Source organism: Zootoca vivipara, chromosome 16 (genome assembly GCF_965207765.1).
Source record: "Zootoca vivipara chromosome 16, rZooViv2.hap1.1, whole genome shotgun sequence".
Classification (NCBI taxonomy): Eukaryota; Metazoa; Chordata; class Lepidosauria; order Squamata; family Lacertidae; genus Zootoca; species Zootoca vivipara.
Window position 1 is genome coordinate 40,444,962 of NC_142599.1, and position 246,795 is coordinate 40,691,756.

The following is a 246,795-nucleotide window of genomic DNA, read 5'->3' on the forward strand; positions in this document are numbered from 1 at the left end:
GCCAAGAGGGAGAACCATCCTAACTGGAGATTCTCTGGAGATGTGTTCCCGTTGAAGGAGAAATGGCTAAGAGAGAAAATGGCTGTGGGCTAGGGGCTTTTCACTGCCAGCTAATCCATCTCATCTGCATATCTGGAGGAACAGGAAGCTGAACTTAGTCAGGTGTCCCTCCAGGCGAGTTCCTGTTAGTGGACACTCTAGGAACTGTTGTGACTTGTCTGCCCCAGTGTTCCATCCCACAATATTTATACCCCACCCATCTGGGTTTACCTAGCCATTCTGGGCAGGTTACAGCAAGTTTCTTGAGCTCCCCCAGGGGGTCCAAAGTATGGCAAAGGAGTCTCCTCCACTCACAGGTCTTTCCCACCCTCTGTCCACCTCCTCCTGCTTAAGCATGGGTATGGAGTGACAGGAGTATGGGCAGGAGTCAGGCTCTGGGGCCTGTAGTGCTTTGCAGGACTGGGGCCTGCCTCAGCTTGTGCTGGAGAACCAAGGAGTGGTCACTCAGGTGAAGTCACTTGATAACTCCCTGCACCTGGTGGCAAGAGCTGGGAAGGATAAAAGCTCAGCATTTCCCTTCAGCTCTTTGCCACAGCAACGGGATCCCTGCCTTGTTGCATGTGGCCTCCTGTTCCTTGGACCTTCACCTTGCTGATGCCTTGCTCCTCGACTCCCAGACCTTCGCCTCCGCCTTGCTCCTTGACCCTCGGGCCCTCGCCTCCGTGACGCCCTGCTTCCCAACCTTCGGTTCCTTGACCCTGTGACTGCTCCTTGACCCTCGGGCCCTCACCTCCGTGACGCCCTGCTTCCCAACCTTCGGTTCCTTGACCCTGTGACTGCCTGCTGCTGGACCCTCAGCCCTGCATCATTCCTGCTTTCACACCACCATATTGCCCCCGGTCCTGACGTCCCCAGGCGGGCCTACTACCTCACGCCGACCAGACCGTGACATGGAGATTTTTAGGCCCTGGGGCCAAATGTGACCTTCCAGATCTCTATATTTGGTCCTCCTTGACTGCTTTGGCCTGGCCAAAAAGTGGACCTCTTGATTGCCTGCAGTACAGTATGCTTGCACAGTGAAACCCATTCCATACGCTCCAACTTTGTCTAAACAAAATCTGGGACAACATTCCCCCATGCCACCCGCCGCTCTTTCTGCTTTCCCTCCTCACCGCTCTGACCACTCACCCTCCCCACCCTCACTGCCAGTTTGTGCCACTCGTCTTCACTCTCCCATCGCTCTGGTGACGAGTTGTGTCAGCATTCTGGATGGGAAGGCTCTTTGGTGTGATGCTGCTGCTGATTGCCAGAATGAGCATCTTTTGCTCCACTACTCACACCAGAGCACCGGACCCCCCAAAATATGGGACATTCTGGGATTGGCTTCTGTGATCAAGGGTGTCCCACTAAAAATGGGACAGTTGGCAGGTCTGCCATTCTACTTGCAGGGATCACTGCCGTGTCGAAAGAGCATAGAGCTTCCCTCTGCCAAGTCTGCCACACAATTTGTGGTGGTCTTTGGCCCCACTGGATGTACTCCAGGGGATGCCCTGAAGGGTTAGGGTCCCAGGTAAAGAACACACAAGTCTTTCACAATGAAGACAGGGTTACAGATGCAGCCCAGTACAAACAAGCCAAGGTCAAGCATGGAGGATCACTCTCAGTCCAAACAGATCTAGTGGCAAAATCAGGCAGCAACAATTCCAGGTCACTATCATGGGGAGTTCAATATAAGTGCAAGACAGGAGAACCTAGCAACTAGAAGCTTGAAGAAAGGAGGAAAAAGTAAATGTAGCCATTAGATGGATTAATAGCCTATGAATTAATTCTGTTTTGCTGGCATAGAACACAGTTTATTTGGCAATAAGACAAATTTACTCCACTATTACATGTCTAAGCCCATCAATTACCATGCCTCCTTCTCTGTGCCGTAAGAGCAGTTTCCACCAGAGTGGTGCCCCCTACATGTTATGAATTAGAGCTTCCATCATCCCTGACTACTGACATTTCTGGCTGGTGCTGATAGAAGTTCGCATTCTGAAACATCTGGCAAAAGGGTTCTAATGGAGGATGGTCAATTAGGGGAAGTGCGTCATTGCTACACCAACCTCTGCCTGCCCTCAGCCACCCCACACCTGCCTACCTCTTTACTTACAACAAGTGTAGGGGTTGGAACTGGCTGTAAGTTTCCTCTTCCTTTGTATCAAAGTTGCCTTCATAGAACTCAACGGGCAGGAGGAGGATGGGGACAAAACTAGAATTAAATGGTTCTGCTTGTCATTGACTCCTGTGCCATCTACTGTTTGGCTGCCCTGACTTCCACCCCACCAGTTGCAATGGGCACCATTTAATTTTGTTTTCAAACACTAAAAGTCTCTTGATACAGGGCTGCTTTCAGATATCTTCTAAAAGTTGTGTAGTTCTTTATCTCATTGACATCTGATGGGAGGGTGTTCCACAGGGAGGGTGCCACTGCTGAGAAGGCCCTCTGCCTGGTTCCCTGTAACCTCACTTCTCACAGTGAGGGAACTGCTAGAAGGCCCTCGGCGCTGGACTTCAGTGTCTGGGCTGAATGATGGGGGTGGAGATGCTCCTTCAGGTATACTGGGCAGAGTCCGTTTAGGGCTTTAAACGTCAGCACCAACACTTTGGATTGTGTTCAGAAATGAACTGGGAGCCATTGAAGATCCTTAAGGATTGGTGTTATATGGTCCCGGGGGCTGCTCCCAGTCACCAGTCTAGCTGCTGCATTCTGGATTAGTTGCAGTTTCCACATCACATTCAAAAGTAGAGCACATTGCAGTAGTCCAAGCAGGAGATAACCAGAGCATGCACCACTCTGGCAAGACAGTCTGCGGGCAGGTAGGGTCTCAGCCTGCGTACCAGATGGAGCTTGTAGACGGCTGCCTTGGAACAGTCAAAATGATAAAAGACAGGGTCTTCTAATATGCTAAATGCACAGGCTCAAAGTATTTGATTTTCTTTTACAAAGTTTGACACACACACACACACAATGTTTGCAGACCACTGAGAGTTGTGAAATGTCATCTGCTCAGAAGGGTGTTTTTCTTTGGGGGAGGGGTAGTCAACAAAATTTATGCCATGAATAGGGGTTGTGCTTCTGCTCACTCCAGTTGCTAAACCCTTCCCCCATGTTAATACCCTTCATATCATGTGCAACTACTCTATGACCCTCCATCCATGCTTTATCCAAAACTCCAACATTTCTCCAATGAAAATAGGGATGTCTCATTCCATAATGATAATTTTATTATTTATACCCCACACATCTTGATGGGTTGCCCCATCCTCTCTGGGCAGCTTCCAACATAGATAATAACATAATAGAACACTAAAAAAAGCCCTTCCCTATATAGGATTGCCTTCAGACGGCTCGAGTGTCAGATAACTTCATAGTCTCCAACATTTCTCCAATGAAAACAGGGATGTCCTGAAGAAAAATGGGACATTCTGGGATCAAATCAGAAACCAGAACAGCTCCTCTAAACCAGGGATATCCATGGAAAATAGGGTCTGAACCCTGATGTTCTCTAAAGCCACCATTTCCCTCTGCCCCTCCATCTCCATAAGTTCTGTTCTTATTTTAAGCATCCATTTCCCCCCTGTAATTGTCCCTGTTTGCTAACTCCCATGCCATGGCCATCGGTTTTGTGCAACCTGCTCTCTCTTTTGCTCCCCTTGAATGGGGCTCATGCATCCACTCCTGATCTTTTCTAACACTTAATATATTTAACTGTATTTTAACCTTTAAAGGTCTATTTTAATCTCAGCCCAGCCCTTCAGAACTGCTTTTGGGATGGGTCTAGTTTGAGAGGCTGGATACCCAAGGGAGCATGTGGTGAATGGGCACATTTTGAAGGCCACAGGTTGATCTCATCCCCCCTGCAAATAAAGGTGTTAAACGTTTCAGGGGTCTTGATTCCTGCTACAAACTGAAATGTGGGTGGTGGTGTTGAAGTGTGTGGGGGAGCACAAAAGAAACTCACAGAGAACAGGTTCCATGCTGAAGCTAAGCTTTAATGAAAGGAAGCGGCGCCCGGTCTGGGCTCTCCTCTTAATAGCAACAAGAGTATTTAGAGCGGCCACTTCCTAGCCCTCCCCCAAGAGAGGATCCTCCCCCACAGGCAGTGTATCCTCCCACTCGAACTGGCTCACAGCTGGCGGCAAGGATTGGTCCTGGGATTATCACCGTACAGGGAGCTGGCTGGACAACTATTTCACTTGGTGGCAGCTGATTGACGCAGCCAACGCTGCCCCCAGAGGTCAGGCCGAGGCTACTAGAGGAGACTCCGCCACCATAGGAGGCCAAGCCCCCCGAGATGCCACCACCGCAAGGGGAACACAGGGAGCCCAGACCCCCGACTGGGTAGCTGACGCAGGATGGGGCACAGCAGGGCTGGCAGGATGAGAGGTAGCCACAAGACATCTTGGAGGGATGGAGCTGGGTCTGAAAAGACAGGTTGCGGTTTTGAGGATGAGCAAAACATCCACCCTCTTCATTCATGATTCATTCATTCAGTTATGAGAAATAGTATCAGCAACTGCAACATCTGCTTTGTAAAACTCTTTCAGTCGTCCCCCCAACCCGCTTGCAATCTGCAGTTTATCATTTATTTTAAGAATAACAAGTAAATAATTATCACCAACACCAGCAGTGTCTGGGTCAGGCATCCCCAAACTGCGGCCCTCCAGACGTTTTGGCCTACAACTCCCATGATCCCTAGCTAACAGGACCAGTGGTCAGGGATGATGGGAATTGTAATCCAAAATACCTGGAGGGACGAAGTTTGGGGGTGCCTGGTCTGGGTTATATACAGTGGAGAACAGAAAATATTAAAACATAATAAGCCATTCAATGAAAAAACACTCTATTGACTATGAAACCAAACCAGCAATAGGGGGGCCCTCCTTAGTAGTGGTGTCACTGGGGTGACAAATGACGTGACTTTGAGGGGCTGCTTCCATTTCTGGAATGCCAGCCCCACAGAGCTGGGTCTGCCTCCCTTATTATTAACGTTGAGGAAGGAACTAAAACCATTCCTGTCTACCCAGGCATTTGGTGTCTGAGAAATCTGTTCCAGACAGCCCAGAAAGTATTACTTGGCTGCATGTGATTGTTTTTTAGACTTTATCTACATTTCTGGGTCTTCTCTCTCTTCAGCATTAGCCCTCCCTCACAACTACTGCTGCCAATGTACAATATTGAGATGATGACACTCACCTAACTTACATGGTTGTTGCAAGCACACAACTCTGAGAAACATAGAAAGAATGAGTAGATCACATGCCTTTCTACTTAAAGGCCCCTGGTTCCTTCCTTGGCCTCTCAAAACCCTGCAGAGCTACAACCAGTCTGTGTAGACCAGTGTCAGGAGTGTGTGCAGGAGCTGGGCCCTGTGACTTGTAGGGCCTCGTAGGACTGGGGTGTCAAGGTGAGGCTTGACAGAAGACTCATAGCACCCGGGGGCAAGGGCCAGGAGGCGCAAATAAGGCCAGCATTTCCCTCTGGCTCTTCGCCATGGCAACACGCTACCCACCTAGCTGTGCTTTGGCTTCCTGACTCTTGGACCCTTAGCTTCCTGACTCCTGGTTTCCAGACTCTCGGACTCTTGGCTTCCTGACCCCTGGACTGCTGACCCTGGACTGCTGATTCCTGCTTCCTGACCTCTATCCCGGTGTATCAAGCCAGGACTCTGACTGCCGGTAACCCGGACTGTGACAACCAGGAATGAAGGAGCATCTGAGACCTTCCAGATGCTGATGAACTCCCATCATCTCTGGACGGCATGGCCAAGGGCCAAGGATGATGAGAGTTGTGGACCAGCAACTCCTGAAGAACCAAAGATGTCCCCCAGCCATGGAGTAGACAATTGTGAACTTGACCCAATGGAAAAGGAATCTTCCTCAGACTCTAACTCTCTAAAGTTGACTGCAAGATGCCAACCATTATCTGAAAGCAGAAGCAGGTCTAGGTTCAAGGAAAGAGATGGAGAGCATGCAGGTCATATGGAAGAGGCAATAAAAGATGTGAAATTCTCTCACTTACCAAGTTCTCAGTGAAATATTCAGGTGGAGATGAGAGGAGCTGTTGGAGGAATCATGAGTCAAAGGTCCTTTTATACGGTTTAAGGAGTACAAGTCCCTCCCTTGAAACCTAAAATGTCCACAGGTGTTCTGCCTTCCAAGGTGCCTACTAATTAATCTAACCTGCTTTTATCCAGCCTTTCCTTACCTGACCTGGGTTTATTATTTTCATATTGTACACTGCCAATCCTCTTTCATCATCTAGCTGTTAATACCTGTGATTTAGTGCACTTTAAAAAATTGTTATTTTCCTCCTTTTCATACAGATGCCAAGGCTGTGAACTGTATCCTAGAGGTGTCCCATTCTGGGACAGTTTCCTTTGTTTTACAGAAGTCCTTTTAAACTTCCCTTAAAATTCCTACAGATGTTTGCTTTAAACCAAGTCTACCAAATTCAACTCAAGGGGCAAGTGTGGTGCTGCTGGGTTTTATCCTGGGCCTGCTGATGTCCAACGTCTTTATAAATGAGTTTATAAAAGTTTTCAGACCTGGCTCCATCCCTCCCAGATGTCCAGTGGGTATGTATCATCCTCTCAGCCCTGCTGCATCCTCATGTGTGTCCCATCTTGTGTCAGCTACCCGGTCGGCGGTCTGGGCTCAATATGTTCAGAACTGCTTCTAATGTGTTATTTTGTGATAAAATGCTTTTAAGAAATGTGTTATTTTGGACTCTAATTTTTTTAAAAATAAAATAAAATCAACTGATCACAGATTAATGGGAAGCCAGGATGAAAGGAGCACATGCTAGATTGAAAACAGGCAGGTCTATACATTTCTCCAAGTCTTTCCCCATACTTTGTATCTTCTTGCGTTATCCAGTACTTGATACTTCTTTGAATATTTTTACCTGTATATTGCCCTCCCAATGAGCAGAAGGTGGGGTATACTTTTTTCCACACCTCATTTATTTCATCATCACAACACCCCTGCAACTTGATTGGAGTGTGGGATGTTGATTAGCCCAGGTCCCCCAGCAAGTTTCTCTCTCTCTCTCTCTCTCTCTCTCTCTCTCTCTCTCTTTCTTTCTTGGTCTTCATTGATTTTATTTTATTAATATAATTTTTATTTATTTTCCATTTAATATTATACATCCCCATCATCTTTCTCCATTACACTGCCTTGGCTCTTAGATCCTGTCAACTTCCTTCCCTCCCACCTCATGGCTTCCAAAATTAACCTTTATGTCATTGCAATTTATACATTTTCCAATTCTAATTACACTCATTGCAAAATACCTCAAAATTTAAATAAAGATACAAAGGTAGAAAATTCCTCATTACAAGTCTTCAGACAACCCTGCTAGTGATGTTAATTGCTTACAGTGATCTTTCAGATATCATATGAATTTACTCCAGTCTTTCTGGAATACTTGGTCGTGCTGGTTTTGGATGGTTCCCCAGCAAATTTCATGGCAGAGTGTGGGTTTGAAGTTTCATCTCCTGGGCCCTAGCCCAGCACACTAACAAGTGCATCACACAATCTCTTGGTTCAGTGGTACCTCGGTTTTCGAACGTAATCCATTCCAGAAGACCATCCGAGTTCAAAACGTTCAAAAACGGGGACTCAACAGCCAACAGCTAGGCCTCTGGATCTTGCACTCATCCAAAGCAGCATGGCATGTTTGACTTCTGAAGCATGTTCAAAAAACCAAAGCATTTGCTTCCGGGTTTACGGCATTTGGAAACCAAAATGTTCGTCAACGGAGACGTTCGAAAACTGAGGTACCGCTGTACTATGATGATGCTCTAGATCTATTTATGTAATAAGTAGAAATGTTTTCCCCTTTTTAAGGCGTAGTCATAAAGTAAGCCATGGCAGGATTTTTAACCTGCTGTCGTGCTGGAGCGCGGAGCACCCAGCAGCTTGGAGCACCCAGCAGTGCCGGGCTGAGTGCCAGAGCCAGCGGCCTCGGAAGCAGGTGCTGGAAACAGGTGCTGAAGCGTGCAGAGTGCCCAGCACCTCAAAGTGTCCAGCAGCACCACGGCAGCACCCAGCAGTGCCCCGAGCCAGCGGCCTGGCCCAACCAAAGAGACCATAAGGTAGCGTAAAAACCGCAATAAAAAAATAAGACATCCCACCGAAAATAAGCCACCCTGTGGTTTTTTGAGGGGAAAAGGGTAATAAGACGGTGTCTTTAAAAAGTGGAAACATGGTAGATGCAGACAGATCATGATGGGAGCTTGAAACAAGTTTTAAAACAAAATGCCATGGAAAAATAAATTAACATAATTAAATGCAACAGGGGAAGTGTGATCTCCCCCACCTTTAAGCTCATTCTCAAAGCCAGCTATGATCAAGGATCACTGCCTGGTGTATGACTGGACCTTATTTAGCACCTCACCTCACCTCCCTTTGATTTGATGGAGGCATAGAATTAAATTCAAATGTGTATGCATAAGCTGTCTGAGCTGCTTCGTCGTGTGAACAGTTGCTTTGATCTCCTTCATATGAGACGGTAGCCACATGCAATTTTGAAAAAGGAATGAAGGAGAAAAAGTTATCAGATTTATGGACACATCACTCATTAGAGCTGAAGTTAAATGAAAAACAGCAGGTGCTCTTGCTCTGACAGCCTTGGCTAGCCTCAGGTCACACACATCAGGCATCCAAATAATAGGTTGTGTGCTAATTAGCGTCAAACCAATCTTACCTCTTTGTGGCATGTCTGTCTGGGGCTTTGACCTTTCTCAGCTAGGCCCATTCTGCCTTGGCAAATCATGTATCGAATTGCCAGCATATATATTATTTTGCCATGGTGAGCTTACCCAACTTTTTAGGCACAGGGAAGGGCTTCAGGTCAGTGGTAGAGCATGTTTTACATGCAAAAGGTCCCCTTTTCAACCACAGGCATCTCCAGGTAGGACTGAGAAAAGACTCCTAGTTGAAACACTGGTGAGCTACTGCTAGGGTTTCCATACATCCAGAATTTCCGAGACATAGCTAGGTTTCTGCTGTCGGGAATTGCTGGAACATATGGGCAAATCTGGATGTATGTCAAGCCATGTTGGTAGTGTAGATGAAAGCAAATTCCCTTAAAATAGCTCAAATTTTGCCAGAAAAAAACAAAACAAAACCCTCATGTGTCCATATTTTCACTTTTTGAAATTTGGCAACCCTTGCAAGCCACTGCCAAATAATAAAGACCAAAAATGATCAAGATGGTGTGTCCCATAACCCCCGGGGGTTGGACTGGATGGCCCTCGTGGTCTCTTCCAACTCTATGATTCTATGATTCTATCCATTCTTCATGCTAGCAGGAGAAGATGGGAATTCTAGTCTCACAATATCTAGAGACCATCTCACCGGTTACCCTTGGAGTAAACAATAGTGTGCAAGTTGAGTCAAAAGTATGGCTCAATACAAGGCAGCTAAGTATTGTTATAAGTTTAGGGGGGGGGGCAAGACCTCTAGATTCAGAAAATGGTTCAAATTTGAGCAAATTTATGAATTTAGCAAGGTCTAGGAATAACACCAGCTAGCTAGTGATGGCTCACTGCAGGTGAGTCGTTGAAGATACAGAAGGCTGGTAATGGCTTGGTTTGTTTGATAATGGTAATGTAGCCACAAAACATAAGTCTCTGCCCAGCGCCGAGGGTAAGGCGCAGTGGACAATGCAGTGGAAGGAGAAGGAGTGGTTTCTGCAAGTGGTTCTGGGAAGAAGGAGGAAGAGGAGGAGGAAGTGGAGAGAACACCATGGGGGTGGGGAACTGAGGAGAACAAGCCATAGCAATGAGATGTGGGGAGCATGGTTCATTCCTCTGCTTGTAGATTCAGACTTGCTGCTCTTAGAACACCAAAGGGCTCTTTTATGATGTGGATGCCAGGAACTGTCTCCATCTAAGTGCAGGCTATATGCGTAAATAAATCATATTTCACAAAGACACTGCTATGTCTAGTTGTCCAAAAGGAAACACAAGGTAAGCCCAGAGTGCTTGGGGAAACCCAGCCAGATATATTATATTATTATTATTATTATTATTATTATTATTATTATTATTATTATTATTATCTTGTCACTGCTCAGCAGAGATTGGGGGTGGCATGTAACAATATTTCTTACAAGCCTAATTTCAACAGAGTGAGGAGCCCCCTTTGAACAACAGGGAAGGTTTCTGGTGCTTCCGGATCTGTCTTTGTAGCTGGAGGCTCAGGTAGTCTCAGCAGCTAGGAGTGTATTTAACCATCTCTATCTGGTATGTCTTTCTTGGAAAGGGATAGTCTGGCTATGGTGATCCATTCATTGATAACTTAAACACCAGACTATTGCAATATGTTACCTCTTGGGCCACCCTTGGGCCTGATCCGGTGGCTCTGGCTACACTGTTGATGGTGACAGACCATTACCAGAGCAGAATTCTGGTGGTCAAAAGCTTGTACTACCTGCCCATATACCACCGGAGCAGGCTTAAGGTTCAGGATTAATTTACAAGATCTTCTGAAAACTTGGGAACATGATACTTCAAGGGCTTCCTAATGCCTCTTATCGCTGATCACCGACATATTTGAGGGAGTCATTGTGGGTGGTCTCATATGACCACTAAATCCCCACTTTTCCCTTTAACTGCCATTACATGTTGTAATTTACAGATGTGGTGGGAAACTCTCGACCTGAACAGAACAGATCAGGTGGAGAAAAGTAATTCCCATTCGTGAAGCCTTTGAAGAAACAGCTGCTAAATCGTCCTGCAGGGCTGAAGTGGGTCCTGCAATGTCAAAAGCCACAACTGCTGCAAAACGGGCCAATGAAGAAGCAGGGGTGCTGTGGGGACCTGTGTGTCCAGGCTTCCCTAAGCCCTTCTCCTCAGGCTGGAGCATTGTTCTATGTGTGCTCCTCATACACCTTCCCAAAGCATGTGGCAAACCCCCTCCTTCCTTTGATAGCAGGCTGGTGATCTCAGAATCATTGGTTTGTACTAAGAGCAGACTCAGTGAACCTAATGGAATGGTCATTCCCATGGATTTCAGTGGGTCTACTCTGGGTAAGATAAAACTCATAGAGGTGGGGAGAACGTGAAAGGGTTTCTATTCCAACCCACAGCCGGTACAGAAATAATCCTACTGCTATAGTATCCCTAGTCATCGGCTCTGGACATCAAAAACTTCTAATTTCCCTAAAATATACATTGCTATAAACACTCTTGGGTGTGAGAACTATATCACAAAATTCAGATAACTATATCACAAAATTCAGAATTTCCAAGAATGGCTATGATTAAATTTTCATATTATTTCAGAAAGTGTGGATTTGATAGATTCGACTTTAAATGTGTACCTGGTGAATTTGCTCCTGCATCCCTACTTCCAAATTAAGCCTCAATAATCTGAAGGACAAGATACAGTAATTGGCATACTCCAGCAGACTGGAGGAGGGCAAATGTTGTCCCTATTTTCAAAAAGGGGAAAAGAGAGGACCCAAACAATTACCGCCCAGTCAGCCTGACATCAATACCAGGAAAGATTCTAGAGCAGATCATTAAGCAAACAGTCTGTGAGCACCTAGAAAGAAACTCTATGATCACTAAAAGTCAGCATGGGTTCCTGAAAAATAAGTCATGTCAGACTAATCTGATCTCATTTTTTGACAGAATTACAAGCCTGGTAGATGAAGGGAACGCTGTGGATGTAGCCTATCTTGATTTCAGCAAGGCCTTTGACAAGGTGCCCCATGATATTCTTGTAAAGAAGCTGGTAAAATGTGGGCTAGACAATGCTACCATTCAGTGGATTTGTAACTGGCTTACTGACCGAACCCAAAGGGTGCTCATCAATGGCTCCTCCTCATCCTGGAGAGTAGTGACTAGTGGGGTGCCACAGGGTTCTGTCTTGGGCCCAGTCTTGTTCAACATCTTTATCAATGACTTGGATGATGGGCTTGAGGGAATCCTGAGCAAGTTTGCAGATGACACCAAATAGGGAGGGGTGGCTAACACCCCAGAGGACAGGATCACACTTCAGAATGACCTTAACAGATTAGACAACTGGGCCAAAGCAAACAAGATGAATTTTAACAAGGAGAAATGTTAAGTACTACACTTGGGCAAAAAAAATGAAAGGCACAAATACAGGATGGGAGACACCTGGCTTGAGAGCAGTACATGTGAAAAGGATCTAGGAGTCTTGGTAGACCACAAACTTGACATGAGTCAGCAGTGTGATGCAGCAGCTAAAAAAGCCAATGCAATTCTGGGCTGCATCAATAGGAGTATAGCATCTAGATCAAGGGAAGTAATAGTACCACTGTATTCTGCTCTGGTCAGACCTCACCTGGAGTACTGTGTCCAGTTCTGGGCACCACAGTTCAAGAAGGATACTGACAAGCTGGAACGTGTCCAGAAGAGGGCAACCAAAATGGTCAAAGGCCTGGAAACGATGCCTTATGAGGAACGGCTTAGGGAGCTGGGTATGTTTAGCCTGGAGAAGAGAAGGTTAAGGGGTGATATGATAACCATGTTCAAATATATAAAAGGATGTCATATAGAGGAGGGAGAAAGGTTGTTTTCTGCTGCTCCAGAGAAGCGGACACGGAGCAATGGATTCAAACTACAAGAAAGAAAATTCCACCTAAACATTAGGAAGAACTTCCTGACAGTAAGAGCTGTTCGGCAGTGGAATTTGCTGCCAAGGAGTGTGGTGGAGTCTCCTTCTTTGGAGGTCTTTAAGCAGAGGCTTGACAGCCATCTGTCAGGAATGCTTTGATGGTGTTTCCTGCTTGGCAGGGGGTTGGACTGGATGGCCCTTGTGGTCTCTTCCAACTCTATGATTCTATGATTCTATGAAGTTGGTGCCCAAATGGTCCTGAAGAAAATAGCCATTGGGATAGACCTTTAAAATTAGTGGTTTGCTTCCAGAAAACTAACCAGCTGTGTGCCACTTAGACTTGTAATAGTCTTCATTGAAAGGAGAAAGCAGGGCAGGATGAGCACACCCCAAATCCCAAGATTAGGAAGGGGTGGGTGATAATAAACCAGAAGAAACCTGTGATTGGAGCCCTTTGACTTGAGGCAGGCAGCAAATGATAGTGTCAGTGGCCAAGGCTGCCTTCTGGCTCCTACAGAACTTGTATAAAAGCTCTCAACATTGTCCCACACTTCCAACTGCTTCTGTCGCCTCCTCCTGACTTCATTCCATCAGCTGTCACAGGTAAATTGGATTTAACACATCTTTAGTTGAATCTGGTGGGATGTGAGGTGGTGTTCGTAAGGTAATTTAAATTTGTTGCTTGTTCTTACACTTCTCAAAACTGACATCATTTTCTGAGGATAACCAACCACCACTACCTCCACGATTGACCCAAACTATCAGGTTTTGGGTCCAACTTAGTGATTAGACAAGGTCGTAGCTTGCTTCATAGCTGTTCTTACCTGCCTTCCAAGGAGCCATCACTCTCCCATCTGTTGGCCTCCGCTGCCTGCCTGCCTGGCCAGTAAGGTTGTCATCATGCTGTACTTTGCAGTGCCGGGAATTGGTGGCCAAAAGAATTGCAAAGTTTGTTGACACTCCTAGATTTTTATGTGTATATAGGAAGAGTTCTGTTTGCAGATACTTGTGCATTCATTCCCGTTCTGCATATATTGTTCCAGGCTAACCTCCATCTTCTCCAGCATGATGTTCTGTTGCCTCCCATCATGTGCCATTCCACGTGGAACCATCTATCCAGTTAGCAGCTGCCAGCCATCGTGTTCTCCATCTTGTGCCATTCCTTGTGGCCCCATCTTTCCAGTTAGCAGCTGCCAGCCATCATGTTCCCCATCCTGTGCCATTCCTTGTGGTCCAATCTATCCAGTTAGCAGCTGCCAGCCATCATGTTCCCCATCCTGTGCCATTCCTTGTGGTCCAATCTATCCAGTTAGCAGCTGCCAGCCATCATGTTCCCCATCCTGTGCCATTCCTTGTGGTCCAATCTATCCAGTTAGCAGCTGCCAGCCATCATGTTCCCCATCCTGTGCCATTCCTTGTGGTCCAATCTATCCAGTTAGCAGCTGCCAGCCATCGTGTTCTCCATCCTGTGTCACTCCTTGTGGCCCCATCTATCCAGTTAGCAGCTGCCAGCCATCGTGTTCTCCATCCTGTGCCATTCCTTGTGGCCCCATCTATCCAGTTAGCAGCTGCCAGCCATCGTGTTCTCCATCCTGTGCCATTCCTTGTGGCCCCGTATATCCAGTTAGCAGCTGTCAGCCTTCCTGCATCCCAATTAGTATTTGCAATCCCTGTTGTTCCCCTTGCTAAAACACCAAGGAACAACTCCGCTGGTGTGCAATCATGTTGGGAATTGATAGTTATGGTACAGTTTCAGTATGATGCTTACAGATACTGGGTACCCCAAATGCTGAGCATTTACAATTCTAGCTGAGGTTGGCTCTGTGCCTGCACAGCATCTTTCATGCTCAGTCTGGCAATGATGTTCTTTCACTCTTTTGTTTCTGAAAATTCCCTATGCTAGCTTGCAAGATAGTTCTCTTTAGCCAATGAGGTGTGGCACATTGAGGTCAGTTTTCCCTGTCAAAGGAGTTATGTCTGGACACTGAGGTCCAGTAATGAGGGCCTTCTGACGGTTCCCTCATTGCGGGAAGCAAAGCTACCGGGAACCAGGCAGAGGGCCTTCTCGGGAGGCTTTTAATGTTTAATAGATTATTTTATTTCATTTTTCTGTTGTAAGCCACCCAGAGTGGCTGGGGAAACCCAGCCAGATGGGCGGGGTATAAATAATAAACATGATCCACCTGGAGAAGGAACTGGCAAGCCACTCCAGGATCCCTGCCAAGAAAACTCCATGGACAAAGACGACAAAGACAATAATAAATTATTATTACATTATTATAGTAGATTCAGCTCACCCACTGCTCATGCCTCCTCATTGCTTTCGATGTGGTATCTTTTTGAAAACTGGTCTTGATCTGTTCACTTCATGCTTGCTTCTCAATAAAGTCTACTCTATGCAAGGAATGATTTTTCTCCTGGTCTCTTTTATTTTCCTTGTTATAAAATTCAGTAACAAGTCTGGGAAATAGATTGATGAAGGGTCGGAAAACCTGTCGCCCTCCAGGTGTTACTGGACTACAATTCCTATCATCTCTGAACATTGACTGTGCTGGCAGGGGCTGATGAGAGATGCAGCAAAAGAAGAATAGAGATAACTTCCTTATGCTGAATCAGACCATTAGTTTATGTGTTAGCACAAGGGCAAGTAGGTATTAGGTATCTCAGGTGAGATACCCAGCAGTGGAAGTTGCTCCCAGTAGCAGTCACCACATGGAAGCAGGGACAGCTTTACTGTTTCAGATAGTAAGGCTCAGTAAAACAGTTCTGGACATAGATGCATACAGCTTTTAGGCTTTTGCAGATAGAGATATATGCAAATACATAGAAGCACAATGCATCTCCTTTACTCTAAATAAGTTCAGCAATTCAAGATGTGGCACTGGACAAGTAACACTGACTAACTGCAGACTAACAGGCAGACTACTGAGATGGCATGCATTAATCACAGATACTGGACTTTAACCTGTGATTAACTCATCCATGGGGTGATTTACACTCATGAAAGAAATTCATGCCTTCTCATCTCCAGTTACTCCAATACTATGCTGATGGAGAGATGGCGACTTCCTGTTTTGCAGCGAACATGGAAAGTGGCCTCCTGGACACTAAGGTTTCAGGGAGGGGTCCCAGATGGGGGGAAATTGGGGGGGGTAAGGGGCAAGCCCCCTGTAACTCCGACCCCCGGCCATCCATTAATGCCATTTTTGTTTGTGATTGGGGGTTAGAAATCCCCGCCTGCTGGGTGAAAGGACAAGGGTACTGGGTCAATGACTCGATCCAAGGGGGAGGGAAGCTTGTTTAATTTCATTGTACACAGGTTGTACAATGACAATAAAGGTATTTTTATTATTATTATTTACCCAGAGACGCATCATAAATAAAAGGACACATTCTACTCATGTAAAAGCACACTGATTCCCAGACCGTCCGTGGGCCAGATTTAGAAGGCTATTGGGCCAGATCCAGCCCCTGTGTCTTAGTTTGCCTACCCATGCCCTAAGGCGACCCTTATGCAATTGTTACATTTGGTGTCTTTGCAATGGAATTGACCCCCTTGTATCCTTATCAGTGTTTGTTCAACTTCTCAATGAATGTATCTACTTACTTTCCTAGGGGGTGGAGGGAGAAGTTCCTATGTAAAAGCTGCAAAAAGTGGCAGAGTGAGTCAGAGACTGAGCTGTCTGTGTGTGTTTTGTGCCCCACTTGGCCCCCTTCTCAGAAACAACAGGGGTCCAAATTATCTTCCTCTGAACATCAAAGAGACAAGGTGTGAAAATGCAGACCAGGAAACACCAAGAAAGTTCATGCTTCATTTTAAATATATCTGATCACATCTTGTCAGCTTCTGCTGGTCTCTTGTGCTGCATGAGGAGGTCCATTTTAGATGTTACTTCTCAAAGCTGAAGAATATTGGCTTGGCTCTCACATAAAGTCTCTCAATTTCAGTTTATATTATGGCTGTGCAATCAGGCCAATTTGAACCAAGTGTGAATTGGGTCTATACAGCTACAAAACGAGTCACAACAATCCACATTGATTAGGAGTGATTTGGACTCTTCTGGAGGTCAAAACTCTCAGAAAGCCAGACAGCCAGTCTCCAAAGAGATTTTCCAAATGGCACCTTATAAAGAGAACACAAGGATGCAGAGAGGGCAACTGCACATGGCTCTTTCTGAATGTCAGGAAGTTTGATGGAGTTTGGTCACATTTGGTCAGCTCATCTTTTCTTTATGCATACCAATAACCAGCCTTTCTTATATGCCTGTTTGCTTCCTAATCCTTTCCCATCATTACCCAATCAAACTCAGTTGCATCTAGCTCTGTAGGTTGTCTCAATTCCCTTCCCTTATACTCCCCCCTACACATTTAATCCCTCTTTCATGTGTTTCATTTACAGCTGTGCCCACATTTCTGAGTATTTTGTCACCTCTGTATGTGGGGTGGGGCTTACCTGCACTGTCTCAAAAATTGGCTTGAAGGTTGCCTGTTTCTTTCTTTTTGTGGTATGGGTTTTTCATGTCCCGATGACATATCAGTTTCCCTAGAGATAAAAACCAAACACTTTTGACCTAACTGATAGTCGTGCAAAAAGGTTTTCTTTTTTAGATTAAGTTTGCATTTTATTTAAAGCTTTGTCCTATGTCTTTACTAATACTTTGTCGTGTGTGGATGTGTGTGCATACAATGTGCAGAGTGTACACAGTCAGAAGCATCGCACAGAGTGTATAAAGTATAAAATTTAGATTAAAAGAGCTTCATGGAACAGGCAAAACAGGAGCATGTGGACTGGCATGAATGAGTACTAAAATCTTCCTTCCTTCCTTCCTTCCTTCCTTCCTTCCTTCCTTCCTTCCTTCCTTCCTTCCTCTTTCTTTCTTTCTTTCTTTCTTTCTTTCTTTCTTTCTTTCTTTCTTTCTTTCTTTCTTTTTGCAAACCTTAAAGGTGGCTTGCACAAACCCTATTTGAAATTTGATGGGGTTAACCACCTCTTGCGGGAATACAATGTCTCCAAATTTCATGCACCTACATTGAGCAGGGCAAGGGGGGTGGCTGTTTTGGTTTCCCAGTGCAAATGAATGCACTGGAATTGAGTTGAATTGGGTCCAAATTGATCCAAACCAAATCAGGGACAGATCCAAGTCAGATTCAGGATCCATACCCCTAAGTTATATCTGTTGCTCAATTGCTTAATACAATTAACCCCATTTCCAAATCAGTTTGTGGATATTTTTAAGGCCTCGTGACAATTCACTTGCATTTTAGAATGCATTTTTCCTAATTTACAATTTTTTGTATGTGATTTGTTCTGAGCTTTTAAATTTTGTAATTGATGTTCTTTGTTTTGCTACTGGTCATTGACTGTATTAAAATGACTTGATATGCAATTTTCTTAAATACTGAACATTTTTGCAAGTAATTTTCTCAAATAAAATACATTGTTAATGATGTCCTCCTGATGTTGTTGTTGGACTACAGTTTCCCAGTTTAGTGAAAGAAGACCAACCCACTCTTTATTTTTATTAATTTGTTTCATTTATGCATCACTTCCCATGAAACATCCAAAACGATTTAACAATAGGAAACATCAACAATGAAAACAGATATAAAAACAATTTCAAATTCAGGTGGGGTTAAAAATCTCCCCACTCCAAAGGCTTGCTAAAAAGATCACCAAAGAGAGGCCCATAGAGACCTCCTGATGGGATGATCTCTCCAGAAGGTAGAAAAACAATCAAAATTTGTTTATTCCACCTACTTCCCAAACAAAATATTCCCAAAATACACCTTTAGAAACAAGAAGAGTTCTCTCATCAGAATTTCGAAGGCTGCAGGTGCAAGTGGAACATGTCAGACAAATGGGTTTTTAAAAGGGAATATTGTGGGGTTCACATGGGTCTCCCTCAAAGGTCTTCAGCAGATTCAGTGCTATTATTTTCTTCCAAATATGTTCACCAAGGTGACAATTGTAATCTGCACCAAGACTCCTAGAAGAATGATGGTAACTCTCAGGCTTACCCAAGACATAAGGATGTTTTCTCCTGCAGGGAAAGAGAAGACATTGAAGGAGGGAGCCATCAGAAAATATCTGGGGATAACCCCCCAAAAGCTATGAACATAAGAACATAAAATAGCCCTGCTGTTGGGTCAGGCTAATATTGTGGGCCTGCCCTGGCTGCACCAGTGGTAAACATTTGGGTCAAGCACCCTTCCTCCAGGGTCCTGAGATGGAGTGTGTGCTCCAGATGGCGTCTGACAGACCCAAATGTGCTCTGACATCTTGCAACCTTTGATAGCAGAATCTGGTTGGTTTGTTCCCAGATATGTGAATGTTCAGGCACTGGGCTGTCATTTCAAAATGCGAGACTCAGCTCACAGAAAAACCAGGGAGGAAGACCTGTGTTTATGCTGGGCACAAAAGAAGATTATGCTATGCCTCCCCACAATTTGCAGGCGGTGAACCCTATGCAATGTTTTACTTCCCTAGCCCAGTTTTTTCTTTTAAAAACATATTTGAGTTAGAGATTTGTTTATTTGTTTGTTTATATACCACCCCTCATCAAGAGATTGCAGGACAGTTCATAGAATAAAACACAAGATGAAACACAAGTAGGGTTGCCACCTTTGTTCTGGCAAAATACAGAATGGGGTGGGGAGGGAGAGTGCAGGGCGGCTGGGGGCGATTTTTCTTTTCATCTGGTGCTGAAATGATTTCAGAGCAATCCATTACAATCTATTACAACCTAACAGGATGGCCCCTCTGGAATTTATCACACATGTACACATGAGTTTGTAAATCTGTCTGTGCTTAGCTACCCAGAGCTTAAATACGTGACCACTTCATGACCTTTCACACATCCTTTCAAACACATGCAATTGGAGAGCATCCCTAACTCGGCAGAGAAAGAGAGAGAGAGGACCTGAAATACAGGATAAAACTGTATCAGTACAGGATGTAGCATTTTATATTGAAATAAGGAAATCCTGTATTATACAGGACAGATGGCAAGCCTAAACACAAGTACAGTGGTACCTCGGTTTAAGAACGATTTGGTTTACAAACTCCGCAAAACCGGAAATTTTGTCTTGGTTTGAGAACTTTACCTCGGTCTAAGAACGGAATCCGAACGGTGGAAGGGCACCAGCGGCAGGAGGCCTCATTAAGGAAAGTGTGCTTTGGTTTAAGAATGATTTTGGTTTAAGAACAGACTTCCAGAACGGATTAAGTTCGTAAACTGAGGTACCACTGTAAATATTGAAACCAAAGCAACAAAACACTAACCCCTCCAGTTCACCCACAGGTTTGCAGCCAACTCACCCCTAGTCTGGCAGATATTGAGCACACTGAAGGAGATGTTCTTCTGATCGGCTGGATTGGTGACCAGGCAGGTGAAGTTGGGCTCTGAGGAGTTGAGCCACCAGGACAAGTGGAGGTCCTTGCCATTGTTAGAGAGCTGGAACCAGTCTGAACCAAATTCTAAGTCCCTGAGGGGGTTCCCTCTTCTCCAGGAGATGTTAAATTCTCCCTTTCCAGACACCTGACATTGCAAGGTCACATTGCAGCCATATGGAGTATTGGACACCTTTCGGGGGAGAATCTTTGGCTCTGGGACTGGCTCTGTGGGAAAATGTAGGAAAGGTTTGTGCCATCAGTGCCACTGACGAGTGTCAGTAACAGCCCAGTAAATAGACAGCAGGGGATGGGAAGGGCTGGATCCTTTCCTATGCTCAGTTAACAAACAGACACAGGTAGGAAAACAATCACTTACCATATACAGTGAGGAGGAATGTTTGATCTTGAAAGTGTTTTGTAACAAAGCTCACACGAGCCCTGTATGCTCCACTGTCCTCCATCTGTAGATCTTTGATCCTCAATGTGGTCTCATTGACCATTTCCAGCCGCTTTCCAAATCTGTCACTTGGATGAGGCCTCTCCAGCTTTCCACTCCTGAATTCAGCAAACCAGAGTTCCAAACCAATTTCAATCTGGAAATCCCATTCAATTCTTTCGACAGTTTCTTCTGATGGAACATTTACATGCAGCAAGACTGATCCTCCTGCGGTCCAGCTTACCTGATACTGGGGAGGAATCTCTGTTGGAATACTTAGAGACCCTATTTATAAAAGAGAAAGGCGAGAGAGAATGTTTATGTCCCAATAAAAATGATATAGGCACACTGTTCACAGTCCTTGAAACTTGTACCTGCATTCAGTCATTACGTTCACCATTCACACAAAAAACCTCCTCACCCAAACAGCCCTTGCTTCTCTTAACCCTTAAAATCTGGCATCGGCATTCTTATTTAAACTGGGAAGGGCCACCCATGTAAGACAAGGAAATCAGCCTCTGGACCCTGAGGCATCCTGGGTCCCATTTGGCTGCAGGTGTCCTGCCTCACCTGCAGATTGGATAGTCCAAAGCAAGAGAATTAGCCAAGTGGTTTTTGACTCCATCTTCTTCGCCACTGTCCCGTTTCAGAGCTGGAATGGGTTCCACTGTGCATGGTTAAGGCCCTCCTGCTTTGCCCACAGCCCCCCCCCAACCACAGCAGTTTCCTCTTTTTCTTTTGGCCCCTTATCATCTCTGCAACATCTCACTTCCTTTTCAGGATAGAGTATCATAGAAACAATTTAGCAACACAATGTCTCCTTTTCTGCACCAGCCTCATGTTATTGATGGAAGATATTTGGCTGACGTCAACAAGGCCTTTGGCTGATTAAGCTATCTGTGGCCTTTTAAATTGTATTATTATTATTATTATTATTATTATTATTATTATTATTATTCCAACCATCTGGCTGGGTTTCCCCAGCTATTCTGGGTGGCTTACAGCATATATCAAATCATACTAAGACATCAAAAATTAAAAATTTCTCAATACAGGGCTGCCTTCAGATATTTTCTAAAATAGTTTTTAATCCCTTTGACATCTTACAGGAGGGTATTCCACAGGGCAGGTGCCACCACCAAGAAGGCCCTCTGCCTGGTTCCCTGTAACCTCACTTCTCGCAGCGAGGGAACCACCAGAAGACCCTCAAAGCTGGACCTCAATGTCTGGGCAGAACGATGGGGGTGGAGACGCTCCTTCAGGTATGCTGGGACAACGCCATTTAGGACTTGAAAGGTTTTGTTTGTTACTATGTGCTTTGTGGAGGTTTTTTTTTTAGATAGATAGATACTTTACTGCCATTGTACATAGTACAACGAAATTGAATGCCATCCCATAAAAACAAAACAAAAACACAATTACAGCTACACACACACACACACACACACACACACACACATCCATCACAACTCCCCAGGATCATATTATTTCGTTACAGCATTTGAGATGGTTATATCTCTTGGACAGAAACTTTTAAAAAAATCTATTCGTTCTTGATTTAATTGTTCTATATCTCTTGCCCGAAGGCAACGGTGCAAAAAGACTATATCCAGGATGAGATGAATCCTGTAAAATATTATTTGCTTTTTCAAGGCAACGGGAATTGTATAGTTCTTCTAGAGATGGGAGGGGATGACTGATAATCTTTCAGGCTGTGGTTATGACCTTCTGGAGCACTTTCCTATCCATGACTGTGGAGCTGGAAAACCAAGCACAGTTACAGTATGTAAGAATGCTCTCTATGGAGCCTCGGTAGAAGGACACAAGGAGTCTCTCACCCTGTGATCCTCAGATCCTTGGATGAAACCAGCCCTTTATTCAGAACCAGGAGGACGGGAATTCTGCCTTTTGCATGATGTGGGCCATCAGTTTCCTCAGGCTGGGCACTTAATTTTATTTATTTAACAAGATTTAAATTCTGCTTAGTACAAAGGCAAACAAGGCCCTAGATCCAGCCTCCTGCATCTCAAGGTAAGAACTGGTAATGACCCTCTGTCTCAAACCCCTGAAGTGGGGTTCTGAAGTGAAATTTATGTGTGGAACAGTCAGGGTTTAATTTATAAAGTGAGAGGTATCTGGGCCTAATATACCTGCACTTCACACTCCCTGTCTTCTGCCTAAGCCAGGGATGGAGGACCTCAAGCTTGGGGGCCAAGTGCCTCTTTGTCTGGCCTTTAATGTCAGGGATGTGGATGAATCGAGTGCTGGTGAAGAGTCAGACTCAGGTGATGAAAGATTGCCAGTACAAAGAGAGACAGAGTCTGACTCTGGAGACAAAAGATCGTAGACAGAGCAGGAGGAAATGGGCTCTACCCCCCTTTTTCAAGAGTTCCCTGACTCAGATAGCGCAGACAAGGGCAGCTTGCAAGAAGGGGGAGAGATAGACGGCAGTGGGAGGGTTGCTAGACAACCAGCAGAGAGACAGCAGACAGGGAGTGATTCTCTTGAAAGTGGGAGGGAATCACTCCCTCCTTCTCCCCAATCTCGGAGAACTGAAAAGGTCAGAATGCAATGGAAGTGCAAAAGGGGAAGGCTGGGCTTTGGTGTCCTTCCTGCTGTGATAAGGGTGGAGACTCAGAGTGACCAACTCATTGCAATGGCAGCAAGCTGGGAGCCGCACTCTGAATGTAATTTATATATATATAAAAGTACCATAAAACTACAAAAAGGGTAATTAATTCTGATCAAGGCTTGCCTACCTCCCTGAGATCATTACAGCTGAAAGACTTCCCAGGCAGTGTTGTGGCAATATGCATGACTATAGGCATATTGCCCCCCCCCCCCGCCTCCACCTCATCAACCTGATGCATTGTTCTCTCTCTCCCTCTCCCCTCCCTCTCTCTCTTGCCCAGGACAACAAATAAACAATCAAATGCTTACGAGCACACTTTGCTTTTTTTTAATTTTCCTGGTTGTTGTCTCTTTATTTTTCTACCTTTGACAGAGGGAACCTGGTGGGACCTAGCAGAATCACAAGTCCCTTAGGAAGGGGAATACCGTAGCTGCATTGGCAATTCCCGGGGTGCCAACTTGAATAAAAATATTGGGTGGGGGGTAGGTGAGCCCATCCTATATAATCAATCACATTACATGGCATACACATACTGTTTGAATGGAAATACCCATCAACTTGGGGGGTAGCCCCCTCAAATATTTTATTGGGGAAGGGCAGCAAAGGGACCACAGTCCCTGGGCATTGGCTCCTATGTCTTCAACCTGTCCCCGTGGCACAACATCCACAAAAGAGACTTTCTTTCTGAGACATCTTCTCTCCCTCTCTCCCTCTCTCCCTCTCTCCCTCTCTCTCTCTCCCCCTCTCTCTCATTTGTATTAAATTTTCTGTTTTACAATTTAAAATACTCATTTTAACATCGTTAAAACATCAATGACTTCCCTTCTTCTCTTTCCATGGTTCATTTTACATATCATAAATCCTTGCATATTTTACAACAACTACGGTAAACCATTCAGTATTCCATTATTGCACCCAACAAAACTTATTTACACTGTTGGATTTATTTCAATGCTGCCAGCTTTTTCAGGTGTACACAATTATTTCCCATATATTCAATGTTCTCTAAATGTATGCTTCTTGTTTCCTTATTCTATATGTTAAGTCTGCGAGTCGAGCATATTCTGTCAGCTTAAGTTGCCATTCTTCTTTGGTTGATCTCTCTCGTTTTCCATTTTGGGGCTAACAAAATGAGACATATTTTCCTTACCAGGAAGGCTGCCAGCTGCTGACTAAATAATAGCAATAATAACAACAAATACAGTTGCTTAGTAGGCATCCACAACAGTGCCATGAAGATCCTTGCCACAAGCAGTGACTTCCATAGAGAGGGCGCCCTCTTCTGGACCATCTCTCTCTCTCTCTCCCTCCCCCCCCCCTCCGCTCCCCACACTGAATGATTCAAGTCTCTGGCGAGCGAGGCACTGTGGAGAGAAGCCGTGGAAACATCCGAAAGCATTTCTGGCATTAATAGGCAAAAATTGATCATATTTTCTTACAAAGGAATGTGGATTCTGGGCCTCTGATAACAAGTAGGCGACTATGGACAGATACTTAAATCTGCAGGATGGATTGTGTTTTGGCTCAGGGCTGGCTCTAGGTAGACCCCCGGTGGCGCGGTGCGCCAGGGTGCCGGGCTGGTATGCAGGGCACCGCGCGGCAAAGCCGTGCGGAAACCATGCTACGCCCTGCGAGGGCGGGGGCACCGGAGCGATCTCCGCCCCTCAGCACCAGGGCACGCGACCTGCTCGAGACTGCCCTGTTTTGGCTTGTGTTTTTTTATTTATATTTATGGTTTATTTGGCAAGTTCTTAAATAAATGGGAGTGCCTGATCATCTCATCTGTCTCCTGAGAAATCTCTATGTGGGACAAGAAGCTACAATTAGAACTGGATATGGAATAACTGATTGGTTCAAAATTGGAAAAGGAGTACGACAAGGCTGTATATTGTCTCCCTGCTTATTTAACTTATATGCAGAATTCATCATGCGAAAGGCTGGACTAGATGAATCCCAAGCCGGAATTAAATTGCCGGAAGAAATATCAACAACCTCAGATATGCTGATGACACAACCTTGTTGTGTGGCGATACCCCGATGCCTCCCCGAGAAATAAAAACACTAGACACATTGCATAAGGTTAATGGGCATAGAAGGCCACAACTTTATTGATTACGGATGTAGAGGGGAATTGGCCTAGGCATTGGATCTAACCGACTATATCTGACTCCAGCCCGCTCTGCTGGCAGTCTGTGAAAGGTTAACCACCGTTGGATGAGTCCTGCGATGCACATCAACTAGGAGCTCATCCTGGGGCCACCGCTAGGGGCGTGCCCTCTGGCCCTCACCTACCACGGCTTCGGACTTGGCAACGCCCCCGGACTCCTTAAGGGAGTACCTTTCCGCATTTTGGGGGAGGTGATGGCCGCAACCTCCCCCCCACACCTGTACCTTCACGAGATAATCCAATGCCTACCGCCAAAACCCAAGTTGTGACGAGTAGCTACGAGGTAGGCGAAAACCACAAGGCCTGAGCCAATTTGCCAAGTGGGAAAAACTCCTACCAGGCCCCAATAGGCGACCAACCGTAGTCCATAGCACTGTCACGAAGAAAACCCTGCCTACGTGGGGGAGGTGGGTGGGAGAAACGCAGTTGTTGAATCCAGAAGAAGCAAGGCAGAGTCCCTGCCGCGCTCTTGTTCAAATAGGCGAGCCACGCCCCCCAGAGCAACCTAATTGGCTGTGCTAGGGGCGTGCCGCGGCAGGGAGATGACCAATGGGCTGGGGGGAATGCTAACCATTCCCCCCCACGTGAAGGCCTCGTGGCGCCCACAACATCTCCTCCCCCCGAGGTGGGGAAGAGACTTTGTGTGGCGATACCCCGATGCCTCCCCGAGAAATAAAAACACTAGACACATTGCATAAGGTTAATGGGCATAGAAGGCCACAACTTTATTGATTACGGATGTAGAGGGGTATTGGCCTAGGCATTGGATCTAACCGACTATATCTGACTCCAGCCCGCTCTGCTGGCAGTCTGTGAAAGGTTAACCACCGTTGGATGAGTCCTGCGATGCACATCAACTAGGAGCTCATCCTGGGGCCACCGCTAGGGGCGTGCCCTCTGGCCCTCACCTACCACGGCTTCGGACTTGGCAACGCCCCCGGACTCCTTAAGGGAGTACCTTTCCGCATTTTGGGGGAGGTGATGGCCGCAACCTCCCCCCCACACCTGTACCTTCACGAGATAATCCAATGCCTACCGCCAATCGAGCCCAAAGGGCTCGCCGCCAATACCCCCACAACCGCAACCAATACCTAATAGCAAAAGGAATGTCAGCAAGCCAAACACCATTTCCCTCATTTGAGAGGTGTATGCCATCAACACGGTACAGGGACGCCTTGCAAAAGGAATGTCAGCAAGCCAAACACCATTTCCCTCATTTGAGAGGTGAATGCCATCAACACGGTACAGGGACGCCTTGCAGTCATATGACTCCAGCCTGCTGTGCTGGCAGTCTGTGAAGGATTAACCACCGTTTTGTGAGTCCTTCAACTAGGACTCACCCTGAGGCCTCTCAGAATCCTATGGCTGGGCACAAGATAGTTTGTCCATTCAAAGCTGAAACCTTTCTGGTCACTTTGTCCATTTGAAGCTGAAACCTTTCTGGCCACTGCCAGAACCAACAATTTCCTTCATTTATCAATAGCAGCAGGGTTGTGAAAGTCGCGCAAAATGCGTCTCTTCAGCAGTGAAGACCAAAGATAGTTCAAGATTTGGAAAGGCAGTCCCCAGCTCGACAAAGTCTTTAAAATCTTCAGTGCAAATCAACGCCTTTACAGTAAGCCAAATCATTTCCACCGGGCTGCACCTCCAAGAAAACAGGGGGATTTTGTGAGGCGGCCCTGGCGGCCTTGGCCTACACAGCTGGCAGGAGTCTGTCCCAGCACTTCCATCTCCTTGTAAAGCAGGAAACTTTGACCCGTGGAGGTAGCCCCAAATTGGGACCCAGTCTCCAATCAAGGGCGCGCGCCTGGGCATGGTACTGTGATCAACCATCCAGATATTCACCGTATTATCTCCTGAGAACAAAGCAAAAGAATGTAAGTGATTTGCCAAACTCAGTTGCTTAGTCACATTGTGCAGCGGAGGTAACCCTTGTAAGCTTGGACTTCCATTGACCCAAATCTTTTATTCTCTCCAATGAGAGGCCCATGTGTACCACTGCTGTAGCAGACCGAATTCGGAAGGAATGTGCAGTACCACACAGGGACTCTTCCCTCTCCTGTCCATGTGAAGCAATAGTTATGTATCGGATAGAATTAGGTCGGATAACCAAGTGCCCTTGACAGACTGGTCAGGGGCAGGGAGCTCGCACACCCATCCTGATGGATGATGAAGGGGCCAGGCGTGGGTGCCCTTAACTGAAGGAATCGCCTGGTGTCCTTTACCGATTCTTATTCAATTTTTAAGCTAAGAGAGGAATAGCGGCTGTCAGGCTAGTAAAAGACTTAACCACACATCCAGGTAACACAGTCAGGCAAGGTATTAAAGCACCTGATCTGTGGCGGGAGGGCTGACTGTGCCTGATATCCCCAGATTTGCCCCATAGGCCATAAAATCTGAAAGCCAAAGGCTTTGAACCGAAAGTCAATGAAATCAGCCATAAGAGTGGACAGAGCCAATATGTCGCTTCTCCCACAGCCCATCGAGGCTAGGCATCGCGATGCCGTTAGTAATTCCAGAAATAAATGTGCTGGTAAGTCGAAGAGAAACTTAAGGTGAAGCTGCACAATTGCGCAGAGTGGGAGTGACATCATCTTGGACCGCTTTGCAAGGGTACCGATGACAGCTCGATTATCCATCCCAAAGGAACGTGGCGATCTCTGAAGTCCTCCATCCAGGGTGAACTGGAACTATTATGAAAGAAACTTCCAAAGGTTAAATAGCATGCAATAGTAACCAGGCAAGCCAAAAGGCCACAAAGTCCGACACCAATGATTTTGGACCTAAGTCCATCACATCCGCCCAGGCCCTCTTATAAGATGCCACTACTCCCTCAGCCCGTTGCGGTATGTCAACGCAATGCCATTAGTAACCCCGGGAAAAAATTCTGAGAAGTTGATGATAAACTTAAGGCAAAGCTGCACAAATGCACAGAGCGGAGCGACATCCTCTTGGAATTCGACGCCTGCTGTGCAAGGACACCTACGACAGCTCGACTATCAATCCAAAGACAAACACAGAGATCTCTGAAGTCCTTCCACCAAGGTGAAGAGCCACTACAATGAGAAGAAACTTGGAAAGGTTAAATTGTATGTAACCGCCAACTTCATGCACCACTGGTGTCCATGAAGGAGCCCTGACTGAATCTGATAATGTGGAAAGAATTACCAATTGTCCTGCCAGAGAGATATCCCCTTGTAAAGATCCAAGAAGTTCAGTCAGGAGTACACCCATATGAAGAGGAATGAAGTCCAGCGGTTTACCCAGCCAGAAGCGCCCCGAATGGCCAGCCTGGCTTGCGAAGTTCAAGAGTCCCCAGAGACTGAAACCACCATATGCGTGCTAGGGGAAGTGAAGAACTCTGGAAGAGGGGAGTTTTGGATCTCGAAAGATCCAACAGCATAAACCCTCATATTGTGCTAATATATGCTGGGATTCCCAACCAAAAGTGAATGAGCTCTGAACTGGAATCCTGGCCTCAAAGACCTCTAATTTTATATTTAAGTAAGGCTGTTAGTGGTACACAAACCACGCCATCCTTAGCCTGAGGCTAAGCAGCCCAGCAAAATCATTCTCAAAATAAACTACAGGGCCCAGGACAAAGCGATAGAAAGCACGGATTGTAATATATGCTTTGTTGTTGTTTTAATTATTATTATTATTAATATGTATTATTGCAGTAGTAACATTAATCCAATTATATTCGATACAATACAAAAGATATTTGAGATTGTAAATATCTGCACGGTGCTTATTGTTATTATTATTAAATATTAATAATTATTATTATTGGTGTACTTATTTCTTATTTAAAGCACTGTTTCATACTGCCATCAATGAGATTTGCAATAGGCAGAATGTACGCAGGCAATTAACGGGGAGGGAGTGGGTTAATCAGCGACCAAGCATAGAAACAGCCTGACGTGTCCCTGTGGTTCTAATCGAATAAATAAGATTGCAAACCAATATTGCTCTTGCCAAAAAAAAAACAGTCACCAAACAATATGCCCCCGAGTGTTGATAATATCTATGCTGATGACCAGCCAATGCCCCAATATTGTCTGCATCGCCTAGCAAGCAGGACCCCTCAGGAAGCGGGGTTTATTCTCAATAATGTGACTCAATATTATGCACACTGACTGGATTGACAATACTTATTTATTTATTTATTTTAATTAAGAATGCTGAAGTTTGTTTGGCGTGGGCTTGGACACACCTGGACTAGACACCATTTAAAGCAGTCTACTGTGCATCCCGGACTCTCGCAGGGGACAAATCTGAATTCAATAACCAAAATTTTTAAGGATGTGGAATCTTTTAAAGGTGTGGGAAAAGTAGGAATATGGTAGGGTGCCCCTAATTCCATCAGAAAATTGTTGAAGGTTATGGCGTTATGCAACCCCCAAGCTACATCTGCTTCATAGAATCTGAGTTTTTTGTTGTTGTTGTTGTTTGTTTTGTGTTTGTTAGTTTGTTTGTTTGTTTTCCTCCCCTGGTGGTCATCTAGTCCAGCCCCCCGTATTGCAAGAGTACGCAGCTTCCAATATGGGAATTGAACCTGCAAACTTGGCGTTAACAACACTACTATCCTACCAACCTAGGAACAGTACCTCAGAGTTTGACTTGACCTTAGAGTTCGAGGGACCCAAGAGGTCATCCAGCCCATCCCCCTGTAATGCAAGAATATGCAGCCTTCCCCATATGGGGATGGAACCTGCGACCCTGGTTTTTTTTTTTTTTGTGTGTGTGTGTGTGTGTGTGTGTGTGTGTGTGTTTTGTTTCTTTCTCTCTCTTCCCCCCCCCTTTTTTTATATCACTACTATCCTGCCAACCCAGAAACAATAACTCCACCTCAGGATGAGAACCAGAATCATACTCTGTCGGCAAGGTGACAGCAGGAGCCCCCATTAGCTAAGGTGGTGCCAATGAACTGATTGGCGGCCCCTGGGGATGCCCTATTTATTTATTTATTATATTATTACTTTCCAAAAAGGACACTATAAATCAAACCACCCTAAAGTACATTTATGCTGGGACAGTGAGTTGAATAGACTGTAGCCTTGGAAGGGGTCTGTAGGTCATCCAGTCCAACCCCCTGCAATGCATGAATATGCAGCTGTCCCACATGGGGATCAGTGTGCAACCCTGCCGTTTTAAGGCACCGTGCTCCCATCAACAGAGCTATTTCAAAGGGAATCTAGTACAGTATAGTGTATACTGGCCAGAAGCAGGCTTCTTCTTCTTCTTTTAGTGTGATGCCCACAGAGATATAGAAGCAAGCAAACCGCAGCATAAAAGGAAAAGCCACTACCAGTTAAATTCACTCGAAATGTAAAAAGATCCTAAGCAGTCTTAATACTGGGATTTCCTTATGATGAAATTTACCCTAAAAGAAGTAAGGATACTGGGCTAAATGTGTGGTAGCATGACGAGAGGTCCTGATTTTATTATTATTATTAATTTTTTACTTATTTATTATTACTGGGCTAAATGTGTGGTAACATGAAGAGAGGTCCTGATTTTATTATCATTCATTATTATTTAATTATTATTTTATTGTATTTTTATTCTGAAAGAGAATTTTGTATGCAGATGTAATAATAGCTAGCAGATGCCAAATTCAAATAATCAATCCACAGCTTAAAGAGGCTAAGGCAGCAAGTACTGTTTCTTAAACAATTGAGAATACAATACTGAAACAAAACGGGGGGGGGAGGAGGACTTGCAACAGGAAGCATGTAACAAAATGTTAAAAGAACAGGTAAGCGTTTTATAGTAGCAAGCAACGTCTCACTTAAAGCCGGCCCAGATAATTCAGAGCAGCTATACTGTGTAACAAAACTGCTATGGGCCTGATAAAACTTCCCCGCAGCTAAACCATGTAACAACTGCTGCTATTGGCAAAGTAAACTGCAGAGGAGCAAATATATCTAAAGGCCAGGCGATCTGGTCAGCTAGGCGATCAGGAAACAATGTAAGCAGGCTGACAGGAAACTGCTGGGCAATTAAGCAGTACTTAAGCAGTAATTACTGGATCCGACCCAAGACTGCACGGCGATCAGGGAAACAAAGAAACTGGGATTAAGGTGATTTTGCTGATAGATAGAAACTGCCAAGCCCTTAAGCAGCAGTTCAGCCGACTCTCTCATTTTTTATTTTCTACGCGACTTATTGGGAACCTTTGCGAAGCAAAAATCAACAAAGGGGACCCAGCAATCCTTCCCTGTCCCAGGGAATAGTCCGACACTGAGGGCAAAATTGGGAAAAAGGCTGGTAATATGCAAACATAACTATAGCAACTGCAGTAATTAAGGCCAATGGCTCAGTGAATGGAAGCAATCAAGGGGCAATTTACCCCGCAATATCTATATCAGCAGCTCACAGTTAAGGGTTTTAAAAGCAGACTCACTGTAGTTTGCGACCAGAAAAGGCAAGGAATTTTAACTTTTTGTAAACTTTGTGGCCACGTGTTCTATTAAAATGGCGATGCACACTGCTTCATGGTCGTCTTGGCAACCCTCAGCAACTCGGCAAAGGGAAAAACATTCAGCAGTTCCCTCTAAGCCTTAAACACTGAAAATGTTAGCAAGCACAGGGAAAATAGCAACAGCGATTAGAACTAGCTGTAAAAAGGGGTCTAGGAGCAGCGAAAGGGGGGGGTGGGGTGGACGATTTAACCACGATAGCAACAAAGTAACCCTCGGCAACACTCCCAAAGCTACTGAAGCACGAAGCTGCTAATTAAACAAAAGGCAACTAAATAGGTTGTGCTGCTCTGGCTTCTTTTGCACAATTAAAGCAGAGGTGAATTATGCACGTGTAGCAGCAACCCGATACAAAACAAACACGCACACATTAGTCAAGGGGATGTAGAGGGGTTCGCTTTTTGTCTTTTTTTTAAAAAAAAGGTAGCTCGCAAGGAGGGGTTTTTCCCAGCGGCAGAGAGAAATACAAAGGGCTAAATGAAAACACAAGGCAGAGATGCAAATTTCCAGGCTGTCCCCACACACACACACCCCGCAAGCATACGATACCCTACAGCAGCTGCTCCTTGCTCTCACAAGATCAGCAGTTGTTGAATCCAGAAGAAGCAAGGCAGAGTCCCTGCCGCGCTCTTGTTCAAATAGGCGAGCCACGCCCCCCAGAGCAACCTAATTGGCTGTGCTAGGGGCGTGCCGCGGCAGGGAGATGACCAATGGGCTGGGGGGAATGCTAACCATTCCCCCCCACGTGAAGGCCTCGTGGCGCCCACAACATCTCCTCCCCCCGAGGTGGGGAAGAGACTATGGCAGAAAGTGAGGAGGAATTAAAGAACCTTTGAATGAGGGTGAAAGAGGAGAGCGCAAAATATGGTCTGAAGCTCAACATCAAAAAAACCAAGATCATGGCCACTGGTCCCATCACCTCCTGGCAAATAGAAGGGGAAGAAATGGAGGCAGTGAGAGATTTTACTTTCTTGGATTCCCTGATCACTGCAGATGGTGACAGCAGTCACGAAATTAAAAGATGCCTGCTTCTTGTGAGAAAAGCAATGACAAACCTAGACAGCATCTTAAAAGCAGAGACACCACCTTGCCAACAAAAATCCGTATAGTTAAAGCTATGGTTTTCTCAGTACTGTAGTGATGTATGGAAGTGAGAGCTGGACTATAAAGAAGGCTGATCGCCGAAGAATTGATGCTTTTGAATTATGGTGCTGGAGGAGACTCTTGAGAGTCCCATGAACTGCAAGAAGATCAAACCGATCCATTCTGAAGGAAATCAGCCCCGAGTGCTTACTGGAAGGACAGATTGTGAAGCTGAGGCTCCAATACTTTGGCCACCTCATGAGAAGAGAAGAATCCTTGGAAAAGACCCTGATGTTGGGAAAGATTGAGGGCACTAGGAGAAGGGGACGGCAGAGGACAAGATGGTTGGACAGTGTTCTCGAAGCTACGAACATGAGTTTGACCAAACTGCGGGAGGCAGTGGAAGACAGGAGTGCCTGGCGTGCTCTGGTCCATGGGGTCACGAAGAGTCTGACACGACTAAACGACAAAACAACAACAATGGTTTATTTATTTAATTTGTTTTTAAAAAACCTGCAAAGTGGTTTACAAAAAAAAAACCACAGCAGTAAAATCAAGAAAAATTAACAATCCTACCTTAAAACATACAAAGCTAAAATATTAAAATTACTTCAACTTCCTAAGCATCTAGGTATGAAGAATGCTTTCAGCAGGTGCCTGAAAAAAGTCTAGCAAAGGCACGTAACAGCCTCTTCAGCCTGCAAAAGCTACCAGCGTTTTTCTTTGCTATGTCTGTTCCCCAGATCTCTCACAAGACTTTTGTTAATATCCCTCCTCTTCAGGGAGGGGGGAATTTGCGGGCGGGACCCGCTTTACGCATCGAGCAGGGCCCCCTGCTCAGCCTATCCCGCTGCCGCTCAGAGCCCTGGCTGGCCAATAGGGCCAGGTTGTGGGAGGGGTTACCTGCTTCAAATTTGCTTTGTCTGTTCCCAGATCTCTCACAAGACTTTTGTTAATAGCCAGTCTTTGTAAACAGGAAATCTGCTCCTCCCCCGCAATCCACACCCAGCGCTACACTTCCGTAGAGAAGCAAACATGATTTTTTTATTGCAGACATTTCCTCTTCAGAACGTTGCTGTACTTTCCTCTGGGTAAGTCCCACACTGTCCTGAAGAGCAATAAGACTTCCGCCAGCAGCTGGTGTTTCCAGAAGGCTGGGGAAGGGAGGGACTGACCATCGTTCTCCTCCCCGACGTTTGCCTCTTGCAGCTGCCAGACACCTCTGGAGAAGGATATGGGAACCCAGTTGTAAGCCATCTTCCCCTCCCCTCTGAACTGTATTAAAGCCAGGCTGCTTGGAGTGTAGCAAGACCAGTGCCAGAAACTTTATTACTGAGCTCAGTTTGCAGGACTCCGAAAGGTTGATATCAAAATGCTGGTGAAAACCAACACCTATTCTAAACAGAAACCTTTAACAGGCACACAGGCAGAGAGCTCTCATGCGCTTGCTTTCTCCTCCTCCACTAACCCTTGCTGGTTTATGAGGGGAGGAACAAAGAGCATTGAAAGCAGGAGTAGGAAACAACGAAGGGAAAACACCGTGTTGCTCGGATGAGAAGGGGAGGGAAAGCGAGCACAGACAGCCTTGCTGGTTTAAAGAGGAGGATCTGATCTGCTGGGAAGCGAGAGGGCGGAAGGAGAAGACCGTTGTGTTGGAAAGTTCATGACTCTTGCAGAGATAAACCCTGGACTCAGGCTACGCTTAGAAAATGGATGAACAGGCTTATTTTAAAGCACCTATATTGTGCAGAAAAATGAAGCTGTTCTTCTCAGGGTGGTGAAACAGACGCCACAATGCCCACAGGCAGGACCTGAGCTCAACAGCAACAAGTCTCCCCATCTGTGAGTCCCAGGAAGGGGCATTCTGGTGCGTGACTGCCGCTCATGGCTCTCTGCACTTCTGGAGAGATACGATGATGGATTTTTCTCACAGAAGCACTCTTTTTCAGACTATTGCTGTGCTCTTCCTTGGGTAAGGACTTCACTGCTTTCTCCCTCAAAAAACAAACAAAACAAAAGCAAAACAAAAGCAAAGCAAAACAAAACCACCTAAATGCATGGAGGGGGGACAGCGGGCACTCTGTGTTTGATTTGCCATGAAGTAGGAAATTATTGGCAATATCGATTACTAGGACTCAGGGTCTTCTCTCTCCAGCTGGAACCTGCCCCAAAACACCCTTGCTGGCTTCAAAGGAAGCTCCTTCAGAAGGCTTGTGAAAGTTTAATCCTTTTTGTGATACAGTATTTGTTGCTGAGCTGAACTTGGGGGGGACAATCTGCGTGTATGATGAAGGTGTGGAGTGGAACGAAATAAAAGCACAGGATATGATGACTGCAAGTCAACCTGGTCTCTAAGGCAGAAATGTTTTCCTACAGGATTTTGTCAGTCATTAACTAATACAAAATAAATGTCAGTTAAGAGCAAGCAGTGAATTAAAGGAGCCAACCAATGAGCAGGAAAAGGCAACTGGGGATCTTGGTAGAACAGTGTCAGTTTCTTCTCTGAACTCTGTACAAACTTATCTTGGTTTCACACAAAAAATTGTGCATAATCATTTTTTTCCTGAAACACACATGCAGATTGTTGTTAGATTGCTGCTTAGAATAATTTTTCACTGGGTTAGAGCTTCCTGTGTTGAGTTTTCAACAGTTTGCACAGCTCTGATTCTGTTTTGAGACTTTCTTACAACCAAGCAGTATATAAATCTTGTTAATTGAAATAAATGAACTTTTGTTCCCTGTGTAGGGAAATTCTACTTCTTTTCAGAATTTTTCCTTGTTACAATTACACAGAGCCAGATGTTCCCCAAAATATGGCAAAGGGACAGCTTTGAAAAAATTTAAGTGTTTAATTTATTTATTTATAGATGAAGTTCAGACCTCAGATTATTTTATTTTAATCACCTGGACCTATCTTCTCTCTGAGTTTTTCTGGATCCCAGTCCCTGGACAACAGATAGGTGCCTATTGTTGGAGAACAAAGAGCACTTGATTTTTGGAATTTAAATTTGGGCTTGTAACAATGTCCTTCTCTTCCAGTAAAGGGTCACGTTGTTTGCACAGCTAGGAGAACGTAGTAAATGTTTAACTAGTGAGTTGGGCATTTCCAGTGGGACAATGTACAATTCAGCAGCAGTTAAAATTAATATCGGATATTGTAAACTTTATTTTATTTAGGTCCCAAATACCCGAGAGACTAGTTTCACCTCCCTCAAACATTTGGGGGAATGCCAGCCCAGGAGACGATCTTCTTTGTGACAGGCTGCTAAACTGTAGGTGTCCCTCCCCACAGAGATGAACCAGACACCTTCTGGACGAGTTTCCATTATATGCTGAAAATTCACCCCTTGGTATGGCCATTGACACCTGCAATATAATTTATAGGTCCCTTCCTATTACGTTTTAATGCTGCATTTTAAATTGTTGCAACCTGCTCTGGGACCTCATGATGGAAGATGGATTGTTGTTTAGACCAGGCATGTCAAACCTGCGGCCCTCCAGATGTTTTGGACTACAATTCCCATCTTCCCCAACCACTGGTCCTGCTAGCTAGGGATCATGGGAGTTGTAGGCCAAAACATCTGGAGGGCCGCAGGTTTGACATGCCTGGTTTAGACAGTTAGTCGTGTCCGACTCTTCGTGACCCCATGGACCAGAGCATGCCAGGCACTTCTGTCTTCCACTGCCTCCCAAAGTTTGGTCAGACTCATGTTGGTAGCTTCGAGAACACTGTCCAACCATCTTGTCCTCTGTCGTCCCCTTCTCCTTGTCCATCCATGGAAGATGGATAAGGAGGCCAAAATGATAATGATACTAATTTTCACCTTCATTTGTATCTCCTCCCCCACCACCCACCCCTCACTAGACACTTTAAGCCATGCAGGTGAAGGGAATCCAGGGAGGATCAGTCTTGTTTCCTACCAACGTATCCCAAGGAATAACAGTGGAGAAAATGGGATGGGACTTCTGCCCTGAAAGTGGGGCCCTGGGCTTTTGGCTGGGGGAATTCAGCCATGGGAAACTGGAGCACCCAAGTCCCACTGACCGGTTTGGACAACGGCTAGACATGGTGGACGAGACAACACTGAGGATCAAAGACCTGAAGTTGAATGACAGTGGGATCTACAATGCTCGCATCTGGTTTACTAAATCACAGTTTCAAGAACAGAGTTTCAGCCTCATGGTCTATGGTAAGTTATTGCTTTCACTGTTTGGCTCATGGAATAGGATCTGCACCATTTCCCTACAAAGATACTGGTAGGAGTGGGACACAAACCTTATGCTGATTTCATTTGTGTTCCACAGAGCCAGTGCCAACACCACAGATACTCTTTCAGGAAGTCTCCCAGACTTTGGAGGGATGCAGTGTGACCCTGCAGTGCCAGGCACCTAGAAGTGAAGAGTTCAGTATCTCATGGAAAAGAGGGAATTCCCCCAGGGCAGTAGGAAACAGCCTGTATGAGTATCAGCTTTCTGACAATGGCAGGAATCTCCATGTCTTCTGGCGAAAAGACTCTTAGGACTCTGCATTCACTTGCCAGCTTAGCAATTCTGTTGACCAAAAGAATGCCTCCTTTGACTTGCTCAAAATCTGCCCAAGTGATGATGGTGAGTAAGTGTGACCTAGTCAGTGTATGGAGGAATAGCTGTATTTAAGTGGGATAGCTCAGCTGGTAGAGCATGAGACTCTTAATCTCAGGGTTGTAGGTTTGAGCCCCATGTTGGGTGAAAGCTTCCTGGATTGCAGGGGGTTGGACTAAATGACCCTCATTTAGAGTTTCCAACTCGACAATTCTGTGATTTGTAGAAATGGTTTCATTGTTTTTTGCTTCCTGGGTATGTGATGATCCGAATCTCTGTGTGTTATCTTATTTTATCATGAACTAATTGGGTAAGTTTTGGTTGCAATATAGTTTATAAATCTATAAACGAAAATTAAAAATAAAACGATAGGGGGAAATGAAATGCAACCCGAAGTGATGGACCTAAGCTCTGTGCCAAAGTAATCCAATAAAGTCAATACAAATGGAACAGACTGGCACATCTGCCTACCCTTTCTTATTTGCTCTGTTGCTCTCAGTCAGGCAGGAGGGTCACTTTGGTGGTGGTTGTTATTGTTGTTGTTATTATTATTATTATCATTGTTATTAAAGGTTTTCTTAGTTTACAAAGATATGTGTAATGTCTCTCATAACATATTTACAGATCAGTTTCAATTGTTGAGACATTGGGGAGGAAAGGGGAAGAGAGATAGATGGGGGAGGGTGTGAGGGGTGGGGTCATGTGACAATGTTTCTATTTTACTTAATGTGTGTGGTTTGTCAGTGTCACTTGTGTAGGTTCTCTGCTGTTTACTTGTGTTCCTTTGATGGTGAGAGATGTTGGGGTTTGGCCTAGGATATGTTTTTCTTTTGTGGTTGGTTGTGGTGGTCTTTGTTTTATGTGTGAGTGGGGTGGGTGCTTGTTTTGGGTCATGTTAGTCTTATTGATTTGTATGCTGATGGTGGATTTTTGTCATTATCTTGTTGGGCTGTGTGTGTGATAAAGGGGAACCATACTGGGGTGAAGCCGTCTTCTTCTATTTGTCCCCGTGTCATTTTCAACTTATTGGTTATTTTTTCTAGTAAGGCTGTTTCCCATACCGTTTGGCACCATTGGTCCATGCTTACTCCTGACAGGTCTTTCCAGTGTCTGGTTATGGTGCTTCTGGTTGCTGAGAGTAAGTGGGTTATGAGTTCTTTGTAATGCAGGTGGGCATTATTGTCCTGGAAGATGTTTAGCAGGGCCAATTCTGGGGTAAGTTCTAATGTTTGTTGGGTTATTTTATCTATTTCTCTTATGGTTGCTCTCAAGAATCATTGGATTTTGGGGCACTCCCACCACATGTGGAAATATGTGCCTGTTGAGGTGCATCCTCTCCAGCATTTTGATGAGGTTCCTGGGCGTATTAGCACTAATTTGGTGGTTGTTATTAGAGAATATTTTAAGAGACTCTCATTGCACATTGCAGGTGTACAGGTCAGACACCAGAGACATAGCATTATCTCCATTGCAGTTCTCATGGTGATCGTGATGGTGGTGGCCATGATGTGGAGAAGGAGGAGGAGGAAGCGAAAATTCAAAAGGAAGGAAAGAGGTAGAGGCCATCTCTATCAATCTGTTTCCTGCCTCACGTGGGATGGAGGCTGCTTGCCAAATACACCTTTACTTTACTTTTGCTTATTTTGAGAGGCAGAAGTTGGTCCATGCCATGGAATAAATATGTCTTTTCAGATATTCACCCGGTGATACTAGAGGGCTTGGAGAGCTCTTCTGCACACCGGAACTCAGCAAGAAGTCCACAACAAGGTGGTGATAATCAGGTGAGATGAGCTCGTGAAGTGGTGAAGGGATGATGGCTCAATCTAATAATTATAAAATCATTAAAATTGTGGTCTTATTTTGAAAAAAAAAAAGACACAAAACAGATTACAAAGAGGCAACAAGACTAAGCCACAACTACCCCTCTCCCTTACCCAACTCACTGATCAAGAGGTTGGTTGGTTTATTTAAAGTTATATCCTGCCCATCTGGCTGGGTTTCCTCAGCCACTCTGGGTGACTTACAACATATATAAAATCACAACAAAACATCAAATATTGGGGGGGGGGACCCCATACAAGCAACCAATAAATCAATAGAAACCAACAACAACAAACAGTTTGCAGTTATACCCAAACTGAAGTAACTGCCAACTCCAACTAAATGTTTAACCAACACCAACCCAACAAAAATGAAACAGAGGAACCAAAACTAGAACCTTTTAAAACATTTTATCCAGTTGCCCCAATCCAATAATTGTTCCAGCAATGTCCCAGTAGCCTCCCAGGAGCCTCTTTTAGCTGTTCAAAGTGAGTCTGGGCCCCATTCCCTAAGCCAGGGGGAAATGGGAAATTTAGTATGGCATAAGCCATAAGGCATTATTATATGGGACGCAGGTGGTGCTGTGGGTTAAACCACAGAGCTTAGGGCTTGCTGATCAGAAGGACTGTGGTTCGAATCCCTGCGATGGGGTGAGGTCCTGTTGCTCAGTCCCAGCTCCTGCCCACCTAGCAGTTTGAAAGCACCTCAAAGTGCAAGTAGATAAATAGGTACCGCTACAGCGGGAAGGTAAACGGTGTTTCCGTGCGCTGCCCTGGTTCGCCAGAAGCGGCTTAGTCATGCTGGCCACATGACCTGGAAGCTGTACGGCGGCTCCCTCGGCCAATAATGCGAGATGAGCGCCGCAACCCCAGAGTCGGTCACAACTGGACCTAATGGTCAGGGGTCCCTTTACCCTTTACCTTTAAGGCATTATTATGGCATATGTTTTTGTTAACAAGAATCCAGTTCATCCAATTCAAGAAGAAGAGGGAGGCAGCGTCTGCAAAGAGCCAGTTTTCATCAAGGGAACATGCATGCACAAACTGAGCAGGATTAAACCCTCCTCTCACCCACTGGTGAGCAGAGCATTCAATCCTTCTGTCTGCAGGGTTCAGCTTCTTCACAGGGAAAGGTGCATGTGGAACAGTCCCCAACCAGGATTGCAGTCTCCACTCAGCAGATACTCTGGATGCCTTCTAAAATAACTAATTGTACCATCAATTCCAACTGGAATATGAAACAATAATTGAGACATGGACCTAGACTTTAAAAATGTCACTGCCAGCAGAAGCAAACTGCCTCCTTTTGTCCGCTAAAAATGGGCAACTACACCCTAACTTAGGGTCAATGATCCAGGAACCTGTAGAACCAAATGCTAACCCAAAAGGAGTAGAAATATTGTAGAGAGAAGGTGTCTGTGATCTTTCTTAGGGCACCATAGGGCTTTGCCAGAACACCATCCTTCCCTGGGTTTATTTAGGTGGGTACAAATGCTCAGTGACTTTTCAAGGAGCTGCATCTGAGTCTCTTCTGTCATGTTCTATAGCTGGTTCTGGTTCTCTCTGCTCCTGCAGGTTTTCTGGGACAGAAGGGAAGTTTCAACAAGTCCCCCACCACCCTGGAAATCCTGTCCTTCTGTCTGTTCTGACTCTGTATCAGACCCAGAATCTTCAGGGAATGAACATTGCACCCCACAAGCCAAGGACCTGGAGGAGAAGGCACCCCTCTTGGAGTCGGCGCTGGAGATACCCTTAAGGGACCACCAGGGGAGAGAACCACGGAAGACCCCTCCTGGCCATCAGTACTGGCGGAACCATACGTACCCCAACACTAGACAATGCCGGCAACGGCGCCAGGATTCCATTGTTGAATCAGCTAGACAAGGGTCAAAGTTGCCACCTAAGTATATTAATTAAGGCCATTAGTATAACAAAGGAGGCTGATTATGCCAGAGGGCAAATGAGTTGGCCTCCTCTCTCACCTGGCTGGCAGTGAGAAAGAATGAATAGAATGAATAGATCCACAAAGGTTTATGACTTGCAGTTCTTTAACAAAAAGCATCTCTGCAAAGATTGTTCTGAAGTAACCGCTAGGCTATCTTTAATAAAAAAATATTTAAAAATAAACAAAAAGCATCTCTCCTGTATGTATATGGGTGGTCACCCCTGCTAATTCCACTTGCCATCCCTGCCTACTCTTTTGAGAACTCTTCTGCCTTTACACCCCCTTTCTTTTGCACCTCTCCCCCCCCACACACACCTTTGCCTCTCTCCTCACATACAGGTCTGTTGTCTTCAGACGTTGCAGCTCAAACACACAGCACATGAACAGTCATGTACAAATGGACACATTTAACAATATTTCAAAACCATTTTTTATAAACACTATATTAAGTTTTGTAAAAATAAATCAATAATTTTTTCTTTCTTGCACTGGTGTACCTGTCAAGGCTGTCAGGGTAGCCAGCCAGCTGCCGCAGTTCAGAAACAGGCAAGAGGGCTTGATGTGCAATTCGCTTTCTCTGGCCTCCTGAACCACAGCCACAGGTGGGTGACGGGCATTTCAGGGATTGCTTGCTCTCAGGGAGACCCCTACTCTCCAGTTACATGATGAGCTTGGATATGTCACTCTTCTCCTCGGTCTAAGAACTTGGGTGCCAGTGTTCTTTATCTTCCAATACCACAGTGCCCACTCACATTATAGAATCATAGAAACATAGAGTTGGAAGAGACCACAAGGGCCATCCAGTCCAACCCCCTGCCAAGCAGGAAACACCATCAAAGCATTCCTGACATATGCCTGTCAAGCCTCTGCTTAAAGACCTCCAAAGAAGGAGACTCCACCACACTCCTTGGTAGCAAATTCCACTGCCAAGCAGCTCTTACTGTCAGGAAGTTCTTCCTAATGTTTAGGTGGAATCTTCTTTCTTGTAGTTTGAATCCATTGCTCCATGTCCGCTTCTCTGGAGCAGCAGAAAACAACCTTTCTCCCTCCTCTATATGACATCCTTTTATATATTTGAACATGGCTATCATATCACCCCTTAACCGTCTCTTCTCCAGGCTAAACATACCCAGCTCCCTAAGCCGTTCCTCATAAGGCATCGTTTCCAGGCCTTTGACCATTTTGGTTGCCCTCTTCTGGACACGTTCCAGCATGTCTGTATCCTTCTTGAACTGTGGTGCCCAGAACTGGGCACAGTACTCCAGGTGAGGTCTGACCAGAGCAGAATACAGTGGTACTATTACTTCCCTTCATCTAGATGCTATACTCCTATTGATGCAGCCCAGAATTGCATTGGCTTTTTAGCTGCTGCATCACACTGTTGACTCATGTCAAGTTTGTGGTCTACCAAGACTCCTAGATCCTTTTCACATGTACTGCTCTCAAGCCAGGTATACAGAGCCCAGAACCTACCTACTCTGAGGGCAGAAACCCCATCGCCAGACACTGGAGAGACCTGTCAGGAGTAAACATGGATCAATGTTATCAAATTGTATGGGAAATAGCATTACCAGAAAAGCTAATCAATAAACTGAAACTGACACGGGGACAAATGGAAGAGGACACCTTCACCCCAGTATGGCTCCCCTTTATCACATACACAGCCCAACAAGACGACAAGAACCCACCAACAGCATATGAATCAATCTGGCTTACCTGACCCGACCAGCCCTCCTTCCCTCACAAATGCTAACCAACCTCACTGCAGACAACCAACCACACCCTGCCCTTTTAAGGTCTCACAACAAATGTAACTGATATGCAAGAAAGACTGTACAACCTGAAAAAGGAGACAAGGTACGTACTTTTATAAACCAAGAGAATCTTTAATAAAAGTAATATTTTTAAAAGAACTTAGGTGCCAGTGTTTTTGGGTGCTGGTGAGGGGTGGGTGTGCTCTGGCTTCTCTCTCTTTGCTCTGCTGTCTCCATTCCTCTTCATTTTCTGGGAGACCAAAGGGGAGGGGAGCTGGTCGCAGCAGGAGAGGGAGACTCCCTGCCTTCTTCAGCAGCCTGCCTTGTCTCTACTTCATGGCCTACCTCCTCTCCGGCCTCTGATTCCGCCTCCATTCTGGACATCTCTCTTCCACCGCCTCTTCCTGCTCATTAAACCCTGTTACCTCATCAGCTTCTGACACCTCCTCTTCCCCCCAGTTTGCCCCCTCTTCTCCCCTAACCACTCATCCCTCCAACAATCCTCTGGCTCTGAGCTTCCTTCCCCTGGGGGTTCCCCAGCTGGTGTCGCCAATTCCTCTGCAAAACAGCCTGTTCAGGACACCTGGCAGTTGACAAGGGGGCGCTCCAGCTGTTGGAGAGGGGGCAGGGGCATAGGAAGGGGGACAGACTGCCCCAGGTGCCCTCACTGAGGGTGTGTGTGTGACATTTGGCGCGTCACCCGCCTGCAACTCCCAAGCCTACCCCGAGCCATTGAGGTAAGGGGGGAGCTGTGCTGCTTTGTCAGCAGCATTCCCCCCTTCCCCCTTCATTTTGACAGCTTGGGGGAGGCTTGGGAGTCGTGGGTGGGCGGCGTGCCGAATGTCCGCCATGGGTGGCTCGCTCTGCCCCTGGCTGCAGGGTGCACACGCCACTCCGGGCACCCGAGTGGCTACCCCGCACCTGGGAGGGCACCCTCTGCTCCACGCCCCCCTCAGGAGCGCGCCTGCCCTGGGCAGCACGGGCATATGCTCCGCCGCTGGGAGGCGGCACTCCCACTGTTGAGGAGAGGATACTGCAGCTGCAGACAGAGAAATCTCTGACCGAGGAGGAGGTTCTCTGATTATGGAGGGGGCACTCCATCTGTTGACAAGGGGACGCTCCATTTGTTGACGAGGGGACGCTCCATCTATTGAGGAGGAAGGTGACCTGCTCCTGACAGGGAAGCTCTGGCCATTGTGCCGGATGAACTGTCAATGTTGCCTCAAGACAAACACTTGCACTGGTTCCAAGCGACATGCCTGCTCCTCCAAACCCTTGGTCTGTTCATCTTCTGAGGTATATGTGTCTGCTACTGGGTCAGAATGGATAGGAAGACAGGATTTCCAAAGTGGTATGGAACTTATGTGGAATTCCTCACTTATGCAGAAAATCTGCAGGGGCAGAGAAAAATATAATCAGCTACAGAACATGACAGGAGACACTCAGGTGCAACTCCTAAAAGGGTTTCTGAGCATTTGACCCCACCTAAACCCTGGACATGAACTGAGCCCTGGCCAGGCCCAGCAGTGCCCTAAGAAAGGCCACAGGGCTCTTCCCTATCTCTCCATTCCAGTATTCAGGGTTAGTGTTTGGTTGTATAGGCTCCCATAGCTAAAGCTGCCCATTTTTAAAAGACAAAAGTGGTCTGTGTCCTTATTCCAGGAGTGACATTTTTAAAGGTAAAGTCTGTGTATCTCAGTTATTGTATGAGTCCAGTTTGTATTAATGATAAAATTAGTATTTTAGTAAGAGTCCAGAATAGCTGGTGAGAGAAGGGTGCAATCCTGTTCAGTGCTATTTCACAAGCCCTTTCCCTGTGGGAAGCCAGGCCCTCACAGCCAGGAGGATTGGATCAGGGTTCAATCCTGCTCAGTTTGGCTGAGTGTGAATGTTTTCCTGATGGGAATAGGCACACACAACCTAAGAACAATGTGGGGCTGCTTGGAAACACTCTTGCAAGCAACCCACCCTGTGCTGCTCTTTGCAGAGGTTGGCTGTCTCTCCCTCCATTAGGGGACTGATGGTAAGAAGGAGGAGTTATGGCTGAGCCCTGCTGCCTTAATTCTGTTTTGTGTTTCCCTGGTGTTTTTTTTTTTTTTAAAAATCAAATTACCACTTTCAAAATATGTTTATGCATAATAAATGCTTCCCAAACATACTGGTTGCTTCCATTGTTATTATCTAGCATCATCCCTGCTTTGCATGCTCATCTTACCTGAAAAGTTGTGAGTGCCTCTCTTCTGAGTTCTGGTGTGCAATAAAAAAAATTCCCCTCTCCGGAAGCATACGGACAATTTCTGTGGAGTGTAACATGAAAAACTATATTTATTCAATGGCACTGACCTAATTCTGCTTCTCATGATAAACACAACAAAGGTAGAGGCATATTGGTAGGGAGCCTCAATCCCAGGTGAGACAGGAAGAAAATTTATACAGATGGTTCTACCTCTTTGACGCATTTTTCTCCACTGGCATATTATCACCACAATCGCCAACAATCCCAACAAAAAACCTGCAGAGAGGCCAAGAATAAGCCGCAGGTTCTCCCAGGTTCCATTGCGTTCACCTGCAATGTGTGATAAGGGACTCTTGAAAATGCTTCAGTAGCAACCACCAAAGTGATTCTCCTACATGGCCGAGAGAAGCAGAATGAATGAATGAATGAATGAATGAATGAATGAATGAATGAATGAATGAAATGCCAGTCCATTCTATTACTTCAGGGACATACTTCCAAAGCAAAAATGTCATCTGTTAGGATACAAGAAGCCAGTGAGATGAAGGGGAGACATAAAAAGAGGTGTTGAAACAGGGGCAGGAAATGTCTTGCCCTCCAGATGTTGCTGGACTCCAGTTTCCATCAGCTCCAGCCAGCAGGGCTAATGGGCAGGGATTATGGAGGCAGGTAGTCTGGCAGCCTCTGCAAGTCACCATACTGGGTGGTGTAGCCATAAGGCTGGATCCAGAAGTACAGCACAATCCTGAACACTCTTGGGCTCAGAGTGTGCAGTCAGACATTGCTGTAGCCTTCACTTTTGCCTGCTTCAAATGTAATTTATTTACCTAGGGGTCGGAGGAAGAGGAAGCAGCAGAAGCAGCAAATTCAGGTGGGTCAGGCCAACCTTCAAGCAGGGCTGAATTTGCTCTAACACTGCTCAACAAGCATATGAGGGTGAGTGTTTGCATATATGAACGTCTCTCCTTGAATCCCTATAGGGTATAAGTTATCCAGTACCCCAAACAGCAACTCTGGATCAAGATACATTGCTCACCTTCAATACTGGAGCAGATGTGGAACAAGTCAAATGAGGCTCTCTTTTCGCTGACAGGGTTGCTGACCAGGCAAGTGAATGTGGAGTCAAAAGGTATGGTCTCCCAGGAGACATGGAGTTGCCTCCCATTATCAGAAAGCTGGAACTCATCTAGGCTGCTTTCTAAGGCCCTGGGGGGATTCCCTGTTTCCCAGAAGACTTTGAGTTCTTCCCTTCCAGGTGTCTGGCATTGCAGGGTCACATTACATTCCTCTGGAGTGCTGGATACCTCTTGATGGAGTACCTGTGGTGTTGGCACTGGCTCTGTTGAACACAATCGAAAGCAACATAAAGTTGATCCTGTTGATCCTATTCCATGAACCAAACAGTGGAAGCAAAAACTTACCATAAACAGTGAGGTTGAAACTCTGTTCTTGAAACCGTGATTTCATAAACCAGATGCGAGCATTGTAGATCCCACCGTCATCCAATTCCAGGTCTTTGATCCTCAGTGTTGTCTCGTTCACCATGTCTAGCCGTTGTCCAAACCGATCGGTGGGACTTGGGTGCTCCAGTTTCCCATGACTGAATTCCCCCAGCCAAAAGCCCAGGCCCCCACTTTTAGGGTAGAAGTCCCATTCCATTTTCTCCACTGTTATTCCTTGAGATATGTTGGCAGGAAACAAGACTGATGCTCCCATAATTCCTTTCACCTGATGGGTTGGGTTCTCCACTGCATGGCTAAAAGTGTCTTGTGAGGGGTGAGGGGGGGAGGAAATACAAACAAAGGTGAAAATTAGTATCATTATCGTTTTAAGTGAAGTCTGAAAAAGCAATTGATTAAACCCTTAAATCTTTTCAAAGCTTTGCAATGCTGAAATTTTAGGAATATCTTGGTTTTGTGTAATTGCCCCCCCCCCCAAAAAAATCTGAAAAGTAAGTAGAATTTCCCCTCACAAGGAACAAAAGTTCATTTATTTCAGTTCACAAGATTTATACTTCTTGGTTTTAATAAAGCCTCAAAGCAGTTTACATAGTCAGAGTTGTGCAAAATATCTGTTGAAAACTCAACACAGAAAGCTCTAACCCAGTGAAAAATTATTCTAAGCAGCAATCTAAAAACAATCTGCATGTGTGTTTCAGGAAAAAATGATTTTGCTTTTTTTCCCCTGAAACCGAGTTAAGTTAATACAGAGGTCAGAGAAGAAACTGTCTCTCTTCCGCCAAGATGCCCAGTCCTCTTTTCCTGCTCATTGGGTGGCTCCCCTAATTCACTGCTGCTTCCTCTTACCTGATATTTATTTTGTATTGGTGAATGACTGACACATGACAAGAAAAAATCCTTCAGGAAAACATTTCTGCCCTAGAGATTCCGTTCCACTCCACACCTTCAAGGGAGATGATCACACTCATCATAGGGGAAGTCTCTCCCCCCCCCCCTTCAGCTCAGTAACAAATATGACAAAAAGAATTAAGTCTTCTCTTGGAGCTTCCTTTGACACCAGCAAGGGTGTTCTGGGAGGGTTTGAGCTGAGGAAAGGAGGCCCTCAGTGCTAGCAAACAATATTGCCAATTATTTCCCTTTTCATGCCAAATCAAACTCAGACTGCCCCCTCCATGTTTCACGACTGTGAGAAGGACAACTTCATTCTTCTGCATAGGATTGTTGTTTAGTCGTTTAGTCATGTCCTACTCCTCCTGACCCCATGGACCAGAGCACGCCAGGCACTCCTGTCTTCCACTGCCTCCTGCAGTTTGGTCAGACTCATGTTAGTAGCTTTGAGAACACTGTCCAACCATCTCGTCCTCTGTCGTCCCCTTCTCCTCCTTGTGCCCTCCATCTTTCCCAACATCAGGGTCTTTTCCAGGGAGTCTTCTCTTCTCATGAGGTGGCCAAATAAGCCTAGTTACAGGTAGGTAGCCATGTTGGTCTGACGTAGTCGAAACAAAATTAAAAAAAATCCTTCCAGTAGCACCTTAGAGACCAACTAAGTTTGTTATTGGTATGAGCTTTCGTGTGCATGCACACTTCTTCAGATACACTGAAACAGAAATAAGCCTGTTCACCCATCTTATAAGCGTAGCTCCAGCCCAGGGTTTCGTTTGCAAGAGTCATTAACTTTCCAACACAATGGTCTTCTCCTTCTGCCCTCTCGCTTCCCAGCAGATCAGATCCTCCTCTTTAAACCAGCAAGGCTGTCTGTGCTGACTTTCCTTCTGCTTCTCATCCAAGCAAGACTGTGTTTCCCCTTCATTGTTTCTGACTCCTCCTCTCACAGCTCTTTGTTCCTCCCTCATAAACCAGCAAGGATCAGCGGAGAAGGAGAAACCGATATGAGGTATCTCAGACTCTCAGTAACTTCCCTCTTGATTAGGATTGATTGAGCTTATTTATATGACACTGTTCTGAAACTAGCTGTGCCCAAAGCGGCTCACGGCAAACGTTCAAAACATCAAAATACAGAGCATTAGAAGTACAAAATACAGAATATGAAAGCAATTTTTAAAAAATGACTGAAATAAACAATTTGGCAAACACAGAATAAAAAATTCAATATTACCCTCCGCACAAAAACACATCAAGGCTTTATCACAGTAAAGTTTCTGGCCCTGGCCTTCCTGCACTCCAGGCAGCCTGGCTTAAATCCAGTTCAGAGGGGAGGGGAAGATAGTTTACAGCTGGGTTCCCATATCCTTCTCCAGAGGAGTCCGGCAGCTGGAAGAGGCAAATGTCGGGGACGGGGAGGACAACGATGGTCAGTCTCTTCTCCAGCCTCTGGAAACACCAGCTGCTGGCACAGTCTTATTGTTCTTCAGGACAAACAGTGTGGTACTTACCCAGAAGAAAGTACAGCAACGTTGTGAAGTGGAAACGTCTGCAAAAAAAAATCATGTTTGCTTCTCTCTCTTCTCTTTCTCTTTTTTGTGCATTCGTGGGTGTGGTTTGTAGGGGAGGAGCAGAATTGCTGTTTACAAAGACTGGCTACAGTATTAAGAAAAGTCTTCTGACAGATCTGAGCAGAGCCAAAGCAATGAAAAATGAAAGTAGTTTTTGCAGACTACGGAGGCTGTTACAAATTTAACAACAACAAAAAGCATTCTAATTGCTCAAATTTTTATTTGCTTGAAAGAGGTTCAAAGAAGCAAAACTCACATGTAACTAAACCCCAAAGAAATGTTCATGTGCCCCCAAACTCCAAACTCCAGAGGTCTAAAATTAACTCCAGATGGGAGATCAGGAACATCAGAACATAAGGAGATCCTTTCAGTGGCTCTTCTAGCCTGACATCCTGTTCTCCTCACAGTAGCCAGCCGGATGCCTGTGGGAAACTGGCAAGCAGGACCTGAGCACCAGAATGCTCTCTCCTTCTGTGGTTTCCAGCACCTGGTATTCAGAAGCAGAGCCATCCTGCCCAGTATCCATCAACAGTCTTCTCCTCCAAACATGTATCTCACTCTCTTTTCAAGCCATCCAGGATGGTGGCCATCACTACTGCCTCTTGTGAGAGGATGCCTCTCCCATGGGTGGTGGGATCGTGGTAGTTAAGAATATAGATCAGCACGTAGATAGCTGGATGTGTGATGAACCATGGGGTGAACGAAGGTTGTGGATGTTGCTCATTGCCTAGATAGCCTGGCAGACAGTGCTGGGGAGGAGTCTGTGGCTCCAGTGCATGTTGGCACCAGTGACATGGGGAAATGTAGTGCAGAGGGCCTGGAAGCCAAATTTAGGGTGCTGGGAAGGATGCTGAAAGTCAGGACCTCTAAGGTTGCTTTCTCTTAAATACTACTAATGGATATACAGGGCCAGACAGACAAGCAGAGCTTTGTAGACTCAACGTGTGGATGACATAATAGTTTTTGGAGAAGGAGTTTGTATTTGTTCTGAACTGGTGAACATTTTGGAGCAACCTGGGCCTGTACAAAAGGGATGGCCTCCACTTGAATTGGCATGGAACCAGACTATTTTATTTTAAAATAAAAAGGTGGCAGAGCAGCTTTTAGTTCTTTCATGAACATTTAAATGTGGCTGGCTGCATGGGTGTAGGCAGGGGGGCAGCTGCCCTCCCTAGAAGCAGGGCTGGCGAAGTGGTCGTCAGAGGCGTCACATTTTGGAGGGCGCCAAAGAAGAGGCGGAGGCTGGACGCGGCACTCTCGTCCACCTCCGTCATGCCGTGCCATGACTAGCGCCTCTTGCCTGCCGGAGCGCCGCCCTCCAGAGCCTTACCGGCAGCGCCGCCTCCACCATGCCGCCCTGCACTGCGACCAGAGCCTCCGTCCTGCTGCAGCTGCCCTCCAGTTGCTCCCCGCCCGGAGGGCATGGCTGGCCGCAGCCCATAGCCGCTCCAATGGAAGGCGGGGAGCGGAGCAGGGTGCAGTGTGTCCGCGAGCCTCGACTGGAGATTCCCAGGATGTAAAGCGGCCGAGGAATTTCCCAGGATGTAAAGCGGGGTGTGTGGGTGGGAGAGAAGAAAGAATGAGCGCGCACGGCGGCTCCCCGGGAAGGTGCCCTCTTCCGCCCACCCGCCCTGCTGGCCATGCTGAGTGTTCCCTGCCCTGGCAGCACAACAATCACTAACAAAGTGCGGGGGCCGCCTGCCTCGCCCCTCGCCCCTCTCTGCCTCATGCTAGCTTGACCCCGGGGGCTCCTCGCGGACACATGGAGCCATGGGAGGAGGAGGGGGGAGAGAGAAAGAGAAGAGAGCTCAAGGAAATGGAGGTGATGATAGAGGAGGAGGAGGAGGGGTGGTGGTGGTGGGGCGGCAAGAAAAGAAAAGAGGCACGGGTTGTGCAGGGGTTATCTGTTTCCACTGGAGAGGAGCGGGGAGGCTAGCGGTGGAAGTGAGACGGAAATCATGGGGGAAGGGGAGGAGATCGCGACTGTTGTCCAACAACCCAATAGGAAAGTGTGGGGTGTGTGTGTGTATGTGCAGTTTTTGTGATGATGGTGGGGGAGAGACATTCCCCAGGCAGCTTGGATTGAGGCCGGTGGCGGAGGCGATAGCAGTAGCAGCAACAACAACATACAGTAATAGGAGACTTAACCCCCCCCCCCACTCTCTCTCCGTGCTTCCCCATTTCTGTCTTTTCCCCTGAACAGAGTGGGTCGCTGAGAAGGTCTCCCTGGTGGCCGTAGCCCCCCCTCCCTTCCCAAAACCAAGGCGATTTTGAGGGTGAGTGGAAAAGGTGGTTTGAGGCAGATCCCGGCCAAGGCGAGGCAGCGGTGCTGAGCATTCAGCTGCCCGAGAAGCCGGCCAGGGAGGTCAGCTCGCCGTTTTCTGGTTTCGCCTCCCTTTTTGGGTGTGTGCGGGATCTTGCCCACTGCGCCTTACGAGAAGGCTGTTTACCAACGGGAAAAGGGGGAGAGCTGCACCTGACGAACTGCTGCCTGCTTTGCAGCAGATGAAGATGCAGGCGCTTGGTGAAAATGGAAGTCCCAAGCTGGCAGGGGGGCACTGGGGGGATCGTTGAACCACGGTGCCAGATAGGCTTAAGATGGCCCTGTGGGGGGCGGCATTGTTTAAGAGGTTCTGGAGCTTACGTCTTTCCTCACCTGGGCTCCGTAGCCCCGTCCACGTTCCCACTTTGTGGCCCCTCCCATGCCTTAGCCCCGCCTCTTGCCTCCCCCTAGTTTTGATCCTGGGTACGCCCCTGGGTGGCTGAGAATGAGGCAGCGTGAGTGCAGGGGCATCATATAGCCCTTCAGAGAGAATTTAGGAGGAATAACCAGCAGCACAAATATAAGATGGGGGACACCTGACTTGCCAATAGTACAAGTGAAAGAGATCTAGGGGTCTTAGTAGTTCACAAGCTTAACAGGAGTCAACAGTGTGATGCCCCAGCAAAAAAGAAAAGAAAAGAAAAAGGTAATGCTATTCTAGGCTGCATCAACTGAGGTATTGTGTCCAGATCAAGGGAAGTAATAGGAATCCTGTGTCCAATTCTGGGCGCAACAATTTAAGAATGTTATTGACAGGCTGGAACGTGTGCAGAGGATGCAGAAGATGATCAAGGGTTTGGAAATGAATCCTTATGAGGAACAGCTGAGAGAGTTGGGTACAACACTGTACTTGACCTCAGGCTGGGGCTGGGAGAGTCTGTCAGCTCCCGAGGTGGAGCCAGTGGTGCAATAGGCAGAGTGGTTGAGCCAGAGACTGAGTCTGGCAGCTTTGAATATGAGGCCAGTGCTGCACACTAGAGTGACTGACGGGGAGCCTGGACAGGACAAGGGAAACCCTCCCCACAAAGACCTCTCACTGAGCTCCCCAGGGTCTGCCCCAGTCTAGCTGGTCCTTCTAGGGGATCCTGCATGGGTAACACCTCCCTGTCCCGAAACTCATCTGGCTACCGCCCCAAACCCCCTGGGCCACCAAGATTGTTTGGTCCAGATTGTGAAAGCAGTGGTGGAAAGGAGGAGAAAGTCTGGTGGGGTGAGGGCTCTTGTCAGTGGAATTTGAGCCTCCAGCAGGTGCTGAACCATATTGACCCTGAGACTCTGGTGTTGGTGGGGAGCTTTTAGGGAGGCGGCCTATTCTCCAGTTGACCCCAGCATTGTCAGTTACTTTCCCCTTCATGACCAAGCAAACCTATAGCTTTTCACCCTATGCATTCTGCTTTTCTTACCCAGGGAAGAGAAGATCCATGGACCAAAAGAGAGAAGGATCACAAGGCTTCTGCTCACAAATTTCATGAATGTTTCTGGCCCGGAATATAGGGGGCAATGCAAGTATTAGTGAAAATAGCACAAAATGTGTTAAATTAAGCAAAATTGTTTTGCTAAAATGGAGGGGGGAGGAGATGGGACCCCATGGAAACAAGGGAAGGTCTCTGTAGGCAAATGTGCCTCTAGGGTCTCTAGCCCAGCTTATTTTGAGGGGTTCTGGGGCAGAGCAAGCCACTCTGGGGTTGATATGTGTGGTGCTGAAGCTGGGATCCTGCCCCACTTCTTATTTCCCCTGTTCATCTTGTGATTCTATCTCTTTTTCTCTCCTTTTGAAACACGACACCTGAAGAACTTCTCCCCCTTGACACAAAATACAAGTCCCAGGTTAAAATATTTCCCTCACTCCTTTTTAGTCTCCCTGGCAGGGAAAATATGTCTCCTTCCCCAAAGAAAATCTCTTTTGTAGATGTTTTGCCAGGGAGAAGAGTGAAAACAACCTTGCACTCCAATCCAATGTATTGTTCCAAAAGTTGGGTGCCTGCCCCTCTCTCTGCCCAGCAGTGGCAAGAGCACAAGGGATCCCAGGCACCACACAGGGTCTGTGGTCCTTTGGAGAATGGAAGACACGGTAGAGACTGCTGTAGCTTTAAGAAATATAGTTTATTTACCCATTTACACCTTCAGTCTGCATGGAGGGAGTCCAAGCTAAATAGGAAAAGAGAAGCAAGGCAAGGCAAGGAAAGGCACCTGGGTTGAAGGAGCCAGAGACCTATGCTGTTTCCAGCAACAGCAAGGCTGAAGAGGAATGCCTTATACACTCTTGTAGGTGCTGGTGATGAAGGCCTTTCTGGCACTCCTTGCTCTCAAGGAGACCCCCTCCATAGTCACTGGATAAATCTTGCTGCATTGCTCTTTGGCCTGGTCACGGGACTCTTGGGAGCAATTTTTAAAGGCACTGGGTAGGCTGTAGCTCCAGCTCAAATGGGAGCATTGAGAGGTCTTCAATGGCTCTTTCCTCTTAGGGACCCTCAGTGAATTCCTTGGCCGTAGCTCCAGGAGATGTGCCTGATCTCTTATGTTGGTCTGTGGGATGCAGTGTTCAATCTGCATTGGAGAAAAAATATGAGAGGAGGGACATTTGACCCACCTGAACCCAAATTAAAGTCCTGTCAAAGTCCCGGGTTCTCTAAGAAAGGATACCAATTTGCGCCTTCCCTGCACCTCAGTCTCAGCCTTTAGGGCTAGCTTTCTAGTTCCATGGGCTGCTGAACAACTTGCCATAACTAAGTCCCCGAGAGAGCGGGTGGAATTGGCCATTTTGAATTGAGAAAAGTACCAGTATGTCCTTTCCATTCTCCAGCACTTAGTTATCATCAATGAAAAATATTCAACCAAAAAAGTATTTTGGGGAAAGTCCAGAACAGCTGGTGAGTGGAGAGTGCAATCCTGTTGGGTTCACTGGGGGAAGGATGTGGGAAGCAGAGCCCTGCAGCCAGAGGCCTGAATTCTCCATTCACTAGCTGGAGAGGGGAGGGTTCAATTCTGTTCACTTTAACTAGGAATGCATGTTCTCCTGATGGGAACGGGATCTTTGCACACTGCCTGCCTCCCCTTGTGCCATAATCCATTTGTTAGGTCTTTTGATCAGAACATTTGGGTTTTTGATGGATTGGAGTAAGTTTATTGAATATATTAAAAAGTGTTGTAAAGATTTTAAAATACTGACAGGTTTTACATAATGCTGGCAATCATTAAAATAAAAAATCTCTGACCATAATAATTATAGGGAGAGTATAAGGCGAAAGGGACAGAGGTGAACGTAGGAAAGTGAAATAAAGAAGATACAGGAAAAAACCAATGTAGAGAAGGAAGGAAGTCACAGGCTCGGAAGAGCATCAGTCTAGGTTGACAAATTGTAAAAATATAAGCTGTATATATGTATTTTTGTATTTATTTTGTTTTGTTTTTTATGTATGTCTGTTATTTTTCTTTCTTTTTCTTTTATATATTGTTTTTGTTTGTTTCTATATTATTGCAAAAAAATTTTTTTAAAGAAAAAGAAAATATAATCGTTTGAAGCATAAGGGAGAGATGCTCGTGTTTATTTTGGCTGGATTGGATGGAGTCCAGTGACAGCAAAATATAATTTTTAGAGAAGCCTCCTGCAGACTAGCAAAGATGGTTCGTAGGGACAGGTTGTGCCAAATTGATGGCTATTTATTATCAGGTCACTAGCCTGTTTGAAATCTGTTTTAAAAATAACAGATTACAATTTTAATAATAATTTCATTAGTAACAAATGGCTCCCAAATGTATCAGGTGCTTTCATTGTTATTATCTACCAATCACCCTTTCATTACTTTGTACAACAATCATCTCACATTATCATCACCATCTTCTGGGTGGCTCCTCTCTGAGTTCCAGATTGTAAGACAACTTTTCACTTTCTCTTGCATCAAAGAGCAAACACCTGTGGAATGCAAAATGAGACACATTATTGAGTCCATGGCACTGACCAGTCTCTGCCATTCGGGATAAGCAAAAGAATGGTAGAGGTATACAGTGGTACCTCTAGTTACAAACTTCATTCCTTCCGGAAGTCCGTTCTTAACCTGAAACTGTTCTGAACTAGAGGTGTGTTTTCCCTAAAGGGGCCTCTTGCTGCCGCTGCACCACAGGCACACAATTTCTGTTCTCATCCTGGGGCAAAGTTCTCAACTTGATGTAACTCTTCCAGGTTAGCAGAGTTTGTAACCTGAAGCGTTTGTAACCTGAGGCGTTTGTAACTCCAGGTACCACTGTATTTGGCAGGAACCCCCCTTTTCAAGGGAGATGGAAAGAAAATCAATTGAGATGGTCCTACCTCTTCCATTCCTTTCTAATCTGATCTTCCAGCACATCACCATCACCATCACCATCACCATTATCACCAGAAGAGATATGAGGGAAGCAATAAGCCATGGAATCCAACTCGAGAGTCCAAACTGTCCACCTGCAATGAGCATTAAGAGTCTCTCAAAACATACTCTAATAACAATCGCCAGAGTGACTCTCATAGAATCATAGAATTGTAGAGGTGGAAGGGAGAAGTAATCTAGTCCAACCCCCTGGATTGCAGGGATCTTTTGCCCAAGGTGGGGTGTCATGATATTATATGTGCTTATATCACTGGTTCTTGCAAAGTATGATGGGAGATTGCAAAGCCTGGTGGGACTATGGCTTTGGAGAGAGACCTGGCTGGGAAACTCAACTTTTGAACCCCAGAAAGGAGGGTGTTCTCACCCTTCTCTTGCTCTTTGATTTAGTGTAAAAAGCCACAGCCTTGCAGCTGGTAAATTTCACATTCCTGCGATAAGCAGTTAGGGAGGAAAGGGTTCTCCAGTGTGTGTGAGAACCAAGGAAGTTAATTGCTCTACAGGGTGATTAATGAGTAAACACAGGGCATCTGTAGAATCTCCCTAATTGATTGACAAGATCACTGTTTGTTAATCCTTTGATTGGTTCATTTGAATGTAAAGCTAGGCTAACGTGGATTGGATAACCATCTACAATTCCACGTGGGGTCAGGCATACGCCTTGAGGGCTTCCTTGAAGATTTAAGTCCGAAAGAGAAAGTTATTCTTTGCAGCATGGTTTGGAAGGTACGCCTTTGTTGTCTGTCCTGCTACTTTTGAAAGCCTGAGGATGCTAAAGGCTTGAGGCTGCAGTTTGCTGGGACGGAAAGACTCAGCTATGGTTCCTATCTTCTTCTAAGTATGTATTAATAAGTTAGCTTGCTTTCTTGTTTTAAGGTTGTAATCCCTTTCTTGAGAACTGTTATATTCTGTTTAATAATAATAATTTAATAATAATTTATTATTTATACCCCGCCCATCTGGCCGGGTTCCCCCAGCCACTCTGGGCGGCTTCCAACAAAACAGAAATTCTAAAATACAGAAATCCATCAGACATTAAAATACAGAGATCCATCAAACATAATAATAATAATAATTTATTATTGTTTAACTATCTTTTATAATAAATAGTTAAAAGGTATTTTGTGGGTTTGATCCTTTCTGAGTCACATTGCTAATTTCAGTCCTTGGCTGCTTAGCCCTCTACCAGAGTAACGTAAATATTAGTCTCAATTTGCTTGGTTAAAGCAGATTGATGGTGGCAGCTACCGTTGGTGTGTGAAACCCTAAGTTAGATCAACCAGGTATAGCTTAGTCATCCTCAGGGAAGGGCAGCCTGGCGACCTCCGGAGAGAGGGCAGGTGTGCTGAGGTGAGGAGAGACAAAAGGTGCCCGGTGCTCTAACACGACATGGGGCTTGAACCCCTGGCCCCGAGATTCAGACCTGGCCCAGAGCAGTAGAATAAATAACATGAAATAAGCAAGCGTTGCTAATCTGTCCCATTTGTATTGCAATAATTTGGACTGTGAATGCCTGTCAGACACACTTGTCTGCTCTGAATCTATTTCTTATGCTAGGAATAGAAGGAGATGGGGGCAGCAGCAGCAATTCACAGGATCAGGGCAGTCATTAAGGAGTGCTGTGTATGCTCCAATTCTGCTCACAAGCACGCGAAGAGCAGCATTTATGACTACAAACACAACTCCTAAAATCCCTCATGTTAAGGGCCATCCTGCCTATTCGCCATCACAAGAACCTCCTTTGGATAATGAAGGACAGGATACATTGCTCACCTTCATCAGTCAGGCAGATGTTGAGAAAGTCAAAGGAGGTTCTTTTTTGATCAACAGGATTGCTGACCAGGCAGGTGAATTTGGAGTCGAAAGAACTGCTCCAGTAGAAGACCCGGAGCTCCCGGCCATTGTCAGAAACCTGGAACTGATTCACACTCTTTCCTAAGGCCCTGTGCAGACCCCCAGTTTCCCAGGAGAACTTGAGCTCTTCCCTTCCAGGTGTGTGGCATCGCAAGGTCACATTACATCCACCTGGAGTTATGGATTCCACTTGGTGGCCTATCTGTGGTTTTGGCACTGGCTCTGTTAAACACAAATGAAAGCAACATGAAGTTTGTGTCCCTCTACTCTCAGGAAAAATGGCACCAATCCTGAACCTTGTTCAGAACTGTGAACATGGTTGCTTACCATAGACAGTATGATTGAAACAATCACTCTGTGGAACATAAATGAAATCAGCATAAGGTTTGCCTGCCCCATCCCAGTACGTATAAAGAGAATGGTGCTGATTCTATTCCATGAGCTAAACAGTGAAAGCAATAACTTACCATAAACAGTGAGGCTGAAACTCTGTTCTTGAAACAATGATTTAGTCAACCAGATACGAGCATTGTAGATTCCACCGTCATCCAACTCCAGGTCTTTGATCCTCAGTGTTGTCTCATTCACCATGTCTAGCCGTTGTCCAAACCGGTCAGTGGGACTTGGGTGCTGCAGTTTACCGTCACTGAATTCCCCCAGCTAAAAGCCCAGGCCACCCCTTTGGGGTAGGAAATCCCATTCCATTTTCTCCACTGTTAGTCCTTCAGATCCATTGGCAAAAAACAAGACTGATCCTCCCACAATTCCCTTCACCTGATGGGTTGGATTCCCCACTTCATGGCTTAGTTTCTCGTGAGGGGTGAGGGGAAAGATAAAACAAAATTAGTATCATTATCATTTTTAGTGAAGTCTGAAAAAGCACATTGATTAAACACTTAAATCCTTTTAAAGTTTGCAATGCTGCGATTTTTGGAATATCTGCCTTTGTGTAATTGTCCCAAGGAAAAATTCCAAAAAATAAGTAGAATTCCCCCTCACAAGAAACAAAAGTTCATTTATTTCAGTTCACAAGGTTAATACTTCTTGGTTGTTATAAAACCTCAAAGCAGTTTACAAAATCAGAACTTTGCAAAATGTCTGTTGAAAACTCAACACAGAAAGATCTAACCCAGTGAACAATTATTCTAAGCAGCAATAAAAAAACCATCTGCTGGTGTGTTTCAGGAAAAATGTTTATGCACTATTTTTGTGTTCAACTGAGCTAAGTTAACACAGAGTTCAGAGACGAAACTGACTCTGTTCCACCAAGATCCCCAGTCCTCTTTTCCTGCTCATTGGGTGGCTTCTCTAATTACTGACATTTATTTTGTATTAGTTAATGACTGGCACATCACAGGGGAAAAATTTTTGCAGGAAAAGAATTTCTGCCTTAGAAATGAAGTCGACTTCCAACTAAAGATTAAAAGTACATTAAAACATCAGTCATTAAAAACTTCCTTAAACAGGGCTGCCTTCAGATGTCTTCTAAAAGTTGCATAGTTGTTTATTTCCTTGACAGACGATGGGAGGGCGTTCCACAGGGCAGGTTCCACTACCAAGAAGGCCCTATGCCTGGTTCCCTGTAACCTCACTTCTTGCAGGGAGGGAATCGCCAGAAGGCCCTCGGCGCTGGACCTCAGTGTCTGGGCAGAACGATGGGGGTGGAGACGCTCCTTCAGGTATACTGGGCCGAGGCTGTTTAGGGCTTTCAAGGTCAGCACCAATACTTTGAATTGTTCTTGGAAACATACTAGGAGCCAATGTAGGTATTTCAAGACCGGTGTTATGTGGTCTTGATGGCCGCTCCCAGTCCCCAGTTTAGCTGCCGCATTCTGGATCAGTTGTAGTTTCCAGATCACCTTCAAAGGTAGCCCCATGTAGAGCGAATGGCAGTAGTCCAAGCGGGAGATAACTAGAGCATGCACCACTCTGGTGAGACAGTCCACAGGCAGGTAGGGTCTCTGCCTGCATACCAGATGGGTGTCCAAAATGTCTCCCAGGCTGCGCACCTGGTCCTTCAGGGGCACAGTTACCCCATTCAGGACCAGGGAGTCTCCACACCTGCCCGCCTCCTGTCCCCCACAAACAGTACTTCTGTCTTGTCAGGATTCAACCTCAATCTGTTAGCCACCATCCATTCTCCAACCACCTCCAGGCACTCACACTGGACCTTCACCGCCTTCATTGGTTCTGATTTGAAAGAGAGGTAGAGCTGGGTATCATCCGCATACTGATGAACACCCAGCCCAAACCCCCTGATGATCTCTCCCAGCAGCTGCATGTAGATATTACAAAGCATGGGGGAGAGGACAGAGCCCCACAAGTGAGAGCCCAGGGGTCTGAACACTCTTTCCCTAACACCACTTTGTGGACACCACTTTCTGGACAAACAAGCAGAGCCTTGTGGTCTCAATGTTTGGGTGACATAATAGTGTTTGGAGAAGGAGTTTGGATTTGTTCTGAACTGGTGAACATTTTGGAGCAACCTGGGCCTGTACAAAAGGGATGGGCTCCACTTGAACTGGGATGGAACCAGACTATTTTATTATAAAATAAAAAGGTGGCAGAGCAGCTTTTAATTCTTTCATTAACATTTAAATGTGGGTGGCTGAGAATGAGGCAGCGTAAGTCCAGGGGCACCATATAGCCATTCAGAGAGAATTTAGGAGGAATAACCGGAGCACAAATATAAGATGGGGGACACATGACTTGCCAGTAGTACAAGTGAAAGAGATCTAGGGGTCTTAATAGATCACAAGCTTAACAAGGTAATGCTCTTCTAGGCTGCATCAACAGAGGTATAGTGTCCAGATCCAGGGAAGTAACAGTCACATTCTATTCTGTGTTGGTCAGACCACCCCTGGAATCCTGTGTCCAGTTCTGGGCACCACAATTTAAGAATGATATTGGCAGGCTGGAACGTGTGCAGAGAAGGGCAACTAAGATAATCAAGGGTTTGGAAATGAATCCTTTTGAGGAACGGCTGACAGAGTTGGGTACAACACTGTGCTTGACCTCAGGCTGGGGCTGGGAGAGTCTGTCGGTTCCCAAGGTGGAGCCAGTAGTGCAATAAGCCGAGTGGTTGAGCCAGAGCCTGAGTCTGGCAGTTCTTTAGACGAGGCCAGTTCTGTAGGGTGACTGATGGGGAGCCTGGACAGGACAAGGGGAACCCTCCCCACTAAGACCCGTCTAGGATCCTCCCCGTGGATGGTTCATTGAGCTCCCCAGAGTCTGCCCCAGTCTAGCCGGTCCCTCTGGGGGAGCCTGCACAGGCAACTCCTACCTGCCCCCAGCCTCATCTGACCAGTACCCCAATCCCCCTTGGAACACCATTATTGTTTGGGCAGAATGTGAAAGCAGTGATGGAAAGGAGGAGAAAGTCTGATGGGGTGAGGGCTCTAGTCAGTGGAATGTGAGCCCTCAGGAGGTGCCAAACCACATTGACCCTGAGACGCCAGTGGTGGTGGGGAGCTTTCAGGGAGGGGGCTATTCTCCAGTTGACCCCAGCATTGTCAGTTATTTCCCCCTTCATGACCAAGCAAACCTATAGCTTTTCACCCCATGCATTCTCCTTTTCTTACCCAGGGACTCACCCAGGGAAGAGAATGTGGGAATGTTCAGGGAGGCAGGAGAGGATATATTGTTTATTAATATCCTTCCTAACTTGCGCTAGCAAGTTCTATAACTTAGCAGACTTTTACATTCCCCGTTTAAACACATAGCAGGAGCCAGTGGTGCAATAGGCAGAGTGGTTGAGCCAGAGCCTGACTCTGGCAGTTCTGTAGATGAGGCCAGTTCTGTAGGGTGACTTATCGGGAGCCTGGATGGGACAAGGAGAACCCTCTCCACTAAGACATTCCTAGGATCCTCTCCTGACTTAACTGACTTACAGTTCAGAGGGGAGGGGAAGAAGGCATACAGCTGGCTCCCATATTCTTCTCCAGACCTTTCTTGGATCCTCCCCGTGGATGGTTCATTGAGCTCACCAGGGTCTGACCCAGTCTTGCTGTTTCCTCTGGGGGATCCTGCATGGACAACTCCTCCCTGTCCCCCACCTCCTGAGCCCATGACAGCCACCATGATTGTTTGGGCCAGAATGAGAAAGCAGTGGTGGAAAGGAGAAAGTCTGATGGGGTGAGGGCTCTAGTCAGTGGAATGTGAGCCCCCAGCAGGTGCCAAAACACATTGACCCTGAGATTGGGGGGGGGAGTTTTCAGGGAGTAGGCCTATTCTTTAGATCAGTGTTTCTCAACCTTTTTTGGGCCACGGCACACTTGTTCCGTGAAAAAAATCACGAGGCACACCACCATTAAAAAAGTTAAAAAATTTAACTCTGTGCCGCCCTATATGGACTATATAATTATGACTGTAAGAAACACTTGCCAATTGCTGTGTTGGTTGCAATCTCCTGTAATAAGGCTTCACAAGCCGCTGATTTCTCTGCCAGCACAATCCTTTGCTCAGCAAGTTTCAGGTTGAGCTCATCCAGCCAGCTTCTTTAAGTTTGTCAGCGAGACGCTGGCTGGTGTGCCGCGACGTGCGGCGATGAGAAGGGCGATTTGCATTGTCACGTGCCTGGCGGCCGCCAATATACAACACTGACCTGCCGGAAAGCAATATTTCTCCTCCTCTTTCCCAAAGCTCAGTGCAAACGACTGGAGGGTGGTTTTAGACTCTAAAATGTGTTAAATTAAGTAAAATTGCTTTGCTAAAATTGAGTGGGAGGGGGGAGAAATGGGAGAGATGGGACCCTGTGGACACCAGGGAAGGTTTCTGTAGGCAAATGTGCCTCCAGGGTCTCTAGCTCAGCTTGAGGGGTTCTGGGGCAGAGCAAGCGACTCTGGGGTGGATATGAGTGTTGCTGAAGCTGGGATCCTGCCCCACTTCTTATTTCCCCTGTTCAGCTTGTGATTCTCTCTCTGTCTCTCTCTGTCTCTCTCTCTGTCTCTGTCTCTCTCTCTCTCTCCTTTTGAAACACGACACCTGGAGAACTTCTCCCCCTTGACACAAAATACAAGTCCCAGGTTCTCAATAACCCTCCCCCTTCTCCCTCATCTGAGACCACAACCACATCCCACAGGTATGATGAGGGGTGAGGAGAAGATGCAAAGAAAGAACAAAACGAAGATGGAACCAAACAGCAAGAAGAACTGGCTCATGTATCAATGTCATAATGGTTGCTTTGCACTTCCAATGGATCACTCTTTTTTTCTTTTTAAATAATTTTTATTAAATTTTCCAAATAAACAAAACAAATTACATTTCAACCTATATTCACCCTTCTCAATCCATTCACTCTGCCGAGCTTATGACTTCCCTCCCTCCTGCCATTCGGCTTTCTTTCTCAGTCTAAGTCCCGTAGTTCCTTCTTATAACTCGAGTTCACATCGTAGGATTTATTTCAATCCCACAAGTGTCTTCAAACCTCTACAGTTATTCTTAATATAATCAATTCATTTACTCCATTCTCTCTGGAACTTTGTCTCGCCCTGATTTCAGATCCCGCAGGTCAACTTCACCAGTTCAGCATAGTGTATCATCTTTGTTTGCCACTCCTCAATCGTCGGTATCTCCTGTAATTTCCACTTTGGGGATAGTAAAATCCTCGCTACAGTCGTTTATTTATTTATACATAAATAGTCTCTGATCTACCTTTGCAATTTCCTCCCCCATTAAACCTAGCAAAATTGCTTCAGGTTTTTTGGGGAAAGTATACTTAAACATCTTTTTTCAGTTCATTGTAGATCATTTCCCAGAATCCTTTTACTTTTTCTCATGCCCAATATATGAAAAAATTCACCATCTTTTTCTTTACATTTCCAACACTCAATATTACTCATCCTGTAGATTTTAGCTAATTTCACTGGTGTTAAGTACCATCTATACATCATTTTCATTACATTTCCTTTCAAAGCGGCACATGCTGGAAATTTCAATGTTTCATTCCATAATTTCATACTCAATATTATTGTTTTGTAAGTGTTTTTTATACATGCTCTGTATAATAGTGGTAGGTTACTGCTAGGATTTTTTATGTTTTATGTGTTATGTGCTATGGCCAACCGGCTAATGCAATAAAATTTTTGATTGATTGAATATTATAACCAAAATCCATTCCCCATTTAATCATCACTTCTTTCATCAATTCATCTTTTGTAAACCATTCTAACAGAAAGTTATACAATTTGGATAACAGTTTGCTTCTGCCTTCCAACAATTCAATTTGAAATTTAGACTTTTTGTCTTCAAAACCTATTTTTTATATTTCAACAACACATCATTAACTTGGTGGTATCGCAACCATCCAGTCAAAAACTCCTCTAGTTCATTGTATGGTTTTAATTTCCATCCTCTGTCTGATTTCACCAAAATCTCTACATATGTGGCCCACCTCCCTTCCATATTCAACTTTTTTAACAGGTAGAGCCTCTATAGGTGATATCCACCATGGTGTTTACCTTTTCAGCAAATTTTTGTTTCTTCCCCAAACCTCATACAATGATTCCAAGGGATCCATCTTTCAGGGTTGGCAGCACTACTCTTTGGAACTCCCTGCTTATTGACACCAGACAAGCACCGTCACTCTGCTGCTGTTAAAATATTTCCCTCACTCCTTTTTAGTCTCCCTGGCAGGGAAAATATGTCTCCTTCCCCAAAGAAAATCTCTTTTGTGGATGTTTCACCAGGGAGAAGGGTGAAAACAACCTTGCGCTCCAGTCCAATGTATTGTTGCAGAAGTCGGGTGCCTGCCCCTCTCTCTGCCCAGCAGTGGCGAGAGCCCATGGGATCCCAGGCACCACACAGGGTCTGTGGTCCTTTGGAGAATGGAAGACATGGCAGAGAGTGCTTGAGCTTTAAGGAAAAGGGTATATTCACCCATTTACACCTTCAGTCTGCATGGAGGGAGTCCAAGCTAAATAGGAAAAGAGAGGCAAGGGAAGGAAAGGCTCCTGGGTTGAAGAAGCAGGAGACCTGTGCTGTTTGCAGCAACAGGAAGGCTAAAGAGGAGTCCATCTGCTGCTGGTTATGAAGGTGTTCCTGAGATTTCTTGCACACAAGGAGACCCAGACCATTGGGCCATCTTGATCCAATGCAAATTTTTATCTGTCTGCCTCCCTTGTTCCTGATGTATAACTTTGCTCACCCCTTCTTGCCTGTGCTGTTTTCATCAACCGGAAGACTCAAGAGGAGTGCCTTATAGACTCTTGCTGGTGTTGGACCCCTTCCATAATCACTGGATAAGTCTTACTATCTCGCTCTTTGGCCTGGTCACAGGACTTTGAGGGCCAGTGTTTAAGCCTGCTAGTAGGATACCAATTTACACCTTCCCTGCACCTCAGTCCCAGCCTTTAGGGCTAGCTTTCTAGTTCCATGGGCTCCTGGAGAACTTGCCATAACTAAGTCCCTGAGAGAGCGGGTGGAGTGGGCCATTTTGAATTGACAAAAGTATGTCCTTTCCATTCTGCAGCACTCAGTTATTACTTGAGATTCCAGGTTAATAAAATGATAAAATGAGTATTTTGGGAAGAGTGCAGAACAGCTGGTGAGGGGAGAGGGCAATCCTGTTAGGTTCACTGGGGGAAGGATGTGGGAAGCAGAGCCCTGCAGCCAGAGGGCTAAATTCTCCATTCACTAGCTGGAGAGGGGAGGGTTCAATTCTGTCCCCTTTAACTGGACACGCATTTTCTCCTGATGGGAATAGGCTCTTGGCACAAGCTGCCTGCCTCCCCTTGCACCACAATCAGTTTGTTAGGTCCTTTGATGAGAACATTTGGGTCACTGGTCTGTTTTGTTTTTTTAATCCAAATATTTTTATTGGTTTAATGTAAATACAAGAACAACATATAACTACAGTAACTTGTCCAGTGGTACATTCTTATTAAGTTTCATATGCAGCACACAGCACACAAACAACACATTTATTTATGCATTGTCCAGTCAGGTAGCTTCTCCACAGAGATTCTTATGTTGGGGGTGGAATAAAAGTATATACTGTCTAATTTTATAAAGGAAAAGAATGGAAGCCAAGTCTTGCCAAAACTGTCAATCTTTGAAGTGCCTTTAATTACCCTTCTGTGACAAGTAAGGCATTCAGATAGAGCCACACTCCAAATATTATTTACCCAGATTTCAATGGGGATTTCTATAGGTTGTTTCCAGCATCAGGCTATTGGAAATCAGGCTGCTGATAATTGTAAAAATACAAAGTCTCTGCCTTTAAGGTTATTGTTTAAATTTGAGTTTAATGATGACAAGGCAAGAGCTGAATTGGGTGGAAGGCATTGCTGCGACTGTGTAATTTTGGAAATAATGTGAAACACCTTTTCCCCAAAGGAGTAGACCAACGTACAGCTCCACCATGCATGGAAATATAAGCCTTTGGAGCATAAGGGAGAGATGCTCATGTTTATTTTGGATGGATGGGGTGGAGCTCAGAGCCAGCAAAAGATAATTTTAAGAGAAGATTCCTGCAGACGAGCAGAGATGGTTCGATGGGACATGTTGTGCCAAATTGATGGCCGTTTATTATTGGGTCACTAGCCTGTTTGAAATCTTTTGCTGTTACTGTTTTTTCTTTAAAAATAACAGATTACAATTTTAACAATAATTTCATAAGTAACAAATACATCCCAAATCAGATGCTTTCATTGTTATTATCTACCAATCACCCCTTCGTTACTTTGCACAACAATCATCTCAACTTATCATCACCATCTTCTGGGTGGCTCCTCTCTGAGTTCCAGACTGTAAGAGAACTTTCCTCCTTCTCTTGCATCAAAGAGCAAACACCTGTGGAATGCAACATGAGACACATTATTGAGTCCATGGCACTGACCAGTCTCTGCCTTTCGGGATGAGCAAAATTAAGGTAGAGATATCCAGTGGTACCTCTAGTTACGAACTTAATTCATTCCAGAGGTCTGTTCTTAACCTGAGGTCTGTTCTTAACCTGCTTTCGCTGCCGCTGCTATTTCCGTTCTCATCCTGAGGTAACACTTCCAGGTGAGCGTAGTTTGTAACCCGAAGCGTTTGCAGGACCATCTTAAGCACCTCTGGTGCCATGGCGCCAGAGGTGCTTAAGACGGATCCTTCCGGCGCCCCCCCCCGGCCCCATTTCCCAGCATGGCAGGCGGGTGGGCAAAGTGTGTAGCGTGGCTGCTGCAGGCGGGTGGTCACAGCTGCACGGTGGAGCGGCAGGCGGGCGGGCGCAGCTGTGCGGCGTCCCCCTGGCGGCTGCCACCGTGGCGGCGCCACCCAGTCTGGCCGTAGGGCCGGCCCTGAGCGTTTGTAACCTGAGGCGTTTGTAACTCGAGGTACCACTGTATTTGGCAGGAAGCCCCCATCTCAGGAGAAATGGGAAGAAGATCAATAGAGATGGTCCTACCTCTTCTATGCCTTTCTAATCTGATCTTCCAGCACATGCACATCACCATCACCACCACTGTTATCAACAGAAGAACTGTGATGGAAAACATAAGCCATGGACCCCAACTCAAGGCTCCAAACTTTTCACCTGCAATGAGCAATAAGAGTCTCTCAAAACATACTATAATAACAACCGCCAGAGTGACTCTCATAAAGTCATAGAATTGTAGAGGTGGAATCAACAATTAGAGTCATCTAGTCCAACCCCCTGTATTGCAGCAATCTTTTGCCGAAGGTGGGGCTTGAACCCATGGCCCTGAGATTCAGACCTGGCCCAGAGCAGTAGAATAAATAACATGAAATATGCAAGTGTTGCTAATCTGTCCTGTTTGTATTGCAGTAATTTGGACTGTTAATGCCCTGTCAGACACACTTGTCTGCTCTGAATCTATTTCTTATGCTAGGAACAGAAGGGGGCAGCAGCAGCAGCAATTCACAGGATCAGGGCAGTCTTCAAGAAGTGCTGCGTATGCTCCACTTCTGCTCACAAGCATGCGAAGAGCAGCATTTATGACTACACAACTCCTCCACTCCCTCATGTTAAGGGCCAGCCTCCCTATTCGCCATCACAAGCACCTCCTCTGGATAATGAAGGAAAAGATACATTGCTCACCTTCATAACTTTGGCAGATATTGAGCAAGTCAAATGAGGCTCTCTTTTGATCAACATGATTTCTGACCAGACAGGTGAATTTGGAGTCAAAAGACCTGTTCCAGTAGAAGACACGGAGCTCCTTGCCATTGAAAGAAACCTGGTACTGATTCACACTCTTTCCTAAGGCCCTGTGCAGATTCTGTGTTTCCCAGGAGACCTTGAGCTCTTTCCTTCCAGGTGTGTGGCATCGCAAGGTCACAGTACATCCACCTGGAGTCTTGGATTCCACTTGGTGGTCTATCTGTGGTGTTGGCACCGGCTCTGTGGAAAACAAATGAAAACAGAATAAGGTTATGTCCCACCTGTTCCAGTACCGTTGTAGGGAAATGGTGCTGATCCTATTCCATGAGCCAAACACAGAAAGCAAGAACTTACCATAAACAGTGAGGCTGAAACTCTGTTCTTGAAACTGTGCCTTAGTAAACCAGATGCGAGCATTGTAGATCCCACCATCATCCAACTCCAGGTCTTTGATCCTCAGTGTTGTCTCGTTCACCATGTCTAGCCGTTGTCCAAACCGGTCAGTGGGACTTGGGTGCTGCAGTTTACCGTGGCTGAATTCCCCCAGCCAAAAGCCCAAGCCACCCCTTTGGGGTAGAAAGTCCCATTCCATTTTCTCCATTGTTATTCCTTGGGATACGTTGGCAGGAAACAAGACTGATCCTCCCAGGATTCCTTTCACCTGATGGGTTGGATTCCCCACTGCATGTCTTAAAGTTTCAAATGAGATGAGGGTGATGGGGGAGAAAGGGGGAAATAGTATCACTATTGTTTTTAGTTCCTTATCCATCCTCCATCATGAGATCCCAGAGCAGGTTGCAGCAATTTAAAATGCAGTATTAAAATGTAATAGGGAGGGTTCTACAAAAGATATGCAGCTGTCAATGGTAGGGTAAAGAGGAGACTCTTCAGCATATAATGGAAACTCTACAATAAATGTGCTGGGTGAATCTCCGTGGGGAGGGACATCTACAGTTTAGCAGCCTGTCACAAAGAAGGTTTTCTGCTGGGCTGGCACTCCCCCCAAATGTTTCAGGCAGGTGAAACTACCAAGAGTGCCCCCTTCTGCTGGTTTTAACAGCTGGGATGGACTATGATGAAGGAAGTGGTCTCTCAGGTAAAGGTAAAGATAATGAGACCCCTGACCATTAGGTCCAGTCGTGACCGACTCTGGGGTTGTGGCGCTCATCTCGCTTTATTGGCTGAGGGAGCCGGCGTACAGCTTCCAGGTCATGTGGCCAGCATGACAAAGCCACTTCTGGCAAACCAGAGCAGTACACGGAAATGCCGTTTACCTTCCCACTGGAGCGGTATCTATTTATCTACTTGCACTTTGACGTGTTTTCAAACTGCTAGGTTGGCAGGAGCAGGGACTGAGCAATGGGAGCTCACCCCATCACGGGGATTCGAACCGCTGACCTTCTGATCGGCAAGCCCTAGGCTCTGTGGTTTAACCCACAATGCCAGCTGCATCCCTAGTCTCTCAGGTATTTGAACCTAAATCCAACAAAGTTAACAACGTCCAAGATTAATCTTAAGTGCTGCTGAACGTACTTTGGCCCACTTGAACTACCCAACTCTCTCTAGTTAAACATTTACTGTATTCTCCTAGCTGTCATAATAATGCAGCCTTTTACTCGAAGAGAAGGACATTGTTACAAGTCCAAAGTTCAGTTCCAAGAATCAAGTGCACTTTGTTCTCCAGCAATAGGCATCTATCTGTTGTCCAGGAACTGGGATCCAGAAAAACTAAGACAGAAGATTGGCCTAGAAGATTTTTTTTTTTTTAAAGTAAAAAGTTTAGAAATAAAATAGTGTGAGGTCTGAACATCATCTGTATATAAAGCAATCAATTAAACACTTAAATCTTTTCAAAGCTGCCCTTTGGTCAAATTTTGGGGAACGTCTGTGTAATTGTCCCAAGGAAAAATTCTGAGTAAGAAGTACAGTTTCCCCAAACAAGGAACAAAAGTTCATTCATTTAAGTTCACAATATTTATCTACTGCTTGGTTGGAAGAAAGTCTCAAAGCAGAATCAGAGCTGTGCAAAATATCTGTTGAAAACTCAACACAGAAAGCTCTAACCCAGTGAAAAATTATTCTAAGCAGCAATCTAAAAACAATCTGCATGTGTGCTTCAGGAAAAAACGATTCTGCACTTTTTTGTGTGAAACCGAGAGTTTAATACAGAGTTCAGAGAAGAAACTGACTCTGTTCCCCCAAGATCCCTGACCCCCTTTTCTTCTGATTGGTGGGCTCCTCTAATACACTGTTTGTTCTTAACTGATATTTATTTTGATTTGGGTAGTGATTGACACATCACAAGAAAAAATCCCGCAAAAAATAAATAACTTCTTCCCTAGAGACCCAGGCCAACTTGCAGTCACCATATCCTGTGCTTTTATTCTGTTCCACTCCACACCTTCAGGGGAGTTATCACCTTCATCATAAACACAGATTGTTCCCTCAGGTTCAGCTCATTAACAAATATCACACAATTAACAAATATCACACCAGCCCCCCCCCCTTGAAGCCAGCAAGGGTGTTCTAGGAGGCTTCCAACTGGGGAGAGGAGGCCCTGAGTGCTAGTAACCAATATCGCCTCTTCATGGCAAATCAAACTCAGAGTCCCCCTCCATGCATGTAGGAGGGTTGTTTGTGGGGGTTTTTTGAGGGAGAGAGAGAAATAGCAGTGAAGTTTTTACCCAAGGAAAAGCACAGCAATAGTCTGAAGAAGAGTGCTTCTGAGAGAAAAAGCCACCATCGTCGTATCTCTCCAGAAGTGCAGAGAGCCATGAGTGGCAGTCACGCACCAGAATGGCCGTTTCTGGGACTCAAAGATGAGAGACTTGCTGCTGTTGAGCTCAGGTCCTGCTGGAGCTTCCCATGGTGGCATCTGTTTCACCACTGTGAGGAAGACAACTTCATTCTTCTGCACAAGATACCAGTAGGTGCTCTAAAATAAGCCTGTCCATCCATCTTATAAGCGTAGCCTGAGTCCTGGGTTTATTTGCAAGAGTCATGAACTTTCCAACACAACGGTCTTCTCCTTCCGCCCTCTCGCTTCCCAGCAGGTCAGATCCTCCTCTGTAAACCAGCAAGGCTGTCTGTGCCCCTTTCATTCCCCTTCCCATCCAAGCAAAATCGTGTTTTCCCTTCCTTGTTTCTGACTCCTCCTTTCACTGCTCTTTGTTCCTCCCTTCATAAACCAAGAAGGATCAGTGGAGGAGGAGCAAGAGGGTGCGAGCTCAAGGTGTTACTCTCTGTGTTAAATACCTGCCTGTGTGCCTGTCAAAGGTTTCTGTTAAGAAAAGTTGTTTGATTCTCACCAACATTTGAAGATCACCAACCTTTCGGAGTCCTGCAAAACCTCTGCAAAGAAGAGAAACAGTTGCAAATGTGCAGCAACACTTCACAGCAGTGGAGACAGTTCCCTGAGAGTGAATGGGACACTACCTTTGCCAGCTTCAGCCTGTCCTTAGCCAGTCTTCTTTTTCCACTTTCAACTAGCCCTGGCACTGCCTCCTCCTGAGTATCTGTGTTTCTCTTGTAGCTCTTAATAGGGCAGGGAGTGAGAGAACTAGAATTAGTTGGCTCTACCCAGTGCTCTTTTTTCCATAAAAAATGTTTTGGAGTACTTTCACTTTCACTCAAGATAATCACCATTTTATAGTTCAGATCAGGAAAAAATAAATACAGTAAATGGACAAAAGTACAAAGATGCACAAAATGTTTAGGGGTATGCGTACCCATGCGTACCCCCAGAAAACAGCACTGGCTCTACCTATCATAGGCTATGGCCACAAATACGGTTGGGCTCTCTAACGTCCGCCTTCATCATATGCACAGAGTGTTCTACGAACTGAGTTCAAATAACAAAGTTCACTGTGGTGGTGCCCCACCCTCACAAGGAACTGGGTTCTAGTAACCAAGAGCAGCTGTCTCAGATACGTCCCTCTTGATTGGGATTGATTGAGTTTATTTATATGTGTCCCTTCCACAATGAGCTCTGCCCAAAGTGGCTCACAGCAAACATTCAAAACATCAAAATACAGAGCATTGAAAATACAAATATACAAAATTGACAGTAAATTTAAAAATGGCGGGAATGGTATTTTTGGGCAAGGTTTCTGTTAAGAAAAGGTGTTTGATTCTCACCAACATTTGGAGATCACCAACCTTTCGGAGTCCTGCAAAACCCTTGCAAAGGAGAGAAACAATTGCAAATGTGCAGCAACACACCACAGCAGTGGAGACTGTTCCCTGAGAGTGAATGGGGCACTGCCTTTGCCAGCTTGTTCTTCGCCAATCCCCACCTGTCTTCTTTTTCCACTTTCAACTAGTCCTGGCACTGCCTCCTCCTGAGTATCTGTGTTACTCTTGTAGCTCTCAATAGGGCAGGCAGTGAGAGAACTAGAATTAGTTGGCTCTACCCAGTGCTCTTCCCCCCCCCCTAAAAATGTTTTGGCTTACTTTCACTTTCACTCAAGATAATCACCATTCTATAGTTCAAATCATGAAAAATAAATAAAAATAAATAAAAATAAAATGGACAAAAGTACAAAGATGCACAAAATGTTTAGGGGTATGCATACCCCTGCGTCCCCCAGAAAAGAAGTACTGGCTCTACCTATCAGAGACTATGGCCCCAAATACGGTTGGGCTCTCTAACTTCCACCTTCATCGTTTGCACAGATTGTTCTACGAACTGAGATCAAATAACAAAGTTCACTGTGGTGCTACCCCACTCTCACGAGGAACTGGCTTTTAGTAACCAAGAGCAGCTGTCTCAGATACTTCCCTCTTCATTGGGATTCATTGAGTTTATTTTAATAATAATAATAATAACCGGGCTCAGGCGGCTAACAACAAGAATATCAAAACAAGTATAAAAGAAACAATTCAATTAAAATACAGATTAAATACAATGTTAAAATTCAATTTTAAAATTAGGAATCTACAAGTGGAACCTCATTTAAATATCTTTAGGATAAAACCATAGGGGAGGGTAACCCTGGGGTCAGACTGAGTCAGTTCAAAGGCCAAGCAGAACAGCTCCGTCTTGCAGGCCCTACGAAAAGATGACAACTCCCGCTGGGCCCTAGACTCCTGAGAGAGAGCGTTTCACCAGGTCAGGGCTAGTCCTTAGAAGGCCCTGGTCCTGCATCTCTTCCACAATGAGCTCTGCCCAAAGTGGCTCATAGCAAACATTCAAAACATCAAAATACAGAGCATTGAAAATACAAATGTATGAAATATGGAACATGACAGTAAATTTAAAAAATGGCGGGAATGGTATTTTTGGACAAATCTATATATATATAAATGTAAAAATCTTGAAATTGTCGGCCACACTTTTCTCCATAACCGCTTGACCGATCGTCCTGAAATTTTGACACAACGATCCGAGGATTGTTGGGGACAAAAATCCCTCAAATTTCGCACCTGGCCAGGTATAAACCTGGTTTTCCACAAAGTAAAACAGCACCCTCAAATGGTGTTATACCGTCCTCCACCCCCTCCCTTCCTGTGAAATCTAAGCCACACCCAGAAGCCAAATGACATCATCAACCAAGCAACCGAAACCACCAAGGCGGCCATTATCAGACCCCTAGGCTCCTGTCAGGCTACTAGGCCCCCACTAGGCCCGGGGGGGGGGGGAGAGGGCGAGCGCCCGGATCACAGGCCGCAGCACAGACTTTGTTTTATGTAGGCCCCTGCCAGGCCCCCACTCCCTCGGCTCCATTTTACAGACTAGGCCTCAGCTCTACAGCCCTTTAAATACTATCCTGAATGGAGCCCTGGGTGGGAGGTGGGGGGAGGAGGAGCCCAAATAGGTCATGGGCTGATGTAGGGTGGGGGGAGCAACTGTCCAACAGCCCCCAAAACAGCCATTCCATCCCAAGCCCAAAGCCTCTCCCGGCGGCTGCATTAATAAATGCCTGGCAGCATTAGGCAGTCGTTCATCATTTCTCCTAACACGCACTTGGGGGCACAGCGAGGGGTTTTCACTTTATAATTTAGTGGCCATTGTGTCACATGCAAGGCTCCGGTCGCCATTTTAAGTAAGGGCAGTCATGCCCCTTTTAACCTAGGCTTTAACCGTGTTTCTCTGAAAACAAGACACCGTTTTATATTTATTTTTCCTAAAAAAAAAAAACCCCACAGTGGCTTATTTTCAGGGGATGTCTTATTTTTTTATTACGCGTCCAGCCTCGCCTCTTCCTTGGGGCCCACCAGAACTGCGCCTATCACTATGTCTTATTTTCGGGGTATGGCTTATATTGTGCAAATGCTTAGAAATCCTGCTATGGCTTATTTTATGGGTATGTCTTATTTTAGGAGAAACGGTATATACTACAACTGATTGCAACCCTCTGTGTCTTTTTTAAAAAAACAACAACCATGCACTTTCTCTCCCCAGTTTAACTCCTCAGATATTTGCAGTGGCCACCCCCCACCCCTTTTACAATCCCCTACCTTCCCCTTGCCACTTCCTGGGATTTTTATGGAACTGAACAACTTGGGTGCTTCAGAACGTGCCTTCTCTTGCCAGGCCCTTATAGGGCCCGGGCCAGGTAGATAATGTGGCCCTGTTTTTAACCCTTTTGTTACTTTTTTCATTTTACTGATTGTGAATATGCTGACCGAGGCCCCCTTTGGATTCGGAGGCCCGTGCTAAGTGGCCCATATGACCCCCCTCCTTCTGTCTGGGCCTGTCTGTTGCTACGGGGCTGTGGGGCTTCACTATTTGACCCCCCCCGGACAGGATTCTTTAAGTAGTTCTCTGGGTCCCAGGGCGCATCAACACCCCCAATCCTTAATCTAAATATATAGAAATATTCACGATTCATGCGCAGGGGCCAATGTATGGAGATACAGGGGGGAGGGGACAACAGAGGGCTCAGACAAAAGTAAATACTGGGAAATGGAACACAGAAACTCCTTCTCCAAGGGTGGGGGCCAATGTAGGAAGATACCGGGGGGAGGGGCCAACACTCCCCAGGGACAACAGAGGGCTCAGACAAAAGTGCATGCTGGGAAATAGAACCCAGAACCTAACAGTTCCTTCTCCAAGGGTGGGGGCCAAGGTATGGAGATACATGGGGGAGGGGGCAACACTCCCCAGGGACAACAGAAGGCTCAGACAAAAGTGCATGCTGGGAAATAAAACCTAGAAGCTGACAGTTCCTTCTCCAAGGGTGGGGGCCAAGGTATGAGGATACAGGGGGGAGGGGCCAACACTCCCCAGGGACAACGGAGGGAAGGGTATCCTACCGAAACACAGGGATGAGCCGGGGTGGAGGGAGGAGGGGCAGGATACATCATGGATCAGGACAGGGTGGGGGTGGGGATCACAGGAAATAACTACAGCAACGCGTAGTTATGGGAAGCCTGGACAGGACAAGGGAGACACTCCCCACTAAGACATTTCTAGGATCCTCCCCTTGGATGGTTCATTGAGCTTCCAAGGGTCTGCCCCAGTCTAGCCGGTCCCTCTGGAAGATCCTGCATGGGCAACTCCTCCCTGCCCCAGCCTCCTCTAGCCAGCGCCACAAACCCCCTGGGACCATGACAGCCACCATGATTGTTTGGGGCAGAATGAGAAAGTAGTGGTGGAAGGAGGAGGAGAAGGTCTGATAGGGTGAGGGCTCTTGTCAGTGGAATGTGAGCCCTCAGGAGGTGACAAAACACATTGACGCTGAGACTCCAGTGGGGGTGGGGAGCTTTCAGGGAGGGGGCCTATTCTCCAGTTGACCCCGGCATTGTCAGTTACTTTCCCCTTCATGAGCAAGCCAACCTATAGCTTTTCACCCTATGCATTCTGCTTTTCTTACCCAGGGAAGAGAAGATCCATGGACCACAGGAGAGAAGGGTCACCAGGCTCCTGCTCACAAAATTCATGAATGTTTCTGGCCCGGAATATAGGGAGCCTCCAGTGTGGCTTCTGCTGGTGGAGAGTTGATTTGCCCACAGTTGTACAGCAACAGGCTTCTGCTTTTATTCCCACACATAAGAAATGCTGCATGTCACAGCCCCAAAGCTCCCTCTAAGAGGGAAATAGTGCAAAGGAACTGATAAGCTTGTCCACAGTCATGCAGGCTGAGAAAGCTGTGAGCTAAAAACAGGAAATGGGCACCAGGTGCCCACACAGAGATTCAATACAAGTTGCAGTTCTTATATTTTACACCAGATATCCCCAAACTGTGACCCACCAGCTGTTTTTGGACTACAACTCCCATGATCCCTAGCTAACAGGATCAGTGGTCGGGGAAGATGGGAATTGTAGTCCAAAACATCTGGAGGGCCGAAGTTTGGGGATGCCTGTTTCACACTATGGCAACTTGAGTCATTACATTTTCTGTATATATGTTCAATAACCCCCTGTTGATTTTAGCATTTAGTTTGAATCATAGAATCAAAGAATTGTGGGTTTTGAATGGCATCCAAGGGTCATCTAGTCCAACCCCCTTCAATGCAGGAATCCTTAGTAAAGAATCCATGACAGATTAAATCCATACTTGTCTGAATTTTGCTTTGCTGTTAAGCAGTCAATTGATATATACAAACATGCATGTACTGGGAAAATGTGTGCATATCAATACACACATGTTTTGTATGCATTAATCATAAAGTGTACAAAGCAATACAAGCATTAGTGAAAATAGCACAAAATGTGTTAAATTAAGTAAAATTGCTTTGCTAAAATGGAGTTGGGGAGAGATGGGAGAGATGGGACCCCGTGGACACAAGGGAAGGTTTCTGTAGGCAAATGTGCCTCCAGGGTCTCTAGCCCAGCTTATTTTGAGGGGTTCATGGGGAGAGCAAGCCACTCTGGGGTGGATATGGATGGTGCTGAAGCTGGGATCCTGCCCCACTTCTTATTTCCCCTGTTGAACTTGTGACTCACTCTCTGTCTCTCTCCTTTTGAAACACAACACCTGGAGAGCTTTTCCCCCTTGAGACAAAGTACAAGTTCAAGCTTCTCACAAACCCTCCCCCTCCTCCCTCATCTGAGACCACAACCACATCCCACAGTATGATGAGGGGTGAGGAGAAGAAACAAAGAAAGAACAAAATGAAGATGGGACCAAAGAACAAGGAGAACTGGCTCACGTATAAATGTAATAATGATTGCTTTGCACTTCCAAGGGATCAATCTTTCAGGGTTGGAAGCACTAGTCTTCGGAACTTCCTGCTTAATGATTTCCTTTGGAGAATGGAAGACATGGCAGAGACTGTTGCAGATGTAAGAAAAAAGGTTTATTCACCCATTTACACCTTCAGTCTGCATGGAGGGAGTCCAAGCTAAATAGGAAAAGTGAGGCAAGGCAAGGCAAGGAAAGGCGCCTGGGTTGAAGGAGCCGGAGACCTGTGCTGTTTCCAGCAACAGGAAATCTCAAAAGGATTGTCTTATATACTGTACTTTGTTTGCAGCTGGTGATGAAGGCATTTCTGGGACTCCTTGCTCTCAAGGAGATCCCAACTACAGTGGTACCTCACAAGATGAATGCCCTGCAAGACTAATTTTTCGCAAGACGAATGTGTCTTGCGATCTAATGGTGACTCGCAAGACTAATTTGTTTTGCGAAAAATTCATCTTGCGAATTGCGGTTTCCCATAGGAATGCATTGAAATTTAATTAATGTGTTCCTATGGGCAAAAAAAGAAATTTCAATGCATTCCTATGGGACACCGCGATTCGCAAGACGAATTTTTGGCAAAATGAATTGACTCACGGAACTAGTTAAATTCGTCTTGCGAGGCACCACTGTATAGTCACTGGATAAATCTTGGTATGTTGCTTTTTGGCCTGCTCACAAGACTTTTGGGGCCAATTTTTAAGAATGCTGGTAGTCTGTAGCTCCACCTCAACTGGCAGCAATGAAAGATCTTCAATGGGTCTTTCCCCTCAGTGAATTCCTCAGTAGTGGCTCCAGGAGATGTGCCTGATCTCCCATGGTGGTCTGTGGGATACAGTGTTCAATCTCTGAGGGTTCTGTTTCTGAAACTATAAGAACTGAGAGAAAGAAAGGATTCCTGGGTTGTGTGGAACTGCTCGAGAATTCCTCCCACTCCAAGTCAACCTGCAGGGTTGGTCTGAGGGATGCAGTGTTCAATCTGCATTGGAGAGAAAATTCGACGGGAGGAACTCTGGGGATGCAACTCCTAAAAGAGCTTTTGGGCATTTTGGCCCACTTGAACCCTGGACCAAATTAATCTCCTGTCCAAGGCCAGCATTCTCTAAGAAAGGATACCAATTTGCCTAAAAGCAGGCACATTCCCTGCACCTCAGTCCCAGCCTTTAGAGATAGCTTTCTAGTTCTATGGGCTCCTGGAGAACTTACCATAACTAAGTCCCTGAGAGGTTGGGTGGAATTGGCCATTTTGAATTGACAAAAGTATGTCCTTTCCATTCTCCAGCACTCAGTTATTACTTGAGATTCTAGGTTTTAAAAATGATAAAAGTAGTATTTTGGGAAGAGTCCAGAACAGCTGGTGAGTTGAGAGCACGATCCTGTTAGGGTCACTGGGGGAAGGATTTGGGAAGCAGAGCCCTGCAGCCAGAGGCCTGAATTCTCCATTCACTAGCTGGTGATGAGAGGGTTCAATTCTGCCCCCTTTAACTGGGCATGCATGTTCCTCTGATGAGAACAGGCTCTTGGCACAATCTGCCTGCCTCCCCTTGTGCCATAATCAATTTGTTAGGTCTTTTGATCAGAATGCTTGGGTCACTGGCCTGTTTTTGTTTTCTTTAATCCAAATAATTTTTCTTGGTTTAATGTAAATACAAGGACAACGTATAACTACAGTAACTTGTCTAGTGGTATATTTTTATTAAGTTTCATATGCAATACACAGTACACAACAATAAATTTATTTATGCATTGTCAAGTCAAGTAGCCTCTCTCGTCTGCAAGAAGCTTCTCTTAAAATTATCTTTCGCTGTCACTGGACTCCATCACTTCCAACCAGGTATCTGAAGAAGTGTGCATGCACACAAAAGCTCATACCAAAATAAAAACTTAGTTGGTCTTTAAGGTGCTACTGAAGGAATTTTTTTATTTTAGCCTCTCTACAGAGATTCTTATGTTGGGGGTGGAATAAAAGTATATTCTGTCTCATTTTATAAAGGATAAGAAAAAGCTAAGTCTCGCCAAAAGTGTCTATTTTGAAGTGCCTTTAATTACCCTTCTATGGCTAAGTAAGGAGTTCTGCTAGAGTCACATTTCAAATGTTATTTACCCAGATGCCAAATGGGGATTTCCATAGGTTGTTTCCAGTATTGAGCTATTGTAAATCAGGCTGCTGATAATACCGGTAGTAAAAAATTTCTCTGCCTTTAAGCTTAAATTTGAGTCTAATGATAAAAATGCAAGAGTTGATGTGGGTGGAAGGGATTGCTGTGTAATTCTGGAAATAGTGTGAAACATCTTTTCCCAAACGGAGTAGACCAACATGCAGTTCCAGCATACATGGAAATATGAGCCTTTTCAGAATAAGAGAGAGATGCAAGTTTATCTTGGTTGGAAGTAACAACAAATTAAAAAAAAACCAAACCCTTCCAGTAGCAACTTAGAGACCAACTAAGTTTGTCATTGGCATGAGCTTTCGTGTGCATGCACACTTCTTCAGATACCTGGTTGGAAGTGATGGAGTCCAGTGACAGCGAAAGATAATTTTAAGAGAAGCTTCTTGCAGACGAGCAGAGATGGTTCGTAGGGACAAGTTGTGCCAAATTGATTGACTTTTATTATCAGGTCACTGGCCTGTTTGAAATTTGTTTGTTGTTGTGCCTGCTGTTGTTTCTTTAAAAATAACAGATTGCAACTTTAATAATAATTACGTGAGTAATAAATGCTTCCCAAATGTATCAGATGCTTTCATTGTTATTATCTACCAATCACCCCTTCATTACTTTGCACAACGATCATCTCACCTCATCATCACCATCTTCTGTGTGGCTCCTCTCTGAGATCAAAGAGGAACATCTGTGGAGTGCAACATGAGACACATTATTTAGTCCATGGCACTGACCAGTCTCTGCCTCTTGGGATAAGCAAAAGAAAGGGAGAGGTATATTTGGCAGGGAGCCACCATTTCAGGAGAGATGAGAAGAAGAGCAATAGAGATGGTCCTACCTCTTCTATTCCTTTCTAATCTGATCTTCCAACACTTCCACATCCATAGCTGCCAAGTTTTCCCTTTTCTCATGAGGAAGCCTATTCAGCATAAGGGAAAATCCCTGAAAAAAAGGGATAACTTGGCAGCTATGTCCACATCACCATCACTGTTATCAATGGCAGAACAATGAGGACAGTGATAAGCCACGGATCCCAACTCGAGGGTCTAAACTGTTCACCTGCAGTGAACAATAAGAGTCTCTCAAAACATACTCTAATAACAACCGACAGAGTGACTCTCATAGAGACATAGAATTGTAGAGTTGGGAGGGATAAGTAGAGTCATCTAGTCCAACCCCCTGCATTGTAGGAATCTTTTGCTCAAAGTGGGGCTTAAACCCATGACCCCGAGATTCAGAGCCTCATGCTCACACCTGACCGAGAGCAGTAGAATAAATAACAAGAGATAAGCAAGTGTTGCTAATCTTTCCCCTTTGTATTGCAATGTTTTGGACTGTGAATGCCTGCCAGACACACTTGCCTGCTCTGAATCAATTTCTTAAGCTAGGAAAAGGAGAAGATGGGGGCAGCAGCAGCAATTCACAGGATCAGGTCAGTCTTCAAGGAGCTCTGTGTATGCTCTGATCTTGCTCACAATCATGTGAAGAGCGGCATTTATTAATACAAACACATCTCCTCAAATCCCCGATGTCAAGGGCCAGCCTGCGTATTCACCACCACAAGCACCTCCTCTGGATAATGAAGAAAAGGGTATATTGCTCACCTTCATCACTCTGGCAGATGTTGAGCAATTCAAATGAGGCTCCCTTTTCATCAACAGGATTGCTGACCAGGCAGGTGAATTTGGAGTCAAAAGAACTATTCCAGGAGAAGACCCGGTGCTCCTGGCCATTTTCAGAAACCTGGCATCGATTCACACTCTTTCCTAAGGCCCTGTGCGGATCCCCTGTTTCCCAGGAGATATTGATCTCTTCCCTTCCACTTGTGTGGCATCGCAAGGTCACATGACATCCACCTGGAGTCTTGGATTCCACATGGTGGTCTATCTGTGGTGTTGCCACTGGCTCTGTTGAACACAAATGAAAGTGACATGAAGCCTGTGTCCCACATGCCTCTCAGTACATATGTAGGAAAATGCTGTTGATCCTATTCCTTTATCAAGACAGTGAAAATAACAGCTTACCATAAACAGTGAGGCTGAAACTCTGTCCTTGAAACAATGATTTAGTAAACCAAACACAAGCTCCGTATATCCCACTGTCATTCAACTCCAGGTCTTTAATCCTCAGGATTTTCTGGTTTGCCATGTCTAGGCGTTCTCCAAACCGGTCAGTGGGATTTGGGTGATCTGGTTTCCCACGTCTGTATCCCCTAAGCCTAAAGGCCCGGCCACCACTTTTTGGGTGGAAGTCCCATTCTATTTTCTTCACTATTATTCCTTGGGATACGTTGGCAGGAAATGAGACAGATCCTCCAAGGATCCCATTCACCTGATGGGGTGAATTCCCCACTGGATGCCTTAAAGGTTCTATTGAGGGGAGGGTGGTGGGGGAGGAGATACAAACAGAGAAGGAAATTAGTATCATTATTGTTTTTTAGTAAAGTGTGAACTCCATCTGTAAACAAAAGCAACCAATTAAACACTTAAATCTTTTCAAAGCTGCCCATTAGTCATATTTTGGGGAACATCTGGCTCTGTGTAATTATCGCAAGGAAAAATTCTGGAAAAGTTGAGTTCTGAAAAGTGGGTTGAAATCTGACAAATGGAACGCTAGCCAAATGGATCGAGGGACCTATACGTGCCAATGCACGTGACCCTGAGCTTTCTCTCTTGGTCAGTACATTGGAACACTCACCCGCCTCTCCCTATATTCAGGGCTTGTGCGCTTGACCTTGCTATACCGTCATGTGTTGCCTGTCGTTGGGACAGGGACACGGCAGGAATTTCCCCCACTTGGCTGATTGGCTGGTGCCATTTGGGTTTCACCTGCCACTTGTAAGGTTGTGGATAGGCTCTGGTTCAGGTGATAGGAATGGGGGAACGCTCTTGCTATCCCTATGTTGAGGGGTATTCTGTTAAAGGAATCCAGGGACTCGATGGTTTGGTTAACCCTGCAAGGGGTTGTGCCTGTGCCTGAGTCCAGGGGGACATCTGGGTGGTGGACATAGCATGTCCCTGGCTTCCTGCCTTTCCAGGTGTTCACCCTAGGCTGACCTATGGTAGAGCTCTGGGTCAGCGCTACCTGCAATGGTGCAGGGAGCTAGGCAAACCAGAGCCTTTGCAACCACCCACTTGTTGTAATCAAGAAAGTTGTGGCCTAAATTCTGCCAAAAACCAAACCAAAAAGTTGAGTCTTGTGTGAATTTATTTAAGGGGGAGGTTTAAAGGTCTAAACACACAAAAAGGATCAAACTTTCACCAGCCTTCTATTGGAGCTTCCTTTGACGCCAGCAAGGGTGTTCTGGGAGGGTTCCAGCTGGGGAGAGGAGGCCCTAAGTCAGGCATCCCCAAACTGCGGCCCTCCAGATGTTTTGGCCTACAACTCCCATGATCCCTAGCTAACAGGACCAGTGGTCGGGGATGATGGGAATTGTAGTCCAAAACATCTGGAGGGCCGAAGTCTGGGGATGCCTGCCCTAAGTACTAGTAACCAATATTGCCAATAACCAGAGCTGTAGGTAGGCGATCTTGCACCCCTGGCACAACTGTCCAGATTGCGCCCCTAGCCACAGACAGATTAGCTCTTCTTTTGCCTCATATAAAGACCCTCTATTGAAAATATTTTATTGTGAGGCAATAATCAATATTTTTATTTATACACATATTTTTGGACATATTTTTTACCTGATTTTGCACACACACCCTTGCTTGCGTCCCTGGCGGGGGCCTTCCTCACCACCCCCTAGCTACCAATAATTTCCCTCTTCATGGCAAATCAAACGCAGAGTGCCCCCTCCATGCAATTAAGTGGTTTTTTTTGTTTTTTGTTTTTTTGTTTTTGTTTTTGAGGGAGAAAGCAGTGAAATCCTTACCCAAGGAAAAGTACAGCAATAGTCTGAAGAAGAGGCCTTCTGTGAGAAAAATCCATCATCGTATCTCTCCAGAAATGCAGAGAGCTATGAGCGGCAGTCACGCCACAGAATGCCCCTTCCTGGGATGCACTGATGGGGAGACTTGTTGCTGTTGAGCTCAGGTTCTGGCTGTGGGCATTGTGGCATCTGTTTCACCACTGTGAGAAGGACAACTTCATTTTTCTGCACAGGATAGATGCTCTAAAATAAGCCTGTTCATCCATCTTATAAGCATTGTGTGACTACAGAGACTTATCAGCAAGGTATCTGAAGAAGTGTGCATGCACACGAAAGCTCATACCAATGACAAACTTAGTTGGTCTCTAAGGTGCTACCGGAAGGAATTTTTTTATTTTGTTATCAGCAAGAGTCATGCACATTTGAACACAAAGGTCAGCTCCTTCCATCCTCTCGCTTCCCAGCAAATCAGATCCTCCTCTTTAAACCAGCAAGGCTGTCTGTGAGGTCAGGGTGTTTTTTCTCTGTGTTATACACCTGCCTGTGTGCCTGTCAAAGGTTTCTGTTAAGAAAAGGTGTTTGATTCTCACCAGCATTTTGAGTCCTGCAAAACCCTTGCAAAGGAGAGAAACAGTTGCAAATGTGCAGCAACACAACACAGCAGTGGAGACTGTTCCCAGAGGGTGAATGGGGCAATGGCTTGCCTGCTTCAGCCTGTCCTTAGCCAGTCCCCACCTGCCTTTTTTCCACTAGCCCTGGCACTGCCTCCTCCTGAGTATCTGTGTTACTCTTGTAGCTCTCAATAGGGCAGGCAGTGAGAGAACTAGAATTAGTTGGCTCTACCCAGTGCTCTTTTTCCCCTAAAAAAATGTTTTGGCATACTTTCACTTTCACTCAAGATAATCACCATTCTATAGTTCAAATCAGGAAAAATAAATGAATAAAAATAAAAATAAAAATGGACAAAACTACAAAAATGCACAAAATGTTTAGGGGTATGTGTACCCTTGGTCCCCTCAGAAAAAGCACTGGCTCTATCTATCATAGGCTATGGCCACAAATACGGTTAGGCTCTCTAACTTCCGCCTTTGTCATATGCACAGATTGTCCTACGAACTGAGCTCAAATGACAAAGTTCATAGAATCATAGAATCATAGAGTTGGAAGAGACCACAAGGGCCATCCAGTCCACCACCCTGCCAAGCAGGAAACACCATCAAAGCATTCTTGACAGATGGCTGTCAAGCCTCTGCTTAAAGACCTCCAAAGAAGGAGACTCCACCACACTCCTTGGCAGCAAGTTCCACTGCCGAGCAGCTCTTACTGTCAGGAAGTTCTTCCTAATGTTTAGGTGGAATCTTCTTTCTTGTAGTTTGAATCCATTGCTCCGTGTCCGCTTCTCTGCAGCAGCAGAAAACAACCTTTCTCCCTCCTTTATATGACATCCTTTTATATATTTGAACATGGCTATCATATCACCCCTTAACCTTCTCTTCTCCAGGCTAAACATACCCAGCTCAAATAACAAAGTTCACTGTGGTGGTGCCCCACACTCACGATGAACTGGGTTCTAGTAACCAAGAGCAGCTGTCTCAGATACGTCCCTCTTGATTGGGATTGATTGAGTTTATTTATATGTGTCCCTTCCACAATGAGCTCTGCCGAGAGTGGCTCACAGCAAACATTCAAAACATCAAAATACAGAGCATTGAAAATACAAATGTATGAAATATGGAACATGACAGTAAATTAAAAGATGATGGGAATGGTATTTTTGGACAAATACATAATAAATTCAATATTAACCCCCCCCAGTCTTTTATTTAAGTACATAAATACAAAGCAACACAAGAGTAAACTGACTTAAATGCATTTCAGAGGGGAGGGGAAGAAGGCATACAGCTGGCTCACATATCCTTCTCCAGACCTTTCTAGGATCCTCTGCATGGATGGTTCATTGAGCTCTCCAGGGTCTGTCCCAGTCTAGCTGTTCCCTCTGGGGGATCCTGCACGGTCAACTCCTCTCTGTCCCCAACCTCTTCTGGCCAGCACCCCAAACCCCCTGGGCCACCATGATTGTTTGGGCCAGAATGTGAACGCAGTGCTGGAAAGGAGGAGAAGGTCTGCTGGGGTGAGGGCTCTTGTCAGTGGAATGTGAGCCCCCAGCAGGTGCCAAACCACATTGACCCTAACACCCTGGTGGTGGTGGGGAGCTTTCAGAGAGGGGTCTATTATCCAGTTGACCCCAGCATTGTCAGTTACTTTCCCCTTCATCACCAACCCAACCTATAGCCTTTCATCCTATGCTTTCAGCTTTTCTTTGCAAGGACTTACCCAGAGAAGAGAAGATCCATGGACCAAAGAAGAGAAGGATCACCAGGCTCCTGCTTGCAAAATTCATGAATGTTTCTGGCCAGGAATATAGGGAGCCTCCGGTATGGCTTATGCTGGCGGAGAGTTGATTTGTCCTCACTGGTCCAGCAACAGGCTCCTGCTTTTATTCCCACCATAAGACATGCTGCAGGTCACACCCCCAAAGTTCCCTCTAAGAGGGAAAGGTTGCAGAGTACTTTAGCTGAAACCATGATACATCATTCCAGGCTGAGAAAGCTGTGAGCTAAAAATAGGAAATGATCACGAGGTGCCCAGACAGAAATTCAATACAAGTTGCAGCTTGAGGCATTAACTTTTCTGTATCTATGTTTAGTTTAGTATCTATGTTGCGTTTAGCACTTAGTTTGAATCAAAGAATCATAGAATGGTAGAATTGGAAGAATTGGAAGGGTCATCTAGTCCAACCCCCTTCAATGCAGGAATCTTAGCTAAACCATCCATGACAGATGAAATCCACACTTGTCTGAATTTTGCTTTGCTGTTCAGCAGCCGATTTACATGTGCAAACATCTATGTACTTTGAGAATGTGTGCACATCAGTGCAGGAATGTTTTGTATGCATTAATCATAATATGTACAAAGCATTATTGTACAAGCATTATTGAAAATAACACAAAATGTGCTAAATTAAGTAAAATTGCTTTGCTGAAATGGAGTTAGGGAGAGATGGGACCCTGTGGACACAAGGGAAGGTCTCTGCAGGCAAATGTGGCTCCAGGGTCTCTAGCCCAGCTTATTTTGAGGGGTTCTGGGGCAGAGCAAGCCACTCTGGGGTGAATGTGGGTGGTGCTGAAGCTGGGATTCTGCCCCACTGGTTAAACTTTTGATTCTCTCTCTCTCTCTCTCTCTCTCTCTCTCTCTCTCTCTCTCTCTCTCTCTCTCTCTCCCTTCTCCTTTTGAAATACCACCTGGAGAACTTCTGCCTCTTCAGACAAAATACAAGTTCACTATTCTCAAAAACCCACCCCCTCCTCCGAGACCACAACCACATCCCACAGTCTGATGAGGGATGAGAAGAAGCAAAGAAAGAATAAAACGAAGATTGAACCAAACAGCAAGAAGAACTGGCTCATGTATAAATGCCATAATGTTTGATTTGCACTTTCCAAGGGATCATTTTTTCAGGGTTGGCAGCACTACTCTTTGGAACTCCCTGCTTATTTACACCAGACAAGCACCGTCACTCTGCTGTTGTTAAAATATTTGCCTCTCTACCTATTAGTTCCTCTGGTACGGAAAATATGTCTCCTTCCCAAAAGAAAGTCTCTTTTGTGGATGTTTTGCCAGAGAGAAGAGTGAAAACAACCTTGCATTCCAGACCAATGTATTGTTGCAAAAGTCGGGTGCCTGCCTCTCTCTCTGCCTAGCAATGGCAAGAGCCCATAGGATCCCAGGCATCACACACGGTCTAAGAAAAAGGGTTTATTCACCTATTTACACCTTCAGTCTGCATGGCATTAGTCCAGATCTTATGGCATGGTAATTTCAAAGTGCGACAGCGCCTGCAGCCAACCTACCCAAGATAAATCTCAGTTCTTACTCTTCCTTCTTCCTCCCAGTATCCTCCTCCCCTGGCAATCTTCCCAAAAAACCCCTTCCTGTTCACACCTGGGGCAAGGAGAAGGAAGTTTTCTTGTATTGTTAATGTCATAGAATCATAGAATTGGAAGAGACCACAAGGGCCATCCAGTCGAACCCCCTGCCAAGCAGGAAACACCACTAAAGCATTCCTGAAAGATGGCTGTCAAGCTTCTGCTTAAAGACCTCCAAAGAAGGAGACTCCACCACACTCCTTAGCAGCAAATTCCACTGCCGAACAGCTCTTACTGCCAGGAAGTTCTTCCTAATGTTTAGGCGGAATCTTCTTTCTTGTAGGTTAAATCTATTGCTCCGTGTCCGCTTCTCTGGAGCAGCAGAAAACAACCTTTCTCCCTCCTCTATATGACACCCTTTTATATATTTGAACATGGCTATCATATCACCCCTTAACCTTCTCTTCTCCAGGCTAAACATACCCAGCTCCCTAAGCTGTTCCTCATAAGGCATGGTTTCCAGGCCTTTTACCATTTTGGTTGCCCTCTTCTGGACACGTTCCAGCTTGTCAGTATCCTTCTTGAACTGTGGTGCCCAGAACTGGACACAGTACTCCAGGTGAGGTCTGACCAGAGCAGAATACAGTGGTACTATTACTTCCCTTGATCTAGATGCTATACTCCTATTGATGCAGCCCAGAATTGCATTGGCTTTTTTTAGCTGCTGCATCACACTGTTGACTCATGTCCAGTTTGTGGTCTACCAAGACTCCTAGATCCTTTTCACATGTACTGCTCTCAAGTCAGGTGTCTCCCATCCTGTATTGGTGCCTTTCATTATTTTTGCCCAAGTGTAGTACTTTACATTTCTCCGTGTTGTCCCTCAATTTTTTGCTATTGTTCCTTGATGGTCCTAGCTCAGGCAGGCTGTTTGGCATGAGCTGAGTGGCACTGTGGTCTAAACCACTGAGCCTCTTGGACTTGCTGATCAGAAGGTCAGCAGTTTGAATCCCCGTGACGGGGTGAGCTCCCGTTGCTTGGTCCCAGGTCCTGTCAACCTAGCAGTTCAAAAGTACATCAAAGTGCAAGTAGATAAATAGGTACCACTCTGCTGGGAAGGTAAATGGCATTTCTGTGTGTGCTCTGGTTTCGTTGTTCCATTGCACCAGAAGCAGAAGCGGTTAGTCCTGCTGGCGACATGACCCGGAAAGCTGTCTGTGGAAAAACACCAGCTCCTTCGGCCTGTAAAGAGAGATGAGCGCCGCAACCCCAGAGTCATCTGCGACTAGACATAACTGTCAGGGTGTTGGGAGAAAACACCTTGGGGTGCCTGCAGCCCCCATTCCTCTGGACGTACTCCAGTGAGTGTAACTCTGGAAAAGGCACCCCCTTCTTCTCCAGGGCTCTCCCAGTGACCTACACCAGCTGGTGTAAGCACACTATCCTTCTGGCTCAACACAGCAAGAAGTTAGAGACATTGTGGTTCTAAACTACAAATTTATTTACAGAATATACAGACAAGCAATCATGGTGCTCTCTCTCTCAGCTCTGAGAGCAGAAGAATCCACAGCGTAAAAGTGAAAGTACAATTTTACAGTCTCATACTGGAAGAAAGATAAGCCTGTCTTCCCTTCTTAAGCTCCTCAAACAAACCATACAATGCAGTTTCGGGTCCTTTACCTTTACCTTTTAGCCTAGGATTTCCTCTGCCTGGCACAGCCCTGCAGCCTGTACTTTAATCCATATCCCAATTAATCAAAACCCTGCCATTTATTCATTGTTATGGTTTGTGGGGACCCTCCCACCCAAATCTACGCATTTCGTAAGCAGAGGCGTTATTTCTGGGCATGCACACACAGCAAAACCTGGGAGAATACACTTCCGGGTTTGCCACATTCGCAACCCGAAAATTACGTTACCTGAAGGTAACATAACCTGAGGTTGCACTGTATTGAACCAGCAGTCACAGAACAATACCACCTCTCTCTCTCTCTCCCCCCCCCCAAAGCAGGAGCAAAGGCAGGGCAGAAACCACCATTGCCCTTGCTGGAGACGAACAGCTTTGCTTTCAGTCATTTTGGTCTTCACTTTCCCTTTTTCTGGTAGTCACCCCAGTCCCCCTTCCAACAGGATGGATTCTGTTGATACCAAGTGACAGCCTTTAAAAGCTCCTGGGAGTAACTAAGCTTCCTCTTTTCTGGAAGAAATGGGTCTTCTGTGCCCAGCATTATTGAAAATAGACACCCCCCCCCCAAAAAAAACCCCTTCATTACAACCATCCTTGGTTCTGTACCAAAGCTGGTTCTTTGTTGTTCTCACATTCTGCTTTAATAGGACCACAAACCTGGCCTCTTCCTGACCTTCCTTGCTCTCAAGGAGACCCCAACCGCATTCACTGGACAAGAATGGTTGCGTTGCTCTTTGGCATGGTCAAGGGACTCTTGGGACCAGTGTTCAAAGGTGCTGGGCAGGCTGTAGTTCCGGCTCAACTGGGAGCATTGAGAGGTCTTCAATGGCTCTTTCCCCTGAGGAACCTTTAATGAATTCCTTGGCAGTGGCTCCAGGAGATGTGCCTGATCTCCCATGTTGGTCTGTGGGATGCAGTATTCAACCTCTGAGGGCTCTGTTTCTGAGATTGCATAAGAACCGAGAGAAGGAAAGGATCCCCTGGGTAGTTTGGAACTGCTTGAGAAATCCTCTCTGTCTGAGTCAACCTGCAAGGGAAGAGAAAATATGAGAGGAGGGACTCTGGGGATGCAACTCCTAATAGAGTTCCTGGGCATTTGGGCCCACCTGAACCCTGGACCAAATTAAAGTCATGTCCAGGTCCAGAGTTCTCTAAGAAAGGATACCAATTGGCCTAAAAGCAGGAATCTCCCCTGCACCTCAGTCCCATCCTTTAGGGCTAGCTTTCTAGTTCCACGGGCTACTGGAGAACTTGCCATAACAAAGTCCATAAGAGAACGGGTGGAATTGCCCATTTTGAATTGACAAAAGTATGTCATTTCCATTCTCCAGCACTCAGTTATTATTTGAGATTCCAGGTTAAATCAATGATAAAGTTTGTATTTTGGGAAGAGTCCAGAACACCTGGTGATTGGAGAGTGCAATCCTGTTGGGGGCACTGGGGAAAACATGCACTGAGGGCAGAGGGCTGAATCCTCCATTTACTAGCTGGTGAGAGGAGGGTTCAATTCAGCTCACTTTAACTGTGCATGCATGATCCCCCTGATGGGAACAGGATCTTTGCACAAGCTGCCTGCCACAATCAATTTCAAAAGTCTTTTGTTCAAGAGGTTTGGGTCACTGGCCTGTTTTTGTTTTCTTTCATACAAATAATTGTTATTAGTTTTAATGTAAATACAAGAGCAACATAAATTTCAGTAACTTGTCCAGTGATGCAATCTTATTAAGTTTCATATACAGTACACAGTTCACAAGCAATACATTTATTTATGGATTGTCAAGTCAAGTAGCCTCTCCACAGAGATTCTTATGTTGTGGATGGAATAAAAGCATATTCTGTCTCATTTTATAAAGGATCAGAATGGAAGCCCAGTCTGGCCAAAGGTGTCTGTTTTTGAAGTTCCTTTAATTGCCCTTCTATGGCTAAGTAAGGAGTTCTGATAGAGCCACGTTCCAAAAGTTATTTACCCAGATTCCAAATGGGGATTTCTATAGCTTGTTTCCAGTATTGAGCTATTATAAACTGGGCTGCTGAGTTTAATGATAGCAAGGCAAGAACTGAATTGGGTGGAAGCGATTGCTGCGTAATTTTGGAAATAATGTGAAACACCTTTTCCCAAAAGGAGTATACCAACGTGCAACTCCACCATCATGAAAATGAGCCTCTCTCTCTGCAGCCTTTCCAGCATAAGGGAGAGATGCTGATGTTTATTTTGGCTGGATGTGATGGGAGTCCAGGGCCAGCAAAAGGTAATTTTAAGAGAAGCTTCCTGCAGACGAGCAGAGATGGTTCGTAGGGACAGGTTGTGCCAAATTGATTGCCATTTATTATCGGGTCCCTAGCCTATTTGAAATTTGTTTGTTGTTGCCTTTGCTGTCTTTTATATATATATATAAAATAACAGATTAAAACTTTAATAATAATTTTGTGAGTAATAAACAGAAGAAATACCAACAACCTCAGATATGCTGATGACACAACCTTGATGGCAGAAAGTGAGGAGGAATTAAAGAACCTTTTAATGAGGAAGAAAGAGGAGAGCGTAAAATAGGGTCTGAAGCTCAACATCAAAAAAACCTAAGATCATGGCCACTGGTCCCATCACCTCCTGGCAAATAGAAGGGGAAGAAATGGAGGCAGTGAGAGATTTTACTTTCTTGGGCTCCATGACCACTGCAGATGGTGACAGCAGTCACGAAATTAAAAGACGCCTGCTTCTTGGGAGAAAAGCAATGACAAACCTAGACAGCATCTTAAAAAGCAGAGACATCGCCTTGCCAACAAAGGTCCGTATAGTTAAAGCTATGGTTTTCCCAGTAGTGATGTATGGAAGTGAGAGCTGGACCATAACATGTTGGTACCTTTTAGACATTATTATGCTTATTGATTTAAAAAGGGATATGTAAATGCTTACAGAGTACATTGTAAATTATTACTTAAGATGAAGTCCGTCCCTTGCAGAAACTGTACCAGTGAAATGGGAATAACACAGACGAGGACGCCTGAGAGACTTTCACACCTCATTGCATTGGACTTTCTGCACATTGAACATTGCACTTTTTGAGCTTTATCTGTCTGTTCAGAGACATATGCATATGTATTATGTATTCCATCCCTTCCGGTTGCATATATATATGATTTAGTGCTTTCACGGTTTTTGTTATTTCTATACATCCGGACCATAAAGAAGGCTGATCGCCGAAGAATTGATGCTTTTGAATTCTGGTGCTGGAGGGGACTCTTGAGAGTCCCATGGACTGCAAGAAGATCAAACCTATCCATTCTGAAGGAAATCAGCCCTGAGTGCTCACTGGAAGGACAGATCCTGAAGCTGAGGCTCCAATACTTTGGCCACCTCATGAGAAGAGAAGACTCCCTGGATAAGACCCTGATGTTGGGAAAGATGGAGGGCACAAGGAGAAAGGGACGACAGAGGATGAGATGGTTGGACAGTGTTTTCGAAGCCACCAACATGAGTCTGACCAAACTGCGAGAGGCAATGGAAGACAGGAGCGCCTGGCGTGCTCTGGTTCATGGGGTCACGAAGAGTCGGACACAACTAAACGATTGAACAACAACAACAAGTAATAAATGCCTCCCTAATGTATCAGATGGGCGAGGGACAAATACGTTGTTGTTGTTGCTGCTGCTGCTATTGTTGTTATATACCAATTACCCCAGGCATCCCCAAACTGTGGCCCTCCAGATGTTTTGGACTACAATTCCCATCTTCCTCGACCACTGGTCCTATAGCTAGGGATCATTGGAGTTGTAGGCCAAAACATCTGGAGGGCCACAGTTTGGGGATGCCTGAATTACCCCATCATTGCTTTGCACACCGATCATCTCACCTCATCATCACCATCTTCTGGTTTGCTCCTTTTTGAGTTCTGGAATGTAAGAGTACTATACCCCTTCTTTTGCATCACAGAGTGAATACCTGTGGAGAGAACATGAAAGACAATATTGAGTTCATGGCACTGACCAATCTCTTCCTCTCAGGATGAGCAAAAGAAATGTAGAAGTATATTTAGCAGGAAGCCCCCATCTCAGGTGAGATGGGAAGAAGATCAATAGAGATGGTCCTACCTCTTCTAAGCCTTTTAAATATGATCTTCCAGCACATCCAATTCGCCATCGCCATCACCATTATCACCAGAATAACTATGATGGAAGGGATAAGCCATGGACTCCAACTCAGGAGTCCAAACTGTCCACCTGCAATGAGCAAAAAGAGTCTCTCTAAACATACTCTAATAATAGCCAGAGTGAATCTCAGAGAATTGTAGAGTTGGAAGGTACATCTAGAGTCATCTAGTCCAACCCCCTGCAATGCAGCGCTCTTTTGCCCAAGGTGGGGCTTGAACCCATGATCCCGAGATTCAGAGTCTCATTCTCAAGCTCAGCTGAGAGCAGTAGTATAAATAACAAGAGATGAACAAGCGTTGCTAATCTTTCCCATTTGAAATACAATGATTTGGGCTGTGAATGCCCTGTCATCAATTTCTTTCCTGCCCTGAATCAATTTCTTAAGCTAGGAATGGGAGGATATGGGGGGGGGGCAGCAGCAATTCACAGGATCAGGGCAGTCTTCAAGGAGTGCTGTGTTTGCTCCAATTCTGCTCACAAACATGTGAAGAGCAGCATTTATTAAAACAAACACATCTCCTCAAATCCCTCATGTGAAGGGACAGTCACAAGAACCTCCACCACAAAGGACCTCCTCTGGACAATGAAGGAAAGGATATATTGCTCACCTTCATAACTTTGGCAGATTTTGAGCAAGTCAAATGAGGCTCTCTTTTGGTCAACAGGATTGCTGACCACGCAGGTGAATTTGGAGTCAAAAGACCTGTTCCAGTAGAAGACACGGAGCTCCCTGCCATTGTCAGAAACCTGGAACTGATTCACAGCCTTTCCTAAGCCCCTGTGAGGAACCCCTGTTTCCCAGGAGACCTTGAGCTCTTTCCTTCCAGGTGTGTGGCATTGCAAGGTTACATTACATCCACCTGGAGTCTTGGATTCCACATGGTGGTCTATCTGTGGTGTTGGCACCAACTCTGTGGAACAGAAATGAAAACAGAATAAGCTTTCACCCCACCCCTACCAATGCCTGTGTAGCAAAATGGTGCTGATCCTATTCCATGAGCCAAACACTGAAAGCAAAAACTTACCATAAACAGTGAGGCTGAAACGCTGTTCTTGAAACTGTGCCTTAGTAAACCAAATGCGAGTATTGTAGATTCCACCATCATCCAACTCCAGGTCTTTGAGCCTTAGTGTTGTCCCTTCCACCAAGTCTAGCCGTTGTCCAAACCGGTCAGGGGGACTTCGGTACGCCCATTTCCCATGTCTGAATTCCCCCAGCCAATAGTCTATGCCATGCCTTTGGGGCCGAAAGTCCCATTCAATTTTCTCCACTGTTATTCCTAGAGATACATTGGCAGGAAACAAAACTGATCCTCCCAGGATTCCCTTCACCTGATGGGTTGGATTCCCCACTGCATGGCTTAAAGTTTCTAATGAGGGGAGGGTGGTGGGGGAAGAGATACAAAAAAAAAAAGGGAAAAAAGAAGGTGAAAATTAGTACCATTAACATTTTAAACTCCTTATCCATCCTCCTTCATAAGGTCCACAGAGCAGGTTACAATAATTTAAAGTTCAGCATTAAAAAGTAATAGGAAGGGTCCTAAAATGATATTGCAGGTGTCAATGGTAGGGGAAAGGGATGAATCTTCGGCATATAATGGAAACTCTTCAATGAAGGTGATGGGTGCACCTCTGTGGGGAGAGACACCTACAGTTTAGCAGCCAGCCACAAAGAAGGTTTTCTCCTGGGCTGACACTCCCCCCAAATGTTTGAGGGAGGTGAAACTACCAAGAGGGCCCCTTCTGCTGGTTTTAACAGCTGAGATGGTCTACGGGGAAGGAAGTAGTCTCCCGGGTATTTGGGACCTAAATCAAAGGATGTTTACCATTTCCAAGATTAATCTGAACTGTTGCTGAGTTGTACATTGACCCACTTGAACTGCTCACTCTCTAGTTAAACTAGGCATCCCCAACCTTCGGCCCTCCAGATGTTTTGGACTACAATTCCCATCATCCCTGACCACTGGTCCTGTTAGCTAGGGATCATGGGAGTTGTAGGCCAAAACATCTGGAGGGCCGCAGGTTGGGGATACCTGAGTTAAACATTTATTACATTCTCCTAGCTGTCCTAACAATGTGGTCCTTTCCTGTAGGAGAAGGGCATTGTTACAAGTACAAAGGAGGTACATAATTCCAAGCAAAGAGCAGTGGAGGAGGAGAAAGAGTGTGAGAGCTCAGGGTGCTTCTATGTGGTCTAGCAATGCACACCTGCTGTACTCCTGCCTGTGTGCCTGTCAAAGGTTTCTGTGAAGATTAGGTGTTTGATTCTCACCAACATCAGCAACCTTTCGGAGTCCTGCAAAACCCTTGCAAAGAAGAGAAACAGTTGCAAATGTGCAGCAACACTTCCCGGCAGTGGAGACTGTTCCCTGAGGGTGAGTGGGGCACTGCCTGCTTCAGGCTGTTCTTAGCCAGTCCCCACCGGTCTTCTTTTTTCATATTCAAACAGCCCTGGCGCTGCCTCCTCCTTAGTATCTGTGTTATTCTTGTAGCACTAAGTATCTCAGGCAGAAACAGAACTAGAATGAGTTAGCTCTACCTATCATTGACTCTGGCGCCCCCTACCGTTGGGCACTCTAACTGCCGCCTTCATCTTATGTGCAGATTGTCCTACAAACTGAGCTCAATAATAAAGATCACTGTGGCATTGCCCCACTCTCACGGGAAACTGGCTTCTAGTGACCAACAGTGATTGTTTTCTTTAAAAAAATGTTTAGGGCTACTCTCATTTTCCTATTCATATTGAGATAAGGCCCGCAATGAGGCCAAACTTAGATTCACAAAATGTTTAGGGGCATGCGTAACCCTGCATCCACACAGGAAAAAAAAATACTGGTAACCAATAAAGCAGGTTCTCCCCTTAAGGAGAGCATGGGTTGCGGAAGGGTTAACAAGACATCCCCTGGTTTGTTGGGCGGGTCAGTTTGGATGGCCACTGGGTGTTTTGTTGCTGGGGAAAATGTTATGTTGCAATTTATTTGATTGACAGCCACAGCCTATATATACTGAGCAAGCAGCTTGCGGTTTCACTTTTGGTGCTTGCAACGGATCTCCCTCCCTCCCTATATTTAGGGGTTTTGTTTGCGCATGACGTTGCTGTGCCTGTCATGGGGTCGTCCATTACTTGCGTGTTGAGGTACCAAGACTTCCCACCAGTAACTCACACTTCACACAGAATTTAAGTTTAAGGTTTTTTGGCGTTAATTTTGGCCACAACTTTATTTAAATACAACTGAAGTGAGTGGTTGCTTAGGCATTGGTTCCCCAGCCATCTGTTCCCCGCCTGGGACAGATCGGACTCCCCTAGCGTACTGGGGAAGCCAGGATAAGTAAGCACCCTCTGAGAGGCCGCCAAGCCCTTGACCTCTCTCCCAGATGCTCCCCGAGGCTCATGCACCAGGGGTATGGACCAACATGTGGAGCCCCAGGATTCCTTTAACGCAATACCCCTAAAGGCAGCAGAAATTTTGAGTGGCAAGCCCAGCCAAATCTGTACCCCTCCACCATCCAATTTGAACCAATGCCTAACCGCAACCTTACAAGTTGTGACATTTTGCTATGTAGTAGGCAAAAACCACAAGGCACCAGCCAATCAGCCGAGTGGCAAAATTCCTACATGACAGGCACAGCAACATCATACACAAACAAAACCCCTAAATATAGGGAGGGAGGGCGGGAGATCCGTTGCAAGCACCAAAAGTGAAACCGCAAGCTGCTTGCTCAGTATATATAGGCTGTGGCTGTCAAACAAATAATTGCAACATAACATTCTCCCCAGCAACAATACACCCAGTGGCCATCCAAACTGACCCGCCCAACAAACCAGGGAATGTCTTGTTAACCCTTCCACAACCCATGCTCTCCTTAAGGGGAGAACCTGCTTTCTCTCTTGATTGGAATTGATTGATATGCATCTGTTCCTCAATGAACTGAGCCGAAAGTGGCTCACAGCAAACTTTCAAAACATCAAAATACAGAGCATTGGAAATACAAATGTACAAAATACAGAATAAATTGAAATAAACAATTTGGCAAACACAGAATAAATTCAATATTGCCCCCCACACACGCACACAAATTGAAACTTAAGTACATAGATACAAAGCATCACAAAAGTTAATGGACAATGAAGTTTCTGGCCCTAGTCTTCCTACACTCCAGGCAGCCTGGCTTAAATGCAGTTCAGAGGGGAGGGGAATATGGCATACAGCTGGCTCCCATATCCTACTGCAGAGGAGTCCGGCAGCTGCAAGAGGCAAATGTCAGGGAAGACAATGATGGTCAGTCTGTTCCCCAGCCTCCTGGAAACACCAGCTGCTGGCGCAGATCTTACTCTTTAGGACAAAGCAATGTGGGACTTACCCAGAAAGTACAGCAACATTCTGAAGAGGAAACGTCTGCAATAAAAAGCCATGCTTGCTTCTCTACGGAAGTGTAACGCTGGGTGTGGTTTGTAGGGGAGGAGTAGAATTGTTCTCTTTGCAAAGACTGGGTAATAACAAAAGTCTTGTGACAAATCTGGGCAGAGCCAAAGCAATGAAAAATGCAAGTAGCTTTTGCAGACTGAGGAAACTCTTACAAATTTAACAACAACAAAAAGCATTATAATTGCCCAGATGTTTATTTACTTGAAAGAAGTTCAAAGAAGCAAAACTCACATGTAACTAAACCCCAAAGGAATGTTCATTTGCCCCCAAACTCCAAAGGTATGAAATTAACTCCAGAGGGGAAATCAGGAACATCAGAACATCAGATCCTGTCAGTGGCTCATCTAGCCCAGTGATGGGCAACCTTTTGATCTTGGTGCGTCAAAATTCACCCAAAAACTGAGCATAACTCGGGTGGTGTGTCACTTCGAGAGAAAAAACCATAATTTCACGATATTTATAGTTTAAATAACAAATATGTATGAATGTAATATATAACTGTATTTAATAAACCAAAAACTAATTATTTAACCAAACCAAACCAAAAAACCCTTATTTATCACAAAGTGCCCAGAGTTGTTGAGCTTTTTTGGGGGGAGCTGCTGACCAAAGTTTTGGAGGGTTTTTTGGGGGGGGTGCAAAAGTTGCTTTGCTTTTTGGGGGGGAATGCCCCAAAGCTGCTGCGCTTTTTTTGGGGGGGGGGGAAGAGAACAGAAATAAATGATGAATAATATACATTCGCTGAAACTTACACGCAGCACCGACATAGTCTGCGAACATAGTAACGAACGCTGTTACACCCAATCATAGTCTGCCAAAGAGCCAGAAAAACAGCACAGAAAGGGTTAAAAAACCAATCTCTGGCTACCAGCAACAACAACAACCAAGGATCCGGGTTTTAACAGCGGAGACAAGCTGTAGCGGAGACAAGCTGTAGGAGAAGCGGAAGAACAAATGGGGGGGGACAACAACAACAGTGCGAATGGGCCGATGGGGCGCGTGCCAGCAGTGAGGGCTCTGCGTGTCACGTCTGACACGCGTGTCATAGGTTTGCCATCACTGATCTAGCCTGACATCCTGTTCTTCTCACAGTGGCCAGCCAGACCTGAGCACAAGAATGCTCTATCCTTCTGTGGTTTCCAGCACCTGGTATTCAGAAGCATTGCTGCCTCCAGCCGTGGAGGCAGAGGGGAGCCATCCTGCCTAGTATCCCTCACAGCCTTCTCCTCCACAAATGTATCTCATCCTCTTTTCAAGCCATCCCGGATGATGGTCATCACTGCCTCTTGTAGGAAGATGCCTCTTCCATGGGTGGTGGGATCGTGGTAGTTAAGAATATAGATCAGCACATAGATACTTGGGTGTGTGATGAACCATGGGGTGAACGAAGGTAGTGGATGTTGCTCATTGCCTAAATGCCCTAGCAGACAGTGCTGGGGAGGAGTCAGTGAGCACAGTGCATGTTGGCACCAGTGACATGGGGAAATGAAGTGTAGAGGGTCTGGAAGTCCGTCAGGGCCAAACGGACAAGCAGAGCAGTGTGGTCTCCGTGTGTGGATGACATGATAGTGTTTGGAGAAGGAGTTTGGGTTTGTTCTGCACTGGGGAACATTCTGGGGCAACCTGGGCCTGCGCAAAAGGGATGGGCTCCACTTAAACAAGGACTGTTTTATTTTAAAATAAAAAAGGTGACAGAGCAGCTTTAATTTTTTTGTGGCAATTTAAATGTGGGTGGCTGAGAATGAGGGAGCGTAAGTGCAGGGGCACCATATAGCCATTCAGAGAGAATTTAGGCAGGAATAACCAGCAGCACAAATATAAGATTGGGGGGGGGCACCTGGCTTGCCAGTAGTACAAGTGAAAGAGATCTAGGGGTCTTAGGAGATCACAAGCTTAACAGGAGTCAACAATGTGATGCAGCAGCAAAATAAAATAAAAAGCTAATGCTATTCTAGGTTGCATCAACAGAAGTCTAGTGTCCAGTTCAAGGGAAGGAATAGTCCCACTCTATTCTGCCTTGGTTAGACCACACTTGGAATACTGTGTCCAGACCTAGACAACACAATTTAAGAAGGAAATTAATAAGCTAGAACATGTGCAGAGGAGGGCAACTAAGATGATCAAGGGCAGGCATCCCCAAACTCGGCCCTCCAGATGCTTTGGCATTACAACTCCCACCATCCCTAGCTAACAGGTCAGGGATGATGGGAATTGGAGGACCGAGTATGGGGATGCCTGATCAAGGGTCTGGAAATCAAGCCTTATGAGGAACGGCTGAGATAGTTGGGTACAACACTGTGCTTGATCTCAGGCTGGGGCTGGGAGAGTCTGTCGGTTCCCAAGGTGGAACCAGTGGTGCAATAAGCCAAGTGGTTGAGCCAGAGCCTGACTCTGGCAGCTCTAAAGATGAGGCCAGTGCTGCACACTAGAGTGACTGACAGGGAGCCTGGACAGGACAAGGGGAACCCTCCCCACTAAGACCTCTCATTGAGCTCCCCAGGGTCTGTCCCAGTCTAACTGGTCCCTCTGGGGGATCCTGCATGGGCAACTCCTCCCTGTCACCAGCCTCATCTGTCTAGCGCCCCAATCCCCCTGACCCACCAAGGTGGTTTGGGCCAGAATGTGAATGCAGTGGTGGAAAGGAGGAGAAAGTCTGGTGGGGTGAGGGCTCTTGTCAGTGGAATGTGAGCCCTCAGGAGGTACCAAACTACATTGACCCTGAGATTCCAGTGGTGGTGGGGAGCTTTTAGGCAGGGGGGCTATTCTCCAGTTGACCCCAGCAATGTCAGTTACTTTCCTCTGCATGACAAAGCAAACATGCATTCTGGTTTTCTTACCCAGGGACTTACACCCAGGGAAGAGAATGTGGGAATGTTCAGGGAGGCAGGAGAGGATATATTGTTTATTAATATCCTTCCTAACTTGCACTAGCAAGTTCTATAACTTAGCAGACTTTTACATTCCCCTTTTAAACGCACAGCAGGTAGCTGGTGGCAGGCTTGTTTAACCTCTCAATATTAGATTCCTGGTACGTTCCCTTATATCCCTCTTAAAAGAATAAACACGCCACAATCTTGTGTAAAGTATATAAAATAAGTTTACTCAAATCATCAGTTCACAGTTGGATCCCTGAAGGCAGACTTAGTTACAAAGTATATACATGTGGAGCTATCCTATATGGAGACAATCCCTGTGTGCATTTCTAGATAAAAGTTGTTGCTCCAATGGCGGAGGAAGTCAAAGAGGGAGTGTGTGTTGCATGCCTTGCCCTTTTGTTACCTGCACAGGTAAGGTCACACCCACCACTAGTCACATTTAAGAGGAAGGATGCTCCAAGCCAGGGGAAAACATGGAGTTTTCGAGTGGCTGGACCAAACATTCCCTTGCATGTCCACTCTAGGAAAACTAGGAATGTTGTATTTGACTGCTACTTATGTATCACATCCCACAGAGAAGATCAATGGACCAAAGGAGAAAAGAATCACATGGCCTCTGCTCACAAATTTCATGAATATTTCTGGCCAGGAACATAGGGAGCCTCAGGTGTGGCTGCTGCTGGTGGAGAGTTGATTTGTCCTCATTGGTACAGCAACAGGCTCCTGCTTTTATTCCCACACATAAAAAATGCTGCAGGTCACAGCCCCAAAGCTCCCTCTAAGAGGGAAATAGTTGGTAGTAACTGATAAGCTTGTCCACAGTCATCCAGGCCGAGAAAGCTGTGAGCTAAAAACAGGAAATGGGCACCAGGTGCCCACACAGAGATTCGGAACTTCAGTGAGTCAGTTGCAGGTCTTATATTTTACACTATGATGATATGAGGCATTATTTTTTCTGTATCTATGTTTAGCAACCCCCTGTTTCTTTTTGCACTTAGTTTGAATCATAGAATGGTAAAATCTCCCAAGGGTCATCTAGTCCAACCCCCTTCAATGCAGCAATCTTAGCTAAACCATCCATGACAGATGAAATCAACACTTGTCTGAATTTTGCTTTGCTGTTCAGCAGCTGATCAATATGTACAAATATGCATGTACTGGGAAAATGTGTTCGCATCAGTGAAGGATTGTTTTGTAAGCATTAATCATAAAGTGTACAAAGCAATACAAGGATTAGTGAAAATAGCACAAAATGTGTTAAACTAAGCAAAATTGTTTTGCTAAAATGGAGTGGGAGGGGGGACCCCATGGACCCCAGGGAAGGTCTCTGTAGGCAAATGTGCCTCCAGGGTCTCTAGCAAAGCTTGAGGGGTTCAGGGGGAGAGCAAGCCACTCTGGGGTGGATATGAGTGGTGCTGAGCCTGGGATCCTGCCCCACTTCTTATTTCCCCCGTTCAACTTGTGACTCTCTCTGTGTCTCTCTCCTTTTGAAACACGACACCTGGAGAACTTCTCCCCCTTGACACAAAATACAAGTCCCAGGTTCTCAAAAACCCTCCCCCTCCTCCCTCATCCAAGACCACAACCACATCCCACAGTATGATGAGGGGTGAGGAGAAGAAGCAAAGAAAGAACAAAACAAAGATAGAACCAAAGAGCAAGAAGAACTGGCTCATGTATAAATGTCATGATGTTTGCTTTGCACTTCCAAGGGATTAATCTTTCAGGGTTGGCAGCACTACTCTTTGGAATTCTCTGCTTATTGACACCAGACTACACCGTCACTCGGCTGTTGTTAAAATATTTGCCTCACTCCTTTTTAGTTTCCCTGGTAGGGAAAATATGTCTCCTTCCCCCAAAAAAATCTCTTTTGTAGATGTTTCACCAGGGAGAAGAGTGAAAACAACCTTGCACTCCAGACCAATGTATTGTTGCAGAAGTCGGGTGCCTGCCCCTCTCTCTGCCCAGCAGTGGAGAGAGCCCAAGGGATGCCAGGCACCACACAGGGTCTGTGTTCCTTTGTAAAATGGAAGACATGACAGAGAGTGGTTGAGTTTTAAGGAAAAGGGTTTATTCACCCATTTACACCTTCAGTCTGCATGGCTATTAGTCCAAGCTAAATAGGAAAAGAGAGGCAAGGCAAGGCAAGGCACCTGGTTTGAAGGAGCCAGAGCCCTGTGCTTTTTGCAGCAACAGGAAGACTGAAGAGGAGTGCATCTGCTTCTGGTTATGAAGCTGTTCCTGAGATTCCTTGCACACAAGGAGACCCAGACCGTTGGACCATCTTGATCCAATGCAGATGTTTATCTCTCTGCCTCCCCTGTTCCTGATGTATATCTTCACTCACCCCTTCTTGCCTGTGCTGTTTCCATCAAAAGCAAGGCTGAAGAGGAGTGCCTTATACACTCTTGTAGGTGCTGGTGATGAAGGCATTTCTGGCACTCCTTGCTCTCAAGGAGACCCCTTCCATAGTCACTGCATAAGTCTTGGTGCATTGCTCTTTAGCCTGGTCACGGGACTCTTGGGAGCAGTCTTTAAAGGCGCTGGGTAGGCTGTATCCCCTGCTTAACTGGCAACAATTGTAATACCGAGTCTTAAAACTTCGAAGCTGCTGCCTAATTCCGGTTCACCAAATATGAACAAACCCCAACCTCTTCTAGGAATTGACAACCCCTTTCCAGGAAAGCCCACCTTTGACCAAAATTGTACATCTGCAGTTACCTTACAAGGATGGCATACCCATATTCCTTATAAAGACATGTCCAGCCAAACTTGGGGTTAGGATGACCTCGTGGTTTGCAAAGCATGTAACTTTCACCCAGTTTGCATGATGCTTGAGCAGTATTCCTCCAAACCAGACCCCTCCCTCCTGTAGGACTCAAGCCAGCTTTCAGTCCCCTTATAGAGAGAAGCTAGGTTTCCAACACAGGTACGTTCCAACATCCTTATTTCCATTACAAATACATTCAACATTATTGATATCTAAGAAAACAATACAGAAAGGAAAAATGATTATTAGATATATATTCTCTTGCTTAGAATCTACGAGTCCACACATAACCCTTTCGCCTGATTTCACAATAATGCCTCCCCTATCAAGAGTTCCAGGCAATCCGCGAGTTCCTTCAGAAACCTTGAACATCTTCTATCTTCTGAACCTATTCTTCTTAGCGAAGAACACAGACTAAAACCAGGTGGTTGTAATCTCGGATGAGGATACGCTTGTAATAACATAGCATCCTTCTTCCAGTGGACCAAAGAGCACACAGACCAAAGAAATGATTTCTGAAAGAAATCTAAATTGCTTTTAGGCAAAAGTGAAAGATATAGCTCAGGCCTTGCAGATATGTACCTGAGACATAGGCTTGATACCTGAGGGCATGTACCTGGGTACATCACAATGAGTGCTCTTCAATGGCACTTTCCCCTGAGGGACCCTCAATGGATTCCTTGGCAGTGGCTCCAGGAGATGTGCCTGATCTCCCATGTTGGTCTGTGGGGTGCAGGGTTAAATCTGCATTGGAGAAAAAATATGTCAGGAGGGACTATTGAGATGCAACTCCTAAAAGAGTTTCTGGGCATTCCCTGCACCTCAGTCCCAGCCTTTAGGGCTAGCTTTCTAGTTCCATGGGCTCCTGAACAACTTGCCATAACTAAGTCCCTGAGAGAGCGGGTGGAATTGGCCATTTAGAATTGACAAAAGTATGTCCTTGCCATTCTCCAGCACTCACTTATTACTTAAGATTCCAGGTTAAATAAATGATAAAATGAGTATTTTGGGAAGAGTCCAGAACAGCTGGTGAGTGGAGAGCGCAATCCTGTTAGGTTCACTGGGGGAAGGATGTGGGAAGCAGAGTCCTGCAGCCAGAGGGCTGAATTCTCCATTCACTAGCTGGAGAGGGGAGGGTTCAATTCTGCCCCCTTTAACTGGCATGCATGTTCTCCTGATGGGAACAGGCACTTTGCACAATCTGCCTGCCTCCCCTTGTGCCATAATCCATTTGTTCAGTCTTTAGATCAGAACATATGGGTCACTGGCCTGTTTTTGTTTTCTTTCATCCAAATAATATTTATTGGTTTAATGTAAATACAAGAACAACATGGAACTACAGTAACTTGTCCAGTGGAACATTCTTATTAAGTTTCATATGCAGCAAACAGTACACAATCAATACATTTGTTCATACATTGCCAATTCAAGTAGCCTCTCCACAGAGATTCTTGCGCTGTGTGTGGAATAAAAGTATATTGTGTCTCATTTTATTAAGGAAAAGAATGAAAGCCAAGTCTTGCCAAAAGTGTCTATTTTGAAGTGTCTATGGTGAGTAAGGCGTTCAGGTGGAGCCACATTCCTAATGTTATTTGCCCAGATTCCAATGGGGATTTCTATAGTTTGTTTCGAGTATTGGCCTTTTGCAAATTGGGCTGCTGATAATTGTAAAAAAAAAAAAATACAAAGTCTCTGCATTGAAGGTTATTGTTTAAATTTGAGTCTAATGATAACAAGGCAAGAGTTGATGTGGGTGGAAGAGATTGCTGTGTAATTTTGGAAATAGTGTGAAACACCTTTTCCCAAAAGGAGTACACCAATGTGCAACTCCACCATACATGGAAATATGAGATTTTCCAGCATAAGGAAGAGATGCTAGAGTTTATCTTGGTTGGAAGTGATGGAGTGCAGTGCCAGAAAAAGATAGTTTTAAGAGAAGCTTCCTGTAGACATGCAGAGATGGTTCGTAGGGACAGGCTGTGCCAAATTGATGGCCTTTTATTATCGGGTCACTGGCCTGCTTGAAATCTGTTTGCTGTTACTGTTGTTTCTTTACAAATAACAGATTACAATTTTAACAATAATTTCATAAGTAATAAATGCTTCCCATATGTATCAGATGCTTTCATTGTTATTATCTACCAATCACCCTGTCAGGGGACCTCCGTACAGGGAGCCTCCGCCTCTCCTGCTCACCAGCACCTCGCCCAGTGAGACTGACCAGAGGATGCCAACATGAGCCAACAGGAGCAGGCGGCAGCCGCCCAGCAAGCAGCTCAGGGTGATGAGGAGGCAGCAGAGCTCGTGAGGCAGCTGGAAGCCCTAACTCGGAGGAATGCTGAGATAGAGGTGCACACCGCACTTCTCAACGCGAGGCTGGAGGTGCGCAGGTTGCAGGACCAGTAGCCATAGCTGGTAAGCCTGGGCAAGAAGGTGCCCTCTCTGGTGAGCAAATTCAGTGGGAACCCCCAGGAATATTTATGGTTTAGGACTGAGATAAACTACACCCTGCAATTGCAAAGGGGGGCATTTGCCAATGACAGAGAGTGAGTGGCTTTTGTCATCGCCCACCGGGAAGGCTCCGCGCTCAAATGGGTCAGACCGTTAATTGCAGCAGGAAATGACACCCTCCAAGATCTTAAAAAGTTCAATGAAGCGATGGATATAATGTTTACCAGTGAAGTGCAGGAAAACGTGACAGAACAGGAGCTGCTTATGCTCAAGCAGGGCTCCATGACCATACCCAGCTACTGGGCGAGGTTTGTGATGTTCGTGCACAAGCTGGGCTGGGAACTGACACACTCCTTCATTACTTTGCACAACAATCATCCATCTTATCATCACAGTCTTCTGTGTGGCTACTCTATGAGTTCCAGATTGCAAGAGAACTTTCCCCCTTCTCCTGCATCAAAGAGCAAACACATTTGGAATGCAACACGAGACACATTATTAAGTCACCATTATCACCAGAAGAACTATGAGGGAAGCAATAAGCCATGGAATCCAACTTGAGAGTCCAAACTGTCCACCTGCAATGAGCAATAAGAGTCTCTCAAAACATACTCTAATAACAACCGACAGAGTGACTCTCATAGAATCACAGAATTGTATAGTTGGAAGGGACAACTAGAGTTCATCTAGTCCAACCCCCTGCATTGCAGGGATCTTTTGCTCAAAGTGGGGTTTAAACTCATGACCCCATGATTCAGAGTCTCATGCTCACACCAGATCAAGAGCAGTAGAATAAATAACAAGAGATAAGCAAGTGTTGCTAATCTTTCCTGTTTGTATTGCAATGATTTGGGCAGTGAATGCCCTGTCAGACACACTTTCCTGCCCTGAATCAATTTCTTAAGCTAGGAAAAGGAGAAGATGGGGCAGCAGCAGCAATTCACAGGATCAGGGCAATCTTCAAGGAGCTCTTTGTTTGCTCCGATCCTGCTCACAAGCATGTGAAGAGTGGCATTTATTAATACAAACACATCTCCTCAAATCCCCGATGTCAAGGGCCAGCCTTCATATTCACCACCACAAGCACCTCTTCTGGATAATGAAGAAAAGGATATATTTCGCACCTTCATCAGTCTGGCAGATGTTGAGCAATTCAAACGAGGCTCCCTTTTGATCAACAGGATTGCTGACCAGGCAGGTGAATTTGGAGTCAAAAGAACTGTTCCAGTAGAAGACCCGGTGCTCCTGGCCATTTTCAGAAACCTGGCATCGATTCACACTCTTTCCTAAGGCCCTGTGAGGACCCCCTGTTCCCCAGGAGATATTGATCTCTTCCCTTCCACTTGTGTGGCATCGCAAGGTCACATGACATCCACCTGGAGTCTTGGATTCCACATGGTGGTCTATCTGTGGTGTTGCCACTGGCTCTGTTGAACACAAATGAAAGTGACATGAAGCCTGTGTCCCACGTGTACATATGTAGGAAAAATGCTGTTGATCCTTTTCCTTTATCAAGACAATGAAAATAACAGCTTACCATAAACAGTGAGGCTGAAACTCTGTCCTTGAAACAATGATTTAGTAAACCAAACACGAGCTCCGTATAGCCCACTGTCATTGAACTCCAGGTCTTTAATCCTCAGGATTTTCTGGTTTGCCATGTCTAGCCGTTCTCCAAACCGGTCAGTGGGATTTGGGTGATCTGGTTTCCCATGTCTGTATTCACTAAGCCTAAAGGCCCGGCCACCATATTTTGGGAGGAAGTCCCATTCTATTTTCTTCACTTTTATTCCTTGCGATACGTTGGCAGGAAATGAGACAGATCCTCCCAGGATCCCATTCACCTGTTGGGGTGGATTCCGCACTGCATGGCTTAACGAGCCTAGTGTGGGAGGGGGAGATACAAGCAGAGGGCCAAATTAGTATCATTATCATTTTGAGCTCCTTATCCATCCTCGTTCATGAGGTCCTAAAGCAGGTTACAATAATTTTAAAATGCAGCATTAAAACGTAATAGGAAGGGTCCTACAAATTATATTGCAGGTGTCAATGGTAGGGTAAAGGGGTGAATCTTTGGCATATAATGGAAACTCTGCAATGAAGGTGACAAGTTCATCTCTGTGGGGAGAGACACCTACAGTTTAGCAGCCTGCCACAAAGAAGGTTTTCTCCTGGGCTGACACTCCCCGCAAATGTTTGAGGGAGGTGAAACTCGAAAGAGGGCCCCTGTTAACAGCTAAGATGGTCTATGGGGAAGGAAGTAGTCTCTCATGTATTTGGGAACTAAATCAAAGGAAGTTTACCATTTCCCAGATTAATCTTAACTGTTGCTGAATTGTACATTGACCCACTTGAACTGCTCACTCTCTAGTTAAATTAGGCATCCCCAACCTTCGGCCCTCCAGATGTTTTGGACTACAATTCCCATCATCCCTGACCACTGGTCCTGTTAAATAGGGATTGTGGGAGTTGTAGGCCATAACATCTGGAGGGCCGCAGGTTGGGGATTTCTGAGTTAAACATTTATTACATTCTCCTACCGTGTTTCCCCTTTTTTAAGACACCGTCTTACAACTTTTTTTCCTCAAAAAAACACACGGTGGCTTATTTTCAGGGGGTGTCTTTTTTTTTTTTAAGTGCCGGTACAACTGGGTCCCACTGGCTCAGGACACTTGGCGCTCTCTTCCGCGCACATTTTCTGCCTCTTCTATTGTCTCCGTTTCCCCTCCTCCCCATCCTGAATCAAGGGCCTGGAGGCTTCTAAGCAGAGGCTGGGTGGCCACCTGTTTAGGAGACAGACGTGCACACGGGGGGGGGGGGGACTTCACTCAGTAAGGTGGATTTAAACCTCGTAGGATGCTGGAGTAGGAGGCATATACGAAGCTGCCCACCGTCATGTTGGTGTAGGTGGGACTGCGCTGGTCGCAGTCGAAGCACTTGCGGTTGGGTGGGAACACAGGGAGGCTGCTCATCTCCCTCAGCAGCTTTAGGTGCTTCTCCTCCTGCTTCGGCTTGGCGCTCGCCGCCATGGCTTCGAAGGCGGCGGCGGCCGGGTGTGTGCGCGCACGGAGGAATAGAGGCTGCTACCCGGGCTCTCACACGCTGGCCGGGGAATGAGGAGGGAGGCTGGGACCCGTCCCACTCCGAGACGCTCGTGAGGGAAGCGCGAGGGGGACCGACGGAAGGAAGGAGAGGGGGGAAAGGGAAGGAGGGGGAGAGGAGCGGCGTCAGCTCTCAGCGAGGAGGCCAGGGCAGCTGAATGACGAGCCAAAGAGGAACCTGAGCGGCACCTTTTCTCGGGGGGGGGGGGGGAGAGACGCGATCACAAACATACAGAGAGAGACAGACGCGCACACAGGGGGAGAGAGAGAAAAAGACGCACGGGGGAAGAGAGAGACGCGCATGCACACACAGAGAAAGAGACGGACGGACGCACACACACACAGAGAGTGTGCAGCGCTGCCTCGCGCTTTGTCAGCGCTGCAGCCGCCGCCGCTTCCGAGCGCCAACCCGACCTGGCAGGCTTACTCCTCCTGCCATGGCCGGCATTGCAGGAGCTGGGTCCTGCTGGCTTGTGCCCTTGGTGCTCCGTGCGGCACTGCTGCACGCTTTATCGGTGCTGCTGCAGCAGCAGCCGCTTCCGGACACCGACCCAATCCGGCAGGCTTCCTCCTCCTGTTGCGGCCGCCGTGCTGGGTCCCGCTAGCTGGCTGGGGCACTCGGTGGTCTTGCTCCGCACGTCGCGGAAGTATGGCTTATTTTCGGGGTTGTTGTTGTTTAGTCGTTTAGTCGTGTCCGACTCTTCGTGACCCCATGGACCATAGCACGCCAGGCACTCCTGTCTTGCACTGCCTCCCGCAATTTGGTCAAACTCATGTTCGTAGCTTCGAGAACACTGTCCAACCATCTTGTCCTCTGTCGTCCCCTTCTCCTAGTGCCCTCAATCTTTCCCAACATCAGGGTCTTTTCCAAGGATTCTTCTCTTCTCATGAGGTGGCCAAAGTATTGGAGCCTGAGCTTCACGATCTGTCCTTCCAGGGAGCACTCAGGGCTGATTTCCTTAAGAATGGATAGGTTTGATCTTCTTGCAGTCCATGGGACTCTCAAGAGTCTCCTCCAGCACCATAATTCAAAAGCATCAATTCTTCGGCGATCAGCCTTCTTTATGGTCCAGCTCTCACTTCCATACATCACTACTGGGAAAACCATAGCTTTAACTATACGGACCTTTGTCGGCAAGGTGATGTCTCTGCTTTTTAAGATGCTGTCTAGGTTTGTCATCGCTTTTCTCCCAAGAAGCAGGCGTCTTTTAATTTCGTGACTGCTGTCACCATCTGCAGTGATCAAGGAGCCCAAGAAAGTAAAATCTCTCACTGCCTCCATTTCTTCCCCTTCTATTTGCCAGGAGGTGATGGGACCAGTGGCCATGATCTTGGTTTTTTTGATGTTGAGCTTCAGACCATATTTTGCGCTCTCCTCTTTCACCCTCATTAAAAGGTTCTTTAATTCCTCCTCGCTTTCTGCCATCAAGGTTGTGTCATCTGCATATCTGAGGTTGTTGATATTTCTTCCGGCAATCTTAATTCCGGCTTGGGATTCATCTAGTCCAGCCTTTCGCATGATGAATTCTGCATATAAGTTAAATAAGCAGGGAGACAATATACAACCTTGTCGTACTCCTTTCCCAATTTTGAACCACTCAGTTGTTCCATATCCAGTTCTAACTGTAGCTTCTTGTCCCACATAGAGATTTCTCAGGAGACAGATGAGGTGATCAGGCACTCCCATTTCTTTAAGAACTTGCCATAGTTTGCTGTGGTCGACACAGTCAAAGGCTTTTGCATAGTCAATGAAGCAGAAGTAGACGTTTTTCTGGAACTCTCTAGCTTTCTCCATAATCCAGCGCATGTTTGCTATTTGGTCTCTGGTTCCTCTGCCCTTTCGAAATCCAGCTTGCACTTCTGGGAGTTCTCGGTCCACATACTGCCTAAGCCTGCCTTGTAGAATTTTAAGCATAACCTTGCTAGCGTGTGAAATGAGCGCAACTAAGATGATCAAGGGCAGGCATCCCCAAACTCGGTCCTCCAGATGTTTTGGCACTACAACTCCCACCATCCCTAGCTAACAGGTCAGGGATGATGGGACTTGTCGTCCCAAAACATCTGGAGGACCGAGTTTGGAGATGCCTGATCAAGGGTCTGTAAATTAAGCCTCATGAGGAACGGCTGAGAGAGTTGGGTAGAACACTGTACTTGACCTCAGGCTGGGGCTGGAAGAATCTGTCAGCTCCTGAGGTGGAGCCAGTGGTGCAACAGGCAGAGTGGTTGAGCCAGAGCCTGACTCTGGCAGCTCTGAAGATGAGGCCAGTTCTGCACACAAGAGTGACTCATGGGGAGCCTGGACAGGACAAGGGGAACTCTCCCCACTAAGACAGCTCACTGAGCCCCCCAGGGTCTGTCCCAGACTCCCAGTCTAGCTGGTCCTTTTGGGGGATCCTACATGGGCAACTCCTCCCTGTCCCCAGCCTCCTCTGGCCAGTGCCCCAACCCTCTTGGGCCACCATTATTGATTGGTCCAGAATGTGAACGCAGTGGTGGAAAGGAGAAGGTCTGGAGGGGCAAGGGCTCTTGTCAGTGGAATTTGAGCCTCTAGCAGGTGCCGAACCATATTGACCCTGAGACTCCGGTGGTGGTGGGGAGCTTTCAGGGAGGAGGCCTTTCTCCAGTTGTTTTTTTTAATAAACATTTTATTAGATCTTCCAATTTAAATATCTAATCCATTTTCCAATTATACAAATATCAATTAAACATTTTATCCAAATCTTCTGCCAAATTATACAAATTTATCGACTTCCCATGCTCCAGACTCAGAAGGCCTAGCCCTCTTATAGTGCTGCAATTCTTTCTCGTTGTCCAGATCTTGTTCCATATTCTTTTATTATCATTCTTTCTTTTTTCCAAGTCACTGAGTTCCTTCCAGCAAGCAAATTTAATCAGATCATATTTGATTCTGTATGAATTTATATTATAGTTGCCTTTTGTAATTTTAGCACTGTCTCCTCGCACGCTGGCATCCTGCCAAGTCCGTCCATAAATCCACAAATCTTCTTTACAGCTGGTGACCACAATCCTCAAACAGTCCCAATAAATCTGGTGTTTCTCCACAGCAGCCTTTCCAGGGAAGGTTAGCTAGGCCACAACCGTATACACAAATCTGATGTCTTTATTTATGGCTCCCTCCCCCTTTGACTGCTGTTACGGCCGGCTGTCTCTTAAAATGGCGGAGACTGTTTTTTAAAGCTGCGTCAAATCTCAGAAATTTCTTGACAGGTTTCCAACTGCTAATGAGCTTGCTTCTTTCTGATATCCATAAATTTAGGGAGACTTTGACCACATTCCAAACAAATCCCCGATTATAAACTTTAATTATTTATACTTTTCAATTCACAGTCTATATTCCAATTTCACTTGCTTTATGAATATTTTAAACGGTTCAGTAAAGCACAATCCCCCTTGTGCTCTGTCGCATACCTTCTTAATCTGATGAAAGACATTCCTCGGTCTTTTGTTTTCTCAGTGACTGTATTTTGCAGTATAAATCTCCTTCTTTGTCTGAAGCATGTCCACGATTCAGATCTAATTTCTCTTTTAAGTCATGGAGCCCAAAATCGCTCATAAAAACAGCGTCTGGGAGATCCAGGCTCCCACGGGGGCTTTCCATCCAGTGCCCCCAACCCCTCCTTCCTTCCGAAGTCTAAGCTGGTGGTGGGCATCTGCGGATGAGACTGCATCTTCCCGTACTCCCCAGGAAGATTTTGGCAGGCTGCTACTCCCATTACAGCCTCGTAAATTTCCTCATGGGTGTTGGAGAGTTGGAATTTTTGGCCATCTTCTACGGCACTTGGGCGGAGGTGGCCTATTCTCCAGTTGACCCCAGCATTGTCAGTTACTTTTCCCTTCATGTCCAAGCAAACCTAAAGCTTTTCACCCTATGCATTCTCCTTTTCTTACCCAGGGACTCACCCAGGGAAGAGAAGATCCATGGACCAAAGGAGAGAAGGATCGCCAGGCTTCTGCTCACAAAATTCATGAATATTTCTGGCCAGGAACATAGGGAGCCTCAGGTGTGGCTGCTGCTGGTGGAGAGTTGATTTGCCCACAGTTGTACAGCAACAGGCTCCTGCTTTTATTCCCACGCATAAGAAATGCTGCAGTGCACAGCCCCAAAGCTCCCTCTAAGAGGGAAAGGTTGCAGAGTAACTGATATCATGATACTGTACAATCATCAAGACTGAGAAAGACATGAGCTAAAAATAGGAAATGTTTACAAGGTGCCCACACAGAAATTCAATACATGTTGCAGCTGTTATCTTGCACTATGACAACATAAGGCATTAACTTTTCTGTATCTATGTTTAGTTTAGTATTGAAATGGGAAAAAGCAGACCAGACCAAGGGTACCCGAAAAAGCAAGGCTATTTGCCCGAGATTTATTTGCAAACAAAATAATAATCTGTTGCAACAGGGTGTTCTCTCTCACACAGGAGAAATGAAGGACCCCCAACCAAAGGCGTGTCAGCCCCTATATATACTTTTGAAATTGCCCACCTCAAATTCAAGACCAGTCCCAGAAGCGTCATCAATACATCACAGTAGGGATGCAGCCCGGGACCACCACCCCCAATACATCACAGAAGGAGGTGGTCTCCAGCAGAAATCTGAGTACCTTTACCAGTTTACCTGTTAATGGTCATTTGACTGGATTACCTGAGGAGCCCAGCCAGTCTTTTGTAATGATAAATACTTCGTTCCTGAGCAGGGACACAGGCTCACAGGCTCACCCTATTCACACCCCAAATGTGCCCTTAAGGCAGGATTTGTGAGCACAGAGAGAGACAATGGGGAGTTTTTTTTCCATTTCCTCCCTCCTTGCAGAGAAACACCTGGTCAGTTTGGGAGAGTCAAAATGGCTCTAGGACTATCTTCATACACTGCTTCAGACAAACAGAAAATACAAGTTGCAGCTTGAGGCATTAACTTTTCTGTATCTATGTTTAGTTTAGTATCTATTTTGCTTTTAGAACTTAGTTTGAATCAAAGAATCATAGAATGGTAGAATTGGAAGGCCTCCCAAGGGTCATCTAGTCCAACCCCCTTCAATGCAGGAAGCTTAGCTAAACCATCCATGACAGATGAAAGCCACACTTGTCTGAATTTTGCTTTGCTGTTCAGCAGCCGATTAATATGTGCAAACATCTATGCACTTTGAGAATGTGTGCACATCAGTGCACGCATGTTTTGTATGCATTAATCATAAAGTGTACAAAGCAATGCAAGTATTAGTGAAAATAGCACAAAATGTGTTTATTACGCAAAATTGTTTTGCTAAAATGGAGTTGGGGAGAGATGGGACCCTGTGGACACCAGGGAAGGTCTCTGTAGGAAAATGTGCCTCCAGGGTCTCTAGCCCAGCTTATTTTGAGTGGTTCTGGGGCAGAGCAAGCCACTCTGGGGTGGATATGAGTGGTGGTGAAGCTGGGATCCTGCCCCACTTCTTATTTCCCCTGTTCAACTTGTGATTCTATCTCTTTTTCTCTCCTTTTGAAACATGACACCTGGAGAACTTCTCCCCTTTGACACAAAATACAAGTCCCAGGTTCTCAAAAACCCTCCCCCTCCTCCCGCCTCCAAGACCACAACCACATCCCACAGTCTGATGAGGGGTGAGGAGAAGAAACAAAGAAAGAACAAAACAAAGATGGGACCAAACAGCAAGAAGAACTGGCTCATGTATAAATGTCATAATGTTTGCTTTGCACTTCCAAGGGATCAATCTTTCAGGGTTGGCAGCACTAGTCTTTGGAATTCTCTGCTTATTGACACCAGACTACACCGTCACTCGGCTGTTGTTAAAATATTTGCCTCGCTCCTTTTAAGTCTCCCTGGTAGGGAACATATGTCTCCTTCCCCAAAGAAAATATCTTTTGAGGATGTTTTGCCAGGAGAAGAGTGAAAACAACCTTGCGCTCCAAACAAAACAACCTTGTATTGTTGCAAAAGTCGGGTTCCTGCCCCCCTCTCTGCCCAGCAGTGGAGAGACCCAAGGGATCCCGGGCACCACACAGGGTCTCTGTTCCTTTCGAGAATGGAAGACATGGCAAAGACTGCTGTAGCTTTAAGGTAAAGGCTTTATTCACCCATTTGCACCTTCAGTCTACATGGAGGGAGTCCAAGCTACCGTGTTTCTCATATTTTGAGACACCGTCTTATATTTATTTTACTCAAGAAAATAAGCCTTTGGCTTATTTTCGGGGGGTGTCTTTTAAAAAAAATAAATAAAATACCTGTAAGTTGCTGCTGCTGCTGAAGTGCTGACAAAGAGCCCAGCAGCACGCGCCGTGTGAAGCCCCAAGTCAGCGGGACCCGCTGAAGCGCCGACAAGGTGCCCAGCAGCGCCGCGCAGAGCGGCCCGAGCCGCAGCAGCAGGAGGGGGATTCTCTTTTTTTTACTGTATAGCTTTTATTTTTATGTTTCAACATTACAAATCAGCATTACAAGTCAAAACATCACCAATAACATAAACAGAAAGAAGAAAAGACACAGAAGAAAAAGAAGAAAAAGAAAAGAGAAATGAATAATAGTAAATCATATAAAATTATAATCCTATAATATTCAACATAATCTGTACATTGTATGTACAAACAAGGAAAGTAAAACTCAACAAAATAACACCAGTTACAGGTAGGTAGCCGTGTTGGTCTGAGTTGAAGCAAAATTAAAAAAAAATCCCTTCAGTAGCACCTTAAAGACCAACTAAGTTTTTATTTTGGTATGAGCTTTCGTGTGCATGCACACTTCTTCAGATACACTTGAAACAGAAGTCGACACCAATTAATAATAATTAATAACAATTAATGACAATTAAATAACACCAATTAATAACAAAACATCAAATAGAAACAAAAGCAAAACATAATGACAATTTTTTTGGAGTTATAAATATTTACTTGTATTCCTATGTTCCTATGTCCCTCCACCCTACCCACCACCCACCGTGCATGATTTGATACTTCCAGCCATATATTGTTCTGCGCCTTTCATGTTCTTTTTTTTTTTGAAAAACCTTTATTTACTTATAAAATTTCAAAAAACAAAATACATAAGAAAATACATACAAAGCACATATTATTCAGTTACAAAAACAAAACAAAATATATATAGCAAATAAACAATATTTTCGAATTGTACCGTTATGAAATCGGCCTCCGAATCTCGGTAATTTGAGATTTGATCTTTACAATTTTTATAATCTTGGACCGAGAGGCTCGAAATATAAAAGCCAGATAAGAAGAAAGCAGGAGAGGAAAGAAGACAAAGGAGAGGAGAGATCCCAGGTAAGTCAGTGATAAGGGGAGGAAAGGGGGGGTAAGACAAGGGGGGGTGGGATAAAATAAAGAGGGAGGGAAAACAGGGGGAGAGGGGGGGGAGAAGGAAAGAAAACGAGAAAAGTAAGAGTAAGGAAAGTAAAGGTAAGTATGATGTAAAGTAGAATAGAGATGTGACTTCCAAACACTTATCATCGGTTCCCTCTCATTATTATGTTCTATTAAGCTTCTCCTTTTCTTTTTAATTAAATATCTTTCTCTACTCCCATCACCTTATTTCTTATTCTCTTATGTCTCTCAATCTAAACATATCACTAATTTTGTGCTTATTTTTTGTTTATAAAAATATTCATCCACATATTTCCATTCATCTTTAACTTTTTGTTTAGGTATCCTTCTGATCACTGCGGTTAACTTTGCTAGTGTCATGTATTCGGTCAATTTTAGATACCAATCTTGAATGGTTGGAATCTTATCTCCTCTCCAATTTTGGGCGATCAGCACCCTGGCTGCCGCACACGCATAGAGTAGAATATTCCTCCTATCCGATGGTATGTTCTCCGGGATCATGCTTAACAGCATGAGCTCGGGTTTTTTCTCGAATGTAAATCTCAACATTTTTTTCAGTTCTTCATATATACTTGACCAATATGAGCTGATCTTACTACAGCTCCACCAGCAGTGGAAAAAGTCTCCCAACTTCTCCTTACATTTCCAGCATTTATCTTGATTGTTTCTGTAAATTTTTGCCAATTTGGCTGGTGTGAGGTGGTACCTATAAACCATCTTCCATATATTTTCCCTTATTGTCATACAAGCTGTAAAATTTATATCCTCGGTCCATAATTTCTCCCACTGCTTAACATAGATTACCCTCCCTATATCTTTAGCCCATTTTATCATTACATCTTTTACTATCTCATCTTTCATGTCCCATTCTAATAAAAATTTTTGCCAATGGTTTTTCCTGATTTTCCAATAATAATTCTTGTAATTTTGATCTTTTATCCTCAAATCCAATTACTTTATGTCCTTTAAAAATCGATTGCAATTGAAGATAATGTAACCAGCTTTGACAATATTGTTCGATTTGGTTATATGGTTTTAGCTCATATTGGTAATTTACTTTTCTAAGCAGTTCTTTATATGTCGGCGAATTACTCCCTTTGGGTTCCTTACTTGTTGCTGAGATTTCTACAGGTGAGGCCCACCATGGAATTTTAGGCTCTAATAAGCATCTAAATTCCTCCCATATATCTAATAGGGGTTTTTTAAATACATGGTTTGTAAATGATGTGTATTCACCTCTTTTTTCTTTTAATAGGTGTGCATGCCAACCTCCGATGTTTTTAAAACCTTCCAATTTGAGTAGCTCCAAGTCATCCAGCATGAACCATTCCCGCATCCAACACAGGCAAGATGCAGCGTAATACAATTTGAGATTCGGAACTCCTAATCCACCTCTTTCTCTTGCATCCGTTAATAATCTATATTGTACTCTTGCCTTCTTTCCTTGCCAAATAAAATTGTTTAGATCTTTCTTCCAGGTGTCAAATGTTTCTTTTTTTAATTTTATTGGCAGCATTTGAAACAAAAATATCAATTTCGGTAAAACCATCATTTTAATTGCGGCAATCCTGCCGGAAAATGTTAGATTCAATCCCTTCCAATTATCCGTATCTACTTTTATTTTCCTCCAAGTTTTAGCATAATTATTATCAAATAATTCCACTTTATTATTAGAAATAATGATTCCCAAATATTTAATTTTCCTCACTATCTCCCACCCGCTAATCATTTGTATTTCTTCTCCTTCTGCTTTTCTTATATTTTTAATCATCAATTTAGTTTTTTGATTATTAACTTTTAATCCAGCTACTTTCCCATAATCCAATAACTTTCTTTTCAATTTGGGTAGGGTCTCCACTGGGTCTTCCAGCATTATTATCAGATCGTCGGCGAAGGCTCGTATTTTAAACTCACTTTTCCCGACCGATATACCTTTGAGGTCTTTGTCCATTTGAATATCTTTTATTAAAAATTCCAGGGCCCATATAAATAATAGCGGGGACAATGGGCATCCTTGTCGCGTTCCTTTAGTTATTTCGAATTCCTTTGTTATGTTCCCGTTAATAATCAACCTCGCCATTTGTTTGCTATATATGGCCTTTATTCCTTCCATAAATCTTCCTTTGATTCCTAATTTTTCCAACGCCCCCTTCATAAATTCCCATGCCAAATTGTCAAATGCCTTTTCGGCGTCTAAAAATATAAAGGCAGCCTTCTTACTAGGATTCCATTCCACATATTCAAACATGTCCAACAGAATCCTAATATTAGTTGACATCTTTCTTTGGGGTAAAAATCCTTGTTGTTCCTTCCCTATTACTCTATTTAGAACACACTTAATCCTGTTGGCTAAAATTCCGGCAAATACTTTATAATCAATATTTAACAATGAAATTGGCCTGTAATTCCCTATTTCCTCTTTTCTCTCTATATCTTTAGGTATCAGGGTAATATATGTGTCTTGCCATGTTCTTGGAAACTCTCCTCCCTCTAAAATCCCATCTACCATTATCTTATACACTTCTTTTAATTCCTCCTGCAGCACTTTATAGTGTTTTCCTGAAAGGCCATCCATGCCTGGTGATTTCCCCAATTTGAGTTTATTTATCTCTTCTTCTATTTCTTGATATGATATTGGCTTATTTAAATTCTCCAATTCTTCTGACCTAATACTAATTCCATTAAATTTGTCTAAATATTCTTCTAATTTCTTTTTATTAATATTTTCCCCTTTATACAATTTACTATAATACTTCACAAAACAATCTTGTATTTCATCCGGGTTGGTCTTAATTTTATCCCCATCCTTTATAGCTATAATTTGTTGTTGACTTCGTCTTTTCCTTAACTGCCAGGCCAATAATTTGCCAGACCTATTTCCAAATTCAAAAGTTCTTTGTTTTGCCCACATGATTCTATTCTCTATTTCCTCATCCATTAGCTGTTTTAGATTATTCTGTAAGATTTTCACTTGTGTCTTTATATTCACATTTTTCGGGTTTCTCCCCAACTCCCTTTCTTTTAGTTCTATCTCTACTTTTAATTTCTCTAATTTTGCCTGTTTGTCCCTCTTATATCTACTTTTTTGTTGTATATACAATCCTCGAATAAAGGCCTTACTAGCATCCCATACAGATGTTATATTTACCTCTGGCGATATGTTGAGTTGAAAAAATTCTTTAACCGATTCTTTCAATTTTCTGGCAAAGACCTCATCCTCCAACATCCTATCGTCCATTCTCCACCTTTTAATGCTTTCCCTCACTTCTTTAATCTGCACCATCACTGGGTTATGGTCCGTTACCGATTTGGCCATAATCTCACATCTTTTAACCAATGTTGTTAGACCTGTGGAGACCCAAATTATATCTATCCTTGAGGCTGATTGTTTAGCTTCGGAGAAGAACGTATATTTCCTTTCCGTTGGTTGCTTGAGTCTCCACATATCTTTTAACTCATAATTCTCAATTATTTGGAAGAATGTTTTCGGCAGCTTACCTCCCTTTTTAGTGTTGCTTGATCTGTCTAAATTTGGTGATACAACACCATTAAAATCCCCCACAAATATTATCTCCTCCCCATCAATAACCTCATTTAGATTTTGTTCAATTCTTTGGAAAAAGTTGGATTTACATCCATTGGGTGCGTATATGTTTATCACTATTACTTTTCCTCTCGGAGTGTAAATTCTCACCCCTACCACCCTCCCCTCTTCATCCTGGAATACCTTTTCTGATTTTAAGTTCCCTTTTACATATATTACTACTCCTCTCTTTTTCTTCTTTTTGTCAGCCGATACATACTCTATCCCCAATCGTTCATTCCTTAAGACTCTTTCGTGTTTTTTTACCACATGGGTTTCCTGTAGACAAATCACATTCCAATTTCCTTTTTTCAAAACATGTTCCACCCTATTTCTTTTCCTCTTGCAGTTCAACCCATTTATGTTCCATGACACTATATTTAATTCCATAACTATTTTGATACAATTAGAGTTACTGTCGTTCTATATATCTATATGTATACCTACTTACGTATACGTATAGATATTCCTCTTAATAATTTACTTCTTTTTCTTAAGATTGTCAACTTTTATTATTTCGATAAGAAGGATAAAGAAAACTTAATACATGAACTTATTACATGAACTTCTATCATTCAATGTTATAATCACCTCACCTCCACCCCTCAATAAAGATTACTTTCAGTTGCAAACCTTTTCTTGTCAGTTTACTTCAATCTCAATTCTCTTCCTCCTCTCCCCCTCCCAGCAATTCTTTCCCTGATCTCTCCAAAAAGGCTTCTGCGTCCTCTGCACTCTTTATAGTTTTCCTTCTGTCTTTAAATGTGAAAGTGAGACCCTCAGGAAATTCCCACACATACCAAATCCCCTTCGTTGTTAGGGCGTCCGTCAATTTTTTATATTTTTGTCTCTTAAATCTAATTCGTTTCGGAATCTCCTTAAAAATGGCAATCGATTTGCCCTCAATCACCAAGGGTCCCTGTTTTTTCTTTTGGAGAATTTTGTCTTTTAGCAGACCAGAATTTAGAAATATGAGGCAGTCCCCGGGTCCTTTAAATCTTTTGGATCTGTCCCCTCTAACTCGGTATATCTTGTCCACATCTAGTATCAGATCTTCTTCTTTAACACCAAGCCATTCCGCCAAATCTTTACATAACTTCTCATCGATCTTTTCACCTTGCCTTTCAGGGATGCCTCTCAATTAACTCCTTCTGTCTCATCTCTACGAGGGCTAGTTGATCCGCCAGCTCCTCTTGCATCTTTAATAATTCTCTCCTCTCTTTGTCATTTCTTTCTTGGGTTCTCCTCAGGTCTTTGCTCTCTGTTGTTAATTTACTAATATTATCCTCTTGATTGTTAACCTTGGTGTTCAGCTCTTTCACCGCCTTTTCCATTTCCTTGCTCTTGCCAAAAAGTTCTTTAATTTGGCCGGTCAATTCTGAGATCACTTTAGAATTATTCTCTAATTTAGCCTCAACAGAGTCCAATTTGTCGTTTAAAGTTTTATTTATTTCGGTAATTAGAGTTTTATTCATTTCGGTGATCAGATCCTTGACATCACCTAACGGGTCGTTGTCTCCCGTAAGGGATTGGCGTTTTGTAGTTGCTGTTGCCGTCGCTGCTCTAGTTTTGGATCCCATGTTCTTCCGTTTCTTTCCAAATTTTGTTATTTCCGAAACAGGTGTCCACTGATTCTCCAGATTCACCTTAGTCACTTTCTTTAAGCCCCAGTCCTTTATTTGTGGGAATCTCCTTGCACGGACTCTAATGAGTCATTATTCCCAAATTAAAGTTGAAAACATAAAATTGAGAAGTATAAAGAATTCCGTCTGATTTGGGCCTTAATTGATGAATTCCAGATACATCTGTCTTCGCAGGGAGGGTTTGGAGGTCGTAGAATCACAAACTCAAGGGAGGGGGGTGAAATGCCTAGATGTCGTTAAGGTGTTCAGCCACTAGATGTCACTCCAATCAAACCCTCCAAGTTCACCCACTTCCTCAAGCAGTGTTTGTCTGAGCGGTTTAGCAAGAGCGGGCGATCGCCATTTTCTTTCAATATATCCTAAGCCACCCCTTCTCTCATCCCCCTCCTCTCCCTCTCCTTTTGCCACGTCTTCTTTCCTCCAAGATGTTATTTAATTCTCCCTTCTTCACTCCTCTTCTCCCCTTCTCTAAAACGCAGTTCCAAGCCACAAATCACAGTCAGACTCGATCGTATAACAGTCAAAAAGTCTCCCGGTGTTAATAGTCTCTTTGGCGCTCAGCACTCTAACCTTTTTGTAACTCAAATTGTGATATTTTCTTACAAGTTACGCTTAAACACAAGCAGATATTGTAGCTATTCTTTCAGCCAGTGATACTGTGTTTCTCCGACTTTGTCCTCTCCCCCCCCCGCCTCTCCAATCGTCCTCTTAAGCAGCGCTTTTCTATGCTGCAAGATTTTCACTCTTTAGTGATTAGTTTGTACTTGCTTTATTCCTCCGACCTTCACGGGGGGGGGGATCCCTCTTGATAATCTCTAAGTCGGTGAGTTTCAAGCGCTTACCGGGCAAGCCTGCCGCGTCGAGATAATGGCGTCTGTAGTTAAAAGCTGGACTCCTCTCCGCCGCCTCCACAAAAAGTGCCGGTTGCGGAGTTCTGTCCCTCTTGCCGCTTTTTTCTTTCTTTCCGACGAAACCCCCGTACTTTCGTCGTTTGGAGGGGGCTTTGACGCTAAGCACCCCCCGTTAAACGCCACTATCCTTTTAGTTGGGCTCGGCAAAACGCGGAGCTCCAAGTTTTCGTGACTCGCTCTCAGGGCGCCTTCACCGGAAGTCATGTTCTTATGAGCAATTGTATACCTGATTACTTGTTCTAATTCTATTAGTGAACCTTTTATTTCTGAGCCCTCATATGGCATCTGCTAGCGAGGGATTTTCCACCATTGTTGTTAGATTATTTCTATATTCCCCCCAATCTTTATTTCTGGTTTCCTCATTAATTCCTTTAACTTCAGCATTTTTTGTTGCTGAGTTATTATATATTAACAATTTATTCTGCCAATCCTCTTTGGTCGGTATCTTATTGCTTTTCCAATTTGAGCCAATTAAATTTCTAGCTGCTGTCGCTGCGTACATTACAATGTTTCTGTCTTTTGGGCAAATTTCATCATGGAGCATGCCCAGGAGGAATAGTTTGGGGTTCTTTTTAAAGGAATATCTAAGTATTTTTTTCATTTCCTTATATATCATATCCCAGTATGGTTTGATTTCACTGCACCTCCACCATATATGAATATAACTACCTATCTCCGTTTGACACCTCCAGCACTTCTCATCCACTCCTTTATACATTTTGGCCAATTTTTGCGGTGTTAGATGCCATCTGTATTGCATCTTGATTAAGTTTTCCTTCAAATCATAACTTGGTGTATAATTCATATCCCTGCTCCATAATTTCTCCCAGCTCTCAATCATGATTTCCTTTCCCAGATCCTGTCCCCAACGAATCATTGATGTTTTAGTTAATTCTTCTTTTGTTTCCCATTCCAGTAATAAGCTGTATATATTTTTTTATGTATTTACTCTTGCCAATTGTTAGAATTTTGTCAAATTTAGAGATTTCCTTATTAAATCCTATCTTTCTATCTTTTTGGAATCTTTGATTTAATTGGAAATATTGCAACCAACTATTTAGGAGATGTTTTAATTCATTATAACTTTTTAATTTTAATTTACCCTCATCCTCTTCTAGTACCTCTTTATATTTTGGCCAATTTGTGCCCATGTTACGTTTTTTAATTGCCACCGCTTCTAATGGTGATATCCACCTGGGAATTTTTGTTTCTAAAATACCGCGGTGTTTTTTCCAGATTCTGTAGACAGACTTCCTAATAATATTATTGAAAAAAATATTTGGGGGCTTTAAGTTCTCTTGGAGTAGATAGAAGTGCCACCTGAAACCTTCCCCTTCCCCTTCCAAACCAATATTTCATCATTCTTGAGGTCCACCCACTCCTTCATCCAATAAAGGGCTGCTGCGTCATGGTAGAGCTCCAGGTCCGGTAGGTCCAGGCCACCTCTGCTTCTGTGATCTATTAACACCTTATTATTTTATTCTAGGTTTTCTGCCTCCCCATATGAATTTGGTGATATCCTTTTTCCAATCCCTAAAGCATTTCATTCCGCGTCCGCCTAGGATGGGTAAATTTTGAAAGTAATAATTCATCTTCGCTAAGACTGACATTTTAACCAATGATATTCGCCCCAATAATGAGATTTTAAATTTTGTCCAAATTTCCATTTTCTTTTTAATCTCCTTCCAGATTTTAACATGATTTTCCTGAAATAAATCAGCCTGCTGGGCGCTTTGTCGGCGCTTCAGCTGGGTCCCACTGGCTCGGGGCTCCACACGGCGCACACTGCGGACGTTGCTGGGTCCCGCTGGCTCGGGGCTTCGCGCTGCGGGCATTGCTGGGTCCTGCTGACACGGGGCTCCATGCGGCGCGTGCTGCTGGGTGTTTTGGCGGGGCTGCAGCAGTTTCGGGCCCAAACCCGACAGGCCTCTTCCTCTTCCTTGGCGCCCTCCGGAACTGCACTACGGGATGTCTTATATTTTTTCAAGGCATGAAAACCCTGCCATGGCTTATTTGATAGGTGCGTTATATTTTATGAGAAACACAGTATACACGAGAAGAGAGGAAAGGCAAGGAAAGGTGCCTGGGTTGAAGGAGCCGGAGACCTGTGCTGTTTGCAGCAACAGGAAGGCTGAAGAGGAGTGTATCTGCTGCTGGTCATGAAGGCGTTCCTGAGATTCCTTGCGCACAAGGAGACCCAGACCATTGGACCATTTTGATCCAATGCAGATTTTTATCTATCTGCCTCCCCTGTTCCTGAATCTGATGTATATCTTCACTTACCCCTTCTTGCCTGTGCTGTTTCCATCAAAAGCAAGGCTGAAGAGGAGTGCCTTATAGACTCTTGCTGGTGCTGGTGCTGAAGGCATTTCTGGCTCTTCTTGCTCTCAAGGAGACCTTGTCCACAATCACTGGATAAGTCTTGGTGCATTGCTCCTTGGCATGGTCACGGGATTCTTGGGACCAGTGTTCAAAGGTGCTGGGTAGGCTGTATCCTCGGCTTAACTGGCAGCAATGAGAGATCTTCAATGGCTCTTTCCCCCGAGGGACCCTCAATGAATTCCTTGGCAGTGGCTCTGGGAGATGTGCCTGATCTCCCATCTTGGTCTGTGGGATGCAGGGTTCAATCTGCATTGGAGAAAAAATATGACAGGAGGGACTCTGGGGATGCAACTCCTAAAAGAGTTTCTGGACATTTTGACCCACCTGAACCCTGGACCAATTTAAAGTCCTGTCCAAGTCCAGGGTTCACTAAGAAAGGATACCAATTTAGTAAAAGGCGAAAGATTTATACGATCTGAGGTGAAATACATATAGGATGAATAACAAATGGATAATAAATGGAGAAAATGTCAATTTGGTAGATAATGTGGGGACAGAGATAAAGCAGGATAAGGAAGAACTGACAAAGGGAAGTGATGTTCAAACAATAGGAAATGTTTTTTTTCTTTTCTTTTTTAATCTATATTATATTTCTATGTTTATGTATGTGTTGTTTTTTTACCTGGTATGTATATGTACATGTGTATGTACACATATTACATATGCATGGGAGTATATATATATGCTATATTCTCTTTCTTTTTTTTCTTTTTTTTCTTTTTTTCTTTCTTTTTTCCCCCTTCTACCTTTCTCCTATCTTATTGATTTATGTTTTATGATTTTGTTATGTAACTTTGATATATAATTTATGATTTATGTTTTATGATCTTGGTTTGTAACTATAAAATACGAAATAAAGGTATTTAATTTTTTTAAAAAAAGGCAAAAAAAGAAGAAAGGATACCAATTTGCCGAAAAGCAGGCATCTTTCCTGCACCTCAGTCCCAGCCTTTAGGGCTAGCTTTCTAGTTCCACGGGCATAGCTGTCAACCCTCCCCATTTTTTGCGGGAAACTCGCTTATTCCAGTGCCGTTTCCGGCTGCTATACTGGATTGTTAGATATACTGTAGACTGTCCCCGGGACAGGTGAGGCTGCTGATCCCTTATTTTCAAATCCGAAAGTTGACAGCTATGTCCACGGGCTCCTGAACAACTTGCCATAACTAAATCCCTGAGAGAGCAGGTGGAATTGCCCATTTTGAATTCACAAAAGTATGTCCTTTCCAATCTCCAGCACTCAGTTATCATCAATGATAAATAATCAAAGATAAAAGTAGCATTTTGGGAAGAGTCCAGAACAGCTGCTGAGTTGAGAGCACAATCATGTGTGAAGCAGAGCCCTGCAGCCAGAGGCCTGAATTCTCCATTCACTAGCTGGTGATGGAAGGGTTCAATTCTGACTCCTTTAACTGGGCATGCATGTTCTCCTGATGAGAACAGGCTCTTGACACAAGCTTCCTGCCTCCCCTTGTGCCATAATCCATTTGTTCGGTCTTTCGATCAGAATGTTTGGGTCACTGGCCTGTTTGTGTTTTCTTTCAACCAAATGATATTTATTTGTTTAATGTAAATACAAGGACAACATATAACTACAGTAACTTGTCCAGTGGTACATTCTTATTAAGTTTCATATGCAGCACACAGTACACAAACAATACATGTATTTATGCATTGTCAAGTCAAGTAGTTTCTCTACAGAGATTCTTACGTTGGGGGTGGAATAAAAGTATATTTTGTCTCATTTTATGAAGGAAAGGAATGGAAGCCTTGTCTTGCCAAAACTGTCTATCTTTGAAGTGCCTTTAATTACCCTTCTATGATGAGTAAGGCATTCTGATAGAGCCACATTCCAAATGTTATTTAAGCAGATTCCAATGGGGATTCCTATAGGTTGTTTCCAGAATTGGCCTTTGTAAATCAGGCTGCTGATAATAGTAAAACTACAATGTCTCTGCCTTTAAGGTTAGTGTTTAAATTTGAGTTTAATGATGACAAGGCAATAGTTGATGTGGGTGGAAGGCATTGCTGCGTAATTTTGGAAATAATGTGAAACACCTTTTCCCTAAAGGAGTATACCTACCTGCAGTTCCACCATACATGGAAATATGAGCCTTTCCAGCATAAGGGAGAGATGCTAGAGTTTCTCTTGGATGGAAGTGATGGAGTCAAGTGACAGCGAAAGATAATTTTAAGAGAAGCTTCTTGCAGACGAGCAGAGATAGTTCGTAGGGACAGGTTGTGCCAAATTGATGGCTATTTATTATTGGGTCACTAGCCTGTTTGAAATCTTTTGCTGTTACTTTAAAAATAACAGATTACAATATTAATAATAATTTCATAAGTAATAAATGCCTCCCAAATGTAGCAGAGGCTTTCATTGTTATTATCTACCAATCACCCCTTCATTACTTTGCTCAACAATCATCTCACCTTATCATCACCATCTTCTGTGTGGCTCCTCTCTGAGTTCCAGACTGTAAGACAACATTCCACCTTCTCTTGCATCAAAGAGCAAACGCCTGTGGAATGCAACATGAGACACATTATTGAGTCCATGGCACTGACCAGTCTCTGCCTTTCAAGATAAGCAAAATTAAGGGAGAGCTATACAGTGGTACCTCTAGCTACGAACTTAATTCATTCTGGAGGTCTGTTCTTAACCTGAAACTGTTCTGAACTAGTGGCATGCTTTCGCTAATGGGACCTCTTGCTGCCGCTGCGATTTCCATTCTCATCATGGGGCAAAGTTCTCAACCCAACGTAACTCTTCCAGGTGAGCGGAGTTTGTAACCTGAAGCGATTGTAACCTGAGGCATTTGTAACTCGAGGTACCACTGTATTTGGCAGGAAGCCCCCTTCTCAGATGAGATGGAAAGAAGAACAATTGACATGGTCCTACCTCTTCTATGCCTTTTTAAGCTGATCTTCCAGTACATCGACATCACCATCACCATTATCGCCAGGAGAGCTATGAGGGCAGGAATAAGCCATGGACTCCAACTCGAGAATCCAGACTGTCCACCTGCAATGAGTAATAAGAGTCACTCAAAACGTGCTCTAATAACAACCCTCTGCAATGCAGGGATCTTTTGCCCAAGTTGGGGCTTGAACCCATGGCCCTGAGATTCAGACCTGGCCCGGAACAGTAGAATAAATAACATGAAATAAGCAAGCATTGCTAATCTGTCCCATTTGTATTGCAATACTTTGGACTGTGAATGCCCTGTCAAACACTCTTGTCTGCTCTGAATCTATTTCTTATGCTAGGAATAGAAGGAGATGGGGGCAGCAGCAGCAATTCACAGGATCAGGGCAGTCTTCAAGGAGTGCTGTGTATGCTCCAATTCTGCTGAGAAGCATGCAAAGAGGAGCATTTATTAATACAAACGAATCTCCTCAAATCCCTCATGTTAAGAGGCAGACTGCCTATTCACCACCACAAGCACCTCCTCTGGATAATGAAGGAAATGATACATCGCTCACCTTCATCACTCTGGCAGATGTTGAGAAAGTCAAAGGAGGCTCCCTTTTGATCAACAGGATTGCTGGCCTGGCAGGTGAATTTGGAGTCGAAATAACTGTTCCAGTAGAAGACCCGGAGCTCCCGGCCATGGTCAGAAACCTGGAACTGATTCACACTCTTTCCTAAGGCCCTGTGCAGACCCCCAGTTTCCCAGGAGATATTGAGCTCTTCTCTTCCAGGTGTGTGGCATCGCAAGGTCACATTACATCCACCTGGAGTCATGGATTCCACTTGGTGGTCTATCTTTGGTGTTGGCACCGGCTCTGTTGAACACAAATGAAAGTGACATGAAGTTTGTGTCCCTCTACTCTCAAGAAAAATGGCACCAATCCTGAACATTGCTCAGAACTGTGAAAATCGTAGCTTACCACATCGCTCTGTGGAACACAAATGAAATCAGCTTAAGGTTTGCCTCACCCATCCCAGTACCTATAAAGAGAATGGTGCTAATTCTATTCCATGAGCCAAACAGTGGAAGTAATTACTTACCATAAACAATGAGGCTGAAACTCTGTTCTTGAAACAATGATTTAGCAAACCAGATGCGAGCATTGTAGATCCCACCGTCATCCAGCTCCAGGTCTTTGATCCTCAGTGTTGTCTCGTCCACCATGTCTAGCCGTTGTCCAAACCGGTCAGTGGACTTGGGTGCTGCAGTTTCCCATGTCTGAATTCCCCCAGCCAAAAGCCCAAGCCACCCCTTTGGGGTAGAAAGTCCCATTCCATTTTCTCCACTGCTATCCCTTCAGATCCATTGGCAAAAAACAAGACTGATCCTCCCAGGATTCCCTTCACCTGAAGGGTTGGATTCCCCACTTCATGGCTTAAAGTTTCTAGTGAGGGGTGAGGGGTGAGGGGTGGGGGAAGAGATACAAACAAAATTAGTATCTGTCACAGGGGTCTGAAGGGCTACTTCAGAGTAACGACTCCACACAGCTCTGCATTTTATCTTTTATTTGGTGCTGTGTATTTACAGTGCTAAAGGCAGTGCTATTTACAGAGGAACATCTTAACCGCTTGAGTCAGAACCTCCGAATGGCGTTTGGCGCGTCTTTCTCCAACATAACAACTTGGGGAGACCCAGCCTCTTCCCCCGACGCCTCCTGCGCAATTCCGGAGTTGGGGGGATAGGCTTGCCCCCCTTGCTTCCCCCTTCCTGTCCCACCTGGGACGATGGCTCCGCTACCTTGCCTGAGCCTCGGACACGACTTCCTGCTTCCCCACTTGAGTCGGAACTCTCCCTGCTTTCCCCTGCGCTCGGGGATGGGCTGGAACTCAGGAGGGGAGGGACTTCGCGATATCCCCTGTCCCTCACATCCATCCCCCTCCCAAGCCCCCCTTCTCCCCTCCCTAGGGGCTCCAAGGGTGCCGGTGACAACTGAAAGCCTAAAAACTCTGTGCTGTCCGAGCCGGTTGGTGTGAACACCTCCCCCCAATCCTGCGAGCTCCCTCCTTCCGCCTGAGAAGACTGAAATCCCAAAAAGTCCGTGGCATCAGAGCTGGTGGGGGTAAAAACACGCTGCCAGTCCGCCTCTTCCTCTGACAGGGTGGACCTCGGAGAAGCCCATACCTCTTCCTCCCGGTCCTCAAACTCCGCTTCCCATCTCCACGGTGAACTGTTCTCTGCACCCTGTTCCCCCTCTTCCACTCCCTCCCTTTCCATGTGCCAGGGCTTGGGCTTGTGTGGGAAGAGGGCGTGGAATTCTTCCACCAAGAATTCCTCCTGTATCTGAGTGTCTGGGACCCATTCATTCTGGGACGGCGGGGCATCCTCCCATGCCATGAGGTACTCCAGGCCCCCCACCCCTCTCCGTGAATCCAGGATGGCCGTGGCTTCATTGAGTTGCTCCCTGCCTCCCCTCTCCCCCCCCTCCCTCGGGGGTCTGTTCGCTGCCTCGGAGCCTGCTGCTTTCCCTGTACGGCGACAGCAGCGATCTATGTAACACTGGGTGCACCCTCATGTCTTCTGGCAGTGCCAAACTGAAGGCTACCGGGTTAACTTGCTGCGTGACCGTGAAGGGGCCCAACCTCCTAGGTGCCAGAACCTGGAAACAAATTGGCGGCCTCGATCCGAAATAACCCTTAAAGGTAATCCATGCAGTCTGAATATGTGGTCAACAAACAGTTTGGCTGTCTCTTCTGCCGAGACTGCCCTGGCACACGGTATAAAATGGCACATTTTGGATATAAGGTCCACCACCACCAACACTGCGGTCTTGCCCCTGGATGAAGGCAGGTCTGTGATGAAGTCCATGGACACTACTTCCCATGGCCTGTGCGGTGTGGCTAATGGCTCCAGCAAACCTGCTGGTGCTGCTCTGACCACCTTTGCTCGCTGGCAGGTGTCACAGCCCCTTACATAGTCCCGAACATCCTCCCGCACCCCTGGCCACCAGAAGTGTCTCATGACTAAGTGAGTGGTTTTGTCCCTTCCAAAATGACCCGCCGTTGGGTTGTCGTGCATCTGATTGAGGACCTTACCTCTGAGCTGGTTGGTGGGCAGGTACAGCGCTCCCCTGTAAAAAAGCAGCCCCCTCCTTTCCTCAAAGTCTTTTGCCTGCTCCCTCCCCCCTCGCAGCTCTCTGAAGATGCGGGTGGCAAACTCATCTGCTGCCGTCAGTGCTGTGAGTTCCGCCTCGCTCACCACTGCTGCTCTGCAGGACCATGCCGACGGGGGAAACACGTGTCGGGGTGCTGGTGGTAACTCCTCCATGTACTCTGGTTTGCGGGAGAGGGCATCCGCCCTGACATTCTGCTCCCCCCGGTATGTAGTGGATGGAGAAGTTGAAGTGCGAGAAGAACTCTGCCCACCGTATCTGCCGCTGGTTGAGCACCCTGGCCGTTCTCCAGAACTCCAGGTTTTTGTGGTCCGTGCACACCTGAATGGGGTGCTTGGCGCCCACCAGGAAGTGTCTCCAGTGTTTGAACGCAGCCTGGATCGCCAAAAGTTCCTTATCAAACACCGTGTAGTTGCGTTCTGGTTGGGTCAGCTTCCTGGAGAAAAAGGCACAGGGTCTCCACTCCCTGTTGGCGTCCAGTTGCAGCAGGATCGCTCCCAACGCTTTGTCTGAAGCGCCTGTCTCAACGCGAAGGGGCGCATCCTGTACCATGTGGAACAAGTTCTGGTCTGAGGCGAACACCCTCTTGAGGCTTTCGAACGCTACTTGCGCCTCCGGTGTCCACCTGAACTTCTGCTTGCCTCTCAGGCAGTCGGTGATGGGAGCCGTAACGCGAGAGAAGTTCTTGATGAACTTCCTGTAGAAGTTGGCGAAGCCTAGTAAGCGTTGGGCATCTTTGCGCGTCCTGGGGCTGTGCCAGTCCAAGATGGCCTTGTCCTTGTCCATCGCTAGCCCCTTATCTGACAGCTTGTAGCGCAGGAAGTCCACCTCCTTGGTGTGAAACTTGCACTTCTCCAGCTTCACATACAGGTGGTGCTCCTTCAGGCGCTGCAACACCTCCCTGACATCCTTCACATGCTGCTCTGGGTCATTGGAGTAAATAAGGATGTCATCTAGGAAGACCAAGCAGTTCTTGAAGAGGAGGGACCCCAGGACGTGGTGCATGAAGGCCTGGAAGCATGCTGAGCCCCCTTGCAAACCGAAGGGCATCACCAGATATTCAAAAGAGCCCAGCGGTGTGAACATCGTGGTCTTCCACTCATCGCCTTCCCGGATCCTGATCAAGTTGTACGCCCCCCTCAGGTCGAGCTTGGTGAAGATCTTGCCCCTGCGTGCCGCTGTCAGCAGGTCGTCCACTCTGGGCATTGGGAAAGCCACCGGTTCTGTCATGCTATTGAGCCGTCTGAAATCCACCACCAGACGGCGCTGTTGCGTGTCCTTCTTGTCCACCCAGAAGACCGGGCTGCCCCCTGCTGCCTTGCTTTCTCTGATGAACCCCCTCTTGAGGTTCTTGTCGATGAAGGCCCGCAGATCCTCCAGTTCCTGGTCTGACATGGAGTACAGCTTGGCTGGGGGTACTGTGGCCCCTGGCACCAGGTTGATCTGACAGTCAAAGGACCTGTGGGGAGGTAGGTGGTCGGATTCCACTTCGCTGAAGACCTCCTGCAGGTCCCAGTACGGTTTGGGTATCGCCTCACCCCCCTTGACGTGCATGGTGGCCACCGTGGCTATCGGAGGCCCCTCCCCTGGTTGGTGCTGCATGCAATGTTCCAGACAAAAGTCTGATCCAAACGTGATGCATCTCTGGTGCCAACTGATGGAGGGGTCATGGCGCGCCAGCCAGCTCATGCCCAAGACGATGGGGGGGGGTCTGAGATGGTGGTGACGTTGAATGCCAGTGTCTCTGAGTGCCGTCCCACCGTCATTCTCATGGGGGGGGTCTGATGGGTGATGGCCCCTCCCAGCAACTCCCTGCCGTCAATGGTGGAGACGTGCAGGGGAAAATCCAGCTGCAGAAGTTGGATCTGGTGCGCTTCTGCAAAGTTCCTCGAGAAGAAGTTGGCCGACGCCCCCGAGTCAATTAACGCTAAGACCGTCAGGGGGTACCCATTTGGGAGCATTAGTGTCACTTCTAGAACCACCCCTGCTCTGGGGGTGGGGGTGGGCTGGCGCTGCTCCTCGCTGTGCGGGTGGGTGGGAGGGGGCTGGGTTCTGTTGATTGCGCCTGGCTGCTGCCCCTTGTCTCCTGCAGCCAGGCTGTCTCGTTTCCCTGCTGTTGTGCTGCGTCAGTGGGGGAGGGCACAACTGTTCCCGCCTTTCCTTGCCACTCCCAGCGATGGGGCAGTCTCTGACGAGATGCTGGGGGGAGTTGCAGAGGAAGCAATTCCCGCCCCTTCCCTCCTTGCGTCTTGGCGCCGCCGGGGTTTGAAAAGCCCCCCCGCGCGCGCTATCGATCTGCATGGGTTCATGGTCTTGGCTGGCCCCAGGCGTGGCCTGGGATGGCTGTTGGGGGAGTGGCTTCTCCTGCGACCGTGGGAACCAAGCCCGCTTTGCGCGCGTCGTTTGCTTGTCATTCCACTGGGATTCCTGTCTCACCCCCACTGCCAGGGCCGCTTTGCTAAGCTGATCCATATTACTGGGTTTTGGACCTCTAGAGAGCTCATCCTTCACGTCTTCGTGCAACCCCAAGTAAAACGCAGCTTCCATCGGAGGAGAATGCAATTCCCACCCCAGCCTGTGCACCAGCATGGTGAATTTAGACCAATATTCGCGAACTGTCATTTTTCCCTGGCGTAAATTATGCAGTTCCTCTTTGGTCTGGTCCATATGACTGTCACTCGCATACATTACTTTCAAACCTTCTAGAAACAGTTTAACATTCTTCATGCAAGGATTTTTTGTCGCGATTAACGGTCTAAGCCACTCCCTCGCTGCTCCGGTAAGGTGTTCCATGATGAACGCCACTCTGTGCGCATCGTCAGGGAACTCATCATGGTGCAGTTCAATGGCATACAATATCTCAGTCTCAAAGCCGTGATATTCTCTCGGGTCTCCGTTGAACTTGCTTACTAGGGTCCCCGCTCTCCTTCCTGGTAGTACTTGGAGCTGGGGGCCCCCTCCCCCCTTGTTTTTCTCTGCATCCAACTTATTCTGTAGATCCACTGCTACCGCCCTTAACTGCTGCTCTTTCTCCTGCAGCGCTCTCACCTGATCAACGAGGTTCTGCCGGTCCTCCTGGACTTTCCTCGTTTCCTCTTTAGCCGCTTTTAACTCTCCCTGTGCCTGCACCGCCAGTTGCTGCAGGTCCTGCTTGGCTTTCTCCGTGATCTGCCGCCATTTCTCCGCTTCTGGCGAGCTCATCCCGGCAACTCCAAAGTAGCCTCAAAAAGATTCGGAGGTTGCTGTCACAGGGGTCTGAAGGGCTACTTCAGAGTAACGACTCCACACAGCTCTGCATTTTATCTTTTATTTGGTGCTGTGTATTTACAGTGCTAAAGGCAGTGCTATTTACAGAGGAACATCTTAACCGCTTGAGTCAGAACCTCCGAATGGCGTTTGGCGCGTCTTTCTCCAACATAACAACTTGGGGAGACCCAGCCTCTTCCCCCGACGCCTCCTGCGCAATTCCGGAGTTGGGGGGATAGGCTTGCCCCCCTTGCTTCCCCCTTCCTGTCCCACCTGGGACGATGGCTCCGCTACCTTGCCTGAGCCTCGGACACGACTTCCTGCTTCCCCACTTGAGTCGGAACTCTCCCTGCTTTCCCCTGCGCTCGGGGATGGGCTGGAACTCAGGAGGGGAGGGACTTCGCGATATCCCCTGTCCCTCACAGTATCATTATCATTTTTAGTGAAGTCTGAAAAAGCAATTGATTAAACACTTAAATCTTTTTAAAGTTTGCAATGCTGCGATTTTTGGAATATCTGGTCTTGTGTAATTGTCCCAAGGAAAAATTCCAAAAAATAAGTAGAATTTCCCCTCACATGGAACAAAAATTCATTTATTTCAGTTCACAAGATTAATACTTCTTGGTTGTCATAAAACCTCAAAGCAGTTTACAAAATCAGAACTTTGCAAAATGTTTTTGTGTTAAACTGAGCTACGTTAAAACAGAGTTCAGAGAAGAAATTGACTCTGTCCCACCAAGATCCCCAGTCCTCTTTTCCTACTCATTGGTTGGCTCCCCCAATTCTGTGTTTCCTCTGACATTTATTTTGTATTAGTTAATGACTGGCACAGTGGAAGTGAGGAACAGGTTTAAGGATTTAGATTTGATGTAAATTTCCTTGTGAGTGTTGGAGAGTTGGAATTTTTGGGCATCTTCTACGGCGCTTGGGCGGAATTGGCATATTCTCCAGTTGACCGCAGCATTGTCAGTTACTTTCCCCTTCATGACCAAGCAAACCTAAAGCTTTTCACCCTATGCATTCTCCTTTTCTTACCCAGGGACTCACCCAGGGAAGAGAAGATCCATGGACCAAAGGAGAGAAGGATCGCCAGGCTTCTGCTCACAAAATTCATGAATATTTCTGGCCAGGAACATAGGGAGCCTCAGGTATGGCTTCTGCTGGTGGAGAGTTGATTTGCCCACAGTTGTACAGCAACAGGCTCCTGCTTTTATTTCCACGCATAAGAAATGCTGCAGGTCACATCCCCAAAGCTCCCTCTAAGAGGGAAAGGTTGATGTGCTTTCGAACTGCTAGGTTGGCAGGAGCTGGGACCAAGCAACGGGAGCTCACCCCGTCACAGGGATTCAAACCGCCGACCTTCTGATCAGCAAGCCCTAGGCTCAGTGGTTTAACCACAGCGCCACCTGGGTCCCTCTGCATGGAAGGAGTCCAAGCTAAATAGGAAAAGAGAGGCAAGGAAAGGAAAGGCATCTGGGTTGAAGGAGCCGGAGACCTGTGCCGTTTCCAGCAACAGCAAGGCTGAAGAGGAGTGCATCTGCTGCTGGTTATGAAGGCATTCCTGAGATTCCTTGCACACAAGGAGATGCAGACCATTGGACCATTTTGATCCAATGCAGCTTTTTATCTATTTGCCTCCTCTGTTCCTGATGTATATCTTCACTCACCCCTTCTTGCCTGTGTTGTTTCCATCAAAAGCAAGGCTGAAGAGGAGTGCCTTATACACTCTTGTAAGTGCTGGTGATGAAGGCATTTCTGGCACTCTTTGCTCTCAAGGAGACCTCCTTCATAGTCACTGCATAAGTCTTGGTGCATTGCTCTCTGTCCTGATCACAGGACTCTTGGGACCAGTGTTCAAAGGCGCTGGGTAGGCTGTAGCTCCGGCTTGACTGGGAGCCATGAGAGGTCTTCAATGGCTCTTTCCTCTTAGGGGCCCTCAGTGGATTCCTTGGCCGTAGCCCCGGGAGATGTGCCTGATCTCTCATGTTGGTCTGTGGGATGCAGTGTTCAATCTGTATTGGAGAAAAAATACGACAGGAGGGACTCTTGAGATGCAACTCCTGAAAGAGTTTCTTGGCATTTTGACCCACCTGAAGTCCTGTCCAAGTCCAGGGTTCTCTAAGAAAGGATACGAATTTGCACCTTCCCTGCACCTCAGTCCCAGCCTTTAGGGCTAGCTTTCTAGTTCCATGGGCTCCTGAACAACTTTCCATAACTAGGTCCCTGAGAGAGCGGGTGGAATTGGCCATTTTGAATTGAGTAAAGTACCGGTATGTCCTTTCCATTCTCTAGCACTCAGTTATCATCAATGATAAATAATCAATCAAGTAGTATTTTGGGAAGAGGGCAGAACAGCTGGTGAGTGCAGAGCATAATCCTGTTGGGTTCACTGGGGGAATCATGTGTGAAGCAGAGCCATGCAGCCAGAGGGCTGAATCCTCCATTCACTAGCTGGTGAGGGGAGGGCTCAATTCTGTTCATTTTAATTAGCAATGTATGTTCTCCTGATAGGAACATGCTCTTGGCACAAGCTTCCTGCCTCCCCTTGTGCCATAATCAATTTGTTAGGTCTTTTGATCAGAACATTTGGGTCACTGGCTTGTTTTTGTTTTTGTTAATCCAAAAATTTTTTATTGGTTTAATGTAAATACAAGGACAACATATAACTACAGGAACTTGTCTAGTGGTATATTGTTATTAAGTTTCATATGCAATACACAGTACACAACAATACATTTATTTATTCATTGTCAAGACAAGTAGCCTCTGCACAGAGATTCTTACGCTGTGCGTGGAATAAAACTATATACGGTAGGGTCTCATTTTATTAAGGAAAAGAATGAAAGATAAGTCTCGCCAAAAGTGTCTATTTTGAAGTGCCTTTAATTAACCTTCGATGGTGAGTAAGGTGTTCAGGTGGAGCCACATTCCAAATGTTATTTACCCAGATTCCAATGGGGATTTCTATCGGTTGTTTTGAGTATTGGCCTTTTGCAAATTGGGCTGCTGATAATTGTAAAAATACAAAGTCTCTGCCTTTAAGGTTATTGCTTAAATTTGAGTTTAATGATGACAAGGCAAGAGCTGAATTGGGTGGAAGCCATTGCTGCATAATTTTGGAAATAATGTGAAACAGCTTTTCCCAAAAGGAGTATACCAAAGTACAGCTCTACCATGAATGGAAATATAAGCCTTTGAAGTGCAAGGGAGAGATGCTCGTGTTTATTTTGCCTGGATGGGATGGAGTCCAGAGCCAGCGAAAGATAATATTAAGAGAAGCTTCCTGCAGAGGAGCAGAGATGGTTCGTAGGGACAGGTTGTGCGAAATTGATGGCCGTTTATTATCGGGTCACTAGCCTGTTTGAAATCTGTTTTTTGTTGCTGTTGTTTCTTTAAAAATCAAAGATTACACTTTTAATAATAATTTCATAAGTAACATATACCTCCCAAATCAGATGCTTTCATTGTTGTTATCTACCAATCACCCCTTCATTACTTTGCACAACAATCATCTCACCTTATCATCACCATCTTCTGAGTGGCTCCTCTCTGAGTTCCAGACTGTCATGGAACTTTTCCCCTTCTCTTGCATCAAAGAGCAAACACTTGTGGAATGCAAAATGAGACACATTATTGAGTCCATGGCACTGACCAGTCTCTGCCTTTCGGGATAAGCAAAAGAAAGGTAGAGGTATACAGTGTTACCTCTAGTTACAAACTTGATTCGTTTCCTGAAGTCTGTTATTAACCTGAAACTGTTCTGAACTAGAGGTGTGCTTTTGCTAATGGGGCCTCTTGCTGCCGCTGTGATTTCCATTCTCATCCTGGGGCAAACTTCTCAACTCGAGGTAACTCTTCCAGGTGAGCGGAGTTTGTAACCTGAGGCATTTGTAACCCCAGGTACCACTGTATTTGGCAGGAACCCCTCTTCTCAAGGGAGATGGAAAGAAAATCAATTGACATGGTCCTGGGCGAGGCATCATGGCGCGCGCCACGGCACCACGGAGCTCTTGAGGGCGGCCGGTGAGTTCGCGCTGCCTGAGCGGCTCCTGAGCCGCTGTGACCGCCGCTGCAGTTGCGTGGGTGCCGGGGGTGCCCAGTGGACCATCCGGGAGCCCCCCCTCCCCTGCGAGCGCGGCGGGTTGGAATCCAGGACACCCGTCCGCCCATCGGCCGCTGATTGAGCGAAGCCCCGAGGCCCAGGATTTCCCGCCTCACGGCGCGCCGGGGCCTCGAGGGCAGAGGGAGAGAGAGGTGGTCGTTGGGGGTAATAGCCCCGACCTTTTTGCTGCCGCGGCCGCCGCTATCGCCATCACCGCCGCGCTTGCCCAGGATTTCCCGCCTCACGGCGCGCCGGGGCCTCGAGGGCAGAGGGAGAGAGAGGTGGTTGTTGGGGGTAATAGCCCCGACCTTTTTGCTGCCGCGGCCGCCGCTATCGCCATCACCGCCGCGCTTGACCTGAGGAGGGAGAGGAGTCCCTCGGAGAGTGGAGCCTTGAGCCTCGGACCTGTCAACTTCCCTGCTGCGGCTGCTGCTGCGCCACCGTCGCACCGAGGTCACCCGGCTGCCCAGGGCCCCGAGACCGGAGAGACCCGGGGGCAAGCGCGAGCTGCGTGGGGGAAGGAGGGAGGTCCTGCCAGCCTGGCCCAACTGCCCCGCCATCGATCTGCTGCCGCTACCGCCGCCAATACTGTGAGAGAGGTAGGAGGACGGACTGAGGCCACGAGGAAGCACACGGCTGGGCCTAGACCCAGCCTGAGTCCACTTTCCCGCCAACTATTGAGGAAGGAGCGAACCAGAAGCCCAGAGGGAGGCCCACTAGAAAGGCCTCGTTTTTTCCATTTTTAATTTTTTTTTAAAGAATTTTTTTTTAAAAAAAATTATATATATATATATAATATTAAATTTTTATATATCTATATATCTATACATTTTTTAAATATATATATATTTATAAATAAATAAATAAATATATTCTTTTTCTCCCCTTTTCCCACTTTTACCCTTAATTTTTTTTCTACAAAATAAATAGAAATAATTTTTCCTCTTCCCCCTCCTCCCTCCCCACTTTTTTTTTAATAAAAAAAATAATATTCCCCCCCTTCCCCTCTTTAATCAATATTTATAGTATTATTACCATTTATCACCTCCACCTTTCACCTTTTAGCACCCAACTCTTCTCTCTTCATACATTTTAACCCTTTAAGAAAAAACAAAGCAAAACAAAATCAACCCCCCTCCCCTGCAAGCTCCCAACTCTTTTACTTCACCTATACCACTTTAAAGCTGTTGTCCTCTCCCCCTCAACCTCTTTTACCCTAGCTTTATATTATTCACTCCGTCTTAATACATAAGAATACTTTTTTAAAGTATTTTAAAAACAAGAGAATGCCAAACAAACCTCAAACCAAAAACGTCAAGGAAATGAAGGTGTCACCAACTAAAAAGATGGTAAAAAACATTGAGATCGCAACACCTCCTCAAAATGATGAAATATTACAACACCTAAGAGAAATGGAAGAGAGGATGACAAGTAAACTGGAAGCTGCAGTGGAAAATGCAACGACCCCTATACAGCTACTAATCAGCAATCTTACCTCCAGAGTGGAAGCTCTAGAAAAGAAGAATCAATTGCAAGAAAGAACAATAGAGCAATATCGGGATGAAACCACACGCATGAATGAGAAATTGTGCGAACTGGAAAGAGAAAACAAAGAATTGAGAATTAAACAAGCAGACATCGAAGACCGAAACAGACGTTGCAATATCCGCTTCCGCAACTTCCCAGAAAAAGCAGAGGAGAAAAGCCCAGCAGACCTAATTGTGAGCTGGTTGAAAGATACAATCCCAAATCTGACACTCGAGATATCTGATCTGGAAAGGGCACACAGAGCTCTAAAACCTTTGCCAAAACTTGGTGCCCACCCAAGAGACATCATAGTGTGCTTTTCACGCTACAGAAAAAAGGAGGAGATATGGAACAGCCTCAGAAACTCAACCAACCTCCAATACAAAGACAATTCCATATTGGTCCTACAAGATTTATCCCAGGACACCCTAAATCGGAGGAAAAGCCTACGTCCATACACTCAACTTCTTCAGCAAAAAGGGATTCGATATCGTTGGGGCTTTCCCTTCTGTCTCATCGTGGCAACTGATACAACGCAATACATGGCTACAAACGAAACGGAAGCCCAACAACTATTGAGGAACCTTGGGCTCGACCCTCCATTGAACCAGCAACAGAAAGACCTACCAAGTGACAGCCGAGATCAAGAAAATGGAACAGCAGTAAATGAATGGATGGAAGTAAAGAGAGGAAAGAGACAACAGAAGCAATACATCAAGACTCGTCGATACAATCATCTACCATCGTGCACAAAATCATTCTACCGAACATTCTCCACAGGACGCCAATCCATGATCAACCGAACCAAAACATCACTGAGGAACAACCCTACAACAACAACAACAACAACAACCACAGCTGAATGAGGCAACCGGAAAACATATCGAACTGCAAGTCTGGTGATCCCCCTACCCCCCCTACCCTCCTCCCCATAGGCCTTGAACATAACTAACATCATCAGTATCCCCCCCCAACACCACACCTCCATAGAACCTATCCCAACCCCACCCCGACACCAGTCCAGATAACCTCAATTACATTCCCCATCAACCACAACCCATATCTCCAGTATCCCTTTCATACCAAACGAGAGAAAAACAGCTCCCCCAACATCCATAACACAACTCACTATCAGGCTAAAACATGATACATATTCAACAACATGGTGGCACCAGAGCGCGCCAACACATACACACACTCTAACACATCAGTGATGTTGCTATTAACATTGGCAACATTGCTCACAAACCTTGTACCTGACACTGACATTACAAAACCACTCTACAAAGTCTCACTGATCACCCCCTGTCACAAACGACGAAGGGGAAGGCCTGTCCTTGAGTACAGCCCTTCACATCAGCCGAGACCAAGGACCAACTGGCTAATTGCCGTAAGGTCCAAAATACCCCAAACAAACACCTATATAACTACATATAGGAAACCCTCTATAACTTACCCCCCACTCTTTCACCCGATTCTAATTCTAATCCCACTGAACCCCCACCTGCCACACCATAAGTCAGCGTGACCCCAATGGTTCAATACACAACACGAAGTGAGGGACATAGGGCAACCCAGACGGGTTGGCAAGGAACCATCCTACAAAATAAATAAACAAGATGGCTAGCTTAAAAGCAATCACATTAAATGTGAGGGGGCTGGGAAACCCCATCAAGAGAAAACGTATCACCTCATACATAAATACCATGAAACCACACATCACCTTCCTGCAAGAAATACACAACCCACCCAAAGGGAACAAACTCCTGAATGACCCTCGTTTTAGTCAACAATGGGTAGCACAAGGCTCAGGAAAGGCCCGCGGAGTAGCTGTAATAATTAGTAGGGACCTAAATTTCAACGCCACAACAGTCCTAAAGGACAAAAAAGGTAGATTCATTTTCATTAAAGGAATACTAGATGGCAAAATTAAACTGACAATCGGCTCATTATATGGCCCTAATTCGAGACAACTTGAATTCTTTCAAACAACACTAAACAAGTTCCTTTCTTTCTCTGAGGGGGAAGCAATTCTAGGAGGCGACCTTAACTTAAATATAAAGGGCATAACTTTGGAAAACACACATCCTGTAAACTCACAGGCAAACCTCCTCAACCCCCCCTCCCAAACAACTAAGGCTTCTTACAAGTTACTAAAAATGTTAAAAAACAGGGGTCTCTATGACATTTGGGGCAAACACAACCCGGGAGACACCACCCACACATTCCAGTCCGGACGCCATGGTACAACGTCCAGACTGGACAGCATCATGCTCACGCAGGGTCTGATCCACTTAGTAGAATCAACAAACATAGGCAACATCAAAATCACAGATCATGCCCCAGTAGAAGTCACTGTTAAAATAGGTGAAGAAACGCAAACCACTCCATCATGGTCTTTCAGTCCCATCCTAACCACAAACACCCAAATTAGAGCAAGTATCACAAAAACTCTTCAAAACTATTTTAAGGAGAATGATGTAGACAATATAAATACCCCCCTCTTATGGGACGCAATGAAAGCGGTGACCAGAGGAGCTTGCATAAAAGAGAAAGCACTCCTTAAAAAACAAACCTCTTCAAAAATTAACAAAATAGAACAAGACATCACTGCCCTCTCATCACGTTACAAACAAACAGGTTCCAAAAAACTACTTAAACTTCTAGAACAAAAGAGAAGAGAATTAGACTCCTTAGAAATCAACAAAACAATGATCAATATTTTATATTCTAAACAGCACTTTTATGAGTACGGAGGGACAAACTCCAGACTATTAGCAAATAGATGCAGGAAGAAAGCACTTAAGACAAGAATACACTGCATCACCAAAAAAGACGGCAACGTAACATTTTCCCCGAAAGAGATAACCTCTGAATTTGCAGAATTCTACTCCAATCTGTACACTTCTCACAACCCAACTGAGGAGGGAATTAGAAAATTCCTGACAAACCTGACCATGCCCACCTTAACCGACGAGGAACAAGAATTTATGGACAGCCCTATCACCCCTGAGGAAATAGATACTATAAAAAATTCAAGGAACCCCTGATGCCCTACATGATCCGCCTATTCAATGATATCATGAAAGGGGGGCTCATCCCCAAAACATGGAATCACTCCAAAATAGTCTCCATCCCAAAACCATTAAAGGACAGCCTCAAAGTAGAATCTTACTGCCCAATTTCACTAATAAATCAGGATTACAAAATATTCACATCAATCTTGGCCAATCGCTTAAAATTCTTTCTAGGCAATTTAATAGTCCCAGACCAGACTGGCTTCGTCCCTGGTCGCAATATTACAGACCCCATCAGGAAACTACTAAACTTAATCAACCACAGCAAGGCAACTAAACTTCCACTGACAATTATGTCCCTAGATATCCTCAAAGCTTTTGATTGCTTAGAGTGGAAATACTTACTAGCAGTACTAACTAACATGAAATTTGGCCCCAACTTCCTACAAATCCTCAAACAAATATATTCCCAAGCCTCAGCAAAATGCAGAATTAATAATATGGACTCAAACACCATAGCAATCCAAAGAGGCACAAAACAAGGATGCCCGCTGTCTCCATTCCTATTCATCCTAGCTTTGGAGCCCCTAGCAATCCGAATCCGAGCAGCCGCAGACATCAAGGGAGTGGAAATAAAAGGCAAAAATTATAAATTAGGGCTCTTTGCGGATGACCTGATGGTCACAACACCAGACCCCTTAAATACAGCAACCTCCCTAATCAGAGAACTCAACACATTTGCAATGGTGTCGGGTCTACAGGTAAACTTTGGAAAATCAGAAGCCATGTGCTTCAATACCCCTCCCCATATCCAAAAAGAACTTACTAATATCACCAAAATAAAACTTTGTCACACCAAATTCAGATATCTAGGGGTACAAATAACCAAGAACCTCAATAAATTATACCTCCATAATTACAAACCCATGTGGTGACAAATAAACAAAGACCTAAAGAAATGGGACAGTATGAGTTTCACTCTTTCAGACAGGATAGCCATCGTCAAAATGGTCACCCTCCCAAAACTGACATACTTATTCCAAACCCTCCCAATCTGGATCTCCCCAACCCAACTTCGCAAATGGCAGGGAAAATTACATTCTTTTATTTTCTCACATAAAAAAACAAGGATTGGCACCAAATACCTTCACCTCCCCACCTCAGTAGGAGGCTGGGGAATCCCTAACATAGAAACATACTACAACGCCAACCAAATACGCCATATAATCCCATATATACTAGAAGACGAGACAAAACAATGGGTACATCTGGAGAGGGATTCAATTGAAAATATCTGCACCACAGCATATCCATTTCTCCCAAACAAATTAAGGAAGATTCCCACAACACTCAACAGATACACACAAACCATGTTCAAAGCATGGAAAGCAGAAACCAGTAAATTATCTCCAACCCCATCCCCATTAATTCCCCTGGCTTACCATCCATTGTTCCATCATGCAGCACAAAACCTCCAGATAAAGACCTGGCAAACCAAAGGTTTACATCGCCTAATGGACTTCTATAAAGATAACAAGCCTTTGTCACCACAAGAAATGCAGGACAAACTAGAAGACATCCCAATGCCCTGGTTAGCACAACACCAACTACATGCCTTTCTGAATAACCCAACTGTAAAATCAGCAGCAACTAGACCCCTGACAGCTTTCGAAAGCCTCCTCCAATTGCCAAGAGGACACGGAAAAGGGATGGTATCTGCAATTTACAAAATACTAATTCAGAATCCCATAGATCCCCTGGACAAGATAAAACGACAATGGGAGGATGACATAGGATATGAAATCAACCCTACCCAATGGACTAAAATGTGGTCGAAACCCCCTTTCAAATCTATATCAATGAAAAGAAAAGAACTCTCGTTGAAACTAACTCACAGATGGTACCTGACTCCACGAAAACTATCACTAATACGTCCAGGAATCTCATCAAAATGTTGGAGAGGATGCACTTCCACAGGCACATATCTCCACATGTGGTGGGAGTGCCCTAAAATTCAATCATTCTGGAAGTCATCCATGCAAGAAATTTGTAAAATAACTAAGCAAGTGCTAGAAATTATCCCAGAATTGGTTTTACTAAATATCTTTCAAGATAACAACGCTCACTCAGATCATAAAGAACGTATTATTCATCTGTTATCAGCAACCAGAAACATCATAGCCAGGCACTGGAGGGACCTATCGGGAGTGGGCTTGGACCACTGGTACCAAGTTGTATGGGAAACAGCCCTACTAGAAAAGCTAACCAGTAAGCTGAAACTGACACGGGGACAAACAGAAGAAGACACCTTCACCCCAGTATGGTTCCCCTTCATCACTTATACAGCCCAAGAGGACAATGACAACAACTTACCATCAGCATACAAATCAATATGGCTAACTTGATCAAAACACCCTCCCACCCCACTCACGCAAGAAACTAAGGATCATCACAGCCAACCATAAATGAACAACCACATTCTAAGACAAATCCTGACCTCTCTCACCAACAAAGAAACACGAACAGACAACAGAGAACCTGCACAAACGTTGCTGACGCCGAACCCCTACACATATCAAGAAAGACAGAAACATCGACAATCCATCACACCCAACTCCTCATCCCACCCACCTCTTTCCCCCCTTCCTCATAATGTCTCAACAAGTAAAATTGATGTGTAAAAATGACGCATGAAAAAAACATCAACGAGACATTGCACTACCTTTGTAACCCAAGAAAATCTTTAATAAAAATAATTATATAAAAAAAAATTGACATGGTCCTACCTCTTCCATTCCTTTCTAATCTGATCTTCCAGCACATCCAATTCAGCATCACTATCACCATCACCATCACCATTGTCACCAGAAGAATTGTGACGGAAGGGATTAGCCATGGATTCCAACTTGAGAGTCGAAGGTGTCCACCTGCAATGAGCAATAAGAGTCTCTCAAAACATACTCTAATAACAACTGACAGAGTCTCACAGAACCATGGAATTCTACAGTTGGAAAGGACAACTAGAGTCATCTAGTCCAACCCCTGCGTTGCAGGGATCTTTTGCCCAAGGTGGGGCTTGAACCCATGGCCCTGAGATTCAGACCTGGCCCAGAGCAGTAGAGTAAATAACATGAAATAAGCAAATGTTGCTAATCTGTCCCATTTGTATTGCAATACTTTGGACTGTGAATGCCCTGTCAAACACTCTTGTCTGCTCTGAATCTATTTCTTATGCTAGGAATAGAAGGAGATGGGGGCAGCAGCAATTCACAGGATCAGGGCAGTCTTCAAGGAGTGCTGTGTATGCTCCAATTCTGCTGAGAAGCATGCAAAGAGGAGCATTTATTAATACAAACGAATCTCCTCAAATCCCTCATGTTAAGAGGCAGACTGCCTATTCACCACCACAAGCACCTCCTCTGGATAATGAAGGAAATGATACATCGCTCACCTTCATCACTCTGGCAGATGTTGAGAAAGTCAAAGGAGGCTCCCTTTTTATCAACAGGATTGCTGGCCTGGCAGGTGAATTTGGAGTCGAAATAACTGTTCCAGTAGAAGACCCGGAGCTCCCGGCCATGGTCAGAAACCTGGAACTGATTCACACTCTTTCCTAAGGCCCTGTGCAGACCCCCAGTTTCCCAGGAGATATTGAGCTCTTCTCTTCCAGGTGTGTGGCATCGCAAGGTCACATTACATCCACCTGGAGTCATGGATTCCACTTGGTGGTCTATCTTTGGTGTTGGCACCGGCTCTGTTGAACACAAATGAAAGTGACATGAAGTTTGTGTCCCTCTACTCTCAAGAAAAATGGCACCAATCCTGAACATTGCTCAGAACTGTGAAAATCGTTGCTTACCACATCGCTCTGTGGAACACAAATGAAATCAGCTTAAGGTTTGCCTCACCCATCCCAGTACCTATAAAGAGAATGGTGCTAATTCTATTCCATGAGCCAAACAGTGGAAGTAATTACTTACCATAAACAATGAGGCTGAAACTCTGTTCTTGAAACAATGATTTAGCAAACCAGATGCGAGCATTGTAGATCCCACCGTCATCCAGCTCCAGGTCTTTGATCCTCAGTGTTGTCTCGTCCACCATGTCTAGCCGTTGTCCAAACCGGTCAGTGGGACTTGGGTGCTGCAGTTTCCCATGTCTGAATTCCCCCAGCCAAAAGCCCAAGCCACCCCTTTGGGGTAGAAAGTCCCATTCCATTTTCTCCACTGTTATTCCTTCAGATCCATAGGCAAAAAACAAGACTGATCCTTGCAGGATTCCCTTCACCTGAAGGGTTGGATTCCCCACTTCATGGCTTAAAGTTTCTAGTGAGGGGTGAGGGGTGAGGGGTGGGGGAAGAGATACAAACAAAATTAGTATCATTAACGTTTTTAGTGAAGTCTGAAAAAACAAATTGATTAAACACTTAAATCTTTTTAAAGTTTGCAATGCTGCAATTTTTGGAATATCTGGCTTTGTGTAATTGTCCCAAGGAAAAATTCCAAAAAATAAGTAGAATTTCCCCTCACATGGAACAAAAATTCATTTATTTCAGTTCACAAGATTAATACTTCTTGGTTGTCATAAAACCTCAAAGCAGTTTACAAAATCAGAACTTTGCAAAATGTCTGTTGAAAACTCAACACAGAAAGATCTAACCCAGGGAAAAATTATTCTAAGCAGCAATCGAAAAACCATCTGCTTGTGTGTTTCAGGAAAAATGTTTATGCACTATTTTTTGTCAATAATTTGGCCATCCTGGGGGCCAGCTGTTAGACTGGTCCCACAGGCCAAATATGTGATTGCTCTCACAAACATGATGAGCACAAGTCAGTAAATAAGGCTAAACTGCTTTATTTACATATAAATAAACTGGGAGCTCTACATCATGGCTCCCTCTCTCTGGCATCACAGTCAGTAAAGAGAAAGAACAAAGAAACAACAGTCCCACGTAAACATCCTGTCTACGTCACTTCCACTCTGTGGAATGAAAACACATACAGTCATATGATACACAATAAACCTATGACTGCAGATGGGGAATGAATCTCCTAACAAACTCCCCCGATTTATCCTGTGCTGCAGTTCACCTTTGGAACTACCTGCAACTGGATTTGCCTTTGGCCATACCATCTTGCACATCTGATAAGTCATGGTGTCATAGCACATTGACTATCAGTAAATTGCACAGTTGGCTTTGTTGGTACACACGCCCATTTGGTCCAGCTTCCTTCTCCAAGGAAAATGGTCTTTACCCATACAGCCTTTGGGCATGGTTCACTGCCTCTTGAGGACAAACTCTGTACCCTTCTCTGTACTCCGGGTTTTGAGACCTGTGGTGAGCTACTTACAACAGTGAAATCAAAACATCTGTGTTAGCAAACTCTTCAGCATACACATACCTTTGTGTATCGAGCTGCCTGCAAACAGCGCCATCTTTTAGCAACTGTGCTAGCAACTCTTGCACTATGGCAGTGGAAACTCTTGTGAGCACATCTGCTGTTTATAACAGCGAAAAACTTACTATGTAAGTCTGCAGCAATGGGGTTGTCTAGGAAAACATCTAGAACTACCTCCCACACTGCACTGCACTCAATAGAGTATAAACAAATCGGTATGAGGCTTTAGTACTTTGTACATGCCTCAATACCACAGGAAGAAGTTATGCTCCCTGTTTTGTGACTTTCCCAACCCACATGTCAGATGCAAACATTGGCAAACTGGCTTTTTCTGGGTTTTGTCACTGTCTCTATCCAGGAAAAAACTTGCTAAATATGTTTGCTAAGCATTGTGTGCTGTGTGTGTGTGACTTTGGAACCCACATATCAGACCCTGCCACTGGAATCTAGACTTTTTCCGGGTACACTTTGTCACTGACACCAACTTCCTCCCCCCATTTGCGACGTTCTGATCACTGGTACTTTGACCATTTTGGTGACAGACATATCAGCATCTGGGAAGTCTTCGTGCTTACAACCTGCATGGAAAAATATGGTTAACAGACAATACATCACATGTTGCTGTAACCTTTCCACCATCCTCATGTGTACATAATAACACAACATGGTAAAGAACAAGCTACTTTTGCACTTCAGGCTGAGCTTTAGTTCCTTTGGATAGCTTGTGTTCTGAGAACAGAACAGTCACACTGCGAAACCTGGAAACCCATTCACCTGCGCTTGGACCTGGAATGAGAAAAACATGTTAAACAACAAATGCTTTTCAGTCCCATGGTCTCTCTGGTGCAATGCACTCAGCAAAAAGAGATTGCTTCTAGCAAAAAGTCCCCTTTGTGAAGCTTCTTGCTTCTGTGTGCTGCTGTTGGTCTTCTTGACACGATTGCAGCTAATGTCCAAAAGTCTTTGCCTCTGGACATGAGTCCAAACATCACAGGACAAAAGTTCCAACTGCTTCTCCCAAAGCAGTGCCACCTGCTGGTTGCAGTGGTCATTGAGATGACGTCACAGTCTTCTCCTTCCGTTCTGGAAAGTTTTCTTCAGAACAGGAAAACAGTTCCATCTCCAGCCAAAATGCCAAACACGACTGGGGCTTTTGGCTTCAGGAAACAAAAACTCCCACATCACGTGGGTGTCGGAGAGATCAAATTGCAGCCCTCCAAACAGGCTGCTCTCTGGCAAATCTTGCCACTTCAAATTGCTGTGAAGTGGAATGTGAACCACCAGCAGGTGCCAAAACACATTGACCCTGAGATTGCGGGGGGGGGGAGAGTTTTCAGGGAGTAGGCCTATTCTTTAAATGAGCTCCGCATTGTCAGTTACTTTCCCCTTCATTACCAACCAAACCTATAGCTTTTCACCCTATGCATTCTGTTTTTCTTACCCAGGGAAGAGAGGATCCATGGACCAAAGGAGAGAAGGATCACCAGGCTCCTGCTCACAAAATTCATGAATATTTCTGGCCAGGAACATAGGGAGCCTCAGGTGTGCCTTCTGCTGGTGGAGAGTTGATTTGCCCACAGTTGTACAGCAGCAGGCTTCTGCTTTCATTCCCACGCATAAGAAATGCTGCAGGTCACATCCCCAAAGCTCCCTCTAAGAGGGAAAGGTTGCAGAGTAACTGAAATCATGATACCATGAGCCAGAAATAGCATGATATTGTCTTCCAGGCTGAGAAAGTTGTGAGCTAAAAATAGGAAATGTTCACGAGGTGCCCACCCAGAAATTCAATGTAAGTTGCAGCTCGTATCTTTTACACTATGAGGGCATGAGGCATTAGCTTTTCTGTATCTATGTTTACTTTAGTATCTATGTTGCTTTTAGCACTTAATTTGAATCAAAAAAATCATAGAATGGTAGAATTGGAAGGGCTCCCAAGGGTCATCTAGTCGAACCCCCTTCAATGCAGGAATCTTAGCTAAACCATCCATGACAGATGAAATCCACACTTGTTTGAATTTTGCTTTGCTGTTCAGCAGCCGATTAATAAGTACAAATATGCATGCTCTGGTAAAATATGTGCACATCAGTGCACACGTTTTGTATGCATTAATCATAAAGTGTACAAAGCAATACAAGCATTATTGAAAATAACACAAAATGTGTTAAATTGAGCTAAAATGGAGGAAGGGGGCAGATGGGACCCTGAAGACACCAGGGAAGGTTTCTGTAGGCAAATGTGCCTCCAGGGTCTCTAGCCCAGCTTGAGGGGTTCTGGGGCAGAGCAAGCCACTCTGGGGTGGATATGAGTGGTGCTGAAGCTGGGATCCTGCCCCACTTCTTATTACCCCTGTTCAGCGTGTGATTCTCTCTCTCTCTCTCTCTCTCTCTCTCTCTCTCTCTCTCTCTCTCTCTCTCTCTCTCTCTCTCTCTCTCTCCCCCCCCCTTTTGAAACACAACACCTGGAGAACTTCTCCCCCTTGACACAAAATACAAGCCCCAGGATCTCAAAAATCCTCCCCTTTCCTCTCTCATCCGAGACCACAACCACTTCCCAGTCTGATGAGGGGTGAGGAGAAGAAGGAAAGAAAGAAAGAACAAAATGAAGATGGAACCAAACAGCAAGGAGAACTGGCTCATGTATAAATGTCATAATGTTTGCTTTGCACTTCCAAGGGATCACTCTTTCTTTTTTCTTTTTAAATAATTTTTATTAAATTTTCCAAACAAACAAAACAAATTACATTTCAACATATATTCACCCTTCTCAATCCATTCACTCTGCCAAGCTTATGACTTCCCTCCCTCCCACCATTTGGCTTTGTTTCTCAGTCCAAGTCTCATAGTTCCTTCTGATAACTCAAGTTCATATCGTAGGATTTATTTCAATCCTGCAAGTGTCTCCAAACCTCTACAGTTATTCTTATTATAATCAATTTATTTACTCCATTCTCTCTGGAACTTTGTCTCGCCCTGATTTCGGATCCCGCATTTCAACTTTGCCAGTTCAGCATAGTCCATCATCTTCGTTTGCCACTCCTCAATCGTCAGTATCTCCTGTAATTTCCACTTTGGGGCTAGTAAAGTCCTCACTACAGTCGTTGCATACATAAATAATCTCAGATCTACCTTTGCAATTTCCTCCCCCATCAAACCTAGCAAAATTGCTTCAGGTTTTTTGGGAAAGGTATACTGAAGATTCCACCTAAACATTAGGAAGAACTTCCTGACAGTAAGAGCTGTTCGGCAGTGGAATTTGCTGCCAAGGAGTGTGGTGGAGTGTTCTTCTTTGGAGGTCTTTAAGCAGAGGCTTGACAGGCATATGTCAAGAATGCTTTGATGGTGTTTCCTGCTTGGCAGGGGGTTGGACTGGATGGCCCTTGTGGTCTCTTCCAACTCTGATTCTATGATTCTATGATTTCTCAGAATCCTTTTACTTTCTCTCATGCCCAATATATGAAAAAAATTCGCCATCTTTTTCTTTACATTTCCAACACGCTCTATTACTTATCTGGTACATTTTAGCTAATTTCACTGGTGTTAAGTACCATCTATACATCATTTTCATTACATTCCCTTTCAAGGCGGCACATGCTGTAAATTTCAAGGTTTCATTCCATAATTTTAAACATGCATCATATTCAATATTATAGCCAAAATCATTTTCCCATTTTATCATCACTTCTTTTGACAATTCATCTTTTGTAAACCATTCTAACAGAAAGTTATACAATTTAGATAAAAGTTTGCTTCTGCCTTCCAACAATTCAATTTGAAATTTAGACTTTTGTCTTCAAAACCTATTTTTTTATATTTCAACAACACATCATTCACTTGGTGGTATTGCAACCATCCAATAAAAACTCCTCTATTTCATTGTATGGTTTTAATTTCCATCCTTTGATTTCACCAAAATCTCTTCATATGTGGCCCATCTCCCTTCCATATTCAACTTTTTAACAGTTAAAGCCTCTATAGGTGATATCCACCATGGTGTTTTCCTTTTCAGCAAATTTTTGTTTCTTTCCCAAACCTCATACAATGATTCCAAGGGATCTATCTTTCAGGGTTGGAAGCACTACTCTTGGAAACTCCCTGCTTATTGACACCAGACAAGCACCGTCACTCTGCTGCTGTTAAAATATTTGCCTCGCTCCTTTTGAGTATCCCTGTTAGGGAACATATGTCTCCTTCCCCAAAGAAAATCTCTTTTGTAGATGTTTCACCAGGGAGAAGAGTGAAAACAACCCTACGCTCCAGACCAATGTATTGTTGCAGAAGTCGGGTGCCTGCCCCTCTCTCTGCCCAGCAGTGGCAAGAGCCCATGGGATCCCAAGCACCACACAGGGTCTGTGTTCCTTTGGAGAATGGAAGACATGGCAAAGACTGCTGTAACTTTCAGAAATATGGTTTATTCACCCATTTACACCTTCACTCTGCATGGAGGGAGTCCAAGCTAAATAGGAAAAGAGAGGCAAGGCAAGGCAAGGCGCCTGGTTTGAAGGAGCCGGAGACTGTGCTGTTTGCAGCAACAGGAAGGCTGAAGAGGAGTGTATCTGCTGCTGGTCATGAAGGCGTTCCTGAGATTCCTTGCGCACAAGGAGACCCAGACCATTGGACCATTTTGATCCAATGCAGATTTTTATCTATCTGCCTCCCCTGTTCCTGAATCTGATGTATATCTTCACTTACCCCTTCTTGCCTGTGCTGTTTCCATCAAAAGCAAGGCTGAAGAGGAGTGCTGGACCCCTTCCATAATCACTGGATAAGTCTTGCTCTTTGGCCTGGTCATGGGACTTTGAGGGCCAATGTTTAAGCCTGCTGGTAGGCTGTACCTCTGGCTCAGCTGGCAGCAATGCGAGAACTTCAGTGGCTCTTTCCCCTGAATTCCTTGGCATTGGCTCCGGGAGATGTGCCTGATCTCCCATGTTGGTCTGAGGGATGCAGGGTTCAATCTGCATTGGGGGAAAAATATTACAGGAGGGACTCTTGAGATGCAACTCCTAGAAGAGTTCCTGGGCATTTTGACCTACCTGCACCCTGGACCAAATTAAAGTCCTGTCCAAGGCCAGCGTTCTCTATGAAAGGATACCAATTTGCACCTTCCCTGCACCTCAGTCCCAGCCATTAGGGCTAGCTTTCTAGTTCCATGGGCTCCTGAACAACTTGCCATAACTAAGTCCCTGAGAGAGCAAGTGGAATGGGCCATTTTGAATTGACAAAAGTATGTCCTTTCCATTCTCCAGCACTCAGTTATTACTTGAGATTCCAGGTTAAAGAAATGATAAAATGAGTATTTTGGGAAGAGTGCAGAACAGCTGGTGAGTGGAGAGCGCAATCCTGTTAGGTTCACTGGGGGAAGGATGTGGGAAGCAGAGCCCTGCAGCCAGAGGCCTGAATTCTCCATTCACTAGCTGGTGAGGGGAGGGTTCAATTCTGCCCCCTTTAACTGGGCATGCATGCTTTCCTGATGGGAACAGGCTCTTGGCACAAGCCTCCCCTTGTGCCATAATCCATTTGTTAGGTCTTTTGATCAGAATGTTTGGGTCATTGGTCTGTTTTTTTTAATCCAAATAATTTTTATTGGTTCAATGTAAATACAAGGACAACATATAACTACAGTAACTTGTCCAGTGGTACATTCTTATTAAGTTTCATATGCAGCACACAGTACACAAACAATACATGTATTTATGCATTGTCAAGTCAAGTAGTTTCTCTACAGAGATTCTTACGTTGGGGGTGGAATAAAAGTATATTTTGTCTCATTTTATGAAGGAAAGGAATGGAAGCCTTGTCTCGCCAAAACTGTCTATCTTTGAAGTGCCTTTAATTACCCTTCTATGATGAGTAAGGCTCTATTCTGATAGAGCCACATTCCAAATGTTATTTAAGCAGATTCCAATGGGGATTTCTATAGGTTGTTTCCAGAATTGACCTTTGTAAATCAGGTTGCTGATAATAGTAAAACTACAAAGTCTCTGCATTGAAGGTTATTGTTTAAATTTGAGTCTAATGATAACAAGGCAAGAGTTGATGTGGGTGGAAGGCATTGCTGCATAATTTTGGAAATAATGTGAAACAGCTTTTCCCAAAAAGAGTATATCTACCTGCAGTTCCACCAAACATGGAAATATGAGCCTTTCCAGCATAAGGGAGAGATGCTAGAGTTTCTCTTGGATGGAAGTGATGGAGTCAAGTGACAGCGAAAGATAATTTTAAGAGAAGCTTCCTGCAGATGAGCAGAGATAGTTCGTAGGGACAGGTTGTGCCAAATTGATGGCTATTTATTATCGGGTCACTAGCCTGTTTGAAATCTTTTGCTGTTACTTTAAAAATAACAGATTACAATTTTAATAATAATTTCATAAGTAATAAATGCCTCCCAAATGTATCAGGTGCTTTAATTGTTATTATCTACCAATCACCCCTTCATTACTTTGCACAACAATCATCTCACCTTATCATCACCATCTTCTGAGTGGCTCCTCTCTGAGTTCCAGACTGTAAGACAACTTTTCCCCTTCTCTTGCATCAAAGAGCAAACACCTGTGGAATGCAACATGAGACATATTATTGAGTCCATGGCACTGACCAGTCTCTGCCTTTTGGGATAAGCAAAATTAAGGTAGAGATATACAGTGGTACCTCTAGTTACGAACTTAATTCATTCTGGAGGTCTGTTCTTAACCTGAAACTGTTCTTAACTAGAGGCATGCTTTCGCTAATGGGACCTCTTGCTGCCGCTGCGATTTCCATTCTCATCCTGGGACAAAGTTCTGAACTCGAGGTAACTATTCCAGGTGAGCGGAGTTTGTAACCTAAAGCATTTGTAACCTGAGGCATTTGTAACTCCAGGTACCACTGTATTTGGCAGGAAGCCCCTTCACAGGCGAGATGGAAAGAAGATCAATATAGATGGTTCTACCTCTTCTATGCCTTTCTAATCTGATCTTCCAGCACATCCACATCACCATCACCATTATTGCCAGAAGAGCTATGAGGGCAGGGATAAGCCATGGACCCCAACTCAAGGCTCCAAACTGTCCACCTGCAATGAGCAATAAGAGTATTTCAAAACATACTCTAATAACAACCACCAGAGTGACTCTCATAGAGTCATAGAACTGTAGAGGTGGAATCGACAATTAGAGTCATCTAGTCCAACCCCCTGCATTGCAGGGATCTTTTGCCCAAGGTGGGGCTTGAACCCATGGGCCCGAGATTCAGACCTGGCCCAGAGCAGTAGAATAAATAACATGAAATAAGCAAGTGTTGTTAATCTGTTCCGTTTGTATTGCAAGAATTTGGACTGTGAATGCCTGTCAGACACACTTGTCTGCTCTGAATCTTTTTCTTGTGCTTGGAATAGAAAGAGATGGGGGCAGCAGCAGCAATTCACAGGATCAGGGCAGTCTTCAAGGAGTGCTGTGTATGCTCCAATTCTGCTGAGAAGCATGCGAAGAGCAGCATTTATGACTACAAACAGAACTCCTCAAATCCCTCATGTTAAGGGCCATCCTGCCTATTCACCATCACAAGCACCCCTTTTGGATAATGAAGGAAAGGATACATTGCTCACCTTCCTCACTCTGGCAGATGTTGAGCAAGTCAAAGGAGGCTCTCTTTTGGTCAACAGGATTGCTGACCAGGCAGGTGAATTTGGAGTCAAAAGACCTGTTCCAGTAGAAGACACGGAGCTCCCTGCCATTGTCAAAAACCTGGTAGTGATTCACACTCTTTCCTAAGGCCCTGTGAGGAACCCCTGTTTTCCAGGAGACCTTGAGATCTTCCCTTCCAGGTGTGTGGCATCGCAAGGTCACATTACATCCACGTGGAGTCTTGCATTTCACTTGGTGGTGTATCTGTGGTGTTGGCACCAGCTCTGTTGAACACAAATGAAATCAGCATAAGGTTGTGTCCCACTTGTTCCAGTACCTTTGTAGGGAAATGGTGCTGATCCTATTCCATGAGCCAAACACTGAAAGCAAAAACTTACCATAAACAGTGAGGCTGAAACGCTGTTCTTGATACTGTGATTTAGTAAACCAGATGCGAGTATTGTAGATTCCACCATCATCCAACTCCAGGTCTTTGATCCTCAGTGTTGTCTCGTCCACCATGTCTAGCCGTTGTCCAAACCGGTCAGTGGGACTTGGGTGCTCCAGTTTACCGTGGCTGAATTCCCCCAGCCAATAGTCTATGCCATGCCTTTGGGGACGAAAGTCCCATTCAGTTTTCTCCACTGTTATTCCTAGAGATACATTGGCAGGAAACAAGACTGATCCTCCCAGGATTCCCTTCACCTGATGGGTTGGATTCCCCACTGCATGGCTTAAAGTTTCTAGTGAGGGGAGGGTGGTGGGGGAGGAGATACAAACAAAGGGGAAAATAGTATCAGTATTGTTTCTAGTATTAAAATGTAATAGGGAGGGTTCTAAAAATGATATTGCAGGTGTCAATGGGTGGGTAAAGGTGTGAATCTTCAGCATATTTTAGAAACTCTACAATTAAGGTGCCAGGTGCATTTCTGTGGGGAGAGACATCTACAGTTTAGCAGCCTGCCACAAAGAAGGTTTTCTCCTGGGCTGGCACTCCCCCAAATAGATGAGGGAGGTGAAACTACCAAGAGTGCCCCTTCTGCTGGTTTTAACAGGTGAGATGGTCTATGGGGAAGGAAGTAGTCTCTCAGGTATTTGAACCTAAATCCAATAAATTTTACAATTTCTCCTAGCTGTCCCAACAACGTGGCCCTTTACTGGAAGAGAAGGACATTGTTATAAGTCCAAAGTTTAATTCCAATAATCAAGTGCACTTTGTTCTCCAGCAATCTGGTATCCAGGAACTGGAATGCTGAAACACTCAGACAAAAGATTGGCCCAGCAGATTTTTTAAAAAGAGAAAAAGTTTAGAAATAAAATAATGTGAGTTCTGAACTTCATCTGTAAATAAAGCAATTGATTAAACACTTAAACCTTTTCAAAGCTGTCCATTGAACTGATTTTGGGGTGGAAATTCTGAAAAAGAAGTAGAATTTCCCCAACCAAGGAACAAAACTTCATTTATTTCAGTTCACAAGATTTATGTACTTCTTGCTTGTAAGATAGTCTCAAAGCAGTTTAGAAAACCAGTGCTGTACAAAATTTCTGTTAAAAACTCAGCACAAAAAGATCCAACCCAGTGAGAAATTATTCTAAGAAGCAATGTTTATGCACTATTTTTGTGTTCAACTGAGCTAAGTTAACACAGAGTTCAGAGAAGAAACTGACTCTGTTTCACCAAGATCCCCAGTCCCCTTTTTCTGCTCATTGGTTGGCTCCTCTAATTCACTGTTTGCTCTTAACTGACATTTACAGTATTTTGTATTGGTTAATGACTGACACATGATAGGAAAGAATCCTGCAGGAAAACATTTCTGCCCTAGAGACAAGGTTGACTTGCAATCACCATGTCCAGTGTTTTTATCCCATTTCACTCCACACCTTCAGAGGAGATCATAGAATCATAGAATCATAGAGTTGGAAGAGACCACAAGGGCCATCCAGTCCAACCCCCTGCCAAGCAGGAAACACCATCAAAGCATTCCTGACAGATGGCTGTCAAGCCTCTGCTTAAAGACCTCCAAAGAAGGAGACTCCACCACACTCCTTGGCAGCAAATTCCACTGCCGAACAGCTCTTACTGTCAGGAAGTTCTTCCTAATGTTTAGGTGGAATTTTCTTTCTTGTAGTTTGAATCACCTTCACCAGAATCACCAGATGATCACCTTCATTATAAATGCAGATTGCCCTCCCAAGTTCAGCTCAGTAACAAATATCACACACAAATAAATTTCAAAAGCCTTCTGTTGGAGCTTCCATTGAAGCCAGCAAGTATGTTCTGGGAGGGTTCCAGCTGGGGAGAGGATGCCCTGAGTGCTAGTAACTAATATTGCCATTGATTTCCTTCTTCATAACAAATGAAACTCAGATATTTAGGTGGGTTTGTTTGTTTGCTTGCTTGCTTGCTTGCTTGCTTTAGGGAGAAAGCATTGAAGTCCTTACCCAAGGAAGAGCACAGCAGTAGTCTGAAGAAGAGTGCTTCTGGGAGAAAAATCCACCATCGTAGTATCTCTCCGGAAGTGCAGAGAGCCATGAGTGGCAGTCACGCACCAGAATGTCCGTTTCTGGGACTCACAGATGGGGAGACTTGCTGCTGTTGAGCTCAGGTCCTGCCTGTGAGTATTGAGGCATCTGTTTCACCACTGTGAGGAAGATAGCTTCATTTTCCTTCCCAGGATAGATGCTGTAAAATAAGCCTGTTTATTCATCTTTAAGCATAGCCTGAGTCCAGAGTCTTATTTGCAAGAGCTGTGAACTTTCGAACGCAATAGTTGGCTCCTTCCTCCTCTCCTCTTTATACCAGCAAGGCTGTCTGTGCTCGCTTTCCCTCCCCTTCTCATGCAAGCAAAACTGAGTTTTCCTTTCATTGTTTCTGACTCTTCCTTTCACTGCTCTTTGTTCCTCCCCATATAAACCAAGAAGGATCAGTGGAGGACGAGAAAGAGTGTGCGAGCTCAGGGTGTTTCTTTGTATGTTATACACCTGCCTATGTGCCTGTCAAAGGTTTCTGTTAAGAAAAGGCGGCTCTTCCATATATGGCAGCCCTAAATTGACCATAATAACAGCGGTCAATTGACAGGTTTGCAGACAGGTCCTAACTGACCACGTTTCATTCCGCAAGCAAAGGCCCTTGCTCACAAGTAAACCCAGCGCCATGCAGATGGTTTGCTTTTGTCAGAGTGCAGAGCGTGCTTGTTTTATCCTGCGGGGCAACGGTTCCCCCCACAACAACAACCCAAGCGTACCCCGAGCCTTCCGGGGAATGGGGGGAGCTGTGCCGCTTTGTCGGCGGCACCAGAAAAGTGGCATAGTTCATCCTCTTGCCTGCTTGCCTGCCTGCCTGCCTCCTTCAGCTGGGAGCACAGCGACACCAACAAAGTGGCGCAGCTGCCCCCCTTCCCCCGATGGCTCGGGGTATGCTTGGAGTCGCGGGCACAACAAATGTCACCCCCCCTCAGGATGGCACCCAGGGCGGCTGCCCCCACCTTGCTCCACCTCTGTCTATGTGCAAAATCCAGAATTGTGTCTCTGCTGCAGTGAGCCATGATTTGTTGGCAAGGACTAGAAGTTAATGAAGGGCTTTTGTCATTTCCAGTTGTCTCAAAAGTGAAACTAAATTTCTTTTCTTTTTTTTAAATATATTTTTATTAATTTTTCCAATTAAAACCAATTATATCACATTCATTATTTCAAATTATACACATATATATCAATCAAACCGAATGTTATGCCAAATCATCTAGAAAATTTTTTTGGGTTCCCATGCTTCAAGAAATTGGGGATTCCTCGCAACCGTCCACTGCCGTCTTTTTTCTAAAGTTCAAATCGTCTCTCCGAGTTCATAATAATCCAGATCTTTCCCTTACAGTCACATAGATGTTTTCCTCTTTCAACCGATTATTTCCCAGCTGCTGAGATAAATGTCAAACAAAGTTTCACAAATGTTCTTTCTCCTGTGTGAGTTAATCGGTCCAGCCTCCCCATAAATCTTCTTGGTCTGGAGCGTCCCTATTGCGTCGACTCTCAACACGAAGCAGCGCCATCTTAAAAAAACTCAAATCACTTTCGTTTTCTCTCATAGATTAACGATCTTTATAAAATTTACAGCTTTTCCAGGCAGAAGAACCAGACCTCACACCATGCATAGACTCTTGGTAAATTAATGGATCTCCTTGCCCTATAGCTGAACTTAGCTTCAGGTCGCTGCTCCAATTCAAAGTGCGTCACAACTCATAAATCCTCCGAACGCGTCCAGGCACTCCTCCCATCCAACTAGAGGGGGGCTTTTCTCGTCAGCAACTCCTCATCTTCAAAAAATATGCTCAATAACAACAGTTTATAAAGTTCAACTCACACAGTCTTTTGCTTCTCTTTCACTCCAAACAAGCCAGGACATCACGTCTGGGAAGGTACGAAGTAACTCATATGAAAAAAAATAAAAAAGACTCGCTTCCCTTATCGCTCCGTCCCCATCAATCCTTCTTCCAGATGAAATACAGCCTTTAACTCCTCACCCTCAGCAGCATAGATTTCTCGGCAGTAAACAGCGCTTCTGCCCCTCCTTCTGAAGTATGTCCATAGATTTAAGCCTAATTATCTTCTTTAATCATGGAAATCCCCGCCATGCAGATTAGCGTCCGGGAGTCCTGGCCCTCGTAAGTGCTTCAGCCCAAGCTCCCCCCACTCCATAAACAGTCGGAGTGGGTCTGGGGGCATCGCGGGCCAGCGGACCCTCTCCGTAACCCCCGGAGAGGGTAGGGGGTTGCCATTTACTCCCCTAGCAACCGCCAAATTCCTTACGAAGGTCAGAGGGATGGAAAACAGGTCCGCCATTCCTGCAGGCGGAAACCGGAACCCGTGAAACTAAATTTCTTAGAGGAGGAGAGTGCAGTCCACATGGGCAGGATGTGGAGGTGTTGGTTTAGCAGCAACAAAAAGCCAGATGCTTGGGGGGGGGGGGAGTTCACAGAAAAGAAGCAGGAAAATTCCCAGTCCCTGAACCCAAAGGAATGTTCATACGTGCCTGAACCCCAAAATAATTTTGGGCTGCCCCATATCCTATATCTCTATGATCAGGAGACTTTCCCCTTCAAGCCCAACAATCCTTTCCTTTGATCAAAGTTATCCTGCTTATGCAACACACATCTACATGTGAGATGTTTCTAGTATGTTTCCAAGCACAATTCAAAGTATTGGTGCTGACCTTGAAAGCCCTAGATGCTCTCGGCCCAGTAGACCTGAAGGAGCATCTCCACCCCCATCATTCAGCCCAGACACTGAGGTCCAGTGCTGAGGGCCTTCTGGCGGTTCCCTCACTGCGAGAAGTGAGGTTACAGGGAACCAGGCAGAGGGCCTTCTTGGTAGTGGCGCTCGCCCTGTGGAACACCCTCCCATCAGATGTCAAGGAAATAAAAAACTACCTGACTTTTAGAAGACATCTGAAGGCAGCCCTGTTTAGGGAATTTTTTTAATGTTTGATGTTTTATCATGCTTTTAATATTCTGTTGGGAGCTGCCCAGAGTGGCTGGAGAAACCCAGTCAGATGGGCAGGGTATAAATAAATGTATCATTGTTGTTGTTGTTGTTGTTGATGATATGACATCATAGGTACCAAAAAAATTAGGAACTTAGGAAAACAAGAAGCTGCCTTATGCCAAATCAGACTACAGTATTGGTCCATCTAGCTTAGTAATGTCTAACACTGACCACCAGCAACTCTCTGGGATTTTAGGCAGGAGTCTCTCCCAACCCTACCTGAAGAAGCCGGAGATTGAACCCAGGACCTTCTGGTTGCAAGACAGATACTCTGCTACTGAGCTACAGTCCTAGGCCCATATGGGAATCAAACGCATGGTTAGCATCATGTTCTAACCAACTGAGATAACTTGCCATTATTTTGGGTGTGCGTACTGCAAAATATAATGGGACGCAGGTGGCGCTGTGGGTTAAACCACAGAGCCTAGGGCTTGCCGATCAGAAGGTTGGCGGTTTGAATCCCCGTGACGGGGTGAGTTCCCAATGTTTGGTCCCAGCTCCTGCCCACCTAGCAGTTCGAAAGCACGTCAAAGTGCAAGTAGATAAATAGGTACCGCTGCAGCGGGAAGGTAAATAGTGTTTCCGTGCACTGCTCTGGTTCGCCAGAAGCAACTTAGTCATGCTGGCCACATGACCCGGAAGCTGTACACTGGCTCCCTCAGCCAATAATGCGAGATGAGCGCGCAACCCCAGAGTCAGTCACGACTGGACCTAATGGTCAGGGGTCCCTTTACCTTTACTGCAAAATATGCCTTGGCCTCCTACATACGCAGCTTGCCTTGCAAAGGGGTGGACTCTTCATAGGACATTCTGAAGTTGGGGTTGGATGGCCCACCTGGCAGGGATGTTGTGACTGGGTTTTCCATGCTGACAGAGCTGACAGACTTGAAAGCTACCTTATACCACGTCAGACCCTAGGGGTCTATCTCATTCTGACCAATCTACAGTGACTGGCTGTGGGCCTGGCTTCTTGGGGCTTTCAACAGAACACCCACCTTCAGTGACATGGGGCTGGTGCAGAAAATAATGCCTGTTGGAGGTAAAAAAAATTTTTTTATGGCACTCTGGCCTGGAAGGGAAGTGAGATGTAAGAGTGAAGCTGGTGGGCCAAACAAAGGAAACTGTTTTGGTTGGGGGGCTGTGGTCAAAGCAGGAGGGGCTGAACCAAGCAAAGTGGAGCCCTGCAAATTGAAGCCCATCTTATCTGACAAAGGGCAGTGGCAAGGAGGATGGAGTCAAAAAGCACTTGGCTAACTCTTTTGACTGTCCAAACCACAGGTAAGGAAGGAATCTGGCAGGACACCTGAAGCCAGCCCAGGGTCCTCCTTCCATGTGTCCTCTAGACTGATTCCTTTGTAGTGTGTGGGTGATGCTCCCCGGTGTAGACAAAATGTGGATCCCAGATTGTAAGGGTTACCAGCAGCATTGACTATTTGAATGGATGGTGGATATTTTGCCAAATGCAAAAGCATTGACTGGATGCAGGTGGAACCTTGCAAAACCTGCAACCTCCTTTGCAAGGAGGAAGCTTCAAGCATCGTGGACATTGTGCCTTTGCCATTTTTTAGTGGGACATAAATCTTCCCTCTCTCCTTTCTCTTTTATAAATAGGCTCTCCAAGTAATGCAGTGCAGAATCCTTACTTGCATCAGGTAGATGGGATCCTGAGAGGATCAGTCCTGCTTGCTGTAAACCAGGGCTAGGCAACCTAAGGCCCATGGGCCACAAGCGGCTCACGGGGGTCATTTAACCAGCCCACGAGCTGCCCCCGAACCGAGCTGCCCACTCAGTGAGTCCCCATGCACTGCACTAAACCAGCACGAGCGGGGATTCGCTTCCGTGGTGCCAGAAATCATGTCTGTGCATGTTCAGCCACCGGAAATCGTGTCTGCACAGACACAGGAAATCGCGGTCGCCGCACTCATGTGCGTGCATGATCCGACCTATGGAGGGATCTCTGCTGGAGTGAACCAGCCCAGGGGAGGGGGTAAACCTTGCTGACCCCTGCTATAAACATTCCCTTAGTAGAAGCCGTGGAAAGAATCAAATGGGATTTCCAGTCAAAAGCTGGTTTGGCATTTTGGCTTACTGAATTCAGGGATGAAAAACTGGAGGGGTCTAATCCGACAGACAGATTTGGGCAGAGGCTGAAAGTAGCCAGCAAGACTGCTCTGCAGATCAAAGTTTTGGAGACAGAGGACAGTGGAACATATAAAGTTCATGTGAGATTTGTTACAAAAGTGTTTCAAGAACACACCTCCCTCTTTTATGTATATCGTAAGTAAAATTTTCACTGTTTGGGTCTACTAGTTGTGAAACAGAGAATAAAATAGGATCTAGCCTTTTCCCCCTTGAGAGCATTTTTACTGGCCTGACACTTGTGGAGGGCACAGATGACCTGCATTCCTCCTCCATTTTCAACAGAGCCAGTTCCAGAGTCAACAATTCTACCCCGAGATGTGTCTGAAACTCCTGAGGGCTGCAACATGACCCTACAGTATGTGGTGTCTGGAAAATGAGAATTTGACATCTTCTGGAAAAGAGGGAATGCCCCCCCCTCCCCAGGTTTAGAAGATGACATGGGCTGGTACCATCTTTCTGACAACAACAGCGATCTCCACTTGTCCTGGCTGCCCAACTCATCACAGCCCAACTTCACCTGCCTGGTCACCAATCCAGCCAATCAACAGAGCAACTCCTTCAACTTGCTCAGCACCTGCCAAACTGAGCATGAGTTGCCTTAGAACATTATTCAAAGATGTTTTAAAAAGAAGAACACTGAGTTAATGGAATCAAATATTTTCTGGGGTATGTAATGGGCAAGGGGGGGGGAGAGCAAGCACAAAGTGCTCCCAGCATAAAAACAGATCTCCCTCTCTGAACATTCACATGACTGTGAGTTTTAAAAATCCACTAGGGCTCGACAATAAAAGGATAAGAGCATAGGAACACGAGAAGAGCCTGTTGGATCAGGACAATGGCCCATCTAATCCAGCATCCTGTTCCTATAGGAAACCAGCAAGCAGGATCTGAGCACAAGAGCAATCTCCTGCGGTTTCCAGCAACTGGAATCCAGAAGGTTGTAAGATCAGCTGGATAGCTCAGTTGGTTAGAGCATGGTGCTGATAATGGCAAGGTTGCAGATTGGACCCCCCCCCCCCGGTATGGGACAGCTGCGTATTCCTGCACTGGAGGGGGTTGGACTAGATGATCCTCAGGGTCCCTTCCAACTCTGCAATTCTATGTTTCTGCATCAGAGCCTAGCTAGGTCCATGAGCACAACCTGGAATGCACATTCTTCATCTCAGGACCCTGGAGGGAGGGTGCTAGAGGCCAAAACCCACCAGGGCTGGACCACCACATGTTGCCGCCTGACAAGAAGGTGGTGCCCTGTCCCTCCCTCACATTGGGCTGGCAGCTCAAACTTATTTTGGGGGGCCTGTGATGGGAAGGTGGTTTCCTGTGGGCAGCAGGCTTCATGAGGGGGCACAGGGCAGGCTGTCCCCCAACATCTCAATGCCACACTCTCCATCATCTGCCTCCAATGTTCATAGCTTATCTTTTTTGGCTGCAATTGGGAATTCATCAAGATTGGGAGCTCTCCAGATTTTGCTGGTGGCTGTCCCTCCCCCTCCATTCCCTCCTCTTTTATCTATAGGGGAAAAACGTCCCCCTGTCTTGGGAGAGCCGGAGAGTTATCGTCATTCTTCTGGGACTTCTGGTGCAGATCACAATTACCATCTCTGTGAATGTATTTGGAAGAAAGAAGAGGAACTGAAGCTGATGAAGATCTCTGGGAGGGAGATGAAATGCCCTTTGAGGGGAATTTTTGCAACTTAGCTGCCTGGTGGGCAAAAGAGAGAAAATTAATGGAGGGAAATAGTCGCAAACCATTAGAATGAAAACAGCCCAGTACTGTAAATTGCCATGCCTAGCGTCTCTGATGCTACATTTTCTATATCTGAGAGGTTGGTAGGTAAAACAGTAATTCAAGGGTTTGGAAGCCATCCTGCAGTTTAGAAGGTCACAGCATGTATATATTTATTTTTTATTTACTTCGTAAATAAAATAAAATTTATACGCTGCTTGTTAGAGGGGGGAAACCCTCAAAGAAGTTTGCAAAAAGAGAAAACAATAAAATCAAGAAAAAATTACAAAGCTACTTTGAAACATACAAAAGTTAAGAAAAACTGAAACAAATTGAAAGTACCTCAACTGGCTACCTGTGTTGAGATGGCTCTGCGACGATCGGCCTCTTGTCTTTCGCCTTTACTTCTTCAAACCTCTCAAATTAAAAGAAGTACTAACAGGGGTTTATGAGGTAAAATAAAAACATTCCACGCTTCCCTTTAGTCTTACAACACCCCCTATAACTCTTGGGGTTTTAGAATAATTTGAGAGTATTATTTCCAGTACGTACGTGGCCAGGTACCTTAATGAACCCAGGGCTATAACTGAGACAGTTCCTTGTGTACACAGATAAGGGCTTCACTCCACTAGAAACTCCCCTACTGAAAAGCTTTCCTCCTTCCTGAGGTAACTTTGTCACAACCCAGAACTTGTCCCCTTCCTGTCCCCTGGTGCCCTCTCAGACACAAATTAACCCTTCTAGTCCTGAAGGCTGTTTTGTCTTTAAAAAGAGTATTCCCACCAAATGAGTTTCAGGATACCTTTGCTGGAAAAAAAAATATCACAGGCGATGGTTTGTATAACACTTCAACTATGCACATTTATTCTATTATTTCTTGATGGTTGCTTTCGGGTTTTATTAGTACAAACTTAGTTTCAGTGGTATTGCTCCTAATAAGCAAATATCAGATAACCTAACGAATACCACATCTACTCTAATCCACCCTCCTCACAACCTCCCACCTCAAATCCCTCTCAACTGACATAACGGTTGCCCTTTCTATTTCAACCCTCAGCAGGCCACGCCTCCCATGGAATGTTGCTGTCAGTTAACCAGGAGTCTGTGTTAACCCTTTGATAGGTCGGTTGTGAAAGAAAAATATAACAGAACAGTTTCAAATTCGTCACAGCTTCCATTTGATCTACTGAAGATGTGCCAGTTTTTCTTCCTTTTGTCACCCTGAGTTTTTGCTCTCAGAGCTGCTATATTCATTGAGGATTTTTAAAGGTTTGTGGCTGAAATGAAGACCTTGTAAAAGAAGACCTTATATTTATTTTTCCTCCCAAAAAACACACCACGGCTTATTTTCAGGGGATGTCTTTTTTTTTTTGCTGTCTTTGCGGAGGGGGGAGAGACGGAGCGAGGCGAAACGGGGTGTGTGTGTACAGAGCACAGACTGCCCACCTCGCGGGGGTAACCTCCTGCTGCTGCATCTGGGTAAGGAAAAGGGGACTTCTCCCTCGCGCGCACGCACGCACAAGAGCACCAGAGCACCCCCCATTTTAAGCCAGGTCTCCCTGCTCGCCACCCCACCCCTCTGTGGACCAGGAAACTTCAGCAGGCGGCAGCGGCGCAGTGCGAGGAGCCCAGCGGGGCAGCAGCTCGGCTTTGCCAAACTCACGATGACAATCAAAGCAGGCTTCACTGCAGTCAGGAAAGCGCGCTCGGCGTCCAGAACTTTCTCCCCCGCCCCACTTCCTCCTCCTCCTCTGGGCTACCTTTTCGAGGTTGAGCCTCCTCTCTCTGCTGCCCCCCACCCAGCGCCATCCTCCTCACTCCAGAGGGGTCCGCACTGCCCTCTCCCTCTCCCACTCCAGCTATTTATACCGCTCCGGCACCAGACACGTTCGTGGCTCACAAGAGCAATAACTTTGGGCGCAACAAGGGCACCGCGAGTCATTTTTCTCTTAGCCAGCACTGTCTGTTCTGCTCTGCTGAGGATGACACAGGGCTCTTTCTCGGCGCTCGTAAGCAATGCCCAAAGAAACGCGGCGGCTGTAAGAAACCCGCTCTCCCTTTGCACAGAAAGGAGTATGGAAAGGCGGCGACAGCAGCTGCCTCTTCCGCAGTACACCTCCATACATCCCCTCTTGCTCCAAACAGCGAAAGGGTTCTCCCCACACATCTCTCCCCTTCCCACCCGCCGCCCTCACTTTGTGCACAGCAAGCCGAGCTGTCTGTTCTTTTCCCCTAAGGTCTCGCGCCGCCGGCAGGCAACAGCCCTCAGCTCTCGCACGCAGCACACGGGGCTGACTGATAGGGCGCCAGGAGGCAGGCAGTGATTGTCCATTCGCAGCTAATGATCCCCGCCGGCACTTGGGCTGGAAAATGCGCGAAAGCTACACTCATGCCCCGCCCGGCGCCTACTCACGCTGTGAAATCCGATCCAAGTCCAAGCGGCTCAACAGTCCCCGTGGCAAAAGGCGGCTGCATGGGAGCCGCTTCGGGGAGCACAGCGCAGCGTGAAGAGCCTGGTGAGAGGCAGCTGCGGCTGCAGGTGAAGCCCGGGATCTGCGTGGGCGACTGGGGGTGAACGCCCTGAGCGCTGCGGCGGTAGTGAAGAGGTGCCCAATCAGCCCGCTTCTCAGCTGATCGGGCGCCTCTTCGCTACCGCCGCAGCGCTCAGGGCGCTCGTCCCCAGTTGCCCACGCAGATCCTGGGCTTCACCTGCAGCCGCAGCTGCCTCTCACCAGGCTCTTCGCGTTGTGCTGCGCTCCCCGAAGCGGCTCCCACCCCCGGCTTATTTTCGGGGGATGTCTTATATTTATTCTACTAATGAAAAGCCTGACATGGCTTATTTTTGAGGACCATCTTATTTTAGGAGAAACACTGTATATGGAAATATGTATAAGAAAATGCATCTAGCAAAACCATATTTCTTCTTCATTTTTTTTAAAAAGGGAGAACCTCTAAAAAAGGAGAACAGTAATAGACCCTGATGAATAAGTCTCAGTATGCCTCCTCATTAGGGAAATGTATAAAATGATGTCTGAGTATAACCAAACATGGTCAGGAAGGGAGGGAAGGGGGGAAATCAGTTCAGTCCCATCCCCCCCCCCCGAATAATGACTGAAGTGGACATCCCAGAAGGTGCACCACAACCAAACTGCACCCACACAGCACAAGAGACGTGTCAGAGGCGAGAAGATGTGGTCAGATAAACTCCAGAAATAGATGCAACCTTCACCAGTATTTGCTGGCCTGCTGTTTTGCACCTAGGCTCTCTGACATTTAAACTGCAGGAAGAGAGTTTGTTCTCACAGGCTGATATTTATAACACACCTAGAACAACGGCTAATATCTTCTGTATCTCAGAAGTGGGAGGAGAAAGACAAGGGTGGACTTATGGCCACAGGAAACAGTCAACGACCTCAACACCCATCTCTCAGGGCCCATCCATACCTTGGCTCCGTGTGGATTACGAACCCCTCATGCATCTTCTAATCCTTCTCCTTCCACTCCTGCTGCCCCAGACTTTCTCATCCCTAAATCTGCACATGCCCCATGCAATCAATGCAGCTCCCCTACTCAGATTTCTAAAGCATAGGGGATCTCTGGCTTAGGGAGAAGAAAGCAAAGGGAAGCAGCAGGAGTTGGAGGAGAAGACTGCATGGATGAGGGTGGAATGCAAGGGGTTCACAATCCATCTTAAGGAGAAGTGTGGATAAGATCCAAGTCTGCCCTCTTTTGCATTTTCTCCATAACTCAGAAAGCTGCCTTATACAAAGTCAGACCTGTGCTAATGTCTCTATATTTGTATTTTCTTAAGAAGCAGACAAGGCAAACTGAGGCATTGGAAAGGTTTATTTTAACATTTATAAGAAAGGAGGGATCCATAACAACTATGTTCCCTCAACCTTTTTTCCTGGTACTATAGTTTTAAGGAGTTTATTGTTATGGACCTCCATACGCATTGCCCAGGCTTGCAGCCCAGAGAAGTCTCTTCAGTGCTGCTAACACAGCGATTTGAACCCCCACCCCCACCCCCGGAGATGCACTCCATTGTCTCTCAAGACAGATGGATGCCAACAACATCTCTTCTTGCAACAGTACTGTGAGGTAGGTCAGGTTGAGTGACAGTGGTCGCCCAATGCTCTTGCTGAGAAGCTATAGAAATCCTGATCTCTGTGGGCCTCTACTCCATCAGGCTGTCCACTGGGTCTTTTTAGTTGTTGTCGTCACACAACTGGGAGTCAGAGAAATCCTTTTCGATCCATTGCTGTTCACCCAGAGATCCACCAGTAGATCCCAGTCTACCTTTTGCCCGCTAGACTGCCAGCTCTCCATTCAGATCTACCCCACAAAAGCTCTCTGTTCCAAGGGAAGAAGGCCCAGGCAACCTTTTCTCCCTACAGTTGAAGCTTGACCAAGTTTCAGTAATCCATTTGGATCTGGGTGTAGATAATTGGAGAATTTGTTTCAGGATTCTGATCTGGGGTTGCAGAGAGATTATTGACTTCCTGAAATGAAAAGGAAAAATGTAACATCCTGATAGATGGGGTATCTTTTGTGTGTTTACATGGAAGAGCTAGTAGGGAAGGTGAGACCCACTCTTCAGCAAGGGGAAACTACCATAGCTGTGTGTGTGTAAAATAGGAGTGGGGATCAGGCAAAAGGTAGCAATCCCCCCCCCTTCATTCATTCATAAGATTTTTCCCTGCCCTTTATCGTAAGCTCCCAGGATGAGAAGATAAATCTGGCTATTGTGGCTACTAGGTATCAATATCCTTATCTTCCGTTTCCACGGAATTTGTCTAATCCTCTTTTAAAGCCACCCATGCTTGTGGCCATATCACTGGATTTTGCCAGGGTGAGTCCCATAGTTTAAATCTGCTCTGAATAAGTCTTGTGTTTTGCCTGTCCTGAATCTCCTAAAATCAACCTTCATTTCCCTCAAGGTCAGGGGTCAGCAAACTTTTTCAGCAGGGGGCCGGTCCACTGTCCCTCAGACCTTGTGAGGGGCCGGACTATATTTTGAAAAAAATATGAATGAATTCTGATGCCCCACAAATAACCCAGAGATGCGATTTAAATAAAATGACACTTGTACTCATGTAAAAACACCAGGCAGGCCCCACAAATAACCCAGAGATGCATTTTAAATAAAAGGACACATTCTACTCATGTAAAAACATGCTGATTCCCGGACCGTCCGTGGGCCGGATTTAGAAGGTGATTGGGCTGCATCCGGCCCCCGGGCCTTAGTTTGGGGACCCTGGTCTATTGTTTTGAGGGCAGATTTGTCCCTATCCTCACTCTCTAAACACTTCTTTCATGGCCCCCCTTGCTCGCCCTTTCTCCAAGCTTAAAAGCTCCCCAAGTGCTAAGTGTCTCTGTTTTAGTCCCACCATACAAGACCCTCTCACTCTCACCTGGCTCTCACCCCCTTCTGAAGGGATCCATCCTTTTGTGAATTCTGCGTAGTGAAGCCCAGGACTGACATACCCCTCCTCTCCTCTCACAGAGGCCACAGCTGCAGGGGTGAGACATCAGGCAAATTTATTTGGTTGCACTGAAAAGGCCTGCCTTGCAGGAGAACCAAAGGAAGGGAAAAGGTGTCTGTGGCTATCTTGGCTGGCTGGGGGCAGAGAAAGGGAGGTATTCCCTACCTCTCTCAGATAGAGCCATCCTGCTTTTCTTCCATAGCCAGAACCCCAAACCTGCCACCATCACGAGGAGAGGCACAACGACAACAAGCCAGAGCGGAGGATCGGAGGTGGATGATCTACCTGCATGGAGACACAGTTGTCCATTAAGAGCTTGTTGACAGCAACTGACTCTGTGCCCTTTCCCAGGATAAACATGGTTAAAAATACCTGCCTTTATGAAACCTCAAAGTTGCTTACAAAAGGGGGGGGGGACTCAATGGGTGACTGGGCGCCTGCCACTGCCTCTTAGCCTAACCTACTTCCCAGGGTTGTGGGGGTTAAATAAGGAAGGAGAGAACAATAGACGCCACCTTGAGCTCCTTGGAGAAAAAGGTGGGGCATAAACGCAACAAACCAACAAGCCATCGTTAAACTTATTTCATAAAATATATACTGCTTGATTGTAAAGAAGAAGAAAAACAGTGTCACAGTGCTTGCTGTCTTGGATGCCCGCTAAAACCTTTTTTAAAATTTCTGTAAATGTGCCCAGCCACATATTTAGCTGTGTATACTTTGAATAGTTCCCCCCCTAATGCTTATTTTATCTGTGCATTATTAATAATTATTTTATATTATTGTATGTACTCTGCTTAGAAATCTCTGTTTTGTTTCAACTGGATAAAATACATGGGGAATTGCTCACTGTGAGTTTGGCAGATGTGCAGTATGCTGACGGAGTCGCTCTTCTGTTCGGCTGGATTGGTGACCAGGCAGGTGAAGTTGGACTCTGAAGAGCTGAGCTTCCAGAACAGGTGGAGATCCCTGCCGTTCTCTGCGAGGTGGTACCTGTCTGAGCCATCTTCTAAGTCCCTGAGGGGGTCCCCTCTTTTCCAGGATACATCAAATCCCCTCTTTGCAGGCACCTGACACTGCAGGGTCACATTGCAACCATCTGGAGCCATAGAGACATCTTGGGGGATAATCTTTGGCTCTGGGACAGGCTCTGTTGAAAAACATATGAAAAACACACATCCTCTGTGCTCCCTTTCCCCATGAATGCCAGTAACTTGGTAGAACCAGCACTGCTGGGTCCTTTGCTATGGCCAATTCCACAACAAACAGATGAGGATGCCATAATAATTACCTACCATATACCGTGAGGCAGAGTTTATGATGTTGAAACACTCCTCTGACGAAATGCACACGAACTCCATATATTCCACTGTCCTCCATCTCCAGATCTTTGATCCTCAGTGTGGATTCATTGGCCATTTCTACCCTCTGCCCAAACCTGTCGTTTGGATCTGGCCGCTCCATCTTACCATCCCTGAACTTAGCAAGCTGCTCCCTTATGCCGTTCCACTGAAAGTTCCACTCAACGAAGGCCATTGCTTCTGCTGATGAGACATGGGCAGGAAGCAAGACGGATTGTCCCAGGATCCCGCTCACCTGATGCAGGGTCTGATTCTGTGATGAGTTGCTTTCAGCACCTTTTTTTTAAAAAAAAAAGGAGTAGAGAGAAAGAATGGGAAAGGTAGCAAATCACTCCAATGTCTACTGGATAGATGCCTGCAGGAAGCCCAGAGTCAAGCGTTAATCTTCTGCATTCTTGGTAAATCTTGGTATTTACGTAAGCTCTTTGCTAGATTCTGAAGTTCTGTAAGCAACTATTCCCAACTCTACAGTTCTAGGAGTCTAAATCAGTGTTGAATTGCTGAAGTAGTTTTAACTGGATTTTGAATAAAGGTGTAATTAATTGTTACTGTTTTGAATGTTGTACTGTTATTATCTTCATTATTTTCTACTAGAAGGATACTGACAAGCTGGAACGTGTCCAGAAGAGGGCAACCAAAATGGTCAAAGACCTGGAAACGATGCCTTATGAGGAACCGCTTAGGGAGCTGGGCATGTTTAGCCTGGAGAAGAGAAGGTTAAGGGGTGATATAATAGCCATGTTCAAATAGATAAAAGGATGTCATATAGAAGAGGGTGAAAGGTTGTTTTCTGCTGCTCCAGAGAAGCAGACACGGAGCAATGGATTCAAACTACAAGAAAGAAGATTCCACCTAAACATTAGGAAGAACTTCCTGACAGTAAGAGCTGTTCGACAGTGGAATTTGCTGCCAAGGAGTGTGGTGGAGTCTCCTTCTTTGGAGGTCTTTAAGCAGAGGCTTAACAGCCATATGTCAGGAATGCTTTGATGGTGTTTCCTGCTTGGCAGGGGGTTGGACTGGATGGCCCTTGTGGTCTCTTCCAACTCTATGATTCTATGATTCTACATTATGCAAATTGTTATTCTGAATAATGCTTTTTATAAGACAGAGGCCACTGTAGATGAATTTTTGGAACCAAGTGGTGGTGGCCCCCAAAAGTTTGAGAAGCACTTATCTAAATTAAAAACTTTGTCTTTTGGAGTTGATACTGTCAGCTAGAACTCTTTCAACAGCACAGAAATGGTTCAGAAGTCAGTGCAAAAAATTGCAGAGCATTTATAGCAATGCTGTTATGTTTTTGACCCAGTTGTACCTTCCAAATGAGACCTCCAACTCAGTTCTGTATGACTGCTGAATCATTATTCTCTCTACATCCAGAAAGATTTAGCTCCCATGTGGTTTCCTAATATTGAGACTGCACTGTAGTCAGGACTCAGGACATAGCATGTCAATTCTACAATTCTGAAAACAAAGTGAGCTACAAACAGGGAGAGTCAATAAAGCGAATCAAACTCACAAATGACATCCTAGAAGATAGCTCTTAATTTCAGTGCTTGAGAGGAAAACAAATCTGATTAGATCCTGCTATTTACCGTACATGTGAGGAATTTGATCCCTGTGAACCATGGAAGTAGAAATAAAACGTGCAGGATCAACCTCTCGTGACTTTAGTCACCATTTGCTAGCAAAGGAGGGTTCTCCCTCCACCTCTCACTGCCATGTTTATACTCAAATATATTTCAGGAAAAAACTAAAAATGCTGCTTTTATTGATGCAGGTGTTTATTTCATTTTTGCTGCTCAGAGTTCTACTTAATTGTGAATTTTATTTTATATGTCGTGGGGCTATTTGAAAACCTTTCAATTTTAAGAACCAGATTGCAAAAATTGCTAAGTAGAATTTTGGAAAAGGACCCCTTTTGCCTAGACAAATTCAAGAGGATTTTCTTAAAAAATATCACCAGGGGCCAGTTCCTCACCTTGTTTCCAGTTGCTAATCGGATTACAGTGGGGGAGAATGTAATAAAGTTATGAGATGACAACGAAATGGTATAGGGACAAGATAAGATTTTTGTTTTTGTCAGAGGTCATGGATGGGTAGGAATGAAAGCTGGGTCTACCATTTTGGAAAAGTCAAAGTATTTCAATAATATTATATAATATTATGCAAATTATATATTTTTATTGCTATACACGTGAAGCTTAGGAGGAAACCCAATCATAGTTCTGTTTTTGAAAATGAACTAAAAACACAGATTAGTAATATTCTTCTCAGCCACATTGAATATGTTTCTGTCTAACAAGATTCTACACCTCTGTGTCATCTTTATTTTTCCACAATTAGATATAAAGGTTGGGAACTATCAGACGTGCAGCTTTATATATTGCATAATTAAAGAAACACTACGGTAGCTTTACGATAGACAACTGACTCTACAGCAAAGCCCTCCCCTGATTTCCATCCCATTCAATTTGCCTTTCCTCATCTGATTTGCTTTTTCTCCAGCAATAGATGTTTGATTCGCCAAAGGTCTTCATCTTCACAGCTCCATTGTCAAAGTTTTACAAGCGATCAGAGAACAGTAGCTGAAGTTGTGGTTACTCCTTGCGGCGATGGAGCTGATAAGCTTCTCTCTCCTCTTTGCAAAGCATGAAAATGTACATTTCTGGTTTCCTCCTTCAACACCCACTCCCCATCAATATTCCAATGTGTTACGGTTTTAGCAAGCCTTGGCCAACTTACCAGAATAGGAGCAGATTAATGTGCCACAGAGAAGAAGGGTCTTGAGACTTTTGCTAGTGCACAACAGAGCCATCTCTGGCCTTGGGTGCAGAGAGCTCTCCCTCTACACACAAACCTTACTTGTTTCTTTAGAGGAGGAGGCGGTGGCAGGGAGTTGTGTCAGGTGTGGCTGACATAGAGCCCGCCAAAGGGGTTTGTCCCTTTTGGGTCAGCCCTTCAGGGCTGGGCCAAGGGCAAGGGAACCACCTCTTTTCTTATTGGTTTCCCCTGGGATGTTTGCGATCACTGCTGTTCAACAAGCAACCCTTCCAAATCCAGCTGAAAAGCGCTTTATATCATACAATATAAAGCGGATTGTGGTAGGGCTGTTAGGAAATTTAGTTCAGGGTTTGGTCAGTGTAAGGCCACAGGTCATGCTGAGTAATGGGGGCGTGCGTATGCAAATCCCATGGATCTAATTGGTTGGGGGGCCCCCTCTTAAAGCCTCGCCCTCCATTTTAGAGTCACATTTTTGCCTGGCGTTTGAATCCCCTCCCACCCGCCCTTTTTTTCTTGCAAGTTAGCACGACATTGCTATTGCCTTCGGGGCCGCCTGTATTCAGGGGTCAGTAGGAATTTTTCCAATTGGCTGATTGGCTTTGCCTCTTGGTTTTCGCCTACTGCGCTAGCAAATTGTCACAACTTGTTAGGTTGGCGGTTAGGCTTTTGGTTGGTTAATCGGTTGGTAGAGGGGTGTGGCACACAGATGCCTACCCTCACCTCCGTTTGCTCCATATAGAAGTATTCCGTTAAAGGAATCTCGGGGCTTACGCTCTTGTCCTTACCATCCTACCATTGGCGGGGATGGTGGGCCCAATTATAAGAGTAAGAGCCTTGGGGAACATTCTTGGGAAAAGAGAGGAGGGAATGTCTGGGCTCAGCCACCTCCTCTCCCCCAGGTATGTTTACTTGACTTCCCTTCAGGAAGTCGGAGCAGGAACTGTCCAAGCGGACAGTGGTGAGTCCTGTCCCTTGGTGACAGCTGATGTGAGTCCTGCCCCGAATGGGCAGATGAGGTGAGTCCTGTCCAAAGGGGACAGCTGATTGAGTCCTGTCCTAAATGGACAGATGGGGATAGTCCTTCTTAAGGAAGGATGAGTGAATAACCAAAAGTCTAAGCCAACACTCGGATTAAAATTGGTGTATTTAATAAAGTTGTGGCCCTAAATTATTTGCCAAAAACCAAACCATAATTCTGTTATCAGTTGTGAGTTATTTAAGGTAATTTCTGGTAAGCCTCGACACACAACCAGAAAACTAAACCCAGGCTACCATGCGGCCCATGCTGGATCGGTACATTCACAAATGATCAACTGAAGGTAAAAATAGAAACTAGAAGAGTGGTGAAAAAAGGAGATCAAGGTGTGGAAGTGAACCCAGGATACCATTCCTACTGTGGCTGCACAGATGCCAACACGGTCCCACTCCCACTGAAATTAGGCTTCTAAGAAGTACTATTGTAACACAAAATGGTTGTGAATAGTGGGGGGTTGTGTGCCGAGACTAGTTTTGTGTAGTGTGAATGGGTGCAGTGATTGCATTACACAGTTGGTGTTTGGAGTAATATTTATGGATTTTAAAAAATTTTAATTTCATAAAATTTATATACTGCATGATTGCAAAAAAACAAAACAAAACCACACAACCCCAACAACCTGAAAGTGGGTTTACAAATCAGCCACTTAAAAACAGCTGTTCAAAACATTCAAAACTAATTAAAATCAATATTGCTGTTACATTGCATTTTGATGTATCTTGCTATATATCTTGATGTTTTCTATATGATTTTTAATGGTTCTCAGTTATACATGGTTTAATGAGATTTATTTAATTACAGTGTGGAATGATGATGAGTATCACTTGGTTTTGAATGTGGCTCTTGTATTGTTTGCATTGATTCCTTTGTCATTGGGAACTGTAAGCTGCTTAGAGTTTATCTTGAAATGTGAATCGAAATATAAATTGACCAAAATAACTAATCAGCTGCAGCATGAATGTATTCTGCCCACTTGTAAAATATATCTACCAGCCCGAAATGATTGGTGATGCCTCTAGGCAAGATGGGGGAGAGGGAGGAGGAGGAAGACCACCAGTCTGATTCCAGAACTCACAGGAAAAGCAGCAAAGGATGAGGCTGGGCTGCAGGACCACAGACAGCTCAGAGTGAGCAACTTTCTCCAACAAAAGTTGAGAGGAGACTGAGGCCTTTATGCTTCTGCCCCCTTGTGAGAACTTCAGTGCAGCCAACCCTCTAGCCTGAAGATGGGAGCGCCTCCTTCACTTCATAGCCTAGGTCCTGGGACACTCCTGGACTCATGATGTGCAGTTGGAGACATCTGGTTACTTCTGGTGCAGGAAAAGATGTCCATGAGGGTCTAAGCTCTGCCCCTACAGGCCCTGGTGGTCTGGGAGGTTCTTCTCGGCATTCTTGTCCCAGCACTTCAGACACACTGGTCTCCTTATCTCCCACTCCCATCTCTTAGCCCTAACCAAAACCAGTTCCCCCGTCTGGTGCCCCCACAGCATCCGATTCTGTGCCCAAATCATTGCTGGATACAGAGGTCATAGTGACAGCCAGGAAGTAACTTCAAGACAAACCTCTTCATCTAGTAAAACATCATCTGAGTCCATGTTCTTATTTCTAGGAGTCCCAGGCTGTGGACACAACAATCGGCTCCCTTGGTTACCTTTCTGACGCATTTATCTGCACTTCCTGGTTTTTTTGAAACCATCAACCCAATTTGTTTTCTGTTGCCGTTGCAACCTCAGCCCACAGCAGAAGGAAGTGGCGGAACGGCAGGGAGGAGAGGAGTTCAGAATATGAGATCTTCCTTTCCATCCCTTCCACAAATGTGCTGTGTCTTCAAAACCCTAAAATGTATTTTATATAATTGACTTTTTATTTCTATTCTTTGTTTATCGTACTGTTGTTTTATTGCTATGGGTGATGGCTGACGCAAATAGAGAAAGAACGAGTTTTGTGGTTGCCTGATTCTCTCTCTGTGTTAGGAGTGTTTCTGTTTGTCTGTCTCATTCTTAAGGATTTGTGTTAAGTGGGTGTCTGATGTGTGTGTTTGAACTGTATGTGTTAGGAATGTGAGTGGTTGTGCATGTGTCATGCTGATGGTATCTGTTAGGAATGTGTGACTGCATGTGTGCAGTTTTGGGGTGGTTATAAATGAAATCACTTAGCTTCATTTAACATTATCCTATATAATAAAGTCCCTGTGTCTCTGTGTCCAGTCCCTGTATCCCTGTGTCCGCGCTACTGCGCATGTGCCCCACGGGCAGCCATTGGGACTTGGAGCGCAGAGACAGGAGGCATTCGGCTCCCTCCCTCAGTTCAGCCAATCAGTCCGTCAGAGCTTGAGAGTCGTGTGTTCGTTGGGGCACTATAACTTCCCTTGATCTGGACATTAGACTTCAGCCAATGCGGTCTGCTCTGGCCAGTTGGTCGGGCTGAGGGGGAGCCGGAGGAGATAAAATAAGTGGGGGGTGAGGGGGAGGAGACTGAGCCCGGCTTAAGCCTGTGCACGTTTACTCAGGAGTAAGTCCCTCTGTTATGTGGGGTCTACTTCCTGGTAAGAGCGCTCCAGACGGCCCACCTGACGGACTTGGAACGCAGAGGCACAGAGAGCCCGGGAGAAAAAGTGAACAGCCCCAGAAGTCCTTGAAGGGCAGCCAGACTGAGGCGGCGAGGCGGGCATGAGGACCGCCCGTTCCCCTTCGCTGGGCGCTGCTGCTGCAGCATGGGGAGGGGGGGGGAGGACATATATATTCTTCTCCTCTTCTCCACCACCCCTTGCTTTTCTTATCTGCTGCTGCCCCGTGAACGGAGATCAAGAGCAAAGCTGGTCACGCTGAAAGCCATGGGGAGAGAAAGGAAGAGAGACAGAGGGAAAGGAAGGGGGGAGTGAAATCGCCCTTAAAAGAAAAAAAGGAAAATCCCAGTGAATTGTATTGCCAGCTCCCTTTCGTCCAGTGTTTGACTGGGGATTGTGAAGTCCTGACACAGACTCTCCACTGACTCTGAACTGGAGCTACCTCCAGCCTCCACCTCTTCCTCCAATCTCCACCCCAATGTTAGGCTAGCCTTTAAATGGGGGTGGGGTGGGGTGGGAGAGAAGCAGTTTAGGAATATTTCTGAGAGGAAATTTTCCTCTTTGGAAAACATACACATGGCATTGCATGACCATAACTTTTTAGAGGAAGAGCAGTAACCACCAGAGAATAAAACTGAAAATGAATAGGATTGGCCTAAAATACTGGCCTAAAACTTCCCTGTTCTTTTAGAAATGGCATTGGTTCTCTTGGATGTGCCACAGTTGTTCAGTTCCCTTTTTCCTTTATCATCTGTGATGCACTGATTCTTTTACAAAGTTTACACCACATATGTTCTAGCACCCGTTATTTTAACGGGCTTCAAGATACTAGTATATATATATATATATATATATATATATATATATATATATACACACACACACACACACACACACACACACATATACACACACACACACACACACACACACACACACACACATATATATATATATATATATAAAATTCCACAAAGCAGCTTAGGCCATACAAAATAAAACCAATACCAGGTTGTAGATACGATAGGAAAATACAAATATGTTGCAGAATACAGTACAAAAAAATCAAAAGGCATTCCAACTAAAGTGTAAAGGTAAAGGTAAAGGGACCCCTGACCATTAGGTCCAGTTGTGACTGACTCTGGGGTTGCAGCGCTCATCTCACTTTACTGGCTGAGGGAGCCGGCGTACAGCTTCCGGGTCATGTGGCCAGCATGACTAAGCTGCTTCTGGCGAACAAGAGCAGTGCACACAAACGCCGTTTACCTTCCCGCCAGAGCGGTACCTATTTATCTACTTGCACTTTGACGTGCTTTCAAACTGCTAGGTTGGCAGGAGCAGGGACCAAGCAACGGGAGCTCACCCTGTTGCGGGGATTCGAACCGCCAACCTTTTGATCGGCAAGCCCTAGGCTCAGTGGTTTAACCCACTGATTTAACTAAAGTATAAACCAGTGTAAAAAGTAGGGTACATAAACAAAGGTAACACAGACCACAAAGAAGGGTATTATGAGATAAATTAAATAAATTGCAGACATAAAGTGAACTGATTTGGGTTGGCTTGGGAGAAGAAGAAGAAAACATTCAACAAATATAAAAAATTTAACAATGTTAGGGGTTGCTCCACTTCTGAGTGTGGGGATTTCTGCTTTATCTTCCCCCCCCCCTTTAAATAGTTTAGGTTAAAGGGTTTCTTTTTGAAAAACACAATTTATTTAACATTATAAAAAGAAACAAAACTGTTCAAGCCAGAGTGGAGCAGCACAGAGTCAGCAAAAGTGGTAGGTCGTATAAAACAAAATAGCTTCTCTGCAAAAGACCTGGAGAAAGCCATGTGCCTTCTGCGTACGAAGCTATGCAGCAAAGCTATTTATCTTGTGAACCTTCCTGAGACCTGCAGGTATAGGGTGGGGCACTAAATAAATAAATAAATAAATAAATAAATGTGCTAAGGCATAGTTCAGTGCAGAAGGAGTTTTGCAATTCAGGGGCTGTCACATAGAAAGGGGCTCAATGTTCCTGCACAATCCTCCTAAAAGGCTGATTTGGTGTTACCTGCTCAGACAAACAAATATAACAGTAGCCTCCCCTTTGCATGCCCCCCCATTCTTCACACAAAAGGTCTTCCTTTCTCTATGTGCCATGTGGTTCCAGTGTTCTGGGAAGCTGTTGTGGGCAGGAATTCTGGAGTGAAAGCAGAGGAAGGTTTCAAAAACACTCCACACATACTCAGAGGCACCACCCTTGTTCCTCCACTGTAGGAAAACAAAGACAGAATTCCTTTGCCATCCTGTGCATTATCAAGATAAAAACGGGGCATTCTCAACTGATGGCCTGCCTGTTATTGCTATCTTTCTTGAACTCAGCCTTCTTGCCCAGTCAGGGCAAACCCAATACATTTTGGCACCTGAGGGGAACTACAAAATGTCCCATCCCCCTTTCAGAGAAGAAGGGGTGAATTAAGTTCTACATCAGGAACAAGAGCGGAATAAAGATCATGATCTTTTCTGTGAACCGGCCTGAGAACTCTGGTTATGGGGTGGTATATAAATTCTCTTCTTCTTCTTCTTCTTCTTCTTCTTCTTCTTCTTCTTCTTCTTCTTCTTCTTCTTCTTCTTCTTCTTCTTCTTCTTCTTCTTCTTCCACTTCACAGGGTTAATGAGGAGAGGGAGAACCACGTATGTCACCTTGAGCTCTTTGGCAAAAAAAGTTGGGTTAGAAATGCAGTACATGAAATAAATAAAATGAGAGTGCAACCCTTATCAATGGGTTGATTAGGAGGTAGGTGAGGTTGTGGCTTAATACTCTCACCATTTTGTAACCTGCTTTTTATTTTATTTTATTTTAAAATGTATTAATAATTTTATAAGCATAAAGTGGCCCACAAACAGATTACATGCTCCCATTGCTATTTCAAGTCACCATCCTTTTATTCAGTTCTACACTCATCTCACCTGCTCATGCCCACACCCCTACACACATACACTATAGTAATGATCTGTGGGGTACAATGCAGCTTATTTGGGGGGGGGTAGGTTCCCATGTCATTGGGGGGGGGGCTTTTCTGAGCAAGTGTCCCTATATTTTCTGAGAACTCTGATTAAGACAAGAAGCTTGAGGCATTTGAGGAAGAGGATTTTGAATGGGAGGAAGGAAGGGTGAGATTATGGAGCAGAGCCATCCCTTCCTTGCTCTCCCCATATCCTGAGGAGGCAGGATACCCAGAGGCTGCTCTTTCCTGCCCATGGGGAATGAGCAGGGCACAGAGGAGCTACTACAGAAAGCGGGAGGACATAGAATGCTTCCAATAAGAAGGTGGCACACCAAGAGGAAAGTTTAGGCTCAACACTGGCTAAGAGGAGTGTCCACCTTCAGGCCAGGGACTCCAGCAAGGGACAGGGATTTCTGTCAATACTGTAGCTGGAAGATTCTCCACCTCTGCATATTAGCTTGGCAGATGAGTGGGGGAAATTCTTTGGGACACTTTCACAGTTCCCATGCAAGCTCAGAACTCTTGTTAGAAATCCCAAACTCCTGAATCTCATTCTTTGCACCAGAACCAAATGGATCATTGCTGCTCCTTTCTATTCTTTGCCTTGTGAGAAACTTAGGGCTAGATCAGGCAGAGGCAAACTCGGGCCCCAGATGTTTTTGGACTATAATTCCCATCATCCCTGATCACTGGTCCTATTAGCTAGGGATGATGGGAGTTGTAGTTTGCCTATGCCTGGGCTAGATTCTCCTTTTCCCAAGCAACTGAGTTTAAAAACAACAACCACAAACACAGGGCTCATACAGACATCTCTCTATCGACCTGCTGTGTGTCTCATGGTGGTCTGGGACAGAGGGCAGGACCTCTAAGCTGCATTTTGAACTTCTGGGCAGAAGGAAGAGGGAAATGGCACCAACCTCCCCTTGGTCAGTTGTTTCCCCCTTCACAACAGACTGCACCCTCCTCCCTCCACCCAAGGACTTACCAAATGAAGAACAAATCCATGGAGTGAAGAGAAGGATGGCGAGGAGGCTTCTGCTGTGGACTTCCAGAATCATTTTGGCTAAGGACGAAGAGAGCTTTGTTTTCAGCCCAATTTCTTTCGTACAAGGGCTCGCCTACACTTCCGCTTGTCCTGCACCTAGAAAGTAGGGGTCTACTCTCAGCGGTTTCCCACTCTATAGCTCTAAATCCCACTCTATAGCTCTAAATCAGAACCAACTACGATCCCCAGAATTTGAGAAACCCCGACTGTTGCTTGCTCCGATTAAGTGCTCAAGTGCAGTCTTTCTTCTTCTCAAAGAAAATGAGACCCTGGTAAGGTCCAAAAGAGTCTTCTTCTTTTTCTTCTTCTTCTTCTTCTTCTGCTTCTGCTTCTGCTTCTGCTTCTACTTCTGCTTCTACTTCTACTTCTGCTGCTTCTTCTTCTTTAAAGGTTTTTTTGATTTACAGAAACATGTGCCATGTCTCTTGTAACATTTTTACAAATCAGTTTCATTTGTTGAGACATTGGGAAGAAAAGGGGGAAAGTCCAAAAGAGTCTTCTGATGCTACTTCTTGTCATAAGAAATGATGCCATTTGCATTCCCAGAGTTCTCACTGGCACCATTTTAGCCTGAGCCAGGCTTTTAAAACCGCGACGCCACATCACAGCTTGAGTCAGCCGTTTATGCATTTGTCAACTCTTAGCACACGGAATTTTTAAAATATCCCGCATGCAGGCAGGGCTGGCCACAGACTCCCCCTCCCCCCCCTAGAAATAAACCCCATGCCCCCTCCCGCCGCTGTCCAGTCCACTCATTACCCGGCGCTCAGCGCTGGAAGATGCTCTCTCTCTGCCGCCTCCTGCTCCTCCGCCACTGCGCTTACACAGGACATATTAAAAGTCAGGTAATTTGAAGCGGGGGGCGGAAGGGAGGCAAGGCTGCTGTTGCTGGACCGGGACACCGGAGCTGGGCTAAATCCGAGACCACCCCCCCCCAAAAAAGCCTCCCTCCCCCCCCTCAGCGCAACTTCCCTCCCAGGCGGAACTTGGGAGAGCCTCTTCAGGGTTTAGGGGGCTGGGGCGGGTCTGTATTGATTTACTTGATTTGGGGAGCAGCTACCCCTTCCCCCCTTTGGCTACACCCATGCCCGCGTCTTTTTCTTCTTCTTTTCCTCTCTTCTTTCTTTCCAGATCCTGGTCTCGCTCCCCGATCCTCCACCTTCCTCTGGATTTTGCTTATTTTCCCCCTTTCTTTCCTCTGCAATTCCTCGCCGGTCTCTAGTCAATAGCTGCCAAGTTATCCCTTTTTTAAAGGGATTTTCCCTTATGCTGAATAGGCTTCCTCGCGAGAAAAGGGAAAACTTGGCAGCTATGCTCTAGTCTTCGCTTCCATGTCATCTTTCTTTCTATCTTTCCTTCTTTCCTCTCTCCTCTATCTGCTTTCCGTCTTTCCCCTTCTGTTTTTCATAACCCTTTTTGTCACCCTTTTCTCTCCCGCCTATCGCATTCTAGCGCCTCCCTTTTCCCTTTTATACACGCGCGCAGCTGCCGGAATGGATTTTTAGTGTCACTATGCAAGTCCCACGACAATGTTTCACTCTCCGCCACTGACATTTGTGCGCGCGGTGGAATTCTCTTGAACGCATCTGCTGCATTTGTTATTCTGCGTTCAATCTTGCCTGCTAGATTCCATTGATTCCTTGCCTGGAAGCTGCCCAGAGAAAATATTTCTCTATTGCTAATAAAGGAATCCAGTAAGTTACGTCTCGCTCGTCTCCCAACCTCTGCATGTTCCTTCAGTTGCTTCCTAGTTTGTTTCTGAGCCCAGTTCAAGGTGAACGTTGGTGTTTGAAGTCCAGCTGCAGTGGGAGATTCAAAGTTGTGCTAATAATCGTCACCTACCCTGACAGCCACACCTGCATCCAAGGTTCCTGCTTGGAACTAAATACCTGCAAAACAGGTAAAATATTTGCCACCATCTTCCTGCTCCGTTTTGCTGCTGCTTACCCAGTGCCGGATTTACGTATAAGCTAAACAAGCTATAGCTTAGGGCTCCACTCTCTTTTGGGGACCGCCCAAAAATTAAAGGAAAAAAAAACTGGATGTACATTTCCAAAATATAAGATAAAAAACAAATAAAATAAAACCTACATACAGCAACGGTATTTTGCGTTGTGTATGGACCTATTAGGTCCATAAATTACCATATAGCATATATTCAACACAAAAGAAAGTGACACTTTGTTGTTGACAAAGGACAGCTGGACATATAAAAGGCCCCATTACCTTCAGTAGTTTAGGGCCTCATCAAACCTAAATCCAGCCCTGTGCTCATCTATGTAGGGAGAGGAGAGGTGCCAGATCATCCATGAAGGAGGACCCTGGATTGACAGCAGTTGGCTGGATGCCAGAATTCTGGGTGAGGAGGTTAGGGGGGGGGTGTTAGTTCAAATGGAATGGTGGTTGGAGCAGAGAAGTGAAGTATGTTCATCTACTTATTAGTGGGTGGGATAATTGCTTTGTTAATTATTTGAATATTGCTAATCTTGTTTGTTACTGTTTATGTGACTGGTGTTCCTTTTTGTTTTTAAGTTGTATGTTATACAAAATATGAACATACTATATTACCCCTTCCCTCCATGGTTTTATGTAGGTGCATATATTTTTCTTTAATGTAAAGGTCGCTTGGATACCTTTGGGTGACAAGCAAGCAGCAAGATAAATAAATAAATAAGATGATCAGAAAATAGCTAACATTTTGCTCTGTTTTTATTAGAACATGATGTTTTGAGATACAGCTGTAAAACAGCAATCAGCAGCCTTGATCAAAAACAGTGAGAGGCTGATCAGAGATAAGGGCTCCTTCTAAGAATCTTGTGGCTCAACTCTGAAGTAAATGCCTTCAGATCATATCTAGCATTATAGAAGGTTTTGTTGTTTTGCATTGGGTTCTGTCAACAATATTGCCCACTGTTCTGTCCTGAAACTCCTCTCTCAATCTGGATACTATTCAGCAAAACTCCTCAAAGCTCTCGTACGTAGATTTATTGAAGATAATCAAGGCACATGTAGAAATATTGATCACATTCCAATAGGCTGTTCTTTGGCTCTGAATGAAGATGGTCAGAGCCAAGAAAGTAGAATTTACCCCAACCTGCCTTGATGTCTAAAAAAAGGGGGGGAGGCAGTATCTTTATTATTATTATTATTATTATTATTATTATTATTATTATTATTATTATTATTTTATTTATACCCTGCCCATCTGGATGGATTCCCCCCCCCACTTTTTTTAAAGGGGGCAGCATTGTTATTCCTCCTACCTAAAACTAATATACAGATTTGCCATCACTAAATAACTGACCCTTGTGGGGGCAGAACACCCATAAATTCCCAGCCTACTTTTGAGATCTAGAATATCTACTGTACATGAAGGTGGATAAACAGTCAGCAAAAACAAGACCTGGAGCTGACTGTGGCTCAGATCATCAGCTTCTTATAGCAAAATTCCATCTTAAGCTGAAGAAAGTAGGAAAAACCACTGAGCCAGTAAGACACAATCTAAATCAAATCCCTTATGAATACACAGTGGAAGTGAGGAACAGGTTTAAGAATTTAGATTTGGTGGACAGAGTGCCTGAAGAACTATGGATGGAGGGTCGTAATGTTGTAAGAGTTTTAAGGTTATATATATAATAATTGTTCATTAACATGTACATGAATGTACAGGCACATGTCTGAAGCAGCACAGGAAGACAGGCCTGACTGACACCATTTTGACACTCTCTGACCAGGTGTTCCTCTGCAAGGAAGAAGGGGGGTGGGGGAAACCTCATTGTCTTAGGAATTAAAGTGATAATCCCTGGCATCCTGATACCTGAGTGCCAGACAAAAGGGTGTGATTAACTTGGCTGGGAAGACCCTGATGCTGGGAAAGATTGAGGGCAGTAGGAGAAGGGGACGACAGAGGACGAGATGGTTGGATAGTGTTCTCGAAGCTACGAACATGAGTTTGACCAAACTGCGGGAGGCAGTGGAAGACAGGAGTGCCTGGCATGCTATGGTCCATGGGGTCACGAAGAGTCGGACACGACTAAATGACTAAACAACAAGAACAACTTGGCTGGGAAACAGGGAAATGTAAATATATATCTCTCTCTTTTTACTTGATTAGTTTTTGGGGGGCAGGGGGCAGGGTCCAGGGTGCTCAGATTACTGCCACCAGACCTCCCCTTTCATGATGTACCTATGATGAATCTAGGGAGGGCGGTCTTGGGCTACACCCCTTCTGTGACATATGGATGATGCTTCTGGGGGGTGGGCTGAAACCAATTTCAAATTTCTATTTAAGGGCAGGACACCTTTGTTTGGGGTTCCTTCCTTGTTCTCCTGCGTGAGGGGAAGGACCCTGTTGCAACAGCAAAAATAAAGGCTTTGCTTCTCAAAATTCTCTGGTTGGCCTCTGTTATATTGTAACATTATACAGGATGCAGCAACGAAAACCATCCCAATGAAAAGGAGATGAGAAAGCAAAGTGACTGTTCTTTTTTTAAAAAAAATACTTTTAATTAAATTTTCCAATTAAAACACATCAAATCACATTGAAATTATTCCCAATTACATATTACACATCCAAATTAATCATACAATTCCAATTAAAGAAAACATTCCAATTATAGCCAATTATATTTAATTTTTTCAGACTCCCATGCCTCAAATTTCCAGAGCTCCCTACTAATCACCAATAACAATTGCTTTTTTAAATTTATCCCTTATTAAACAGCCTCCGATATAAACTTCACATATTTTCCAAATTTATTACAATCCTTTTTTGCCTCTGAGTCTATATTGCAAGCAGGATGTTTCCAAATATTTTCTAACTCTGTGTGGACTTTGTCTTTAAACTCCCTCTGATCGCTGGCCCCTAATACCAATTAAGTCATAAATTATATCCAAATTCCACTTCGTGGCTCCTCCGAAAATAGAACTGCAGCTTTTCCAGCAGAAAACCAGCCAGACATTACTTTTCGCTCTTCTTGAAACCGAACAGTTTCTTCCCCGCCTTTAGCTGCATTCCATTCCAGCGCCATCTTCACTGAATTACAAACTGTGACACAGATCTTAAATCCTCCTTGAAGTCTCAAATCTTGAAGCATCTCAACCAGGACCAGGATTTTAGGGGAGATTTTTTGCAAAATTGTCACATTATATATAATTCCTCAATTTTCATATTTCTTTGAAAATCATGTCCACCCAGTTTATACTTTCCATTTTCCTGCTGCTCTAGATCAAGTCCGATGTTCCGTCCAGGAAAAGTATTTGATACATTATAAGCAAAGAACAAAAAAGGTTGCACTTCCCTGTAAGGCGTCTCGGATTCTCCAGATACTCCATCTTCATTCCTGTGATGTTTCCTATCTCTCAGTGGCCATAATTCAAATTGTTCTCTCTGCTACTCGGGGCTGTGTGTCCATAAGCAAGAAATTTTCACTCTTTCATCTGAGGCATGCCCAAAACTTTCCTCTAATTAAAATTCCAAATAATGGGACCCGTGTGCCTAGTGGGTGGCTTCCTTTTTTTTTAAAAAAAAAATATTTTTATTAATTTTCCAATTAAAACCAATTATATCACATTCAATATTTCAAATTATACACATATATATATCAATCAAACCGAATGTTATGCCAAATCATCTAAATAATTTATTTTTGGGTTCCCATGCTTCAAGAAATTGGGAATTCCTCGCAACTGTCCACTGCCGTCTTATTTCTAAAGTTCAAATCGTCCTCCAAGCTCATAATATTCCAAATCTTCCCCTCTTCCCCTTACAGTCACCTAGATGTTTTCCACTTTCATCCGATTGTTCCAGCTGCTGAGATAAATGTCAAACGAAGTTTCACAGATGTTCTTTCTCCTGTGTGAGTTAATCAGTCCAGCCTCCCCATAAATCTTCTTAGTGGAGCTCCCTGTTGCGACGGAGTAGCAGCGCCATCTTAAAAGGCTCAAATCACTTTCATTTTCTCTCATAGCCATGAAGATTTACGATTTATTTATCTTTATAGAATTTACAGCTTTTTCAGGCAGGAGACCCAAACATCCAACCATGAACTCTTGGTAAATTAATGGATCTCCTTGCCCTATAGCTGAACTTAGCTTCAGGTCGCTGCTCCAATTTAAAGTGCGTCACAGCTCATAAATCCTCCGAACGCGTCCAGAACTCCTTCCGTCTGACTAGGGGGGGGCTTTTCTCATCGGCAACTTCACATCTTTAAGAAATATGCTCAGTAACAACAGCTATAAAGTTCAACTCACACAGTCTTTTGCTTCTCTTTCACTCCAAACAAGCCAGGACATCGCGTCCGGGAAGATACGAGGCAACAATATGAAGAAAAAATAAAAACTTGCTTCCCTTATCGCTCCGTCCCCATCAATCCTTCTTCCAGATGCCGTACATTCTTTGACTCCTCTCGCTCAGCAGCATAAAATTCTCAGCAGTAAACAGCGCTTCTTCCCCTCCTTCTGAAGTATGTCCATAGATTTAAGCCTAATTATCTTCTTTAACCATGGAAATCCCCGCCATGCAGATTAGCGTCCGGGAGTCCTGGCCGTCGTAAGTGCTCAGCCCAAGCTCCCCCCACTCCAAAAACAGTCGGAGTGGGTCTGGGGGCATCGCGGGCCAGCGGCCCCTCTCCGTAACCCCCGGAGAGGGTAGGGGGTTGCCATTTACTCCCCTAGCAACCGCCAAATTCCTTACGAAGGTCAGAGAGATGGAAAACAGGTCCGCCATTCCTGCAGGCGGAAACCGGAACCCCCCTAGTGGGTGGCTTCCAGGAGTGCCAATTCCAATGGGTGCTACAGCCCAGAAGCCCCACCCCACCCCACAGGCTCCGGGTGGGTTAAGGGGCATCTGCGGGCCAGCGGCCCCCTCCCGTAGCATCCCGGGAGGGGTGGGGGAGGCTGCATTCCCGTAGCAGCCGCCAAGACACCGTTGGAGCGGAGCGGATGGTATTGTCCACCATTCCCTGTAGCACGTGGGCGGAGTCTCCAAGCAAAGTGACTGTTCAATGAGGCCTTACAAATAGCAGGGGGGGGGGGAGAAGGCAAGTGGTTTCCCCAGCCACTCTGGGCGGCTTCCAACAGAAATATTAGAATACACTAATTTCTTAAAGATTAAAAGCTTCCCTAAACAGGGCTGCCTTCAGATGTCCTCTGAAAGAAATAGAGTGGGGAAAACCAGAGATCTGTTCAAGAAAATTGGAGATATGAAAGGAACATTTCATACAACGATCACCATAATAAAGGACAAAAGTGGAAAGTACCTAACAGAAGCAGAAGACATCAAGAAGAGGTGGCAAGAATACACAGAGGAATTATAGCAGAAAGATATGGAGGGCTCGTACACCCCAGGTAGTGTGGTTGCTGACCTTGAGCCAGACATCCTGGAGAGTGAAGTCAAATGGGCCTTAGAAAGCACTGCTAATAACAAGGCAGTGAAAGTGATGATATTCCAGTTGAACTATTAAAAAAATTAAAAGCTGATGCTGTTAAGGTGCTACACTCAATATTCCAGCAAGTTTGGAAAACTCAGCAGTGGCCAGAGGATTGGAGAAGATCAGTCTACATCCCAATCCCAAAGAAGGGCAGTGCCAAAGAATGTTCCAACTACCGCACAATTGCACTTATTTCACATGTTAGCAAGGTTATGCTCAAAATTCTACAAGGCAGGCTTAGGCAGTATGTGGACTGAGAACTCCCAGAAGTGCAAGCTGGATTTAGAAGGGGCAGAGGAACCAGAGACCAAATTGCAAACATGCGCTGGATTATGGAGAAAGCTAGAGAGTTCCAGAAAAACGTCTACTTCTGCTTCATTGACTACGCAAAAGCCTTTGACTGTGTCGACCACAGCAAACTATGGCAAGTTCTTAAAGAAATGGGAGTGCCTGATCACCTCATATGTCTCCTGAGAAATCTCTATGTGGACAAGAAGCTACAGTTAGAACTGGATATGGAATAACTGATTGGTTCAAAATTGGGAAAGGAGTACGACAAGGCTGTATATTGTCTCCCTGCTGATTTAACTTATATGCAGAATTCATCATGCAAAAGGCTAGACTGGATGAATCCCAAGCCGAAATTAAGAATGCCAGAAGAAATATAAACAACCTCAGATATGTTGATGACACAACCTTGATGGCAGCAAGGGAGGAGGAATTAAAGAATCTTTTAATGAGGGTGAAAGAGGAGAGCGCAAAATATGGTTTGAAGATGAACATCAAAAAAACTAAGATCATGGCCACTGGTCCTATCACATCCTGGCAAATAGAAGGGGAAGAAATGGAGGCAGTGGGAGATTTTACTTTCTTGGATTCCATGATCACTGCAGATGGTAACAGCAGTCACGAAATTAAAAGACGCCTGCTTCTTGGGAGAAAAGCAATGACAAACCTAGACAGCATATTAAAAAGCAAAGACATCACCTTGCCAACAAAGGTCTGTCTAGTTCAAGCTATGGTTTTCTCAGTAGTGATATATGGAATTGAGAGCTGGACCATAAAGAAGACTGATCATCAAAGAATTGATGCTTTTGAATTATGGCATTGGAGGAGACTCTTGAGAGTCCCATGGACTGCAAGAAGATCAAACCTCTCCATTCTGAAGGAAATCAGCCCCGAGTGCTCACTGGAAGCTGAGGCTCCAATACTTTGGCCACATCATGAAAAGAGAAGACTCCCTGGAAAAGACCCTGATGTTGGGACAATGAGAAGGGGACGAAAGAGGGTGAGATGGTTGGACAGTGTTCTCGAAGCTATGAACATGAGTTTGACCAAACTGCGGGAGGCAGTGGAAGACAGGAGTGCCTGGTGTGTTCAATTTGCACTTGAGCACTCTTCTCATGAAATTCTATTCAAGATTGATGCAGAGTAGAACTCCAATGGATAGTTAGCAGAGTAACAACTTAAACACATTGCAGGATTCCTAAAAATAGACCAGAGACAATTAATATTTCTTTTTTTAAAAAAATATTTTTATTAAATTTTTACATACATATTCATTAAACATCTACCATACATTCATATATCATCCAATCTTTTTGGATTTCCATCAACCACGTCTCAATATTTCCACTTTTTTCCACTTCTTCTTGTATTTCTTCACTCACTATTACTTTTAATAATCACTAATCAATTTTAGTTTCCTTAAATTTATCTCTGTAATATTTCCTCTATTTCCCCTTAGAAAACTTCCTGCAAACCTAAAAGCGTAATTTGTAATTTACAATTGTCTTTCAAATATTTCTCAAATTTTGTCCAGTCTTTCAAGATTCTCTGGTCTCGCCGGTTTTGAATTCACCCTGTCATCTTGTCCAATTCTGTGTAGTCCATCAACTTCATCTGCCATTGCTCTATCATTGGTAATTCTTCTTGTTTCCATTTCTGTGCCAACAAAAATTTTGCTGCCATAGTCGCATACAAAAACAGTTTTTTATCTTGTCTGTGAATATCTTCTCCAGTAATGCCAAGTAAAAAAGCTTCTGGTTTTTTTAATAAATGTATATTTCAACATCTTTTTCAATTCATTATAAATCATTTCCCAGAAGCTATTTACTTTCTTACATTCCCACCACATATGATAAAACATCCCCTTTTTCTTTGCATTTCCAACATTTATTACTTGTTTTGTACATTTTAGCTAATTTCACTGGTGTAATATACCATCTATACATCATTTTCATTATATTTTCTTTCAAAGCATTACATGCGGTAAATTTCATTCCTTCTTTCCATAATTTTCCCCAATCCTCTAACTGAATATTATATCCAAAATCTTTGGCCCAATGTATCATAACTGACTTCACTTCTTCATCTTTCAAATGCCATTCCAACAACATTTTATACATTTTTGACAATATTTTACAACTATTATTTAATATTTCAAATTTTGATATTTTTATCCTCAAATCCATCTTCTTTCAAAAAATTTTTAAGCATTTCATTGATTTGGTGATAGTGCAACCAATCATACACATACTCTTTTAATCTCTTCATATGGTTTCATTTTCCGTTTAGTTCCTTCTTCTTCTTCTTCTTCTTCTTCTTCTTCTTCTTCTTCTTCTTCTTCTTCTTCTTCTTCTTCTTCTTCTTCTTCTTCTTTTACTAACTAAAAGTATTTGCTGGCGAATGTAAATGCACCATCAAATCTAATGTGCACCCTAATTTTCATGACGTCATTTGGCAAAAAAAGAGAGATGTGCATTAAAAAGGTAAAGGACCCCTGACAGTTAAGTCCAGGCACAAACGACTCTGGGGTTCTGGCGCTCATCTCGCTTTACAGGCCGAGGGAGCTAGCGTTTGTCCACAGGCAGTTTTTCCGGGTCATGTGGCTGTTGGAGATTCCATTCCACCTTTTGTTTCAGACATGGGATTGTCACGTGTCACATGTCTGTTTACATTCCAGCACAGTTTGCTGGCGTAAGGGAACTTCCGCTGTATTGCTTTTGCTTTTCTCTCTCTCTCCGAGAAGACAGCAAGGAGAGACATGTTTCTTTGTCCTGATTTATGTTTAATAAATTTGTAGCTTTTAGTATGTATCCACAAGCCTCATTCTGTTGCACAGTTTACTTTGCTGAGTATTGTGTGCTCAGGTTTTGATGCTTGAGTCACTGATATATGTCGGAGCTAGAGGTCGACCACACCCAATTGGCAGATCTGTAAATGATGGGATACCACAGGAGCTTCGTTTGGTGAGATATGCTTCCTTTGACCAAGCGGTAAAGCTCATTCAACAGTTTGGAAAGGGGGCCTTAATGGCCAAGTGTGACACTGAGTCCACCTTCCGCCTCCTGCAAGTCCACCCACATAGGATCTTTGCAGAGGCACAGTCCAGCTGGGGGCTAGCCAGCTGGCTTTTCCACCCCCGGATGCCGACTGTGGCCAGTATGACTAAGCCACTTCTGGCAAAACCAGAGCAGCACACGGAAACGCTGTTTACCTTCCCGGCGGAGTGGTACCTATTTATCTACTAACTTGCACTGTGTGCTTTCGAACTGCTAGGTTGACAGGAGCTAGGACTGAACAACGGGAGCTCACCCCATCATGGGGATTCGAACCACCAACTTTCTGATTGGAAAGCCCAAGGCTCAGTGGTTTAACCCACAGTGCCATCCGCGTCCCCGAGATGTGCATTACATTTGAGTAAATATTGTAAGAAAGACGAAGGTCTTGTTCCATTAGTGTTGCCTTAAATTGGCTCTCCTGGATTACATTATATTATTCTCCACTCTTGTTATTATTTCTATTACAGTGTTACCTCTACTTATGAACTTACATTCCTAAGTCGAAAAAATTTGTAAGTCGAATCCCATAATAATGCATTGGGAGAAAAAATTTGTAAGTAGAAGCAACCCTATCTAAAAATTTGTAAGTAGAAAAAAATCCTATCTAAACCGCATCCAAGATGGCGGATGGAGCTCCATTCGTAAGTAGAAACATTCGTAAGTAGAGGTACCACTGTATATATTGGTAGATTTACTGTATAAACCAAAGTCTGCCAAAGTGACAGACAATAAAATAAGATAAGATATAATGCACAAAAGATCACATACAGTCATACCTCGGTTTAAGTACGCCTCGGTTTGAATACTTTCAGTTTAAGTACTCCCCGGACCTATCTGGAACGGATTAATCCACTTTCCATTACTTTCAATGAGAAAGTTCACTTCAGGTTAAGTACGCTTCAGGTTAAGTACGGACTTCCGGAACCAATTGTGTACTTAAACTGAGGTACCACTGTACTCAGGAAAAGAAAGGAGATAAAACCATTTCCACCACTGGACTGTTCTTACTCCATAAAGTGACTGGGTCCATTTCCCACATCTCATTTTGAAGATTATTTTTTCAATTGTCTGTATATTTATGTGAACACTTTTTTATTTGGGGAGCTGCATCATGGAGAAGTGCAAATTTTGAAGGATAGGTGTGTTACAGTTATCTTATGGGTTTGGGAAGCAAACCAAATCCATTTGTCCTCAGAGACTGCACTCTAAGCATGACTAAATCTGGTTCCAAACCCATCATTGACCTATATACTCGGGTATAAGTCGACCCAAATATAAGCCGAGGCACCTAATTTTACCTCAAAGAATTGGGAAAACTTATTGACTCGAGTATAAGCCGAGGGTGGGAAATGCAGCAGTTAACAGATTAGACAACTGGGCCAAAGCAAACAAGATGAATTTTAACAGGTAGAAATGTAAAGTACTACACTTGGGCAAACAAAATTAAAGGCACAAATACAGGATGGGTGATACCTGGCTTGAGAGCAGTACATGTGAAAAGGATCTAGGAGTCTTGGTAGACCACAAACTTGACCTGAGTCAACAGTGTGATGCAGCAGCAGCTAAAAAAGCCAATGCAATTCTGGGCTGAATCAATAGGAGTATAGCATCTAGATCAAGGGAAGTAATACCGTGTTTCTCACATTTTAAGACGTAGCAATAATATAAGCCATAGCAGGATTTCTAGGCAATTGCGCGATATAAGTCATACCCCGAAAATAAGACATAGTGAAAGACCCTTCGTCCACTACTGGTAGCAATAACCCCCCTCCTGCCAGCCAACTCCCCCTTCAAAATCTCCCCCCATTTTGCTGTCGCTCCACAGAAAAGCTTGTAAAAATGCACCGAAGAGCCGTAGCTGCTAGCTGCCGAAGCCTCGTCATTTCCCCTCCGCGTTTCTGAGAGCATTTTTTTTAAAATAAAAGGATTCAAAAATATATTTTTTAGCCAAGCTATGTGAGCTCTACTTGGTGAAGAGGACAAAAGTGGCATTTGTGGTGGGGAGGGGAGGAAGGCACGAAGAAGAAAAGAGGGGCGATTAAAGACGCTGCCTTGTGAATGACCTCCGTGTGCGTCTCTCTCTGTCTCTCTCTGTCTCTCTCTGTCTCTCCCCCGTGCGTCTCTCTCTCTCTCCCTCTCTCTCCCTCCCTCTCTCTCTCTCTCTCACCCACACCCACAAACAGCCCACCTCTCGCTTCCCCCCACCTTTTCCCCCTTCCATTATATGTGCCCAGCCATGAGTTGCCTGTTGATTTCCTCTTGATGGCCAAGACAGAGAGCGAGGCAGGCAAACTGAAAATAAAACTGCAGCTAGGAAAGTGCAGAGCTCTCGCAGACACGCAGGCGGTTTTTTTAAAACTGACATCCCCTCCCATCTCGTTTTGCCGAGAGACCCAGACAACTTGCATTCCTAGGCTTCAAAGGTTATGCATATGAAAGAGGAGATTAAGGAGATAGATAGAGACAACTTCCTATTATCACCTTGCCTTTGTCCTGAAAGGTAGAAACCTTATGGTAGCCATGAGATCTGGGCATCAAAGGAAAGTACTTAACAGCTATTTGGTAAAGCCAATTGTGATCTCAGGCAGCATCTGGCTAATCAGTCCTGAGAGAGAGAAACATGATTTCTAAATAGAGAAATAAACACAGCCAATTGTACAGCATCTGTAAAATTCATATCAAAAATCATTTCCCTGTTATGATCCAGCCCCCGAATAAGACCATCCCCGAAAATAAGCCATAGGCTTGTTTTCTTGAGTAAAATAAATATAAGATGGTGTCTTAAAATGTGAGAAACACGGTAGTACCACTGTATTCTGCTCTGGTCAGACCTCACCTGGAGTACTGTGTCCAGTTCTGGGCACCACAGTTCAAGAAGGATACTGACAAACTGGAACGTGTCTAGAAGAGGGCAACCAAAATGGTCAAAGGTCTGGAAACGATGCCTTATGAGGAACGGCTTAGGGAGCTGGGTATGTTTAGCCTGGAGAAGAGAAGGTTAAGGGGTGATATGATAGCCATATTCAAATATATAAAAGGATGTCATATAGAGGAGGGAGAAAGGTGGTTTTCTGCTGCTCCAGAGAAGCGGACACGGAGCAATGGATTCAAACTATGGTACAAGAAAGAAGATTCCACCTAAACATTAGGAAGAACTTCCTGACAGTAAGAGCTGTTCAGCAGTGGAATTTGCTACCAAGGAATGTGGTGGAGTCTCCTTCTTTGGAGGTCTTTAAGCAGAGGCTTGACAGGCATATGTCAAGAATGCTTTGATGGTGTCTCCTGCTTGGCAGGGGGTTGGACTGGATGGCCCTTGTGGTCTCTTCCAACTCTAGGATTCTATGATTCTACTGGTAAATTTCAAAAATAAAAATAAATACCGTCCTATGCCTTTCCCAGCTGTCGGAGGCGGGGTGGGGGGAGAAGTGGCGAGGAAGGATCCCTTCCTCAATGCTTCTCCCTCCCTGCTACCTCGCACAGAGCAGGCATAGGACGGGGGTTTGGAGAGTCGCAGCGCAGCGCTTCTCCGAACCCCTGGTCCTGTGCCTTTCTCCACCCTGCCCGCCTCACTCTAGTATAAGCCGAGGGCAGCTTTTTCAGCACAGTTTTTGTGCTGAAAAAGTAGGCTTATACTCGAGTATATACAGTATAAGTTGGAGACATAAACCTACATGGTGCATTTGCTCGCCTTCACTGTAGCAGGAATAGCAAGCAAAGCACCTGAGTCCTGCTGGGGATTCTGGGAGTCCCATTGCCGGGAGAAGATGCTCTAATAATGGCTTGGCTCTTCAGATATCATCGTTGCTTTAATTTTTGTGGGTCCCAGTGCAATTTGTCAGCCTAGGAATCAAAGAGGAAGGCAGCAGGATAGCTTAGCTGGTATAGCATGAGACTCCTAATCTCAGGAGCAGCAACTCGTAGGCTAAAGCACAGTCTGCAAGCAGAGCTGTGTTGGCCCAAACCTGCTAACAAACATGCAAGGAAGGAGGAGTGTTTGCTTATACAATCCCAGTCTTGAGGGACTGCCTGAGTATTCACCACCCCAAGCAGAACCAGTGGGTTATGAAAGGAATGATACATTTCTTACCTCCCCCACTTGCACAGATTTCGAGCAAGTCAAATGAGGCACGGTTTCGATCCACAGGATTGCTGACCAGGCAAGTGAATGTGGAGTCAGCAGAGCTTTTTCTCCAGGAGACGTGGAGATTCCTTCCATTGTCAGAAAGCCAGTACTTATCCAAACCTCCTACTAAGGCCCTGGGGGGATTGCCTCTTTTCCAGGAGATAGTGAACTCCTCCTTTGCAGGTGCCTGGCACTGTAGGGACACATTGCAGCCTTCTGGAGTCTTGGATTCTACTTCATGGTGTATCTGTGGTCTTGGCACTGGCTCTGTTTTAACAGAAATGAAAGTGATTAGGTGTAAGGGACGTGGCTCAATCAAACGCCTGTGAAGAGTCTGACTCTGGAGATGAAGAAATGCCAGTTCCCAGAGCCACATATCTTTCCCAGACATACTCCCCTCACTGGCCTTGATTCACACCCTCCTTGAGTTCTTTTGTCTGGCTGAAAAGTATGATTGAATCCTGACAATGCTCCTTGCATCCTGAATGAAGGATGGGGGTTGCACACAGGTGAAGAAACGAGCGTATTGTAGAACAGTAACATTCAGACTCAATGTTCCACACACATATTTGCTCTGATCTTGCGCCCCACTGGCATGTGGCCCCTGGAATGTTGCTAATAATAATAATAATAATAATAATAATAATAATTTATATTTATACCTGGCTGTGAGGGGGAAAGGGTACAGAGAGCCCCCCCCATCCTGAGGAGCAGCTCCTCCACCAGCAGTAGCGCCAGCGGGGAGGGGGGAAGAGTCCAGTGAGGAAGGAGGAGACGGGGCTCTAGCAGCATAGGAGAGCCCCTGCTGCACGTGGGAGAGGAAGAGATGGGGCGGAAGAGGGGGAGAAGGAAAACATGGAAAGGAGACCCTTTTTCCCTCCGGTTCCGGAATTACGCAGGAGGAAACGCGGGAGGAGATTTGGGGTGCCCAGACTCTTATGTTGGAAGAAGACATGGAACGCGCCTTTCCAGGGTTCTGGGTCAGACTGAGCGGATGTATCCTGTATAGCTCTAGCACTGTAAATAGCCTGCACTTAATAAAAGCATGAAAAGGCAAAGGTCTGGAGAGTCGTTACTCTAGAGTAGTCGCAACGCATCGCCTGTGACACTGGCCATCTGGCTAGGTTTCCCCAACCACTCTGGGCGGCTTCCAACAAAATATTAAAATACAATGGTCTGTTAAACGTTAAAAGTTTCCCTAAGAAGGGCTGCCTTCAGATGTCTTCTAAAATTCTGTTTTTCTTTGACATCTGGTGGAAAGGCATTCCACAGGGCGGGTGCCACTACCGAGAAGGCCCTCTGCCTGGTTCCCTGTAACTTGGCTTCTCGCAATGAGGGAATCACCAGAAGGCTCTCAGCGCTGGACCTCAGTGTTAGGGCAGAATGATGGGGGTGGAGACGCTCCTTCAGGTATACTGGGCCGAGGCCGTTTAGGGCTTTAAAAGTCAGCACCAACACTTTGAATTGTGCTTGGAAACATACTGGGAGCCAATGTAGATCTTTCAAGACCTGCTGCTCCCAGTCCCCAGTCTAGTTGCCACATTCTGGATTAGTTGTAGTTTCCCGATCACCTTCAGTGGTAGCCCCACACAGAGCGCATTGCAGTAGTCCAAGCGGGAGATAACTAGAGCATGCGCCACTCTGGTGAGACAGTCTGCAGACAAGTAGGGTCTCAGCCTGTGTATAAACAGCTGCCCTGGACACAGAATTGACCTGCACCTCCATGGACAGCTGTGAGTCCAAAATGACTCCCAGGCTGCACAGTTGCCCCATTCAGGACCAGGAGTCCTCCACACCTGCCCGCCTCCTGTCCCCCAAAAACAGTACTTCTGTCTTGTCAGGATTCAACCTCAGGGTGAGAATGTGGCCCTCAGGCTGAAAAGGGTTCCCCATCATATTTCATGATCTTCCCATTCTGTGCTCAGCTCCACTAAAAACTTGATAAAGATGGTGAAATCAATACTTGCCATAAACAGTGAGGAAGAAGTGGTGTTCTTGGAACTGTGCAACATTAAACCAGGCACGAGCTTCATAGAGCCCAGCATGCTCCACTGTCAGGTTCTTGATCCTCAGCGTGGTCTCCTCAACCATTGCCAAGTTCTTGATCCTCAATGCGAGGGCATCACCACTTTCCACCAGTTGTTCATACCAGCTCCTGAGATTTGACTGATCCAGTTTTCCATCCCTGAACTCACCAAGCAGATATGGATCACCAGATGTGGGGTGGAAGGCCCATTCAATTTTCTCCACTTTTTTGGCTGAGGGTGTATTTAAAGATAGAAATACTGATCCTCCCAGGATCCCACTCACATGATAGGTCGGATTCTCTGCGGCTTGACTCAAAGTGCCTATTGGGGCAGGGAAGGAAGGGAAAGAAGAACAAGGACATGGGTTAGCATCCATCACTCCACACTCTCACCATCACCATTGTCTAGGCCAGAGGAAGAGGTGAATGAACAAGCTACAATGGTGAAGAAATGGGTGGGAGAGGCAGAGTAGAGTTATTGGTTTCTTTTGGTCTTATTTTTATTAAGCATTTTGTGTTCTTATCTTGTATTTTTATGCTGTGTTTTTGTCATGGAATTCTACTCAATATTGATCCAGAGTAGAATTCCAACGTATAGTTAGCAGAATAAAAATCTAAACATGTTGCTGGATTTCCCCAAAATAGACCAGAGGCAATAAATATTTCATCTAGCAGAGCTTTACTGCTACTGAAGGCAAATGAGCATAATGGTTACGAATCCAATACATTTAGAATTGGGACGGTCCATAAGAAATCCAACAGCAGCAGACTTAACTTAAACTTACAACAACTTATAAAAAGTCTAAAACTTAACACTTCAGCCCTGAGTGCTCACTGGAAGGACAGATCCTGAAGCTGAGGCTCCAATACTTTGGCCACCTCATGAGAAGAGAAGAATCCTTGGAAAAGACCCTGATGCTGGGAAAGATGGAGGGCACAAGGAGAAGGGGACGACAGAGGACAAGATGGTTGGACAGTGTTCTTGAAGCTACGAACATGAGTTTGAGCAAACTGCGGGAGGCAGTGGAAGACAGGAGTGCCTGGCGTGCTATGGTCCATGGGGTCACGAAGAGGCGGACACGACTAAACAACTAAACAACAACAAACCTTAACACTAAGCATACTATGTAGAGAACATCACACCAGAAGGAAAAGCAATAGAAAGAGAAAGTGAAACCCAGGCTTCTTCTGGCCCTACTTTGATAGTAAGAAATGCAAACTAACCATTTTGCCCTGAGGTCTTCAGATGAAGGGCAGTAGTGTATACAAATTTAATAATGATAATGATTGTAGTGAGGCCCCATGCTGCTCTATGCACTCAGCAGAAGCCCAAACATCCTGTTTCCACCAGGTCCAGGCTGGCAAGAATCCACAGCAAAGCCCACAAGCCCACAGTTCAGATAAGGAGGAACAGGCAAGGCGAAGAGTAGCCCACAGTAGCCCAGAAGCAATTGAGGCAAAGGCACAGGCAAGTTGTACTGCAAGATCTGGCCACACCGAGGCAGTAGTTCAGGCAAGAACATAGGCAAAGGGACGGCTAAGAGGCATGGCCACAGGGAGGCAGTGCAGGAAAAGATCAGGGTTGGAAGGGAAACGTTTTCAGCAGCTCTCTCTGCCTCCTATTGAGGAGTTTAAGGCAGAGTTGCCAGAACTCCCACCCAGGCTCTAGGTCCTCCTCATAAATAGCCCTTTACTCAAAAGGAGCCCTGCTCTTGAGCCAAGCACTCCTGGGCATGCAGAAGCGGGGGGAGGGGGGGCTTTATGTTAGGATTCAATCACTCCCAGGTGCTATGAGGTTGTTCTGCCTTCTCTTCCTTGTTTCTTCTTTGACAGTCCCAGGTCCTGCTTGAACATTGTTCTGGGATATTCCTGAGTGCTAGAAATTTCTGGGGGCTCCAGAACATCCTCAGCCAAATGCTTCTTGGAACAAGGGTTGTCTGGTATCTACAGGACACCAAATATGCTGATGCTGAGGAGCTCATTCCAGGCATCCTACCCAAGGGCTCCCAAGAACTTAAAATCCATAGATTCATAGACTCATAGAATTGGGCTCATTTAGTCCAACCCCCTGCAATGCAGGAATCTCAGCTAAAGAATCCCTGGCAGACCTAACATCTGCTTTAAAATCTTGAATGAAGCAGACCCCACAACTTTCCAGAGGAGATCCATTCCGCTCTTGAATGGCTCTTACTGTCAGGGAGTTCTTCCTAATATTTGGTTGGTACAAACTGGCTTGTAATTCGAAGCCTACATCAAAAGGCATTGTGTCCTTTTCCACAGCTCCCTTTTAAATTTGTACAAATGACCACAATCCGTGGGATGTTCAGTAGCGATTAGGTGTCACAGAACACTCTAAAAGTTGTTCCCAACAATGTGAGGAAGGGGATGCAGAATGAATCTCTTCAAGAGCACAGCTTTGGGGGGAGGGGTTCAGGTGCAGAGAGGGGTTTTTTAAATCAGTGAGCCATGCTTTGGGATTCCATGCAAATAAGCAACGGGGAACCAGTAACAAACTTTATTATTGTCAATTATTTACCCCTTTGGAACAAAATAGACTTACAACATTTCTGTGTATTGAGGGAGGCTTGAGGCCTGTACAAGTATGGAAGGACTTACCAAAGGAAGAGCAGATTAACAGCTTGAATAAGAGAAGGATCTTGAGGCTTCTGCAAGTGTCTTCATTAACTTTTCTGATTGTGGAGGGAGATTCAGGCATGGCTGATGCTGGTGTTGAGAGCAGAGTTGATCTTCCCATCTTGCAGACTGATATTTGGGCTCTGACATCCAGGCAACAACACAAGAGCACCGCAACCCTATAGTCGCGTTTGACTGGACTTTACCATCCAGGCATCCTTTGTTGTTGTTGTTTAGTCATTCAATCGTGTCCAGGGGCATCCATAGCTGCCAAGTTATCCCTTTTTTAAGGGAAATTCCCTTATGCTGAATAGGTTTCCTCGTGAGAAAAGGGAAAACTTGGCAGCTATGGGGGCGTCGCTAGCATGTTCTCCCTGCCAGGGGCGGTAAGCCAGAAGGCACACCGCCAGGGGGCAGAGATGCCCTCCGCCTGCTCCTCTCGTGTCACCTCCTGCTGCTCCTGCCGCCGCCGGGGTCCTCGGGGAGTCGGGGGCGCCGCCCGCCGCGCGGCCCCGCATCGCGCGCCTCTTCCCTTAGCCGCAGCGACAGGGATGGCGGGGAGCGGCACCGCCCACGCCCCTCGCCGGCTGCCTGGACTCGTGTCCGACTCTTCGTGACCCAATGGACCGGAGCACGCCACGGATCCTTTACCTTTACCTTTTTTACCTTTAGTTCTAAGAGTGATTCTTGCTCTGCCGTTACCATTTTTAAAAATGTTGGACGGAACCACATTTATAAGCTGGCCACAAAAGCCCCCAACCCCTATGAGGGATAGGATACCCCTTGCCTTGCCGGGCTTAAATGTCTCAATGCTATTTTTTACTCTCTGCCTGTCTAAGCAGGCATGTATCCCTATCCCTAACCCCCCTTCTCCTGAAGCTTCCAGAGGAGAGGAAGACAGTATTGAATTGCATCAAGTGGTTGAGGAAGGTCACAGTAAACAGGCAAACAGAAGGTAGGAGCTGGGAGGAGAGCCAGGAGAGAGCAGCCTGGAAAATATGTCTGACCCACCTTTTCCCAGAACTCGGCGTTCATTGAGGGTGCAAGAACAAAGGACTCAGAGACAATTGGCCCCTGGAAGCCACTGTAAGGGGAAGTGCTGTTGCTAGGAACGGGGCCGGAGGAGTTCATTTGGAGCAGTGCCATTATGAGGGACTGACTGGATTTCTTTGCCTCTCACCTTGATGTTTGAATAAACTCATTTTTATTTAAATTTATTGAATAAACTCATTTTATTTAAGGACTCTCTCTGTTTTTCCTTGCTTCTGGCTCCTACAGGTTGGGTGGGTGCAGAATAGAATTCCCTGAACTTGACACAGACGGAAAACCATCCATACCTGCCTCTCCTTTTGGTTCCCTGTGTTCACACCTGAGGAGGTGTCAATGATTTACCTGTGACCCGTGAACTTACCTGTAACTCTATCCAATGTACCTCCTTTTTTTACAGGTCTCTGGAAACCTCATATGGGAGCTCAAGGATTTTCTAAAAACAGACTAACCACAAAACAGTATTTTAAGAAGATATGCTTTAGTTATTTTGTTAAAATCAACAAAAAAATTCTCTGAGGTGTTTATTGTTTACTTCTTCAATGACTACCAGTCTTTAACAGCAACTACCTGTGAAATGTGGGGTGCGGGTTGAAATCTAATAATAATATTAATAACAATGGTAAAAAAATTATTATTTATACCCCACCCATCTAGCTGGGTTTCCCCAGCCACTCCGGGCAGCTTACATCACATAAAAAAATTATAAAACATTAGACATTAAAAGCTTCCCTAAACAGGGCTGCCTTCAGATGTCTTCAGATGTCTTCCCTAAACAGGGCTGCCTTCAGATGTCAGGTAGTGGTTTATTTCCTTGACATCTGATGGGAGGGCGTTCCACAGGGAGGGTGCCACTACTGAGAAGACCCTCTGCCTCGTTCCCTCTAACCTCACTTCTTGCAGGGAGAGAACCGCCAGAAGGCCCTCAGTGCTGGACTTCAGTGTCCGGGCGGAACGTTGGGGGTGGAGATGCTCCTTCAGGTATACTGGGCCATTTAGGGCTTTGCATTGTGCTCAGAAACATACTGGGAGCCAAAGTAGGTCTTTCAGAACCAGTGTTCTATGGTCTCAGCGGTCACTCCCAATCACCAGTCTAGCTGCCACATTCTGGATTAGTTGTAGTTTCCGAGTCACCTTCAAAGGTAGCCCCACGTAGTCCCAGCAGGAAATAACCAGAGCATGCACCACTCTGGCAAGACAGTCTGAGGGCAAGGTAGGGTCTCAGATGGAGTACCAGATGGAGTTGGTAGACAGCTGCCCTGGACACAGAATTGACCTGCACCTCCATGGACAGCTGTGAGTACAAAATCACTCCCAGGCTGCACACCTGGTCCTTCAGGGGCACAGCTACCCCATTCAGGACCGGGGAGTCCCCCAAACCTTCCTGCCCCCACCCCCCAAAAAACAGTGCTTCTGTCTTGTCAGGATTCAACCTCAATCCATCCATCCTCCAACTGCCTCCAGACACACACAGGACATTCACCACCTTCACTGGTGCGTGGCCCATGGGTTCTGTGTCAAAGTACACTTGCAGCCCACTTGGTCTGAGAGGGTGGACTGCCATGGGCTAATTGCTAGTTCTGGATAGGGCTGTTTTTCTCATGCAGCTTGTGCTGTCCCATCCCCAGGGCTGAAACCACAACCTGCTACCTATTTCATTTAATTTGGCTCAAGAAATTGCATGGCCTCTGTTTGTGCCGACTTTGGGCAGACTGAAATAAAAATATACAAAACCTTGTGGATATTAACCACAATCTTCGTACACCTTTATCATCAGGCAATGATAACATTCTTCAAATGGTTATTTTGCCAAATGTTATTGAGACAAATAACACAGTACACAGCATGGTGCCCAACATACACACTGTAAAATCTTGTGAGATCTAGAGCAGGGACCAGATATGATACAATGACCAGCTAATAAATGCACAGTTGGTTTCTGTGGTCCGGCAGCACCTTGAGCTGGGCTGGGAGGTCCAGATACTTGGCTTTCTACACTTCGGCTCTGAGAAAATCTTGGTAAGGGGTAGCCACGGACCTAAATCTATAGCCAGAACTCATTGAAGATCACTCCCCCATTGCAGTGTATGTGTGTCTGACCTCAAAGCCTGACGTTTCCAGCAGAGGTTTTTGAACAGCTTCCAAGCCTTGTAATAGTAAACGCAAGGACCAAGTGTTGACTGGACTGTGGCTAAAAGAGGATCTCTGGGATACATGAGGAGGGAGGCATTTTGAGGCCTGGAGGAAACCCAAAGATTGCAAAAGTACAAAAAATCTGAAAGCCAAAGACTTAATGGGACGCCTCCCCCCCCCAAAAAAAGAGAATCAACCAAATGAGGATTATAAAGTGAACATGCCAAAAGGAAAATGGAGAACAGGGTGAGGAGGTGTGTGTGTGTGTGTGTGTGTGTGTGTGTGTGTGTGTGTGTGTGTGTAAGTGTAAGATTCTGATTGGAATCTAGAACTGCAACATATTGTTGCAGGACACATTAATTCACCCCGCCCCCAAGTACTTCAAACAGCAGAGGGTGGAATCTGGAACTTAAAAAAGAGAGGATTTGAGCATTCCAGAGTTCAGCCACAGACAGGTCCAGGGAAGGCTCCTGATATGAGAGCTTTGAAAAGCCAAAGGCCAATGTGCAGACAATAGGTTGGGAAGAAATGGTGCCTTAGTTTAGGAACATGGGAAGCTGCCTTTGGTCCATCTAGCCCAATGTTCTCTACACTGACTGGCAGCAGCTCTCCATGATTTTAGGCAGGGCGTCTTTCCCCCCAGCCCTACATGGAAATGCATTCAGGTGTTGAAGCTGGGACCTTCTACATGTGAAGCAGATGTTCTACCACTGAGCCATGGCCTTGCCCAAGTGCTGCATACTGCTGAGTCAAACCATCGGTCCTTCTAACTGAGGACTGTCTACACTGGCTAGAAGTAGCTCTCCTGGGTTTCAGGGAGGGGACATTCCCCAGTCTACTTGGAGATGCTATTGTGGGTTTAACCTGGGACATTCTGCATGGAAAGCAGGTGTTCTGTCCCTGAGCTAGGACCCTTTCCTCCACCGTGTTGATGTGGAAACACACCCTGTTGCATCCATCCCTTTCCCATAAGCAGAAGCCCATCTTCATTCCAGTCCCAGTTCATGAATTGCATCATTCAGGGTGTTCAATCAGTGGCAGCACCACCTTCCTCTTAGCTTTGTTTAAAACTGGAATGTAGGAGTGCTTGTTTTGCTTTCATATTCACTTTGATACATCATGAGCACAAGGTCAGGATTGCTAGCATAGTCAAGAGTCTACTGCCCTCTTACATGGAGCAGCCCAAAGGGAAGTCTATTGCGACACCTAAGGAGAGATCCAGGTCTAGCAGTTGGATGCCAGGTGCTATCCTGAGCATGATGTTGCAGCCATTCATAGACGGTCTCTCTCTTGCTTAAAAACAGCCATGGACAGGCTTACTAAAACATTTATGGGATGTAAGTCTGAATATTTATTGACTCCTTGTCCATCTCAAAAGCAGAGTCTTCCTTTTAGCCATGTAATTGCAAGTTAGAACGGCTCTGATTACATGTTGCTGCTGCCCACAATGGCTTACATTTCAGGAGAAGAGGGGTGGGCAATCTTTCAATCTCTGCCAACCTGCCCAATTTTTCCCTGGATGGATATCTGAAGCCTCCACCTCCCTCTTTGCTTTCTTTTGAGGCAGGCAGAAAACTCCAGTGGTGTTTTGGAGAATAGTTTGCTCCATAGTTTATAAAGCTTTGTGTAGTTCTCCCTTCCAGGGTTCAGCTTTAGCAAGACATCCTCAAGCCACTTTGGAGTGAGGGGTTCCGGCCATTTCAGAGCGAGGACTTCTAGCAACTTTGGAGTGAGGGCTTGTAGCAGAAAATAAGGTTTCACAATAAAGGCGAAGAAAGGGAATTTTGCCCAGGAAATATTCTCTTCTCATCTGTGCCAAAAAACAAAACAAAACATAGCCTTGGCAAGTCCCAAGTGGTACTCAGAGGGTTTGGCACATCATTTGGTTTTTGGCCCCTGCAAAGGTGATGTTTCTTGACAAAATCCCTCTTGCTGGATCCTGTTGGGAAACAGAATTATATTTATAAATCAGATGGCATATTGGGGTTATCCCATAGAAGAGAGGACAAACTTCTTCCCCTCTACTAGATTAAAGGGTCATAACTTAAGGAGGGTAGATCTCCTTAAGGAGATCTGTAGGAGGAGAAATGTAGGAGATGGTAGGACAAGTCTGACAATGGGAACAACTATCTAGAGCTGTTGGGGCTCTCCCTTGTTGAAGGTCTTCAAGGAGAGGCTGGTACACAACTGGAATCACACACAAACATATTTGCATGCATATATTTGTGCAAATAAATCACCACCATTTGATTTTTTTTAAGCCCATCCAAAATTTCATGGACCTTACCAGGCCTATGTGACTTCTTCAGAAGAATTGTCTGGGGTCCTTCGGATCTGGTCGTAAATAGTCGTGACAAGCCGTTCTTTCTGGGGGCTTCTCTCCGCATTATTTTCCCGGAGACCTAGGGACTAAATGCAAATAAGGAAGAAGTTTGTTTGTTTGTTTGTTTTTAAATGATGTGGCATTTGCCCCCCCCCCCAACACTTGGGAACATAGGAAGCTGCCACATATTGAATCAGACCATTGGTCCAGCTAGCTCAGTATTGTGTACACTGACTGGCAGTGGCTCTCTGGGATTTCAGGCTCTCCCGATGCTATCTGGAGATGCTGAGAATTGAACCTGAGACCTTCTGCTTGCAAGACAGAGGCTGTACCACTTTCCTTCATCTGAGCTGAATTTGCATAGCTACGGAGAGATGTCTAGCGGTTGGGCTCAAATGTCTCTGTCACAGGCCAGCAACTAAAGAAGGACCTGTGAGGTCCTGCAGTGGTATATTCTGAAGTTCAGCAGACCCCCATAGCCAAGCCTTCAATGAAGAGTCCATAGCCAAGCTCTTGAGGAAATAATTCCTCTTTCTGCAAAACAGCCCTAGGCTGACCTGGGCTTCCACCTGGCAGAGGAGAGGCCCAGTGGGGGGGGGGGCGCTCAGGACAGTCTCACCTTATTGTTACCTTCTGGAGGGCTCCTCCGAAGGATCTCTGCATACTGGGGGTCAGAAGGGCTCTCCTCCACTTGCACAGTTGGAATGGTAACTTGGAAGAAGAAAGAATGAGAGAGATCTGTATGAGAGAGATCCTACAGTACATTGCTTTAGGTGGGAACTGTTTCAGCCTGAGGGCCACATTCCCATCTGAGCAACCATCTGAGGGCCACATGCCAGTGGTGGTGGTGGGGGCACAGAAAAAGTAGGTGGAGCAACAAATGTAAACACTGCTTTAGGCTACTTTCTGCACAGACTCACAACCCAGTCTCTATCCTCTACCCAGGCAGGCAAGAAAGAGGCATTATCTGATTCCAGCCAGGCGAAAAAACTGTATTTGACCTGGGAGCAGTTCTGAGGTTAGACAGAGAGGCCTGGAAGGCCACATTTGCTTCCTCCCCAGGTCTCAGGCTCCTCACCCTTCCATTTTAACATAAATATTGTCTAATCTGGTTGCTCCTGTGACAGTAACAACAGCCCAGTTTGCAGTTATTAAGCAAGGGTGAGGTTTTGTCAGTGGGGAGAGACACTCATGAGGAAAGCTTCCACAGGCAAAATATTTCTGCATCAAGGTGTTCCTAAAGGCACAGAGTTTTTCAGAGAAGATGATGGCCCTTGCATTGAGCTTTTGCACTCCTTTTAATTTTTTTATTCAGTTAAGTTTTATCCAGCTCTTCAGTCAAAAAGCCTCCCAAGAACAGCTTCCAGTTCCACAGAAACATGACAGTCCCTGCTCTTGAGACTTACAGTCTAAAACAGACATGGCTCTAAAGGAAAGTAGATTGGGAGAGAAGAGGAAATAAGCAAACTCGGGGAAAATTTCTTAACTCTAAGTTGTTCCGACGACCAGCAGGGGTCGAAATGTTCCGCGGCTCGTGAGTTTCTTTAAATGTGACATAATTAGGGTTGTAGGGGAAGGACTGGAATACTCCAAACAAATGTTTGGCTCACCAGCTTCTGCCGATTTTTCATTATTGATCCTCCAGCACCAGAAGGCAGCCCCAAGACTCAGCACCAGCAGGATGAAGGTCAGGACAACATAGCCTGACTTGGAGAAAGACGCCTCAGCTGTTGGGATTGAGAAGGGTGCAGAGGGTCAGAGCCAGCTTGCAATATCTAACACACACACACACACACACACACACACACACACACACACACACACAATTCCAGCAGACAAACCCCTGCTGCTGCTTTTTCTGTCGTTCCTGGTAGCTCACAGGAAGAAACAAGTGTGTAGATCACACAGCAATACAGCAGCAGAAGATAAAGAGCATTACCCAGATGCTCACAGAAAGTACACAAAAAAGGCAGGACTCTCAAATATCAGGCAGAGGTTTTAGAGAAACAGAAAGGGAAAGGGGGGGAACAGATCAACAGAGGGATATTTGATAGTTTTATAGGCCATGGACAAGCTACAAAGAAAAAAAGGAGAGAAAGAGTTAAATTGCAAGGAGAGATGAAATTACAGAGACGGGTAAGGAAACAAGATGGGGTTAGGAAACCCAGTGGTGACCCAGGAAAGGCAAAGGGAGAAGTCCAAGGAAACCACTCCATTAGAGAAATCCTGATTCTTCCTGGCTTGGCATGATTTTGCCTTTGCACACAGACCCGTGGAACAGTGTTACAAGGAAATTGGATGGGAGAGGCTGAGAGGGCCCCCGCCCCCCAATGAGCCTTACCTCCCCAAGAGGCAAGGACAGGGGGGTTGCACTGCACATTACCAAAACCTCATTCATTTAGATTCAAAACTCCATTCACAAAAGTGCCTGTCTAATCAGAGACTCCAGAGCCCTGACAGAAGCCCCTAATGTCAAGGAAATTAACAGCAACATATCTGCAAAGGCATTGCCTCTGCAAGGGAAGCTCGGCTCAGCTTGCAGAAGGAGCCTGTGACTCCCGGCTGAGCCCCAGGTCTCCAACAAAGGAAAGCAGGGAAAGTGTCAATACCAAATGTAGCAATTCACTGATAAATGTATCTATGTACAGGCTCAATGGGAAAACTTTATAAACTCATAAGAAATCACATCATTGTATCAATCTTCTCAGTTCCAATGGCATTAGGACCCAGGGAAGTGAGGTATAAGGGGAAGGGTGAGAGAGCCCACCATAATCCACAGATGTACAGTCCCTTCTGCAGGGCCTTCCAAAAGAGTCATGATGGTGATATCCTGCCCCAAGAGTGTCAGACAGAGAACCATCTCAATCACAATGCCTACTCACCCCATAGCATAGTGGGATGAAGCCCAGACAAGACAAAGGAGTGCAATTGACTTGACTCAGGGACAAGGGAACTGTCAATACTTTCCTTTGCACTGTATTTGAGTGACAGGGGCATGCCTGGATCTCAGGTTCTACCTGAGACCACACTTTTCCTGTGACATATCTATGATGTCTTGATGGTGCTTCTGGAAATGTCTTCTGGGAAACTTTGATGAAGCTAATGTAACGATTGATGGGGACTTCTGGCTGCTTCGTCTTTGTGGTAGTCGGAAGTCATGTTGCAACAATAAAGATCAGGCCTACAGGCTGCTGTTTTGCTTCTATCTCCTGGCTGAAGTCTCTTGCTTGTGACCCCCAACCTGAACCTATGGGAGTCAAGGCTAGGCAATTGTGGGGTGCTCCAAGGACTCCCTTTTACACATAAACTCTGCATAAATTGTGGGCCTACTGTATTTGATCATTGCAGTGCTATTAAACATTCCATAGCTTCTACTGATGAGATTTTCTCTCATCTCCCAACCTCTTTCTATTTATTTTATTTTTCAACACAGCGAACAAGACTGTGATCATGTAAGGAAATTGGGTGTAAGCTTTGGGCCTGTTGTACTGTAAAATGACCAAAGACTGAAGTATTAAGGAAAGCATGGACAATTTCCCAAGTGAACATTTCCCAAGTGTAATTTGGTGGAGTTGTGACAAGTCCCCTCCAGCAGTAGCCCTAGGGAAAACACAACCAACATCAAGACACTCAAAAACCAAAATACCACTGTGCTTCTGTGTGTGTGTGTGTGTGTGTGTGTGTGTGTGTGTGTGTGTAGCATTAAAACATCCAAACTACACAACAAGGCCACAGATCAGGGTACCTGGCTCTTTTTTATTCCCAGCAGGACCACTGGTCAGAGATAATGGGAACTGCAGTCCAAAAAGATCTGGGGACCAAGTTTGGGAAACCTTGCCATATAGATAATTAAAAGCCAAAGGCCTGATGAAAAAGGAATTTTTTGCGTGGCACCTAAAGAGATGCAATGGTGGGGCCAGGCAAGAGCCTCCCTGGGGAGAGCAACTTATAAGTTGCTTTGTGTGGATGATAAAGCTGGAAAGGCAAGAGAAGTATTTTGAAAGGTTTTCCATGCAGCAAAAAATCCTTTTAAAAATCCCTTCCTTTAATTTCTTTTTTAAAAAATATATCTATACCTCCACTCTGGCAGATCCTTTGCAAGTCAAAGGACACGATCTTGTGCTCGATTGGGTTGCTGGCTGTGCAGGAATAGGTGGTGTTCAGGGAGGCAGGCAGCAGCGAGAGGCGGAGAGTCTTGCCATCGGGGGAGATCTGGTATCTGTCGGAGTTCCCCAGATCCCGGATCGGGTTTCCTTTCCTCCAAGTGACGTTGACCTGCTCCTTTCCAGGAGAGAGACACTGGAGGGTCACATTGCACCCCTTGGACGTGCTGGAAACCAGCTGGCTCTGTATCCGCGGAGTAGAGACAGGTTCTGGATGCCATTGGTGGGAAAAGATGAAAAATGATTTGTAGGGGATGTCAGCCAACATGAAGTTTGAACAGATGTCACAAAGTCACTCTCATGAATTTGGAACCAGGGGCTCCCTCTTGCTTTCCAAACAGGACATTACATTTCTGACTTCTCACACAGGAGCCAGTCGATGAAAGCTACACTCTGTTTCTAAGCACAGTAATACGTGTACTGCAGAATCCTGCATTTCAGAAATCCCAGTCATGAGCTTGTAATGTTTTAATACATCCAGTATCCAAAGCACAACAGAGGAGGGGAAATAGCTCTCCCATTTCCTCCCAACACCTAAATATTTCTTAGTAATGAGCTGCGGATAATGCTGGTTCTGCTAATCGACCAGATGAAATTAACACATTTCCCTTTTTTATTTTGTGCATAGATGTTAATTTTCATAGGGAAATAAGATCCCAATTTGTCTCCACAGTACTTCCCACACACTTGGGGATACTCAGATGAATTTTTTGATTCTGTTTTTATGGCAGATCCTAAGATTATTGAATTTCAGTAATCCAAAGCTTACTGAAAATACTGCCAAGATCCTTTCCATGGCCATCAAAACTAGGCCACAACTGTTAAAGGAAAGAAGAATTCAGAGTCGAAAGTGTCTGCATTTTTAAAAACTACTTTGGATTGCTCACCAACTCTGCTTTACTTAAAATACATTGTGTGTGTGTACACACATACTCTTCTACTGTGGTTGTCTTGAATATTGAGGGAAGAAATTGTCAAATCTCACTTTCCCAATCTTAAATTCAGTTCCACACATCAGTTTATATTTTTTTATTTAAAAAATCCTAACAAAAATCCACCAGCATTTTAGTGTGAGTTTCTCCTAATATACACATTTTTCCATGCAATTTTCCCTAAAAGGCATTTTGTATGTTAGTTACAGTAAAATATTTGCATTTTTTTTAAAATGGAAAACCTATCCCAACCTAGGCATTTGCTTCCACATTACTTGGTTAAAGAACTGCATTGCAAAATTTAGAGAAGTGCAGATTTTGAAGGATGGCTGTGTTTTGGCACTCACATCCCCCCCCCGAAATTCTGCATTAATATGAACAGATCCCTTGCCTTGATCACCCTGTCCTGTATCTGATGTTTATGTACTGTTGACTGAAAAAACAAAAGTACGCTATTTCTGGTAAAACAGAGAGAGAGATGGCAATTTCCTTGGGCTAAAAATTGAAATTCTGCTGATTATTCTATTTTTAATATGCATGAGTGGACATTAATTTCCATGAGTCAACATGGAGTATAACTTGGCTGGATGCAGCCTAATAACTCACCATAGACCATGAGGCGGAAGAGCTGGTCCTCAACAATAGCTGGGAATAATTTCACTCGGGCCCCAAAGACACCACTGTCATTCAGCTCCAATGCCTTGATCCTGAGCGTCTCATTGTACATTTCTATCCTCTGCTTAAACCGGTCACCAGGATCAGGCCGTTCGAATTTCCCATCCCGAAACAAAGCCACCAGCAGCGCTGGGCCAGATCCAGCCCGGTAGCTCCACTCAATCTCCTTCAGTTTGGCCTGTGGACCAATATTCACAGACAGGGCCACCGAACCTCCCAGGACCCCGTTCACCTGGCGGGGAGGGGTGTGTGACTGGCCAGCAATGAGGTCTGAGGGTGATACAAAAAGGGAATGGAACAGTAATAATTAGAGAAATGAGATTTGTCCACAAAACATAGGGATTTGTGGGGCATAATTATTTTTCTTCCTAGCCCTAGGCTTAGAGTGTTGGAAGATATAGTGCAGTCTAAAAGAACAGACTTCTTCATGCAGCACATTGTTAAAATATAGATTTTGCTCCCACAAAAGGTAGGTCACCAACTTGATTGAAAACTGAGTCTCCAATGTTGTGATAATACTCACAACCATGATATTTTAGGCAGCAATCCAGCTAGCTGAGTACACAGAGTACCAACCACTTTTTTTTTTACTTAGTAGAAGAATTTCCCATTGAACATACTGTTAAGTCAGATATGAGTGTTCTAAATATCTGTGTTTCATGCTTATAGTAGTAGTAGGGGCTGACACCCCTGCACACTCCATTTGCCAACCCTTCCACGACACCTAGTCAACTCCTGCTCCCTTTACATCTGACCAATTCCCCCTCCCTTTATACACCACCTGCCCGCTCACTTATCCCCTCACAGTTTACCCTAAACTCCCCTCCCCTCAGAGTTCACCCCACCACCCTCTCCTCTCATCTCACCCCAAACACCAACCCTTTTTAAAGGAGGAGGAGAGCGACTTCAGAGAGTGGTTTGACACACTGCCTTCTGAAGTGCCTCCCCCCCTTCATTAAACCTCATAATGCAGGGGGGAGGTACTTCAGGGGGGCAGTTAGACAAACCCCTCTTTGAAGAGCCCCTTTCTGTTAAACAGCTCACATGGCCACACTGCTTGCTTGCTCACCTGCCTGCTGCTCTGCCATGAAGGTGAAGTTGGTGTGGCCTCCTATCAGCAACCGCATGAACTTCAGCATGACGATAACCATACATTTTTATGCATATAGGAAGGAAATACCATCCATAGCAAAAAGCCAGCTAAAGCCTGTGGGCAATCTGATATTTTCCTTTTAAGCATTAAGTCATAAAGCCCACCCACCATCTGGAGACTTTGTTGAACATGTGTTCACATACAGCTTTCTGCACACTTCAGGGAAAGGCTTTCTAGCAAAAAGAATTTGTATCATTTGTTCTGCCAGAGAATCAACTTCTTAACCAATCTTGTCTTGTTCTGGGAATAAGTTAAAACACATATGGGCACAGTGGATGTGAAGATGAAGTTAGGCAACAGGGTGTCACTGTTTCAAGAATCTGGGCAAGGTTTTAGGTACATATGGGCATGTGGCTGTGAAGAGGAGGGCACTCCCCTAGGTGGCGCTGTGTCAAAAATATCTAGACAAGGTCCTAGATGGACAGGAAATGGGATGACCCACTGGCAAATTCTAAAGAAGACCTGGATCTACTCATGACACTCTTTTTTTCATTCTATTCCTTCATCTACTCAGGTCATCTAATAATTATTGAACCTAACAATGTTGACTGTGCTGTTAAGGGCTCATTCACCTGCACACCAGTCAAGCCATCTTTGGCTAGCATTGATTGCCAGTCTGTGTTGACCAGACATTCCACCTATGCAAGAGAAAAAACAGGCAGAATTCAGACCTCAGAATGAAAATATAGGCACATCAGTGGGGGGACCCTTAGCTCTCTATAGGTGGGTCTCTATTGCATACTGAAGTTGGATACATTGCCAAACTGAAATACAGCTATTGGCTCCATCACTGTAAACCGGTGTTGCTTTGGTCCTGATCAATATGAGCTCTGGGTCGTTCCACTTGTCACAGGGGGAGCAATTAAGAAATCCCAGAGCCAGCCTTTTACAGTGTTGCACCATGATCCCATGCAGGTTTCCTGAGAAATAAGTCCCAATGAATTCAGCGGGGCTTAGCTTCCAGGAAAAATATGTGCAGGCTGGAGAAGGAATTTGATCTTTGCAAATTCCATTAAAAAAGCCTGGGTGCTGGAAGAAGCCAAAGGGGACCCATCTAATCCAGCCTCCTGTTCTCACAATTGCCAAATGCTCCCCCCCCAAACCCCCCTAGGAATCTAGATAAACTGCCTCTGGATCTGGAAGCTCCTTAAGAATATGGGAAGAACCTGCTGCTGGATCAGGCCAAAGGAGGCTCATCTAGTTCAGCATCCTGGTCTCACAGTGGCCAACCAGGTGCATCCATGGGAAACCAACCAAAGTAGGATTCGAACACAAGAGCCCTCTCCCCTCCTGTGGTTTCCAGCAACTGGTATTCAGAAGCATTGCTTCCTCTGGCTATGGAGGGAGAACAGGACCACTGTGGCGAGTAGCCACTGGCCTTCTTATCCCCCAATCCAGGTTGATGCCCATCATTACACTGTGAATTCCATCGTTTAACTATCCATTGTGTGAAGAAATCATTTCCTTTGTCTGTCTGTCATGAATCTGCCATCTCTCAGCTTCATTGGATGGCCCCTTTGGGTTTTGGTATCATGGGAGAGGGACAGAATTTCCTTTCAAGGTACTTTATGGTGGATAAATCTTATACATCTCTATCATGTGCCCACTTAGCTGACTTTCTTCCAAACTAAAAAAAAACACAAAAAACCAAATCTGCAACTTTTCCTCGGAGGGGAAGTAATTCAGGCATTAGATCACTGTGCCTGCTGGTCCAACATGATCTGATCTGCCCCTTCTGATCTGCCCCTCCTGCAGGTTGCACCTTAGCCATGCATCCTATTTCACACTTCTCTGAATGCTGCAACGCAGATCTCAGCTCAAGGAACATCAAGGAATGTTAAAAGTATATTTAACAGTGCATAGTTTGGAGATGCACATTTAGAAACACACATTTTGGCAGGCAATGTTTATTTTAAGGGGAATGTGTTTTAAAAGATTTCGCCACTAAAGAGACCGCAGTCTCCACTGACCTACATTCCAAGGAAACCAAACCTGGGTAAATGCCTGGAACCTCTGGACTCCCTCACCAATGGTTCTATTTAAACAAAATTTAAACAAAATGGTTCTATTTAAACACACATATATTGTTATAGATTTAGGGGGGATCCCCCTGAACCCTAGAAATTAATGAATGCAAGGATTGTGGTTATTTGGGGTGGGAAGAGAGAAATATAAGCTGCAGAGGAATTCTTGGGTAGCCTGGGCAAGCTAGGGCCATTAAGGGAGCAATAGAGGGTCACTGAGGGCCCTTTCAGAGCCATTTCCAATTCAAGAGAACTCCTTCCCCCCCCATCCGCCCTGAGGTGAGAACAAAGATGGGGGTTTGAAGGGTTGCCAAGGGGTGTGTGTTTGAGGGGACAGGAAATGGGAGTTTTCAAGCAAGCGTTGCTGGGAGGGAGAAGCAGGGAAAAGAGCTGACATCCATCTTGGGCTGGCTGGCTGAAGGCTATTTGTGCTGCTGTGGGGTACCAGCATCTATTTAAAGGACAATGCTGTGAGATTTGAACCACCTTCATGCAGACTGAAGGTATAAATAGGTGAATGAACCATATTTTTTAAAGCCACGGCAGTTTCCATCGCATCTTCGGTTCTCTAAAGGAGCACAGACCTTGTGTGAGTGCCTGGGACCCTGTGGACTCTTGCCACTGCTCATCAGAGAGAGGGGCAGGTGCCCGGCATTCCCAGATGGTCCTAGATCCAAGTACTAACCAGACCTGCTCCTGCTTAGCTTCCGAGACCAGACCAGGTTGGGCGTGTTCAGGGTAGTGTAACAATATATAACCTGAGCATAAGACAGATCTTGCTTCCCCATTGGGTTTTCAAGTGATCCCCAAACCCAGCACAGAGCCAACATCTCTTTATATCTCCAGCTTCCAGCTTGCTTCTAGCTCAGACCCCACACCCCACTCTCAGGCTATTGTTCTCCTAGCAAACAGCCAGGTGAGGGGATGAATGGAAGGTCCATCCATTGGCATGGAGGTCACCCATACTTTCTTTTGTCCCATGACAATCAAATTGGGAGGGGTGGCTAATACCCCAGAGGACAGGATCACACTTCAAAATGGCCTGAACAGATTAGACAACTGGGCCAAAGCAAACAAGATGAATTTTAACAGGGAGAAATGTAAAATACTACACTTGGGGGGAAAAAATAAATAAATAAAAGGCACAAATACAGGATGGGTGACACCTGGCTTGAGAGCAGTACATATGAAAAGGATCTGGGAGTCTTAGTAGACCACAAACTGGACATGAGTCAACAGTGTGATGCAGCAGCTCAAAAAGCCAATGCAATTCTGGGCTGCATCAATAGGAGTATAGCACCTAGATCAAGGGAAGTAATAGTACCACTGTATTCCGCTCGGGTCAGACCTCACCTGGCATACTGTGTCCAGTTCTGGGCACCACAGTTCAAGAAGGATACTGACAAGCTGGACCGTGTCCAGAGGAGGGCAACCAAAATGGTCAAAGGCCTGGAAACAATGCCCTATGAGGAACGGCTTAGGGAGCTGGGTATGTTTAGCCTGGAGAAGAGAAGGTTAAGGGGTGATATGATAGCCATGTTCAAATATATCAAAGGATGTCATATAGAGAAGGGAGAAAGGTTGTTTTCTGCTGCTCTAGAGAAACGGACACGGAGCAATGGATTTAAGCTACAAGAAAGAAGATTCCACCTAAACATTAGGAAGAACTTCCTGACAGTAAGAGCTGTTTGGCAGTGGAATTTGCTGCCAAGGAGTGTGGTGGAGTCTCCTTCTTTGGAGGTCTTTAAGCAGAGGCTTGACAGGCATTTGTCAATAATGCTTTGATGGTGTTTCCTGCTTGGCAGGGAGTTGGACTGGATGGCCCTTGCGGTCTCTTCCAACTCTAGGATTCTATGAATCAGGATTTCTGCAGATTTACATTTACATTCAGCAGTAAACAGCAGCTTTTCCCATGGAAAGTGGCAGGGACAAGAGAAAATCTTCTCCGACCTGTGCCTAGAAGTCATGAGACAAACAGAAGCATGAGTAGGCCCTTAGTTATAGCTCTTGCAACCTATCTCATTCTTTTGGGATGCCGGTGAGGTCACCTAAACGCCCAGCTAAGACCATTGTCTTACAAAGAAACTCATCTGACTAGTTCAGCAATAGAATCCTATGTTAGAGTCCAACCCTCACTGGGTACAGAACCCCAAGAATTGGAAGGGGCTCAGGGCATCATCCAGACTGCCAAACCCACAACAACAGATTTAAATAGAATTCATATGCAATTTTTGTGTGTGCGGATTTTACAGAAGCGGCCCTGTCACTTATTGCGGGAAAGGGATAAAATGGACTTATCGGCAAACACATGACATAGTGATGTGGCCTGTGCCAACACTGATTTGCCTGTCTCTGCTGCAAACTTAATTTCCATGGGATGGGGGAAGAGAACAGGAGAGTGCGTAATAAGACTGTTTCCAACGCAGAGGCGTGACACAAATCCCAACAGCCTTGAGAGGTCACTGGCGATTCAAGGACCTGATTGCCCTTGGTCAGAGATTGGGACCATCTGCAGCCCTCCAGATGTTGGTGCGCTCCAGCTCCCATCCTTCACCTCTGGCTGTTGGCTGGGATGCCTGCTGTGGGCTTGGAGCCCAACATCTGGAGGACAATAAGATTCCTCATCCCTGGGCAATGAAAAACCTATGTGGGGGTGGAGGGAGGGGAGAGAGAGAGACAGAAAAAGCCATGCACTGCTGAACTTTGCAATTTGGATGATCTCTTCTCCAGAATCTGGATCAAAGCTTCTAGGGGCGCCCCTGGTCCTTTGCCCCCATGTGCCACTCCATGCATGTCGCAGGCCCAGATCCCCTTCTGCCACTTTCTTTCTTAAGCTGTTATGCAACATGCTGGGAAATCTGGCACCCTCCTCCTCCTCCTCCTCCCCCCCCAGCCAGGACCCCCAAAACTTGTCAAATTGCCCCCTACCTCTGTGGTATGACAAAACTGCTGAGTGCGGCCCCGTCTCTCCTGCTGGCATCACAGCTAGAGCTCTCCCTCCTCCTCCTCCTCCTCCCCCCTCCCTGCTGCCGCCTCCACTTTGAGGAAGAGGGAAACAGATGTGGTTTGGTATTAAGAGAAGATTAAATACCCACATCAGAGCTGTCTCTCTCTCCCTACAGCTTCCGCCTGCCAAAATTTATTGTGAGCTGGGCTGTGTTCTGAGTTTAGCTTTCGCTTCCCTCCCCCCCCCCGATAAAAATAAATCAATAAGTGGAGGGATAAGAAAAAAGGAGAGAGGGGTCAGTTGCAAGGATCCTATTTGCCTGGGGTTTCTTATTTTATTATTTATTAATAATTGCAAAGACCTAATAATTGCCCAAAGACCTTCTTTGATTTCCTTCTGTCTGCATTAAGGATCAGGAACAAATAACAGGCAGTGCAATCTGTTTTTTCTCACCCCGGTTGTTTTAGTAAGGTTCATTTATGCATTGTTTTTCTGTCTCACCTTTTTCTTCTCCAAGGAACTCAAGGTGGCTATTACATGGTTCTTTTCCTCCTTCCTCCTTTAGCCTCCACAACGGTAAGGCTGAGAGGCAAGCTGTGACTGACTCAGGGTCATGGCCAGTGAGCTTCATAGCCAAGTGGGGATTTGAACCTTGGTCTCCCAGGTCCAAGAATGACACTCTGTTGGGGGGGGGGGATGTCTCAACAAGTAAAATTTATGTGTAAAAATGATGCATGAGACACTGCACTACCTTTGTAACCCAAGAAAATCCTTAATAAAAATAATTTAAAAAAGAATGACACTCTGTTGGTCTATATCTCCATCACATTTACATCCCACCTTTTTCTCAAAGGGGTTCAAGGTGGCATACGTGGTTCTCTCCCCTTCTACATTCACTCGCCACAACAACCCTGTGAGGTAGGTTAGGCAGAGAGACAGTGACTGTCCCAAGGTCCATGTTAAACACAGAAAGTCGCCTTACAGAAAGTCTCATCTAGCCTGGTAGCCTTGTTCTCTAGTCTGCCTTTCATGCTCCATCCTAACATCAGGAGTCAATCCTCTCCCCAGGGTCCTTAAATCTTCTTCTTCTTTTCTGACGCTGTGACTCTTGTCTGGGTTGACCTTAAGGAAGCGATGGATTGTGGAGATGGGGGAGGCAGGAATGAGGGGGGTGGGTAGGTTACTGGGATGAAGAAAATTGCATCCACCATTTATCACAGCTTTATCCCATTTTATCCTGAAGTTGGTTAGAACATTGTAATCTCCACAAATCCCCTGTCCTCAAAGCTGAAAGACATGACTGGTTAGCAGGGGCTTGGAGAGAGGAATGAGTGGGGGGGGGCACACACACAACTGGTGGATTATTGCAAATAAATAAATAAATAAATAAATAAAGGGCTTAGGAAAGGAACATTGAGAGGCGAAGATGGCAGGCAGTGCAAAGGAGATATGCGCAGATTTGTTGCTTGCACAATTTACATCCTTTCATCCCTCAGTGTAAATGTAAGTTCCCAGGGCAGTATCAGATACACTTACTATTGCATTTATTTATTGCATTTATATATCACTTTTTTTCCTCCAAGGAGCTCAAGGTAGGGGTACATGGTTCTTTCAACTCCTCATTTAATCCCCGCAACAACCCTGTGAGGTAGGTTAGGCTGAGAGCCAACGACTGACCCCCAAGGTTACACCCAGGTCCTAGTGTGACACTCTCACTATGGCATCACAGTGGATAGCAGCTGCTAGACAGACTGATTTCAAAGGACTGTGTCAAACATTAATTTTTCTCAGAGGAGACCCATTGAAATGTGACGAACATAGCTAGATTCAGTCTATTCATTTCAATGGGTCTACTCTCAGTAGATCAAATTGAGAATCTGAGGAACAACAGGCATCCTTGTTGGAAACATCTGCAGCCTTTAAACCTGCTTAATCCTGTGACATTTTATAATACAGATTAGTAATATTCAGTCCTAACAGAAGCAGGAATCACAATCCGCCAAGGTTGTTATTATTACCATTAATCAATCAATTGCCTTCTCAACCACCATCTCAAGGCAATTTATGTATCAGATAATTAAAAAAAAACCCAAAGCAATACATTTAAAACATGATTAAGACCCTAGCAAGTGGAGACTCATGGCAAAGACCCATTTATTCAGCTGGGAAAGTCTGTTGGAATAAACAATGTCTTCAGTTGTTCCCAGAAAGTACAGATTGAGGGCACCTGCCAAGAGTGGGGGAAATGCTAGCAATCCCAGGAACCTTTGCAACTGCAATCCCATGAGTCTTTGCACTGACCTTTGAAGCCTGTGGGGAGCTGAAGTTTGAGAAAGCAGATTTGGAGGAAGCAGGTGTGGTGGGGTTGGATGGATTTTTGGCAGAGTTTGGTTTTTTTAGAAGGTGTTCCCCACTAAACACCATTTCACATATACATGGGGTATCCGGAAACATAACCCCCGTGTAAGTGGGGAAACACCCGTATTGTTTTCATTAAGAGATACTCTTTTATACACATTCATCTACTTGGGGCTGGAGAACTGCACAGCAAAATTTGAAATATTGTTGTTATTTTGAAGGGCAGGTGAGTTTCGATTTGTGTTTTGTTTCAGGAAACGTGAAATAGGCAGAAGTTGGCATTGCAATACGAATGAAACTGGATTTCTCCCTCATCCTTTCCTGAAAGCCTCACAACTATAGTACGTTATAAGTGCTCTCATGGGTTAGATGCATGAATGGTTGCCGTCAACTGGCAGATGTTCCGATATGTGGCAAGGAGAAATAATTGTAAGCTGTGGGGTCAAGAGGTCTTGAGATGCAGTAAATTTGCGTCATTCCTTTGAAAAGCTCAAACACCAATCAGGGTGGGCATTCTCAGCCTTAACAGGTCAGCCCTACCACTAGCCAGAGTTGAGATAGATGGCTTTTCCTCCTGAACCCACCTGAACTGCCCTCAGTTGAGAGACAGAGTTGTGTGTACCTCATGGCCTGTTTTGCACCTCCCTCATCTCATCTCCTGCCCTTGGATGCATTGGAAAATGCTGTCCTACTGTCAGTGTTTAATAAGATTCAGCTGCTCTACATTGAAAGAGGTGGAAGATGCCATCTTGGTTTTGTGCCTCAGGTGGCAAAATGTCTTGCACCAACCCGGAGCATTATTTAGAGCTGCTATTATTGTTCATTATGAAAATGTCTATTCTGCCCTTCCATAGGTTAGGTGCTATTACACCTTCAAGTTAAAGCTTTTGAGGTCTCACAGCTCCCAAGCAAGGTACAGTACTGTGAAATTGGTAAGTCTAAGAATAGGCTGCACTTTAGCAGGGTAAGAACACAGCAATCATTAGAAATTTTCACATCTCTAAATATTTTAAGGCAGTTTTTCAACCAACAATTACAAAACTGAAACTTTTTGGGGAATGTGTGCATAATAAATAAATATATTAGTGCCAAAAACATATGAAAAATTATCATGTTTGGGCCAATTGCTTGCAAAAAAATTGTACCTTAGTCAAAACTGCATACAAAATATGGAGAAATACATGAACTTTTTAAATTAAACAATGCAAATTTCTGCAGAAATGTGGAGGACTCCATTTAAGGTTGAAAAATTGAGAGAATTGAAGTTAACAGATCTAATGATCCCTGCTTCTAAATGATTAAGAAAAGAAAAGAACTCAGGCTGAATACCAAGAATTAGTAATAGGAATGAACTGAGCAGTAGATGAAATGACAGGTGGTTGAGGAAATGTTAATTTTGCACACACTTCACATTACATTCCTTACAGAAAGTGTTTCTGGAGCAGAGATCTCTTCCTCCCTGGAGTGTCTCTCATGTGCAAGTTATTTGGAGCTGTAACATGTGGTTATGTGCTAATAATATCCAGCCACCTTTGCTACCAAGTTGCCTCTGCAAGCAAAAATGATGGAGGAGAAGGAGGAGGAGGATAGAATCTAAATCAGAGAGGCAAGAATTAGGGAGAGTTCTTTTGCATGTCATTGCATAGCAGATGCAAACTTTCATTTCCATCACCGGCGTCCCGTGGAAACAATGTCAGGCGTGATCCTGTTACGAGTCACTTTGAAATGAACTGAAGCTGCACGTTAGTGTAAATACAACTGGTGTGTGAAAATTGCATGGTGAACTGTGCCCTTTGGTTCTCCCCAGTGCAGACCAGGTTATTTATTGATTTAAATCTGGTTACTGAATTTTTATAAATAAGGATCTGGCAAGGCAGTAAGTCAATGGAACTGAGAGACAGCCTGGTTCAAGGCTCCGTAGGAACTATATGGGAGGCATGATTATAGGGGAGTGGGGGGAATTCATCTGAACGCAGACTTTTACTTGCCCACAAGCTCCTTGCGTACCGCTGGAAGATATTTTAAGCTGAAATAAATCCGCACTTCTTTTCTAAAACAAATGCTCAAGGCAGCAACCCAAGTGTGCTCATGCCCACAACTCAAAAACAGTAGAAAACGAGCAAGACCACAACCACAATTTTTAAGCCACCCTGGAAGTGTTCCTCGCAAATCTGATCCTATGCGAGTTTACTCAGAAGTAAGCCTTGCCATTTTCAGTGGGGTTGCCTCCCAAGTAAAGGATGCAGAGGCTACCCCAGAGTGCATTTAGCAACTGCCAATAGTCCTGTATGCTAAAAGCCATCAATAGAATTACAGCAAAAGTTTCACACAAGGTCAGGTTTTTATTCCAGCCTCCCCCCCCCCAAACATGGGTGCACCGAGTTGTGCCTATAGGGTGGCCTGGGGGAGGGGGATACACTCTCACCTTGGTTAAATCATCTCACCTCCAAACACCTGGTCTCCACACACACGCACCCATCCCCCAGGGATCTTCTGTGTCTTGCACACAGGTCTAATTCACTTACCTGTTAAGAAGCCGGCGAGTGTCAAGAGCAATAAAGCGAGAGCATTCTTTCTGAGCATTGCCCATTTCATCTCCATTTCCTCCCTGCCAGGTTCCTCTTCGCCCTGCCTGTCTCTAGAGCATCTGCTGGGGAGGTGGGGAGTTGCCACAGGGAGCAGCACATCACGGAGTCCTTGGAGCTCTCTCTCTCTCTCAGCTACAAGTGTTAATTAGCATCCCTTAACTGATCATAATTATTGTTTGCGACTCTTCAATAGCAACTGAGTTCCTGAACGGATCTGTGTGTGTGTGAGAGAGAAAGACACACACTCTCCCCCTCTTCCTCTCCCTCTCCCCCTCTCTCTCTTGTGCGTGAACAGAGTTTCAGTCCCGGGCGGCGTGGATTATCACCAGATGACGATTTAATCGGAGGGTTCGGTGCGAGCCGGCACTGATGTCGCATCTCATCAGGAAATCCTTCATCAGGGCAATTAAACGATCTCTTCCCCCCCAATGTAAGAACAGGGGCCTGACCAAATTCCTGCTCAGACTTGAATCTCGGAAGGAGACCAGTTGCTGGGAAGCACAAGGCGGGGGGAGTCCAGCTGCAATCAGGGCCTGCTCACCGATTAACCATCGGGGCATCTGGATCCATGGATCAGCAAACTTTTTCAGCAGGGGGCCGGTCCACTGTCCCTCAGACCTTGTGGGGGGCCAGACTGTATTTTGAAGGAAAAAAATGAACAAATTCCTATGCCCCACAAATAACCCAGAGATGCATCTTAAATAAAAGGGCACATTCATCTCACGTAAAAACACCAGGCAGACCCCACAAATAACCCAGAGATGCATTTTAAATAAAAGGACACATTCTACTTGTGTAAAAACATGTTGATTCTCGGACTGTCCGTGGGCCAGATTTAGAATGTGATTGGGCCACATCCGGCCCCCGGGCCTTAGTTTGGGGAACCCCTGGGTTAGCCACTGTGTGAACAGGATGTCAGACTAGATGGGCTTCCTTTGGCCTGACCCATCAGGCGGGATGCTATTGTGTTCTAATGTTAAGATTAATGCTAATGTTAATGGGGAGGGGGGACATCACAGTGAGCCCTAAACAGCACAGGGGCCCAGCCTTCCAAATTCACACTTCTCTGAATTTTGCAAAGAACTTCTTCCAGCTAAGTGATTTGCATAAACTGAGATACCGGGTGCATTCAAATGCATCTATTAGCACCAAAGTGTGTTATATTAGAGGAAGATGCATCTGGAGAAATTTCTGGCAATATGGTGTTGGATTTTCATGAAGACTTAAAAAGATTTGTAAACAGATGTGGAAATGCAGAGGATGGAATTTTAGGTTTGGGGTAAAAATGAGAACTGAGACGAATGGCAATTGATGGATTTTTCTATCCTGAACTGCAGGTGTTGGGGACTGAACCCAGAACCTTCTGCATGTAAAGCTGATTCCTTTTTCTTTTTTGCATTCATATCCCACCTTATTTCTTAAAAAAAGAATATATATATATATATATATATATATATATATATATATATACAGAGAGAGAGAGAGAGAGAGAGAGAGAGAGAGAGAGAGAGAGAGAGAGAGAGAGAGAGAGAGAGAGAGAGAGATATGAATAAAATAAGGATCTGGCAAGGCAGTAAGTCAATGGAACTGAGAGAATTTTTAAAATTTTGTTTTAAGAAATGAAGGACCTTCTGCATGTAAAGCTGATTACTTATTTATTTGTTGTGTTTCTATCCCACCTTTTCCTCCAAGGAGCTCACAGTAATGTACATGGTTGTGGCCCTCCATATTTTACCACACAACAACCCTGTGAGGTAGGCTAGACTGAATGACAGTGACTGGTCCCCAAGGTCACACCCAGTGAGCTTCATGGCTGTGTGGGGATTTGAACCCTGGTCTTTCCCGTCTCCTAGTCTGGCACTGTAACCACTGCGCCACATTGTCTCTCCCACTGACCTATGGCTCCTCCCCCCAGATCAGCCCGCCCACTTCACTGTCCTCACTTCTCAACCTGCCCAAAAGCAGGTCTTGTGTGTCCCAGACTTGGGGTTGAGGAAGTGACAAGCGCTGCTGTTCAGAAGGTATCGAAGCATCTTCTATTTTTGTGTTTGGTGGTGGAGGAGGGAGCAAACAAGGCTTGGCTTCAAAAAAAGAGAGAAGAGGGTGGAGAATGAGAAGAGAGAGAAAGAACATAATGACTTGTTTTGTTTCGTGAGGAAAAGCAGCCCCAAGAGTGGGCATGTCAGCAAGCAGCTGGGTTCTGTTTTTACCCTGGAAAGCAAGGAAAGGTGATTCACGAGAGATAATGGTTGTGCGACTCTTTTCTTCTTCTGCTCAAATAGCAGTTTCTATGGAGAAAAGTAAAAGATTCAGTTCCCACTAGGGGCGGGTAAATCTGTCCATTACATGTTACATCAGTGAAAAGGATCTAGGAGTCTTGGTGGACAACAAACTTGACATGAGTCAACAGTGTGATGCAGCAGCTAAAAAAGCCAATGCAATTCTGGGCTGCATCAATAGGAGTATAGCAGGGGTGTCAAACTCAAATTCATCGGGGGCCGCATCAGCAGTTTGGCCACCCTCAAAGGGCCGGTTGTATCTCAGACTTTTAAGCAGAATAATAAGCAGATCCCCCCCCAATAAGCAGACCCCCCACATACATCATATGTACTTACAGTACAGGAGAGAAGGGTTCAGGCACCAGTACAAAAGTCTGCGTAAAACCACCATTAAACAATACAAGTTGCAGTACAGTACTAAGATTTGGAGACTATCATCCATGCTTTTGTAACTCAGCCAGGAGGATGGAAGCTGGGGTAGATAGCACAGCCCCCACCCGCGACACAACACCCCCCCAAAAAAATACCCCAAAGGCCACCGCGTGTTCTATGGCCAGCAACAGAAAACTGCAAGGGGACACTGAAGTCAGGGCTCTGCTAACAACCAAAGGAGAAAATTGGAGGCTGGTAAACATTTCCAATTAGTTTTGCCAGACTGGAGAGGGTGTGCGTGGACGTGGAGTGTGTTCAAGATAAAGATTGAGAACCGGCTGAGGCGCACCGTTGCCGCTATTTCTCATCCTTATCCTCCCCCCCCCTTGTGAATGAACCCCCTTGAACCCGAAGAAACGGGGCCTGACACACGCACACACACACGCCAGCAGCTTCGGGGAAGGGGGAAGAAAGAAAAGGGGCTTCCCTTTTTTACCCAGGGCCGGTGCTAGGGTTATTTGCGCCCTAGGCGAGATCACCTTCTGGCGCCCCCCCCCCAATTTCCCAGAGTTGTTGCGGCTTGGGGGGGGTAATTTTTTCTATGCGTAGGCTTCGTCGAGCGGCTTTTTAGCTGCTTGAAGAGGGAGCGGGCATTGCTCTGTTGGGTCCTGAACACTTCGTTTGCTGGCGTGGGGAGCGGGAGCGCTTTAGCGGCCGGTCTAATTTTGATCCTTTGCCTTGTTTCCAGCGCTCTGGGCGGCGGGGTGCCGTTTTCTCGCGTTTCAGGCCATGTGGCCAGGCTTAGGGCTGGCTCATGGCGCCTTTGGAGGGGTGCTTTTGGGTGAGGAGGCCTCCACTCCCTCCCCCTCCTTTGTTTGAGTCCGTTAGTAGCCGCGGCTTGAGCCCGCTTGTCAGCGGTTCGCCCGGCTTTTCCTTGTCACTGTCAGCGCTTTGACAGCCGCCAGTCAGCTGGGCGGTGGGGAGGCTTTTCGGGCCTGCTACAGGCCACGCGTCTGAGCCTGGGTCTCGCTCGTGGGCGCCCACCGCAACTTTGCGGCGTCGCGCCTTTTCTTGCAGGGAGACCTTGGTGGCGGCGCTAGGGCTTTGCGGCCGCTAGCGGGGGGCTGTTTTTCGGAACGTCTCCTTGCCGTCAGTGCTGCTCGCCAGGAGCGCCCTGCCTCCTCCCTCCCTGTCTCTCTCCCTCCCTTCTCCCGCAAGGAGAACACCGATGGCGGCGCAGGGCACAAGCCACATGGCTCCAGCGGGGCAGGGCGGGGAAACAACCCCAGAGGCCTCGGCCGGGAAGCCCTGATGCAGCCAAGGCCAGGCGTGCCAGCTAGCACTGTCTTTCCCTCTTTGGAGGCGCGCGCGCAGGAAAGAGAGAGACGAGGACGGAACCAGACTCTCCAAACATAGGCGCACGTAGGGGCGGCTACCCAAGCGCGCTTCTCCGTCTGCGATCGGGCGCTGCCCTTCCGCGATTGCACTGCGCTCAGCTTCCCCCAGGCCCGAGGGGCCTCGGCCCGGCTGCAGCGCGCCTCTCTCCGTGTGCTCCGGCGCTGCGCCACCGAGGAAGGCTCTCTACTCCCGCGGCCTGTGCAAGTTCTAATCTGGGAAGCGAGCGCCGTGCCGCTGTGGTTTACCTGGCCATCGGGGGCGCCAAAGAGCGGCTTCAGGCAGCTCGCCTCTCCGGAGGCGCAGAGCTGAGAGGCGCGGCGAGGTGGCCCCAGGCTCACGCTCCCCGCGTGCCCCTCCTGCCTCGCCTCACTCACGAGGGGCAGCGGTCAGCCAATTTTACCTTGCATGGGCGGTGAAGGCAGTCTCCATGTCGCTGCCACTTTCTTCCCGCTCTCGGCCACTCAGTGGGAAGGAAGGGGCGGCGCCCAGAGGAGCCCACAGCTTCTGATTGGCTGCAGGAGATTTCTGTAGCCAATCAGAAGCCGTGCTGGAAGGGGCGGCGCCCAGCGGTGCCCGCAGCTTCTGACTGGCTGCAGGAATCTCCTGCAGCCAATCAGAAGCTGCGGGCGCCTCTGGGCGCCACCCCTTCCTTCCCGCTGAGCAGCGGCGGCCTCAGAGGAGGATCGCCTCCTGCATCGTCCTCCTTCCCCAGCCCGGGCCCAGAGACAGCCCTGCAGGCGGCGGCGGGCGGGCTGGCCTGCGCTGCTCAGCGGGAAGGAAGGGGCGGCGGGCCACATGACGAGGTCTGGCGGGCCGGATTTGGCCCGCGGGCCTTGGGTTTGACACCCGTGGAGTATAGCATCTAGATCAAGAGATGTAATAGTACCACTGTATTCTGCTCTGCTCAGATCTCACCTGGAGTACTGTGTCCAGTTCTGGGCACCACAGTTCAAGAAGGATACTGACAAGCTGGAACGTATCCAGAGGAGGGTAACAAAAATGGTCAAAGGTCTGGAAACGATCCCTTATGAGGAACGGCTTAGGGAGCTGGGTATGTTTAGCCTGGAGAAGAGAAGGTTAAGGGGTGATATGATAGCCATGTTCAAATATATAAAAGGATGTCATATAGAGGAGGGAGAAAGGTTGTTTTCTGCTGCTCCAGAGAAGCGGACACGGAGCAATGGATTCAAACTACAAGAAAGAAGATTCCACCTAAACATTAGGAAGAACTTCCTGACAGTAAGAGCTGTTCAGCAGTGGAATTTGCTACCAAGGAGTGTGGTGGAGTCTCCTTCTTTGGAGGCTTGACAGGCATATGTCAAGAACGCTTTGATGGTGTTTCCTGCTTGGCAGGGGGTTGGACTGAATGGCCCTTGTGGTCTCTTCCAACTCTATGATTCATTTTCTTGATATTAAATTCAATTATCTGTTTTTCCACAATTTAATGCACATGGAAATTCAACAGCCTTTTCGGGTGACTCTCTCCTCATATGCAAGTTTTTTGGATGTGGTTGTTTCAATGATGATGATGATGATAAGTATACGCCACCCATCTGGCTGGGTTTCCCCAGCCACACTGGGTGGCTCCCAACCGAATATTAAAACACAATACAGCATTAAACATTAAAAACTTCTAAACATCTTAAATCTAATGCATCTTTGCATGTTATATTCACTCATAAATGCATTTTGATGCACAGTTTTGATGTTGAGGCCCAGCCCCACATGACGTACCAGCTCTGAGGGGCAAGCAAGAGGGCAGGGCTGCCCTGGGCCAGAAGAAACAGGGAGTGAAGCAGAGCACAAGGAGTCTTGATTTTTTAAAACTGTTTTGTGCATCCATGTCTAATCTTGCTCCTTTCTAAAAGTTATTTATTGATGTGTGTTTTTCTTTTCGTAAATTGTTGTTGTTGTTGTTGTTGTTGTTAACATTGTCCAGGCAAATCTTCGATCTCAGGTCACACCTGGGGCAAGGAGTTGTTGAGGACCCTCAATGGCTCTCTATTGTAACGCAAACAGCTCTGCTCAGGCAGCCAGACTGGTTTGCTTAAGTTGCAGGTAGGTAGCCGTGCTGGTCTGCCGTAGTCAAAACCAAATAAAAAACTTCCTTCCAGTAGCACCTTAGAGACCAACTAAGTTTGTCATTGGTATGAGCTTTCGTGTGCATGCACACTGTATCTGAAGAAGTGTGCATGCACACAAAAGCTCATACCTATGACAAATTTAGTTGGTCTCTAAGGTGCTACTGGAAGGATATTATTTTTATTTGGTTTGCTTAAGGCAGCCCAGGAATTCCTTTGCAGCTTATATTCTTTCTTCATATCACAAATAACCCCAAATCCTAGCATTTATTAATTTTATAGAAACAAGAATCGCCTAACAAGAATCACTTAACATACAGGGAAACTAAATATTTACTCTATGAGCTTTTAAAGCTGCAAATGTATTTATAATATCATTATAACAGAGTTTAGAAGCTAGCATATACTGATGATACTTAAGTTGGTTAGTTGCTGTTTACTTATTGTGCTTCGGAGATGCATTTTTATCAGTTTTAGTTTGCTAAAACTCCTTTCATTTGAGGCAACTGAAAATGGCATTGTGAGAAAGATATTTAAAATAGTAAAATTGTCTGTGTATGTATCTGGCATTCATTCTAAAGTAGATCTCCTCAGAGAGTAATAGATCATTTGAAGAATCCTAAGAAGTATTATGACTGTATGACCAAAGGGAAAATGCAAAAGTTAAAGTAAATTGTTTGTCTAAAGTAGAGTTTCCATGTACAGGAATTGTCTACCTGAGGTTTCCATAAGATCATCCCAAACCCTCTGACTAGAAAGTGAGAGAGCAGATCTAAAAAACTCATTTTGTTCATAGGATAGGCATTACTCAACCTTGACTCATACTTTTAAATACTTGTTAAGTGATTTTATGGGAGAGCAAGTATGTCACATGGTTCATTTTTATGGCTTCCCAGTCGTTAGCCTTACATTTATATGCAACGGCTTGACGGGCCGTTGGCACCTGTTCTGTGTTGTAGTTTGCAGGTAGCAAAGGAATGGACTGCAAATGGACTGCAGTGTTTCCCTCTCCAGGAAACACTGAAAGCTCCCTTCATTCCCAGAGAGACCTGGCCATGAAAGTCACTCACAGAAGCTTGCTAATCCTTCTTGGCTTCCATCTGTTGATCTTCTCTGCCTTTGGTAAATCCTTCAGTGCTGGCACAGAGGGAGGGGAAGTTCAGTTCGCAAAAACAACAGGGGACCTGAAACAGCACCCTCAACAATATTTTCCACCCTCTTTCTCTCCCTAAAGGCACTTTTAGTCAAGCAGCAGAGAATCCAACCCATCGGCTGAAGAGAGTCCAGCGAGGAAGAGTGGACATCATTCATTCCAGAAATGGTAAGCACTATTGCCTTTTTGAATCCAGAGATGGGGAAACTGGAGAAGCCAGATATCATCTACTGGGTATCAGGAGGAGATTGTTGAGGACATGTCAAGGATGAGGCAGGGGGATTTCAGCTACAAGAATGAATGGCATGTCCTTGTAGCACCTACAGTAGTTAAACTATGGAACTCATTCCCTGAGGTGACCGTGATGGCCACCAACCTTGACCACTCCATATTTGGCGGCCGTAATGCTTCTGAACACCAGTTTCTGGAAATCACAGGGAGAGTGCTGTTGCGCTTGTCAGTTTCCCACAATGTGAGAACAGTATGCTGGACTAGATGGGCCACTGGCCTGATCCAGCAGACTTTTCTTATGTGAGGGAGTGACTGTGAATTTCAGGCACAGGTTTGGACATCAGTTTGTGGTGGATCTGATAACGCATTCTGAGGGCCACGTTTCTTCCAGGCCAAAGGCAAAATTTGGCAGAGCAACAAATGTGCATTCAACCTTTTTTTGAGTAGGCTAGTTTCTACACACACACACACACACACACACACACACACACACAGGCACACACACACGGGCACACACACACGGGCACACAGGCACTCATGTACCCCTCTCTATCCTGCATCCAAGCAAGCAATTGTCATTATCAGCGTTCAAAGATACAACCCAGAAAGCCAAAATGTACTTGAGTGAGGGCATGGAGCAGACTTGAAAGAGTCTGAAGGTCCAACTAGAGAGACCTGGGGCATGAGGTTCCCCATCACTGCCTTATAAAGTTAGTAACAACCGCTGAAGCACAAACTTCATGTAACTTTCGTTTGTATTGAACAGAGCCAGTGCCAGCACCTCAGATACTCCCCAAAAACATCTCCAAGACTCCAGAAGGCTGCAATGTGACCCTGCAGTGCATTGCATCCGCAGAGGAAAAGTTTGTTGTCTCCTGGAAAAAAGAGAATCCCCCAAGGACCTTAGCTGGAGGTTTAGGTGAATACCAGCTTTCCCACAACGGTAGGGATCTCCATGTCTCCTGGCGAAAAGGTTCCAATGACTCCACGTTCACCTGCACGGTCAGCAGTTCTTCAGATCAAAAGGAAACTTCAGTTGACATGCTCAAAATCTGCACAAGTGATAGAGGTGAGAAATGTATTCTCTTTCCCCCCCCCCAACACATTTTGAGAGGCATTGCTTGGGGTGGTGAACACTTGGGGTATCTCTAAAAATCAGGGAATCAAGGAGAAGTGCTTGGGCATGCAGAGCCTTTGTTTTTTTGAAACTAAATGGAAACAGGAATGGAAAACCTCCATACTTCTCCTGGAAGTTGTGACAAGCACAGAAAAGACCCACCATTTCTCAGGTACACAGGAAACTGCCTTGCACGAAGTCAAACCATCTAGTTCACGATTGTCTACACTGACTGGCAGTGGCTCTGCAAGGTTTAAGGGTGAGAGTTTCTCCCAGCCCTTTTCTGGAGATGGGGTTGAGCCTGGGACCTTCATCCATTGAGCTATGGCCCTTACCCCTTCTCCTCCCAATCTCCCTCCTCCATTCACAGAAATAGAGGCAAATGAATTTGTAATAATAAATATTGCAGGAAGATACTCACACACTCTGGGCCCATTGGGCTCATCCTGCAGCCAGGCTCTTCTTAAGTTCTTCTGGAACCTCCAGCGGCAGATCTGCACTCATGGCTTTTAACATTACGGAAGGGCTAAGGAATGGTTTTGATTAACATAGATGGACACAAGATGTCCTACAGTTTACATTCAAAATGTGTTATTACCATGTCTTTTTTATCGCTTAGTTTTTATTTATTTATTTTATGCTGCAATATTGGTGAAACACTGCTTATATATCCCTATGTAGCATTTTACTTTTTATTTTATTTTACTGAATTCAAACTCTGGCCCCCCTCCCACGGTATTCGAAGGGAGGTGTTCAGGGAAAGAGGGAGGAAGAAGTAAAATATGGCACCAGAGGGCAAAGCAGAGCAACCAGTGACCAGCACCAGAGAAAGAAAGAGTGTTTGGGGAAATGGTGTGGGTAGGTATTACTTATATTTGACCCCCCCCAAAAAAAAGCCAAGCTAAAAAAAAACATTTTAATTAACAAGTGTGCCCTGTGACATTTTAGAATGGCATATCTAATATTGTTTTAATAGAAGGGAAATAACATTAAACAGGTCAGTGTAGATCCACCCCGGGCCTGGAGGCAGTCTGGCTAGATTCCCAGGTTCTTTGGGGTATTCGTCCACTGTGAGAACAGGATTCTAGACAAGATGGGCTCCCTTTGGCCTGATCCACCTGCAGCCTGGCTTTTCTGATATAGTTAAGAAATGCACTCTTGAAAGATACATTTAGGATGGCCTTAAAATGAGTTTAAGAGGCCTTAAGAGGAAATTGGACAAATTCATAGAGGAGTAGCTGTTGGCAGCTACTACTGATGATAGCTCTTCTAATGTTTTCATGCCTCTTGGCAACATTCCGCTTAATTTCACCAGCTCATTTTCCCACTACAGTGTGACCGAGTGATTTTCTGAAATAACCATTGGAGAATTGTAGAAATCGTTTTATCGCCTTCAGTTTGCTGAATTTGTCCATATAAAATGAACCAGACCCTGAGATCATCATCTGAGGCTCTTTGCGTGCCTCTTCCACAAGAGGTCCAGAGGGTGGCAACACAAGAACAAGCCTTTTATTGTGCAATGCTCTCTCTAGGAAGTCTCACCTGGCATCTTCATTAGGTATTTTTAGGTGCCAGGTGCAAACATTCCTCTTATCCCAGGCCTTTGGATAATTAAACAATCTATATCTATTTTTGAGGTTCTTGATGCGGGTGGCACTGTGGATTAAACCACAGAGCCTAGGGCTTGCCAATCAGAAGGTCAGCGGTTCGAATCCCTGTGATGGGGTGAGCTCCCATTGCTCGGTCCCAGCTCCTGCCAACCTAGCAGTTCAAAAGCACATCAAAGTGCAAGTAGATAAATAGGTACCGCTACAGCAGGAAGGTAAACGGCGTTTCCGTGCGCTGCTCTGGTTTGCCAGAAGCGGCTTTGTCATGCTGGCCACATGACCTGGAAGCTGTACACCGGCTCCCTCGGCCAATAACGCGAGATGAGCGCCGCAACCCCAGAGTCGGTTACAACAGGGGTCCCTTTACCTAACCTTGGCATAAGGAAAATGTGTTGAGATGTTTCCTGAAATGTGTTTTACATGCAACGTTATTTGTGACCAAAGTAACACCACAATGTGTCCTCTCCTCCCCCCTCTCAGCTTAGAATCTGAAAGACAAGAAGGGTGGGCATCTATAATTGCTTCCAGAAGAAAGATAATAAAATATTTGTCAATAAATTTATCAACTAGATTTCTTTATTTAAGCTAATTGCCAGTAACTTCATCCTTGGCATGCTTTGGAAAAGCGTAGAATTTATATTTCTCTACTAGACCTGACCCCCTTTTCTTGAAACAGTCAGAATCTTCTACCAGCTTCCTGAAGGAGGCAGTCGGTCCCCTTCTGACTCGCTCTCCCTAGCCAGGCTGAAGAGGGGAACCTTTTGGACTCTATGGCCAAGTTTAAATAACATCAGCTAAAATGCCAGTCATATTGCCGAGGGTGGGGTGGGCGGGCAGTTTTCATGACAGTATATTCCAAGAGACTCTTATTGTACATTGCAGGTGGCCTTGGACAAATTATACGTTGGGAGTTCATGTTAATTCTTCTTCTCCCCGTTGTTGCCTGTTTATTGGTGGTCACAATAATCATAGTGAAGAAAAGAAAATCCAGGAGAAAAGAGAGAGATGGAGCCACCTATGTTTATCCCCAGGTGAGATGTGCCACCTCTATTAAGTCTGACTCATGTCCTTGCTCAGGGCTGGGGCATCTGCTTGTTTGCCCCTGTTCCTCATCCTCCTGACTCCCAGCTTCCACTTTCTCCCAGCTCTCCTCCTCCTCTGGACTGTGTCCTGTCTCCCACCACCACCACCAACCTGGGTCCAAACTGTCCTCTCCTGAACTTTCCTTTGAGGCCTCTTGGTCAGGCAATTTCCGGCACTCCTCCTCATCTATCCCTACAATCGTACGGATCTGTGCATCCTACTAGCAATTTGTGGAATATGGAGTTTGTCAGGTTCTTGTCACTCCAATAGGTAAAAAAGGTAAAGGATCCCTGGAATGTTAAGTCCAGTCTTAAGGCGACTATAGGGTTGTGGCGCTCACCTTGTTTTCAGGCTGAGGGAGCCAGTGTTTGTCCACAGACAGCTTTCTGGGACATGTGGCCAGCATGACTAATCTGCTTCTGGCACAACGGAACACCATGACAGAAACCAGAGCACACAGAAACACCGTTTACCTTCCTTCCACAGCAGTACCTATTTATCTACTTGCACTGGCGCGCTTCCAAACTGCTAGGTTGGCAGGAGCTGGGACAGAGCAATGGGAACTCACCCTGTCATGGGGATTCGAACTGCTGACCTTCCGACTGGCAAGCCTAAGAGGCTCAGTAGTTTAGACCGAAGCGCCACCTGAGTCCAATAATGTTGTTTAAAGGATAGGGGGCCCAGATGTTGCCACAACTCCCAGAACAGATGACCCTTCTTCTCTGCCTCCCAAATTGGTTGGAACCAATGACATGTGCAGTGGGAAAGGAGGGATCCAGGTCAGCCACAAGTAAGCACAGTAAAGGATGCCAATACAACAATTACACATTCCCAACTTTCAGCAGTTTATAAGCCAACCTTCAGATGTGGAACAACATTGCCTATGCAGATGGGTGATCCAGCAGTAAGTAGAAGAAAACTCCCCAAATACTTGAACTTAGCAGTATAGTTAAGCCGTCTGACCTTCTCAGATCAAACTGGGCCTGGTTAGGGCTTAAGGTAAACCACGTCCGGGGTTTAGGTGGCCTCCAGTGCTCAGAAACTCTTTCAGGAGCTGCACACCAGAGTTTACTGCATTGTGTTGTTTAGCTTTGTCCTCTTTCTCTCTGAACCTGCAGGTTGACTGGGACAGAGAGGGCTGTTCGGTGAGGCCAGAACTGCCATCCTGTGAATCCCCAGAACGAGGCCCTGTGTGTTGTCCCATAGACAACTGTTACAGCAGGAATCACAGGCGTCGTTGGGACTATGGAATGCACTGGTCGTTTGGGGACGAAGGGGCCCCTGAGTTATGCTGCTGCTTTGGGGTTCGAATGCGTCCCTAGTGGAACCTCCAAGTGTCCCTATTTTCCAGCAACAGTCCCAGATTTACGGAAGCTGTCCCAGTTTCTGAAATGTCCCACTTTTCCATAGGACGTCCCTATTTTCATCAGAGAAATGTTGGAGGGTATGGAGTTATGCAACTCCTGAGCCAAGGAGATAAGTAACTATACAGCCTCTAGAAGGCACCTGAAGGCAGCCCTGCATAGAAATGTTTGTAAAGGTTTAAAGTTTTATTTTACACACACACACACACACACACACACACACACACAGAGAGAGAGTGGTACCTCGGTTTAAGTACACAATTGGTTCCGAAAGTCTGTACTTAACCTGAAGCGAACTTTCCCATTGAAAGTAATGGAAAGTGGATTAATCCATTCCAGATGGGTCCGCAGATTACTTAAACTGAAAGTACTCAAACCGAAGCGTTCTTAAACCAAGGGTGTGTGTGTGTATGTGTGTGTGTGTGTGTGTGTGTATACACCCACCCAGTGTGTCTGGGGCAACCCAGTCAGATGGGTGGGGTAGAAATGAATGAATGAATGAATGAATGAGAAAGATGTCCCTGTTTTCATCAGAGAAATGTTGGAGGGTGTGTCCTAGAACCAGAACAGAACCTTCAGAAAAGAAACTCCCTGAAAGCCCTCATTGCCTACAGAAACATTGGTATAAAAAGGTCCCAGGCCAGGCCAAAGAATGAAGACAGTGGCCTTCCTCTGAATCACTGCTAATCACCCATCCTGTTGCCAATGAAGCAAAACATCACCATGGATATTTGAATGGTTTTGGGCAGGGCCATTTAACCAATATTTTCTGCTCCAGGGTGAGTTGTTACACCAACCACTGCTCCCCCATGTTTTGCCACTTGCAGGTGGAATTGCAAAGTAGCAATCAAAATCTAAACATATACCGTTCAACAACCTTTATTGCTTTTTTGTAAATTCTAAGCCCCTGAATGAACTAAGAACCAAATACTGTAAAACGTTTAGGTACAGTGGTACCTCGGTTTATGAACACAATTGGTTCCAGAAGTCTGTTCATAAACTGAAGCGTTCATAAACTGAAGCGAACTTTCCCATTGAAAGTAATGCAAAGTGGATTAATCCGTTCCAGACGGGTCCGCGGAGTACTCAACCTGAAGCGTACTTAACCTGAAGCATGGGTGTAATTGGTTCTAGAAGTATGTTCATAAACTGAAGTGTTCATAAACGGAAGCGAACTTTCCCATTGAAAGTAATGGAAAGTGAATTAATTTGTTCCAGGTGGGTCTGCCGCGTTCGTAAACCGAAAATTTGTAAACCGAGGTGTTCATAAACCGAGGTTCCACTGTAAATGTATTTTGGATGCAAATTTCAAAGCTGAGAAACATCCAACTATAAAAGCTGGATTGTAGATTGCCGCTTCCCATTATTCCCAAAGGTCACAACTTTTCTCTTGTCTTTTTTTCCACGCTCTCGCTTCATGAAGGCAACAAGATATGAGCAAAGCCTAACTCTGCCAAAAAGCACAAAGCACCCAGCAAGCCCCTTGTGTTATTTCTTCAGTGAACTGTGCAAAGACTAGGATTAATTTTCATGATTTTGTGGTGTAAACAGATGAGAAAGTTTTGTTGGGGAAATATTGTGGTTCAAGCCCAATACCTATAGAATCCAGTCACCACCCTGTGCTCCAGACACATCATTGTGCCTAGAGGCTAATCTTCCCTCAGTATAATTACTGATCTGGCATAGGACACTTAACTATTGGCTTCGCCTAAACTCAACCCCCCCCCCCAGTCTAATATCCCTAGTGCTGCAAGATTGTCACAAGAGCTCCTGGACTAAAATTGTCTATCAAAAAATTCACTCTTGTGGTTTATCAGCACAACAGCTACTCACTTTGGGTTTTAGTAAAGCAAACAGTCTCATTTGTCAGCACCTAAATGATATCGAGTGTCAGAACAACTTGGCCACAATAAGGACATTTTGCCCATGGTATGACTATTTTCCACCTTCCCTTTTCGACTCTCTGGCAGTATATCTGCATAACCTAGCAATTCTAAAATATAGGGACGTTTTTACTCTCGCAAGATTGAATGTATTGCCCTCGGCTGTACTAGAGGGACGATTCCAACAGATTCCACACAAAAAACGCTTATGTCCCTGTGGAGATGGCAGTACCGAATAGGTGGTGCATGCCCTTCTGCCTTGCACTCTTGATAAAGACTTGAGGAATGAGATTATCGCCCCTCTTTTATTATCCATTCCGGGTCGCCCAACCACTGCCCCAGTGTCCTTTCTTCTGGCAGATCAGGAGGAGCAGGTGACAGCAAAGGTGGCAAGGTTTTTAGCTGGGGCAATCAGAATAAGATCCACTATTGGATTATTGATTCAAAACCCTAAAATGTATTTTATATAATTGACTTTTTATTTCTATTCTTTATATATTGTATTGCTGTTTTATTGCAATGGCTGATGCAAATAAATATTCAATCATTCAGACACCAAATGTCAGCAAGCCTCCAGCCTCACTAAGATTTGCTTTTACTAAGCTCCGTTTTCAAACTATGCCCTCTGTTGTCCTAGATGGACGATATAACAGGGTATTACTGTACGAAGACAGACTCTGTATATGTGGGCAACTGCAGGTGGAAGACACTTTGTACTATTTTCTATATACATATATATACATATGTCACAGTGGCCGGAGGGGACTACTTCAGAGTAACGACGCTACGCAGCTCTGCATTTTATTCTTTTATTGGTGCTGCGTATTTACAGTGCTGAAGTCATTGCTATTTACACGGAGTGATGTGGTCAGTCGGTTTCAGAACCTCCTAATGGCTTTTGGCGCGTCTTTCTCCAACACAAAAGCTTTGGCAGACCCATCCTCTTTCCCCTCCTCTTTCTGCGTAATTCCGGAGTTGGGGGGATGGGTCTCCCCCCCTTATTCGCCCCTTCCTGTCCCACCTGGGACCCTGGCTCCTCTACCTTGCCTGAGCCTCGGACACGACTTCCTGCTTCCCCACTGGAATCGGAACTCTCTCTGCTTTCCCCTGTGCTCGGGGATTGGCTTGAACTCAGGAGGGGAGGGACTTCACGATATCCCCTGTCCCTCACATCCACCCCCCTCCCAAGCTCTCCTTCACCCCTCCCCAGGTCCCCCCCAGGTGTCGGTGACGACTGGAAGCCTAAGAACTCAGTGCTTTCCGAGCCCGTTGGTGTGAACACCTCCCCCCAGTCCTGCAAGCCCCCCCCTTCCGCCTGGGAGGATGGGAATCCCAAAAAGTCCGTGGCGTCAGAGCTGGTGGGGATAAAAATGTTCTGCCAATCTGCTCCTTCCTCTGACTGGGTGGATCTCGGTGACACCCATACCTCATCCTCTGGTTCCTCAAACTCCGCTTCCCAGCGCCATGGTGAACTGCTCTCCCGTGCTTCCTCCCCCTCCCCCTCCCTTTCCATGTGCCAGGGCTTGGGTCTATGGGGAAAGAGGGCGTGAAATTCTTCTACCAGGAATTCCTCCTGTATCTGAGTGGCTGGGACCCATTCATTCTGGGACGGTGGAGCATCCTCCCATGCCATGAGGTACTCCAGTCCCCCCACCCCCCACCTTGAATCCAGGATGGCCGTGGCCTCATTGAGTTGCTCCCTGCCTTCCCTCTCCCCCCTTCCCTCAGGGGTTTGTTCGCTGTCTCGGAGCCTGCTGCTTTCCCTGTACGGCGACAGCAGCGATCTATGAAACACTGGGTGCACCCTCATGTCCTCTGGCAGTGCCAGCCTGTATGCCACCGGGTTGACCTGTTGCGTGACCGTGAAGGGGCCCAACCTTCTGGGCGCCAGCTTTTTGCATCGCCCTCTGATGGGAAGGCCCTCCGAGGACAACCAAACTTTGTCCCCCACCCTAATGACCTCCCCCGGTCGCCTGTGGCGATCTGCCCCCTTCTTGTACGCTTCCTTGGCTCTCTCCAAGTGTTCTCTGAGCTGCTGGTGCACCGTCTCCAGTTCCTCTGCCCAATCCTCAGCCTGTGGGCCCTCCTCCTCCTCCTCCCCCTCCCTCTCTGGGAAAGATCTGAGGTCACGCCCGTAATTGGCCTTAAAGGGCGACACCCCTGTGGAGACGTGCACCGCATTGTTGTAGGCAAATTCTGCCAGTGGCAGGCGATCCACCCAGTCCGTTTGCCGCTGGCTGACGTAGCATCTCAGGTACTGCTGCAGAATGGCGTTGACCCTCTCCGCCTGTCCATTGGTCTGCGGGTGTCTAGCCGTCGACAAGCTGACCTCCACCTGCAGGAGGTTCATGAGCCGCCGCCAGAACCTGGAAACAAATTGGCGGCCACGATCCGAAATAACCCTTAAAGGTAATCCATGCAGTCTGAATACGTGATCCACAAACAGTTTGGCTGTCTCTTCTGCAGAGACCGCCCTGGCACACGGTATAAAGTGGCACATTTTGGACATGAGGTCCACCACCACCAACACTGCGGTCTTGCCCCTGGAAGAAGGCAGATCTGTGATGAAGTCCATGGACACCACTTCCCACGGCCTGTGTGGCGTGGCTAAGGGCTCCAGCAATCCCGGTGGCGCTGCTCTGACCACCTTTGCCCGCTGGCAGGTGTCGCAGCCCCGTACATAGTCTCGAACATCTTCCCGCACCCCTGGCCACCAGAAGTGTCTCATGACTAGGTGAGTGGTTTTGTCCCTCCCAAAATGACCCGCCGTTGGGTTGTCGTGCATCTGCTTGAGGACCGTACGTCTAAGTTGGGTGGTGGGCAGGTACAGTGCACCCTTGTAGAAAAGCAGCCCCCTGCGTTCTGCAAAGTCTTTTGCCTGCTCCCCCCCCTCTCAGTTCTCTGAAGATGCGGTTGGCAAATTCATCCGCTGCCGTCAGTGCTGTGAGTTCTGCCTCGCTCACCACTGCTGCTCCGCAGGACCAAGCTGACGGGGGGAAAATGTGCCTGGGTGCCGGTGGCGCCTCCTCCTCCATGTACTCTGGCTTGCGGGAGAGGGCATCCGCCCTGACATTCTGCTCTCCCGGGATGTAGTGTATGGAGAAGTTGAAGTTCGAGAAGAACTCTGCCCACCGTATCTGCCGCTGGTTGAGCACCCTGGCCGTTCTCCAGAACTCCAGGTTCTTGTGGTCTGTGCACACCTGGATGGGGTGCTTGGCGCCCACCAGGAAGTGTCTCCAGTGCTGGAACGCAGCGTGGATCGCAAGAAGTTCCCGATCAAACACCGTGTAGTTTCGCTCTGGCTGGGTCAACTTCCTGGAGAAGAAGGCACAGGGTCTCCACTCTCTGTTGGCGTCCAGTTGCAACAAAATGGCGCCCACCGCTTTATCAGAAGCATCTGTCTCCACGCGTAGGGGCGCGTCCTGAACCACGTGGAACAGGTTCTGGTCTGAGGCGAACACCCTCTTGAGGCTTTCAAACGCTGCTTGCGCCTCTGGTGTCCACCTGAACTTCTGCTTGCCTCTCAGGCAGTCAGTGATGGGAGCCGTAACGCGAGAGAAGTTCTTGATGAACTTCCTGTAGAAGTTGGCGAAGCCTAGAAGGCGTTGGGCATCTTTGCGCGTCCTGGGGCTGTGCCAGTCCAGGATGGCCTGCACCTTGTCCTTGTCCATCGCCAGCCCCTTGTCTGACAGCTTGTAGCCCAGGAAGTCCACCTCCTTGGTGTGAAACTTGCACTTCTCCAGCTTCACATACAGGTGGTTCTCCTTCAGGCGCTGCAACACCTCCCTGACATCTTTCACATGCTGCACTGGGTCGTTGGAATAAATAAGGATGTCATCCAGGAAGACCAAGCATTTCCTGAAGAGGAGGGACCCCAGGACGTGGTGCATGAAGGCCTGGAAGCATGCTGAGCCCCCTTGCAACCCGAAGGGCATCACCAGATATTCAAAAGAGCCCAGAGGCGTGAACATCGTGGTTTTCCATTCATCGCCTTCCCGGATCCTGATCAAGTTGTACGCCCCCCTCAGGTCTAGCTTGGTGAAAATCTTGCCCCTGCGTGCCGCTGTCAGGAGATCATCCACTCTGGGCATGGGGAAGGCCACTGGCTCTGTCACTGAATTCAGCCGTCTAAAATCCACCACAAGACGGCGCTGTTGCGTGTCTTTCTTGTCCACCCAGAAGACCGGGCTGCCCCCTGCTGCCTTGCTTTCTCTGATGAACCCCCGCTTGAGGTTCTTGTCGATGAAAGCGCGCAGATCCTCCAGTTCCTGGTCTGACATGGCGTACAGCTTGGCTGGGGGTATAGTTGCCCCCGGCACCAGGTTGATCTGGCAGTCAAAAGGCCTGTGTGGGGGTAGGTGGTCGGACTCCGCTTCGCTGAAGACCTCCTGCAAGTCCCAGTACGGCTTGGGTATCGCCTCACCCCCTTTGACGTGCATGGTGGCCACCGTGGCTATCGGAGGCCCCTCCCCTGGTTGGTGCTGCATGCAATGTTCCAGGCAAAAGTCCGATCCAAAAGTGATGCATCTCTGGTGCCAACTGATGGAGGGGTCATGGCGCGCCAGCCAGCTCATGCCCAAGACGATGGGGGGGTCTGAGATGGTTGTGACGTTGAATGCCAGTGTCTCTGAATGCCTTCCCACCGTCATTCTCATGGGGGGGGTTTGATGAGTGATGGCCCCTCCCAGCAGCTCTCTGCCGTCAATTGTTGCCACGTGCAGGGGAAAATCCAGCTGCAGAAGCTGGATCTGGTGCTCTTCTGCAAAGTTTCTCGAGAAGAAGTTGGCTGAGGCACCACTGTCAATTAGGGCGAGGACCGTCAGGGGATAGCCATTTGGGAGCGTGAGCGTCACTTCTAGAACCACTCCTGCTCTGGGAGGGGTGGGCTGGCTCTGCTCCTCTCTGTGCGGGTGGGTGGGCTGGGGCTGTTGTCTGCGGACTGTGCCTGGCTGCTGCCCCTTGTCTCCTGCAGCCAGGCTTTCCCGTTTCCCTGCTGTGGTGCTGCGTCAGTGGGGGAGGGCACAACCGTTCCCGCCTTTCCTTGCCACTCCCTGCGATGTGGGCAGTTTCTGACGAGATGCTGGGGGGAGTTGCAGAGAAAGCAATTCCCACCCCTTCCCTCCTTGCGTCTTGGCGCCGCTGGGGTTTGAAAAGCCCGCGCGCGCGCGCTATCAATCTGCATGGGTTCCTGGTCCTGACTGGCCCCAGGCGTGGCTTGAAAGGGTTGTTGGGGGAGTGGCTTCTCCTGCGACCGTGGGAACCAAGCCCGCTTTGCGCGCGTTGCTTGCTTGTCGCTCCACCGGGATTCCTGTCTCACCCCCACCGCCAGAGCCGCTTTGCTCAGCTGATCCATATTACTGGGCTTTGGACCTCTCGAGAGCTCATCCTTCACCTCCTCATGCAACCCCAAGTAGAACGCCGCTTGCATTGGGGGTGACTCTAGTTCCCACCCCAATCTGTGCACCAGCATGGTGAATTTCGCCCAATACGCGCGAACTGTCATATTTCCTTGGCATAAATTATGAAGTTCCTCCTTAGTCTGGTCCATATGACTATCGGACGAATACATCGTTTTCAAACCTTCTAGAAATAGTTTGACATTCTTCATGCAAGGATTCTTTGTTGCGATTAACGGTCTTAGCCACTCCCTGGCTGCCCCGGTAAGGTGCTCCACAATAAACGCTACCCTGTGCTCATCATCAGGGAACTCATCGTGGTGCAGCTCAAGAGCATACACAATCTCAGTCTCAAAGCCCTGATATTCCCTCGGGTCTCCATTGAACTTGCTTACTAGCGTCCCGGCTCTCCTTCCTGGCAGCACTTGGACTTGGGGTGCCCCTCCCGCCTTGTTTTTCTCTGCATCCAGCTTGTTTTGGAGGTCTACCGCCACCGCCCTTAATTCCTGCTCTCTTTCCTGTAGCGCTCTCACCTGTTCCGCAAGTTGTAGCCGGTCGTCCTGGACCTTCTTAGTCTCTTCTTTAGCTGCCTTCAATTCCCCCTGCGCCTGCAGCGACAGCTGCTGCAGTTCTTGCTGGGCTTGCTCCGCGATCTGCCGCCATCTCTCCGCCTCTGACACGCTCATCCCGGCAACTCCAAAGTAGCCCAAAAAGGATTAGGAGGTTGCTGTCACAGTGGCCGGAGGGGACTACTTCAGAGTAACGACGCTACGCAGCTCTGCATTTTATTCTTTTATTGGTGCTGCGTATTTACAGTGCTGAAGTCATTGCTATTTACACGGAGTGATGTGGTCAGTCGGTTTCAGAACCTCCTAATGGCTTTTGGCGCGTCTTTCTCCAACACAAAAGCTTTGGCAGACCCATCCTCTTTCCCCTCCTCTTTCTGCGTAATTCCGGAGTTGGGGGGATGGGTCTCCCCCCCTTATTCGCCCCTTCCTGTCCCACCTGGGACCCTGGCTCCTCTACCTTGCCTGAGCCTCGGACACGACTTCCTGCTTCCCCACTGGAATAGGAACTCTCTCTGCTTTCCCCTGTGCTCGGGGATTGGCTTGAACTCAGGAGGGGAGGGACTTCGCGATATCCCCTGTCCCTCACAACATATATATTTTCTACTATACATTGGACCTAGAGGCAATTTCCCACCCTACCATCCATACAAGAAGAATGTCTCTCCTTGGCAGAGAAGGTCCTATGGCTTCTTAGCGATGCAAACATGTCAGTGACTCACAAAGTTCTCCCTTTTTGCTCTGGTGGCCAAAAAAATCACAAAGAAGACCCTGGACTATATGGCATTGAATTGTAAGGGAGCCACACAAACCTAAATAGAGACTTTGTGACGTGACACCCCTTTGGCTGGTATTTATTTTTGATTCAGATTTGTCATAGCCAATGGCTAGATGTTGTTGTTTAGTCGTTTAGTCGTGTCCGACTCTTTGTGACCCCATGGACCAGAGCACGCCAATGGCTAGTACAATAAAGTTATTTGGATTAGGCTAGAAATGTCAGCAAGTCAGTGCAACACAACCTCAACCTGCAAGTAGTTGAAGGGTGGTACAGCAAATATAAAAACTGCACAAGCAGTTATACACTTACAAGCAAATGGGAGCAATGGATCAGTTATGTCTGTGTATGTCAATACTTCATTCTACTGGCTTATACTGGTTTAATCATGAGGCATGTCAACTTTCTTATCTTCGCCTTCCTCCTTCTTTCTCAGCAGTTAAAGCAACAGCTCCTTTGCATGTGTCGTTCTGCCCCCCTTTCATGGTTCTCTTGCAAACACAAGCTTCACATTCCAACCTTCACTTGCTCAGCCCTTCTCACACAAATTTCAATTTTCTTATTTTATTCTCCTTCCACAGTATCACTCTCATCTCTCCTGACCCCTAAATTTATACTTTGTTTCCATCTTTTATTGTGGACTTAATTATCCCCATCTTTGTAGCTACATGTTTCCATGCTTATTTCATCATACTGATACCTTGCCACAGTAATCCATATGATTGCCTTTCCACAACAATCCATGCTCTGGTAACCTCCCAATTAGATTTCCATAGCACCCTCTTTCTGAGGCTGCCTTTGAAGACAAACTGGAAGTTGCAGCTACTGTCAAATGTGTCTGCTAGCATCTTATGTTTGGTGAGGTGCAACCATATAACACCATTCTGCACTGATTGCATATACATTAGCAACATCCAGTGTGTTTTTTTCTTTAAAAAATGTTTAGGGGTACTCTAATTTTCCTACTGAAACAATGAGGCCAAACTTAGATAAAAAAAATGTTTAGGGGCATGCGTACCCATGCGTCCCCCCCCCCGAAAAAAAGCACTGGCAACATCATTCCAAGTACTGATTGTAGTATGTAAAGCCGTAATCGTTTTGATATTTATATATCAAATTTCACTCACTTTATGGACATGCCAATCAGTTAAGACTGGAAGAAGCCTTTCTTGTTTCCCCAGTGTCTGGAGAAGCTCGTTCTGAGGTGAAATAGGATAGGGAAATCCCTCCCCCCCCCAAGAAATCCCTCCCCCCCCCAAGATATTACTGGCATGAATACTGTTGTTGTTGTATTAAACTTCACACAGCGCTTTGCAGCGTTTGGACGATCCTCCATCTTGAAGTAATGAGCCTGTGATTTCAGCACCGACAAGACTGAACTAGAACAGACAAATTGGCTCAATCTGTGACATGGACCTACAAATACATGTCTCATTATCTTGAGAATCCTTTCTTGATGCCAGTCGTTGCACACCCGTGTAAGGAGGAGGACTGGGAGCAAGTTTTGCTGAGGCGTGATAAGCATATTTTCTTCAGCAATGTGGGTTCACCATCATGGTGAGCACGATTTGCGGTGGGGGCTGAACAAGCCACTCCTGAGTTCCAAAGGTGGGGGCATGAGTGGTCACTGTGGGATAGGGCCCTGGCTGTTGTTGGGCAAATTTGTATGTTGCAAGTTGATGGGTCAGGCCCCTTGGTATAAAAGCCAAAGAGAGAGGTTTTCTCATTGGCTGCGTTTTTGGATCCCCACCCTCCCTCCGCTGTTTTTAGGCCTTTGTGTTGACATTGCTGTGCCTCTCAAGGGGTCGCCTGTATTC

At 45.6% G+C, this 246,795-nt stretch overlaps 9 protein-coding genes, 1 long non-coding RNA gene and 1 other non-coding gene across 26 annotated transcripts; 3 read left to right on the forward strand and 8 right to left on the reverse strand.

Annotated features, from left to right (window-relative positions):
- The first annotated feature begins 13,707 nt into the window (after nucleotides 1-13,707).
- On the forward strand, nucleotides 13,708-14,639 carry LOC148683218 (uncharacterized). Its single transcript, XM_088659221.1, has one exon. The coding sequence runs from the start codon at nucleotides 13,708-13,710 to the stop codon at nucleotides 14,329-14,331; it is 624 nt and encodes a 207-aa protein (XP_088515347.1). The 3' UTR covers nucleotides 14,332-14,639.
- Nucleotides 14,640-18,154: 3,515 nt separating this feature from the next.
- LOC118078663 (T-lymphocyte surface antigen Ly-9) lies at nucleotides 18,155-49,182 on the reverse strand. The gene is made up of 9 exons (XM_088659934.1): nucleotides 49,028-49,182; nucleotides 46,596-46,940; nucleotides 46,211-46,513; nucleotides 45,385-45,504; nucleotides 45,154-45,235; nucleotides 43,421-43,548; nucleotides 20,412-20,756; nucleotides 19,961-20,260; nucleotides 18,155-18,683 (listed from the first exon to the last, which is right to left on the reverse strand). Exons 1-9 carry the CDS (start codon nucleotides 49,080-49,082, stop codon nucleotides 18,574-18,576), a joined length of 1,788 nt encoding a protein of 595 aa, XP_088516060.1. The 5' UTR covers nucleotides 49,083-49,182; the 3' UTR covers nucleotides 18,155-18,573.
- On the forward strand, nucleotides 33,789-41,372 carry LOC118078667 (uncharacterized). 3 transcript variants are annotated; one of them, XR_015947453.1, is made up of 6 exons: nucleotides 33,789-33,929; nucleotides 36,704-37,028; nucleotides 37,144-37,446; nucleotides 38,849-38,974; nucleotides 39,112-39,200; nucleotides 40,815-41,372. It is a non-coding gene; the product is annotated as an uncharacterized LOC118078667 (transcript). The 3 variants fall into 3 exon arrangements; XR_015947454.1 differs by having other exon boundaries at nucleotides 33,861-34,810; XR_015947455.1 differs by lacking the exon at nucleotides 33,789-33,929 and adding an exon at nucleotides 34,072-34,086.
- A 4,312-nt stretch (nucleotides 49,183-53,494) lies between the features above and the next one.
- Nucleotides 53,495-158,103, reverse strand: LOC148683219 (uncharacterized). Its single transcript, XM_060269682.2, is given in 15 exon segments — nucleotides 53,495-53,957; nucleotides 126,568-126,656; nucleotides 127,037-127,159; nucleotides 127,621-127,923; nucleotides 128,150-128,294; nucleotides 128,297-128,493; nucleotides 144,897-145,037; nucleotides 145,562-145,864; nucleotides 146,091-146,435; nucleotides 152,199-152,461; nucleotides 153,967-154,055; nucleotides 154,435-154,557; nucleotides 155,089-155,391; nucleotides 155,506-155,850; nucleotides 157,550-158,103. Coding segments are annotated over 11 exon segments (2,217 nt in total). The 5' UTR covers nucleotides 153,981-154,055; nucleotides 154,435-154,557; nucleotides 155,089-155,391; nucleotides 155,506-155,850; nucleotides 157,550-158,103; the 3' UTR covers nucleotides 53,495-53,663.
- On the reverse strand, nucleotides 65,410-85,496 carry LOC118078665 (V-set and immunoglobulin domain-containing protein 10-like). Of its 8 annotated transcripts, none has more exons than XM_035102610.3 (6): nucleotides 80,613-80,726; nucleotides 79,645-79,696; nucleotides 68,079-68,413; nucleotides 67,662-67,964; nucleotides 67,008-67,136; nucleotides 65,410-66,412 (listed from the first exon to the last, which is right to left on the reverse strand). In XM_035102610.3, the coding sequence occupies exons 2-6, from the start codon at nucleotides 79,656-79,658 to the stop codon at nucleotides 66,315-66,317; spliced, it is 879 nt and encodes a 292-aa protein (XP_034958501.1). In that variant the 5' UTR covers nucleotides 79,659-79,696; nucleotides 80,613-80,726; the 3' UTR covers nucleotides 65,410-66,314. The 8 variants fall into 8 exon arrangements, with proteins under 8 accessions (XP_034958501.1, XP_088515729.1, XP_034958499.1 ...); XM_088659603.1 differs by lacking the exon at nucleotides 80,613-80,726 and adding an exon at nucleotides 79,847-79,890; XM_035102608.3 differs by lacking the exons at nucleotides 79,645-79,696; nucleotides 80,613-80,726 and adding an exon at nucleotides 85,214-85,496.
- On the reverse strand, nucleotides 88,286-97,142 carry LOC118078660 (SLAM family member 5). 3 transcript variants are annotated; one of them, XM_088659598.1, is made up of 6 exons: nucleotides 97,004-97,142; nucleotides 93,667-94,011; nucleotides 93,250-93,552; nucleotides 92,582-92,710; nucleotides 92,344-92,432; nucleotides 88,286-89,519 (listed from the first exon to the last, which is right to left on the reverse strand). In XM_088659598.1, exons 1-6 carry the CDS (start codon nucleotides 97,053-97,055, stop codon nucleotides 89,133-89,135), a joined length of 1,305 nt encoding a protein of 434 aa, XP_088515724.1. In that variant the 5' UTR covers nucleotides 97,056-97,142; the 3' UTR covers nucleotides 88,286-89,132. The 3 variants fall into 3 exon arrangements, with proteins under 3 accessions (XP_088515724.1, XP_088515726.1, XP_088515725.1); XM_088659600.1 differs by lacking the exon at nucleotides 97,004-97,142 and adding an exon at nucleotides 94,850-95,425; XM_088659599.1 differs by lacking the exon at nucleotides 92,582-92,710.
- Nucleotides 101,994-124,032, reverse strand: LOC118078662 (SLAM family member 6). 4 transcript variants are annotated; one of them, XM_088659606.1, is made up of 5 exons: nucleotides 112,188-124,032; nucleotides 106,703-107,047; nucleotides 106,290-106,592; nucleotides 105,673-105,743; nucleotides 101,994-103,458 (listed from the first exon to the last, which is right to left on the reverse strand). In XM_088659606.1, the coding sequence occupies exons 1-5, from the start codon at nucleotides 112,252-112,254 to the stop codon at nucleotides 103,453-103,455; spliced, it is 792 nt and encodes a 263-aa protein (XP_088515732.1). In that variant the 5' UTR covers nucleotides 112,255-124,032; the 3' UTR covers nucleotides 101,994-103,452. The 4 variants fall into 4 exon arrangements, with proteins under 4 accessions (XP_088515732.1, XP_060125683.1, XP_088515731.1 ...); XM_060269700.2 differs by lacking the exon at nucleotides 105,673-105,743; XM_088659605.1 differs by having other exon boundaries at nucleotides 101,994-105,743.
- On the reverse strand, nucleotides 155,042-155,629 carry LOC118078661 (SLAM family member 8-like). The gene is made up of 2 exons (XM_088659935.1): nucleotides 155,506-155,629; nucleotides 155,042-155,391 (listed from the first exon to the last, which is right to left on the reverse strand). Exons 1-2 carry the CDS (start codon nucleotides 155,627-155,629, stop codon nucleotides 155,042-155,044), a joined length of 474 nt encoding a protein of 157 aa, XP_088516061.1.
- Nucleotides 158,104-168,341: 10,238 nt separating the features above from the next.
- LOC118078009 (SLAM family member 8) lies at nucleotides 168,342-202,103 on the reverse strand. Of its 2 annotated transcripts, XM_060269326.2 has the most exons (8): nucleotides 201,313-202,103; nucleotides 198,638-199,018; nucleotides 196,635-196,937; nucleotides 171,289-171,630; nucleotides 170,844-171,143; nucleotides 170,162-170,281; nucleotides 169,925-170,025; nucleotides 168,342-169,012 (listed from the first exon to the last, which is right to left on the reverse strand). In XM_060269326.2, exons 1-8 carry the CDS (start codon nucleotides 201,449-201,451, stop codon nucleotides 168,926-168,928), a joined length of 1,773 nt encoding a protein of 590 aa, XP_060125309.1. In that variant the 5' UTR covers nucleotides 201,452-202,103; the 3' UTR covers nucleotides 168,342-168,925. The 2 variants fall into 2 exon arrangements, with proteins under 2 accessions (XP_060125309.1, XP_088515733.1); XM_088659607.1 differs by lacking the exons at nucleotides 196,635-196,937; nucleotides 198,638-199,018; nucleotides 201,313-202,103 and adding an exon at nucleotides 174,097-174,638.
- Nucleotides 202,104-202,872: 769 nt separating this feature from the next.
- Nucleotides 202,873-213,742, reverse strand: LOC118078008 (SLAM family member 5-like). Its single transcript, XM_088659936.1, has 7 exons — nucleotides 213,673-213,742; nucleotides 212,535-212,873; nucleotides 210,910-211,206; nucleotides 208,444-208,560; nucleotides 207,453-207,544; nucleotides 206,798-206,919; nucleotides 202,873-206,449 (listed from the first exon to the last, which is right to left on the reverse strand). Exons 1-6 carry the CDS (start codon nucleotides 213,740-213,742, stop codon nucleotides 206,803-206,805), a joined length of 1,032 nt encoding a protein of 343 aa, XP_088516062.1. The 3' UTR covers nucleotides 202,873-206,449; nucleotides 206,798-206,802.
- Nucleotides 213,743-231,036: 17,294 nt separating this feature from the next.
- LOC132591294 (uncharacterized) lies at nucleotides 231,037-236,378 on the forward strand. The gene is made up of 4 exons (XR_015947568.1): nucleotides 231,037-231,124; nucleotides 231,954-232,256; nucleotides 234,794-234,942; nucleotides 236,113-236,378. It is a non-coding gene; the product is annotated as an uncharacterized LOC132591294 (long non-coding RNA).
- The last annotated feature ends 10,417 nt before the right edge of the window (nucleotides 236,379-246,795 follow it).

Excerpts from the sequence above, each read along its gene's own strand:
- LOC148683218 (XM_088659221.1), top strand. The coding sequence starts at position 13,708 with ATGATGTTCTGTTGCCTCCCATCATGTGCCATTCCACGTGGAACCATC.
- LOC118078663 (XM_088659934.1), bottom strand. The coding sequence starts at position 49,082 with ATGATTTTTTTTTGCAGACGTTTCCACTTCACAACGTTGCTGTACTTT. Across the intron at positions 45,236-45,384 it reads GAGAAAAATGCGTCAAAGAG|AAATTGTCCGTATGCTTCCG; the intron begins GTAGAACCATCT and ends TACACTCCACAG. Across the intron at positions 43,549-45,153 it reads AGGCACTCACAACTTTTCAG|CTGGAGCGCCCCCTTGTCAA; the intron begins GTAAGATGAGCA and ends CCTCTCCAACAG.
- LOC118078665 (XM_035102607.3), bottom strand. The coding sequence starts at position 75,732 with ATGCAGCATTTCTTATGTGTGGGAATAAAAGCAGAAGCCTGTTGCTGT. Across the intron at positions 68,414-75,541 it reads ATGGATCTTCTCTTCCCTGG|ACATGCAGTGGGGAATCCAA; the intron begins GTAAGAAAAGCA and ends TGAAACTTTAAG. Across the intron at positions 67,137-67,661 it reads TATCTGCCAAAGTTATGAAG|GTGAAAAGTTTGGAGCCTTG; the intron begins GTGAGCAATGTA and ends TGCTCATTGCAG.
- LOC118078660 (XM_088659600.1), bottom strand. The coding sequence starts at position 94,919 with ATGTTGGTGAGAATCAAACACCTAATCTTCACAGAAACCTTTGACAGG. Across the intron at positions 92,433-92,581 it reads ATTTAAAAGGCTTAGAAGAG|GTATTCACTCTGTGATGCAA; the intron begins GTAGGACCATCT and ends TTCTCTCCACAG. Across the intron at positions 89,520-92,343 it reads CAGAAGATGGTGATGATGAG|GTTGACTCAGACAGAGAGGA; the intron begins GTGAGATGATCG and ends CTTCCCTTGCAG.
- LOC118078662 (XM_060269699.2), bottom strand. The coding sequence starts at position 112,254 with ATGAATTTTGTGAGCAGAAGCCTGGCGATCCTTCTCTCCTTTGGTCCA. Across the intron at positions 106,593-106,702 it reads TTTCAGCCTCACTGTTTATG|AGCCAGTGGCAACACCACAG; the intron begins GTAAGCTGTTAT and ends TGTGTTCAACAG. Across the intron at positions 103,459-106,289 it reads CATCTGCCAGACTGATGAAG|ATTTAACCCTGCACCCCACA; the intron begins GTGCGAAATATA and ends TCTCCAATGCAG.
- LOC118078661 (XM_088659935.1), bottom strand. The coding sequence starts at position 155,629 with ATGGTGGACGAGACAACACTGAGGATCAAAGACCTGGAGTTGGATGAT. Across the intron at positions 155,392-155,505 it reads TTTCAGCCTCACTGTTTATG|AGCTGGTGCCAACACCACAG; the intron begins GTAAGTTTTTGC and ends TGTGTTCAACAG.
- LOC118078009 (XM_060269326.2), bottom strand. The coding sequence starts at position 201,451 with ATGGGAAGATCAACTCTGCTCTCAACACCAGCATCAGCCATGCCTGAA. Across the intron at positions 170,026-170,161 it reads GATGGCTCTATCTGAGAGAG|CTGTGGCCTCTGTGAGAGGA; the intron begins GTAGGGAATACC and ends TCACCCCTGCAG. Across the intron at positions 169,013-169,924 it reads CAGAAGGGGGTGAGAGCCAG|GAAGTCAATAATCTCTCTGC; the intron begins GTGAGAGTGAGA and ends TTTTCATTTCAG.
- LOC118078008 (XM_088659936.1), bottom strand. The coding sequence starts at position 213,742 with ATGCTGAAGTTCATGCGGTTGCTGATAGGAGGCCACACCAACTTCACC. Across the intron at positions 212,874-213,672 it reads CATGGCAGAGCAGCAGGCAG|ACCTCATTGCTGGCCAGTCA; the intron begins GTGAGCAAGCAA and ends TATCACCCTCAG. Across the intron at positions 206,920-207,452 it reads CTCCAGAAGGTAACAATAAG|TCCCTAGGTCTCCGGGAAAA; the intron begins GTGAGACTGTCC and ends ATTTGCATTTAG.